Consider the following 288,358-nt stretch of genomic DNA (forward strand, 5'->3'; position numbering starts at 1 on the left):
AGGGCTGGCAGCCGGCCCTCCTTACAGTTGAGGACCCCGTCCTCCAGGTGGGGGCAAGGGACGTCTCCTCAGAACCCCCGGTCGACGGCCCGCCAGCGCGTCCGCCTAAGCCAATGCGGACCCAATACAGATCGGAATTCCTACAGCTAAAGTACAGGTTAGAGCTCTCCGAGAATATGCGCGCAAGAGGTGGAAAAAGTTGAGTGCTCACCAGGCGTGAAACCCTCCGGATGGGGTCCTGGGGCCTCTCGGGTCCCGGACGAGCCCCCCAAATGTTGTGCCCAAGATTGCGAATCCGAGAAAGCACCGAGGAGCCGACACCGATGCAAACACACGAGGGTTTATTTACAAGCTCGGGCTTGGGTCCAAGTGCACCCGACACAGCGGAGCAGAGACTTGGGCCCCGAGACTAAGAGGCGAAGCAGCTTTCTAGGGGCCACTGGCCCATGGGATACGCAGAAAGTTGCACAGTCATGTGGGTCCACACGCAGGTGGCCGATTGAATTACACCTTAGCCTATAGGACCCACTTGAGCTGGCCTAGTACTGCGGTCAGAATCGGCGCGCAGTTTTGGGGGGCACAAAGCAGGGTTACATTGTTATGAGCCGATTTCCCATTAGGGTGTGCCCAGCGGCTCGGCTAAGGTGGGGCAGCACCTCAAGCCATAAGCAGGTCATGTGGGGGTCATAGGGGAGGTGGCAGGTGTAGCACAAAATGGAATCAGTCCTGTTCTGCTTGTCCAGGGGTAGGGGATTTTGTTAAATTTCCTGGGTCCCACATTTTTCTTGCTATCCCTGGAGCAAGTTCTCTTAGGCCTTCTGGAGAATTTATCATTGCTGTGTCTTAACCTTGTAACTCTCTAGTAATGCTCAAATAGTGGCCATTTCAGTGACCAGAGCATTTTACTATACTAATTCCAGGAATGAGCTACCTCCAGAACGAGTCTGAGTGTGGCTCTTTCTCCCACAGGCCCAGCCTAGCTTCCACCGCCGGAGGCTGAGGACACCCAACACCCCAACGCAGAACGAAGCCCCGGACATTCCGTCTGCCATCTCTCAGGCCACCTGTCTCACGCTGCCTCTGGGACAGCGAGTCACTCGGGGAAGGCTGGACGCGGGCTCGCCTCCAGCGAGCTACCCGCTGCGGGGCCGCCCGGCGCCCGGTCCCCTCCCCGAGGTCTCCAGGGCCGCAAGGACGCATTCCTTTCCCCTACCCCAAGCTGACCCCAAGCACCAGCACAAGCATTTGACTTTGGGTCCGCTCGCCCGCCCGACCTCCAGCGCAGCCCCGCCTGAGCCCACTTCCCACCCGCGTTCAGCACCCCTGGGCCCCTCCCTCAGCCAGTCTCTGCCTCTCCCCCGTGTCCCACGCAGACCTGCAGCCCTGTCTTCCTGCTGACCAATGTACCTGGGCCTTCCTGGGGTCCTTTCCCCCTTGCATCTCTACTGTCTCTCTGAAACCCTTCCGATCCAGCAGGACGTGGGGCCAGAGTACAAAACAGCGGCTGCAGGTGGGTCGGGAGAGGGCTGGAAGCTGGGGTCCTAAGCACCATCTGGGGAGCTCAGCTACCCGTTTGCTCCCTGATCTCATGCAAGCCTCTGGCCTGCTCTCGGGCTCGGTTTCTTCATCCTAAAAAGCAGTTAGTACTAACACTAACGTGGTTAATGATTCCACTCAAAACCTTGGGACTGGGCTGGCAGACACATGGAGCTTCTCACTAGTAGCTTTTCTTATTACTGTGACACCAACGTGCCTCCTGAAGAAAAGGATCCCACGATTTGAGGGACCAAAAAACCTTCAGATCAAATATACCTGGGGAAATGCTGTGAACTGAAGCTTATGCAAGGTCACATGGAGGTTTGTCATTTCCAGAGACGGTTCTTCCAATAGTGAGTAAGGAACAGGGCTGGGCATGGCAGAGTTGGGGGCCATGGAGGTAAATCCCAAAAATGCTGAGGTGTAAGGAAACCAGAGATAAACCACAAGCCAGAACACCCTGCCCTAAGGTGTGGGCGGGGAGAGCCTCTTGCTTTAACAGCTACTTGTGACCAAAGAAGAATAACTAGACCCCAAAGAAGAAGTGAGCCATCAAAGATGTTCTCACCAGTCCTCACTCAATGGTGATGTCAATGATAATGTTAAAAGGACTTAAGTTCCCTGATTAGGCTTCCAATAAAAGACCAACCCTACAAGCCCTCAGTGGCAACCCTCTCACCCCTGAGAGTTCTCTCTGTATCTTAATAAACTTCTGTCCCTTTACTCACACTCCTGTGTCTGCGAGATTCATTCTTCGACTCTGTGAGACGAGAACCTAGCTCTCCCGTATCGATAGTACAATTATAATAACCAGGAGATATAATTTGAGGCTCAAGTATGTCATTTACTATACCAGAGAACAATCCAGTGACGTAGTCCCAATCATTCTTATTTAGTAGATGAGAAACGTGAAGTTTAGGGAGATCAAATAATTCCCTTTCATCCCCCCAAAAGAATAATAAATGCTCGGTGAGGATTTAGACTCAATTCCATCTGAGTCTTAGGCCCATACTCCGTTAGGATGCTCTTGTCTGGACTCTGAAGCCCATTCTTTTGTCAAGTCCATGCCCTCTTCAAATATTTTCCACCACAGCATGAACCACACATGTGAAGGACAGCTCAGTGAATATTGCTACGGCATGAGAGTTTTTTAGGTTAAGACACAACATCTCTGAGAGATTCTTGTTGAACACTGCACACCTCTAAAGAGTTTGATTCTTTAGCTCATGTTTTCCACTGGTCACCAAAAAGGAGACATATGGTCAAATCAGTTTGGAAAACACTTGGTTCAGTAACATTAAAAAGGTTGTCTTTTTAATTGCATGAATTCTCAAGTATCATTAAATAGTTATAGCAATAGTAGTTGTAGACGTCCTTGTTATCATGTGATGTATCAGGTATTTCGCTAAATGTTTAATATATGGCACGTGATTTAGTGCTCACAAAATGGGAGGAAGAGACTATTATTGGTCCCATTCTACGCATGAGAAAAATGGAAACAGAGCCATTAAGTAATTTGTCCAGACTCCTATTGATACGGGAGAGCTGGGTTCTCATCTCACAGAGTCGAAGAATGAATCTCGCAGACACAGGAGTGTGAGTAAGTGTGAGTAAAGGGACAGAAGTTTATTAAATAAAGATACAGAGAGAGCTCTTAGAGGTGAGAGGGGTCCCAACAGGGTTGGCACCGAGGGCTTGTAGGGTTGGTCTTTTATTGGAAGCTTAATCAGGAAACTTAAATCCTTTTAACATTATCTATTGACATCACCTTTGGGTGAGGACTGGTGAGAACATCTTTAATGGCTCACTTCATCTTTGGGGTCTGGTTATTCTTCTTTGGTCACAAATAGCTGTCAAAGCAAGAGGCTCTCCCCGCCCACACCTTAGGGCAGGGTGTTCTGGCTTGTGGTTTATCTCTGGTTTCCTTACACCTCAGCATTTTTGGGATTTCCATGAGCCTGCTTCTGTGGTCCCCAACCCTGCCCTGTCCAGCTCAGTTTGTCCCTCACTCACTGTTAATTATCTTTGTCATTATTATTGCAGGTTTTCTGCCTAACTCGCATATGATCTTCAGCACAAATACATGCTTACGTCTGAAAATTCTTCATGGACTTTTGAAGATTAAATGAGGGTGGCCCAGGGAAAGTGTTCACTAAAACACTTCCCCAGCCTTTACCCCCCTATAAAATTGATTGTAGCCCATTTTATACTGGTCCCATTGTTTCTTATATTGGGACTTTTTTTTTAACCAGACTGTAAATCCTGAAAAACAGATTATAAATTCTCTCCCCTCATTCTACCTTTTTAAAGTACCTAGAAAATACTAAACATGTAGGAAATTGTCTGTGGTTCGTTGCGTGAAAGAAATAGTGGAATGTCAAGTATTAACCAGACTAGTGTACGAGAAAGTGACAACCAAGCTTCTTTCTGGAACCCTACAAATAAAGACCTAAAAGAAACACCTTTTCTAGTTTTGTGTTCTAAAGTGAATAGTACCACCTCTTTGGGGGGGGGGGGGAGCAACCTAACCCTTGGCATGCTTTATTCTTCCTGTGCCTTCAATTCAATCGCAAGGTCCCCAAGTTGACGAAGGTAATTCCTATAGGTATTTTATTCTTCAGAATCCTGTTCCCAGAATTAGTTTTCTCATTTTCATGTCCTGAATCACTTCGAGAAAGCTGCCAATGGTTAACCACTGCCCTAGGGCATAAATCAATGCTGCTTGCTTAGTTCTGAAGATTTGGTGTTAAGATAATTATATGGAAAAGGAAACCTCTAAACTTCTTATATCTGAAAGTCTTGTGATCTCAAATTTCTACCTTCCTAACTATTCAGAAGGCAAGAATGGGCCTTGTGATGGTTAATTGTATGTGTCAATGTGACTGGGTCAAGTGATACCCAAATATCTGGTAAAACATTATTTCAGAGTGTCTCCAGAAGAGATTAGCATTTGAATTGGTGAACTGAATACAGCAGATCACCCCACTAATGAAGTAAACTGTATCCAGTCTGTTGAGAGCTTAAATAGAACAAAAAGGTGAAGAAGGGAATTTGTTCTTTCTCTTAGCTCGAGTTGACAGATTCATCTCCTACCCTGAACATGGACACTCCTGGTTCTTAGGCTTCTGATTCAGTTAGGGATTTCCACCTTCAGCCCCCATTTCTCAGACCTTTGGACTCAGATTGAATTACCATACCAGATGTCCTGCTGACAGATGGTCTCTGGTCTCTGACTCCATGACAGTGTCAGCCAGTTCCTATAATAAATTTCCTCTGATCTACCTATTTACCTATTATCTGTCATTTATCTCCTATTGGCTCTGTTCCTCTGGACAAAGCTGACAAATACAGACCTCATAGGATGGCCATATATGCAAGCAATTTCATATTAAAAGTTCATTTACACTTTCTTTTAGAACATTGAGAAAATAGAAAAAAGAAAAATTAGCCAGAAAAGTATACATCCTTTGGGGAAACACCAAGTTAATCTATATTTTATTTTTAAGCAAACCTACTTTGTGAACAACTCAATTCATTGATTCATTTTTTAAATAATAAATTTATTTTTTATTTGTGTTCAATTTGCCAACATATAGAATAACACCCAGTGCTCATCCCGTCAAGTGCCCCCCTCAGTGCCTGTCACCCATTCACCCCCACCCCCTGCCCTCCTCCCCTTCCACCACCCCTAGTTCATTTCCCAGAGTTAGGAGTCTTCCATGTTCTGTCTCCCTTTCTGATATTTCCCACTTATTTTTTCTCCTTTCCCCTTTATTCCCTATCACTATTATTTGTATTCCCCAAATGAATGAGACCTTATAATGTTTGTCCTTCTCCAATTGACTTACTTCACTCAGCATAATACCCTCCAGTTCCATCCATGTTGAAGCAAATGGTGGGTATTTGTCGTTTCTAATGGCTGAGTAATATTCCATTGTATACATAGACCACATCTTCTTTATCCATTCATGATATAGCAGCCATGCCCACAATAGCCAAACTGTGGAAGGAGCCTCGGTATCCGTTGAAAGATGAACTCAATTCATTTAAGATAAAATAAAACATGGGTAGTTCTTTGCTTATTACCTAGTGTGGAGGCCGAGAAAATTAAGGTCATTCCACCTTAAGGTCAGAGTTAGCACAAGTACAGCCATCCCAGGCCCCTGTGAATAAGACCTGAAATTTACATTACTTTAGTTGGGAGTAGGGGACAGCCTAACACCCTAGAATATTAGAATGAGAACAGCTCAAGGCCAGTGGCAGGAAGCCCCATATTAGAATGAGAACAGAGCTTAATGCCCTTGAAAGCTCCTTATCAGAATGTAAACAGAATTTGAGACATTCCTCCACCCCTTCTGGAGGTCCCCTAGACCAGCCCATAAAACTAAGCTGGAACCCACCTTGGGGTCCAAGTCCCTGCTCTGCTGTGTCGGGTATACTTGGACCCAAGCTGGAGCTTGTTAATAAACCCTCATGTACTTGCATCGGTGTCAGCTCCTCAGTGGTTTCCCAGATTTGCAATCTTGGGCACAACATTTGAGGGCTCGTCCGGGATTAGAGAGACCCCCAGGACCCCATCCGGAGGGTTTCACATGTGGTGAGTGCACTCAACTTTTTCCACCTTTTGTGCACATATTCTCTGAGAGCTCTATAGTGTATTTTTACCTGTAGGAATTCCAATCTGTATTAGGTCGACATTGGCTTAGGTGGATGCACCGGCAAGCTATTGACTGGGGGTCTTGAGGAGACATCCCTTGCCCCCACCAGGAGGATGGAGTCCTCATCTGTAAGGAGGACGGGAGTCCTTGTCTGTAAGGAGGCCTGACTGCCAGCCCTTCGGTTTACTTTCTGTTTTGTTTCTGTGGCTGCATTGGAATGTTTGTCTGTGTTATTGGGTCCTTGTTAATCGTCTTTACTGTCTGTGTCTTGGTATGGATTGGAGACATAATGGGGTAGACACAAACCACTCCCCTGTCTCTTATGATCTCCCACTTCTCGGATGTTAGAGAAAGAGCTCATAATCTGAGCACAGACACACGGAGAGAGAGATTTCAAATTTATTGCACATCACAATGGCCAACCTTTGATGCAGGATGGCCCCAAGAAGGAACTTTCCACCTACCTATTATCTTACAGGTTAAGGCCGTGATCTTCAGGGACAAACCGGGCGGCCACCCTGACCAGGGGCCCTACATCCTGGTCTGGCAGGACATGATCGAGAATCCCCCTCCTTGGCTAAAACCATTTTTACCCCCCAAAGCAGGACCTACCAAGATTCTAGCCCTGCAGAAAGCCGAGAAGGAGACCGACTCTACACCCCAAGTGCCCCTATATCCGGTCTTCCAGGATTCCTCCCCGGAGGACCTGATTCTCCTGCCACCCTACCGGGCACCCCTCCCCCTTCCGCCCCTCCATTGGAGGCACCAGGGGCTGCAGAAGGGGCGCCACCCCTCCTTGACGAGGGAGTCCCTGTGCACGGGCCAGCAGATGGACCCACCGGGTGGCCCCACCTCCAAATGCAGGGCCGGCGACTCCACCGCCCTTCCCCTCCTTGAAACATGCCATTCTCAAGGACTTTGTTCCAGAATGGAAAAGCCAACCAGACAAGGACAATCCCCTAAAGCTAAGACTGTGTCATTCTCACTTATTTCCCACCTCCAAGACTCCCTAGTCTGAAGTTGTCCTTCAAAATAGAAGGGGATTAGGCTTAGTCTTCTTACAACAAGGTGGGGGGGTTATGTGCTGCCTTAAACGTAGGATGTTGCTTTTTCACTGGGAAGTAAACGGGAACGAGAATAGCAACAAGGTTGGTTCAAATCCTGGTTTAATCATTCCCCCTGGCTCACTCTGAGAGCAAACTGGACCCATGATTGGGTCCTTCCTTAGGTTCCTCTGAGAGGGGAAAATGTGGAGGCCAAGAAAATTAAGGCCATTCCACCTTAAGTTCAGTGTTAGCACAAGTACAGCCATTTCAGGCCCCTGTGAATAAGAGCTGAACTTTACATTACTTCAGTTGGGAGGGGGGGCGGGGATGCAGGGAAACAGCCTAGGGCCCTAGAAAGCCCCATTTTAGAATGAGAACAGAACTTAAAGCCCTTGAAAGCTCCTTATCAGAATGTAAACAGAACTTGAGAAATTCCTCCAGCCCTTCTGGAGGTCCCCTAGACCAGCCCATAAAACTAAGCTGGAACCCACCTTGGGGTCCAAGTCCCTGCTCTGCTGTGTCGGGTATACTTGGACCCAAGCTGGAGCTTGTTAATCAACCCTCGTGTACTTACATCGGTGTCGGCTCCTCGGTGGTTTTTCAGATTCCCAGTCTTGAACACAACACTTAGCATACTCTTTGAAAGTGAGAACTTATCTTTTCTCTCTATTTACCTTGCATATAGTTAGCACCTGATATTTTGCGGCACTATGAACACTCTTAACACAATAATTTATCTCAAGTAGAAATATTAATATTAAATATTAAAATTTCTGTTTTAAAATATAAAAGTTCCCAGATTTCAAGTTCCCAAAACAGATCCCACCAGTTCATCTGTTTAATGAGAAGAATCATACCTCAGTTCTTACAGACAGGTAAATGAAATGTGAAGCTTTCTGTTCATTTAAAAAAACATATCAATGAAATCAATACATTTTTATTATGCCAGACACCTGCTAAACATTCAGATTCTTGAGATAAATCTAAATTTCCAGCACTTCTCACAAATGGACATTGGCAATAGATTTGTTTCTTTCAATTTGAAGTGGCTAGGAACAGCTGGATGTGTCATTGTTTTTGATAGATTTCACTAATGTGTGCAAGACGAGAGACTGGGAAGCAAGGGGTTCAAAACTAAGACTGAACTTTATAACGTATGTCTTTAAAAGTCTATATTAAAATTAACTTTCTTATCCTTCTTATGTAATAATAGAAAATATTAAGTGTATTAGGATTGCATTCAAGATTTCTAAATCTATTAGGATTTCAGATCCTCAAATGCCCACCTAACCTTTGAACAATATCCAAATCCTTCTTAAATTCTTTTTTGGATTCCTTCCAGAGAATTTGCCACTCTCTTTGCAAAGGTGACAAATCTACCACAAGAGGGCACTGTGCTCCTAATTGGCTCTAAAAGAAACTAAAATCCAAACCGCTCTCTGTACTGGCCTATCCCGGGAGGTTCCAGTTGTTACAAAAGGACTGTTTGCGTGTGTCTGTTGTATTTGGCGATAAAACAGATGCCGTTATGAACTCCATGGTTCCAAAACAAGGAGTCAAGTATGTGATGAGAGCTGTTGGCTTGCTTGCATGTCAGATCATTCCTCATTTGTACCACAGGATGGCACCTGCTGCCCGCTCCTAACCACGTGGCCCACAGGGACCCGCGACCATTCCTTTTGTTGAACTGGGTTGACAATCAGCACTGTCATGTTGACAAAAGAGTATGTCTTACATGGGAGTTTTATTTAAGAAACTCTGTAACTGTTACTTTAGTTTTTTAATTATTTTCATCTACTTATGAAAATGTGTTCTTTTTAGAATCTGTATTCCTGTTAAAGACGAACAAATGTCTGGATGATAAAATGGAGAGCTATGTACCATGTCTGAGGGATTTTCGCCAGTCCCTTGATGTAGGCAAGGCTGCATTTCACGTGTCTTTCATTTCTAGTACTAGGCTCAAGTCTGTCAACAAAATTGACAGAAATCCTTCTTTTAAGCATTCAGTAACAATTCTTCCATGAGAACCATGAGGAAGATAAATTATTTTTTGAGGAAAATGATTTCATTTCTTGGTGTTGCAATTAGGTTTTTGGCTCTGAGTTTCTGGATAGTTTTCTAGCTCATAAAACTTGCCCTTATTTTTCCTTTTGACTTGCATGGTCCACTGTTAAAGTTCTGAAGCTAGAGGCATTTCTGGGCTATCTTGCAGCATCTTGAACTATGGTTTCTCTTTGTAGGGAGATGATGAGGTACTGTCTTCTCTGGGAAGTGAAAGGAAGAGAGCAGCCCAAGTGTGAATAGGTTTATTGGAAATACAGAGTGATGTGATATAATAAGAATATTGATGTGTTGTTTTTTTTTTTTTTTTTGATTGTTGTTTTTTAGAGAAAGGAAGAGAGAGGGGGAATGGGCAGGGGGAGAGGGAGAGAGGGAATCTTAGGTAGGCTCCACACCCAGCATGGAGCCTGATGTGGTCCTCAAAGAATTTCACAACCCTGCAATCATGACCTGAGCCAAAATCAAGAGTCGAACTCCTGACAGACTAAGCCAATCAGGTGTCACCTCCTGAGTATTTTTGAGAAGCTAGTGCATTGCTAGAATTAACCAATTGTGAGTGTTCCAAGCCCATCCCCTGAGATTATGGTTCAGTAGTTATGACCTGGGGACTGGGAATGGGAAGCTTTCATGGAATGTTCAATGTGATTCTGACACACATCCAGATATTAGAATCACTGACAAGGTAACTATGATGAAAGATAAAATGAAAGATAATAATTTGAATTGAATTGAAGATAGAGATAGTATACAAGGATCTACAAGACATAGGGGATTGACGATCTCATATGAGGATTGAAGAAGTGGGTAACATCTATGATAAACTTAAATTCCAGTTTAGGTAAATGAGAAGCCTGTGGAGCTAGTTCACAAAAAAGGAAATAGATAAAGGGTTCCTGGGTGGCTCATCAATTAAGCAGCTGCCTTCAGCTCAGGTCATGATCCCAGGGTCCTGGGATTGAGCCCCCACATAGGGCTCCCTATTCAGCAGGGAATCTCTGCTCCCATCCCCCTTCCTTCCCTCCCCCTGCTCTTGCTCTCTCTCTCTCCCTCTCTCTCAAATAAATAAACAAAATCTTCTAAAAAAAATGGATAGATAAGAACATGGACTTTTTGTAGCAAGTTGAGTTCTATTAGGGTTATAACAAATATATATATATATATATGCCATATATATTCTTATATAATATATACCATGGATAACATATAGTCATATAAGTTACAAAATATATAATACATATATATAAATAATATAATTTTATATATATTATATATGTATGTGTATATATATATATATATATACATATATATGTGTATATATATGTATGTTGGTGTATGTAGTCCAATATGTTTGAGGCCAGAAATGATCATGATACAAACAACAGTGAACTCCAAGAAAGACAGAACCCTGATGAACACCAACATTTAATACTGGAAATTGCTAAATCACATAAGTATGTTTTGTAGGGCTTACTCAGCATTTAAAATTTTTATTTAATTTTTAAAATTGAAACTTTTAGTTGAGGTTTATGTTCTTTGAATTGGCCACAGACCTCTTCATTCCAAATTTTCTTGTAATTGACAAATATAATGCTTATTTCTATTACCGGGTTGGCCACCACAGATACCACAGATACCGAGTTTGCCACCTTAAATTCAAAGAGTGGATAGGATTTAGGAAAAGATGAAACTCCAGGAAATAATAAGAGAGAAATATGAAGAAAAAAGGATCATGGCATTAAATGCAACAAGGAAGTTAGAGGAGATTGGTCTTCAAAGTAACCTGAATTTTCATCTAATAATTTATAAAAGAATACATTTATCAACAAATATTTATTGGACACTTACTGTATGTGGTAGTATATTACAAGCGAGACATCAATAAACAAGACAATTATAATTCTTGTCTTTGTGGAATTTACAGGCCAGAGGACATACAAAAATATACAGGGAATATATAATAATAAATCCTCTGAAAAAGGGAGCACATGGTGGTCTTGGGTAATAGATGAGGAGCTGCTAATTCAGATGGGATGGGAAGAGTCAAGAAAGAGTCCTGGAGGAATGAACACCTACAACTGGCCCCTTGGGTTTGGATGTCTGGCTTCCTGTGGCTTGCACCACTCTGACTTGAACTTTGGCTTTCCAATCCTCTTAGCTCTGCACTCCATTCTGGTCTTAGTGTTCCCTTTAAAGCTGGGCCCCATGCACCTGGGTGGCTCAGTCAGTTAAGTGTCTGTCTTCGGCTCAGGTCCTGATTCCAGGGCCCCAGGATCCAGCCCCACATCAGGCTTCCTGGTCAGGGGGGAGCCTGCTTCTCCCTCTCCTTCTGCCCCTCCCCCCAGCTCATTCTCTCTCTCTCTCTCTCTCTCTCTCTTGCTCTGCTCTCTCCATCTCTCAAATAAATAAAATCTTAAAAAAGAATGAAAATGAATAAACTGGGCCCCATGAAACGTATAGAAACTTCCCATTCCTGTCCCATGCCCAAGGAATCTCACTGATGAGGTAGACAAGCTTTTCTCCTCCTTTGTGGGACAAATGAAAAGTCAGATGGAAACCAGGTCATTTCAAATATCAATGCATAATGAGATTTGATGACTGATAAGCTGATCAATTTTATGAGTATCTATCTGGACTGTTATCAAAGGAATCCAGTAGTGTCCCTGAGTTGAGGAGACAGAACTGGACTTACAAGAAAGCTAATGATGCTGGAATTCACAGGAAGGGTATGAGACAAGAAAGAAATGCAGAGAGAAAACCCCAGAAATCTTCAGGGGCTCCCAGTAAGTATTCAGGTGACTACTAATCAGCTCATGCTGAACTGACTGGAATGAATAGTGCCTGGAGGTGACCCAATACTGGAAGTAATGCTAGTGTCTGTTTCCATGAGCCAGAGTGAAAAACTCCTAATTAATGGGGCACTGATTAAAATGCTAGGACAAATCTTGCTTCAGTAGTGAGGAAAAAATTAACCCTGGACCAAATATTTCTACCAACAAAGCTTAAAAGATCTGGAGATTACACAGTTTCCAGGTAACTTTCCTGAACAAAATTCAAGACTACATATAGTAATATAAAACTATCCAGCAACCATTACTAAGCTTCAAAATGTACACCATTTAATCAAAAAGTACTAAAACAAACAAACAAAAAAAAGTCCTGTAAAGAAGCAGGAAGATCCAGTCCATAGTTGGAGGGGAAGGTAAATGGGTTAGAACTGATCTAGAGTTGTTCAAGTGATGGATCAGTAGCCAAGGCTGTTACAACAGTTATAACTCTGTTCTACATATTCAAGAAACTATAGGAAAGATTGAACATGTTAAAAAGAGAAAGGAGAGATATAAAAAATTCAATTCAAATTTCTAGAAATGAAAGCTATGATTTCTTTGATGAAGAATACACAGGGTAGTAGCAAAATACATTACTGGAAAGACATTATTGAAAAGACATAGCAATAAGAAATATGAACATGAAGCATAGTGAGAGAAAAGACTTCTCAGGAAAAATAAGACAGAAAAAGGAAAGAAGGAAAGAAAGAAAGAAAAGAAAGAAAGAAAGAAAGAAAGAAAGAAAGAAAGAAAGAAAGGAAAGGAAAGAAAGAAGAAGAAAGAAAGAAAGAAAGAAAGAAAGAAAGAAAGAAAGAAAGAAAGAAAGAAAGAAAGAAAGAAAACACCAAATACTGTGGGACAACTTCAAGATGCCTAATATAGAAATCACTGGAGTCCCTAAAGGAGAATGGGAGACAGAAAAAAAAAAAGTTAAAGAAATGATAGCCAACCCTTCTCTAAATAGGATGAAAAGTATAAATCCCAGATCCAAGAATCCCTATAAACTCCAAGCACAAGAACGATGGAGAAAATTACATTAAGACATATCATCAAATTCCTTAAAACTGTAGTGACATATAGAAAGCAGTCAGAGAAAAAGACCCACTATGCAAAAAGAATAAAGATGATGACTGTACATTCTCTTCAGAAATCATGGAAAAGGGCCACTATGTCTAAAGCACTGAAAAGAAAACTGACAACCTGGAATTCCCAGCAAAAATGTCTTTCAAAAAGATGGTGAAATAAAGACTTTTGCAGAATACAAAGGTGGAATGAATTCCTTGCTAGCAGCCCTGCAGTGCAGGAAATGTTAAGAGAAATCTGACAAGTAAAAGGCAAAGGATACCAGATGGAAAGCTGCATCTACACAGAGAAAGGAAGGTCACTGGAATGCAGATCGCATGGGTCAAATGTTTCTTATCATCAAAATTTCCTGAAGGGTCATACACTGTTGAAACAAAAATAATGCCACATATCCTGGGGTTTATAACACATGCAGAAGTAAAGTACATGACAATAACAGCAAAAAGTTCTGAAGAGGAAACATGGGAATATACTGTTAAGGGTTCTTACACTCTATGCAAAGTAATGAGAAATCTCTTGAAGGCAAGATGGGCAAAGTTAAAAATATACACTCTAAACCCTCTGGCTACCATTAACATGACATAACTTAATAGTCATAGGTAGTCAGCAAGAAAACAAATTGGAGTTGCACATAATATTCAATTAACCCAAAATAAGGTAGAAAAAGAGAGAAAACTGAACAAAAAGGAGACAGAACAAAAGGAAATAGTAAGATAAATAGATTTGAACCCAACCATAATAATAATTATATTGAATATAATGGTCTAAAGGTTTCAATTAAAATACAGAAATGAGCAGGGGCACTTGAGTGGCTCAGTCAGTTATGCATCCAACACTTGGTTTGGGCTCAGGTCATGATCTCACAGTTGAAAGATAAAGCCTCCCTTTTCTACCTACCCCATACCCACCCTCTCCATTCTGGGAGTGGAACCTACTTATGGTTATCCCTCTGTCCCTCCCCCCTTTAAAAAAATAACTGAAACTCAGAAATGACCAGATGAGATAAAATAGCAAGACCCAGCTATACACTGCCCAAAAGAAACTCACTTTAAATATAAAGGTACAAATCCATTAAAAGTTAAAAAGATGGAACAATAAGTACCATGCTAATACTAATGTCTACTAAATATGTGAAAATTAGAGGATGGTGGAAGAGTAGGGGCCTCAACTCACCCAGCCCCACCAACTCACCTAAATGACTTTCAGAACATCCTGAACACCTACAAATTCGACCTGAGATTTTTTTTTAATATTTCATTTATTTATTCATGAAAGACACAGAGAGGCAGAAACCTAGGAAGAGGGAGAAGCAGGCTCTATGCAGGGAGCCTGATGTGGGACTTGATCCCTGGACTCCAGGATGACTCCATGGGCTGAAGACAGGCACTAAACCGCTGAGCCACCCAGGTGTCCCTTGACCTGTGATTTAAAGAGAGGACAGCTGGAACACCACAGAGAGAAGGGAGAAGGGTTTTCACTTCTAACAAGGTAGGAAGGTAGAATAAAATAATAAATAAAACAGAATCAAGTCAGGGAGGGGCCAGCAAGGAGCAGGGCTAATGCAGGGCAGCAGGAGCCTCGGGACAGGAAAGCCCCACATAGGAGAAACGGGAACTGTAAAAATCTGTGCCTGAGTTGTCCTGGACAGAATAGTGCTCAGCAGAGAAATCGGTCAGAACCACAGGAGGGGCAGGGAAGCCTCCAGATCCCCGGGGTCACTATTTGAGGAGGAGTGCCCTGGGGGAAAGCGCACCGCAAACCATTAGCTGATCTTGGTAAAGGGCTGGAGTGTGCAGTCCCTCAGGCATCGGGGAGAAGCCAGGGAGTCAGGCGGGGGCTCCAGATGGAGATGGCTGAGCCCCGGATCGCCGTGGGAGAGGTGGCCCTGGGAGCAGGGGTCCAGCAGTACAGGGCCCAGATCCCAGGGCACCAATCAGACATAGCTGGGGATCCTGCATTCCCCCCTAGGGCAGGTGGAATCAGGGAGGGCACAGGACTGTAAGGACTCTCCTGCTGTGGGTGTCCCCAAGCTGTGCAGATCAGCACCCCTCCCGCCAACTTGGGAGCATCGAGGCCAGTGTGGACTGGGAGCTGCAGACGGTTACTGAGGGAGCTGACTCCAGAGCTGGAGAGCTGGCTGCCGCCGGTGTTGTTGTGCCTCCTTGTGTCACCTCATGCCTAGGAGGGGCAGGGCTGCCAAGGGACAGAGGCCTCATGGGGTAAACAGCTCCCACTGAGCCCAGTACCTGGTAGGGGACAGGGCATCTCCCCCAGGTCACACAGAGTCAGCACAGCAGTCCCTCACCCAGAAGACCAGCTGGCAGGACAGGGGAAGAGCAAGTCCTTGACCCAGCAGCACTGGAAAGCTCCAGGACTGAGGGAAACTTGAGGGAAAATAGTATATAGAACTAGAGGGACCCTTTTTCTTTTCTTTTTTTTTTTCTTTTTCCATTATGACTCGTTTTTATATCAGACTAAAAATGCCCAATCTTTTTCTCTTTTCCCACTTTAATATTTTACCTGCTCTTCATTTTTAAGTTTTTTCCTTTTTGGCTTTCATATTTCTAAAATTACATGTCTTAGATATATTTTTCACTTCTGGACTCCCTTCAATGTATTCAGTGTAATTTTGGGAGATATACAAGATATGGGTTGTTCTTTTGGGGTTTTGTTGTTGATGTTATGTTTTCTCTGCTTCATTTTGTTTTACAATGGTAGAAGTTAGTACTGCCTAAAACATAACCAGCATACACCCAGAACCAAGTGGAACATGTGTTGGCTCACCGTGTGAGAAGGCTTTTCCCATTCTGCCCCCTCTTTTATCTTGTTTATGTTTTGGTGGTCAATGTTGGGGCTTCCAATAAGTATTTCTGGTTTATATAAATTTGGGATTGAACATCTTCTAAAACACAGAACAAAATACACTCAGAGCCAAGAGGATCACCCTCTAGGACCCCTCAGGTAGACTACATTCTCCCTCCACTACAACTTCTTCACCACCATCCCCCAGCAGCCCCTCTTCTTTTTTCTCTTTTTCCTCATTTTTTCACTTTCCTTTTTTCTTCTTATTTTTTTCTTCTTCTTGTGGTTTTTGGCCTTTTATTCTTAATACTTTGTTTTAAAATTTGTTTTTCACTTTACTGGTTCTTTTATTTTATTTTGTTCTGATCTCCTTTTTTCATTATCTGTTCTCTGACCTCTTTGGAATCATCTAGGGAGTATTTACTTAGGTCATGGTGGATATATTTAACTCAGCCCGCTCATACAGCCACTCTGCACTGGACAAAATGACAAGAAGGAAGAATTCACCAAAAAAGAAAAAACCAGAAACAGTGCTCTCTGCCACACAGTTACAGAATATGGATTTCAATACGATGTCAGAAAGTCAATTCAGTGGCACAATTATAAAGCTACTGGTGGCTCTGGAAAAAGGTATAAAGGACTCTAGAGTCTTTGTTACTGCAGAATTGAGATCTAATCAAGCCAAAATTTAAAATAGATTAAATGAGATGCAATCCAAACTGGATGCTCTAACTCCACTAGTTCAGAGTTTAAATGAGTCAATCCACCATTCTTGTCTTTTATATGATGAGTTTTGTATATGAATAGCTTTAAGGTCTACTTTCTTTTTTATTGCTTTGTGAGCCTTTTTTCTCCCATATATGATTACAGTAACTTCACTTCACCTTGAGAAATTATTCCATAACTTGTATTCTCCCATTAGTATATGTCTGGAAAAACAGGCTTTTCCAAATAATCCTACTAAATATAATGATATTCTGGTAAGCAAAAATAAGGAAAGATATGGACAATGAAAGAGAGTGGGGTGGGAGTGGGATCTGTATTCCAAAGGAAGTCTTTCTCCTTACTAACCACTGGAGAGCATGCTGTGTACCTGGCTGCAGATCTTGTGAGCCTCAGAACCTGGTGAACCTTTCACACTCACTCAATCTACTTCCTTCCCTATTATGTTTATTGGTGCTGACTCCAAATTCAGTTACCTGAAGTTTAAACTTTCTGAGGGTTTAGCTCAGAGATCAATCTCACGTCTCTTAACCTTTTACAGAGATGATTCTAAGCCTCCTTTTATTTATTTTTTAAAAGGTTTTTTACTTATTCATTTGCAAGACAGAGACAGAGAGACAGAGACAGAGACAGCACAAGTAGGGAGAGAAACAGAGGCAGAGGGAGAAGCCAACTCCCTTCTGAGTTGGGAGCCTGATGCAGGGCTCTATCCCAGGACCCCAAGACTGTGACCTGAGCCAAAGGAGACACTAACCATCTAAGCCACCAGGTGCCCCCTAAGCTTCTTTTAAAATTTCCAAGTTAGGGGCGCCTGGGTAGCTCAGCCTATTTATCCTTGATTCTTGGTTTCAGCTCAGTCTCATGAGGCTGACACCAAGCTGTGAGTTCAGTGCAGTCTGCTTGAGATTCTCTCCCTCTCCCTTCAACTCTACACCTCCCTCATTCACTTTCTCTCTCTGTCTCTAAAATAAATGAATAAATAAAATCTTTAAAAATAAAATAAAATTTCCAATTTGTTGTTTCACTGTGACTTGCATCTCATACTTCACCTTCCATTTTGAAATTGGTTAAGTCTTTAACTTTCTGTTCTTTTATTTCTCACTTTTTTGGTTTTGTTATCTAATGTAATTTCCTCCTTTTAATTCTGATCTTGCCTCTTCATCATTACTTCCAGTCTCTATTATTTAATCTATTCATTCTTTATGTTACAAAAATATATACTTCTGTACTCTACTAACAGCTTGAAGCTCGCCAGCAGAATCATGAGCATGGGTGAGAACATACTTTGTAAACAGGAAACAGTGGAGGAATTTTCCCCCAAACTCTTTGCATCTGCTTCACTAGCTCCCTGTAGAGGATTTCCCCAGACAGTTGAGGAAATTCTCCAATGCTTGAACTCATTTGTTAATCTTGCTAGAGTCAGAGATCCCATCGCTCAGATGGTGGAGTGGATTTGCAAGAATGGTGTTGCTTTCCACAGACTGTTCAGTCCTGATATGAAGTACTTTGTTCTTTAAAACTCCATAATCCCCAAATTTTAAAACCACAGGGTCTGGAGTAAATTTTGACAGTTTCATCCCCTAGCCAGAAACCATACATATATGGGCATGGCACTTAGAAAACTGGGTAAATGTGGTATACTGAGCCTACTTCTTAGGCTGCCAGTTTTCTTCTGTCACTTTTGTGATTTCTAATTAGAGAAATTTTCTCTTTCCTTCTTTTAAAATCTACTATTTTTATGGCTAACAGAGATTTCCTGTAGTCTGTCCTTTTCTTAATTGAGATGTAGTTGTACATATGGGCTCTGCAGAAAGTCTGTAGGTATCCTTTAAACAATTTTAACTTTTCATCAGCCACTCACCTTGAGTCACACACTTTGCTACAGGCTTGAAATTCACTCATCAAAAAGAAAGCTGAAGCTCAAATATAGTGGGAAAAACAGGTCATAGATACGATTTTTTAAAATCTCTTATTTTTGAGTCCTCTTTACATAGCTAATATATCATCAGTTCTGATGGCCATAAGACATAGTTTCTTTTCACTTCTTGTGTGCAAAATTACTTGTAATATTTGACATGCATCTTGTACATAGTGTTGTATTTACCCTAAGTGTTAGTGATATTTTTAGAACTTTTAACTTATTTTGGGTTATTACTTATAGATGAATTTATTTAAATTAAGATCTTTAAGTAAGATATGCCTGTGTCTCCAATAAAAATATTATTTTTATTGTGTTGTATTTACCCTAAGTGTTAGTGGTATTTTTAGAACTTTTAACTTATTTTGGGTTATTACTTATAGATGAATTTATTTAAATTAAGATGTATTTACCCTAAGTGTTAGTGGTATTTTTAGAACTTTTAACTTATTTTGGGTTATTACTCATAGATGAATTTATTTAAATTAAGATCTTTAAGATATGCCTGTGTCTCCAATAAAAATATTATTTTTATGTGATTTAGTCTCATTCAACTCTAATTTATAAATTATACTCTTGAACACTATCTACCAGGATGAAAGGGGAACTGAGAAGTAGAAGTGAGCAAAGAGTCTGCAGAAGAGGAGAGCTTTGACTGTGGTCAATATTACCTATATACAAAAAAAAACATGTTCTTTACACATGCTTAGATTCCAACTCATAGTAGCTTTAAGTACCTATTTTGACATGAAGAATTGACTTTAAATCTTTGCCTTACTTCATTATGATGAACAAAGGATTGACTTAAAGTTGACCCAAGTACAGCAAAAAAGCTATAATAAAATATTGAACTTTTAAAAATCCTCTTAAGATATTTAAAAATCCCTGTCCACTGGATTGTCTAATGTGATTTAACTGAAAAGTTTCCATCATTTCCTTTAGTAACCCCTATAGAGTTTAGCATGGTGAATTGCCTGTTGTTGTTTCATTATAAATATCAGTTGAATAATTCTGAAATATGTAGTTTTAGAATATCTCCAATGATGCTTTAAAATTTTTTAAAGTAGGTTGCCAAATCCCAAGAAGCTAAATATATTTATTATTTAAAATTCTAAAAAAAATTCTGAATCTTGGATGTTTTGTACCAAATGTGATACAGCACATGTAACATTAGACTAAATAAATCAAGCATTTTCATATAAAGTTCTTTCACAGGAGAACTTTATTTTTATAAAAACGTAGCAAACAGAACCAGTATAAGGCCATGTCTTATAGGTAGGGTTCACTTTGTAAATTGGCAAAATGAATAACCATCCATGTTATCCAGCTTCCTGAGTTCAGAGGCTTATGGGATGGACGGAAACACTCTGCTTCACTGGCTATTGCCTAAAATTCCCAAAAAAGAACAGTAGTATTTGGTAATGGGAAAGATAATACGGTAAATCTTATCATTCCTTCAGAAGAGAGAAGGAATTCAGTGGGATGTAGTGGTGGGGAAGGATTTGAGGCAATGAGCAGGGTGGAGTATTCAAGTGAACGAAGGAACAGGAGTTCCTGCAAGAGGAAACGATCACTAGAAAAGAATCTAAAACAACCTTCTCTCCCATTTTCTTAGTGGGCACAAGGAATGTGCATAAGCCACACCCACAATTTGTCAAAATAATTTGCCTTTACTGCATTCTCTCCTGTCACCCACAAAAACAGCATCAGTATAAAACAGGAAGGAAAACAAGACGCTTCCCAAGAGGAGAAGTCTGGCTCAAAGTTGAATACAGCCCCCTGCATGCAGCAGATGCGTTTTCTTTCAGTCTGCTCTAAGTAGAAATGGGCCTCATCTAGAACAAAGTACTGAGTCGGAGGTCAAGGGAAAAGAGGTGCTCCTTCTCCCCTCTTGCCTTAGGTGTGATCTTAGCAAAAAATGGAAGGGGTGACATATCGTTGAAGCCCTCATTTGTTTTTAAGGAACAGCTGTCCAGGCAATAGCAGAAATATTCTCATGATTCGACAATCCTGTAGTCTGATGTCACAGACAACATAGTAGCCTGGACTTTGAGCCAACACTGTGTCTCCACAGATTCTTCATTCTTTTCCCGTGTTCTCCCTACATCTCCTGCCTTCTGCCTTCTACCTTCCACCTTCAGATTCACCCTTACTTGCTTGGCTCTTACTTGCATCCTCTCAGCTAGACAACACATGTTTAGTGAGTGCCAACTCGGTCAGGCCATAAACAAGACAAATTTCCAAACTCTAGAACTGACCACCTAATGGGAGAGAAACACAATGAACAACAATCAGACAAATACCACTATACATATGTCAGAGTGGCTAAAATAAAAAAAAAAAAAAAAAGAAGAAATGTCAATGAGGAAATGAAGCAAAAATGTATCCATTTTTCACACATCACTGGTAGGAATTTACAGACATGTTAATAAAAAGTTTGCAATTTCTTATAAAATGAAACATTCACTTAACATATAACTCAGCCTTCACACTACTGGGTATCTATACTAGATACAGGAAGCCTGTGTTCACAGAAAAACTTACATGAATGTTCATAGCAGGTTTATTTATAGAACTAAAACTCGAAAACACCCCAAATGTTCTTAAATGGATGAATGCAAAAACAGACATGCAACCACTGAAAAACCACTCAGCAGTAAAAAGGAATGAGCTATTGACATGAATGTTTGTGGTTCCTAATGTTATTATGTGGACTGAACAAGACAATCTAGAAAGGTCACACAATGCGCAATTCCACTTTCCTAGTACTATTCAAATGACACCACCATAGTGGTGGAGAAGGGACACAGAATTAAGGTTGGGTATAGGATTTGACTATTAAGGGGTAAAATGAGGAGGTTTCTCTGTGGTGATGGGATAGCTCTGTTTTCTGATTGTGATAGTTACACAAATGTATACTTGTATGTGACAAGATTTCCTAGTCTAGGTACCCTTCTCCTCCAAAAAAAAGGTACCTGAAAATCCTGACAGAATGACAATGCTGTCTGTAGTTTAGTTGGTGGTATTGTACCAGCAACTTGCTGCTCAGACAATGCACCATGGTTATATCAGATGTTCTCATTTGGGAACGCTGGATGACTGGCAAACGACTCTGTGCAATAAAGTCTTAAGCTATTCAAAAGTAAGCACAAATCAAAATTTTTAAATAACAAAAATAATTCACTAGGTATTTTTTGGAAAACTCACACAAATAAATAATATTAGGATGGTGATCTGTCCTCAGTGGGAGAATACAGGGTGTCAGGAGAATGTTTAATATCAGGAATGGGAGTTGAGAAAGAGCATCTGGAATGCTTGCTTTGCTCCAGCCTGGGGCTAGCTGCAGCTACGCCCTCGACAGGAGTTGCAGTGCCCTTTGATTCACTTGAGGTCATTTGTGCTGCCTCCTTTGCTTGGTGACTCATCTCAGCTGGAGCTGGGAGTGCCCCTGCTGTGTCTGAGAATGTTCCATGGTCTCAGCTTCACTGCCAGGGCTGATGTAACTTCTAATGAAAATCTTTCCCCAAAAAGCCAGACTTTAACTTCTGTGGAAAAGCCTTTTGTATTCAAAGGCCATTGCCAAGTTCATTCTGTCAGTGTGCACTGGGGCACAATAACAATGTTTTTGTCCAAGGATGTCTGGATAGCAACAATACATATGCTGCTGAGGTCCATTCTTCTATGGAACATGCAGTTGCTTTAGTAGATGGTCTAAAATGTCACAAGACCCTAAAAAAAGAAAGTTTCCATGACGTCTATGAAACATAATCTGGATGATGTTGAAGGGAAACTTAACAGGGTCCTTGGCAGAAGATACTTAAACAGTTCTAGATATTGGTCTTTTCTTTAAAAAAAAAAAAAAAGAAAAAAAAACCTTTTTTTATTTAGAGTAGTTGAAGGTTTAGAACAAAACAGAGACAAAGGTATAGAAATTTCTCACATATTCTATGGGCTGCCCACTAGGTACCATTTTTCACATAAATAAATTTAAGTCAGGACACTGACCCTATCCATAGCCAAGTAATTTTCACACATTTTGTTTTATTATTTGTTTTTATTGAAGTTTGATTTGCCAACATGTAGTATAACACCCAGTGCTCATTCCACCAAGTGTCCTCCTCAGTGCCCATCACCGATTTACCCCAACCCTCCCTCCCACCTCACCTATCCCAGAGTTAGGAATGTTTGCTATAAACATCAGGGTGCAGGTGTCCTGCTGTTTCACTGCATCTGTATCTTTGGGGTAAAGCCTCAGTAGTGCAATTGCTGGGTCATAGGGTAGCTCTATTTTTAACTCTTTGAGGAACCTCCACACAGTTTTCCAGAGTGGCTGCACCAGTTCACATTCCCACCAACAGTGCAGGAGGGTTCCCCTTTCTCCGCATCCTCTCGAACATTTATTGTTTCCTGCCTTGTTAATTTTCCCCATTCTCACTGGTGTGAGGTGGTATCTCATTGTGGTTTCGATTTATTTGTATCTCCCTGATGGCAAGTGATGCGAAGCATTTTCTCATGTGCTCCTCGGCCATGTGTATGTCTTCTTTGGTGAAATTTCTGTTCATGTCTTTTGCCCATTTCATGATTGGATTGTTTGTTTCTTTGTTGTTGAGTTTAATAAGTTCTTTATAAACCTTTGGTACTAGCCCTTTATCTGACACGTCATTTGCAAATATCTTCTCCCATTCTGTAGGTTGTCTTTGAGTTTTGTTGACTGTTTCTTTTGCCGTGCAGGAGCTTTTGATCTTGATGAAGTCCCAATAGTTCAGTTTTGCTTTTGTTTCCCTTGTCTTCATAGCTGTATCTTGCAAGAAGTTACTGTGGCCAAGTTCAAGAAGGGTGTTGCCTGTGTTCTCCTCTAGGATTTTGATGGAATCTTGTCTCACATTTAGATCTTTCATCCATTTTGAGTTTATCTTTGTGTCTGGTGTAAGAGAGTGGTCTAGTTTCATTCTTCTGCATGTGGATGTCCAATTTTCCCAGCACCATTTATTGAAGAGACTGTCTTTCTTCCAGTGGATAGTCTTTCCTGCTTTGTCAAATATTAGTTGACCATAGAGTTGAGGGCTGATTTCTGGGTTCTCTCTTCTGTTGCATTGATCTATGGGTCTGTTTTTGTGCCAGCACCACACTGTCTTGATGATCACAGCTTTGGAGTACAACCTGAAATCCGGCATTGTGATTCCCCCAGCTCTGGTCTTCTTTTTCAGTATTCTGCTGGCTATTCAGGCTCTGTGATTACACAGAAATCAGCTTAAGATGATTTGTTCCAACTCTCTGAAGAAAGTCCATGGTATTTTGATAGGGATTGCATTGAATGTGTCCATTGCCCTGGGTAGCATTGACATTTTCACAATATTAATTCTTCCAATCCATGAGCATGGAATATTTTTCCATCTCTTTGTGTCTTCCTCAATTTCTTTCAGAAGTGTTCTGTAGTTTTTAGGGTATAGGTCCTTTACCTCTTTGGTTAGGTTTATTCCTAGGTATCTTATGCTTTTGGGTGCAGTTTTAAATGGGATTGACTCCTTAATTTCTCTTTCTTCAGTCTCATTGTTAGTGTATAGAAATGCCACTGATTTCTGGGATTGATTTTGTATCCTGCCACACTGCTGAATTGCTGTATGAGTTCCAGCCATCTTGGGTTGGAGTCTTTTGGGCTTTCTATGTATAGTATCATGTCATCTGTGAAGAGGAAGAGTTTGACTTCTTCTTTGCCAATTTGAATGCCTTTAATGTCTTTTTGTTGTCTGATTGCTGAGGCTAGGACTTCCAGTACTATGTTGAATAGCAGTGGTGAGAGTGGACATTCCTGTCATGTCCTGATCTTAGGTGAATGGCTTTCAGTGTTTCTGCATTGAGAATGATATCTGCTGTGGGCTTTTTGTAGATGGCTTTTAAGATGCTGAGAAATGTTCCCTCTATCCCTACACTCTGAAGAGTTTTGATCAGGAATGGATGCTGTATTTTGTCAAATCCTTTCTCTGTATTGAGAGGATCATATGGTTCTTGTTTATTCTCTTGTTCTATTGGAGGAGTGCCCTGGGGCACTCTTGATCTATTACGTTAATTGTTTTACCAGTGTTGAACCAGCCTTGCATCTGGAGGATGAATCCCACTTGGTCATGGTGAATAATCTTCTTAATGTACTGTTGGATCCTATTGGCTAGGATCTTGTTGAGAATTTTTGCATCTGTGTTCATCAGGGATACTGATCTATAATTCTCTTTTTTGGTGAGGTCTTTATTTGGTTTTGGAATTAAGGTGATACTGGCCTCATAAAACGAGTTTGGAAGTATTCTATCCCTTTCTATCTTTTGGAACAGCTTTAGTAGAATAGATATTGTTTCTTCTTTAAACGTTTGATGGCCCTGGACTTTGGTGTCTTGGGAGGTTTTTGATGACTGCTTCAATTTCCTCCCTGGTTATTGACCTGTTCAGGTTTTCTATTTCTTCTTGTCCCAGTTTTGGTAGTTTGTGGTTTTCCAGAAATGCATCCATTTCTTCTAGATTGCCTAATTTGTTGGTGTATACCTACTCATAATATGTTTTTAAAATTGTTTGTATTTCCTTGGAATTGGTTGTGATTTCTCCTTTTTCATTCATGGTTTTATTAGAGTCTTTTCTCTTTTCTTTTTAATAAGGCTGGCTAATGGTTTATCTATTTTATTCATTCTCTCAAAGAATTTTTTTTTTATCTGTTCTACAGCTCTTTTGGTCTCTATTTCATTTAGTTCTGCTCAAATCTTTATTCTCTTTTCTTCTGCTTGGTGTAGGTTTTATTTGCTGTTCTTTCTCCAGTTCCTTTAGGTGTGAGGTTAGCTTGTGCATTTGAGGTTTTTTCAGTTTTTTGAGGGAGGCTAGTATAGTGATGTAGTATCCTCTTAGGGCCACTTTTGCTGTATCCCAAAGATTTTGACCAGTTGTATCTTCATTTTCATTAGTTTCCATGAATTTTTTTCAATTCTTCTTTAATTTCCTGGTTGACCTATTCATCTTTTAGTAGGATGCTCTTTAACCTCCACATGTTTGAGTTTCCTTCAAATCTCTTTTTGTGATTGAGTTCAGGTTTCCAAGCATTGTGGTCTGAAAATATGCAGGGGACAATCTCAATCTTTGGTATCAGCTGAGACCTGATTTGTGACCCAGTATGTGGTCTATTCTGGAGAAAGTTCCATGTGCACTTGAGAAGAGTGTGTATTCAGTTGTGTTCAGATGGAAAGTTCTGTATATATCTGTGAAATCCATCTGATTCAGATGGATTTCATTTTTTAAGGTGTATCATTTAAGGTCCTCGTTTCTTTGGTGCTGTTGTGCTTAGCCAATCTGTCATTTGCAGAAAGTGCTGCGTTGAAGTCTCCTACTAGTAGTGTATTATTATCTAAGTATGTCTTTACTTTGGTTATTAATTGATTGATATACTTGGCAGATCCCACATTAGGGGCATAAATATTCATGGTTCTTAGGTCTTCTTGTTGATCGATAGACCCTTTAAGTATGATACAGTGTCCCACTTCATCTCTGACTACAGTCTTTGGGATAAACTTTATCAGATTTGAGGATTGCTACCCCAGTTTTCTTTTGAGGACCATTTGAATGGTAAATGGTTTTTCACCCTTTCATTTTCAGGCTGTAGGTGTTCTCAGATCTCAAATAAGTCTCTTGTAGACAGCAAATAGATGGGTCGTTTTTTTATCCAGTTTGATACCTTGTGTCTTTTGATTCAGCCCATTCACGTTCAGAGTAACTATTGAAAGACATGAATTTAGTGTCATCATATTACCTAAATAGGCCTTTTTTTTTTTTTTTTCAGATTGTTTCTTTGGGCTCCCTCTTTCTTTTACAGGGTGCCATTTAATATTTCTTGCAGAATTGGTTTGGTGGTCACATATTCTTTCAGTTTCTGCATATTCTGGAAGCTCTTTATCTCTCCTTTGATGCTGAATGAGAGCTTTGATGGATAAAGTATTCTTGGCTGCATGTTCTTCTCATTGAGTACCCTGAATATATCATGCCAGCCCTCTGGCCTGCCAGGTAAGTTAAGAATGTAAGTTAAGAATCTGTTGTTTCAAGCCACTTTAAAGATTTTCTCTTTATCTTTGGAATTTGCAGTTTTCACTATTAAATGTCAAGGTGTTGACAGTTTTTATTGATTTTTTTGGGGTGGGTCCTCTCTATCTCCTGGATCTGAATGCCTGCTTCCCTTCCCAAATTAGGGAAGTTCTCAGCTATGATCTGTTCAAGTATACTTTGTTGGCCTCTCTCCCTCTTGGCCTCTTCTGGAACCCCAATAAGACATAATTCTTCCTTCTCAGGCAATCATTTATTTCCCTAAGCCTTTTCTCATAGGATCTTAATGGTTTTTTTCTCTTTTTTCCTCAGCTTCCTTCCTTACCATCAACTTGTCTTCTATGTCACTCACTCTCTCTTCTACCTCATTAACCCTAGGCATTCATGTCTGTGAGAACTCATTATTTCCAAGAGGGGGGGAGAAAAGCAAAATACGATGTTTTTCTTCTTCAGAAACATAAGAGGTAATAGGTAATCAGTCGTTAGAGAATCTTTTTAAGGGAGTGATTGTCAAATTCACCCAGATCTAATATTCATTTGATTAAATATCATTCACCTAGCAAAAGTGTTTGGTTAAAGTCAAATTTTAGTTGATTGTGTCTGAAAGATAGGCAAGAAAATCTGCATTTACTGTCAGGTAGCCGTGCACTCCAATGCCAGATCTTTCGGAGAGGGCAAAAACCAACATTGACCAGCATAGTGTGGCCAGTGCCATCTCTTCATCACCACTTTTGGTCGACAAGCCACTTTATAAGATCAGAAAATACTGTCACCACTTTATCAGTGGGAAAACAGAAGCTTATCAAGTCCAAGTAATTTGGATCCTGTTCATTCACATGCAGTTTGTAAAGTGATTGAAACACGTCTTCCGTGATTACTGAGGCATAAAAAGCTATCTCCTTAGCTTTTCTGAACATAATTATTCACTTATAAGAGCAATTTTAAGCATTGAATGAAAAATATTGTGAAAACGCTTGGCAAATTCCAAAGCATTAGGTAAATTGTATGGCATCATTTTGCTTGTGAATATTTAATGGAGCTACTTAAAAATATTAAGGAGGAAATTGGTTCAATGCTGGCCTGTGTCCTACATTTGTAGATTATTCCCATAGTTTCCAAATTTATTTTTGTATTATGTCAATTTCACACAATTCGTCTATGCCTATAGGTCATAAACTTTCCAAAGACATACAGCCTTATTTGTCAACATTTCTCAAATACCTCATTCATGCCATGTAATTCATTTTAGTATATATATTTTAATATTCCCATATTCCTTTTTAAAATTCTCTCTGTATGTTGTACTACCTCCAGAGTAATAAAAAAAAAAAATAGTTTCTGTTTGTTGGCAAAATAGAACAGGAAGGCAGAGACCAGTGAACACAGGTGGAAGGCCTATGTCTGTTGGGCTGTTTTATAGTTGCCCAGAAACAGTTTGGAATCTTCCAAAAACTTGTTACAGAAACCTGGCCTTGCTCTGCAAGATAAATAGATGTCCCAAAGCTTGTTTCTTGCGGTATGCTGCTCCACCACAAAATGGTACATTGGGAAATGTTTCATAGGACATAACTTCTTTTGGACTTTCAAATGCATATTTATATTTTAAACCTGTTTAACTCTTGAAACAATTTTCTATGACTTTTTTTTTTCTATGACAGCTCTGGCCAGGGGAGTACAGGGTGTTGCCATCAATTTATTAAATTATCTGTTTTCTGCTTATGAAATATCTGTTTGACTATGCTGGATTTGGATATAGCTGTCAATCAAGATTTTGCAAGCCTAAGATGATCAAAGATACAAACTAGATTCAGGCCCAAGTTTATGGAAAAGTGAATGAATAAGTTTTTCACAAAGTTCAATTTATTCAATTTGAAGGATTGACATTTATTCTGAATCCTTCTACTTTTTTAAGTGAGATGTTGGCGATAGATTTTAGTTGACTCAACTATGAGCTTCATCATCACAAGGCTAAATCTCCATCATGGCAGAGATAATACCTGCTTTTGCTCACAATTCTAAGGCCAACATTCCAAGAAAACTTTCAATAAAATTTGAGAAATAAATAGTATTCTGATTAGTGCTCTATTTGACAAAATGTATGGTTGGCACCCCTACATTGGTTTGATTGTTCCTAACTCAAAACTCTTGGAATCACTGAACTAGATAAAAGTCAGTTTTGCAAAAATATATACATTGCAGCAGAAATAACTCTTCTATAGTGTTGTAAGGGGAGGCAACTACCCAATTAAGCATTATACTTCTAGCCCCTTTTGCATTCAGTGAGGCCATGTGGCTAATTTTAATTGACAGTGAATCTAGAAGTGACATATATCACTTCTAGATCAGGCTTCTCTCTATCAACAAGGTGAATGCACAGGATCTAGGGATGATGGAATCACAGGATCTTGGGTACCTAAAACACTTTAAGAAGGATAGTCAGTTACCAAATGAATCACACATATTGAACTATTAAATAAACACGAAATAAACCTTTTTGTATTAAGTAATATTTTTGGTATTTGTTGCAGAAGCTAGTATGATTATTCTTCAGATGCTGGTGGGAGATTATTCCTCAGTTTGCCAGTTCTGACTAAAGATTGGCATATGCCCAATTTGGAGGTCCAGAACAAATAAAGGACTTGAAGAATCCAAGGAGTGAAGAAGGATCACAACAACAAAATCAAAAGAGGTCTTGGAGTTAGGAATAATTCAATTATATATATTTATTTTTTAATATAACTTATATATTATTTGTGTTTTTCCCTTGATTATAAATCTAATGTGTAGTAATGCCTATTTACTGAAGTAAATCTAAAAAATATGGCAACTTTGAAAAAACAAATAGCAAAACCCATTAATGGATGGAATAATTACAACCCAACTTCTCTTTTTGCCTCTCCAAAATGGTGGGCTACTGCCTAGAGGAGAAAGACCACTTGGATCATTGCACTGCAGGTAGGCCCTTCATTATTTCATTCACATTTGTAACTTGCTATCCTGAAATAATTTCAAACTTAAAAAGAATAGATTTGGAAGTTCAAAGGTCTTAATAGGTTTGCTTCTGTGGATTGCATCTCTCTTTTCACTACTAAGACTCTCTTGATCCTGCCTGAGACTCCTTCAGAGAAAGTGATCATCCAAGATACCCTCACCCTCATCTGGCTTTGATGAAAATTGGCTTCATCACATATGTTTTTCCCACCCTTCTTGCATTAAGAATCAAAGCAGGGGCCATCTGACATGGCGACTCTGTCCTCCTTTGGGTCTCAGGCAATCCTGCTAGCCTCAGAAACAAGTCATCCAGTGTAACCAAGGGCAGTAGTAAAAAGCCTGGGCTATTCAGGAAGACCTGCTCACTGTAAGAGAAACTAACTTATAAAATAATCAGAATCTTACCAAATTATCAACAGATAACCTATCCTAATTTCAAGAGTCAATACCCCAAAATTATACATTCATGAGGATTCTTAAGAGAAAAATGTCAGCTTTACTCTTACTAACATCAACTGAAAAAGTAGATTCCCCCATCCACCAATGCAAGCTTCCAAAAGCTGTGTATCCCTTTCTAGTCTGTATATTCACCTTCCTTACTAAGAACAATGAAAACAAATATATTATGACATAATTTCCAAAGGAAATAACTTTACTTTGACATCTCAAATCCAAACATTCTAAAGTAAAAATAAACACAAAATTTCAAATAGGGAGTGTTTGGGATTATTGTGTTGCTTATATAAATATCTGAATGGAAAACACAGAATTCGATATAGCACTTATGAAATAAAAACAAGTAAAGTTAACTATGAAATATGCTGCATAAATATTACAAACATTTCATTAAGGGGATAAATTCTAAGAACCAACCAGGAAACACTCCAAAATACAGTATTTATTTAAAAGATGATATAGTTTGTGTTGAAGACATTATTTGCAGGCTTCAAAATGGAATACAAAGATGCAACATTCTCAATCTATTTGGCTGGACACATCAGTACTGAATTCCTTGCTTCTCTCAAGGAGTATACAAGATATCACACAAATATTTAATTTTATTTAGTTTATTAATATGATCCAAACAGACTTAGCTCAAGAAATGAGGACAGGACACACAATGATATTTGGCTGACCTACAGAAAGGGAACCTAAGAAGTGACAAGATTTTCCATCGGTGACAATTTTACTAAGGAAAATTAGTATTAACTAATATAAAAATAAATCTACAATAGCAACTGACTCAAATTGAGCCAGGATGCGGCACATGTGACACCTAGTGGGGTCAGTGAGGTACTGCAGAGACCTCACACCCTCCCAGCCTGGCTCATACTCTGGGTGGGGCCTGTGACCTGGAACCTTGCAAAGGACCCCCCCTCACAGCCCGGGTTTGCAGTCAGCTACATTTTCCCCTCAGTCTACAATCCATTATGTCCCATTTCTGGGTTTCCTTTAGCTCCTTTCCTTTTAGAGAGTGACAGAGCTCAAGAAAAACTCACGTGGTCCGCGCTGAGCAGGGAAGGAAAAGGAAAATGCTCTGAGATAGATAGGTCTGGGGTTGTTTGGGAGTACCATTAGGCTCAGAGGGACCAAGAAGCTAGATGGGCATCACTGAAAAGTACTGAGGTAAGGGGATCATCAGTTTTTCGCAGACAAGGGCAGAGCTGGATTACCGCTGAAGGACATAAGGACTATTGTCACACTTGGGAAGTCACAGTCAAAGAACAATAAAGAAGAAGAAATGTGGAACAGAGAGTGTTTCTTGTACATTTTTCAGATGAAAGCATTTTAAGAAAGGAAGCTAGAAGCCAAATCACAAACTAAAAAGTGAAATAACGAGTCTTTAAATAAAATGAAATATGGAAGGAAATAAAGAACTCTCACTTCCACTTAACTTAGTCCAAATTTTAAAAAGAGGTTGTGTTAAGTCAGTCCAGCTTTGCATTATTGGCAATGGAAACATTTGATCAGACATATCTGAGCAAAAGAAGAGAACCCAATCAACATTTCTCAGGTAGACGGGGAAGGATGGACATCTCAGGTAGTGTGGAGGAAGGGAGTATGTGACAGGAAAGGTCTCCATGCTCCTCACGCTCACTCTTCATGCTCAAAGTGTCTGGCACCGGACACATTTGGATCACAGGAAACATCGTCCCCAAGCACAGAATCATGACCACAAGCCTGTGCTGTGCAGCATGCTGCCCAACACCACGAAGCCCACGGGTAGCTCAAGAGCGCGATTTCTGTGTAGAGAAGAGGAAGAAGAGGCTCCACACACCAAAGGCTCTGTTTTATATGGTCTTTCCACATGTGGAGGTAATGCTGTCATCCCCTGAATCTGAAAACAAAAGGTTAGACAATGCCAGTGATTGAAGAACAGTCAGCCAGCCAGGGATTGGTGGGCGAGAGCCTTAGAGATCCAGAGGGAGGTGGAGGAGAGAACCACAGGCGTCTTTGGGAACAAGAGATACAATCTTGGGTCTGTTGCTCTTTGAAGCTCCAACCCCACCATATCCCTGCTTCATTCTGGCCTCAGTTGGGCAGTCCATCTCCCTCTTCGTAGGGGGTGGAATCAGGAGTTTTCATTCAACCCAAGCAGTATTGAACAACTAAATTACCAGGCATATCAAAGACAACTGAAACACTAGATTTATGGATATGTGTTTGTTCCTTAGATTTTACCCATTAGGGATTGGGTAAAATGTGACATCTGTTTTCTCCCAAGATTAAAACAAAGTAGGGCTTACCGACCACTCTGCATTGTCTGTCTTCGAACATCTCACGTTCACAGGCAAGCTAAGGACGAGCTTGTTGAAGGAAAGACCTTCCTTTTTAGCCCATTTAAACTTGTTCATTGCGTCCATGAAAGAAAGGTTTTTATACTGCTTGGGGCTCTTGATAATGAAGGGCCAGGTCCTGAATTTAGAATAACTACAATCAGTCATATTCAGAACAAAAGCATGACATGCTTCCACTACTCTTCAACATTCTAAAATAGACCTCATATTTGTCCATTTTTACACACATAGAAAAACCAATGCAAAGGATTGATCGACTCATCAGCAAATGCCAGAAGAAATACATATACCAAATAAGGTGCCTTTGGGGAAAAAAAGGAAATTCCTTATTTTAGTAGCAGATGGGTACTACTCTAGACATTTAATTTTGACTCAGAAAGCTTGCTCCAGCTTCATGATTCCTTGTTTGTTTGTTTGTTTGTTTGTTTTGGCTCTTGTTAACAATGGAGCTGGCACGCATTCAGTTCTGCAGAATGTAACGCTAATGGTGTATTAAAGAAATGTGTAGGTTTTTAAAAGCAGGGTAAGACATGGAAATTTCAGTTCCATAGAGTTGAAAACCCTGACCCCTGCTGGCTGCCCTGTTTTGACTTGCCTAAGGTGATAATAAATTTTAAAAATCTGAAACTGAACCATTATTTTTCAAATTTTACTAAGAAAAAAAATACTCCGCAAAAGCTATACTCTTGCTTCCACTTGCTGCTCTAAAAAACACATTAATGTCCAAGAAAGGAAGAAAGTAGAAATCATAGAAGAATGACACAATCTGCTTGAAAAGATACTCTGGGTGATGTGTCATTAAACATGTTTTATGTTATTGATTGCTGAAAAAAAAGGAAAAGTGTAAGTAAGTGTTGGCACACCACAAAGATTTACTTGAACTAATCCATGGTGTCTTGGAGATTATCACCGGTAACCAGCAGGCATTTGGCTCCTATAACATCCCAAGATGTTCCAGTGGTTTCAGTAATGAGCAACTAATTAATCTCCAGTTGAAGAATTTATACTTTTAATATTTGATCTTAATTTCTTTTTAAAAAATATTTATTCAGGGAGGGGCAAGACGGCGGAAGAGTAGGGTCCCCAAGTCACCTGTCCCCACCAAATTACCTAGATAAGCTTCAATCATCCTGAAAATCTACGAATTCGGCCTGAGATTTAAAGAGAGACCAGCTGGAAGGCTACAGTGAGAAGAGTTCGCGCTTCTATCAAGGTAGGAAGACGGGGAAAAAGAAATAAAGAAACAAAAGGCCTCCGAGGGGGAGGGGCCCCGGAGGAGCCGGGCTGAGGCCGGGGCGAGTGTCCCCGGGACAGGAGAGCCCCGTCCCGGAGGAGCAGGAGCTGCACCAACCTTCCCGGGCGGAAAGGGGCTCGCAGGGAGTTGGAGCAGGACCCGGGAGGGCGGGGATGCCCTCGGGCTCCCGGGGACACTAGCAGACACCTGCGCCCCGAGGAGAGTGCTCCGAGCTCCCTAAGGGCTGCAGCGCGCACGGAGGAACCGACCGGAGCAGCTCGGAGGGGCTCGGGCGGCGGCTCTGCGGAGGGGGCTGCGGGGCGGGAGCGCGAATCCAACAGCGCAGGCCCCGGAGCACAGGGCGCCGGGACACAGCCCAGGATCCGGCCTCCCCCGGGACAGGCAGAGGCCGGGAGGGCCCAGGACAGCGAGGACGCTCCAGACCCGAGCTGAGCGGATCAGCGGCCCCGCCCCGGAGCCTCCAAGCCCTGCAGACGGAGAGCCCCGGAGTTATTGCGGAGGCTGACTCCAGGGCTGCAGAGCTGGCCCCGCCACTGCGGCTGTTCCTCCTGGGGCCTCACGGGGTCAACAACCCCCACTGAGCCCTGCAGCAGGCAGGGGCCGAGCAGCTCCCCCAAGTGCTAACACCTGAAAATCAGCACAGCAGGCCCCTCCCCCAGAAGACCAGCTGGACGGACCAGTTCCAGGGGAAGTCAAGGGACTTAAAGTCTACAGAATCAGAAGATACTCCCCCGTGGTTTTTGTTTTTTTTTTTTCTTTTTTCTTTTTCTTTTTGATTTCTGATTGCTTCCCCCACCCCTTTTTTTCCATTCTTTCTTTTTCTTCTCTTTTTTTTTCTTTCTTTTTTCTTTTTCTTTTCTTTCCTTCTTTCTCTCCTCTCTTTTTCTCCTTTTCCCAATACAACTTATTTTTGGCCACTCTGCACTGAGCAAAATGACTAGAAGGAAAACCTCACGTCAAAAGAAAGAATCAGAAACAGTCCTCTCTCCCAAAGAGTTACAAAATCTGGATTACAATTCAATGTCAGAAAGCCAATTCAGAAGCACTATTATACAGCCACTGGTGGCTCTAGAAAAAAGCATAAAGGACTCAAGAGACTTCATGACTGCAGAATTTAGATCCAATCAGGCAGAAATTAAAAATCAATTGAATGAGATGCAATCCAAACTAGAAGTCCTAACGACGAGGGTTAACGAGGTGGAAGAACGAGTGAGTGACATAGAAGACAAGTTGATGGCAAAGAGGGAAACTGAGGGAAAAAGAGACAAACAATTAAAAGAGCATGAAGATAGATTAAGGGAAATAAACGACAGCTTGAGGAAGAAAAACCTACGTTAAATTGGGGTTCCCAAGGGCGCCGAAAGGGCCAGAGGGCCAGAATATGTATTTGAACAAATCCTAGCTGAAAACTTTCCTAATCTGGGAAAGGAAACAGGCATTCAGATCCAGGAAATAGAAGGATCCCTCCCTAAAATCAATAAAAGGCGTTCAACACATCGACATTTAATAGTGAAGCTTGCAAATTCCAAAGATAAAGAGAAGATCCTTAAAGCAGCAAGAGACAAGAAGTCCCTGACTTTCATGGGGATGAATATTAGGGTAACAGCAGACCTCTCCACAGAGACGTGGCAGGCCAGAAAGGGCTTGCAGGATATATTCAGGGTCCTAAATGAGAAGAACATGCAACCAAGAATACTTTATCCAGCAAGGCTCTCATTCAAAATGGAAGGAGAGATAAAGAGCTTCCAAGACAGGCAGGAACTGAAAGAATATGTGACCTCCAAACCAGCTCTGCAAGAAATTTTAAGGGGGACTCTTAAAATTCCCCTTTAAGAAGAAGTTCAGTGGAACAATCCACAAAAACAAGAACTGAATAGATATCACGATGACACTAAACTCATATCTGTCAATAGTAACTCTGAATGTGAACGGACTTAATGACCCCATGAAAAGACGCAGGGTTTCAGACTGGATAAAAAAGCAGGACCCATCTATTTGCCGTCTACAAGAGACTCATTTTAGACAGAAGGACACATACAGCTTGAAAATAAAAGGTTGGAGAACCATTCACCATTCAAATCGTCCTCAAAAGAAAGCAGGGGTAGCCATCCTTATATCAGACAAACTAAAATTTACCCCTAGTAAATAGTGAGAGATGAAAAGGGACACCATATCATACGTAAAGGATCTATCCAACAAGAGGACCTAACAATCCTCAATATATATGCCCCGAATGTGGGAGCTGCCAAATATATCAATCAATTAATAATCAAAGTTAAGACATACTTAGATAATAATACACTTATACTTGGTGACTTCAATCTAGTGCTTTCTACACTCGATAGGTCTTCTGAGAACAACATCTCCAAAGAAACGAGAGCTTTAAATGATACACTGGACCAGATGGATTTCAGATATCTACAGAACTTTACAACCAAACTCAACTGAATACACATTCTTCTCAAGTGCACATGGAACTTTCTCCAGAATAGACCACATGCTGGGTCACAAATCGGGTCTGAATCGATACCAAAAGATTGGGATCGTCCCCTGCATATTCTCAGACCATAATGCCTTGAAATTAGAACTAAATCACAACAAGAAGTTTGGAAGGACTTCAAACACGTGGAGGTTCAGGACCATCCTGCTAAAAGATGAAAGGGTCAACCAGGAAATTAAGGAAGAATTAAAAAGATTCATGGAAACTAATGAGAAGGAAGATACAACCATTTAAAATCTTTGGGATGCAGCAAAAGCAGTCCTGAGGGGGAAATACATCGCAATACAAGCATCCATTCAAAAACTGGAAAGACCTCAAATACAAAAGCTAACCTTACACATAAAGGAGCTAGAGAAAAAACAGCAAATGGACCCTACACCCAGCAAAGAAGAGAGTTAATAAAGATTTGAGCAGAACTCAATGAAATCGAGACCAGAAGAACTGTGGAACAGATCAACAAAACCAGGAGTTGGTTCTTCGAAAGAATTAATAAGATAGATAAACCATTAGCCAGCCTTATTAAAAAGAAAGGAGAGAAGATTCAAATTAATAAAATCATGAATGAGAAAGGAGAGATCACTACCAACACCAAGGAAATACAAACGATTTTAAATACATATTATGAACAGCTCTACGCCAATAAATTAGGCAATCTAGAAGAAATGGACACATTTCTGGAAAGCCACAAACTACCAAAACTGGAACAGGAAGAAATAGAAAACCTGAACAGGCCAATAACCAGGGAGGAAATTGAAGAAGTCATCAAAAACCTCCCAAGACACAAGAGTCCAGGGCCAGATGGCTTCCCAGGGGAATTCTATCAAACGTTTAAAGAAGAAATCATACCTATTCTACTAGAGCTGTTTGGAAAGATAGAAAGAGATGGAGTACTTCCAAATTCATTCTATGAGGCCAGCATCACCTTAATTCCAAAACCAGACAAAGACCCCACCAAAAAGGAGAATTACAGACCAATATCCCTGATGAACATGGATGCAAAGATTCTCACAAGATACTAGCCAATAGGATCCAACAGTACATTAAGAAATTTATTCACCATGACCAAGTAGGATTTATCCCTGAGACACAAGGCTGGTTCAACACTCGTAAAACAATCAATGTGATTCATCATATCAGCAAGAGAAAAACGAAGAACCATATGATCCTCTCATTAGATGCAGAGAAAGCATTTGACACAATACAGCATCCATTCCTGATCAAAACTCTTCAGAGTGTAGGGATAGAGGGAACTTTCCTCGACATCTTAAAAGCCATCTACGAAAAGCCCACAGCAAATATCATTCTCAATGGGGAAGCACTGGGAGCCTTTCCCCTAAGATCAGGAACAAGACAGGGATGTCCACTCTCACCACTGCTATTCAACATAGTACTGGAAGTCCTAGCCTCAGCAATCAGACAACAAAAAGACATTAAAGGCATTCAAATTGGCAAAGAAGAAGTCAAACTCTCCCTCTTCGCCGATGACATGATACTTTACGTAGAAAACCCAAAAGCCTCCACCCCAAGATTGCTAGAACTCATACAGCAATTTGGTAGCGTGGCAGGATACAAATTCAATGCCCAGAAATCAGTGGCATTTCTATACACTAACAATGAGACTGAAGAAAGAGAAATTAAGGAGTCAATCCCATTTACAATTGCACCCAAAAGCATAAGATACCTAGGAATAAACCTGACCAAAGAGGTAAAGAATCTATACCCTAAAAACTATAGAACACTTCTGAAAGAAATTGAGGAAGACACAAAGAGATGGAAAAATATTCCATGCTCATGGATTGGCAGAATTAATATTGTGAAAATGTCAATGTTACCCAGGGCAATTTACACGTTCAATGCAATCCCTATCAAAATACCATGGACTTTCTTCAGAGAGTTAGAACAAATTATTTTAAGATTTGTGTGGAATCAGAAAAGACCCCGAATAGCCAGGGGAATTTTAAAAAAGAAAACCATATCTGGGGGCATCACAATGCCAGATTTCAGGTTGTACTACAAAGCTGTGGTCATCAAGACAGTGTGGTACTGGCACAAAAACAGACACATAGACCAATGGAACAGAATAGAGAACCCAGAAATGGACCCTGAACTTTATGGTCAACTAATATTCGACAAAGGAGGAAAGACGATCCACTGGAAGAAAGACAGTCTCTTCAATAAATGGTGCTGGGAAAATTGGACATCCACATGCAGAAGAATGAAACTAGACCACTCTCTTGCACCATACACAAAGATAAACTCAAAATGGATGAAAGATCTAAATGTGAGACAAGATTCCATCAAAATCCTAGAGGAGAACACAGGCAACACCCTTTTTGAACTCAGCCACAGTAAGTTCTTGCAAGATACATCCATGAAAGCAAAAGAAACAAAAGCAAAAATGAACTATTGGGACTTCATCAAGATAAGAAGCTTTTGCACAGCAAAGGATACAGTCCACAAAACTCAAAGACAACCTACAGAATGGGAGAAGATATTTGCAAATGACCTATCAGATAAAGGGCTAGTTTCCAAGATCTATAAAGAACTTATTAAACTCAACGACAAAGAAACAAACAATCCAATCCTGAAATGGGCAAAAGACATGAAGAGAAATCTCACAGAGGAAGACATAGACATGGCCAACACGCACATGAGAAAATGCTCCACATCACTTGCCATCAGGGAAATACAAATCAAAACCACAATGAGATACCACCTCACACCAGTGATAATGGGGAAAATTAACAAGGCAGGAAACAGCAAATGTTGGAGAGGATGCGGAGAAAAGGGAACCCTCTTGCACTGTTGGTGGGAATGTGAACTGGTGCAGCCACTCTGGAAAACTGTGTGGAGGTTCCTCAAGGAGTTAAAAATAGACCTGCCCTACGACCCAGCAATTGCACTGTTAGGGATTTACCCCAAAGATTCAGATGCAATGAAACGCCGGGACACCTGCACCCCGATGTTTCTAGCAGCAATGTCCACAATAGCCAAACTGTGGAAGGAGCCTCAGTGTCCATCGAAAGATGAATGGATAAAGAAGATGTGGTCTATGTATACAATGGATATTACTCAGCCATTAGAAACGACAAATACCCACCATTTGCTTCGACGTGGATGGAACTGGAGGGTATTATGCTGAGTGAAGTAAGTCAATCGGAGAAGGACAAACATTATATGTTCTCATTCATTTGGGGAATATAAATAATAGTGAAAGGAATAGAAGGGAAGGGAGAAGAAATGGGTAGGAAATATCAGAAAGGGAGACAGAACATAAAGACTCCTAACTCAGGGAAACGAACTAGGGGTGGTGGAAGGGGAGGAGGGCGGGGGGTGGGGGTGACTGGGTGGCAGGCACTGAGGGGGGCACTTGACGGGATGAGCACTGGGTGTTATTCTGTATGTTGGCAGATTGAACACCAATAAAAAATAAATTTATTATTAAAAAAAGAAAAAATATTTATTCATTTATTTGAGGAAGAGAGAAAGTGTGTGCACAAGCAGGAAAGTGGAGGCAGAGGAAGACGCAGACTCCTCACTGCGCAGAGACCCAAACACAGGGCATGATCCCACGACCCTGAGATCATGACCTGAGCCATAACCAAGAGTCAGATGCTCAACCAATTGAGCCACACAGGCACCCCCACAAGTTCTTCATTTATTTATGCCTTTAATTGCTCTCTTACACACACAAGCTAGTTAGGCACATTGAATATTAGCTTTTAAAGTAAATTAGCCCTTCTTCATTGATCTTTTAGGGTTATGAAAATAAATTTTTAATGCATAAACTAAAATTATTGCCCCCTTACTCCAATAAGTGAAACAATGAGTACAACAATGGATAATATACGAGGATCCCTAGATTCTTCATTTCTAACTTACCTTTTCCTTGAATTAAAGACAACATACCTTTGTTGCATTTTAAATGCATTATTTTGCACAAAGATCGTAAAGTTAAAAGTTCTATAAAGAAAGAGCAGTCGGCATCATACAACCCTAAACATATCTAGCAATGACCTAAAAATCTATAAAATTCTAAAATTAAACATTCTGGGCTGTGTGAGTGGCTCAGTCAGTTGGGCAACTGCCTTTGGCTCAGGTCATGATCCCGGGGTCCTGGGATCCAACCTCACAACCGGCTCCCTGCTCAGTGGGGGACCTGCTTCTCCCCTTGCCCCTCACACCCCACTCGTGTTCTCTCTTTCTCTCTCTCTTTAATAAATAAATAACATCTTTTTTAAAAAAATTTAAATAAAATTAAACATTCAATGAAACCTTGTAGAGATGCAATCCAGAATTAGTATAAAATAAGAACTTGATAGGAGCCTAATACATTTACACATAGTGTCCTTTTATCCATTTATTTGTGAGAAGTGGGGTGGGGAGGAAGAGAGAGAGAATCTGAACCAGACTCCACAATGAGTGCAGAGCCCAAAGGTGGGGGGTGGGGGTGAGGGTGGGGTCAATCCCACAACAGTGAGTCTGTGACCTGGGCCAAAACCAAGAGTCCACAGGCTCAACTGACTGAGCCACCCAAGAACCCCTACTATGTCCTTTTAAATACACGGAAGGCAAAAGCTAGGTTTTATTAAAAATAAAATCTTTTAAAATCACATATTAAAAATAAAATTTGCTTTTTAATGAGATAAGGTGTCCTTGAAAAGAAGAAAATCCATTTCCTAACCAGTGAGAAATGCTGGAACAAAATCATATCCTGTAATCCCTGTACCACCACCAGGTGGCACTAGAATCCCTATTAAAGAGCCAAGGGGGGGAAAAAAAAAAAAAGAGCCAAGGGACCTCATGGCTGCGTTTTCCAAGCCTTGCTGGTGAGAGTGAACAGTGTATTGTGGTACATACATGAAATCTTTAAAAGTTTTGCTGCTAGAATAAATCAGGAAACTAGTAATTTTTTTTGAGATTTCACAGCATAAAGTAACAAATGGTATAAAAACACTTATTAATTTACTATAAATATAGGTAAAAGGATGTAGAAAAACTTCACATGTCCAGAGACCGCATGACCCAGGCTGATGACCTGGGGATGTGGTCCCGAGCCCCTCTGAGATGGCAGCTTGATTTGTATTTATCATCTCCTCTGCATTCCTGATGACTTTGTCCAGGCCTCTATCTATAATGACGTCACACCAACAAACCTACTCCTTCCAGCCTATCCTATACCACACTTCTCGATTACCCCAGGAGAAAAAGAAATGAAGAGATGGAAAGAGGAGAAATCCTGAAAAAAATAAATCTTTATCCTAAGTATTTTTCCTTAAAAGACTAAGCTTTAGACCAGAAACATGTAACCTTGAAGTAGCAAGCTCTGCTCTCACTGGAATTGAGAGTTGGTTAGGAATATTGGGAATGGTTTAGAAATTAAGAGTTTCATTTTTGTACATCTGAGCAGGGTGTAAATGACTACCCAGATGCATATATAAATAAGAGGGTATTATTTATGTATCACTGTAGTTGATAAAAACAAATTATATTAATGATTTAATATTGGTGAGCAATTTTCCTTTGCAAATTTAATCAAATTACAAGTTGATTTAAAAATATATATATATACATATGAAATGAACTTAAGACTACCCAAAGTAACTCTGGAAAGAGAAACAAATGACAAAGTTTGGGCACATATATGGTCTTATTTAAGACTTACTATAAAACTATGATAACAGAGTCTAATATTAGAGTTAGGCTAAACATGAACACCAGTGAAACAAAATTCACAGCCAAGAAATAGTCAATGTATGATCCAATGATTTTCAACAAACATTCGAGGATAATTCACCAGGAAAAAGGTGGGTTTTTTTTTTTTTCATCAAATGGCCCTTGAATAACTTGATAGCCATATGAAAAATGGTGAACTACAGTATTTGCCTCATAACACACACATAAATTTACTTAATGTGGGTCATCAGTATAAACATAAAAGCTGAAAAATGTAAACTTTATAGAGGGGTGGGATCAGGAAAAAAATCTTCATAACCTTGGGTAGGCAAATATTTCCTACACAGGATATCCAAAGCACCAAATAAACAAAAAATGATAAAATGGCTTCAAAAAAAATACCGTTAAAGGGGATCCCTGGGTGGCGGAGCGGTTTAGCGCCTGCCTTTGGCCCAGGGCGCGATCCTGGAGACCCGGGATCGAGTCCCACGTCAGGCTCCCGGTGCATGGAGCCTGCTTCTCCCTCTGCCTATGTCTCTGCCTCTCTCTCTCTCTATCATAAATAAATAAAAATTTTAAAAAAATAAAAAAAAAGAAAAGGAAGATAGCAGACCAATGGAAATAAATTTAGGATGAAACAAATTTAGCACCAAATAAATTAGAAAAAGCAAGAAGCAGAAAACCCTATCAAAAAATTACAAGAGAAAGCATTTGTGAAAAACCCCAAATAGATTAGAAAAAACTTTGTAGATATAAGAAAATTTCCCTGAAATGAAGAAAAAATAAGTGAATAAATGTAATGAAAGAACACACTATGTTTCAGGAAAATTTAATGCAGATATTCAACACCGAACTATGTTCAGTTTAACTTATGATTTCTACAGGTAGATGAAGAATATTACCATTCATCCAAGGAGACCTCCCAAGAGGAAAAAAAAAAGATATGGCCCTAAAATGTTATATCCAGCCAAATAGTGTCCAGATATAAATGCATAAATTCTCAAATATTAAAAAAAAAACCCACAGGGCATAAAGCATCTAGAAACACTTCTTGATTAACCAGCTTGCAAATAACATTCTGATGAATCAAATGAAAGACCTCAGAAATGTAGAAATCCTATAAGATTAAAAGCTGCATTAAATATTGTGGGGATTTGGTTTGAGATATACATGGGAAAATGTACAATCTGGAAAATACCAAAATTATAACCTCAGTAATAAATATTTGGAAATACAGAAAAGGGACATGAGAGAAACTGAAAGTATAAATGTTCTCATCTTTTATGATCTAGAGTTGAAACATGTAGTGAAAAAGGAGTGTGCAACATTTTAATGTCTTTTACAATTTATGTTCTTAAACATTGGAGACCCTTTTATGAAACATTACCTCTCCTGGCTAAAAAGAACAGCAGCACCACATTTATCTATAGTTCAACAACTGTTCAGTTTCAGCTTAGTGTTTTTATATAAATTAAGCAAAATTAAGATGTCATGTGTTATTTGAAATACTGCACAAATTGTCTTTCTTAACAGCAATCTACCCATATTTATAGCAACACCTCCACAAAAAGACATCTATAATAGCATTCAATCAATGCTAGCATCATTTATTTCTAACAGAATTTGAGCTGATTGCGCCTTCTTTTTGAAATCTTTTTTTTCCTGCATTCCTTAAAGCCCTCATAAACAAGCATGGGGGACTCTTACACACTGTAAACATTAAGTGATTTTTCTAACAAAGAAAAATACAAACACATCCCTTGATTCTTTTTCAGAAATTGAACAAATTACATCAAACTTTCCATCACACAAGACTCACTGGACCTACACAGACGGTGTCGATGTATGGAACAGCAGAAAATAAAGCATTTATCTAAACGTGAGATCTATTCTGTTATCTGAGCTTTATGAGCCTTTTGTTTTTCCTTAAACTCCAAGCTCTGTAGGAAGCAGAGGAAAATTGCAACCCCTCCAACAGACAGGACCTAGTTGTCTCTACTTTTCTACAAGCTCCTCTTATCCTAGGATTGTTACAGAATGTTTAAAATAAGACCGTAAAGCACAGAATAGAAGATTAGGGCTTATATGTTACATGATATTCCTCTTTAGTATTGTATCCTGAAACCAAATTCGCAATATTCTTTTAAGTAAACAGAAAAAAAAAATCACCCAAACCATTTCTCTTTCTGATCTTTTAGCCCGTACCTTGTTGGTTTGGCTTTTAATAACATTTACGTCAGGGTGATGACCTAACTCAAAGGTCTGATTTAAAGCCTAAAGATGAATTTTACAACAGATGCTCCTTTTCACTCGTATTTTTGAAGAATAAATAAATTTAAACATGTAGTTAAGTGGTTTTACGTGGTCAATGACATTGCAAAACTGGCCTTGTTCTGCGAAACAATTCTCCCTGTCTTTTTAAGTTATAAAAAAACCCAACTTTAAATTTTCCTGAGAGAGACCAAAGGTGTGGACTCTAACAGAGCTCATTGGAACTTGGGAGTGGAGCGTTCAAAGGAAGATTTACACAGGTTGAACACAAAAGAAAATAATTAGGCCATAGAATACATTTTGAATCATCATCTTATAAAACAAACAGCTTTCAATGTCCATTTGTTTTCAACATTCTTTCATATTAACTCTTGAATGGGAAAAAATTTCTAGTCAGTATGTAAAAAAAATATTCTAAAGGGAAAAAAAGGCTACGAAGTCTGAGGAACAATATTTTAAAAACAATATTTAAAAAACAAAACCATAGGGGCACTTGGGTGGCTCAGTGGTTTAAAGCAACTGCCTTCAGCTCACTCAGGTCATGATCCCAGGACCCCCGCATAGGCTCCCCACATCAGGCTCCCTGCTCAGCAAGGAGTCTGCTTCTCCTTCTCCCTCTGCCCCTCCTCCCTGCTGCTGCTCTCTGTCTCCTTCTTTCTCAAATAAATAAATGAAATATTTTAATAAAAAATAAAAACAAGACTATAGTGTTTTTGGAATGACATTTAATATACTGTTTTGATATTCATTACCATTTTATTTTTTGCATATGTAATTATTTATTTCAAATAAAAAGGCAAATATCTACCTATGTCTATCAGAGACACAACAAACATTAGGCCGTCCTTTGATTATGCATGATCTGATGTGGAATAGTCTCTGAATCCCTCAGTTTCCATTTCCTCTTCTACAAAATTGGGATTGCAAGTCCTTCTCTACCTATCAGAATTGTGTGAAAACAAATTAATCGAAATTATACATATGGAAACACTTTATGAACCACAAATGAATTTACACAAGTGTTTGTTATTTGTATTTTAGTAGATACAGGCTTCTGTTCTGGTGGTCATTGGGTTGTCTGGGTAGGAACCCACTAGTAAGTATAATTGAAAAAGAAGAGAGCTCTTAGTTCATAATTTACAATAAAAAGTAAATCATAATTATATACTACTTCAGTGAATGCATTTGACCACATTCTCATCACCTGTTTTTTAATCCTTTCCTTAAACATATCATCTCAAAAATCTATGTGTATCTTTTACCTAATTAGATCAGTCTTTCATATTGAAAAGCCTTAATCATTAGAAAATTCTTCCTTATAGTAAAACCAAATCTATGCTCCAAAATTTCCACCAGCCACCCTAATTCTTTGTGGTGTGGCTAAGAATGAATAAAATCCTTTTTTCTATGTCAACTAATATATCCAAAGCAGAACTTTCCATTTCTGCCTCAAATATGTCTCCCTATAGTACTCTCTTTTTCTCTCATCACCTCCCTGAGATACCATCAACCAGCAGGTCCGGTGTGTGCTACCGTGAGAAGGTAACCTGCTTGCTACCATTTCTCATCAGCTCTGTGGCCACCATGTTGGTCCCAGACACATTCATCTCAACTGGGTGATCACAACAGTCTCCTGAGTGGTATTATTTTTCCCAGTCTGTTCTTCCTAGACTCCTTTCTCAATTCAGTAGCCAAATCAACATTGTTTCTATCCTACAATGGCTTCCCTTTGCACTCCAAACCTGGTGTCTTTATGTCACTCTAAGGTCCCACTTTTGCTCACTTCCTCTCTACCGTATTTCACTCCGTTCCAGCCAAACACACCTTCTTGCTATTCTTCAAACATGCTACTTTCATACCCACCATAAGGTCATGACATTGGCTCTTCTCTCTGCAAAGAGTATTCTTTAATCTTTCCATGGCTGGCTCCTCGTCACTAAGGTCTCTACTCAAACATCACCTCTGGCCATGGATTGAATGTTTGTGTTCCCCTCCAAATTCATATGTTGAAATCTTAAGGTATCAGAAGCTGGGGTCTTAGGAAAGTGATTAGCTCATGAGGGCAAAACCCTCATGGGATTAGTGCCCTCATAAAAGCAGCTTGAGAAAGGTCCCTGCCACCCTCTGCCACGTGAGGTTACAGTGAGAAGATGACCATCTAGGAAGAAGTGAATCCTCACCAGACACTGGATCTGCTGGCACTTTGATCTTGGACTTCCCAGCCTCCAGAACTGTGAGCAACAAATTTCTGTTGTTCATAAGCTACTTGGTCTATGGTACTACATTATGGCAGCCTGGACAGACTAAGACACCATCCCAGAGAGGCTTCTACCATCCTACTGACTACAGCTACACACTCTTCCTTCACTGTCTCAATTACTTTCCTAACATTTACTGACATAATGTTTATTACCTCTCCCCTATCCTAGAATATAGCCCCAAGAGGACAGAAATAATATATATCTTGTCTATTATTTTATCTTAAATAATTTCTATGTTGTACAATTGTGCAGAGAGAGTGAACATAGCATCCTGAGACTTTCATCCTTGGAAATGCCTGTGTGGAAGTCTGGCCTTTGGCTGGCAACAGCTAACCTAAGTAGTAAACAATTTCCTATCCTGATATAAAACTTTCCCCAAATGAAGAGTGACTCATTATGCCTCAACTAAACTATTTGTACAAACAATGCAAATTAGGTGTTTTTTTTTTCAAATAATTACTGTTTTATATTGGGACAGTACATTTCACATTTCAACCAAAAGACAAAAATGCAGTTTAACTTAAACACAGAAAATGATGGCATCTCTCAGATGCCTTATTTCTAAATTGAATGAATACACACATTCTGTTTCCTTCTGTCCCCCAATGCAAGGCCACAAGCTTTGCCCAGAGTCTTGGGTTTTTGATGCCATAGGGCATCCGGCATCTTGGACTTGTGAGCCACTTGAATGTAGCAATTAAAACACTTGAGAGGTCTAGCAAATGGCATTTGAAAGGGACCTCAAAGTGCAGATATATCTTTTCAAACATGTTACAGGCTGAGCTGGCTCTTTGAACACTATCACTCTGCCTTCCTTCTGGAAGTCTCAATTTGAGTACTTACTAGACAGAGGACACCTATGTAACCAGTTCTCAATAAAAAAACTCTGGTATGGAGTGCCTGGGTGCCTCAGTCAGTTAAGCATCTGCCTTCCTCTCAGGTCATGATCCCAGGGTCCTGGGGTTAAGCCCCTCTGAGCAGGGAGCCTGCTTCTCCCTCTCTCTCTACCCCTCCCCACAACTTGTGTGCATGCACGTATGCTTTCTCTTTCTCTCTCTCTCTCTCAAAAAATAAAATAAAATCTCAAAAATCTTTTAAAAAGCTTAAAAGAAAACCCCTGGGCACTGAGTCTTTAATGGGTATCTCTAGTTGACAACATCTCACACATGTTGTCATACTTTGATGCTAGTGGAATTAAGTACATTCTGTGTGATTCCACTTTAGAGGCTTCTTGGACCCTTGTCCTGGGTTTTCTCTGGATTTGGCCCACGTGCCATTTCCTTTTGTTAAGTTTGTTTTGTACTCTTCCTCTGTAAAAAATATTAGCCATGGATACAATAATAGGCTGAATTCTTCAGGTCCTCCTAGAAAATCTCTGAACCTGGTAGGAGTCTTGGGGACCTTGGACATATCAAACAAGAAGCTCATTTTGTCATCACAGCTAAAAATAAGTAAACAGAACAAGACTTAAAAGAATTCCATAATATGGTGATAAATCCAATATGCAAACAAAGCCCATTCTTCTGTGAAGTACACTACCCCACTATGAAATCCATTTACTACTTACGTGACTGGCCTATATATCTCCTTCACACCAATGAATTGAAGTTGCTCCATAATGTCTGGAATACTTGCACATCGAGTAAGGTTAATTCTTGGATAATAAAGAAGGTATGAGAGACACATTTCATTCCTGGTGCTCAATCCTCCCTGAAAATGGAGATCTTTTGTTTAGAAAAGTATTTGTTCCACCAATGCTGACACTTAGAGCACACAAGCCGCCTGTGTTCTACAATCTCTTGCAGCATTGACACGTAAGACATACTAAAGCTGAAAAATAATAATCTGAGTGACAATTTAGTCACATTGAAAAATTAATATAATTATTTCCATCTATTTAAAAGTGCCTTTCTTAAACAATCTGACAATCTCTTTCAAATTCCGTTCATATGATGTAAACTTCTCAGCACTGAGAACATTTCAGAGGATTATAGGGATGCTTGGTCAACATGATACCAGTCAGTTTGATGGAATCTTTGCCTGACTGCACTGAATTTTCTATATTCTTATTGTTATGTGTATAAACATAAGCAGATGCATCCCACAGAGAAAACAGATCTCACCTTTTGAATATAGGTAATAACGTATTTACTGAAATTAAAAATATGAAAGTTCTCAGGAGAACAGAATCTAGAACTGCTGCAACATATTATTGACAGTGTCGAATTTTCAAGGAAAAGTTATCAAACCTAAAAAGAAATTGGAAACTACAGTCTGCGTCCAGAAAATGAAAAAGTTACCAGCAGAAACTGATTGTGAGAAGCTACAGATGCTGGATTTAGCAAAAACTTATGGATATAAATATGTTTAAAAAGTTAAGGAAAGATGTTCAAGAAATTAAAGACAAATATGTCAAAAATGAGTAAACAAATAGAGAATGACACCAGGGAAAGGAAAACATAAAAAAGAACAAAATAGAAATTCTAGAGGTAAAAGTTACCATCATTGAATAAAAAATGCTCAGGATGAGCTTAATAGCACATCTGAGGTAGCAGAAGAATCAGTGACCTCAAATATACGTCAACAGAAGTTTTCCAATCCGAAGAACAGAGAAAGAAAAAAAAAAAACCTAAAGAAAGTGAAAATATCCCAGAAAATACCTCAAACTACATTAAGTATTACAACATACATGCAATTAGAGTTCCAGAGTGAGAAGGAAGAGAACAAAGGGTAGGAAAATATTTTTAAAAATAATGGCTGTAATCTTCCTGAATTTAGTGAAAAACATTAACTTACAGACCCAAGAAGCTCAACAAATGCCAAAGATAAGTATGAAGAGAGCCATACCTAAACACATCATAGTCAAATAGCTCAAATCCAAAGACAAAGAGGAAACCTCAAAAGCAGCAAGAGAGAAACGGCACATCACACACAGGGGAGCGATGATACAAATGACAGCTGGCATTTCATCATAAGTGATGGAAGTAACAAAAAGATATTGGGATTACGTATTCAAGGGCTGTAGGGAAAAATAAATTAGCCAAGAATTTTGTAACCAGAAAATCATCTATTATTAAAAAATGAAGGTGAAAAAGTTGGCAGTATTATTCATAGTTATAATCTAATGCAGTGCCTAAAGTGCAAAGATTTTACAAATTGCAAAATGCAATGTTTTGCACTTGATGAACAAAGCAGGATTGGGCAAAGGGAGAAGCTGATCTACAAATGAGTTTGCAAGTGATGCCTCAGTAAATATCGTATTTAATTTATCATTCAGCTGGGGTGGCTCTTTGGAGAGGTACTAAACTGTACGAAGGGAGCCGGGCATTTGTATCCTCCCATGAACCAGTCATGGGCCACTGGCTGCCCCACTGCAGAGAGCGTAACTTCAAGTGGGGCATTTCCTGACACCAAGGGCGACGCCCAGTGAATGACACAGCTGTTGGTTATCATCTGATATTTTCAGGGTCTGAGGCTTTGCTGTGTTGGTCCAGAAGATGGGTAGTATCCAGGTAGATCACCAAAATAGACACTAAAATAATAACTCATTATGTCTCAGTACAATATTTCATGCAAACAAAATCATATCTAAGGTATGAGATAAATAAAGCCAACATTGGTGGAGTAACCTCACCCTCTGTGCTCATTTTTAATTTTCCTCTTCCCCATCCTAACTGAAGATGACAATTATCTATTTGATTTAACATTCTAAAGCTTTTCAAACCCTTACATTCAGTTTATTGATGTATGGATGCATCCCTAAACAACATTTTAATTTTGTATGTTCTACTTTAGATACATGACATTATAACACCTATGGTCTGCTGCAAACTTGCCCTTTTCAATCAAGATTTTGTTTCTCAGACACATTTGTGTTAATATATGTGGCTTTCATTCACAGATACATACTATTAATATATTATATGGACATATTACTTTAAATTTTTTCTTTTTTGTAAATAATTGAGCTGTTCCCAGCTTTTTGTTCCTGTGTTGCTACATGTTACTATGAATATTCTACATATTTCTCTCCTAGAACACTTTCGGCAAAAGGAACTTTAAGATTAAAGATTTAAGATTAAATCCACAGAGGAATGGAACTGGATAGAGCATATATGAATCTCCAACTTTACTAGATGGTATCATGCTTTTCCCCAAAGTGGTTTTATGAATTTACAGTTAGCTGTGTGTGAAGACTCCAGTTTCCAATTGCATTGGAATTGCAATTTTAAATACTGCCAAACTGATGGGTATAACATATCTCATTCTGGTTTATATCTGCATCATCTTAATTTCAAATGAAATCAGGCATCTTTCATATGTTTATTATCTATTTGGGCTTTTATTTCTGTGAAATGTTTGTGTCTATTGCTCTTTTTCTATGGTCTGTTTGTCTTACATTACTGACTTATGAAATTTCTTTTATATGCTGGATACTAATGCTTTATTAATCTATGTATTGCTTTTCTTTCAGTTTAAAAGTTGTCTTTTCACTTACTTAATAGTGTTTTTTGTTAACCAAAGATTTCAGGTATTCATATTCATCAGTCTTTATAGTCCGTGCTTTTTTATGTTTTAAGTTCTTACTACCCAACATCATAAAAATATATTCATATATTTTCCCCAAATAGTTTTAAGACTTTGCTTTTCACGTTTAAATACTTAATCTATCTAGAATTGACTTTCTTGTGTATTGTATGAGATAAAGACATAATTTTATTTTTGTCATGTCTATACCCAGTTGTGCTAGTATTCTTTAAAGAAAAATCCATTCTTTCCCACTTAAATGGATACCATGTCTATTTTAAACCAAGTTTCTTAATAGGGGGCTGTATATCAGTTTCCAGGATTCCTAATATGTACCACTATTCTTACTCTGGACTCAAACACACTATCGATCACTGTATCTTTAAAATAAGCCTTCACACCCAGTAGCTTATCTCCATCTTTTATTTTTTAGTAGTGTCTTGTCAATTGTTAATGCTTTGCTCTTCTATGTAAACTTCAGAATCAACTTGCTCCATGTAAAAGCTAAAACTGTATAACTTTTAGAAATATGAAAAAAAAAATAAGAGAAAATCTTTGCACCTATGGTTAGGTGAAGATTTCTTAGTTGGGATAGCAGAATCTCAAATCATAAAATCTCTCTGAATTTTTTCTACTAAATCGATATCAAATTTATAGGGCAATTTGAATAGAAGGATTATCTTTATTTTATGGAAACTTTCTATGAACACAGGATCACTTCATTTCTTTGGGCATACTGTAATGTTTTGCAAATAAAGATTTATAATTATTTTCCATGGAGATCAAATACATCTAATGTTAGATTTTATTGCTATAGAACTTAGAGTTTTAAAATGCACTTTCTTGAGATAGTTTCTTATATACTAAAACACAATTAGTTTTAGATATCAATTTTGAAGAGGTTTTTGATGTAGAAAATTATAATATCTGTGAATAATGTTTTGCTTCTTTGCTTCTTCCTTTATGATCCACTTATCTCATTTTTTTCCTTTTCCAGTACAATGTTGAATGGAAATGGTGATAATAAATATCTTTTTCCTTCTCCTGATATTAAAGCAATACTTCTAATATTTCAAGTAGTTTGATATTTGCTACAGATTTTTCATAGCTAGGTTTTATCTCTCCTATTCCTGGTTTGTGAAATGTTCTTTTTATGATTGATTTAAATCTTATGAAGGCTTTTTTCTGCCCCTGTTGAGGTGAGCATGTCTTTTCCCTTTAATCTCTTCCTGTAAGATGCTATTAATATATTTTCTAGTTTAAACCAATTTTACGTACCTTAGTTAAGCCCAAATTGATCCTAACATTACATTTTTATATAACGCAGAATTTGATTTGCCAATATTTCATCAAAGATATTTCCATCAGGTTCATGTTGTTGACCTCTCTCATACTGTCATTATCAGGTTTCAGTATTAAGATTATGCTAACTTTATAAAATGAGTTGGTGAGAAGTGTTCCTTGGAATAGACTGTATAAGGCATGAATCGTCTATTTCTTGAATGTTTGTCAGGACTCCCCACTAATCTGTTGGGACCAAATTTCTCTTTGGCTCGAAAACCCTAAGGTCGTACAAATCATTCTTCCTTTTGAAGTCTTGATTCATGTAACTCCAGAGTCAAGCAGATGGTCATTTGTAACCACGGGTCTTTAATTAATATGATTTGGTGAGGAAAAACTAAAGGACTAAGGATAGCTTTTCATGAAAGGGTCAATAAATTATACTGCAAATATTGCTATAGTATCATTAGTTAATCTGGTAAGATGCTAAAATAGCTCTGATTTCACTTTTATGATGTTTCATGCTCAGGACATGCAGGAATTTTGCCTTCAAATGGAAATGCTTTTTACTTTTTATCCTCTAAAATAAAAGTTTATTCCTCCTTCTCCAACAATCAATTTTAATAATAGTGAAAATTTTCTTACCCAAGTCATCCGGGCTCTATCTTTTGTGTTGTAACGACACTCAGTAATTAGATTATCTCCCTAAAACAAAAATAAAAGCTTTCAGATTGGAGTTTTAGGCTGTTTTATTTATCTAATACATTTGTAGGCCAATAGTTTTACTTGCTATGTGAGTAGATTCATTAAGGAATTTGATTCAAGGGAACTCTGATCTACTAAGTTCTAAGAATGCTAATATAATAAATAAGCAAACAAACAAATAGGGCCCTCTCAGGCCAAACTCCACCATGTTCAAAATGTATGACCCTAAATAAGGAAAAGAACTATCTGGGCACAGTTTATTTATTTAAAACATAATTATATAAAATAGCTGTTATTTTGCACAGCTTTGCGAGGAGATTAAATGACATAACATGCAATTAGTTCTTAGTGCAGAGTAAACACTTCATAAATGTTAGCCATAGCTACTAGTTATTGTGATTACCTCTTCATTTATATTATTGTCTTTAAAAGTCTTTAGTCACATCTTTATTTCCTTACAACAGAATCATGAAGTGAAGTGATGGTTATTTATTGTTCCAGTGTTTTCTAACCTTTTGAACAATTCATTACACATAGAGAATCATTTTTTTATTGCTCACCAGATTTGCTCTTCCTGGCCCACTACTCGGAAGACCCAGGGATTAGTATCTTAACACACTGTCCTTCCACCATAACCTCAAGTATTGTTGCAAGTTGGATAATTAACTCTGTTTGAAACCTTTGTCAAATGAAGTAATTATCCTTATCTTCATTTTTACTGAAATGAAACTTCCCAAACGTCTCCTATGGTATAAAGAAGTATCTCTGATTTTTCCATTACAAGAATTGCAACCCAAAGGTTTACTGAAAAGTCAAGTAAGTAAAGAGTAATGTTTGGTACTCAGAACCCAAGGTTTTTTCTTTTTAAATCAACAGCTTGATTGCCCCTGGGAATGGTAAGAAAAATGAGTTTTGAATTTGGAAATCAGATCAAACACATTCCATCTGAGTTGTGCCACACCCACAGTGGGTGGCTTCAAGAATGTGAATACGATGAGCAATTCTCTTTACTGGTAGAAACTTTCCTAAATCGCAATAGATAGATGCCTTGACTCTAAGATTCAGTAAAAGAGAACAAAACATTCATACTGGTAAGATTGTTTGTTCTTCCTTTAGATACTGAAACTCCTGGAAATTGAAGTCAAAATCATCATCATAAGCCAGTAATCTCATTTCCTCCCCTTTTCGAAAATGACGGAGCCTGATGCCCCTGCCAGCCAGGTGAGCATGGAGAAGAACAGCAAACACATGGATTCCACTTGGCTTTTCAGCTTCCAGAGCCTACAGGCAGGGCACACAGAGGAAGACACAATTAGCCCAAACAAGCACATGTTCAGACAGTTCACCATAAAAGAGCCTTGGATCGACAACTGAGAAGACAATCTAAAGCAATTTAAATGAATGCTTGAGCCGCCACACATTTTGAATTTGGATCTTTCATGACTTATTCCTAGTAGTGTTATCTTTGTGAAGTAACATTTGGTGGGCAGAAAAGAAGGGGAACTAATGCTTACTGAGAACCTACTGGACCACTCCTAAATGTTATCTTTCTTTTAGGAGGTAAAGAGGCAATCAAAGCTCCTGGCAAAAATGATTCCAGTTATGTTAGTAACCTGTAAATAGAAATTCTTCAAAGGGGAAATTATTCCCACTTTCTGAGATAAGAAAACCAAGTAGAAGAGGAGGTCAGGAAGTAAAACATCCTGGAAGTTATTCTTGTCCAGAATTCTACTCCTACAGCCTTCAGGATTTAAAAAAAGCAATCAAAGGTCTTGCCACAATGATAAGTAATGGCTTTACAGCATGATAATGAGAAAAAGATTAATAACAAGTGTGAGATTTTCCAAACATAGTTTTCTAAGAGCACTGATTAATCTATAAATAGCAGCTCACAGACTCAGAAGCTCCACATACCTCTTCTAGGCATTCCAGAGTGCAGTGACCCTCAGACCGGAATTCAGGCATCCCTGGAGGGATGGTATGGAAGAGGCTTACCCAGAGGCCAGCCTCAATCACTCCAGCATCATACTTCCTTATATCTGTCGTATGAAATAACCTCAGCCCAGAATTATCTATTAAACCTGGAATAAGAACATATAATTAAAAGTGAGTTTGAGTTCTTAAAAAAAAAAAGTTCTCTACATTCAGGTGAAATAGATTTACAAATTTTCTTTACAATCTCACAAAGGAAAGAATTACAAATAAAAACTAGTGGAAGACAACACTCAGGGCACCCCGGGTGGCTCAGCGGTTTAGCGCCACCTTCAGCCTGGGGCCTGATCCTGGAGACCTGGGATCAAGTCCCACATCAGGCTGTCTGCATGGAGCCTGCTTCTCCGTCTGCCTGTATGTCAGCCTCTCTCTCTCCCTGCGTGTCTCTCATGAATAAATAAATAAAACCTTAAAAAAAAAAAAGACAACAATCAGTTTCACAAACAGCAATTAAAAGATAAGATATATTGTCTGCAACCATTTTTTACTTATACAGTATACCATGGGAGAAATGTCTGTGTTGTCTAGCTGATATATTCCACAATTACCTAACATAAAGACAGAAGAAAGAAAATTCTAAAGTCATTGATTAAACTATAGAATAACTCAACAAAAGTTTAATACTGTTTTCAGGTAAAGTTCAGTAATATTCCCATAGAGGTAGAAACCCCTTGGTCTAGAAACCATCTGCTGACAGAATAAACTACTGATGATTAATTTTCTTTATAGTTTGCCACCATTCTTTTAATCACTCAAAGAACAGTCAGTTATTCAATCAACAAAAATATTAAGAATCTATTATGTGAATAGAAAGCCTGACAATAGGCATGTGGAGATGAGAGATGAGTAAGACACATTCCTTGCTGTAATAGTTATCATAAGAAGGGAGAGAATGAGTCCCAAGCCCTTCATAAATTTGTTTCACTGACTTTGAAACTAATTGGCTCCTTTCTGCAGGGCTGACTTACCTGTGATTATCAAATTGATGCTTTGGAACCATTGGTATATGAATAATTTTATATTAATTGGCATGATTATTTTAGTGTTTCTCTTTTTCACTACACTATAATTTCCATGAGGGTGGTTTGGTGTCTGGTATTCACTCATGTTATATCATTAAGCACAGACTACAGACATAGTCAATGCTCAGTATTTGCTGAATAATTGCACAAATCAATGTAAAATAACTTTGAGCTGCCTCTGTTGATAACTTCATATTGAATCTTTCAACTTTTTGGCTTCGGAATATTACATAAGTAGATATGGAAAAGTAGACTTAGAAATCAAATGTGGTTACACAACCCTCTTCAGTTCAATATCATATTACACAGTGTCACTGTATAAATACTTCTCCGACATATTTATGATTTTCCCACCACACAATAAAATATTAATATTTGCTAGTATGATGGATGACAATTCTTCATATGCGCAGTTAGAAAATGTTTCACAAGTACTATGTGTTGGGAACTAATTTACATCATGAAGAGAAAAATCTATCATCCTACTTCCTGGAAAGTAGTATGCAAATTGTTTTTTTAAGATCAGTGACCACATGTGTCCATTTTGCATGGATCAGTGCTGGTTAATCAATGTTGTCCCAGAGTAATTTTTAATAGTACCTTCTTTTGCTCTTAAAAGGTTAATGTATAGGTTGATGGCAAATGTATAGGTTAATTCTAACATAGGATGCTAGTTTGTTCCAATCCTGTTAAGATAGGAGTTATAAAACTTCTAAAAATCATAGATAAAATATATGAAGAACAGACTCACCCTCCTTATATGTTGGATTGTCATAATGGACTTCCAGGAGCACATAACGAGGATCTGATGGAGTACCAAGAGATAATCCGACATGAGGTGGATAGGAAAAGCCCTAAATAAGGGAAACTCCATGAGATGAGCCCTATGAAAGTTTCTAAAAGTTCTATAACCAATCATTCTCAAAGATATTTCAACATTCTGGAACTCCGTAATCTAGAGTGTATTCAACAAAATGGCTTACAGAAAAAAATCACTTTCAATGGGAAGAAAAATAAGCCACCCACATATCAGAAATAATATACAAAGTTTTACTAGAACTGTATTTATTAGAACTGTAGGGGGAAAAAAAAAACATGACCCACGAATAAATAGTAATTATTTGTCCCACCTCTCCACCAATGGCCCAGGCAAAAATAACAGTCTCGCAGGTGAGGAACGCATCGGGCATGTTAGGGTGGTAGCACTCGTGGCCATAGTCCAGAATGCTGTCGTTAAAGCTGCTGCTGCACTGATAGAGCAGGATGTGGTGGACCAGACTCTCGTGGCCTCTCTGTATCACTGGCTCCACCTGAACAAGCACAAATGACAGGGAGAGTCCAGTGAATCAAACCAGCCTATGATCCCTGCGGTAAGCATGAAACTAGCATCAAGGATGGTCAGATTGTCAAAGGAATCGTGTTCTCAACTATGTAAAAGTTATGATGTGATTCAGATGTAATTGCTCTGGTAAAGGTAACAATGATGATGATAGCAATGATGGCAACAGTGAAGAGGAGACAATCCATAAGGTGTGGATTCAGTGGGCTGCATGTCCAGCTCCAGGTTTCTGCTCAGGTCATGATCTCAGGGTCATAAGATTGAGCCTCACGCTGGGCTCCACGCTGAGCAGAGGTTCTTTCCCTCTGACCCTTCCCCAACTCATTCTCTCTCTCCTCTCTCTCTTTCTCAAATAAATAAGCAAATCTTTAATAATGAAAAAAAAAAACACCACAGGATAATGCTTTCCTCCAGGAATCATAGGATTTACTAATCTGTTTGGGTTTTGAACTCATTTTTGTTTTCCTTAACATTCTGTATGGCAGGTGTTTCAAAACCTGATTTCTTCCAGGCTCCTTTGCCTTTGGTCCCCTTCCTTCTTTTATCTTTTCTTTTCTTTTTTTCCCCACACAGGAAAAAAAAAAAAATCAGGGCTATAGTAGACATAAGCTCTCTCAGTGTCCCTCTCTTCCACTTCAAAATATCATCTTTATTCATCTTTACTGAAAGTGATAGATGATGACTCATTCGTCTATCATCTATTTGTCCATCTGGTGCTAAGCATAGTGCTGGACACAAAGTACGGCTCAGTAATGGCTACTTTTATTTTAGTGATTAAAACTAAATTCTAAGAATCTTCCTGTTAGAATTTGGGTGAGAAAACAACACTGTAGCGATGCACTCGTATGACACCGCTCAAATCAGAAGAGGGAAAACAAAAACCAGTGAACAGAGAATAGGGGTTCAAGATGGTTCGAATCCTGACAACACAATGCACGTGAGCATGTTCTATCCACTGCCCCTCCTGTAAGTTCCCTTCATAACTCCTGTCCACCTTTGCCCGGAACTGAGACTGAGCTAAGTCATCCAAGGGTCCCCTTCCCTGCACAGAAGAGCAGGAGCCCTGTACTTAGTGTGGCTGGGCTACAGGTATTGTCGTCAGTCAGCTACAGGGTTCTTTGAGCCCTCCATACATCTGCTAAAGAAGCCCTGGTGTGTCCATAAATTTCCAGGACTTTACCTGCTTTAGCGCTCAACACATCTGCTTTTAGGCCTAATTACTAGAATGCAAGCAAATGCATTTTGAAACCCTTGCTTGTTCTCTGCTTTAGACAAGCGTATAAAGATAAAGCGTTTTTAGCTATTCTCTCCTAAAGCTTCCCATTTTGATTTTCTACATAGTTTTTCTTTCTTTTTTTAATCAGAAACCGAGGCAGCCAAACAGGGAAACGGTATGTAGTAGGCAGAGGTCGGAGTAGTCAGCCAGGGCCTCCACTTTTTAAATCCAGCTTGCCTTTGTGTTGCGTGTGAGTCGTGCCGTGGCTGACCCACACGTACATTTCTGACTTCACATTCACAGAAACGACATGGCACGTGGCTTTGTTTGCACTTGCCTCATCTCTAAAGGCCTGCGCACCCTGAAGGCAGAACCTATTTTCTATTTTGCTTGATCATGGCTGTTATTGTTCAAGCATGGTTGCGTGATACATCACACAGAAAGGTAGGCTGGGCTTTCTGTCAGCCTGCAGCTTCCACATCTAGTTTGAGCTTTCTTTTTTTTTATTTTTTTTATTTTTTTTTATTTTTATTTTTTTAGTTTGAGCTTTCTTGTGAGACTTAGGTGGGCCCCTCAGCACTCCGAGGGAGGCCGGGCACTGCTAGCGTGCCCACAGGAAGACAGGGACATGGACATTTTTTGCTAAGTACCTTACCAGTTAGGGCAGAACCTGTACGTCCTGCTGAGCTCCACGAGGTAGGTCCCGGGAAGGAGTCATAAGGGCAAAGGAGAGTCGGCTGCCTTTGCAGAAACAAGTGGCCCCCATCGAGGTGCGGCGCAAGGTGAGAGTGTGCATGTGGAGTCTATTTATTAATGCTGGGTGGTGCCTGCCTTTAAGGAGCTTCACAGCAACTTCTTGAAAGAATCTCTGAGGAGTGGGTGCTTTCTTTTCCCGAAATACAGTCAGTGCCGAAACCAACACCAAGCTTCCAAGCTACCAGTGCATTTTAGAAATAATAAGAGTAACAGACGCATTTTATTTAGTGCTATCTGCCAGCCACTGGGTTCATCATTTGCTGTCTTCCATTTAATATTTACAACAAATCTAGCCGGTTACTGTTACTGATTCCACTTTACAGATGAGGAAACAAGCCCCAAGTACCACAGGCAGGAAACGGTGGATGGGGATTTGAGAATTGGCCGGTCTGACCCCAAAGTCAGTACTCTCCTAGCCGCGACACGCCGAGAGAGAGAGGATGAGGGTGGGAAGCCTTACGTCCTGCCCTCCTAACCACCCGGGTCCAAGTGTCCTTCGCCCTCAGGGAGATGAGACAGAGGACAGCCTTTGGACACGTTCTTTCCTAAGGAGAGCAGATAACAAGGCCTCCCCTCAAAACACGGTGAGGTCTTCAAAGAGAACCAGATTGTGATCTGACCTCCAGACTACAAACCGAGGGGGGTTTCCCAAGAAAGAAGTTTTTCCCAAGGAAAAAAAAATACACGCGTGAAGTAACAAGGCGACGTTCTGCGTGCAGACCTGAGCGCTGCGAGGAGGGAGTGTGAAGGCCCGGAAGGAGCGGAGCTCTTGGCAAAATGGAAAGAACCTGACAGATGAAAGCCACAGAGAGAAGCCTTGAGAAGGTCGTGTGAGGGCAAGCCCTGGACAGAGGCGCCGCTGGTACCGGAGAGAAAACAGCTTCCAAACTCCTGAAGGACAGAGAACTTCTGGGGAAGGAATCCGAAGGCAACCACGCGGGGCACCTGACACCCTAGGGCACTCCTGGGGCACCGAGGTGGAAGCAGCCCGGCCATGAGGAGCCTGGAGCCCGGGCCCGGCACGACCCCCGGAGCCTCCCGCCGCACGAGCAGGGATCCCAGGGCCCGGTACCAAACCCAGAACCCCGTGGCTCGTCGGCCTTACCCAGGGCTACTCTGCAGAGCTTGCAAGACCTGCTGTGACACTCCTTCCTCAGCCTAAATAAGGCGGAGGCAGAGACGCGGGCCTGCGAGGGCGCAGGGAGGTGCCGACACCACCGCCCGCGGGGGCGCAAGCGTCGAACACCAGCCGCTCCTGCGCGTGCAGGGACCGTGCACTCGGGCAAGACTCCTCCTTCGCTGCATCGCTCGAAATAATGGTGGATTATTGGATCCCTGATCCCCTTTTATACTGAAAATATTTCTGAAACAAGTAAGGCTGTGATGAATCTCTGCTATAAGGGGCAGCATTTAAACAGAAAGACTCATTTCGGTTACTTCAGGGATGTCACATCGTGATCACAATCAAAATGGGAATGCCAAAAAAAAAAATTAAGCTTATAGAAATTGTCAAAGAAGGTCACGGCAACAGAAGTATACAAATGTGGATAAATTGTAATTTCTGAGACGGGAACAAACATTGAATTTCAGTTTTCTTTTAGGCTGGCTAGATGACTACAGAAGAAATAAATAAAAAGGAAGTGGTGCATATTGAAGTGGGTCGAAATGGTGCCGACACCCGATGATACTAAACTGTGTTATTGATGCCTGTGTTCTTGCACACAGGTGGCATTTGCAGACCAGAACAGGTGACAGTTCTGCACACCCGCTTTCATATGCAACAGAGGCCAGGCAAGGACGGCTGGCACCTGTGGGTTATCTGTTAGCCCCAGTGCATAGCAAAGGGACAGCCTAGAAGAGAAATCACAGATGGAATGGGGATAAGGGAGAAGCCTTCAACGTGAAGGAATTTTAAGAGTAAAACAGTCTCCAGTTAGTTCAAGTAGCTGAAACTTTGCGGGTACTCTTGAGAGAATTAGGCAGTAAAAAGGAAAACCAGAGAGAAAGAGAGCTGCCAGGCATAACCAAGACCAAGGTGGAAATTAACATTGACTACAAAACCAAACCTGGGAATTGAAAAGCCCCCCACTGTTCTCATGATCCCATCATCTTCTCTTACCTCTTCCTCCAGGTCAATGTCTTGCATAATCCCTGCAACACAGAGACTGCTTAATAACTATTTATTGAATGGAAATGAAGCCTGCATCCCCCATCAGCAGCCCGATCTCAGTGTCCCACCCTGCACTTATAACCACCCAGGACTGTGCTCCCTCTGAAACTCTCTCTCCCTCTTTCCTGCTCGGTTGGTTCTTTCACGCCTCTCCAGTCCCTCAACCTACCACTTTTCCCCACGAGGCTACTGAAATTACGTGTGCACCGGCCACTCACAATTGACCCAGACACTGACAAATGTGGATCAATCCTGTAATCTTCCCTTTCTGATCCTCCACTTAGGATACCAACGATATTTTCACAATCATTCATATAAGAACTCAAAAGTCATGATTCAAGTTTGTACTTCCATGCATCAATCTTTCTTTATTTTGCTCTGTGTTCTGTTCCTTGGCTATGGACGAGCATAACCTGTTCAAGGCAGGGTACAAATTTCAGAAAATGAAAGCAATTTGCTCTCATCGCAAACCTTTTTAAAACCTATGTATACCTCCTAATCGGCTCTCAGTAAATGACTCAATTATTTCAGTAAGAGAGGAAAGAATTTCTATTCATTCTATAGCACATGAGAGCAGAGTTGGACACAATATGACTGGGAAAAATTTTCTAATTATATCAAATAATGAAATGATCCAAAGCATCTTACTTGATGTGAACTTGTTCTACAGAATAGAATGAGATAAGGATAAGACAAAAAGCTTCTAAGTGTGTCAGAACTCCTGATAACTTAGAACCAAGGCGTTATATCAGAGTAGGAGGTAAGAAACTCTTAGTGGAAATGTATATTATCTGTCTGTCATTCGAGGTTTGAGGTCCTTGACAAAGCCATGCTTGCCCGATGGTCTTTCACCAACACCTACTGGGAAACAGATTCTGTTTCAAAAAAAAACAGATTCTGTTTCTTCTCCAAAAAGCCACTGAAGTTACACTGGCTTAGGAGGGTCCTAAACCCAATGACTAGTGTCTTTATAAAAGGGATAGGAGAAGGGGATTCAGATTCAGACACACACAGAAAGACCTTGTGAAGATGGACACAGAGATTAGACTCAAGCTGCCACAAGTCAGGGAAAACCAGAGACCATCAGAAGCTAGAACAGCCAAGGAACGATTATCCCCCAGAGCCTTTGGCTGGAGTATGGATGGCCCTGCTGATGCCTTGATTTTTCCAGATGCCTCTGGAGCTGTGAGAAAATCAATTTCTGCTATTTCAAGATACTTGGCTTGTGGTCACTTATCATAGCATTCCTAGGAAACTAATACATCCTCCACTCCACTAACAAATCATGGATCCATACATTTATACCTAGGTCATGATTGTCCCTGCATTTATTTGGGACATAAACTTATTATAAATATACATTGTTTCCCCTCCTTACATGCTTGTTGTTAAATGATTCCATATAGTTACTTAGTCTTAAGCCTATTTTACTTGATGAATATGCAAGTGTTCTTGAGAGAGTTAAATAAATGTCATTACCTATAGATAAATATATATATACATATATATATCTTCCTTTGGTTTTTAATTTTGGAGCATAAAAAAGGGAGAGAGTGCCCTTCTTGACTTGTTCAAGTATACTGAGCTCAATGTGAAAAAAACAGGTTATTAGAGCTCTTATGAGCAATTTTCCAATACTAAGGCTACCCATTTAAGACATTGCTTGTTGAAACATGAGTAGAACATAGCTCTATAAAAGCAACTTGCAATTCAACAAATTAAAAATTAAAACAAAAGAAGACAGGTGATGGGTGGAATGTGTAATGAGCTGGAAATCTGATAAATCTCTATCACTTTTCTTCCTGCCCATTCTTGTTCCTGGCACCCTCTTTTACATACCTACCCCAGGCACAGGCAGCAGATGGTGATGTCCATGTAAAAGCCAGTAAACCATCTCTGACACAGGTTATCCAAAGGGCAGCTGACTCATAATGCAATGCTGCCTATGAAAACACTTCAGCCAGAACTAGCAGTGTAGACAAATGGTTATAAAATTATGCCGATATGCTCATGGGACTATGACAAGATACTAGGTAGTATCTACCCATCTCATCCCCCTCATCCTCATCTTAAATGGGGAGATCTCTTTTAGCATAACAATATTTTCAACTTATAAGAGACAACCAAATTGAGCAAGAAAATGGTATCAGTATATCACAAGTAATCCACTCTGAGAAAGGTCAATGTTCAAAGCACAACCTGACTTGCTGAAGTGGTGTCAAGGGGCCACAGCTTGAATGGACTTGGCAGCTATAGCTCAGGAAGTGATAGTTCAGTGGAATAGAGATGAAGAGAAGGAATGAAGGAAGGAACCGAGGGACAGGAGATCTCTGGGAAATAATTTACCCACTACTGCAATTCTGAATTCTTATGGAAACTACCATGTTCATGTGTGGCCAAGTTCTGTCCACCATAATTGACCAGTTCAGGAATGGATGCCCAACTAATCAATCTTTTCTTGAGATTTTAAAACTATGAAAAAGCACCTGTCACCTTTTGGAAGCTGGGCATTGTGAAAGAAGTCCTGTGTAGTGGGATCCAATAAAGCTGATGCACAGAAACGTTCCAAAGACGAGATAGCCTCAGCAGAGTTTGAATACTTCTGTTGTTACTAAAAACAACTGCATCTCTGTCATTCTGTGGCTTACTTGTACAATCTTTCCTCTTATTTCATTGGTCAATTCCTTTTTATTTCAAAAATTAGTTCAAGTTGGGTTTTTGTTATTTGCATCAAAAGTACTAATTAATAATCAAACACAAGCAAATATATATCATCAATTCATCAGTTCTGTGTGTGCTCTATACACATGGTATCTGAAATTGTCTTTTTTTTTACCCCCAGGAACTTTGCCACATAATACTATTTTGTCTGTTTTCATTTTACTCTTTCATTTTATTTATAATTCTTAATTGGATCTGGGTCCATTAATAACAAAATTACTTCCATAAATGCCACCGAAAAGCAATATGGAAACATAATCACCCCTCTAAGACACAAAAGTCTCTCTCCCTTGCTTACTGATTCGTGATACAGTCCACCTAGGTATTTAGTATTACAGCTGGCTTATTTTGAGGGGCTTTTTAAAAGACTTATGTGTGACTAGGAACCTAGTGAAGGGGAATATTAATTCCCTAAGTCATAGCTCCAGTTTTAATGTTTTTTTTTAATATTCTTTCATGGAATATCACCTCTGTGACTTCCAGCCATATAGATGAGTATGCTACCAGCACAGTGAAGCAGTCCACAACTCTGTTTTCATCAGTCTTCAAGACTGGGACAGTCACCATTCTGATACCCATTGAAACATCTAAAATAACCACACCAGGGTCTCAACAAAAAGAACTTCCATGACTTCAGTTTCACAAAACATACCCCAGATGCCACTGACAATGACCACAACCCACAATAGTTCAGTGAATCTGCTTCTTCATCAGTAACAAGCATGTATCAAAACTGACCCATTGGGATGCCTGGGTGGCTCAGAGGTTGAGCATCTGCCTTCTGCTCAGGGCGTGATCCTGGGTCCAGGGATTGAGTCCCATATTGGGCTCCCCATGGAGAGCCTGCTTCTCCCTCTGCCTGTCTCTACCTTCTCTTTGTGTTTCTCATGAATAAATAAAAAAAACCTGACCCATGTTTTTATGCTGAAAATAGTTGTGAAATGTAGACAATGATATCATGTTAAATAAATTAGTGGTATGGGGGCAGCCTGGGTGGCTCAGTGGTTTAGCGGCTGCCTTCCTCCCAGGGCATGATCCTGGAGACCGGGGATCAAGTCCCACATTAGGTTCCCTGAACGGAGCCTCCTTCTTCTGCCTGTGTTTCTGCCTCTCTTTCTGTGTCTCTCATGAATAAATAAATAAAATCTTTTAAAAATTAGTGGTATGGATCTTAGTATCCTTGTTCCTGTAGAATATGAGTTTCCAACTTAATTAGGCTGAATAATGACTGTGAATAAGTGAAGTGTCCCACCAGGGAATTGTACTTTAACATGGTTTGAAGATGTGTCATTCCTCCAACTCCTGATCCCTCATTAGAGAATAGAATTAGGCAGCATCAGTCTACATGATTTTTAAGCCAAATGGTTAACTTTGGTTTGCATTTATTTGTGCAATAAGGTGTTTTCAAACGGTATGATATACAATCACATGTGTGGTCTCAGAGTGTCATTGCTCTTCATTTATTTGCATTTGTTTAAAATATAATGGCCATGAAACCATCAATTCAGAACCTTAACATTTTCTTTTTAATTTATTCAAAGTGCAATTCAACATAAAAGCTAGTGACTACATTTATCAGAACAGCAGATTTTAAGGTCTCTACTGCATAGTTTTATTACCATAATGTATGTTCTGAAATCAACTGTAATGTCTCAAAGGCTCTTGATGCTCTAAAACCAAAGTAGTTTCGATTCCCAATTTATTTGAAAGGAGAAATTTCAGTGAGAACCATTTATTCAGATTGGATCTGGTTGCAAGATTACAGCTGTGTTGCCCAGAACTATTGTTAAAGTATGAATTCTCAAGAGGACTGATAAGAAAAAAAAATTTTCCCTAAATTGTGCTGCCTCTGAAGTTGTAGTAGACAATCCAAGTCCAGCATTCCAAACACTTTTAAATGCTGGGCTTGTGCCCCAGAGCGAAGGGGGAGGAGAGTAGGGAAAGTGTTGGATCAACTGACAGAAGCTAGAGCCCAAGAGTCACTAGACACAAAGCAGGCTGGGCAGCAACTTTCTATGCTTAGACTCCCTCTTCCTCTATTCAGCATTCTTACGTACACATTCGGAGTTTTGGCTTATTATACATTTTTTTAATTTTTAAATTTAAATTCAATTTGCCGACATAACACCCAGTGCTCATCCCATCAAGTGCCCTCCTCAGTGCCCATTACCCAGCTATCCTGTCCCCCCACCCACCTCCCCTTCCACAACACTTTGTTTCCCAGAGTTAGGAGTCTCTCATGGTTTGTCTCCCTCTCTAATTTTTCCCACTTATTTTCTCTCCTGTCCCTTATAATCCCTTTCACTATTTCTTATATTCCCCATATGAGTGAAACCATATGATGATTGTCCTTTGCCGATTGACTTACTTCACTCAGCAGGATACCCTCCAGTTCTATCCACATCGAAGCAGATGGTGGGAATTTGTTCTTTCTAATAGCTGAGTAATATTCCATTGTATGTAGAGGCCACATCTTCTTTATTATAATGTTTTTTAAAAGCACTAAAGCATTTTTTTTCATCTAGTCACAGCAACTATTAATTCTAAAGAAAATGCAGTATCAAAATTTGATGTTGGTATTGTATCAACACTGGGAGTTTTGTCGATTCTTGATCTTGGAGACAAAATGTATTGTTCAAGAAGAGGCATTCAGTATAGGGCCATGTGAGTTTTGATTGGCCAGGACATTATTATTTTTGTATTTCTTTAAATGTCATGACAAAATATCGGAATGGGGCCATAGATTTATGAATTACATTCCTATTAATCTCTATGCTCAAAGTAAATTGTTGAAAAGTATGGAATGTTTCACAAATTTGTGTGCCATCGCCAATCTTCTCTGTATTGTTCCAATTTTAGTATATGTGCTGCCGACGCAAGCATTATTAAGGCTATTTTACTCAATGGATATGCAAATACCCTTGAGAAACTTAAAATATTATTAGTCATTTATTTATGAATGTGAATTAATTAGGTTCTGTTGCCAAACAACTCAAGAATATAAAAACAAACAAGGCAGAAAATTACGTTTAAAAAAGTTTGTAACAGCATTCTCAGTGTGTCTACTGTTCTTTGAATTTTTAATAAATTATTCATGAGCTCTAAAGTAGCTTTTAGACCTATATTAACAAATATTAACATTCAGTTAGCTGAGATATTCAATAAACTAGAGGTCACCTAGTTCCCCTGAGAAATGTTACATTAATACCTAAATGGCCAGCAAGGAGTAGTAAGACCTGGAGGTCCGGAGACTGAGTTCTCTTGGCTGTGCCATTAAACAGCTGTGTGACATGACTGTGAGCAAGTCACAGCACACTAGTTTCCTTTCAATCAGACTCTCATGCTCTAGACTATATATAGACTAGATGAATACAATAACAACCTCATGAGCTCAGGTAACTGAATTAGCATACATTTTATGAATGTAGAAAATAACATACATGTAAGTTAAGAAACCTGCCCAAGTGTCAGAGCCCAGATTTGACTACTAGATCAGGAATTGGTGCTCCTAACTACCACACTATATATTCGTATCTTTAATGGTAGGGGAGTAGATGAGACAGTGTCAGTGCTCTACCAAGGTCACTTCAGGTTCCCTTAACCTTTTCTGTGTACCTATCACCCAGGTTCTGGGGCCTTATTTCTAATCACTCGCACCTGTGACTTTCCTCAAAGGCCTGATCTTGGGCTCACTTTGCAGGGAGCAAGAAATGCCAGGAAATATACATTACTCTGAGGAAAATGAGAGGAAGGCAGTATGAATGTCCAGCACCTTTGGGCCAGATGGGACAAACTCTAAACAAAATATATGCTTTCGGTGGGTGCTATGGACTGAATATCTGTATCCCCCTCAAGTCCATATACAGATATTCTAGCCCCCAAGGTGATGGTATTGGAAGGTGGGGCCTTTGGGGGACAATGAAGTCAGGAGAGCAGATCTCTCATGAATGCAATCAATGTCCTTATAAAAGAGACCCTGTAGAGTTCCTTTGCCCCCCTTGCCACATAAGGACCCAGTGACAAGATGGTCATCTATGTGGAACTGGAACTCACCAGACACCAAATCTGTGGGCACTTTGATCTTGGACTCCAAAGCTGTGAGAAATAAATTTCTGTTATTTGTAAGCCACCCAGTGTACAGTATTCTTTTAGAGCACTCATGTGGACTAAGACAATGGGATTAGGTTAAAGCTGGAAATACAATGCAATATCACCCTTGGCTTTTCCCTTTCCTAGCCTTACTCCTCCACCTCGTGTTCTCTTCTGGCACTTCCATAATCAGTTATTTGCACATAAATCCTTGTCTCAAGAGACTGCATCTGAGAACCCAATGTCATACACAGAGCATAGTGGAAGAACATTTTTTAGACCACATTTCTGGGGGTTTGAATCCAATCCTGGGGGTTTAAATCTTGTTCCATTACTTTATTTATTTATTTATTTATTTATTTATTTATTTATTCTTTATTTATTTTGAAGTATATTTGACATATAACAACGTGTAAATTCCAGGTGTACAACAATGAATTTGACACATTTTTATATTGCAATACGATTTATATATTGTAATACCATTATTATGAACATGCTAAAAGACCAAGTCTTACTTATTCCCACCATAAAAAAGAATCAACTTCTCTCAGACTCAGTTTCCTTATAAGTATGTCAATGTTAATCAGGTTTACTTATAAGATTACTTGAGAATCAAATAGCTGGCACATTTGAAGCAAAAGACACCTTATAGGTGCACAGAGAAGGATGTATTGTTTTGTAAGCTGGATTCTGGGTTTTAAATACATTTTTAACTTGGCACTCAAATAGATAACAAATCTATACAGGTAGCCCATTCACAAACTCCAGTTTTTTGAAATCTAATTTTAAGACTGTGTGTTACAAATATTCAGGCAAAAAAAATATTGCTATGGTCACATTTTGTTGCAAAATAATGTAATCATATGAAATACATATTTATGTGTGCCATGTCAATTTATTTAGGACTTGATTTTCAGATTTGTACATGTATGACAGTATTTTCTCTACAGAGATCTTTTTCTGAAATGTGATCTCCCTCCTTTCTCCAAAAGAAACAACTACATTGACATTCTTATGTATATTTATGCACAGTTTTGAATATAAATTTTCCTTTCCTGAAAATCTGTTTCTCGAAAAGATGGCCTCCATCCATCCATTTCATTCATTCACTCAACTAATTAACCAAAGATAAAAAGTACCCCATGTATTTGGCTCTTTGTCAGATACCAAGAAGTGAACAAAGATGCATTGCATCACACATGAATCTGACAGTCCTAGTTTATATTCCAGAAGGGTAAAGAAGTTAAGGGCAGAGAATTATAACTTTTGGTTGCATTCCAGCATCAATTCCCGCAGAAGACTTTTTAGCAGGGTCCTGAATTTTTTAGCCACACCATTTGGCTAAGAATGATTCCCACTTCCCTTGAGTAGCCTAAACCCATCTATGTGATCCCATCCTTGAAATGAATTTATATTGGTCAAATCACAGGAACTTTTAGAAGGTGACTGACAGAAGAGCTGGCCTCCCAAAACACAAAAGAGAACTATTTCAATAGTTGGAGCTGCTATTTTTCTACCACAAGGGAAAATGGCCTAAGAGTGAGGACCACACAATGTTAAGGGCAAAGCTCAAAATGAAGCGGTAGCTCATGAAACATCATAAATCTCTAGACTAAGGAATCTATTTGAAATAAATGCAAGCAACATTCAGTTGAAATAAAAGAGTTCTATGCTGATAGTTATTATCAAGGACAATTGTTTTCTTCAGTCACCTTTCTTTAGACCATGAAAACTGAGATGACTACCCAAATCTGGATTAAGTCAGAAGCTATGTTAATTCAGACTCTGAAAAAAACACAAAAGGAAGTTCCCAAAATAACTAGTTGAGTTCTATAATGTGTTTGAAAATTACACTTTTTCACATGAGAACACTGAATATTTAGGACATGCCAAAGCAGTATGAATCATCCTAATTTATATTTCCCATCTTCAAAATGTTTTTTAAGTTATTCTCTAGGCACAGCATCCATTTTAGTCCACAGTTCCAGACATCCCACCTGAATTACACCAGTAGCCAGCCACCTACTTGTCTTCTTAGATGCTTAGGAGGTTGCTTTCTGGACAACACTCCCCATCTCAACCAATCTTCCCAAATCACTTTTCATCTTGTTAATCTAACTAATATTCAATGGCTTCACACCACCCATCCTATAGCCAATCAAGTCTACATTTCTTTTCCTGACATTCAAGATCTTATGTGGTTTGCTGCATGTGACCTACACAGTCCCATATGCATGAATGCCCAGACACCGGAATCTCTTCCTACTACATATGCACCATATTTTTCTTGCCTCTATACTTTTGTTCAGTGTTTATTCCATCCAATATGTCCTCCTAGTCACTCTTGAAAGTCCTGGTTTTGTTTCTCCTGGATGCCTTCTCTGATTATTTTGGCACATATTTGCCTTGTTTCTCTAAGCTTCTTTCAGGAGGCAGTGCTATGTGGTAGCATAAGCCAAAGACTTGGTTTGGAATTCAACATCTGGTACTTACTAGCTGTGTGACCTGGTACAGATTGTTTACCTTTACTGAAACTCAGTTTTCTTATTTATGAAATGAATATACAAATCATTTTTTTAATTCATTGTAAAACGTAAAGGAGAAATTGTGCTTAACACATTATAATTGTATCAAGCAGTTGAAAACTATATTCAGTTCTGTACAACCCAGAACATATATCTTTTTTATTGAATGTAATTATTACATATGAGTTTTTCTCCTTCGTTGGAATAGCAACTCACTGTTTTGCCACTTGTTAACAATTCATTATGTGGAGGAGACTTCTTCAAGGCCTTTATTATTTGTTGTAATTATCTGTTGTAATTAAAAGATAACATCAAGACTAAATCTTGCTAGTTATTTTTTAGTATGCTATTGCTTACATCTTTATAAGTATGAGCTATTTTTAAATAATAAAAGGTTATTATTCAGGTTAATTCACATTTCAAACCATGGCAATTCATGGAATTCAATGTTCATATAAAGTAGATATGATTTTGCTGTTTCATACTGCAGAAAATGGTTCAGAGAACTTTCCCCACAGTTTTATTAGTCAATACATGCATTTCAATGCAGCAAAAAAAGTGTGAGTGTATATGGATTTCTGCCAATCCAAATGTAGAGTGGAGAAACACACAGGGATCAACATGTTTTGTGAAGAGTAAGAATGCAGGAAGGGGGAACTCCTCATAGGAACATAGTTTGACAGCCTAGAACAACAGGGGGGACAGACTTATGCAATAAAATACATAGACACTACAACTTTATTTTATGTGACCCACCTCTTATCCTGGAGAAGTAAATTAAAGGTTAATAGAGGAAAGAATCGGAAGCAGCCCTCACCTGAGCAAAGATAAGTAAACATTAAATTACCAAAACAATAAAGAAAATCATTGCAACATTTAGGTCAAGTAAGGTCTAGATCCTTTAATGTAGTGATAAGGCAGCCATGACTACTGAGTCAAGAGATAAGACGTCAGAATAAAACATACCTCCCTGGCACATTGATCCTAGACTTCTCACCTCCAGAACTATGAGATACAAACTTCGGTGGTTTAAGCCACCTAGCTATGGTATTTTGTTATGGCCACCTAAGTAGACTAATACGGAAAGTTTGTAAATGATATAAAGCTGAAAAAATTTAATGTTGCTCTTTATTAAATTATATTACATCTAGACAATGGACTATACCACACAATCACAAAAGAATTAAATAGTTCTATACATTGTGTAATAGAACATTTCCAGGACATACCATTAAATGTAAAAAAGCAAGTGTCAAAAAAAAATAAGGTAATCCCATTGATATTTAAAAATAAAAGCAAAATAAACTACTATATATATGTGTACTTTATATATATATAAAGAAAGAGTGATGAGAATATACACAGAAGTAGACCTAAAGGGATATGATTGCATACGTATAGAAAATTTCAGGGATCCCTGGGTGGTGCAGAGGTTTGGCGCCTGCCTTTGGCCCAGGGCGCGATCCTGGAGACCCGAGATCGAATCCCACGTCAGGCTCCTGGTGCATGGAGCCTGCTTGTCCCTCTGCCTGTGTCTCTGCCTCTCTCTCTCTCTCTCTGTATGACTACCGTAAATAAATAAAAAAAAATTTTTTTAAAAGAAAATTTCAGAAAAATACAAGAAAATATTAATTTGGCTTATAGGAAGTAGAACTTGAATGGTAGAAGTTAGAGCTTTTTGCTTTTGATTTCATATCCCTTGGTATTTGAATTTTTACAGTGAGCAAATATTAATTTTATAATATTTTTTTTTAATTCTGGTTCTATCACTTACTAGCTGAATGTCCCTGAGAAGCTAATTAATATGTGAGTCTCTATCTCCTACCTCACAAGGAGATCACGAGAATTACAGAAGACATTGGAAAACTCCTCATAGGACATGGTATCTGCAAAGCATTCATCAAATGTTAGTTTTAGTATTTCCCATGCATAATCTATCTGCAATATTACATATGTATTATATATATGCTATGCTATTATACTTAATCATATAATACAGTCTCCAAAAACCTTCAAACTTGTTTATTTCCCTACACAAGGCAAAATAATCTGTTTCCTCTCATAATGTTTTAAATGAAAATTTGTTATTTAGAGAAACAATTGACCAGGATGTATTTGGGGCTCGATTTCTAGGACGACATGTTGATCCTCTGAACCCAACTGAATCTTCTGAGTCTTTAGGCTCTTAGAAAAACTGAAAGAATTTTCTACCCCAAACCTGTTGTCAACTTCAAGCCCAATGGCAGATGTCAGCATATGTGGTTCACCGCAAAGACCTTGTGACCTTCCTTGGTTCTGCATCAAAACTTTTCTATTTCTCGGGGTTGTTTGGGGGGGGGGGTGTTTTTTTGGTTTGTTTGTTTTTTTTTGTTTTGTTTTTGTTTTTGGTCTCTTTTGAAGTAATAGTTGCTAGTCTGCTTTTTGTTTTTGTTGTTTGTTGTTGTGCATGGTTATTTTTTTCTTTTATAGTTTCAAGGCCTAATAATTTCATCCATGTAAGGATAAAATTCAATTACTAACAGATAATCCTAATGATAAAATGCCACAACCCCAAATTAGAGGAAAGAGAAACCACTCAACTTCTCTTTCCTGAAATACAACTTACAAACCAAAATAACCAATTTAATTGTGTGTATTTTAAAACTAATTTTTAAAAATTTATTTTCACATCCTGAAATTTCTAGTACTTATGTTTATATATGATTTATCATAATAATTTAGGCAGCTTTAAATAAAGTATATCATTTTAGCATTTATTTATTATAATTTAAGGATTATATTTCCTGAAGAAATTTAATAAATGAACTACCTTTTTTTTTCTTCTAAGACTAGGAAAATAATCATTGAATGATATTTTTTATTTTATCAGGCATAGTTTAAAGATTAGATCTAACTGTAGGCAATACAAATTAATAACATTGCCCTTTGTAAAGTTCTATGTTGGCTTTTATTGAGAGGTCTAGAATTCATTGCTCTTTAACTTTAAATTAAATGTAAATGTAAGTATATTCTGTTTTATCTTATAAGAAAGGAGAAACTGATGCCGTTTTTCTCTAAGATATAAAATAATGTTGCTTTAGAACTGATACAAATGTAGGTCTTCAAATCATTATTTTCCTGAGTTTTGGCTCTATGAAGTGTCCAGAAGTAGCACAGCAGTACCGTTCAGTTCGGCTCTGAAGTTAGATACATAATCCACAGTATCACACATTCAAAGTTCATTTGTCTAGGGGATAAGACAGATTTTCTGAACATTGTTTGCAACTCACCATCATTGACTTAAATCTAGATTCAAGTCATTAATTCAACAAATGCTCACTACGTACCACTACCAGGAACTGTGCTCAGGGCTGAAAATCCAAGGATAAGCATGGCACAACTGTGAGGGGGCTAATGCTTTATGGTCAGGCAAAAAGATGAGTCCCATAGAAAATATGTAAGCTCTATGGCATCAACAATAGCTACCACTTGTGAATATTTATAGGTACCAGGCACATTACACATATTATCACATTTCACTTCATTCAGTCTTTACCCAACCTGGAGATAGGTGCTACTGTCTTCGTTTTACAGGCGAGGATATTGAGGTACAGTAAAGTAAAATGAACAAACTTAAATAGCTGCTATGTAGCAGGCTTGGACTGGCACCAGGGCTGACCATCTCCTTTCTTTTCTGAACAGGCTGCAATGGGGTGTGAAAGGGAAGTTAGGGTTAGAAAAGGAATCCTGGAATCCCAGGATCGAGCCCCGTGTTGGGCTCCTGGCATGGAGCCTGCTTCTCCCTCTGCCTGTGTCTCTGCCTCTCTCTCTCTATGTCTATCATGAATAAATAAATTAAAAATCTAAAAAAAAAAAAGAAAAGAAAGAAAAGGAATTGAAATAGGCTCAAAATAATTTTCTACTTTAATGTTACAGTATGTTTCAAAGAGCCATTTGATTGTTTTTTAACAATTTACTTACTTATTTTAAAAAGAGCACATGGGTTAGGGGGTGGTACAGAGAGAGAGGGAAAGAGAATCCTCAAGCAGAAGCAGACTCCCCACTGAGCACAGAGGCACAGAGCCCAAGGAGGGGAGCTAGATCCCAGGACCCTGAGATCATGACCCTCACTGAAATCAAGAGTTGGGTGCTTAACTGAGGCACCCAAATAGCCATTTGATCTTTGAAATGAAGTTTTGCCCTCTGGTTATGAAAAGGGATGATTAAAAAAGTGAAAAAGATCATCTGTGGAGACCCAGGATTGAGTCCCACGTCGGGCTCCCTGCATGGAGCCAGCTTCTCCCTCTGCCTCTCTCTCTCTCATGAATAAATAAATAAAATTGTTAAATATATATATATATATATGTATATATACATATACATATAAGTATAATCTTTTATACTTCAAGAAAGTTAAGCAAAAAAATGAATACCAGTGGATGGCTTTTGTAATTCTGGCTCTTTTCTCATTTTTTAAGTGTTTTAACATGAGGCCTCCATAAAAAGGAGTGCTCATTTTTAGGGCAATTCCATGAAAAAAAGACAGCAAACTGAAGTGTGAGTTGTCAGACTGTGAGTTGAGTTAAACTGGACTTCTGTGGGTGAATCCCCACCCTAGGTGGATAACCCCTATTCCACGAAGCCTTCGCTTGGCTTAGTAAACAGGTTCACACTGAATTCACCTTTTCTTTTCTTTTTTTTTTTAATCAAGAATTTTTTTTTAAATTTTTATTTATTTATGATAGAGAGAGATCGAGAGAGGCAGAGACACAGGCAGAGGGAGAAGCAGGCTCCATGCACCGGGAGCCCGACGTGGGATTCGATCCCGGGTCTCCAGGATCGCGCCCTGGGCCAAAGGCAGGCGCCAAACCGCTGCGCCACCCAGGGATCCCTGAATTCACCTTTTCAAAGCCCTTAAGTGTCCTGCTGCCTTCCAGCTATTTAAATAAATATGTCTCTTCTAGATGCAGGTTTCTGGAAAGCAAAGCAGATGTTTTATTCATCTTTGAGGTTATTTGCTTGCTTGGTTACCTTTGAAAAGTTTAAATATGGGAAAAATAGTATAATATTATTTGTATAAAAACCATCCAGAATTAGTTCACATCTTGTCATTTCAACTTTGCTATTCATCTTTGCCCTACTTGAACCAGCACATATCTCTGTTCTCACCAGATGCTCATGGTGACCTGAATCGCCAAACCGACCATCAAGGTGGGTGTCAAGTACAAACTCAGGTTGTTAGTCTTAACAGGTCTGATCTACCTTTTTTCCTAAATATGCTAGTCAACTCCTTTAAATCAAACCCAAAATAACTTTTGCAATTAATACTTTTTAGCAGAATTTAAATATTCTCAGGTCAGGTCTGTAGTTCTAGAATTACATTAAAAAATGGATCTATGAAGGTAACATAAAACGCATGGTTGATTTATTCCACATTTTTCTCAATCAGATAAAAGCTACACTCAATTTAAATGTCATAATTTACAACCAGCACAGATATTCAAAAAGAATTTTGCAGTTTCAGAAATGTGGCCAACCTCCTTTCTTGGCAGTTAAAAGAAGAAACTGAAAAAGGAACTGATAAATCGAGTTATAATAATAGTTTCAAAAGAGAACTCTTCATTTTTCCTTCTCCATGATCCATCACTTCTTTCAGATTTGTTTAAAAGTCTTAATCCCCAACATCAAGTGAGTTGGGAGGGTTACAATTTCTCCCTCCACAACAACCCTTGTGAGCAATTCCTTAGATTCAAGGCCACTTTCCCAACTGAGGCTGCTTTTCCCTCTCACATACATTGTCCCAACATGTCCAGGCTAAACTCCTGGCTCTCATCCTCTATATTCTAAAATCTCTACAACAAATAATATCATTTCTCCAATCAAAACCCAATAGTCCCTCTGTGCCTCAAGAGAGACTCTCTTCTTGACTTGTAATTCATGCTCTCTGTGGTCCTATCATGAGATCCCCAAACATTACCAGGAATACCTGTTCTCTGTCCCTTTGGTCACGGCATTCCAGCATTCTCATCCTGAATCTGGCAAAACTGAATTGTATCCTTTGGAACTTAAACTTCCAGTAGAACTAAATGTTCAGAACATCTCTCAGTTGAAAGACATCTGGATTCTCAAGATTTAAAACAAATGTGTCTTGAAATGTATTGATAAGCTCAGTGAGAAGTTAAGGAAGATTTCCCAAAGGTAAAAGAAAAAGAATATAAAGTTGAAATCAGAGTGATAAACAAAAACAGAAACTAAGGCTCCTGTGGGAACATATGTCATACTATGATCCTAGAGTCTCCAGGAATAATGGCCGCAGAACAGGATAGTCAATGATGCAGGACTGAACATGACATACCTCTCCCTCAGCTTCAGTTAAACATAGAACCTGAACCCTCCAAGCTCATACTAATCCAGTAAAATGGTGGACTAGAAAAAAAATCTAACCTTTAACAAAGGCAGCAGATGAAAAAACCTGTCTGTCTCTGCCATAGTTCTGGGTTATTATGAATCAAATGTCTTTGTCTTCCCTTTCTCAAATTTATATGTTGAAGCCCTAACTTTGAATGAGATGGTATTTGAAGATGAGTTCTTTGGGAGGTAATTAGGGTTGGATGAGGTCATGACGGTAGAGTCCTCATGATGGGATTAATGCCCTCATAAGAGTCACCAGAGAAATTGCTGTCCTCCCCCTCCTCACCCTGTCCTTACACAAAGAAGAGGTCATACGGGCACAAAGTGAAATGGCAGCTGTCTACATGCCAAGAGAAGAGATTTGCAAATGAAACCTACCGGCCAGCACCTTGATCTTGGCCTTCACAGCTGTGAGAATTAAGCTCCTGTTGTTTACCTGTCTATGGTACTTTGTTATTGTAGCCTGAACTGACTAAGACATGGGTAGAAGAAAATAATAACATATTCTCCTCTGGAGATGTGTAAACAGAGGTCCACCCTCATGGGACAGCAGGATGCAAATTTATAGTCCTGCATGGTTGGGGAATTTCCAAGCCAAGAAAAGAAAGGATACTTCATGAGTTGCCATCCCCTGGCATCTGGCAAAACCAAATACAAATATAATACTTCCTGGAAGGACCATCCTCTCGTCCAGTACCTTGTGATTTCCATGGATTACATTAACTTGGAAAAACTTAACAGACACTTGGGGAAACAAGAAACTATCCACAACATATTTAGATTTCCAAGGACTTGAGTCATTGGAATTATTAAACATAAAATAGAAAATAACTATTTATATTTCATTTTTTAAAATGTTATTTAGTATATTTAAATGTTTTAAAGAAATAAAAGATGGGCTTGGAAAGAAAAGCAAGGGGGGGCGGGGCAAGATGGCAGAGGAGTAGGGTCCTCGACCCACCTGGCCCCACCAACTCACCTAGATAACTTTCAAACCATCCTGAAAACCTATGAATGAGACCTGAGATTTAAAGGGAGAACAGCTGGAATGCTACAGAGAGAAGGGTTTTCGCTTCTAACAAGGTAGGAAGGCGGGAGGAAAAAAAAAAAAAAGAATCCCCATGAGGAGCCGGGCCAGCGGGGGCGGCGGGAGCCTCCGGGACAGGAGAGCCCGGCCTGGGAGAAGCAGGAACTTTAAAAAATCTGCACCAGATTATTCCCCGAAGGAAAGGCCTCAGCAGGGAACCCGGGCAGAACCGCAGGAGGGGCGGTGGGGCCTCCAGTCTCCCGGGGTCACTAATAGATGAGGGGCCCCCGGGGCAGAGCGCGCCCCACACCTCGGGCCGAGCGGGGTAAGGGCTGGAGCGCCCCGCGGGGCCTCGGGGAGGAGCCGGGGGAGGGGGGGCTCCGGGGAGGGGGCTGCGCCTGCTGCCTTCGGGAGCCCCACCCGGGAGCGCGATTCCGGCACCACAGACCCTGGATCCCAGGGCGCCGGGACACAGCCCAGGATCCTGAGTTCCCCCGGGACAGGCGGAGGCGGGGAGGGCCCAGGACAGCGAGGATGCTCCTGCCACCAGGACTCCCCAGGCTGAGCAGATCAGCGCCTCCCTCCAGCCCCTGGAACATCCAGGCCAGTGCTGTCCTGGAGACTGCGGTAGTTACTGCGGGAGCAGACTCCAGGGCTGGAGAGCTGGCCCCCACCAGTGTTGTTGTTCCTCCTGATGTCACTGTGCCTGGGGGGGGCAGGGAACAGATACCTCACGGGGTAACAAGCTCCCACTGAACGGGGCAACTGGCAGAGGATGGGGTAGCTCCCCCAGGTGCACACACCTGAGAGTCAGCACAGCAGCCCCTCCCCCAGAAGACCAACTGGAAGGACAGGGGAAGAGCAAGTTATGAACCAAGCAGCGCTGGAAGCTCCAGGGGAAGTCTAAGGATTTACAGTATATAGAACCAGAGGGTACCCCTCCTATTTTTTTCTTCCTTTTTCCAGTACAACTCGTTTTTATATCAGACTGTAAATTTCCAATTTATTTTCTCTTTTCCCACCTTAACTACAATATTTTACCACCTCTTCATTTTTATTATTCTTCCTTTTTGACTTTCATACTTCTACAATTACAGATCCTAGATATATTTTCCACTTCTAGATTCCCTTCTACCTACTCAACTTAATTTTGGGAGATACACAAAATACTTTTTTTTTATTTGTGTATTTTGTTTTCTCTCCTCATTTTGTTCTAAAATAGCGGAAGTTAATACCTTCTAAAACATGACCAGCATGTACCCAGAACCAAGTGGTATACCATGCTAATTCATTCTGTGAGATTCCTCATTCCCATTCTGCCCCCCTCTTTTATCTCATTTATGTTTTGATGGTCAATGGTGGGGCTCTCTACAAGTATTTCTGGTTTATATCAAAATGGGACTGAGCATCTTCTAACATACAAAACTTAATATACTCAGATCAAGAGGACCACCCTCTAGGATCCCCCAGGTACACTACATTCTCCCTCCACTACAACTTCATCACCACCACCATCGCCCAGAACCCCCCCTCTTTTCTCTTCTCCTATTTTTTTCTTTTTTTTTTTTCTCCTCTTCTTTGGGGTTCTTGGCCTTTTATTTTTTTACTACTTTGTTTTAAAATTTGTTTATAGATTTAGTGATCCTTTTATTTTATTTCGTTCTGATCTTTGTTTTCAATTTCTGGTCTCTGACCTCGGCAGAATCATCTAAGGTGAAATTTACTTAGGTTGTGTTTGATATTCTTGACTCAGCCCATTCATACAGCCACTCTGCACTGAGCAAAATGACTAGAAAGAAGAACTCACCACAAAGAAAGAATCAGAAACAGTACTCTCTGCCAGAGTTACAGAATTTAGATTATAATTCTATGCAGAAAGCCAATTCAGAAACACAATTATAAAGCTACTGGTGGCTCTGGAAAAAAGCATAAAGGATTCATGAGACTTCATGACTGCAGAATTTAGATCTAATCAGGCCAAAATTAAAAATCAATTAAATGAGATGCAATCCAAACTGGAGGTCCTAATGGCAAGGGTTAATGAGGTAGAAGAAAGAGTGAATGACATAGAAGACAAGTTGATGGCAAGGAAGGAAGTAGAGGAAAAAAGAGAAAGACAAAAGACCATGAGGAAAGGTTAAGAGAAATAAATGATAGCCTCAGAAGGAAAAATCTACATATACCTGGGGTTCCAGAGAACACCGAGAGGGACAGAGGGTCTGAAAGCATATTGGAACAAATCATAGCTAAGAACTTCCCTAATTTGGGGAGGGAAAGAGGCATTCAAATCCAGGATAGAGAGGTCCCCCCAAAATCAATAAAAACTGTTCAACACTTTGACATTTAATAGTGAAACTTGCAAATTCCAAAGATAAAACAAAATCCTCAAAGCAGCAAGAGACAAGAGATCCTTAACTTATATGGGGAGAAATATTAGATTAACAGCAGACCTCTCCACAGAGACCTGGCAGGCCAGAAAGGGCTGGCAGGATATATTCAGGGGCCTAAATGAGAAGAACATGCAGCCAAGAATACTCTATCCAGCAAGGCTCTCATTCAGAATAGAAGGAGAGATAAAGAGCTTCCAAGGTAGGCAAAAAGGAAAGAATATGTGACCACCAAACCAGCTCTGTGCAAGATATATTAAGGGGGACCCTGTAAAAGAAGAGAAAGACCAAAGAAATAATCCACAAAAACAGGGACTGAATAGGTATTAGGATGACACTAAATTCATATATTTCAATAGTAACTCTGAACATGAATGGGCTAAATGATCCCATAAAAGACGCAGAGTTTCAAACTGGATACAAAGCAAGACCCATCTATTTGCTGTCTACAAGAGATCATTTTAGACCTAAGAACACCTCTAGCCTGAAAATGAAAGGGTGAAGAACCATTTACCATTCAAATGGTCCTCAAAAGAAAGCTGGGGTGGCAATCCTCATATCAGATAAATTAAAGTTTATCTCAAAGACTGTAGTTAGAGATGAAGAGGGACACTGTATCATACTTACAGAGTCTACCAACAAGAAGACCTAAGAACCATGAATATTTATGCCCCTAATGTGGGAGCTGCCAAGTATATCAATCAATTAATAACCAAAGTGAAGAGATACTTAGATAATAATACACTAATAGTAGGAGACTTCAACACAGCACTTTCAGCAAATGGCAGATCTGCTAAGCACAACATCACCAAAGAAACAAGAGCTTGAGGGCAGCCCGGGTCGCTCAGCAGTTAAGCGCCACCTTTACCCCAGATGTGATCCTGGAGACCTGGGATTGCGTTCTGCGTCGGGCTCCCTGCATGGAGCCTGGTTCTTCCACTGCCTGTGTGTCTCTGCCTCTCTCTCTCTCTCTCTGTGCCTCTCATTAATAAATAAATAATTAAAAAAAAAAAGCTTTAAATGATACACTGGACCAGATGGATTTCACGGATATTTACAGAACTTTACATCCGAACACAACTGAATACACATTCTTCTCAAGTGCACATGGAACTTTCTCCAGAATAGACCACATACTGGGTCACAAATCAGGTTTCAATCGATACCAAAAGAATGGGATTGTCCCCTGCATAGTTTCAGACCTCAATGCTTTGAAACTAGAACTTAAGCACAAGAAGAAATTTGGAAGAAACTCAAACACACGGAGGTTAAAGAGCATCATGCTAAAAGATGAATGGGTCAACCAGGTAATTAGAGACAAATTGAAAAGATTCATGGAAAATAATGAAAATGAAGATACAACCATTCAAAATCTTTGGGATACAGCAAAAACAGTCCTAAGAGGGAAATACATCACAAGCATCCCTCAAAAAATTGGAAAAAAACTCAAATACACAAGCTAACTTCACATCTAAAGGAACTGGAGAAAGAACAGCAAATAAAACCTACACCAAACAGAAGAAGAGAGTTAATAAAGATTCGAGCAGAATTTAATGAAATAGAGACCAGAAGAACGTGGAACAGATCAACAAAACCAGGAGTTGGTTCTTTAAAAGAATTCATAAGATAGATAAACCATTAGCCAGCCTTATTAAAAAGAAAAAAGACTCAAATTAATAAAATTATGAATGAAAGAGGAGAGATCACAACCAATACCAATGAAATACAAATGATTTTAAAAACATATTATAAGCAGCTATACACTAATAAATTAGGCAATCCAGAAGCATTTCTGGAAACCCACAAACTACCAGAACTGGAACAGGAAGAAATAGAAAACCTGAAAAGGCTGATAATCAGGCAGGAAATGGAAGCAGTCTTCAAAACTTCCCAAGACACAAAAGTCCAAGGCCAGATGGCTTCCCAGGGGAATTCTATCAAACGTTTAAAGAAGAACAATACTTATTTTACTAAAGCTGTTCCGAAAGATAGAAACAGACGGAATACTTCCAAACTCATTTTATGAGGCCAGCATCACCTTGATTCCAAAACCAGACAAAGACTCCACCAAAAAGGAGAATTATAGACCAATATCCCTGATGAACACAGTTGCAAAAATTCTCAACAAGACACCAGCTAGAGGATCCAACAGTACACTAAGGTGATTATTCACGAACGAAGTGGGATTTATCCCTGGGATGCAAGGTTGGTTCAGCACTAGTAAACAATCAACATGATAGATCATATCAACAAGAGAAAAAACAAGAACCTTATGATCCTCTCTATAGATGTAGAGAAAGCATTTGACAAAATACGGCATCTATTTCTGTTGAAAACTCTTCAGAGTGTAGGGATAGAGGGAATATTCCTCAGCATCTTAAAAGCCATCTACAAAAAGCCCACAGCAAATATCATTCTCAATGCGGAAACACTGAGAGCCTTTCCCCTAAGATCAGGACCACGACATGGATGTCCACTGTCACCACTGCTATTCAACATAGTACTAGAAATCCTAGCTTCAGCAATCGGACAACAAAAAGAAATAAAAGGCATTCAAGCTGGCAAAGAAGAACTCAAACTCTCCCTCTTCACAGATGACATGATACTACTGTACACAGAAAACCCAAAATACTCCACCCCAAGATTGCTAGAACTCATACAGCAATTTGGTAGCGTTGCAGGATACAAAATTAGTGCCCAGAAATCAGTGGCATTTCTATAAACTAACAATGAAACTGAAGAAAGAGAAATTAAGGAGTCAATCCCATTTGCAATTGCACCCAAAAGCATAAGATACCTAGGAATAAACGTAACCAAAGAGGTAAAGAACCTATACCCTAAAAACTATAGAACACTTCTGAAAGAAATTGAGGAAGACACAAAGAGATGGAAAAATATTCCATGCTCATGGATTGGAAGAATTAATATTGTGAAAATGGCAGGGCTACCCAGGGCAATGGACACATTCAATGCAATCCCTATCAAAATACCATGGACTTTCTTCAGAGAGTTGGAACAAATCATTAAGATTTGTTGTGGAATCTGAAAAGATTTGCATGGAATCAGAAAAGACCCCAAATAGCCAGGGGAATATTGAAAAAGAAAACCAGAGCTGGGGGCATCACAATGTCAGATTTCAAGTTGTACTACAAAGATGTGATTATCAAGACAGTATGGTTATGGCACAAAAACAGACACATAGATCAATGGAACAAAAGAGAGAACCCAGAAATCAGCCCTCAACTCTATGATTAACTAATCTTCGACAAAGCAGGAAAGAATATCCACTGGAAAAAGGACAGTCTCTTCAATAAATGGTGCTGGGAAAATTGAACAGCCACGGGCAGAAGAATGAAACTAGACTATTCTCTTACACCAGACACAAAGATAAACTCAAAATGGATGAAGGATCTAAATGTGAGACAAGAATCCATCAAAATGCTAGAGAAGAACACAGGCAACACCCTTCTTGAACTTGGCCACAGCAACTTCTTGCAAGATACAGCTATGAAGGCAAGAGAAACAAAAGCAAAAATGAACTATTGGGACTTCATCAAGATAAGAAGCTTCTGCACAGCAAAAGAAACAATCAACAAAACTAAAAGACAACCTACAGAATGGGAGAAGATATTTGCAAATGACATGTCAGATAAAGGGCTAGTTTCCAAGATCTATAAAGAACTTATTAAACTCAACAGCAAAGAAACAAATAATCCAATCATGAAATGGGCAAAAGACATGACAGAAATTTCACCAAGAAGACACACAGATGGCCAACAAGCACATGAGAAAATGCTCCACATCACTTGCCATCAGGGAAATACAAATCAAAACCACATTGAGATACCACCTCACACCAGTGAGAATGGGGAAAATTAACAAGACAGGAAACAATAAATGTTGGAGAGGATGTGGAGAAAGGGGAACCCTCTTGCACTGTTGGTAGGAATGTGAACTGGCACAGCCACTCTGGAAAACTGTGTGGAGGTTCCTCAAAGAGTTAAAAATAGAGCTACCCTATGACCCAGCAATTGCACTGCTGGGGATTTACCCCAAAGATACAGATGCAGTGAAAATCCGAGACACCTGCACCCAATGTTTATAGCAGCAATGTCCACAATAACCAAACTGTGGAAGGAGCCTCGGTGTCCATCAACAGATGAATGGATAAAGAAGATGTGGTCTATATATACAATGGAATATTACTCAGTCATTAGAAATGACGAATACTCACCATTTGTTTCGACATGGATAGAACTAGAGGTTATTACACTGAGTGAAGTAAGTCAATCAGAGAAGGACAAACATTATATGGTTTTATTCATGCGGGGAATATAAAAAATAGTGAAAGGGATTAAAGGAGAAAGGAGAGGAAATGAGTGGGAAATATCAGAGAGTGTGACAGAACATAGACTCCTAACTCTGGGAAATGAACAAGGGGTAGTGGAAGTGGAGGTGGGTGGGGGTTTGGGGTGACTGGGTGATGGGCACTGTGGGGGGCACTTGACAGGATGAACACTGTGTGTTATACTATATGTTGGCAAATCGAACTCCAATAAAAATATATCCAAAAATAAAAAAGCAAAGATGAGCAAGATAAAGATTGAGTTAGCATATTTGAAAAAGAAACCAATAGAATTTCTAGAATAAACACATAATTGAACTTTGAAACTCTATGGATGAGTTAAATAGTATGTGATAGAACAATAAGGAAGAATTACTGAAAATGAAAATATCATTATGACCGCCAAAACAACATTTCTTTCACTTTTATTAAGATATAATTGGACATACACTAAGGTGCATATATTCAAAGTATAAAATTTCTTAAGTTTTGACATACATATATACTCATAAAACCATCACCACAATAAAGATAATATACACATTATCCCCAAAAGTTTCCACATGCTCCTTGGCAATCCCTCACTGTCTTCCCTCCGTGCTTCATTCTTATCCCAAGAGACTGCTAAATGGCTTCATGTCACTATAGATTACTTTCATTTTTTTAGAATTTTATGAAAAATGGAATCATGTTATATGTACTCTTTTCCTGTGGTGTCTTTCATTCAGCATAATTATTTTCAGATTAATCTATGTTGGTTTTATGTACTAATAGTTAACTCTTTTAATTGCAGAATAGTAGTGTTCCATTGTTTGTATATACCACCTTCACCTATTAATACACATTTAGATTAATACACATTATTAATACACATTATTCATTCACATATTAATACACATTTAGATTGCTTCTACTTCTTGGCAATTATAAAGAAAGCTGCTGTGAACACTCTTTTATGAATCTTTGTTTGGCCATATGCTTTCATGACCCTTGGCTACATAGCTAATAGCAAAATTGTCAGAATACATAACAATGTATGTTTAATTATTTAAGAAACTGCCCAATGATTTTTCAAAGTGGTTGTGCCACTTGCTATTCCCTTCAGCTGTATATTAGAGTTCCAATTTCTCCACATCTTGCCAACTCTTTAATTTTCACATGGCAATTTGTGCAGGTGGTATCCCAGTGTGCTTTTATTTTGCAGTTTCTAAATAAGTAATGATGTTGAGCATTGTCTCAAGGCAGTGGACTTTGGGCAGAGATGGAGAGTGATCTCTGGGAAATGAGAAACAATGAGGTAAGTCTTAACGATTTCTTCAGTTAATTGCCCAAGGTGAGTTTCTAGGCTATTGCACAGAGAACTGAAACTCAGGCAGGGCCTGGCATTCTCCTTGAGTTGAGATCAAATTGGGAGCCCAAGGAGGCAAAGTAGCTTACAGCCCACAGAATATAACAATGGGGGCAGAAAAGACATGCACAGAGAGACAACTCAAGACATCTACATTAGGTTTGCTTCAAGTATTACTGAGCATGGATCCTCTCACACAGGTAAAAATCATCCTTAAAAATCCTACCCAAGATCAGGTGAAAATTACTCTAAAGAATTAGAAGAAATAATGACAGAAATATCACAGTGCAGAAAATAGAGCCTTTCCCCAGCAGAGGGGAAGATCTTATAATTCACACAGTTTTAGGTAAAGTACTCAGAAGCGTTTGCCTTTCAGTGGGTAAAGTGAGTTTCTAACAAAGCTTAAAAATAAGACCCAAAAGGTCTGATTTCATGTAACTTAACAACATCCCAGAAAAAAGCTCAAAAATTTTTATAAAAATATGGACATATCCAGCATCCAGTAAACTAAATTAAAAATGTCTGGCATCATACAAAGAATCAGAAAAATAAAGCCCATAATGACAAGATTCAAACCAAACTAACCAGAACTCATGCAAATGATAGAAATAGTAGACAGGGACATTGCAACAGAGATTATAACTGTGTTTCATATGTTCCAGAAGATAGATCAAAAAATGAATATGTTAAATAGAGACATGCTAGAGAAGATAATTTTAAAATATTCAAATTTAACGTTTAGAGATTAAAACTACAATGACTGAGGTTAGAAATACAGTGTATACTAGTGTATAGTATTAAGAACAGAGTAGATAATAAAAAAGAGAAGACTGGCAAATTTGAAGATAGAGTAATAAAAAAATAAAAGCAGACTAAAGAAATGTATTTTAAGTGAGTTTTGGGCAACTAGCAGCAGCCTGATATACTTACAATTGGAGTCACCATAAGAGGGGAGTGACAGAAAAGCCTATATAACTAACAACACACCTAATGATAACAGACTGAGTACTTTCACCCTAAGGGAAGGAACAAGCAAAGAATCCACTCTCACCATTTCTATCCATCATTATACTGGAGGTTCTATGCAATGTAATAAGGATGAAATTTTTAAAAAGAAAGAAAAAGGGCCATCAGATCAGAAAGGAAGAAGTAAAACTGCCTTTATTCTGAAATGACATGATGATTCATGTAGAAAATCCAAATTCCAACAATAAGGCTATAACCAGTAGGTGAGTTTAGCAAGAGACACAAGATCCATATATAAAAATTATTTGTACACATTGGTAACAAATAATCAGAAAATGAAATTTGGAGATAAATATTATTTAAAATAGCATCAAAAATATTAGATACTTAGTAGTAAGTTTGGCAAAATTGTATAAAATCTCTATGCTTAAAATTAAAAACACTGCTTAGAGAAATCAAATAAGAAAATATTCATGATCTAGAGTTAGGTAAAATTTCTTAGTTACAGCACCAACAGCATAATCATAAAAAAAGATGAGGTTTTACCAAAATTAAGAACTTCTGTTCTGAGAAACACTGTTACATGAGAAAAGACAAACCACAGATTAAGACAAAATATTTGCAAATCAAATATGTGGTAAACTAACTGTATCCAGGCTATTAAAGCATACTCAAGGCTCAATAAGAAAACAAATATCCAATTTTTAAAAATGGACAAAGATTTGAAGATGCACTTCACCAAAGAAAATATATGAATGGTAAATAAGCACATGAAAAGGTGCTCAACATCCTTAGTTATTAGGGAAATGCAAATTTAAATCACAATGAGATACGATGATTAGAATGGCTAAAATTTTAAGACTGACTATTCCAAGTGATGGTGAGGATGTGAGCACCTGAAACATTCATACATTGTTTCTGGGAATGTAAAATAGTGCAACACTTTGGAAAACAGTTTGACAGCTTTCAAAAATAGTAAACACACTGTATACCATATGACCCAGTCCTTCCACTCTTAGGTATACATCCAGAGAAAAGAAAGCATATGTTCATACAAAGACTTATACACAAATGTTCATAACAGCTTTATCAGTCATAGTCCCAAAATGAAAAAAGCACAAATATCCATCGAGTGAATATGGATAAACTTATTGTACTATATCAATACAAAGGAATATTATCTAATAGTAAAAAAGATGAACTATTATGAAAAACCATCCTGTAACTTGGTTAGAACTGTATCTTGGGCCAAGAGTAATGGTGTGCCAGTCCCAAGACCATGCCTCAAATGGTCTTACAGTTTCTATTTTCTCACTTGGAATCTTGCCACCACCATCTGAACAAGCTCAGTCTAGACTTCTGGAGAATATAATACATACTATAAAATAGATCTTGTTTCACATCTGAAACCTCCTAGACCAGCCTACAAAGAGGTGACTTCCCATCATATGAAAAAGCCCAGTCACCATTCATGTACTGCCTACACAACCCAAGCACCTTGCAAACTTATGAGAAAGCAATGCAATAAACAGAAGAACTCCCTTATTGATCTGTAAACTACAATAAATGTGTATTTGCTTAAAGCCTTTGAATTCTGGGGCGGTTTGGTGCACAGTAGTAGCTAACTGATACAAAATGAATATAAAATTCTAGTAGATTCAATAATTAAACTTTATAAAAAATGAAAATGAACACACTATTTTCTACTCAAAGGCATGGCTGACTCACACATCATATTGAGTAAAAGAAGCCAGACACCAAAGAGTCCAAAATTCATAAAGTTCAAAAGAGGCAAAATGATTGAAGTCAGAATAGTGGTTATATCTGGAGAGAGGGAGGACCTGGAAGAGGAAGTGGGAGGCCACTTTTGGTGGACAGTAATGTTTTATTTCTTGATCTTAATTCTGATTCCATGATTAGTTCATCTTCTGAAAATCCAATGAGTTGTGTACTAGTGTGTGTGAATTTTTATGTATGTAATTCAATAAAAGGATTTTTAAAAAATGAATTGGTTGAACAGCAAATTCACTGAAGAAGAAATATAAATAAAAAGAGCATCAGTCTCACTGGTAGTCTGAGAAAAGCAAGTCGAAAGAATCATAAATGTCAGCTTTCATGTATCAGTAGCCAATAAATTTAAAAACTGCAATACCCAGTCTTGAGGGGGAATGAGGAAATCTGCACACATTGCTAGTGTGTGAATTTTATTTTATTTTATTTTATTTTATTTATTTTTTTTAGTGTTTGAATTTTAGAAAGTTATCTGACAAATATATTAAAATTTGGAATGCCTATAACCGCAACTCAATGCATTTAGGTATCTATCCTACAGAAATGAAACCACTATGAGAATATTTCTTAAAATATTATTTACAGTAGCAAAAATTTAAGTCACCTTGAATGTGAATCAACTGTAAATGGCTACAAAAATTGTGGTTTATACATATTAGGGGATTTCATCATGCAAATATTAAAATAAAAGTGTTCTTATATTTTTGACCTGCAGTAATATGGGTGTTAACATGAAAAAGCAAATCTTAAGTCATATGTACAGTGATCCTCCTTTTGTTTAAAAAAAGAAAGGCGATTAACTCAATAAAATCCGATGTAGAGGAAAGGGGGCAAGACGGCAGAAGAGAAGGGACCCCAAATCAGCTGTCCCCACCATATTACCTAGATAACCTTCAAATCATCCCGAAAACCTACGAATTCGGCCTGAGATTTAAAGAGAGACCAGCTGGAATGCTACAGTGAGAAGAGTCCGCGCTTCTATCAAGGGAGGAAGACGGGGAAAAAGAAATAAAGGAACAAAAGGCCTCCGAGGGGGAGGGGCCCCGCGAGGAGCCGGGCTGAGGCCGGGGCGAGTGTCCCCAGGACAGGAGAGCCCCGTCCCGGAGGAGCAGGAGCTGCACCAACCTTCCCGGGCAGAAAGGGGCTCGCAGGGAGTTGGAGCAGGACCCAGGAGGGCGGGGATGCCCTCGGGCTCCCGGGGACACTAACAGACACCTGCGCCCCGGGAGAGCGCCCCGAGCTCCCTAAGGGCTGCAGCGCGCACGGCGGGGCCGGAGCAGCTCGGAGGGGCTCGGGCGGCGGCTCCGCGGAGGGGGCTGCGGGGCGGGAGCGCGAATCCAACAGCGCAGGCCCCGAGCACAGGGCGCCGGGACACAGCCCAGGATCCGGCCTCCCCGGGACAGGCAGAGGCCGGGAGGGCCCGAGACAGCGAGGACGCTCCTGCCCCGAGCTGAGCAGATCAGCGGCCCCGCCCCGGAGCCTCCAGGCCCTGCAGACGGAGAACCGAGAGCCCCGAGCCCCGTAGTTCCTACGGGGACTGACTCCAGGGCTGCAGAGCTGGCCCCGCCACTGCGGTTGTTCCTCCTGGGGCCTCACGGGGTGAACAACCCCCACTGAGCCCTGCACCAGGCGGGGGGCAGAACAGCTCCCCCAAGTGCTAACACCTGAAAATCAGCACAGCAGGCCCCTCCCCCAGAAGACCAGCTGGACGGACCAGTTCCAGGGGAAGTCAAGGGACTTAAAGTCTACAGAATCAGAAGATACTCCCCTGTGTCTTTTTGTTTCTTTTTGATTTCTGATTGCTTCCCCCACCCTTTTTTTTCCCTTTCTTTTTCTTTCTCTTTTTCTTCTCTTTTTTCCTTTTTTTCTTCCTTTTTTCTTTTTTCTTTTTCTTTTCTTTCCTTCTTTCTCTCCTCTCTTTTTCTCCTTTTCCCAATACAACTTGTTTTTGGCCATTCTGCACTGAGCAAAAATGACTAGAAAAAAACCTCACCTCATAAGAAAGCAAAATGACTAGAAGGAAAACCTCACCTCAAAAAAAAGAATCAGAAACAGCCCTCTCGGGATCCCTGGGTGGCGCAGCGGTTTAGCGCCTGCCTTTGGCCCAGGGCGTGATCCTGGAGACCCGGGATCGAATCCCACATCGGGCTCCAGGTGCATGGAGCCTGCTTCTCCCTCTGCCTATGTCTCTGTCTGTCTCTCTCTCTCTCTCTGTGTGTGTGACTATCATAAATAAAAATAGTAAAGCTTTAAAAAAAATCACTTCTACTGAGGAATAGTTTACATACAATAAATATAACCATTAAAAAAAAAAAAGAAACAGCCCTCTCTCCCACAGAGTTACAAAATCTGGATTACACTTCAATGTCAGAAAGCCAATTCAGAAGCACTATTCTACAGCTACTGGTGGCTCTAGAAAAAAGCATAAAGGACTCACGAGACTTCATGACTGCAGAATTTAGATCCAATCAGGCAGAAATTAAAAATCAATTGAATGTGATGCAATCCAAACTAGAAGTCCTAACGACGAGGGTTAACGAGGTGGAAGAAGGAGTGAGTGACGTAGAAGACAAGTTAATGGCAAAGAGGGAAACTGAAGAAAAAAGAGACAAACAATTAAAGGACCATGAAGACAGATTAAGGGAAATAAATGACAGCCTAAGGAAGAAAAACCTACGTTTAATTGGGGTTCCCGAGGGCGCCGAAAGGGACAGAGGTCCAGAATATGTATTTGAACAAATCATAGCTGAAAACTCCTAATCTGGGAAGGGAAACAGGCATTCAGATCCAGGAAATAGAGAGATCCCCCCCTAAAATCAATAAAAACCGTTCAACACCTCGACATCTAATAGTTAAGCTTGCAAATTCCAAAGATAAAGAGAAGATCCTTAAAGCAGCAAGAGACAAGAAGTCCCTGACTTTCATGGGGAGAAATATTAGGGTAACAGCAGACCTCTCCACAGAGACGTGGCAGGCCAGAAAGGGCTGGCAGGATATATTCAGGGTCCTAAATGAGAAGAACATGCAACCAAGAATACTTTATCCAGCAAGGCTCTCATTCAAAATGGAAGGAGAGATAAAGAGCTTCCAAGACAGGCAGGAACTGAAAGAATATGTGACCTCCAAACCAGCTCTGCAAGAAATTTTAAGGGGGACTCTTAAAATTCCCCTTTAAGAAGAAGTTCAGTGGAACAATCCACAAAAAACAAGGACTGAATAGATATCACGATGACACTAAACTCATATCTGTCAATAGTAGCTCTGAATGTGAACGGACTTAATGACCCCATGAAAAGGCGCAGGGTTTCAGACTGGATAAAAAAGCAGGACCCATCTATTTGCCATCTACAAGAGACTCATTTTAGACAGAAGGACACCTACAACCTGAAAATAAAAGGTTGGAGAACCATTTACCATTCAAATGGACCTCAAAAGAAAGCAGGGGTAGCCATCCTTATATCAGATAAACTAAAATTTACCCCAAAAACTGTAGTGAGAGATGAAGAGGGACACCATATCATACGTAAAGGATCTATCCAACAAGAGGACCTAACAATCCTCAATATATAGGCCCCGAATGTGGGAGCTGCCAAATATTTAAACCAAATAATAACCAAAGTGAAGAAATACTTACATAATAAGACACTTATACTTGGTGACTTCAGTCTAGCTCTTTCTACCCTCAATAGGTCTTCTAAGCATAACATCTCCAAAGAAACGAGAGCTTTAAATGATACACTGGACCAGATGGATTTCACAGATATCTACAGAACTTTACATCCAAACTCAACTGAATACACATTCTTCTCAAGTGCACATGGGACTTTCTCCAGAATAGACCACATGCTGGGTCACAAATCGGGTCTGAATCGATACCAAAAGATTGGCATCATCCCTGCATATTCTCAGACCATAATGCCTTGAAATTAGAACTAAATCACAAGAAGTTTGGAAGGACCTCAAACACATGGAGGTTAAGGACCATCCTGCTAAAAGATGAAAGGGTCAACCAGGAAATTAAGGAAGAATTAAAAAGATTCATTGAAACTAATGAGAATAAAGATACAACCGTTCAAAACTTTGGGATGCAGCAAAAGCAGTCCTGAGGGGGAAATACATCGCAATACAAGCATCCTTTCAAAAACTGGAAAGAACTCAAATACAAAAGCTAACCTTACACATAAAGGAACTAGAGAAAAAACAGCAGATGGACCCTACACCCAGCAGAAGAAGAGAGTTAATAAAAATTCGAGCAGAACTCAACGAAATCGAGACCAGAAGAACTGTGGAACAAATCCACAGAACCAGGAGTTGGTTCTTTGAAAGAATTAATAAGATAGATAAACCATTAGCCAACCTTATTAAAAAGAAGAGAGAGAAGACTCAAATTAATAAAATCATGAATGAGAAAGGAGAGATCACTACCAACACCAAGGAAATACAAACGATTTTAAAAACATATTATGAACAGCTCTACGCCAATAAATTAGGCAATCTAGAAGAAATGGACGCATTCCTGGAAAGCCACAAACTACCAAAACTGGAGCAGGAAGAAATAGAAAACCTGAAGAGGCCAATAACCAGGGAGGAAATTGAAGAAGTCATCAAACACCTCCCAAGACACAAGAGTCCAGGGCCAGATGGCTTCCCAGGGGAATTCTATCAAACGTTTAAAGAAGAAATCATACCTATTCTACTAAAGCTGTTTGGAAACATAGAAAGAAATGGAGTACTACCAAATTTGTTCTATGAGGCCAGCATCACCTTAATTCCAAAACCAGACAAAGACCCCACAAAAAAGGAGAATTATAGACCCATATCCCTGATGAACATGGATGCAAAAATTCTCAACAAGATACTAGCCAATAGGATCCAACAATACATTAAGAAAATTATTCACCATGACCAAGTAGGATTTATCCTCAGGACACAAGGCTGGTTCAACACTCGTAAAACAATCAATGTGATTCATCATATCAGCAAGAGAAAATGCAAGAACCATATGATCCTCTCATTAGATGCAGAGAAAGCATTTGACAAAATACAGCATCCATTCCTGATCAAAACTCTTCAGAGTGTAGGGATAGAGGGAACATTCCTCAACATCTTAAAAGCCCTCTATGAAAAGCCCACAGCAAATATCATTCTCAATGGGGAAGCACTGGGAGCCTTTCCCCTAAGATCAGGAACAAGACAGGGATGTCCACTCTCACCACTGCTATTCAACATAGTACTGGAAGTCCTAGCCTCAGCAATCAGACAACAAAAAGACATTAAAGGCATTCAAATTGGCAAAGAAGAAGTCAAACTCTCCCTCTTCGCTGAAGACATGGTACTCTACATAGAAAACCCAAAAGCCTCCACCCCAAGATTGCTAGAACTCATACAGCAATTTGGTAGCGTGGCAGGATACAAAATCAATGCCCAGAAGTCAGTGGCATTTCTATACACTAACAATGAGACTGAAGAAAGAGAAATTAAGGAGTCAATCCCATTTACAATTGCACCCAAAAGCATAAGATACCTAGGAATAAACCTAACCAAAGAGGTAAAGGATCTATACCCTAAAAACTATAGAACACTTCTGAAAGAAATTGAGGAAGACACAAAGAGATGGAAAAATATTCCATGCTCATGGATTGGCAGAATTAATATTGTGAAAATGTCACTGTTACCCAGGGCAATTTACACGTTTAATGCAATCCCTATCAAAATACCATGGACTTTCTTCAGAGAGTTAGAACAAATTATTTTAAGATTTGTGTGGAATCAGAAAAGACCCCGAATAGCCAGGGGGATTTTAAAAAAGAAAACCATAGCTGGGGGCATCACAATGCCAGATTTCAGGCTGTACTACAAAGCTGTGGTCATCAAGACAGTGTGGTACTGGCACAAAAACAGACACATAGATCAATGGAACAGAATAGAGAACCCAGAAGTGGACCCTGAACTTTATGGTCAACTAATATTCGATAAAGGAGGAAAGACTATCCACTGGAAGAAAGACAGTCTCTTCAATAAATGGTGCTGGAAAAACTGGACATCCACATGCAGAAGAATGAAACTAGACCACTCTCTTGCACCATATACACAAAGATAAACTCAAAATGGATGAAAGATCTAAATGTGAGACAAGATTCCATCAAAATCCTAGAGGAGAACACAGGCAACACCCTTTTTGAACTCAGCCACAGTAACTTCTTGCAAGATACATCCACGAAGGCAAAAGAAACAAAAGCAAAAATGAACTATTGGGACTTCATCAAGATAAGAAGCTTTTGCACAGCAAAGGATACAGTCAACAAAACTCAAAGACAACCTACAGAATGGGAGAAGATATTTGCAAATGACATATCAGATAAAGGGCTAGTTTCCAAGATCTATAAAGAACTTCTTAAACTCAACAGCAAAGAAACAAACAATCCAATCATGAAATGGGCAAAAGACATGAACAGAAATCTCACAAAGGAAGACACAGACATGGCCAACACGCACGTGAGAAAATGCTCCGCATCACTAGCCATCAGGGAAATAAAAATCAAAACCACAATGAGATACCACCTCACACCAGTGAGAATGGGGAAAATTAACAAGGCAGGATACCACAAATGTTGGAGAGGATGCGGAGAAAAGGGAACCCTCCAACACTGTTGGTGGGAATGTGAACTGGTGCAGCCACTCTGGAAAACTGTGTGGAGGTTCCTCAAAGAGTTAAAAATAGACCTGCCCTACGACCCAGCAGTTGCACTGCTGGGGATTACCCCAAAGATACAGATGCAATGAAACGCCGGGACACCTGCACCCCGATGTTTCTAGCAGCAATGTCCACAATAGCCAAACTGTGGAAGGAGCCTCGGTGTCCATCGACAGATGATGGATAAAGAAGATGTGGTCTATGTATACAATGGAATATTCCTCAGCCATTAGATACGACAAATACCCACCATTTGCTTCGATGTGGATGGAACTGGAGGGTATTATGCTGAGTGAAGTAAGTCAATCGGAGAAGGACAAACAGTGTATGTTCTCATTCATTTGGGGAATATGAATAATAGTGAAAGGGATTATAAGGGAAGGGAGAAGAAATGTGTGGGAAACATCAGAAAGGGAGACAGAACATAAAGACTCCTAACTCTGGGAAACAAACTAGGGGTGGTGGAAGGGGAGGAGGGCGGGGGTTGGGGGTGAATGGGTGACAGGCACTGAGGGGGACACTTGGCGGGATGAGCACTGGGTGTTATTCTGTATGTTGGTAAATTGAACACCAATAAAAAATTAATTTATTAAAAAAATCCGATATAATTTTGTGTTTTCTTGAACATGAAGTTTAGAAGGACACAAATAAATGTGTTAACATTGGTTAACTCCAAACTGGAATCTGGGGAAAGCAGGACACTATTGTACACTTCACTTTTCTTCTTCTTGTAACAAGTATATATTACATAAAAAAATGAAATAAATACACATTAGATGATACTTTTTGTTTAATTCCCAGCATTTAAATTTAAAAAAGAAGAAGAAGAACATCAAGTCACTTAATTAAATGCAATTTTCAAATCTTAGGTCAAGTCAGTTCAGAGAGACACAGACTTTACACAAAATTGATTTAAAAAGGAGGAAAAATCTAATCATTCTCTTAAGATACAGTGAACGGTACAAACTCCCTAAGCTTTCAAACGATGAGGGATAAAAACTTAACATTTGTGATCTCTTTTTAGGATTATTAATGGAACATCTCCTATCACAAATGAATTTCATATAATTATTAATTCAAGCTGAAGAACAAATATCTTCTAGCAACTTGGAATAAATATACTTTGAAATAATGTGATGGAACCAACAATCTGTTGGAAAATTTTATTTGCTATGTGAGTGGAAAATATTACTCAGTCCCAACATTTCCTGTTTATCTTTAAAAAAAAAAAGAGAACTTCGTTCTTAAACCTTGCAAATTTCATTCTGTTGTAAATCTTACAACCTATTGCAATAAGAGCTTGCCTTACATAACAAATAAATTATATTTGTCAGGCTTATTAAGAGAACTAAGATTTATCCTGAAAGTGAATATAGAAATAAAAAACAAAGATAGTAGAAATGGAGAAAGCCAAGTTATAAAAACCTAACATACCATATAAAATCCAGTTGGATATAAACAAATGTATTTCAAGGTTTTCATTTTTTAATGCCTAAAAAAAAGTCAATGATATCAAAATGAGTTCCAGGGATGCTCTAAATTACTGGATAATTACATCTAAGTAATTTAAAGCTTTCCCGAAGCTCTAAAAATTATTTCTTTATTGATTATTAAAAGATGACAGCAGAAAACGATACAAATCTTGGGTATATTTTTTTTACCTTGAAATTGTTCTATAGGTCATATGTTGAAAAAGAAATATAGCAATTTGGGATTTTAGACTTCAATTTGAATTCCACTTTCAATTATGAAAAAAGCAGAGTTTTTCTTGCTAGACTTCATTTTCTGCAATCATGAAATAAAATGCTGCCCAAAGCAAAAAGAATGTTTAGAGGGTCAGAGTAAAAAAGTAACAGTAGAAAGACAGTATTTCATAATCACTGTGCTGCTTCCTGTGCTTTTAGAAACATCTTCAGGTGATTTTCCCAGCAATTTTGGAAGCAGGTAGGATCTCCACTTTGCCAGTGAAGAAACTGAGATTCAGAGTTCTATTTAAATTACCCAAGGTCTTATAAGTGGTAAGTGAGCCAGGATTTCAAGCCAACTCTAAGTGACCAGGAAGAAAGGGACCTCCAAACTTAGGCTCATATAAAATAAAATGCATTGTGCAAGTTCCCATTGCAAGACTAAGCGAATGATGTTTTATAATACTAAATACTCGGTGACCTCAGGTAGGATATCTATGTTTTTTGAGCCTCAGTTTCCTAATCTGCAAAATGGCATAAGTAATAAGTAAAGCACAAGGTCTGTTACATAATGAGTACTCAACAAATATTTGTTTTCTGAAATTCAGTATTTTTTGAAGATTTCATTTGTATATTTTAGAGAGACCGAGAGCACGCAGGAGCAGGAAGGGCAGAGGGAGAGGGAAAGAAAATCTCAAGCCAACACCCTGCTGAGCATGGAGCCTGAGGTGGGACTGGATCTTGCTCCCCTGAATCATGACCTAAACTGAAATCACAAGTCAGCTTGCATAACTGACTAAGCCACCCAGTGGCCCCTATAATTCAATGTTTTTAAAGCACTTTCAGAGTAATCTTGAGAAGATAGGAACTCTTATTTCCATTCAACATATAGCTATATAATGTTACCAAGATCAAAAAAGGTAAGAGAAAAACCAAGGGGCATATTTAATAATAGGCCATGCTACCGATGGTAACGAAACACTGATGTTCAGTTTCCATCCAAAAGGACTCATTTTGCCTTGAAGTCATGAAGTTAAAGTCAGCTATTATGGATAAAATACCCAATTCCATTTACAAAGATGATTTTAGAAAGTGGAAAATTTTATAATTACAGTTATGACCTAAATTTGAATCCTGGTTTCAATTAACTAACTGGATGAGAAAAACAGCTTTTTTTCACTAGACTTCATTTTCTGCAAAATAAAATGTTTTCCAAAGATAAGAGATGAAATTTAACAGTTGTGATCTCTTTTCAGGGCCTATCACCTCACACATGAATTTCACATTAGTTCAAGCTGAAGAAGAAATAAATTATTCCATAAAATTCTTTCATGGCACTTTTAAAGCTGTATTTTTTTCAACTCTTGAGCCATAAGTAAATTATCTCTGGAGATCTTTATTAGGCTCATGGTTCAATAAAATGAAAAACTAAATGATCCAAACTTCTATAAAGAAGCATACATACAAGATAAACATTTAAACTATCGAGAACATGTAACTAATATTGACGAGGGAACAGACTTCCGACAAACTCAACAGTCCAATCACTCTCTAGTGACTCTAACTCTAAGGAAGACCTCTTCATTTCCACAAGAATTGAAAGGCCATCACTCTCTTCTGAGGAACTGCTTACAGCTTTTCTTTAAAGAGCTAAAAGGCTATATGCATATCGTGCAATTAAGAGGTAGCCTTGGTTTCTATTTTGGAGAATATGATGCAACTTGCCAGAGTTTTAACATTAAGTAAAACTGGTAAGTTCATGTCTGGGGATAAAGTAACACAATGGTACCATTCAAGATAAAAATCAGTGACCCCATTTAGGTACTAAAGGCCACAGTCCGGGGTCCCTTTCAGCATTTCACACTAGGGGCTTTGGTATGATTAAGGCATTCTCTGATCAGAAAATGCAGTTACCCTGACAACAAGTAATTGCAGAGTTTCTGCATTCTAATCTGACATAACTATACGATGGATTTAAACTTTAGGCAGCAGCTGTGAGTTGGCCCCCGCACACGCAGATGTTGGTTGTAGCATCAAGTATTCTTTGCCACATGTGGGACCAGATGGAGCTTCCGCACAGACAACTGTGTAATACTGGGGAAGTATAATGCTGAAGCAAGAGTCTTACTTTTTAGTCAATGACTGCTGCTTTCTACAAACTTGGAAGTCATGTTTTGGGGCCAAACTAGCCAAAGCACTCATATATGTTTATTTTAAAAATATTCAGTCTTCCTGGGGTGAGGGTAGGGGCAGGGGGAATATACAAACAGGAAACTTATCAACAATGGGCAAGTTACTTAACCCCTCTAGGCTCAGGTTTCCTCCTCTATAAAATGAGGATAATAATAGTACCTACTTCCTAGGGTTTTTCTGGTGATGGTTGAGCCATAAAATGTACAGTGGTCTCAATAAGTGTTTTATTTTATTTTGGTGCTTAAACACATGAACAGATAGGTTGTGTCCTAGTCATCCTCACCATACCTGCCTACCTCCCTAAGATCAATTTAGTTGTACTTTCCCCAAATTATTCCTTCCAAACGTCACGAGATGATGCCCAGACCTTCACTCCTTTCTTTCACCTATACTACGTACTTTGAGAGCAATGTTCGCTCACCAGTTTTAGGGTTTCTCTGTTATTCAGATGTGCATATTTCTCCCCATCTGGACTGGGGGGTCCTTGAGGTAAAAGACTAATCTTGTATTGCCTTATATCTGACAAAAGACATATTACTGAATACTGTTCAAGTAGGTGCTCCTTAGATACTCATCGATTCTTCTTCACAATTGGGAGGGTAGTGCAAAGCTATGTATCCAGCCAATTAAGACATATAGTGTATCAAATACACTGATTTCTGAAACAAACCACCAAGTGACTCTCCTATACTCTCAGGACTTCCTCAGGCCAGGGTAAAAGCTGAAAGGCTACGGGTAGTATTTACAGGATCGCTAATGTTATTTACTTGGTCTTGCCTTTACTTAATATTTAAAGTTCTACATACAACAATTCAGTGAGATTTCAGTGATAAAAAGATCTTTTATTGAAAATGGAATGCATTAGAGCCAGCAAGGTCACCTTCAGTATACAGTTTCTAGAATGGGGCCATTACCTTATAAACATTAATGTATAGAGTTAACTTCGATACATTTCACTAGGCCATAAATCTTTTCCCTTCATAGAATAAAGTATTCCTTATATCCGAATTAGTTCATGTTGAAATTTTATAATGAAAGTCAGCTGTGGTTCCAGGAAACAGCTGGTGTTTTTGCGTCTCTGCATCCACGAAGAAATATGCAATGCATCAAGGAATGACCTATCTCAAACCCATAAACTTCTTAAATCTTTTTCATGTGCAGACAACTAGCAGTGTATTTTGATAGATGCTCACTATATGCTCAGTTTTTAGAATATTTGTTGAATAAAACAGTGTAATTACTATAAAAATGTGTATTGATGCTACTTAACATGAAGAATATAACCTAAATATAGTCTTTCCCAGGCTGCTGGGAAGTTTTAATAAATATGAAGCAAGGATTCTTAATCAGTGAGTTTTTATCAAGATCACTTGGGCAATTTTTCCAAATGATAGCAACAACCACCCACAAACATAAGGGCCTGGACTCCATTCCTGAAGATTCTATTCAGACTATTCATCTTAGATTGTGAATCAAGAAAAATACAATGACTTGATGAAGCCAGATTCAACCACAATGTTTCTGATATGCGAGTGTAATATTTTTCTTTATAAAATAAATACACTATTAAACTTTTATATATTATCTAAATTTTTGATGTAAAAACACATTTATTTTAAACATGCCAAAGGAGGCTTGATACTTTAAAGAACAGTGCAGTCTTTTATAACTCGGTTAGGATTATCTAAAAACTGATCTCTGATTTATAAGTTTTATAAACTCAAATAGTAGATAACTAATTTATTTAAAGTGAAATTCTGGGATCCCTGGGTGGCGCAGCGGTTTGGCGCCTGCATTTGGCCTAGGGCGCGGTCCTGGAGACCCGGGATCGAATCCCACGTCGGGCTCCCGGTGCATGGAGCCTGCTACTCCCTCTGCCTGTGTCTCTGCCTCTCTCTCTCTGTGACTATCATAAGTAAATAAAAAAATTTAAAAAATAATAAAGTGAAATTCTACTATATATGTAAATTTTTCCTGCTAATTACTAAAAGCACTATTCATAAAAACTAGAAAAAAATTAATTGGTTTTTTTAAATTTTTATTTATTTATGATAGTCACAGAGAGAGAGAGAGAGGCAGAGACACAGGCAGAGGGAGAAGCAGGCTCCATGCACCGGGAGCCCGATGTGGGATTCGATCCTGGGTCTCCAGGATCGCGCCCTGGGCCAAAGGCAGGCGCCAAACCGCTGCGCCACCCAGGGATCCCGAAAAAAATCAATTGTTGTATCAAAAAGGAAACAATGGATATCATCCTGTTTTGATAAGTCTATAATTTTTTTTACATTGAAAACAGACACCAAAGTAAAACTGGGATATTATATCCTGTGGGAACACACGCAAAAATTCTCTTCATTTCTTTACAACTTTTTAGGACAACTTTTCATTGCAGATCATCTTATAAATGTTATGTATATACATAAATCAAGTTTATGAATTTATTTTATAAATTTCCAGTTTTGTTAATTCCAATATTTAACTAAAGTCAAAGAATTTTAAGTTGAAGGTCAATTAGAACAACCTATCAGTTACACAGCCTTATAGTCTTTGAATTGTGTTATTAATATAAGTTAATCTCTTGAGAAGCACTGTAGTGCAGTCACATTAACTTGCAACTGACCAATGGTTAGTGCGGGATTAGAACCCGTGCTCTTGGTCTGGTTCTTAGGCCACGCTGAGATGTCAGTACTTCTTTTTTTTAACAACATAGCTCTTCTTGGTTTTAGGGAACTTTTCTCTGGGTGTTTTGCCATAAACTGAACTTCCAAATTAAAATGTTATTGTTTCTCCCCACATGTCCCTTTTCATGGACTGTTACAGTGAAGGAGGATAAAATAGGTCATCACCATTATTTTTACTTAACTCCAAAGAGGACTGTACTTCAGTTTAAACAGAAGGCTTGTTCTTCTCTAGAAGACCTCTAAGGTCTTGTTCCCAATGATCCTTATGCTACAGGATGTGTCCTGTAAGATTAGCAGGCAATTTTCTTTTCATTGAAATTATTTCTAATTCCTTTCTCCCTAACATCAGCTGAGATTTAACATTCCGTGCCTTTTTATAGCCATATACATAATCTCTCACCTAATCATCTTAACTCCAGTCTTATTTTAATGACTTCCTAAATCACAAATTATACTTGATATGTGTCATTTCATGTTAATAAGCATTTCCAAACCCCAAGTTGGAAAATGGTAGAGTTCTATGTACTCAAATGCTACCCAACGAGGTCTAAGTCAGTTTCTAGGCCCTTTGAACTGGTATCTCTGAAAGGTTCTGGTGGAATTTGCTCATGTGGCCCTCAGTCTATACACTCATCCTGTAGGATTCAAAAGTAGCCTTGGCTCTGAAAAACTAACTCAAATGGCCTATAACTGAATATAAGCTATCAGACATCTCTCACCCAAATTATTTTTCATTGCAGCAAAGATGAGCTAGAAGGCTTGGGTTAGTAGAATTGTAGAGAGAAAAGTCCAATTTTGCTAGGAAGATCTGTGCTGGGTCTTGGCTCTGCATCACAGAATTTGGTAATAGTGTTAAGCAAGTCACTTATGCACCTATGCTTCAGTGTGTTCATCTGGAAAGTGGTGCTAATTCAACTTGCCTTGTGGGAGGCTGTGAAAATCTAACAAGAAAATGTATTTAAAATAGTAAAAAACAGAGAAGCATATAGTTATCTTTAAGTATCTCTTGCTTGAGAAGCAAGAGTAACAGGAATTCAAACCACAGGGTATCCAAACTGCAGTACATATTTCACTTTTAGTTTTAGCAAGTCATACCCGCATACCTCCCTGAATTTAAGTAAAAATCATTCCTATCTTAATATTACCATACTTCTTCTTACACCCATATTACCATCAACATGCAGAATCCAACATAAATATCTTAGTACAGATTTAGTGCTCTTGATAAACGTGCTGTTCATTAAATTATTTACCAAGTTTTATAGCCAATAATTATCAATAAATGTGCTAATGCTTTGCAGTTTTGTTGTCCAACCTTTTAGACTACTTTAAAAAATGTACTAGATTGGGAGTAGTGTTGGGTGGTAGAAGAGCAACAGAGAAAAATAAATATTTTTTCTGTCTGTTGGAAATGGTATTATTTAAGGCCACAGAATGGAAGGCTAATGGGTGACCTAAGAATGTGAAAGAATATTTCCCAGAGGATAGTCAACAGCTGGCTTTTATCCTTAGTTAGACAAGAACAGGAGGAAATTAGCTTAAATTTCATTTGAGTTAGAATAATGGAAGCAAGCTATGAAATCTAATTCCCAGGGAATCTTTTCTTCAAAATAAAATAGAAGCTGACTTCCTACCATGGTTTCAGTGCAGCCCTGATAAGTATGAGAAAGTACTAGAAGTTTGAGTCTATCTCCATAATCCCCATCAAGAGAAGAAAACAGGGCAGACCAGGTGGCTCAACGGTTTAGCGCTGCCTTCAGCCCAGGGTGTGATCCTGGAGACCCGGATTGAGTCCTATGTCAGGCTCCTTGCATGGAGCCTGCTTCTCCCTCTGTCTGTGTCTCTGCCTCTCTCTGTGTGTGTCTCTCATGAATAAACAAATAAAATCTTAAAAAGAAAAAAAAAAGAAAAAGAAAACAAGCAATTATGAGACTTTTATGTAACAGGTGAGGTGTTTTCACTTGTATTTATTTCATCTTCACTGGCAATTATTTTTCCTACTTTATAAGTGAAGACGTAAACTCAGAGTTAAGTTTGCTCAAGGTCGTCAAGTTAATGAAACGCAGAGTAAGAATACAACTCCTACCTACCTCCAGCAACTCTGCTATGCACTGTACCGACCTGAAAGCCTTGCTCACCCTGGCACTATTAGTTTCTATCCCTATTTGAAACTGAGAGCATGTCCAAGATTTAGACTTCTTTATTTATTTGCTTGCTTATTTATTTACTTAGATTTATTTCATAAATAAATTAGAAATATAGCTAGTATTTATGAGCTATCTAATATATAACAGAGATAAAAAGAACTCTATGGATATTATTTCATTTGATTTGAAACAAGTACTACTATTATCCCCATTTCACAGATGGGAACCTAGGTTTCAAAATACATGTTAAAATACATCTTAGGAGAGCCTAGGCCCAAGGAATTGAAGAGAGGGGCCTTTAAACTTCCAGAGAAACAGCATTTTCCCTAAGCACTTTTTACCTCAGCAAACCTAGGGAGACTGAGAAGCAAGAGTATCAGGAATTCAGACCACAGTGCATCCAAACCCCAGCACATATTTCACTTTTAGCTCTAGGAAGTCATAGATATTTAGAAGTAAAAAGAGCCATGTGAAATCATCGGATCTAAACCTTTTATCTTACAAAGAATTTGAGGACCATGGTGAGGTTAAGTACTTTCTCTAGGGTCAGAGAGCTAATTAGTGACAGAGTTAGCAATAAATCACTTCCATGAAAAGACATGCATTCAAAGTGAATTAAATTACCTTGTACTCTCAAGTGGCTATTAAGAACACCCAAGTAGCTAGATAATCTCCAGTGTTTCTGTTAAGTAGATGTAACCCAAGAAAATCAAGAAAGAATTTAGCACTGAACAATCTAAGTCAGCAATCTTTAAAATGTGCTAATTTGAGTCAACGCATTGTTGTTAAAAGCAGAGTTCTACCCACTTTTTTCTGTACAAAGTTATAATTTCAGCCATGGTAAATGGCCAAGTATTTTCATCTCTTCCAGTGGATAAAAGATATATAAAATTTCAGATACACTGAAATATACATATATGTAAAAGCATTTTGGTACTTATAAACCTTGGATGATAAAATCCTGAAGAAGAGGATTCTCATGATTTTACAGCATAATTTTTCCAGAAGATAAATAATTTTCTATTTTGTCAATGGGTGACAAAATCCACATATGCCAGGGGTAGTGCCTTGGTATTAAGAATTAACAACCAAATATAGTGTTATCAAGTATTTAAAAGGAATGGAAAATATTTTCACAGAGGGCATACTTTGAAACTTAATTTCTTTCAACATCTTAAATAGATCTAACTAAATGCCCAAAGATTTGTCTTTAGGAAATATGGTTAAATTCGTAACAAGACAAAGGGAAACATTGATAAGCCAAAAAAGTTCCACAGAGTTGGATATAAATAGGTGAAAATACAACCATTTGGTCAACAGTCAATAGAAAAGACTTGCTAGTCTGCCACCTAATAAAATGAAACTGAAGGTGAACACATGAAAAAAGAATGAGAACTAAAGCATAGAGTCTATGGAAATGCATCCTGATGACAAACCAAAATGCCATTTCCATCAGGGAAGAAAAATCACATCAATGAAAAATATACTTTGAAATATCATTTCAGGGGAAAAAAGGAAGAAGATATAGTGACAAAGAAGAGATCATTCTAATAGTTGTCAGGTCATGTATTTTAACACTGAAAATTCTTACAATCTGCTGAATTTAACGTAGAAGTCTTACACATTTTCAGAAATAGAAATCCTTTATCACACTTTACATTTCAGAATATGTTAATGCTAAAGTCTCCAACGTGACGGTGTCCTTTTATTTAGAAGAAGAAGGAGGAAGAGGAGAGGAAGTAGAAGGAGGAGGAGGAGGGAGAGGAAGGAGGAGGAGAGGAAGGAGAAGTGGAGGAAGAAGAAGGAGGAGAAGAAATAAATATAACAGGGAAAATGTTCAGCAATGTTTATTTAACATGGTATGTAAATAAACCCAAATGTTCATGCCATGTGCTTAGGAAAGGAAAATCAATTTTTGAATGACTATTCCATGGCTATACAGTACTCTGGCTTCAAGAACATTTCACGGTCACTCAGTGTCATTTATTTTTAGATTTTCTTGTCCTAGGAAACATTTCTTCAAATTAAATAGGTCAGATTTATGAATAACACCAATAGAAAAGAACAGCAGCATCTATATCATGTCAAGAAAGATGTTCTGTTCAGTAGCAAGTATACAGCAGAGCATCTCTCTTCATGCATCTATTAATGAAAAGAATGATTATAGTGTTTTGTTTATCTCAACTTCACATTTCTCCACAGCAGAAAGCTTTCAAGTTTCATTGTCTAAATGAAATGAGGGACAATCTAGGTTTTATTTGGAATTCTGACTTGTCTAACTTTGGCAAGTGGCAGTATCATAGCCAATTAAGTTTATCTGAGGCACAGTTATTGCTAATTGGAATTCTGACTGTCCAGAAAGGGTTGGCTGGTTTGGGAACCATCAGCAACCCAGAAAGTGAACCAGATGATCAACAGATTAGCAATTGTTCATTGCTAGAGATCTACATAATTTTATTTAATTACTTTATTTAACAAACACCAAGTGCCTGCCAGGCATTGTTCTAAATACATGTTAAACTTCTTTGATTCAGTTAATAATTACAATAACCCTATTAGGTAAGAACTAGTATGCCGATTTTCCAGATGAGAAAACTGAGGCACAAGGAAGTAAATAATTTGCCAGAGGTCATACAACAAATAAAGGCCATCCTTTCGTAAAACTCAGCAACGGTCAACCTTTTAGCATGATGCTCTTTCATTTTCTGGGTCTCCTTACCAATGAAAAGTCACTCAGACAGCAACATTGAGCGGGGGGAAGGCCTAATAATAGTTGGGTTCATTAAAAGTTTTCTATGTGTCAGATATTATGCTAAGTGGTAATACAGTTTTTTTTTAACCACTACATAACTTTCAGTCCAAATAATCCCATGAGGAAGTTACCATTAGAATTTAAATGATAAAATTGAGCTGCAGCTGACAAATAACCTTCCAATGATTAAATGACTGGTAATGGAAAGAAAGCATCTCCATCAGAGCACAGAACCTACCTACGATACCAGGAGGCTTATTGCCTCCCTACTGGAAAGGTGAGCCTGTAAGGCAAGATGGCTACCAAATGGTGAGACAGCCTAGCCGTTTTTCTTTTTTCTCCTCTTTAACATATCACGTTATGTTTAAATGGATGAGTTAGGAGTTCAATTTATCTATGAGAGAGTTCTCTACAAAACTCTACAAAACAACCAAACAAACAAAAAAAAGCCAAATGAGTATGTTAAACTAGTTATATAACCCCAGCTTCTAATAATACAGGACATCCAATCGTTACTATCAGGTGATAATGATATTACTGTTGACTAAAGAGAGTGGAAATAATCACTTTCTCTAAACAATTTTAAATTTAAGGTAAAGGTATTATTTGTCAAAGCTTAAACAGGGTTATATTTAAATTTGGAGATATGGGCTGGACAGTGGGTCTCAGAGAGAGATACATAGAGGCGATCTCATATGAGAAGTGTGGTTTTAATAAAATTACTAAGTTTTCTTTGTATAATTTCCATATCTGTCTTCCAGTGTGATATGCTGTCATCTGACAATATAAATATTTTAAAATCACAATTTTAAACATTTTTCACAAAAATCAAATACAAATCAATAAATTGGAATCACAAGTGAATTGAAACCACCAATAATTTTTATAATAATTCCATTACTCCTATGGATGAAATTATTAATGTTTGTTATTTTATAGTTTTATAAAATATTTACCTTATTTTATATTTTTGGTAGTAAATAATTTTTATCATTACATGATTAAACTTTAAATTAAAAATGTAATTAATATTTTTAATTTTAGTCATTTGCATTAAATATATTCACAAACAGCCACTGATATATCTTATTTATCTGCTTAATTTTATGGTTATAATAACTATGAAATGTATATTGGACAGTACTATTAACATTTAAACTGCAATTACACACTTTTCTTTGTTTGAAATGAGTCCAGACAACAAAATTGATTTCTCACAATATTACTATTATCAATATGTTCTTAAAACTCACTGCAAATGATATATAATACAAAATAAAAGCAATGTTCTTTTTCTGAGAAAGTATTTTTTGGTTTTTGCATCAGAGAAGAACTGAGTTGTTTTGATACAGTGAGTTGTGGAACATAAAATAAGGAATAAGGACAAGCACCTAGCTGATGGCTTTTCAAAACATATGAGTCTTTGATTCTATAAAAAGAAGATATACTTCTCTTAAATTACTAGAAATCATCTCTGCTAAGGAAAAGAGAATGGAAATCAGGTAATTTCTTAAGGTAAGTTTTAGATCTATGAACTCTACTCTAGAAATATGTTAAAATTTTATGGATGCTGGCATAAGCCACAAATTAAAACTGTTTTTTAAGGATTGTCTTTTGAGACATATATTTTGAGATATATTTGAGATATATTTTGATATATACGACCTGAATTATTTTTACAATCTTTATTTTTAAAGATTTATTTGGGGGGGAGAGAGAGAGAGAGAGAGAGAACAAGTGGGGGGGGCGAGGGAGAGAGAGAATTTCAATTAGACTCTCTGCTGAGCACAGAGCCTGGTGCAGGGCTTGATCCCAGGACCCTGAGATCATGACCTGAGCTGAAATTAGGAGCCAGCAGCTTAACCGAATGAGCCACACAGCACTCCTATCTTTACGACCTACATATTTTGAATTTATTTTCCAAGTAAAGCTTTTTCTTCTCTCTCTTTTTTTAAGATTTTATTTTTAAGTAATTTCTACATCCAATGTGGGGATTGAACCCACAACCCCGAGATCAAGAGTTGCATGCTTTTCCAACTGAGCCAGCCAGGGACCACTTCTCTTTTTGCATATTATCCTATTTAGGTTCATTTCTGAGTAAAATGTTTCATAATACTTAAGGATCTTTAAAACTTTTTAAGATTTAATAACAATCTCAGGAATCTATTCTATAAGTGGTATTCTTAAGTAATAATAGAATTTTAAATTCCAGCCACCAACCCTCTGCCCTTACAGCAACCACTCCTCTCTCCCTCAAATCCCCTCTTGCTAGGGGTAAAGAACTTTCATCATTTTATAGAAGTCCAAAAGCATATCTGAGTATTACTATGATAAGCACACAATGGGAAAACTAGCTAAGAATTCTTGAATGGATACCAAGTAAATGTCCTACATAGAGAGTTAGAACATATACCCCCCCTTTAAGAGCAGACAAATATTTTTTCATTCTGCTTAATTATTAGCATTAATAACAATGATGAAGAATAAAAATGCATTAATGTAAGTGATTACAAGACTGCAATTTTATCAATTAATATTTGCTGGAAAATGAATCAGCAGGGACCCATTTTGCGAAACGTTTGCTTTCATTTCTGAATGTGTGATTTTACATTTGTCCTTTAGGCTGAGTTCCCATTAAATCTATTGCAAATGACACACAGTACTGTATAACATATAGTATATATAAATATAACATTCTCTTTTCTGGGCAAGGTGTTTCATCAGCAAAAGGAAAGGCCTTTAGGCACAGTATTAAGGCACCGGCAAGAAACAGAAAATAACATTGCACAGAGGTAAGTGGCTCATTTGAAGTCTCATTATTGGTAAGTCATCTGACTGCAAAAATACTACACAAATATTTAGGACTACTTAGTAATTCAGTAAACATTCTCTCAATCGGCTCCTCTTGTCTCTGTAGGTAGTTATGAATCATATGTGTAAACAAAAGGCAGCTCTGCACCACTAGACAAATACATTAGAAATTAACAAACTTAAGTTCCTTATAGAATGTATTCAGTGTTTCCATCTCTGCCAAAATACTTTGAGGTTAGTAGGGACATGTTATGACTGATCACCCTTTACAGACGAAGAAACCAGGGCATTACCCCAGAGCGACTTACCTGAGAGCACATAGTTAGTGAAAGAGACAACCAGCAAGTTGAACCCATATACTTCCCTCTGGATTCTAGAACCTACAAATTTGCGCCTTTCTCACACCCATGCTGCTTTGCTACATAGTCTGAGGCTGACAAAAAGCTGATGACATCTGGCCGTCTGAATGTTTAGAGTATTTGTATGCGTGATTGAATCCTATCTTATTCTTTCTTATGTCTAGGACACTTTCCCTACCTTCTCATAATAGTTTCTTTGAGAGCATGGATTGTATATTCAGCCACTGTGGAACTACCAAGCAATTTCAAGTAGACCCAAGGACATATAATTCCTTAAAAATACTTGTTCATTCACTAATTAGATGCAAAAGTTTTGGGAGACTTTTCCTGGTAGAGGCAGGAGGGAATTATAAGCCATAGGCGAACTGAGTTTATTTATTACCCAATTCTGTATTTTTAATTCCTACAATCTACTAATTTTCCTGTTTTCCTATTCTCAAAAGCTCACTATAAAAATTGGTTTTTTGACAATAACCAATATTTACAGTGAAGCAGACATTCTCAAATATTGGTGAGGAATATAATCTTCCCGTATATAATCTACTGATATGCAAATATATTATTTAAATTGAAACCCTAGCGATTCCAACTGTACAATGTTGCACAAGGAACAACTAGCAGTGGGGCGCTGGGGTAGCTCAGTGGGTTAAGTGCCAGACTCTTGATTTCAGCTCAGCTCATGATCTCAGGGTCATGAGATTGAGCCCCGAGTCAGGCTCCGCACTGAGCATGGAGTTGGCTTGATATTCTTTCCCTTTCTCTTCCCTCCCCCACTGCTCTTCCCCCTGCTTGAAGGAGCTCTCTTTCTTTTAGATAGATAGATAGATAGATAGATAGATAGATAGATAGATAGATATAAATAAATAAAATCTTTTTAAAAAGAGAAAAGAGGGATCCCTGGGTGGCGCAGCAGTTTGGCGCCTGCCTTTGGCCCAGGGCGCGATCCTGGAGACCCGGGATCGAATCCCACATCGGGCTCCCGGTGCATGGAGCCTGCTTCTCCCTCTGCCTGTGTCTCTGCCTCTCTCTCTCTCTCTCTGTGACTATCATAAATAAATAAATAAATAAATAAATAAATAAATAAGAAAAAGAAATAAGTAATGATGTTCAAATCCATCCCACAACTTTTACCTTACAATGTAAAATTAGGAGACAAAAAAACCAAAATCATAGCTATAATCCAAGATTTCTCTCTAAATTTAGTGACTCCTAAGACAGGGTGGGAGTCAGATAAGCCAGTTCTTTGTTCTTGAAATAGCTTTCCCATACTTGAAAATCATTTCTATTTTTTTAGGAAAATAACAGTATCTCTTTCATTCATACAAATTAAATTTAGCCTGTGAGTGAGTCACATACCTTTATTACATGATGCTTTTCCTGGAATACAGGAATCTTAAACATTTGACACCAATAGGTCGTACCTTTGTTTGGGATGGGGACCTGTCTTAATAAAAAGGGGAAGGGGACACAAAGTCACATTCTCTTGACATGCTATTAAACACAACAGCATAAGTAAAAACTCTTACATGTTTTCAATAAACCCTCCCTTTCAATAATAAAACCTGAAAAAACTTACGTCCTGATTTACCAGGTCAAAGTACGGTACAACTGTAGGCAACACCTTGCTTGTCTCATGATTCAACAGCCGTAAACTCTTAGTGCCACGATTGGAGTCATGGTACTTAGGACCAGCTTCTCCCACATCTTCATGGTGGTAGGCCCAAATCACTCTCACAGTGCTCTCCTAGTGATCAGACAGGGGCAGCGTTATGTCCCATGAGGACACTTCCCTTAACACTGAGCTGAGTTTAGAGAACTCTATTTAAAGCAGGACAGAGACGTGAAGAAAAGAGAATAATGACATTTGGAGTCCTCAGTATGGTCTCCAGCAGTAATTGTGCCAATTTGATTAGATCAGTAAGTATCCAAAAAGATAAGTTTCTCTTTGGAAGAAACAGTCTCTCTCAGCACACAAGATTCTGTCTGCCAGATGAAATTGGTTTTCATTCAGCAAACACAAGAGATTGCTCAAGGCATGGTGGGGCAGAAGGAAGGCTTACTGAGGTATAAAGAAATTGTTCTGTCCTCCCACAGATAAAAGTCTTTGCCAGATCTTTGTAATAAGAACTTTGAAAATAAATAATAAAGCAAAAGCTATTTATTTTAAAAGCTATATTCTTTCTTAATAAGTCAAATGACTATAATTATTTTTCCAATTAAAGTATAATTGCACTGTATATTACATAAAAAGTGATCCATGTCTTTGCATGTGTTTTTTCCCTTCCTCTTTTAATCTTTATGCTGAATGTTTATCAAAACAGCTTCAGATCAATTCAGCTGCAGATTTTTACATTCCTATTTTTCAAACTTTAATTCATCAAATAAAAAAGATAATTTGATCTATAAAAAAATGAAATCAATCCAAGAAATTCACGGACACTCGCAAAATACCACATGAATTATCTACTGTCTAAATATTTAATTTCCATATGGATAAAGATATTAATGTTTGCATGAAGTCTGACAATAAGAAATCTTGTATAACATGTCGGTGGGCAATTTTAATAAATCTACTATTCATCTCAATTTTAGAAATTTACAAAAATGAACCAGTCACAAATCAGATGAATTATATCCTGATATTCAGTATCTAATTCCTTCTTGTGTAAATACATTTTTTCCAACCTTTATCTATTGTGTATACTCAAACTTTATAGAGAAAAAGCTAGAAACCTTACAGATAAAATCATACTCACTTTGAATGACCTTTCAAAATGCTAGATTCACACAAAAATTGCCTTTATTGAAATGTGTAGTCTTAGATTTTCTGTGGCTTCTAAAAAGATTTCAAAGATATTCTAAAACAGACTGTGTGACTTTGTTTTCAAAGGTTATTTTTAAATATTTGTTCCTTTTATTCTATGAAATGTTTCACAACTGTAAATGTACAATTTGTTCATGCATACATCCTCTTGTAGACTCCTTACCGTTATACTCTTGTCATTTATGTCACATGTATGCAGTTCTCTGGTAAATTCAATTATTGTGTGGGTACTATTTTCCATGGCATATTCCAGGTGGTAATCTTGCTGAGCATCTTTTTTCAACTCTCTGTTTGCATTTGTAAAATAATCCTGAGGAAAATAAGGAAAAGAAAAATTAGGATATCACAAATTCAGAGTGAAAAGAATTTAGATTAAGAATATTTATAGTACCTTTAAAAAAAAACACTGATTCTGTTTATTTACAAAATCCTGTATCTACAGTCATTTTTAAAGTCCTGGGAATTTTCAAGTATCTGGAATATCCCAACAAGGAAATCAGTCCCCTATGAAAGTAGTTCATATTTGAATTTCTGGCCCTTCCGGAAAGTGTGGTATGGATTTACAGTATCATAGAACATCAAAAGAAATGGAGTAAACAAACATTCAAGATCATCTGTCACTTTTCCTTCATTATACAAATGAAAAGAGGAACTTCAAAACTATGAAATAGCTTGCCCCAAAGTGAATGGACTCCTTTGTAACAAAGATAGAACCAACCCCAAGGTAGGCACTTTTTTCATTGTTACACCAGGTAGAGCTTCTCTTCCTCAATCCTAAAAGCAAAGAGGTTATAGGTTAACCTGAGGTTATAGGTCATTTCAGTATGTGCTTTAATAGCAAATGCTTATTAAAATGAAATGCAATGGAAAAGTATGGAAAGAAATGGAACTAGATGAATTACAGGATATTGAAAACCTGGAGAAATTTTTTTTATGGATCAGCCATGATTTTTGTACTAAACTTGATCACTAGTATACAGATCACTTCTGGGATGCAAACAAATGCAATGGAGAGGTCATGCGCTTTGAAATCAAATGACTTAGGACCTGACCCCTAACTCTACCCCTAAATACCCTTGGAGAATTGTTGAAGTCAAACTCTGTGAGCTTTTATTTTGTTCTAACAGTAAAATGGGAATACCTATTTTATGTATTTTAAAATACATACCTATTTTATGAACTTTGAAAGATAAAGAAATGAAACAGTAATTGGGGGGAAATTGCCTACAATGGTTAGTGCCCATGTAATGTTAATTTCCTTTCCCCTCTTGCAACGTAGTTTGGTTTTTATCCGAAATATTTCCCTATACCATTTACCATTTTCTTAGATTTTACCATTTTTACCATTTTACCATTTGCCTACCATTTACCACTTGGCCCTTACTAATATATTACAAATATATTACAAAACTCATGGTGCTAATTTTCATCACTTATAGAAGACACAAAATTTGTCTTAATTATACCGGTCTTTCCATACATTATGATATTTTATTTTTAAAAAGCCACAAATGACTCATTTAGAAAATGCATGCTGAAACATTATTACAATTATTTTTACTAACATTAAAATTACATTTGAAGAAAGGATTGCCGTGCTTAGCAAAGGAAAGAAAGAAAGAAAGAAAGAAAGAGAAAGAAAGAAAGAAAGAAAGAAAGAAAGAAAGAAAGAAAGAAAGAAAAAGAAAACGAACACAAGAAAAAAAACCCTTAAATTGTAAATGTCATACTCAAATGGATGGCATTTGGCATTTTTGTTCCTAATACCATTTTAAGGTAGCTATCAAGAATGTGTGTAAATTTGACATCCAGATATTTGCTCAAATCCATTATTGGTGATACACAGAGCCTAACTAACTTTTTTCACCCACTGACAATTACAACTCACTGAATACATCTCATGCACCAGGCCCAGTTTAAGCATGCATTAATATATGCACACACATTAACTCACTTCCACCTTCACATCAGGTCTGTGAGATAAAACTATTTTCCTATTTCACAGACGAAAATACTAAAGCAATAAGAAGGTTAAGCATCTTGCCCAGGATCACACAGCTGGTAAGTAGAAAAGCCAGTATTCAAAGCCAGACAGTCTGACTCACGTCTGTATCCTTCTTCACTGGTAAAGACCGTAGCAGTCACTGCTGAAAAAGTATGGGTTAGTTTATATTTTTCTGTCTACAGAAAATATCTATAGTTTTTGTTTGTTTTGCTTTGTTTTTGTTTTTGTTTTTACATAAAATGTTACTTTTTCTACTGCTAAAGTTGGGGGCTATCAAAAAAATTATTCTGAGAATGAGTTGTAACTGTGAAAACAATTTATTTTTTTTAATTTTTTTTATTGGAGTTCAATTTGCCAACATATAGCATAACACCCAGTGCTCATCCCACCAAGTGCCCCCCTCAGTGCCCATCACCCAGTCACCCCAACCCCCTGCCCACTTCCCCTTCCACTACCCCTTGTTCATTTCCCAGATTTAGGTGTCTCTCATGTTTTGTCACCCTCACTGATATTTTCACTCATTTTCTCTCCTTTCCCTTTATTCCCTTTCACTAATTTTTATATTCCCCAAATGAATGAGCCATATAATATTTGTCCTTTTCCGATTGACTTATTTCACTCAGCATAATATCCTCCAGGTCCCTCCACATCGAAGCAAATAGTGGGTATTTGTCATTTCTAATGGCTGAGGAATATTCCCTTGTATACATATTGTGAAAACAATCTAAATGAGATATTCTTGTCATATTGTGATTTTCCCACTACATGGATTTTCAATATGTAGATGAAATAACAATGTCTATAGACAACAAGGGTCAGATAAACTATGCCTTTATACTGAGTTCACATTTCACTACACAATTCAAGTAATCACAATTTTTGCAAACAAAAGGAATACAACACAAAAAGCAATCAGGTTGAAGAGTAGAACAATTATCCTAGTCTTGCAAATATGTTTCCAGATCCATTTGGATTCCATTTGGAATGTATCCATTCCAGATCCATTTCCAGATCCAAATAGTTATCCAGGTGCCTTTTCCCACCTCTTTGCTTTTGTTCACACTCTTCTTCTCTATCCTGCTTGTTCTCTTCCCCCCCCCCACTGAGAAATCCTTTCCACTGACTCCACCCACTGAAACTTAACTCCATTGAAACACTTCCTTCTCTTCAAGACTCATGATTCTATCTCCTCTACGAAGCTTTCTTTGATTATTCCAACTGGAAGTGATCATTCCCTCTTAGGATCCTTATCTCTTTTTCATTCCCATGTAGCCTGCAATATGTTCTAGACATTGAATTATCTTCTCAACCATGTGGAAATTGTCTGGAAATAGAAAGCTAATCTTATCAATCCAGTTATACATTTGTACCTTTAATATAATTGTACTATAAACGGAACAAAAAGAGGGTGACAGATTATTTTCTCAATTGTTCTCAATTATATTTACATATGGTTAAGATCAGTATGGAATGTGTTTAACCAGTTGCTAGCATGGGTTTGAGTCTGCATGATCTGCCATCTGGCACTGAAATCTGGGAACATTGTTATGACCTTTTAGCCCCTAAATGGACATGAATCTTATGAAACTGACATCAGCATTTACTCAAAAAAGGTTTATGCATGCAACAGGCTCTCTGAAATCCTTTTATACTAAGAGGGCATTCCCTACCTATTTTAAAGAAATAGGCCCCCCCAAAAAAAACACAAAAAATACCCCCAGATCTAAGAGAGAGAAACCGTGTTTCAGAAGGTTTTCTAATGTGAATTTATATCCTGAGTGACTTGCATATTGCAGATGTTTATTAAGTATGCATAATTTTAAAAGGAGGATCCTGCCTTTCCTTTTGTTAATCCTAAATAAGGGGATAATTTTGGAAATAAAAATAAGAACTCATCATCCAATATTCACAACTTAGTGGTATGGGAATAGTTTAACTTGAAGGAAATTATTCCCCAGTAGCACCTTCTTTCTTCCTTCAACTTGTATTGAGAAAATACATGAACCATAATCAAAAAGTCTTAATTGTGTCAATATTTTGCAATTAAAAAAATGTCACATTGGCAAACCTTAAAAGCACAATTAAGTGAGGCAAGGAGAGAAAAAGGCAAAAATAAATAAATAAACCTGGGTCTCAATTTTCCTATCATTCAACTATTCCTGCCAGTAGGAAGAAAAGAAGGAAGGGAGGGAGGAAAGAAGACATGAAAAAAAAAAAAAAGCAGATCACTCAAAGAACAATCTTGAAAATCTTTCATGCAGGGCACCTGGGTTACTCAGTTAAGTGTCTGCCTTCGGCTCAGGCCCTGATTCCAGGGTCCTGGGATTGAGCCCCACATCAGGCTCCCTGCTCTGAGGGGAATCTGCTTCTGCCTCTGCCCACCTCCCTGTCTTTCATGAATAAATAAATTAAAAAAAAATCCTTCATGCAAATCGGCTAAACCTAAAAAGATATGCTCAGTGAGTTTAGAGGTTTCCTGACAGTTTGACAAAGGGATAAATGTTATTTGAGTGGATAATTACATGGAATCTTTATTTTGTACTATTATTTTCTTGGGAAAAAAAAAAAAAAAAGAACCACAGAATGAAATTGAAAATAAAACATGGACCAATTAGGAGCCCAAATACCAATAATATTACCTAGAAATCTATATTCACAAAACCATACTGTATAATTCTTGTATTTATGACCACTTTTGGTGGATATCCTAGGATATCCTAGACCACTTTTACTCTCTGATTTTCACCTTTACAATTAGGACCAAGTGGCACCCCTTGCCCCCACTCCAAGTCCCATTTAGCAAATAGAGCCACATACAGCACTACTGTGTATCCATCGTAAAGGCCATTCCTTAGCCATCACCCTTTGGTGCTTGATATTCCAGAACTTTTAAACCAAAAGTAGGAATATTGATCACAACACAATCACACTCGCATTGTCATGACTGGATGCCACAGCCATTATAAAAATCTAATTGTATGATGTATATTGCATATATTACAAATTAACATAAAATACTGAGAAATAGCAGTAGACTCCAATTAAGTGTCATTAAACATGGACTTTATGAGGACAAGAGGGTTGAGGAGGATTCAGAGAATTGTGATTCTGTAGAGATTTTGTAAACGTTTAAAAATAAAATTTGAAGATGTTTTTAGTATGCAAATACAAAAGCTGATATGCAGAAGTCATTCTTCTTTATATTTACTGATTTTTAATGTACTGTAAAGTGAAATGTGAAGTAATGTTACCCTAAATAAGTGGCTTTATGTGGATTTCAATCATATTCTACCTCAAACATCTACACTAAGATCAATTTCAATATGAATTGTCATTGAGGTATTACTGTTTTACCTTTTAAAGATAAAATATTTACCCGTTACCCTTGAAAATCTGAGTTGATAATTAGACTCAAGCAATAAAGTTAATCCACACTTGTGTTGTAATAATGGAACATGTTCTCACAGGATATTTTGTCTTTTGAACACTCTACTTTGAAAAAAAATGATGAAATAGATCACTGAGATTTCAAAATGCCATGCGGCAACAGCAGTCAGTCATCATGAGGCTAATTTGGCATCTATCACTTGGCAGATAAGCAGGAGTCCTGACTGTGACTTTCAAACTAATATCCAAAAAGCTGGCTTTGATAATCTGTACGATTGCTACAACCTTTTCTTAAAAAAACATGATTACACAGAAGTTAAATTGGTTCTTACTCATTGTCAGGCTTTTTTTCTCTCTCTCTTAAATAAAATCTCTGCAACAGAAAAGAACTTTGGTGCTGTGTTAAGCAGGAAGAAGTGAAAACTCTTCTGGGTGTAATAAAAGATCTCAATAAACCTGGTTCCGACCGGAGAACCAAAATGTAAGCACAGCTGCAGGGGAACCTTGAGAAAAATGTTACCATCTGCCATCACTTTATTCAACAGGTGCTTATAGTTTTTTTTCTTTTTTCTGAATCTCAAGAGCCTTGTTACTTCAAACATTTCTGTTTGTTGTATCAATTTCTATAATAAATGTTATGGTGGTTTAATATCATTGATAGTGTAATAATCAATATTTTTGTGTTAAAGAAAATCTTTGATGCTATAAAATCATAATGTATAAACAAACTATATTAACAGGATCTTCAGATTTCAGCATAAGCTGTTTTTAATAAGTCATTTCTTCACTAATCCTAGAAGTCGGAGTGGAATGTCAAAACAGAAGCGGCTTGCCTTCTAGAAACCACTTCAGATAAAACTGAAACTCTGTAGGTGTAATGATGGATCTGTTAAATAGCTACTGGAATGCCAAAATAGGAACGCTGTTAGTCTGCGTTCCAATGCAGGACCCACCTAAGCAATCTGTTCTTTAAGTGCCACCTTCTGAAAATACACATCCTGGATTTTCCCCTACAGCCAATCATCTCAGTTCAGTTTTTATGTAGAGTAATATAATACTTTGCTGTAATTATAGAATTATCAGAGATAAAATGTAAAATTAACATTTTTGACTCAAAGTCAATGATAAACTTCAATGGAAAAAAGACGATCAATTTCAGATTTTATCATACAAATAAGATGTTATTTTACCTTCATCCTATTCCACCATCTTCATTTTTTAAAATTTGATAACTACCTACCACTGAATGCAAGAAGTAAATTTTGAGAAAACTTCCTTCCTTCCTTCCTTCCTTCCTTCCTTCCTTCCTTCCTTCCTTCCTTCCTTCTCTTCTCTCTCTTCTCTTCTCTTCTCTTCTCTTCTCTTCTCTTCTCCTCTTCTCTTCCCTTTTCTCTCCTCTCCTCTCCTCCCTTCCCCTCCCCTCCCCTCCGGTGTCCTCCCCTCCTTTCCTCTTCTCACCTTTCTTCCAACACATATTTCTTTGAGTGACTATTATTCCCTAGCCACTCTTGTAGGGCTGAGGGCACATGACAATACAGGATAGCAGACAAAGTCCCTACTATAATCAAACTTATAGTTTAGCTGAAGTGAGGGGAGAGCAGACAATTTAAAAATTATTTTAATAAAAATATAACCAAAATGTTTAGATAATAAATACTTATAAGAGAATAAAACTGATTATAGAGATTGACTAGAAAGCCTTCAAGTTAAGTGATCAGAAAAGTCAGCACTAAGGCAATGATATTTATTCTGAGAAATAAACTACAATGAGGAGCCATCCAGAGGAGGTACGGAGGAAGCAGATTCCAGGAAAAAAGAGAAGCTATTGAAAAAGACCTGAACGGAGGTAGGTATCCAGTTCAATGATGCAAATAAAAGCGAGGGTGGCTGAACTATATAGTGCCCAGGGATCAAAGGAGGCCCCAGATCTTGTGATACCTTATAGGGTAGTGTACAGAGTTCAAATTTAATACTAAGCCTATATAAAAGCCATTTGAGCTTTAAGCAGCAAATGACATATTCCGATTGACAAGAATAAAGAGTGTGTGTGTGTGTGTGTGTGTGTGTGTGTGTGTGTGTTACTGTGGCTACCATGTAGAAGATGACAAGAGGCATAAGAGTGGTGGTCAGAAGACAGGAGTCATGGGGTACCTAGGTGGTTCAGTCAGTTAAGTGTCTAACTCTTGGTTTCAGTTCAGATCATGGATCTGTGCGAGATCACAACTGCACAAGCATGTGTGAGCGCTCACTCTCTCTCAAATAAATAAATAAATCTTAAAAAAAAAAAAAGGAGACAGGGGTCATGCAGTGGTCCGGGTGGTCTGCACTTGAGTAATAGTAAAACAAAGGGAAGTGGGCAGGTTTTAGATTTAGCTTGGAGGAAGAGCCAACAGAACCTAAAGATGTGTTTCAAATGTGGGGGTGAAGGAAGGAGCAGAAAAAAGAGTGACTCCTAAGCTTTGACTGGAGCTACCAGGAGGTGCCACTTACTGAGACTGGGAAGGCTGGGAAAGAAACAGGTTGAAGGTGAATGAGGTTAAAGTTGAGGTGAATACCTAGACAGTCTTCCCTGGAGTGGGAAGGTTGGGGGACAGGGACTATGTGGACTGGGAAGAGATAAATCAAAATTGTGCCACGACCAAGTTTCAGAAACTCACCAACTTCACACTCCACTTCTCTCGTGAAGCCCTCCAAATTCTCCTTCTGAGTATATACAAGTCACAAAGCATTCTTTTTCTTATTTCCTTTTTCAGATTTCAGATACACATTCACTAATACACATTCACTATACATAATTTGAATATACTGAAACACACGGTAGGGAGATGAAATATTCTCACACCCCCTGTAACGGTACAGTGTGCAACTGTCCACAGAGACAGACAACTTTTATTTACAGGGTAACAGCATAACAGCATTGACAGTTTCCAGTATAGTTGCAATATCTTCTCTTCTACTGAGTTCTTGAATAACCTGAAAGTATGAATGTGGAATAAAGTTATTTTCAGCATCACACTAAAGCTGAAACAACCTGAAGGACACCTGATCCTAGCTCCCACCAAAGGAGGAATTCTTTCCAAAAAAAATTTTTTTTAAAGATTGATTTATTTATTTGAGGGAAAGACAGCGAGAACTCGGGAGTGGCAGAAGGAAAGGGTGAGAGTAAATCTCACACAGATTCCCCACTGAGCACAGAGCCCAATGCGGGGCTCGATCTCACAACCCTGAGATCACAAGTCGATCACAACCCTGTGATCACAAGGTCTAGATACACACAAGTCTCTAGATACTCGACCCGATACTCAACCAACTGTGCCAACCAGGTGCCCCTCTCAAAAATATTTTTAAAGAAATGATTACACAGTATTTAATAACTTTAGTGAAAAGCTCATGAATTTACAACTTCACAAGGCAATGCATTTGATTTTAAGACCTCTCATTATCAGAAATGCATTTGTTATACTGAGCTAAATAAAATCTTCTACCCTTTATTATATTAATTGAGTCTTTTCTCTTCCTTCTGGAGCCTGTACTCTTGAGGAGTACTGTCCACTATTTCAAAAACAATGATCACATCTTTCTAATCATTCTTTCTCCAGGCAAAACATTGACAGCTGTTTCCCATTACCCAGGGAACCCCAACTTCCAGAGATTTCAGTCATGTTTGTAATCCTCTCTTAAGATCTCTTAAAAATGTTATTCTAGAACTTATCTTCTGATATGATTAGCCTAGTACAGAGTACTCTGTTGCTATTACCTCCCTTGATGTTAACAGTAGAGCTTATAGGCTAATGTTGCATCTGTGTTTAGCCAGCACATATTCTGAGTTTAAAATGACCTAATATTTAGAACGTTTCCATATGAATTCCCATTAAGTTCAACTTTCCACACTTCATATATACACAACCAATTTTTTAACCAAGTGTTTACTCTATTTGTATTCTCAGCGAACTTTTAACTTTTAATTTCCTTTCATTATGTGAATATATCACTGTTTTGAGTCCTCATCCCATAGTCTAATGTAGCCAGTCTGTTATCAACATATTTTGGGTCTGAATGTTTAAATATCTATGATTATGCCTAATTCAACTTTAGTAGTCCACCTCATACAAGAAATGAGAAACCTTGCCAGTTATCTTACTGTCATTCAGATATACCATTTATTTAATACTCCCACTACAAGTCCAGCAAATCAAATGCAAAAGAAAATGCAGTCTTGTCAGTATCACTGTGTTTATTGAAACCATGCTGGTCTCTAGTCATTAATGATGTCAAAGGATTCATAAACCAATTGCTTACAGTTTTTCCTCAAATTTTCAATATCCCCCATTGTTACATTTAGCTGACACCTTTTCTCCAAGTTGAAAAGCTACCATATTTGTCTCCATGTCATCTCCTGATAATTCTGACATTTCACTGATTGCTTGATTATAATAATCTCTTGTATTCAAGCACTTTCAATGTGCCATATACCTTGCTTAAGGTATTAAGATATTCTTTAGATATCAAGAGTCTCTTCTCCATAAAGGAAACGGTCACTTAGAGAGGCTAAGGAGTTTTCCAGGGACCACACATCCAATAGGAAGCAAGAAGTGCGAGGATACACACCAAAAATTCTTGCTTGTAAGTTATATTGCAGGCATTTTTTGATGACCTGCCAAGCACATGAAACTGTTGTTCCTGGTACCTCAGGAAGATGTGGCAATGCTGACAGTCACCAACTTGTAAATGTTCCATCCATGCCCTAGTAAAATATTAATTATCTACCACTCCCGCTACTTTTCCTCTTTCTCCCTTCTGCAGTGATAGCTTTAGGGCATTTCAGTGCTTATTAGTAATTTGGGGAATGGAGGGAGGAAAGGAGAAGATATCTATTTACATAATTAGAAAGACACTTGAGAATTTTTCCAAATACAAAGGAAGTCCATTGTATTACTGTTAATTCTAATAAAAGATTTTAAAGTAGAACATTTCTCATTTCTCTTGGCTTAAATACATGCTGAGAATTATCTGGAACTTTCATTTATTAATGTTCCTTTGATGCCCTGTAGCCATATATGACTTACAAAATTTAGACTCTGTGTGGGCAGATATTCCTGTTGCCTAGAAATATAGCAGCTAGAACCAACTGACAAAAGATGTATAGAAATGATAGCTATGAGGAGGAGAGAGATTTCTGGTTCAGCATATGCTGAAATACACCACTACCCACAGTCCTTCCATTACTACTCTTGTTTCAACATGTAAATCTGAAAAAATACTTAGAATTATCAATAGCTTTGTCAAGCTCATCTCAGAAGTATTTCCATTTTAGGAAAATCCACTTTATTCTTCTATTTGATAAGACAATTGTCAGTATCCAAACATATGATAGCCCTTGCTTCAAATACCAAACTTCAAAACCACTCTGAATGGCTTTGTATAGAATTGTCCTTTGCATCGCAATGCCGAATGCCTGGAATCTTCCAAGTTTCAGTTGACCTGACTCCCATCAAAGAGCCTGAACACATAAGGTCAGTAGTTCCCAAGCATGTCTGCCGATCAGAATCGCCTGGGAAACTAAAATTTATTAGTGCCTATGTCCACCCCCTAAGATTGTATGAGATTTAATTGGCATGGGGTCAAGAGGGTGGTTACCTGGACACTGAAATTTTTTAAAGACCCCCAACTGATGCTGATGAGCAGAGAAGTTTGGGAACTTCTGGCATAGGAAGTATCTTTTCCAAGTTCTCAGTTCTCTATTAGCCCTGCTGTTCATCATTTGACTGCAATCTGCCATAGCATGAAACCATCTTGGCCCCGTCCAAAGGGACTTGAATGTTCAAAGTATTAGGAGGCCTAGCTTCTACATGGTTTCATCTACCATGAGTTTCCTTGTATGAGTGAGTTTCATTGCACGAACTTTGCAGGGGGAAAAGGGCAGCAATTTAGTTTTATCTAACACACTGAGATTTCTGAGTTTTAGTTTAAAAACTGCCCAAAAGATGGAAATCCTCTGCAGGCACATATGTTTTGCTGATCTAGCTTCTCCAAGGTCTTTAGCTCCCTAATATTACTGCTGATGAGAAAGAATACAGTGTATAAGAGAAAAACATTCACACCTAGAATTAAGAAAGAAACTTCTATAAAATCACCAAGTTTCTAGATCAAAGCTTGAAAGACTCTAGTTGAGCTTACTAAACATCTGTGTAGCAATGCCACAGAAACAGAAAAGAGAGCTCATGTGGTTCAGACACATTTGTTAAAACATTAATTATATTTCTTCCAGGTAGGTAGAGTCCTATGTTCAAGGTCACTAACTTCTTTGATGCGCATGCCAGATAATCTTCTTCAGAGTATATAATATTTTGGGTTGTAAACACTATGATTAATCTCCAAAGACAACCTTTAAGACTTGAGACATTTGTTTTCCTTCAGGTCTTGATTATAAGTATACTGTCTGGAATAGCCACATGATTTCTCCTTATTACATCACTCTATTTTATTTCTCAGCACTTTCTGGTATTTTTCTTTATGTATTTATTTGTTTATCCCCCACCAAAATGTGAGTTCCATGACACCACTGACTTCATCTGACTCAATGCTACGTCCCTAAGATTTGGAACTGTTCAATAAAAGTTCAGTCAATATTGGTTTAATGAATAAATGACATTCCAACAATCATGGCCCATAGGTAAGTGTTTTACTCTGTCATATGAGTCACAAATGATCCCCCTTCTGTGTGACCTGGAGCTTAAGTTTATATCTATAAAATGGGAGAAATAAGACATTGACTTCACAGGGCTATTGTGAGAATTATGTGAGAGCCCACACTTTAAGTACTTATCACAGTGTATGGCATGTATGAAGAACTCGAGGAATTAAAAATCATATCATAGAAATGTATATCAATGACATTTATAGTGGGACAAAAGTAGGAAGATAAATACTATGACTTTATTCTACCAATCTGTTTTAAGATATATTTTATTATACACGTTCTTTCACTATGAAGGAAAAAATTGGAATATGTTTTTATGTTAGCTACTGCTTCCTTGCAGGAGAAGAAAGAACTGCAAATTGGGACTCAGAGGAAATGAATCCAGGCTGCTGTTCTGTACGGCCTCAAGCAGCTGTTTAATAGGTACATAAGACTCAGTAAAATTGGGGGTGTGGGGAAACTTACGAAACTTGAGAGGAATCAACTGAACTCTTGAGTTTTTTCTTTTTTTAAGTTTTTTCATTTTTTAGCAATCCCTATACCCAACATGGGTTTCGAACTCATAACCCTAAGATCTAGAGTCACATGTTCTTCAGAAGAACCAGGTGGACACCCCTGAACTCCTGAGCTCTTAAGAGCAGTAAGTAAATACACAAAATAGCAATATTTAACTTGTAAAGGCAATAATTGTTCAAAGTTTTTCTCATAATTTTTGGCTACATGAGGTGAATAGGAAAGACCTCAATAGCAAATTAAGTCTGATCTATACACTATTTATATGACACTAGATATATAATTCCAACTTTACAGTTAACAGAAATTATGCATTTTAAGTTATTTTTGCAGAATTCTCTGCTATGTGCTATATGTTACCCTTATGAGCAGCATTTTTTTTTAAATCTACTCTAGAATGTAACAAGTTTTAAAGACACAGCTTAGGAAGAGGTTTCCTAGAGAAACAACTTTCTATTTAAATGTTGTGAGGCATCCACATGCACAATTTTGTCTCTCTCTCTCTCTCTCTTTTTTTTTTTTTGGTACGGATCAAACATTTTCAGAAACATTGATATAATTAATTCATTCCTTCTGCCAGCAACTTTATTGTAATAGGGCTCTATTACAAAAAAAATGAATCAACAAGCCACCATCCACGATCTTTGAAGCAGACTCTCCCTTCCCTTCCAAGAATCCAGAAATTTGTCATTGGTTGTTTGAAGTCTTGAACTTTGTTGGTCAATCCAGGTGCAGTGTTCCCTTGGCTCTCAGGTCGGCCCTGCTTCCTCAGGCTGGCATTGTGAAACCATCTGCCATGCCAGGGAGAACCACACAGCTGAAGAGTATCATCGTGTGCCGAGCATTACACTGGCTCATGTGTCCCTATTACTAATGCACAAAGCACGAAGCTTGGAGAGGTCCCTCTGTCATCTGGAAATTGGGGTGGGGGGGGCATAATCTGAAGATTTATAAATATCTCTTAACAAAGCCCCAGCTGAGCTGTGTCAGGGTTGTACACTCTCTTCGTCTTTCCCTTACAGCTTTTCAATTTGCTTTCCAAACATTTTTTGTTGTTGTTGCCGTTGGCTGGGGTGTACTTAAAAGCAGCACATCCTTACCACAAAGAATGCTCACTGTTTTCTGTGATTTCAAATCACAGCAGAATTTCCAAGTACTTCCTCAGTGAACAGCCTATGGGCAATTACCCTGCTGCTAAAGACTTACTTCTCATCACAGAAATGTTTCAGTTTTAGAGACAGCCAAGGAGCAAGGCTGTAACAAATGATGACATATATTTCAGCCTCCATTCACTAGCAATTTCTACCCCCAAAGGATGAGTGAATCAATTTTTGTGCAAATTCAACAGGCACATCCAACAATGCTGCCCTCTTCTCTAATTCACACAAACTAGGCATTCATCAACCCGGATTATTTGCTTCAAATGGGTACTCACAGTTGCTAAGTGGCTGGGGTGGGGGGTGGGTTTGCACTGTGTCAAAAAGGGGCAAAGTACAAGGAGAGGACAGGAATCCATCAGGGAAGTGAGAGTTAATTCATTGAGACAAAATACTGAGGTTTTCAAAAGCCAATGCAAGAGGAAAGACTGCTTCCCACCCCCACCCCTGGCAATCCTGTGAAAGACAGTGCAGAAATGACCTCAGCAGCATCCCAGGAGTCACATCACCCCAAGTAAGAGCCTCTCCACAATAGTATATCTGATAGATTATACTGAGACAGGCTTCACTTTGCAACCACTTTTCTTTTTCTTTCCCCATTTGATTGGACCTGGTTATATACCATTTGAGGAACTACCTTCAGACTGGGTCAGTGGGTTACAAATTGTGCAGGGCAAATTTCCATAAAGCCTCGTCTCTGAGTATACTTTTAAGGGTGGCCAAGCCTATTGCCTTGGGGCAAGGAAATCAGAATTTGATTTTTCACTCCACAAGCCTAGAAGCAAATGTCACACAGCCCTTTGGAGGTATTCTCATTGGGTCCAACCCTGAATTAGTGACTGGCACCACCGAAAAATATGGGGTTGTAGGAGCTTCAGTAGTCTTTACTGACAGAGGAGTATGGAATAGGAGAACTGACTGTTCACTAACTCCTTGTGAGTGGTGTGAGAGAGTGTGTGTAAAAGGAAAGAAGGTGAATAAGTAAATATTGCCTCCCGACCTCAGTAGTGTCAAGAGAGAGTAGATGCATGTGGGTATGTACTCAAAGGTGGTGCTAGGAAGGAGACTGTGATAAGTTAGTGGGGATGGCTGTGGAAGCAAGTATTTTGCAAAGATGGCCGCACTCACATATTTCATTCCCCTGTGACCTCCTTATGATGTGACACTGAGGTGGAGTCTACGTTCCCTCTTGAATCCAGTGAGATGCAACTACTACGAAGATGACTCAAAGGCTAAGTTATAAAAGCCTGCTCTCCAGTTCCTACCTGGGACTCTCGAGATATTCACCACCGGGCCCCAGCCACTCAGCTGTGGGAAGCTGAGGGGCAACATGGAGCGGCCACGTTCCCACCACAGTACCAGCTGAGATCCCCAGCCAAGAACCAACAGGAGCTGCCAGTCAGGCAAGTGATTGAGGGAGCCTTCTGATGATTCCAACTATTCACCTTGGAGTAGACATCAAGTGAAGTAGAGATCTGTCCTCAACTAGCCCCTTCTCAAGTTGCACATCTGTGAGCAAACTCAGCATCACTATATAAAGTGACCATGTTTTAGGGTGTTCTGTATACAATAGATTACCCAAAAAAATGGGCAAGGTCTCCTTGGACACTGGACATTTCTTGGCAGAATAAGCTGGGCCTGAAGAGAAATGGGACCTGCCTCTCTGCCTTTCATTGTTTTTCATACATTTGGGTTGATTCTTTACTAACCTTAGCTTTTTCCCCCCTTGGCTCCAGATTAAGCTGTCCATGGGCTATTACCACACTAAAACTTTGTGTATACATGTGCTCTACATGGCGCTTTCTACAAACTTGAATTGTGGCCAGTATTTCGTAATCAGATTTTACTTACACATATCTAAATTTCCATCTTCTCTCAAAAAAAGAGCAAAAACAAAAGATCTGCCAATAGCTGATTTGCATTCCCACATAACAGTAACTCAGTCACAAAAACTCTTTTTTCCTTAATCCTCTCTACGATCTGTTGTGTTGCATCAAGCCCATCAATCTTTCATACTTGCTATCTGACCTCTACAGGCACTTGGGTTTGTGGCACCTATTCTAACCAACAATTCTCTACTGGTTGGTTTGAATTTATTCTCACACAGTTATCCAGGAGTTAATATCTATTGAAAAGAAAAGTTTAAGATAATCAGAAAAATAGAAGTCAGGATAATAGAAAAAATATCTGAAGGTCAAGTTTTTATAAATTAAATAAGAAAGGAAGACATAAAATATATGAAAGAAAAAGCTTCGAGGGGAGGAGAGGTGACCCAGATGTCAACATAGGTTATTATCATGCAGGCTGATGCCATCTCCAACCACAGGCAGTGGCCGCCCATGCTTGGATACCCTAGAAGCCAATGCTTTGTCTTGCAAAGTTTCTTCTCACTGGGAGTAAAATTACATGAAACCCAAAGTCTACTAATTAAATCACATACACTGTTTAAGAACCCTATTCACCTTTTGGTATAGTTGCTCAGGATATCCTTATCACACCACTGTAGGAAAACTCTCAAATTAGTAGTTTCTAGAGAGAAGATTCAATTTCAAGTTTTGGAAAATCACCTAGCCTGGATGACCCAGCTAAACTGATACATTTTATTTTTGGTGACTTTCATTTTGTTAAAGAGGTTTTTTAATCAATTTTCTTTCTATGTGACTGGCTAGCCTAATTTTTAGTGTATTTTACATGTCCTAGAGTGAGTAGGATTAAGTAAAGGATGTCAGTCCACTAAGAAAATAATTATCATTTATGGATGAAAATAAGGATTTTATTTCCTTAGGAATAAAAATGGAGGGGAAAAATCCTATTTCTTGCTCATTAACTATATTGAGAAAATGACCATTCCTAAGGTCTATCTCACGGTTGGTAGATACTCCTTGATCACTTTAAGAAAAGTTCTATGGCTCAAAGTCTATCCAAGGGGCACTTAGTTAATTTTTATGCAATTTTTATGAAGAACCACCAGGAATATGAAAACACTCTGTAGTTTAACAGTCTGTTTTTGTAGTGGGCCAACTATAGCATGTTGAAACAGGACTCTACTGCTGGTCTTTCATTTGATATCAAATTGGATGGGCTTTCTAGAAATGGTACTCTTTGGGGAAAACAGTATTAGGTTATCTTTTAAAGCATATCCTGTTTTGTGATATTACCATAGTAAGATTTTCTACGTCCCTTTCAATGAAACATGCAAGGACAATTAACTGGGGATATTACCTTCCCCATCCTGAACAAACATAAAACAAACAAAAAGACTTGGCTCCATTATGTACTTAAACAAGGCATTTTCTTCTTCCTTATCAGAAGAGAGTTCAGTTATTCGGCTAGTGAGGCCCGTATTTGGAATCAAATTCTTGGTTTACAAATTTGATGTCCGAAATGCTGCCACAGGAGGAAATTTATACATTAATGACTTCAACAAAGCAAAAATCCTCATAAAACTTAATTTTATTGGAATTGTAGAATACTTATTTTGGGAAGAAAGGATTAGTTTATAAAAAAAAAAAAAACAGACAACAGGATGGCTTTGAAGTTTTTATTGCTGTCATTTTCTTAGTGCCGGAATTAGGGTTAAAACTGATGGCATCTCAGCCAGAAAGTTGTGGAAATCAAACTCACAAGTCAGGAATAAAATTACTGAGAAAGGCACTTTGAAATCCATCCGGTGCATTGATATTAATATCATTAAAACCTTAACACAATGCCATAACACCAAGGAGTCTTCATCTGGAAGAAGAAACTTTTAGCAAAGGGCAGTATTTTGGGATGAATTCTTTAAATAACAAAGTATAGTCACCACAATGTCGTGTAACTGTGGAAAAGTGTCCAAAGGTTGTCAAGACCAAATAAACAAAGACGTCTAACCACCTAATCATTCTGGTGTCCCGCGGTTCTCGCCCCCCCCCCATTCATAAAGAGGTCTCCGAGCAGGCAAGGGGATCCACCCCACTCCTGGGAGCGAGCCGGCAGCTGTCAGACTGACCCTTAGCTATTGAGATGCGTGAACCGTTTCTCCACTTAATACAGGATCTTGCCCGGGGACCTCTAGGTTTTGCCATCTCGGAATGGGCACCCTAGCGGGCTCCCGGAACGGCAGAGTCCCCAGACGATCCTTGGGGACCTTTCATCCAGGTCTCGGATGAGGCCGCTGACCCCGGCTCGGCCCGGGGACCCCAGGGCAGCAGGGATTTGGCGAGTTCGGTCCCGGTCCCAGCCCGCGAGGCGGCGGGGCGCCGAAGGCCGCAGGTCCTCCAGCCCGGGAGCCGTCCCGTCAGGTCCCCGGAGGGTCGCCCTCCCTTCCCCGAGGGGTGCGCGTGTGCGGGGCCTACGGGCTGGGGCGCTGGGGACACGCGGAAAGCTGCCCGCCGTCACCGGGGCTCAGCTTCCGCGAGCAAACCCCGGGCGGGCGGGGGAGGCGGGAGACCCGCAAGGGGAGCGCGTGCGGGGTCGGGCCGCGGGCGGCGGGGGCGGGGGCGGGGGGGGGGCGGCTGCTTCCAGCTCCGCCGCGGGGCACAGCCGCGGCCCCGGGGGCGCCCGCACACGCGCCTGCCCGAGAGCGGGCCGGGCCGGGCCGGGCTCCCGGAGGGGACGCGCTTACCTGCAGGTAGGGCCGCCCCTGGGCCACCCCGCCCACGACGATGTCGGCCGCGGCCATGGCCCCGGCGGGCGAGAAGCCGAAGCCCACGTAGCCGGCGGTGCGCACCTCGAGGCGGAAGGCCAGCCGGCCGCCCCGGGGGCCCCAGCTCAGCCGGTACTTGCCCTGGGAGTCGAGCGCGCTGTGGTGCGGGAGGGCGCGGCCCCAGCCCCCCGCCGCCGCGCCGCGTAGCAGCCCCCAAAGCAGCAGCAGCGGCCACGCGCACATCCTCGGGCGCCTCCGGCCCGCGGGCACCTGGGGTGCGCCGACCGGGAGCGAGGAGGCAGGCGCCGGGGGGGGGGGGGGGGGGGGGCGGAGACGCGCGGGAGGCCCGGCCCCGCCCCCTCGGCTCGCCCCCTCCGCCCGCCCCCGAGGTCCGCGCCGAGGCCCCCGCTCCGCCGCCCGCCCTGCGCCCTGCGCCCTGCGCCCTGCTCCCCGCTCGCCGCCCGGCCGCGGCCCCGTCGGCCCGTCGGGGCTCCAGCCCGTCCACCTGCGGCGCCGCACTCGGGCCCCGGTCCCCGAGGTCGGGGCTCCGGGGCGGGGGCAGGGCGCCGTGCGGGGTGGGTGAGGCGGAGCCGGGAGGGGCGCTGGGGCCGCGGGGAAGGGAGCGAGCGCGGGCGGGGGGCGGCGGTGGGTGGGGCTCCCCTACCTCGGCCGGAGGGGGAACCGACGGGAGACGAGTCTAGCCAGGCCGGGACGGGGAGGGTAGCCCTGGGCTCGGTGGAGGGAGCGTGGGAGAAGTCCCGGCCCGCGCTCGGCGTAACCGCTCCCACGGCCCGCGGGGCCCTCCCAGCCCGCGGGGCCCTCCCAGCCCGCGGAGGCCGGTTCATCCCCGCTGGGACTTTTCTCCCACCCTGTGCCCCAGCGGGAGCCCCGCAGCTGCAAGAGCCGGGCTCGTGACGCCGGGAGCCCGCACCCCGGTGCTCGCCGCCCTCCTTAGGGCTGGTTCGGTCTGGTTTTGAGGGGACGAAAAGTGCCGCCAGACTGCGTGGCCATCGGGGGACAGATCGGGGGAAAGCTCCACGGGGAAGTCAGGTCATGGCCTGAAATCCTCCGTGCGTGCTGTCAAGTTCCGACCACAGTCATGGTGAGCAAAGGTGTTTTGGGCTGCGCCACCTTTATCTTCAGAACGCAAATTACTCAATGTGGCGACTCTGAATTGCTTCCTTCAGTCATGCATTTATATTCTGCCCTATTTCAAAAAAAAAAGTTCTAAGGTGACTTAGAGACATACAAACAATACAAAATAGAAAAATAACAGAGGATGTCAGATGAAAATTAGAGGTGAGAAGAATATGACTGATACGTACTATTTACTCTGGATTTGGAAGCTCCAGACAAGGCCCCTGTACGTCCCGTTCTCTCTTCAAGTCATAGGGTCAGCCTGCTTTTTCTTCCTCCTGTTTTCTCTGTTTCTTTCCCCAGAGCTTTTCCAGAGTTACCAGCCTGCATCAGAACTGTTCTCCCAAGGGTTCGGGCATTTGTCACCATGTCTGGAAGGCAAGCTTCAGGTGGATGGGTTTCCCACAGGAGTTCCAGGAGTGACCTGAGAAGGGACCCACCCTAAGGAGAGAGGGGCTCGAAATCTACAGGTTTAGCCAATGACCACAGGCCAGCATCAGAGAAGAGGGCTATAATGCCTTAAAAGAACTGAGGCAAGAATCTGAACTTTCAGGAGCCACAGAGTGCACTGTACTGACACGCAGAAATCCAAGAGCTGCAACCTTGGAGCTGAGTCTCTACAAGCTCCGGGTCTTGGCTGTTGCTGCTGGCTCCAGCCATGAAGAGAACAGGAATGTGGAGAGAGAGGAACAAAATGATGTACGTGGAGGCCAAGAGGAATGGGTCTTGGCACCATGTGACGCATATTCACCACAGTGGGCAGGATTTTAGGGGAGCTCAATTTTTCCAGAGCAGTCAAAGGCAAACTTCCTGCTTTGTGACCCTACTTTTATTCCTAGCAGGGAGGAGCTTGGAACACAAAGCTACATCTGCTTCCTGAGGTTGATTCTATGAGTCCTAAATTCACATCTAGAACCTGCCCCTACCTGCCACCTCCCTATTTATTTTTATTTCTATTTTTTAAAGATTTTTATTTATTTATTCATGAGACACATAGAGAAGCAGAGACAGTAGAGGGAGAAGCAGGCTCCCCGCAAGGAGCCCAATGCGGGACTGGATCCCAGGACTCCAGGATCACGACCTGAGCCAAAGGCAGACACTCAACCACTGAGCCACCCAGGCGTCCCCCCCCACCCCAAACATTTAATGATCTAGCTTCACCTGTCGTTCTCACTTCACTCACTCCATGCCCTCTAGACACATGAAAATACCTCTAGAATTTTCAAAAGAGAGCCCTAGTGTTTCACATCATGGTGGCTTTTCAGATTGCTCACTCTGCCACATTTGCCTTTTCTCCCCTCTGTTCTTTCAAGTATTTTCTGATCTTTCCTCGTATACTTCTGCCAGATAATATTGGCCTCTCCATGGTGGTGTTCATGAAGTGTTCCATCCAGACCTCATGATTGCAGCTCTAACACTTCTGTGTTATGTGTCTGTGGATATGCTTGTTTTCCTCCATTAGCCTCTCTAGATGAGGAACCGCTTCTGATTCCTGGCTGTAAATGCATTGCCTAGAGTATGGACTAGCACCAATAGGTGCTTAATAAACATTTATAGAAAAAGTGAATAGATGCACTTGCAGATCCTCCTAGAAGCATCCTCTTTACGAAGTTGGACAGTGGGGAGAAAGCTTGGTCTCCAGATATGTTGAATGTTCTGCTCTGCATTAGTATTGAAGCAAAATTAGAAAAGAAGACCACACATGGATACACAAAAGAGAAAGTCTTAAATGGCTTTTATTATTTCAGCAAGTAAAATAATTGAATGCAAAGTTACTGTCTTTTGTTTGTCTGTAACTGGCATAAAAACACCCTGAATGCTCAAGAAATATTAAAAATCATAAAATTGTCTTGAGATGAGGTCAATAAACAGAACATTATTAGCATAATTCATGTGCAAGAGACCACTGTGCTTTGGTCTGAATTACTCCTGTAAATGAACACAAAAGAAAAATTTTATATAAATGTGGTGGATAAGCTGCCTGAGTTCCCTAAATTGACACCAACTGCCCACTCAATTGCACAGAGGATTCACTTTCTAAATTTGGAAATTAATTACTGTATAACTGCTTGTCTTACATTTGTAAGGAAAGCAAGAAGAAAGCATAAGTCCATTAAAAACTTGGGCCATATATGGCAGAGAGGAGAATGAAATCACCAGTGGTAAGGGGTTTTAATTTTATTATTATTTTTTAAATGATTTTGTTTATTTATTTATTTATTTATTTATGAGAGACAGAGAGAGAGAGAGAGAGAGAGAGAGAGAACAAGCAGGGGAGAAGGAGAAGCAAACTCCCTGCCAAAAGGGAATCCGATGCAGGACCGTGGTATCATGACCTGAGCCAAAAGCAGACATTTAGCCACTGAGCCACCCGGGCACCCCTCAATTTTATTATTTTTCAAACTAATGTTTTTGTAAAAATGATAGTTGCTCCTTAAAGGAAAAAAGTCAGGAAATGCAGGGAAGTATGAATAAGAAAGTAAACTAAAAAGATCACCTGAAATTCCACCATCCAAAAATAACCCATGTATGCATTCCGAGAACATCATTCTGGAATTTTGTCCCATTAAAATCCTGGAGGACAGCCTGTTGGACAAGAATTTGCAAAGAAGCAGGTGAATTAATTTTGGAAGACTCCATTTGAAATAAACAAGCGCTAAACATGCCAGTTACAATCCCATTTTTTTAAGGTCTCTTCTCACCACGTGTATCCAAAAAAGCAACAGAACAGACAAAACTAGAGAGTCAGCAAGGTTACTCAAGTAGAGAACATTCAACCAAATTACTCATTCTTAAAATGGATCATTTTCTCACACTTTTCAATCAGGAATTTTCAATGTCATGTTTATTTTGAATCCTAACGCATTCTGATACACAGCTTGAGCTCAGCCCATGTGACTACCACATACTGAGCTTCCTCACCTTCCTCCCCTCTGCTGCAAAGTTTATTTATATTTCCACGGTCATCAACTGCAAGGGGGGACAGGAGAAAGGAAAAAGGAAAGCCCAAGAGACACTAACAAACCAATGCAAAGTTGCTTGCCATGAACAGGAATTGTCTGAAATAGGTTGTTTCTTACATAAATATAGAAGGATCATAATTTTCCTATCTACTTGTACCTAAGGTGCAACAATAATACTAAATATTTATAAAGTTCCTGTCTGCTAGGGAGCTCAAAGAAAAATATTTATGTAAGTGATCTCAGTGGTTGTCCGGCATTCAAGTAGGGAAGCTGAAGCATTTTCTCTCTTGTGTGAATAGGCTTAGTTAACAGACTAAAAGTTGGTCACTGGTGCAAGTTCATACTAAGAGTCGGGGGCAAAAAAGCCAAAAATAGAACTTTGCTTCCTTCCTTCTTCCTTCCTTTCTTCCTTCTCCCCTTCCTTTTCTTTCTTTCTTCCTTCCTTTTCTTCCTTCCCTCCTTCCTCCTCTCCCTTTCTTCCTTCTTTCTTTGCCTTTTTCTTTTCTTCTTTCTTTCTTTCTTTCTTTTTCTTTCTTCTTTTCTTTCTTCTTCTTCTTCTTTTTCTTCTTTCTTCCTTCTTCCTTCCTTCCTTCCTTCCTTCCTTTTTCTCCTTCCTTCCTTCCTTCCTTCCTTCCTTCCTTCCTTCCTTCCTTCTTTCCTTCATTTTCTTTTACTTCCATATTTTGCCTTCCTCCTTTAGCCTCTTTAGATCAGGAACCCTTTCTGGTCCCTGGTTGTAAATGCATTGTCTAGACCAGCATGCAGTAGGTGCTTAATAAATATTTGTAGAAAATATTTGTTACCTCATTTTATATATATATATATATATATATATATATATATATTTAAGCTTCATTTATTTATTTGAGAGACAGCATGAATGAGTGGGGGGGGGGACAGAGGGAGAGACTCTCAAGCAGACTTCACACCCAAGCAGAGCTGGATGCGGTGTTCCATCTCATGACCCTGATCATGACCTGAGCTGAAATCAAGAGTTGGATACTTAACTGAGCCACCCAGGTGCCCCCCTAAAATAATAATTTAAAGCAATCAGGTCATCATTATGACACTCTCTTCCAGCAGAGCTAATATTTTTCATATAAGCAAGATGCTATGACACATTATTAGCCCAATGATAGACTCTTCATTGTAATAATGGGAGAAAGTAATGGTGAGTGTGGGTGAATGAAAAAGGTGAGGCAATAGTTCATTTACTTTTATTATCAGGAGCCTGAGATGGGCTTAACTGACTTCTTGAGGTTACTTTGCAATGGAGGGCCAATTGGCATTGGAAATCACTCTTAGGCTCCTACATATGAAAATAAAAATAACAGCAAGCAAACCATTTTCTCTGTTGCAAAACCTACATTTTGGCATTATCTATAAACTATGCTCTGAAATAAAATTGTTTCAACTTTAAAAAGTCTGTAAAAAAAAAAAGTCTGTGAAAGAAGAAAGTAATAGTCCTTTTTATCACTAATGACCATCTGTTAGCATTTCCCTTTGATGTCTATCAATGATGTGGTAGGGAAGAGGTTGATTTATATTAGATTTGGCTTATATTACTGCAAAGCCATGCCTAGAGAGTTGTTTGGGTATTGACAAGAGCAATAGGCCCTGGAATTTTACTCTTCGTCAGAATAATCTATAGCTTATTGAAAATAACCATGTCCTCACACTTTGGCAAACTGCCCTTCTATGGGGATGCAGTGACATTAGCTGTCAGTGATTGTGGGAGGAGAAATGAGGGGTGATAAAATGTGCTGAGTTAATCCTACGAATGTCAGTTTTGGAAAGAACCTGGTTAGTACTCTCATCCTGGAGCTGGAGAAAGAAGTCCTAGAGAGAAGCGAATTGCTCACAGTTACAATGTTTTTGTTTTTTTTTTTTTTTGCTTGTTTGTTTATTTGTTTACGAGATACAAACAGGATGGTTGGGTGCCTGGCATAATTAATAACAGTATCTGGCTCCTTCCACATCCTTCTCTTTACAGTTAATTCTTTTAGATGTGTCATACTCAACCTTGGTTTAACAAAGTTCTAACCTCTTGTGAACATGTTTGGGGAAAAAATAGAGAGGAAGAAGACAACATGAATGTGGTGCTGGTCTCTCCAAGCCTAGGGCCCCCCAGATATCATCCTCCTGGCTGTGCGGTAGATCTAGCATGTAAGTACTTGTGCTTAGACTGTGTGCTTAGACTTCTATGGCCATCAATTTAAAGGAAAGCCTGTGTGCTTATATGAAATGAGCAACCAGTATCAATTCCAAACTGAATACAAAGTTGGCTCCACTCGGAGGATGAGATGATTCAGTGCCACTTGATTCCAAAATTCTGCATGTGGCTTTGGAAAAATTTAAAGAAATCTGTACTGTAATAATAATAAAAAAAAGAACAGATATATAAAGATAAAAACGTAGTTATTTAAAAAGCTCATTGAAGTCATTACGATCATTACTACGCATAATAAATAATAAAAAGAAGTTTCCTTAAATAAAAAACTGGAGTAATTAGCAATTATTTTTCCATGTGGAAACTGGCAAATGTAAGACATAGGCTGGGATAAGAAGCAAGATGCGGCAGCAGGCCAGGGCAGGTAGGAGACCCGGTAGGAAGGTATTATGGTGCCAGTGTCCCCAGGTGTGGCAGAGCAGACAGGATGCTTCCCAGCCCCTCTGGGCCCACAGCTCTGTCAGAGACAGTGAACAGGCCACAAGAAATAGGCCAACACCATTTGAGAGAGCAATAGGAGCTGAGAAGGAAAATTAAAAAAGGGTAATGGGCCAAAGTGTTGAGAACGGAAGAGGTGGGCAGCGCCAGAGGGCACCTTCAAGAAGACAACTTCTGAGCTGAGACCTGGATGTTGACTGGGATATGCCCAGGAAGATCCACAGGAAAGGTTTCCCAGAAGGAACAGCAGTGCAAAGACCCTGCCTTGAAGGGTGGACGGCAACCAGAGGTTGCCCCACAGGGAAATGGAGTCCAAATTCCAGCCCAGTTCTGTGTGACCCACGGCCCCATGGTCTTCCTACTACATTGCCTCTCGACACAAAACTTCTGGCCCCTGAGAATTTATCTTTTGGATTTAGCGTGAGTCGAGAGCTCTTTGGAGAAGGCTGCTGTGCAGCATTATTTGATAGTGAAAGGCTGGAAAGCACCAAAACCCAATTGCAGAAGAATGGCTAAGCAAATCATGGCCCACTTCACAAGGAATCTCTTGCAGCAGTTGAAAATGCTAATTATAAAGATGGAAACACAGGGAAATGCCTGTGGTAATACATTAAATAAGAAAAAGCCCCATGCAAAGTGGTCTATAGGCCATGATTACAATCGTGTCAAAATATGCGTAGGGACTGAGAGAATGTAAAGGTGAATATACTTGTGTGTTTGGTTGGTGGGGTTGTTTCTGTCATGTTCAAAATTGCACTTTGCAGTTGTTAATTTGTTAACCCCCCAAAGCCCAGTTTAGGTTTGCTTGCCTCCATCACCTTTGGTAAGGCATCAACATGATAACTTCATGGAGTTATCCTGAGGATACTATGTTCTAGCTTCTCACAGTGCCCTGTACCTTTTCTTCATGGCGCTTAAGGCAGGACAAAGTTAATTGATATCCCAGTTTGTGCTTTACATGTTCTGCCTCCAACCACCCCACACTCTATTTTTTTTTTTAAGATTTTTGTTTATTTATTCATGAGAGATACAAAGAGAGAGAGAAGCAAAGACACAGGCAGAGGGAAAAGCAGGCTCCATGCAGGGAGCCTGATGTGGGCCTCAATCCTGTGACTCTAGGATCACGCCCTGGGCCGAAGGCAGGCGCTATACCACTGAGCCACCCAGAGATCCCCACCCCACCCCCTTTAAATGTTGTAATTTCTTTTTACTGAAATTTTAGCCCAGTCCTCAAAGACCAAGAACGAAAAGCTTAAAGTCCATAGCTCTTCCCAGCTTTCTTTCTCTCCTCAGCTTTTGAAAAACTAAACTCATTGAAGAGATCATACTGGGGGTGAGGGGCAAAGGAAGAGACTCTATGGATTACTGCTCCTATAACAGCCATATAACAGCAAGGGACTGCGTGCCTGGCCTCCAAGATCCTACAACCCAAAGGGATTAATAAATATCATTACAGAAATGTAACTAATACAAAATATTTATTATGAACCATATCATTTTCATGGAAAAAAATACATATACACATACGTATGCACAAAAAAAGGAAATGTGTTTATTTCCTATGCTGCAAGATTTTATTTCCTCTCAGTTATAAATTGAAGCTCTAGTCTTAATCCTTTGGAAATTTCTACATTTAAAGATCCATATTAGAAGTTAAAGAAATTACAGATGAATTAACTATGAGATTAAAGATTAATTAAGTTAACCTCACATAAATGCAATTTGACCTTCATAAGTCATCTTTTTTCCTCACTTATTTTTTTAAAAAGCTATACATTTTAAACTAAATAATCAGATTGACAGTCACTGCTGTAATTGGCCAGATAATTACTGTCACTTCATTTAGAGCAGGGTTTACCAAAACAGAGTTTGTCAAAACCCCAGGCCATTACAAAGTTAGCCTTAGGAATAAAACTACCAATAATAACGAGAAATTGGAACATGACCAGAAGGGCAATTTCTAGAAAGCTCTAAACTTGGGGAGAATACCACTGTATTCACAATGCCTTTTTCTCTACTTTTTCTCTTCCCATCATGCTTATGGAAATTATTATTTGGTAAAAAACAATGTCAACAGTGCACTTGAGACACTTAAAGAATAAAGAATAATTATCAAGGGGAGGTTATGGACAGAGCGAGCCAGGTGTTGTAACTCTCGGGATACATGATAATATATTGACCATGATAATGATAATGATCATCACAATGATAATAATACATTTACAGAGTGCTGCAAGTATGTTACATGAATTGTCTCATTTAAACTTCAGAGTAACTTTATGAGGTCAGTAGTGTCTATTTAGAGGAAATTGAGGAAGAAAATTGCTTTTCGATATATATAAGAGAAAGACAACAAGATCTCTCAATTGTGAAAGGAAGAAATCCTTTATAGTATGAAATACTTATTATTACCACAAACTGTTACAGATCCTAGGAAATTTTTTATATCTCTTATCAAACCACTCTATCAGTAGAATTTTTATTGAATCAAAGCAAAATAAAAAACAATACCACAGAAAACCAATTTGCTACAGATGTTTGGAGCTTTTCTTGACACAAATCTCTAAAACTTTATGTGGTTACTGAGTTCCCAGAGGAATGGCTATACGCTGACCTTGGTCATATGGCAATGGAACATATGAAAATTTAACGGTGAGGGACATGATGTGAAGAGGTGAGGTAAGTTGGAGTGAAATTGAAGGAAGTGAGTCATGTGTTTATATTTTATTTCTCTGTTCCCCCGCACACACACACTCGTTCACACACACACATACACTTTAAGGTAATTCAATTATTTTTGTTAGGGAGAATGGTAATTATCAATCCATTTTCTCCTTTTTTCAGATGTTAGAAGAAGACAACTAGAGGTCCTAAAAACTCAGGCTTCATGCAACATAAAATGAGAGTTGATGTCTTATAAAGAACAACTTAGAAAAAAAATCTAGCTCTCTTTTTCAAGTGTGTAATCAGCACTTAGAATCACAGCAGCAAAAAGTCATGGAGAAAATCGCCCTGATCATATTTTTCTCAAATGGTAGGCTTATTTTGTGACTCCCAGTGACATTAGAGAGTGAAGGCATTTAGATAATTCTGACCATAACTAAAAGCCTTAACCAGTTAATGGGTATGAAATATTTTGAAAATTTGTCTTAAAAACAAACCTGACAAGGTTCTATTATTGCTACTTATATTGCAGGTCTGTAAAGTCAGAAAAAAAAAATATCCAAGGGAGTCAAAAAGCATCATGATGTGGGATACAGACCAGAGAAACCAAAATATTATCTCTGTATCTCTAATACTGCTGAAAAGCTTTTTTACCTATCATAACCAATGTTTTGATTTGAAAATATTTCCAAAATATCTATCCTTGAAGGTAGGTTTATCCATGTAAAATTATGTAAGACATGTAAGTCTTCCAGGAAAGGGAATTGAGCTGACCTATGGGATCACTTTGACCTGCCTCCCCAAAGAGGAAGCCACATGATCGGCCGCAACAGACCCTCCCTGTCTCCACTCTTCCTCCTTTAAAAGTGATGCTTTAATTTGGTCTTGTAGAAGTTCCCGGATCAATTCATTTCCTAAGGAAACAATAAGTAATACCATGTAAAGAACATTAATTTTAATTCTCTAATTCACTGTGAACCAAAGCAAATACCATATCATAAAAAGCACATTATTTGAGAGTCAAGTTAAGCAAACTGATACATCCTATGACAGTAATTTCTTAAGGCACATTTATTGTCAATTCTGAATTACCTAATGAAGCAAATGACCCCTTTAATATGAAGAAATTACCTGAAAGGTGTTTGTCTAAGGTGGTATGAATTCTATTGTTTTTTTGGTGACCAAAAGGGGGAAAGAGAAAACTAGAAAAAGCAGCAGGTTGAATCCCACTGAATGAGTCAGGAGAGGGAGAAATAAGGGACAGGGTGACAGAGGAGTACAAGTCCTGCCAACGTCAGTCACATGGCCTTAGCCGGCATTGTGTCCATCTCCTTGATAGCCCATTTCAAGGTAACTCCCATCAGTCATGGCCATCGCGGTGTTTGGCTGGTTTGTGGTCTTTCACAATAGAAATAGCTCTCTTTCTAAACCCGAGAGTAGATGCTTGCGATGTTCTAACAGAAAGCCAAAACATAACTAGATTATCCAAGACAGCTCTGCCCAGCTAACTATGATATTGATGGGGGGTGTAGTGTGGTAATAAGTTGGTGCAATGGGAAGATAGCAGGAGTAGAGCTTATCTAAAGGAAAGTTAAAGATTAAAATAAAATTCGAAAGTATATGTTAGATCTGAGATCAGACTTATGAGCAGTCTTTGATGTAGTTTGTTTAGTAGGATGGGCTCCATGTATAAGACAAGTCTTGGTGGGGGGGGGAGGGGAGCACCAGATGTTTATAATCAGAAAGTTAAGAAAAAAAGTGATTTTTATAGAAAAAGCAGTTTAAAAGATAAGAAATACAACTCAAATTGATAGAAAAAAATGGTCACAGTATACGTTCTATTGTGAAGGAGTTATTTTATTCAGCTTTTGGTAAGTAGCTACCAGGATTTAGAAACTTTTGTATTTTTATCAATGTTTAAAAATTATTAGATGAGCCAATTTTTGTGAGAACTTCTAAATAAGCAAACAGAAAGAAAACCCATGTGTACTGCTGAAGCCAAGCCTTTCTAAGAAACCATCAAAGCCCCCAAAAAGAATACTTCCTTAACTCATTGGGATTAATCCCTTGAAATGTTTTTTTGTTTGAAATGTATGAGTTTTTTTAATAATAAATTTATTTTTTATTGGTGTTCAATTTGCCAACATTCAGAATAACACCCAGTGCTCATCCCGTCAAGTGCCCCCCTCAGTGCCCGCCACCCAGTCACTCCCACCCCCCGCCCTCCTCCCCTTCTGCCACCCCTAGTTCATTTCCCAGAGTTAGGAGTCTTTATGTTCTGTGTCCCTTTCTGATGTTTCCCACACATTTCTTCTCCCTTCCCTTATATTCCCTTTCACTATTATTTATATTCCCCATATGAATGAGACCATATAATGTTTGTCCTTCTCCGATTGACTTACTTCACTCAGCATAATACCCTCCAGTTCCATCCACGTCGAAGCAAATGGTGGGTATTTGTCGTTTCTAATGGCTGAGTAATATTCCATTGTATACATAGACCACATCTTCTTTATCCATTCAACTTTTGATGGACACCGAGGCTCCTTCCACAGTTTGGCTACAAATATATGAGTTTTAATTTAGACTGCATCCCAGGCTGTCACTTGGTTTATTTATTTACAAATAAATAAACTTTTGGGATCCCTGGGTGGCGCAGCGGTTTGGCGCCTGCCTTTGGCCCGGGGCGCGATCCTGGAGACCCGGGATCGAATCCCACGTCGGGCTCCCGGTGCGTGGAGCCTGCTTCTCCCTCTGCCTGTGTCTCTGCCTCTCTCTCTATCTCTGTGACTATCATAAATAAATAAAAATTGAAAAAAAATTATAAAAAAAAAACAAATAAATAAACTTTTGAGAACCCGTGCGCCTGTAAGTGTAGACACTGGCATACCTCACTGAACAAAACTGATTTTAAAAAAATCTGTCCCCTCATGGAGCTTGTATTCTAGTGATTTAAGTAACCAGGAAGCATGAGAAGATGAATCAAATTCCAGATAGATGTCCAGAAGATGTCAATTCCTGACATGTTTTTTACCCCTTTTGAAGTGAATATGGAACACATTTTTCCTAATATAAAATCATTTTTGAAATACTATCACTTTCTTATTGTGAGCTCTATGAAAAGAAAGAACAAATTAAGGGCCTCCTTTTTCCTAAATAAATAAAGTGTTGAAATGTTTTGCTCCATGTGGTAAGAATTATCGGAACATGGAGACTATAACTAAAACAAAGGAAAAATTGGGGGAAGAGTATTTATATAAGACAGAGCTGCATCAAGATACTATTAGTGGAGCCAAGACACAAAGTTTAAATCATCATAAAGAAATAATGCATCTAAGCTCTAAAGAAACAAACGGAGATGTGCCGGAGATGTGCCGTTCTGAGCAGGACCAGCATAAAATTTTCACAAAGGTTTGAAATGCTAATGCATTTTGTTATGTGATATCCCAAAGCATAGCTGTCTAAAGTATCAAATAAACTTATTAGGAAGTAAATTCACTCAACCAAATGGATGTTTGGGTATGACATTTTGAATTATTAGCTTTGTTACCTAAATATTGTCATCTCTTCCTGTCTTCTATGTACTCAAATTGCTTCACATACAATTATTCTTTGGGTCCCTGGGTTCCAGCCTCACTTTTGTAGTCTGATTTCTCTACATCCAGACTTCAACCTCCAGACCCCCTGCCTCTGACACACATACACACACACAGTTAGAATGCATCTCTAACTTCATAATGCATTTCATAACTACAAGTTTAAGAACACGTATGTGTTATGGGATGGATAGCTCCCTGTGCCTATCCCGTACATACAGCATCTTTCTATTTCACACATTTTTGCAAAAGTTAAAACTCAGTTATCCAGTCTACACTTGAAAACAGATTACAGTTTTTAGGAACACAGTAGAAACTGAATCCTTTCTTCTGATACACATGCAGCCAGTTGTTGAGAAACTTCTGCATATCCTGGAAAATATCCCCCCCCCCACCACACACACACAATCTTAGACTACTCAGCAAATGAAAACATTTGATTTAAAGCAAATTCAGATGCTAAAGCATTATTTCACTGCTTTCACTCCATTATTTCACTCCAAGTACAGGTACAGTTTGCTTTCCAGCATAAATAGGATTATATTGGACGCATCTTCAGATGGTACATTCTCTAAATGTATGATATCAAATTAAATAAACCCAGCTGTGATGACAGTGATAGCAGTGACTAATCATTGTCATTTATGATTCTTTTTCTCACTCAGTTCACCTCTTCCTCCCTCTTCCCTCCTTCCATGTGTGTTTTTTTTCTCTGTCTTTCCCTGTCTTTCTTCCTTCTCTTTCTATTAGCAATATACCTATAGGTAATAAGCTATGGGTTCAATTTTTTAGAAAATGAAGAGCATGGACTTTGGAATAGGAGACCACCTGGAATTGAATCCCAGCCCTGCCACTTACCAGCTGTGCAACCTTAGGGAAGTTAGTTAACTTCTCTGTGATTCATTTTTTTATCACGTATAAAATGTGGGTACAATCACTAGCTATCTCGTAGGTTGAGTTTGTACTTAGAAAATCCTTAAAGACTGACACTAGGACGTACTATATAAGTACACGCTAAATAAAATAAATAAATAGGCCTAAAGACAAAACTGTTCTTTGCTCCTAGAAATACTACTCTAGAACAAAACCACAGAATGTTAGTCAAGCCACTCAGGCTTTTTTCGTTTGCACCCATCCACTGCACCTGTTCTCGCAGGGCAAATATATTCTATTTCAAGAAATCGAAATGGATTCCATTTGTCCAGTTAATTCACATGTGTAAATAAGGCTTCCAGTGGTTATCCATTGTTTCCATTCCATTAGTCATAAATGAAAGGGAGGATTCCTTCGGAATTAGTTGTCAGTGAAGAAGTAGTGTGGAGACGGAGAAAAGGACAGCAGAAGTGACTGAAAATAAAATCCAGGAAAGCTGACAAAAACATTTACAAACCCTGTGATTAAAAGCACACAGAGTACCATTGACCTCGGCTGACTCCAATAACACGGTTAGAAGAGAAGTGGTCTACTCCAGCATGTTCTTAACCATGAATACAGAGGTGAAGACTTTCAGAAAAAAAGGACATCAAAGGGAAAGAATGAAAAGGCAAGGGGTCCCATCCAACCTCACTGGATGAGCTGGGCTTAACATCTTTTTCCCACAGACTGACCAGACCAGCCACTTTAACCTGGAGTGTGAATTTTCCCCAAGGCTGGCAGAGGAGCCTGTGAGGGGAGTTAGGGTGGTACCTGGGATCCAGGTGCATGTTGAAATTAGAGATGGACCTTTCATTCCCTTGTCTCTTGAGAGGTGCCTGCCTGAGTTCCTTGAGTTGGACTTGTATGAATAAAGCCCCTCTCAGACTTGCAAACTCCCCTGGAGGCTTTTGACATCACTTGCAAAATACTCACTTTCCTATGAGCTGCCTCCTGTTGCCCTCTGACCTAATGGAAAGATCTAGTTCCTGAGAGAGTTCTGAAATAGCCATTCATGTACAAGAAAGTTAAAACACACATCTGTGGACCTAGGAAATCATTTTTAAGTAATCATTAATTCTGGAAATTTATTTTTTTAAGGTTTTATTTATTTATTCATGAGACACAGAGAGAGGAAGAGACACAGGCAGAGGGAGAAGCAGGTTCCCCACAGGGAGCCCTATGTGGGACTCAATCCGAGGACTCCGGGATCATGCCCTGAGCCAAAGGCAGGCGCTCAACCACTGAGCCATCAAGGCGCACCTAATTCTGGAAATTTAAAATGTGAAAGGGTAATTTTTTAATGCTTCTTGATTTCTAATTTACTAAATGGCTATTTAATATCGACTCTCAAAAGAAATGGAGTAAAGTGTATATAGCAAGAAAAAAGGGCCCTAAATATTTTAATCTATTATCTATACATTCATCAAGAAAAAGATAGGGAAGGACGCCTGGGTGGCTCAGCAGCTGAGCATCTGCCTTCGGCTCAGAGCATGATCCCCAGGTCCAGGGATTGAGTCCCACGTCAGGCTCCCTGCATGGAGCCTGCTTCTCCCTCTGCCTGTGTCTCTGCCTCTCTCTCTCTCTCTCTCTCTCTCTCTCTCTGTGTCTCTATGAATAAATAAATAAAAATCTTTAAAAAAAAAGAAATCAAAAACACCCACTGCTCATCCCATCAAGTGTCCTCCTCAGTGCCTATCACCCAGTTACCCCAACCCTGTGCCACCTCCCCTTCCTCAACCCTTTGTTTGTTTCCCAGAGTCAGGAGTCTCTTATGGTGTGTCTCCCTCTATAAATTTTGCCATTCATTTCCCGTCCTTTCCCCTATAATCCCTTTCACTATTTCTAATATTCCCTTATGAGTGAAACATAAAAATTGTCCTTCTCCGATTGACTTACTTCACTCAGCATAATACCCTCCAGTTCCATCCACATTGAAGCAAATGGTGGGTATTTGTCGTTTCTAATGGCTGAGGAATATTCCATTGTATACATAAACCACATCTTCTTTATCCATTCATCTTTCGATGGACACCGAGGCTCCTTCCACAGTTTGGCTATTGTGGACATTACTGCTATGAACATCGGGGTGCAGGTGTCCGGTGTTTCACTATATCTGTATCTTTGGGGTAATCCCCAGCAGTGCAATTGCTGGGTCATAGGGTAGCTGTATTTTATAACTCTTTGAGGAACCTCCACACAGATTTTCAGAGTAGCTGCACCAGTTTGCATTCCCACCAACAATGCAAGATGGTTTTCCTTTCTCCACATCCTTTCCAACAATTGTTGTTTCCCGTCTTGTTAATTTTCACCGGTGTGAGGTGGTATCTCATTGTGGTTTTGATTTGTATTTCCCCGATGGTAAGTGATGCGGAGCATTTTTCATGCGCTTGTTGGCCATGTCTATGTCTTCTTTGGTGAAATTTCTGTTCATGTCTTCTGACCATTTCAAGATTGGATTGTTTATTTCTTTGCTGTTGTGTCTGATAAACTCTTTATAGATCTTGGATACTAGCCCTTTATCTGATATGTCATTTTTAAATATCTTCTCCCATTCTGTAGGTTGTCTTTTAGTTTTGTTGACTATTTCTTTTGCTGTGCAGAAACTTTGATCTTGATGAAGTCCCAATAGTTCATTTTTGCTCTTGTTTCCTTGCCTTCATAGAGGTATCTTGTAAGAAGTTGCTGTGGCCAAGTTGAAAAAGGGTGTTGCCTGTATTCTCCTCTAGGATTTTGATGGATTCTCACATTTAGATCTTCATCCACTCTGAGTTCATCTTTGTGTCTGGTGTAAGAGAATACTCTAGTTTCATTTTTCTGCACGTGGCTGTCCGATATTTATTGAAGAGACCACCATTTATTGAAGAGACTGTCCTTATTCCAGTGGATAGTCTTTCCTGCTTTGTTGAATATTAGTTGACCATAGAGTTGAAGGCCCATTTCTGGGTTCTCTCTTCTGTTCCATTGATCTATGGGTCTGTTCTTGTGCCAGTACCACACTGTCTTGATGATCACAGCTTTGTAGTACAACTTGAAATCCGGAATTGTGATGCCCCCAGCTCTGGTTTTCGTTTTCAATATTCCCCTGACTATTTGGGGTCTTTTCTGATTCCACACAAATCTTAAGATTATTGTTCCAACTCTCTGAAGAAAGTCCATGGTATTTTAATAGGGATTGCATTGAACGTGTACATTGCCCTGGGTAGCATTGACATTTCACAGTATTGATTCCTTCAATCCATGAGCATGGAATATTTTTCCATCTTTTTGTGTCTTCCTCAATTTCTTTCAGAAGCATTCTGTAGTTTTTAGGGTACAGATCCTTTGCCTCTTTGGTTAGGTGTATTCCTAGGTATCTTATGCTTTTGGGTGCAATTGTAAACGGGACTGATTCTTAATTTCTCTTTCTTCAGTCTCATTGTCAGTGTATAGAAATGCCACTGATTTCTGGGCACTGATCCTGCCCACTGTCGAATTACTATATGAGTTCTAGCAATCTTGGGGTGGAGGCTTTTGCGTTTTTTACCATGTCATCTGTGAAGAGGCAGCGTTTGACTTCTTCTTTGACAATTTGAATGCCTTTTATTTCTTTTTGTCATCTCATTGCTGAGGCTAGGACTTCTAGTACTATGTTGAAATAGCAGTAGTGAGAGTGGACATCCCTGTCATGTTCCTGATCTTAGGGGAAAGGCTCCCAGTGCTTCCCCATTGAAAATGATATTTGCTGTGGGCTTTTCATAGATGGTTTTTAAGATGCTGAAGAATGTTCCCTCTATCCCTACACTCTGAAGAGTTTTGATCAGGAATGGATGCTGTATTTTGTCAAATGCTTTCTCTCCATCTATTGAGAGGATCATATGTTCTTATTTTTTCTCTTGTTGATGTGATCTATCACACTGATTGTTTTATGAGTGTTGAACCAACCTTGCATCCTGGGGATAAATCTTACCTGGACATGGTGAATAATCTTCTTAATGTACTGTTGTATCCTATTGGCTAGTACTTGGTGAGAGGTTTTTCATCTGTGTTCATCAGGGATATTGGTCTATAATTCTCCTTTTTGGTGGGGTCTTTGTCTGGTTTTGGGATCAAGGTGACGTTGACTTCATAAACCGAGTTTGGAAGTATTCCATCCCTTTCTATCCTTTGGAACAGCTTTAGTAGAATAGATATTATTTCTTCTTTAAATGTTTGATAGAATTCCCCTGGGAAGACATCTGGCCCTGGACTTTTGTGTCTTGGGAGGTATTGATGACTGCTTCAATTTCCTCACTGGTTATTGGCTTGTTCAGATTTTCTATTTCTTTCTGCTCCAGTTTTGGTATTTGTGGGTTTCCAGAAATGCATCCATTTCTACTAGATTGCCTAGTTTGTTGGCAATATAGCTACTCGTAATACGTTTTTAAAGTTGTTTGTATTTCCTGGTTATTGGCTGTGACCTCTCCTCTTTCATTTGTGATTTTATTAATTTGAGTCTTTTTTCTTTTTAATAAGGTTGGCTAGGGGTTTATCTATCTTATGAATTCTTTCAAAGAACCAACTCCTGGTTTTATTTATCTGTTCTACAGTTCTTGTGGTCTCTATTTCATTGTGTTCTACTTGAATCTTTATTATATCTCTTCTTCTGTTTGGTGTAGGCTTTACTTGTTCTTTCTCCAATTCCTTTAGGTGAATGGTAAGCTTGTGTGTTTAAGTTTTTTCCAATTTTTTTGAAGGAGGCTTGTATTGTGATGTATTTCCCTCTTAGGACCACTTTTTGCTCTATCCCCAATATTTTGAATGGTTGTGTCTTCATTTTCATTAGTTTCCATGAATCTTTTTAATTCCTCTCTAATTTCCTGGTTGACCCATTCATCTTTTAGCAGGAGGCTCTTTAACCTCCACATGTTTGAGTTCCTTCCAAATTTCTTCCTGTCCTTGAGTTCTAGTTTCAAAGCATTGTGGTCTGAAAATATGCAGGGGACAATTCCAGTCTTTTGGTAGTTATTGAGACCTGATTTGTGACCCAGTACGTGGTCTATTCTGGAGAAAGTTCTATGTGCACCTCAGAAGAATGTGTATTCAGTTGCATTCAGATGGAAAGTTCTGTATATACCTGTGAAATCCATCTGGTCCAGTGTATCATTTAAGGCTTTTGTTTCTTTGGTGATGTCGTGCTTAGATGAGCTGTCATTTGCAGAAAGTGTCGTTTTGAAGTCTCCTACTATTACTGTATTATTACCTAAGTATGTCTTTACTTTGGTTATTAATTGATTGATATACTTAGCAGCTCCCACATTAGGGACATAAATATTCATGATTGTTAGGTCTTCTTGTTGGATAAAGCCTTTAAGTATGATATAGTATCCCACTTCATCTCTTACTACAGTCTTTGGGATAAACTTTAATATGAGGATTGCTACCCCAGCTTTCTTTTGAGGACCATTTGAATGGTAAATGATTCTCCACCCCATCATTTTTAGGCTAGAGGTGTAATTAGGTCTCAAATGAGTCTCTTGTAGACAGCAAATAGATGGGTCCTGCTTTTTTATCCAGTCCGGTACCCTGTTTTTGAAGGGATCCTTCAGCCCATTCATGTTCAGAGTAACTATTGAAAGATATGAATTTAGTGTCATTGTATTACCTATACAGTATCTGTTTTTGTGAATTGTTTCTCTGTGCTCCTTCTTTTACAGGGTCTCCCTTAATATTTCTTGCAGAGCAGGTTTGGTGGTCACATATTCTTTCAGTTTCTGTCTATCTTGGAATCTCTTTATCTCTCCTTCTATTCTGAATGAGAGCCTTGCTGTATAAAGTATTCTTGGCTGCATGTTCTTCTCATTTAGTGCCATGGATATATCCTGCCAGCTTTTCTGGCCTGCCAGGTCTCTGTAGAGAGGTCTACTGTTAATCTGATATTTCTCCCCATATAAGTTAAGAATATCTTCTCTCGAGGTACTTTAAGGATTTTCTCTTTATCTTTGGAATTTGCAAGTTTCACTATTAAATGTCGAGGTGTTAGACAGTTTTTATTGATTTTAGGGGGGCATCTTGTCTATCTCTTGGATCTGAATGCCTGTTTCCCTCCCCAAATTAGGGGAGTTCTCAGCTATGATCTGTTCAAATACACTTTCCTATTCTGGAAACCCAATTATATGTTAATTATTCCTTCCCAGGCAATCATTTATTTCCCTAAGCCTTTCCTCATAGGGTCTTACTTGTTATTCACTTTTTTTCCTCAGCTTCTTTCTTTACCATCAACTTGTCTTCTACGTCACTCACTCTCTCTCTTCCACCTCAAGCAGTTTGGACATCCAGTTTGGATTGCATCTCAGTTCATCTATTTTTAATTTCAGCTGATTAGATCTCAATTCTGCAGTAACAAAGTCCTTTATGCTTTTTTTTTCCAGACCCACTAGTAGCTTTATACTTGTACTTCTGATTTGACTTTCTGACATCGAATTGTAATCCATATTCTGTAACTCTGTGGCGGATAGTACTGTTTCCAGTTCTTTCTTTTGTGGTGAATTCTTCCTTCTAGTCATTTTGTCCAGTGCAGAGAGTGGCTGTATAAGTGTGCTGAGTCAAAAATATCAAGCACGACCTAAGTAAAATACACCCTAGATGATTCCAAAGAGGTCAGAGACCAGAAAATGAAAAAGTTCAGAACAAAATAAAAGAACCACTAAAGTGAAAAACAAATTTTAAATAAAAGTAGTAAAAATAAAAGGCCAAAAACCACAAAGAAGAAGAAAAAATTAAAAGGAAAAAGAAAAAAAAAGTAAAGAATAGAGGAAAAAGAGGGGGAAAAGGGGTGGCTGGGGGATGGTGGTGTTGATGAAATTTTAGTGGAAGGAGAATGTATTCTACCTGAGGGGTCCTAGAGGGTGATCCTCCTGGTCCTGAGTGTATTATGCTCTGTATGTTAGAAGATGCTCAATCCCAAATTTATATAAATCAGCAATACTTGTAGAGAGCCCCACCAATGACCACCAACACATAAACAAGATAAAAAAAGGGGGGCAGAATGGGAAGGAAGAGAGAATATAATCTCACAGAATGAAACAGTACTGTGTGCCACTTGGTTCTGGGTGCATGCTGGTCATGATTTAGAAGGTATTAACTTAAAAAAAAAAAAAAGAAGGTATTAACTTCCACCATTGTAAAACAAAACGAGGCAGAAAAAACAAAGAGCACAAAACAAAAACCCATATCTTGTCTATCTCCCAAAATTAAATTGAATATGTTGAAGGGAATGCAGAAGTGAAAAAAATATCTAAGGTGTAATTCTACAAATATGAAAGTCAAAAAGGGAAAAACTTAAAAATGAAGAGCAGATAAAATATTGTAGTTAAGGTGGGAAAAGAGAAAAAGTATTGGGCATTTTTAGTCTGATAAAAAATGAGTCATAATGGAAAAAGGAAAAAAAGAAAAGAAAAAGGACCTTCTAATTCTATATACTATTTCCCCTCAATTTTCCCTCGGTCCTGGAGCTTTCCAGTGCTGCTCTGTCAAGAACTTGCTCTTTCCCTGTCCTTCCAGCTGGTCTTCTGGGGGAGGGGCTGCTGTGCTGACTCTCAGGTGTGTGCACCTGAAGAGATGCCCTGCCCTCTACCGGTTCGGGGCTCAGTGGGAGCTGGTCACCCCATGAGGCCTCTGTCCCCTGGAGGCCCCACCCCTCCCAGGCACAGGGTGACACAAGGAGGAATGGCTACACTGGCAGCGGCCAGGTCTCAGCTCTGGAGTCAGCTCCCTCAGTAACTAACCACCCGCTGCTCCCAGTCCCCACCAGCCTCCATCCTCCTGGGGCGCTGGGGTGAGCTGATCTGCACAGCTTGGGGGCGCCCGCGGCAGGAGAGTCCTCACTGTCCAGGGCCCTCCCCGCCTCCGCCTGTGGGTGGGGGGAGGAGCGCAGGATCCCCGGCTGTGTCCACTTGACGCCCTGGGATCGGGGCCTGTGCTGCTGGACCTGCGCTCCCGGGGCCGCCCCTCCCGTGGGAATCTGGGGCTCAGCCATCTCCATTCGGAGCCCCCGCCCAACCCCTGGCATCTCCCCGATGCTCCGGGGGTGTGAGCTCCAGCCCATTACCCGGATCCGCGGGGCTTGCGCTGCGCTTTCACCTGGGCGCCCCTCCTCTAAGTGACCCCAGGGATCTGGAGGCTTCCCTGCCCCTCCTGCGGTTCTGCCCGATTTCCTTGCTGAGCGCTTTTCCCTCTGGGAGGAATCCGGTGCAGATTTTTAAACTCACTCCCCGCTTCTCCGGGTCTGGGCTTACTGATCATTTTTATGCTTGTTTCATTTTAAAATTTCCTTTACCATTTTAAAAATAGTTACATTATATTTTTATCTTCATAATTTTTAAATCTGAAATCCCGAGTGTTCAGTTATGTAGTTTACTGTTTCTTTTGAGTCTCATCCATAAAGCCTTATCTCTTTGTGTGCTTTATAATTCTGTAATGTATAATCATATCTATTAACTAGGTACTACATGAGAATCAGAGAAGTTATGGTTTGAAAATGTGTATCTCTAGAGAGGATTTAATCATTGATTTTGCCCAATACCTCATGGCTGCCAACCTAGGACTACTTTTTGTCAATTTTCTTTAATCTGGGATTCTTGCTGCCTGCGGAAAGTGTAAATCCAAACCTGAAGCCACGTGAGGGTCTGACTGTGGCTATAAATTCTTGGAGAACAATTTTTTTCCACTGCACTCAGCCCAGTAAAAATGGTACTTATTGTTTTCCTTTCTCTGTGGTCAGATTTTTCTAGTTCCCCTTTTAGTAAGTGTGTAACACTTTCAGGATTCCAGCTGTTCTCTAAGATTCTTATTCCAAATCCTTATCTTTCTGAATGTAAGCCTTAATTATTAAGAACTACTGTGGTTAGATTATGCTTCAGATCCAGGAGGATGGAGACTGACTGTCAAATCCTTTGGGAGTAACTATTAATTTAGTGTTGTTTAGCACTAAGGTTTTTAGCTTCTTCTACTATTTTTTCTTATTTCCTGAGTGCACACCTATATATCGGGTGATGTTGTATCTAGTTTCCAGGATGGCCTTCAATGATCTTTCTGATATTCACGTTCTTGTGTCATTCCTTCCCACATTGAATTGTGGTTGTTAACACCATGTGTCCATTGGGGTAATGTGGAAATGACAATGTATGTCTTCCAAGGATAGGTCATAAAAATGTTGCAGCTGCTATCCTTGCATCTCTCAGGGATGGCTTGCTCTAGGGTAAACCTGCATCATGTTGTAAGGACATTCAAGCAGCCAATGGAGAGGCCCATGTGGGGATGAACTAAGGCTTCCCACCAACAATGAGCATGAATTTGCCAACTATGTGAGGGAGCCACTTGAAAGTAGATGCCAGCTACTGTTCCTGAATCTTGAATTACAAAAGCTGTAAGAAACAATGAATGCTTACTGTTATTTTTAGCCATTAGGTAATGTGTTACAGAGATATAGAAATCTAATACAAGTGGCATTTATTGTATCATATCCAGAATTTTAAGATGTTTCTAGGGAGTGTTCATAATTTTTTAGTCCATTATATTTCTAGGAACAGAAGTATTAGTTATAAATACACACAGGTAGCCTCCTGCTTTAAGATTTTTTCACTTGCTGGTCTCTTCCCTAGTCACCTTATCTAAAACTTCAGACCCTCTCTTATACTTCCTGTCCTCCTTCTCTGTTTCTTTTTTTCCCCTCCTTAACACTTAGCATCATTGAACATACTAATGACTTTATTTTTTTTAATTGCCTATATTCCATTGGGAACATATACTCTATTAAGAACAAGGATTTTGTTCTGATTCATTTACTGTGTCCCATGATTCAAGAATAGTGCTTGGCAAATAAATAGTAAGTGTTCAATAAATATTTATAGAATTATTAAAGGAGTAGATGGAATTTTAGCTTGAACTTCAGTCACATTATCTTGATAAAACCCTCATCTGTTATAGTCTGCTACCTCCCCAAAGCATTCATAATTCCCAATAGTATCAGCCATGACATCTCAGTTCTCCAGATCAGGAGGTGGAGTGTGCCATGGTCTCCCTTTCACTCATTTCTATTCTTCTTAATGTCTATAGCACTCACCTGGCTCTTTATCATTGAAATCATTGAAAATTTTTGGCTAGTGAAATCCCTGAGTTTTCTACTTAGAGTTTGCTTTGACCCAAGTTTGTAATCTCTTATCTACTTCTTAAATCTTATTTAAATAGCAAAAACCTCCATACTGAAGCTAACCCTTCTCAGATCTCTAAAATGGGAAAAGGGATGTTAATTTCACTATATCTATTTATCCGCCTTCAGCATTTCCTCCAACCTCACTTTTTAACATAGACATTGTGAACCCCATTCCTCATAATATTAAACTTTAAATACCGGATTCCTATACAAAGTAGCATTGGAAAACTCTAGAAAGAACACTGAATGCAAAGTCTTTTAAGAATTTTATTCTTCCTTGCATACTTAGCCAAAATGGTCTTTTTATGTTAGTTTAAATTCCACAAAAAGATTATGTTTATTTGGTTATTCTTCACTAAAAAAGGAAAAGTTGTGTTTGTTATTGTAAGTATTAAAGTGGAAAAGAATGCTAGAGTTTCTAAGTAAGAAGAATGTGACCCAATTAGATTTATTCCTTGCTTCTCTCTTACAGATATTTGTTATGCCAGCACACTGATGAAAGCATGCCCAGTTATTGTATAAAAAGAATACAAAGGGAACACTTGGTTGTTTAACTTAAGCAATATTGTCCTGAGAAATATTACTGGGAAATATTTACTTGAGTATAAAGAAGGTTATTTCTGTCCCTAGAACATATGGATGTTTAAATATGCCATAAAACTGTCATTTAGCTAACTAGACTCAGATCTCCACATGGCAGATGAACCAAACTAATTATACTAGAAAATGGTGTTAGCTTTATATTAATTCAGCTATCAGGGCGGTGGAGTGATACAACAGAGAATCAAAACTCACTTGGAATACTTTGGTAATCTGTCTACCAAAATGAAATAAATTTTTAGTTTTCAAAGGTTTTTTCATGATAAGATAAAAACTTTAAAAAGAAAATATGGATCAAGTTCCCATCATATGTTCCATGATGAGGATACTATTACTGTTACTGTCAATTTAGATGGAACAGTTAATACATATTTGCAATTCATAATTTCATACAAAACATCTTGAATTCTCCTTTCTTTGAGATAGTCATGTATTGTTTTACTGAGACCAACTTTCCCCTTCTGAACAGTTTCGATTATTTCCAAATCACTAGAGAGAAATGTCTCAAGGTATGCACAGGGGCAAATGGAAGCAAGTATGTGAACATGCATGGAAAGAGGGAGAGTAGACTAGCACACCTTTCATTTGTCATTCTACTTGCAACCCTGGGACAATGCTGTCGGGCTTGTGTCTTTTCAGGATATGGAACATCTTTCACTGAGTTCATATAGAACTGAAATGTATGTAATTTTCCTGGAAAAAAGTTCTCCTGTGCACCTGTGCTGCACATGGCTTTCTAGCAGGTACTCAGGCTATCGTATTCCAGGAAATCTGAGCTAAATTAATTTTATATGAGCTAATGCAAGAATTTGTATACAGATAATACATATATGTAATATATATGTAATAAAATGAACTATAAAATATATTAAAATACACATAATATATAAGCAAATATAGCAAAGTTGTTAAAGGGATGGAGTATTGCAATTGAAGAGGAGAAAGATTGTAAGACAACACCACAGGTATAGTAGGATGGCAAGTGCTTAACCTCAAGACATCCTAGCTTTTAAATTTTTGGACCCCTGCTTACACTAAGTTAAGTCTGAGAGAAGATCAAGATGTTTGCTCTTAGGGTAGATTCTGAAATACAAGAGAAAGAAGTTTATTTTCTCATCCATGGGATAGTAATACTTCACCTCCACTCATATTTGCACCCAACAGGAGTCAGTTAACTCTTGGCTCTGTCTCCCCTTCTAAATTGAAAGTCTGGGAACATGAGGGTTTGAGACCCTTCACTGACCAGCTCACTCAGCTGCTTTCTCTAAACTGAAAATGATAAAATATGTATCAATATGTATCAACTGACTACATACTAGTCACTCAATAATTTTTTTTAAGATGAGGGGGAGGAATAAAGGGTGAAGGGTATAAATATAAACATGAAACTCCCTCTGTAACTGAACAACTTCATTCTGTTTTAAAGTTTTAAAGATCCAAGGTCAGACTAGTAAAATATGTATATCCACAATGTATTCTGTTGTGCATAAGATTTAATACCATGCTCTGTATTAGAAAGTCAATAGGTTAACTGAGTAAAATATTTCTATGTGTTTCTTTTCTCTGTATCTTCTGTATATAAATTCACTACCATCTTTTTCTCCACTGTTAACTTGTTTCCTAATTATGAACCTCCCAACTGCTTCTCTTGTTAGCCTTTCAAATCATTTGTAAATGGGGAAATGCTTTGAATTCAAGTATAATGTAAAAGAATTGTGATCGCTGCCCACTCTGGAAATATGGCTTCATTTAGAGTGTTTATAGTTATTAAACCGTAAGAAAAATATAATTGACAGGAGGTAATGTGAACAGAGAATAAATTTTACTTGTTTATAAATCACTTTAAGTTCGCTAAACACAACCTATGGGTGAATTTTCTCAAATGTAAACAATGTTGATTTTCAAATGTGAAAGCTTCTCATTCAATCATGTTCTTTCTTCCAATGGAGCCAACTGATGTAGTAATCATCAACTGTGAAATATTATTTTCAACAAAATCTGAGACTACAAACAATGTCTTATTATTTTTATTCCCTTTAAAAATTAACCACTAAAAGTTTAGAAAACAAATTTGATATTTTCTAATATTTTATCCTTTGTGCTGTTATTCTAGATATTTGATATTTCTGTTATTTATGGTTTATAATATGCTTTTCAATACTTAGGCTATTGCCTGGAATAGTTAATTGAATTGATTTTTTTTTCTGTGAAATCTCTTCTTTATTTGAAACCCAAAAAATGTATTAATTATGTGTCAGGCTTATTCCATTCATCTTGCATAAGCTTGATTCTTTATACATAGATAGACTGAAGGACTATAATACCACAAAAATATCCTCAAAACTATAAACCAGTTAAAACAAATTTTCTGATCTTTCAATGCTAAGATTATAAATGAATCTCTGTAAGCATGGCCAAATGTATCACAGTCATGTACCTCTACAGAAGCCAAAAAGCATACCTTGAAGGGATTCAAATATAAGGGTGCCAACATGACATGCAAGCTTGATTGAACTGAGATCATCAGGCAGGTGCCTTTGGATGGAAAGGAGAGTTACTTTGCTCACTGAAGCTTTTCATTGAATCAAGATTCTGTTTAATCCCTGGGAGAACTCTGTTGAAGCTGAGAAGAGAAAGTGACCCTTTCTCTGCTGGATTTATCGCTGAACTCGGCTCAATTCATATTCCATAAAAGAAAGTCCTGTTTTAAGGTATTGGAGCCCAGTTCATTCAAGTCAAAGTGTTTGATTTTCTTTAAGCTATTATTCTTTAAGTTATTATCACTATTATTAGTTTTATTTGAGAGGTGATGGATTCATGAACCCCACGAAGATTCAAACAATCAAGCACCAACAAACAAGGAGGGCATCGTAAAACAGCACACGTCTGGACTTCAACATTCACAAAATGTGTAGCAGAGAGGGGTCCCTGGCTGGCTTAGTTGGTAGGGTATGCAACGCTTGATCTTGGGATCATGAATTCGAGCCCCATGTTGGGCATTAAGTGTACTTAAAAAAAATGTGTAGCGGGAGGAATGCTCAGAGAGAATCACCTCCCTTTCTGGGGCAAGAGAAGACTAGCAGCTGCATATTCTGAGGCACTGGGACCACAAAGAAACTCCAGGAATACATGCAGGGGGAACAATCTCAATTCATCCAGGCTTGTTATCAAGTCAATTTTCTAAATGTATGAATAGAGATAAGAGAACCTAATCTTTAATTAGTCACTTATTTCTTGGGGTCAGGACTACCTTTTGGTGAAGTGAATAAAAGGGTACACTTGGATTTGGAAGTAGTGTGCATTAGAATATGCCTGTTAACTAACATGTATTTCCTTGCCCAAGTATATAGTGTTATCTTGGTTTTCATGCTATTATTTTTATTTTCTGAAAATGTGGAAGATAAAATGTAGAAAAATCAAAATGAAGGTTTTCTCTCTTTTTATATAGAAAAGATAATTGACGGGTTTTTGTTTGTCTTTTGTTCTTTTTTAGGGAGACTTTAAAAGCAAGGCCAATTTGGAATTTGTAAAACATTGTTTGCATTCTCTTTTAAATAAATACTATTGTTAGATGGGTGATTCAATAGAGAGTCAGGAAAGACTTTCTTTTTGAGGGTTATATGATTCTTCCTAACATTTTTGGTAAACTAAAATTTTAAAAAGATAACATTAACATTATTGTCTTATTTGTGTGTTTGTTTTTGCTTTTCTATACCTGGAAGGGTGGGAGGCACCTGGGTGGCTCAGCTGGCTAAGCATCTGCCTTCGGCTCAGATAGGTGATCCTGGGATAGAGCCCCCATGTGGGGCTCCCTGCTTATTGGGGAATATGCTTCTCCCTCATCCTCTGCCCCTCACCCTGCTCACACTTTCCCTCTCTCCCAAAGAAATAAATAAAATCTTCTATACCTGAAAGGGGTTGGGGAGAGATGACATATTTCATGAGAGACATATGACATAGATAATGGTGATTTTTGGCCAGGAAAGAATTGGTGAATGCTAATGATCCTCTCCAATTCCTTCTGCCTCTTTCAGTGGCAGGTGAGCTGAGGACAAGAGTGAGAATATTAGAGGGAGAAGGGGCATGGGGTCTAGTAGCTGCACCACATAGCTGTAGAGCTATGGCAGGATGCTTCCTCCAGAAATGCCTCCTCCCCCAAAAGCTCAAGTGGTGATAGAAAGCACGCAGCAGAGCAGAAGTATAAAAAAAGGAAGGCCAAGGTCTCCTAAGGATCATGGGCTTCAGATAGCAAAGCTGAGGTGCAGAACCAGGCAAACAGAGGGCCAGGGGGCAGAGGTTGCCAGAGTGCCAGTAATGCAGGAGTCATAGAGGAGGTGAAGGAACAGTGATGGGAGATGATGGCGTAAGGCAGTGCAGTCCTGTGGAATTTCATGAGGAGTTTCTTAAAATGTAGATTGACAGGTCCCACAGGGATTTCTAGTGAGGTAGGTTTTTCATAGGCTCAGAAATCTGTATTTTAGGGAGGAGGGGCAAGATGGCGGAAGAGTAGGGTCCCCAAATCACCTGTCCCCAACAAATTACCTAGATAACCTTCAAATCATCCTGAAAATCTACGAATTCGGCCTGAGATGTAAAGAGAGACCAGCTGGAACGCTACAGTGAGAAGAGTTCGCGCTTCTATCGAGGTAGGAAGACGGGGAAAAAGAAAGAAACAAAAGGCCTCCGAGGGGGAGGGGCCCCGCGAGGAGCCGGGCTGAGGCCGGGGCGAGTGTCCCCAGGACAGGAGAGCCCCGTCCCGGAGGAGCAGGAGCTGCACCAACCTTCCCGGGCGGAAAGGGGCTCGCAGGGAGTTGGAGCAGGACCCAGGAGGGCGGGGATGCCCTCGGGCTCCCTGGGACACTAACAGACACCTGCGCCCCGGGAGAGTGCGCCGAGCTCCCTAAGGGCTGCAGCGCGCACGGCGGGGCCGGAGCAGCTCGGAGGGGCTCGGGCGGCGGCTCCGCGGAGGGGGCTGCGGGGCGGGAGCGCGAATCCCACAGCGCAGGCCCCGGAGCACAGGGCGCCGGGACACAGCCCAGGATCCGGCCTCCCCCGGGACAGGCAGAGGCCGGGAGGGCCCAGGACAGCGAGGACGCTCCTGCCCCGAGCTGAGCAGATCAGCGGCCCCGCCCCGGAGCCTCCAGGCCCTGCGGACGGAGAACCGAGAGCCCCGAGCCCCGTAGTTCCTGCGGAGGCTGAATCCAGGCTTCCAGAGTTGCCATAGCAACTGCTGCTGTTCCTCCTGAGACCTCACGGGGTAAACAACCCCCGCTGAGCCCTGCAGCAGGCAGGGGCAGAGCAGCTCCCCCAAGTGCTAACACCTGAAAATCAGCACAGCAGGCCCCTCCCCCAGAAGACCAGCTGGACGGACCAGTTCCAGGGGAAGTCAAGGGACTTAAAGTCTACAGAATCAGGATACTCCCCCGTGTTTTTTTTTCTTTTCTTTTTTCTTTCTTTTTGATTTCTGATTGCTTCCCCCACCCCCCCTTTTTTTTTCACCTTTCTTTCTCTTTCTTTCCTTTTTCTTCTCTTCTTTCCTTTTTCTTTTCTTTTTCTTTTTTCTTTTCTCTTTTCTTTCCTTCTCTCTCTTTCTCTCCTTTTCCCAATACAACTTGTTTTTGGCCACTCCGCACTGAGCAAAATGACTAGAAGGAAAACCTCACCTCAAAAGAAAGAATCAGAAACAGCCCTCTCTCCCAAAGAGTTACAAAATCTGGATTACAATTCATGTCAGAAAGCCAATTCAGAAGCACTATTATACAGCCACTGGTGGCTCTAGAAAAGAGCATTAAGGACTCACGAGACTTCATGACTGCAGAATTTAGATCCAATCAGGCAGAAATTAAAAATCAACTGAATGAGATGCAATCCAAACTAGAAGTCCTAACGACGAGGGTTAACGAGGTGGAAGAACGAGTGAGTGACATAGAAGACAAGTTAATGGCAAAGAGGGAAACTGAGGAAAAAAGAGACAAACAATTAAAGGACCATGAAGACAGATTAAGGGAAATAAATGACACCCTAAGGAAGAAAAACCTACGTTTAATTGGGGTTCCCGAGGGCGCCGAAAGGGACAGAGGGCCAGAATATGTATTTGAACAAATCCTAGCTGAAAACTTTCCCAATCTGGGAAGGGAAACAGGCATTCAGATCCAGGAAATAGAGAGATCCCCCCCTAAAATCAATAAAAACCGTTCAACACCTCGACATCTAATAGTGAAGCTTGCAAATTCCAAAGATAAAGAGAAGATCCTTAAAACAGCAAGAGACAAGAAATCCCTGACTTTCATGGGGAGGAATATTAGGGTAACAGCAGACCTCTCCACAGAGACGTGGCAGGCCAGAAAGGGCTGGCAGGATATATTCAGGGTCCTAAATGAGAAGAACATGCAACCAAGAATACTTTATCCAGCAAGGCTCTCATTCAAAATGGAAGGAGAGATAAAGAGCTTCCAAGACAGGCAGGAACTGAAAGAATATGTGACCTCCAAACCAGCTCTGCAAGAAATTTTAAGGGGGACTCTTAAAATTCCCCTTTAAGAAGAAGTTCAGTGGAACAATCCACAAAAAGAAGGACTAAATAGATATCATGATGACACTAAACTCTTATCTGTCAATAGTAACTCTGAATGTGAATGGGCTTAATGACCCCATCAAAAGGCGCAGGGTTTCAGACTGGATAAAAAAGCAGGACCCATCTATTTGCTGTCTACAAGAGACTCATTTTAGACAGAAGGACACCTACAACCTGAAAATAAAAGGTTGGAGAACCATTTACCATTCAAATGGTTCTCAAAAGAAAGCAGGGGTAGCCATCCTTATATCAGATAAACTAAAATTCACTCCGAAGACAGTAGTGAGAGACGAAGAGGGACACTATATCATACTTAAAGGATCTATCCAACAAGAGGACTTAACAATCCTCAATATATATGCCCCGAATGTGGGAGCTGCCAAATACTTAAACGAATTATTAACCAAAGTAAAGAAATACTTAGATAATAATACACTTATACTTGGTGACTTCAATCTAGCTCTCTCTACCCTTGATAGGTCTTCTAAACACAACATCTCCAAAGAAACGAGAGCTTTAAATGATACACTGGACCAGATGGATTTCACAGATATCTACAGAACTTTACATCCAAACTCAACTGAATACACATTCTTCTCAAGTGCACATGGAACTTTTTCCAGAATAGACCACATACTGGGTCACAAATCGGGTCTGAACCGATACCAAAAGATTGGGATCGTCCCCTGCATATTCTCAGACCATAACGCCTTGAAATTAGAACTCAATCACAAGAAGAAGTTTGGAAGGACCTCAAACACGTGGAGGTTAAGGACCATCCTGCTAAAAGATAAAAGGGTCAACCAGGAAATTAAGGAAGAATTAAAAAGATTCATGGAAACTAATGAGAATGAAGATACAACCGTTCAAAATCTTTGGGATGCAGCAAAAGCAGTCCTGAGGGGGAAATACATCGCAATACAAGCATCCATTCAAAAACTGGAAAGAACTCAAATACAAAAGCTAACCTTACACATAAAGGAGCTAGAGAAGAAGCAGCAAATCGACCCGACGCCCAGCAGAAGAAGAGAGTTAATTAAAATTCGAGCAGAACTCAACGAAATTGAGATCAGAAGAACTGTGGAACAGATCAATAGAACCAGGAGTTGGTTCTTTGAAAGAATTAATAAGATAGATAAACCATTAGCCAACCTTATTAAAAAGAAGAGAGAGAAGACTCAAATTAATAAAATCATGAATGAGAAAGGAGAGATCACTACCAACACCAAGGAAATACAAACGATTTTAAAAACATATTATGAACAGCTCTACGCCAATAAATTAGGCAATCTAGAAGAAATGGACACATTCCTGGAAAGCCACAAACTACCAAAACTGGAGCAGGAAGAAATAGAAAACCTGAACAGGCCAATAACCAGGGAGGAAATTGAAGAAGTCATCAAAAACCTCCCAAGACACAAGAGTCCAGGGCCAGATGGCTTCCCAGGGGAATTCTATCAAACGTTTAAAGAAGAAATCATACCTATTCTACTAAAGCTGTTTGGAAAGATAGAAAGAGATGGAGTACTTCCAAATTCATTCTATGAGGCCAGCATCACCTTAATTCCAAAACCAGACAAAGACCCCACCAAAAAGGAGAATTACAGACCAATATCCCTGATGAACATGGATGCAAAAATTCTCAACAAGATACTAGCCAATAGGATCCAACAACACATTAAGAAATTTATTCACCATGACCAAGTAGGATTTATCCCCGGGACACAAGGCTGGTTCAACACTCGTAAAACAATCAATGTGATTCATCATATCAGTAAGAGAAAAACCAAGAACCATATGATCCTCTCATTAGATGCAGAGAAAGCATTTGACAAAATACAGCATCCATTCCTGATCAAAACTCTTCAGAGTGTAGGGATAGAGGGAACTTTCCTCAATATCTTGAAAGCCATCTACGAAAAGCCCACAGCAAATATCATTCTCAATGGGGAAGCACTGGGAGCCTTTCCCCTAAGATCAGGAACCAGACAGGGATGTCCACTCTCACCACTGCTATTCAACATAGTACTGGAAGTCCTAGCCTCAGCAATCAGACAACAAAAAGACATTAAAGGCATTCAAATTGGCAAAGAAGAAGTCAAACTCTCCCTCTTCGCCGATGACATGATACTCTACATAGAAAACCCAAAAGCCTCCACCCCAAGATTGCTAGAAGTCATACAGCAATTTGGTAGCGTGGCAGGATACAAAATCAATGCCCAGAAATCAATGGCATCTCTATACACTAACAATGAGACTGAAGAAAGAGAAAATAAGGAGTCAATCCCATTTACAATTGCACCCAAAAGCATAAGATACCTAGGAATAAACCTAACCAAAGAGGTAAAGAATCTATACCCTAAAAACTATAGAACACTTCTGAAAGAAATTGAGGAAGACACAAAGAGATGGAAAAATATTCCATGCTCTTGGACTGGCAGAATTAATATTGTGAAAATGTCAATGTTACCCAGGGCAACTTACACGTTCAATGCAATCCCTATCAAAATACCATGGACTTTCTTCAGAGAGTTAGAACAAATTATTTTAAGATTTGTGTGGAATCAGAAAAGACCCCGAATAGCCAGGGGAATTTTAAAAAAGAAAACCATAGCTGGGGGCATCACAATGCCAGATTTCAGGTTGTACTACAAAGCTGTGGTCATCAAGACAGTGTGGTACTGGCACAAAAACAGACACATAGATCAATGGAACAGAATAGAGAACCCAGAAATTGACCCTGAACTTTATGGTCAACTAATATTCGACAAAGGAGGAAAGACGATCCACTGGAAGAAAGACAGTCTCTTCAATAAATGGTGCTGGGAAAACTGGTCATCCACATGCAGAAGAATGAAACTAGACCACTCTCTTGCACCATACACAAAGATAAACTCAAAATGGATGAAAGATCTAAATGTGAGACAAGACTCCATCAAAATCCTAGAGGAGAACACAGGCAACACCCTTTTTGAACTCGGCCACAGTAACTTCTTGCAAGATACATCCACGAAGGCAAAAGAAACAAAAGCAAAAATGAACTATTGGGACTTCATCAAGATAAGAAGCTTTTGCACAGCAAAGGATACAGTCAACAAAACTCAAAGACAACCTACAGAATGGGAGAAGATATTTGCAAATAACATATCAGATAAAGGGCTAGTTTCCAAAATCTATAAAGAACTTCTTAAACTCAACACCAAAGAAACAAACAATCCAATCATGAAATGGGCAAAAGACATGAAGAGAAATCTCACAGAGGAAGACATAGACATGGCCAACATGCACATGAGAAAATGCTCTGCATCACTTGCCATCAGGGAAATACAAATCAAAACCACAATGAGATACCACCTCACACCAGTGAGAATGGGGAAAATTAACAAGGCAGGAAACCACAAATGTTGGAGAGGATGCGGAGAAAAGGGAACCCTCTTACACTGTTGGTGGGAATGTGAACTGGTGCAGCCACTCTGGAAAACTGTGTGGAGGTTCCTCAAAGAATTAAAAATAGACCTGCCCTACGACCCAGCAATTGCACTGTTAGGGATTTACCCCGAAGATTCAGATGCAATGAAACGCCGGGGCACCTGCACCCCGATGTTTCTAGCAGCCATGTCCACAATAGCCAAACTGTGGAAGGAGCCTCGGTGCCCATCGAAAGACGAATTGATAAAGAAGATGTGGTTTATGTATACAATGGAATATTCCTCAGCCATTAGAAACGACAAATACCCACCATTTTCTTCAACGTGGATGGAAATGGAGGGTATTATGCTGAGTGAAGTAAGTCAATCGGAGAAGGACAAACAGTGTATGTTCTCATTCATTTGGGGAATATGAATAATAGTGAAGGGGAATATAAGGGAAGGGAGAAGAAATGTGTGGGAGATATCAGAAAGGGACACAGAACATAAAGACTTCTAACTCTGGGAAATGAACTAGGGGTGGTGGAGGGGGAGGAGGGCGGGGGGTGGGGGTGAATGGGTGACGGGCACGGAGGGGGACACTTGACGGGATGAGCACTGGGTGTTATCCTGTATGTTGGTAAATTGAACACCAATAAAAATTAATTTATAAAAAAAAAAGAAGAAGAAATCTGTATTTTAACCAGAGAGCTTATTCAAATCCAGGGCTTATCAACTACACTTTGTGAAGCCCTGGTGCAAGGGATAGAGGTACAGTGTTTTGTCTTTTTGGCAACAAGGCACAGACTGGAATTTTTTCAGCTTTCAGAATGGGAATACGTTTCCGTCCTAGTTCTACTGTATGGTCAATCTCCGTATCTTTTGAGAATTGTACAGGTCCACATATTCCAGAAGTTATGCAGGTGACGCCTTGGACATTTAATGGTGGCTTTAACCGTTCTTTATTATTTGAGGTAAAAACCCCTGACTCAGGGCAGCAGGGCAAGGCAGGAAGAGTAGGAGTCAGAGAAGGTATATTCCTTCTTCCAGAACATATAACTGTGGAATTTAAATTGTTGTGGGCAAAAGAAACATACAACTTTGTATCCTATTTTTTACTTACATCATATCTTTAGCATCATTTCATACTTCTATAAAATCTTCATCTTCTGCAAAACATAAAATCAAGCAGGCTTTCAATAATTCAAACAACTTCTCCGCTATGTAGGGTATAATATATCACTTCAAAGTTTTTCCTATTACATGGCAATTAACATCTTGGATGATAGAGTGTCTTTTCTTGTTTCCTATGCTAAATTCCTACAAGTCCCAGGATACAGGTTGGGATCCTGCTCAAATGGCACATGCCTTTTTGTTCAGCTTTGATACATACTGCTTAATTGTGAGAATTGTTTAATGCGGCATAACCCTTGTTTTCAAGGAGATGCTTCCATTTGTAGTCAAAAAGAAGTGTCATAAAATCCTCTTTGGAAGGTATTGGTTCCTAAGTCTCAAAATCCAGTTTCACAGCATCTGTGATATTACAATAGATTTCTCAAGATATTCAAGTTTCTGGGATAATATGGAGGAAAGCTAATATCATTCAATCTGGACCCACATTTATATTAATTCGTCTGAAATTAGAAATGCTTCTTATGCCCTGTGAAAGAGGAAAAACCAAATAAGATTTGTCAGATCAGCTACAGGCATCTATCGCACTAGATAATTGCAGCTCTACTAACACTTTATGATAAATGTGTATTTGTGAAACAAATACCCTGCAACAAAGCTCTAAAGCATTCATGTCCAGATTCTACACTAAGCCAGCTCATTGCACAGACACAGCTCATTGTCAGTAACACTGCCAAAGATGCCTAGCACAACAAGGAAGTCTTCCATGTGGTATTTCTGTGGCTTCTGGGGTTTTCTCATGCTTTGTATAGATACTAATTTCTAGAGTCCTACTTTGCAGTCTAGAAAACATGAAAAAAGAGGCAACAGAGCTGAGAAAATTGAATATAGACATTGATTTGTCCTCATGCCAAAGTGAGTCTTAAAGTAAAACGAAGGTTCATTCAAGCTCATTCAAGATTAGTTAAGACTAGAATAGCCATTGAAGAAAAGAGGAATTGTTCTGGAGGGAGATTGTAAAACAAAACAAAACCAAAAAACAAGTTTTGAAAGGTGAAGATAAAGATGTTGGCCACAGGAAAGGCCAGAGCTTCCTGGTAGGATGCAATCTCAATGAAATGGATTTTGTGAGAAACAGTAGTAATTACGAGGATGGGCAACATCTTTTATCATTGTGAAGGCGTGGGAGCAGAATGGCACAGTAGTTGAGAACGGTTGGCCTAGGTTCAAAACTTCTCCATATGTTAGTTAGCTGTGTGACTGGATAAGCTACCTCCCTAAACCTCAGTTTTCTCTGTCAATAATGATGGTGTTAATACCCACCTCCCAAGGTTGCTGTGAAGCTAAAAAAGTAATGCATAAATGGTTCTTAGCACAAGAACCATTGTGGGGTCCCCTTTAGGCACTCTATGAATTTAGCCATTAAAGATGCTGTGGGTTCTAATGACAATTATTAATAACTGCCCATAAATAGCACAGGACCGTGAACTATAACTGAGTAGAAGTTAAATGTAAAAGCATATTATGAGCACAAGGTAATTTCTGTATTTTCTCCCCAACTCCAATCCTTCAGTAAAATTTAATGTCACACAAATGTATCTATGTAACCAGGGCCTTGGAAAGTGAGGTGAGACCATGTCCAAGGTTTGAAGAAAAGAAAACCAGAGAAAATCTGGAGCAGTGGGTAGCAGTAAAGAGGAGACAATACAAACCAATAAGCAGTCGATTTCAGAACAAGATCTAGAGGTAACAACCACCCATATATTAGTATCCTCCTCAGGAATGGCTGAAACAACTGAAGAAGATGCCAGATCCCAAAGCTACTTAAGATGGGGACTGAAGTTATCTTATTTGATTATTCACGTAAAAGGTGACCCCAATATCCTGGAAAACTTAGAAAGATTTGAGTTACATACATATAAATGTGGAATATCTATCTACATTTTAAAAATTCTGGAAGGATATAAATGGTTAAACAATATTTCCTGGGAAGGGAGATAACTGGAAGCCTTCGGTTTTCTACTTTCTATATTTTTACATTGTTTAAAAATAAACATGGACTATCTTTATAAACATGAAGATCAGTAAAGATCTTTTCACGACCATTATTTTTATGTACCCAGTGATAACTTACCTGATGGTGTTGTTTAGAAGGTCTGGGCTTTATTATTCCCACTCTCTCTGCTGACTAGCCAACAGGACCACCAAGGCATCCTTCAGCCCTGCCTTATGTCTGGGAGACTCTTGTGGGAAACAGAACACTAGCATCTCCTCATCAGTCACTAGAGGCTGTTGATTGCAGAAGTAGGGCTATATTGCTGGTCGTTTCTTGCTCTGAAAGCAACCAGGTGACTCTCAGTGGATGTGGCTCTTCCTGGAGAATTCTTAATGCGAAGGCAATTCAAAATAGGTCGTCTGATGTTCCTCTAAGTCCCATCCACCGTAATTTCTCATAGTTACTTCTAATCTTACATTTGATAGATGGATAGACAAATAGCTTCAGTTTATCAAGTAACAAAATCTCAGTCCTTTCCGTCTTGGGTTTGTCTAGAATTTTCTAGGAAAGAGAAAGAGTGTGTTGCATGCAGTTGGAGTCGGCTCATTGGTTGCTTCGCACCAGCTGATGTTCTGCGTTCAGGAAAGCATCTGCCCCTGGACTCCAGCACCTTAAACATATGCCCACAGGCATGCTAAGAGACTCAGCAATTATGACTTCAGTGTGATCTCCTGGGTGCCCACTTTCTCCCCTCTCCCATCACTGCCAGAGCTCTTCCTTCCTGCCACTAGGTCCTTGGACTCTAAATGATGCTACCTCAGCTAAGGTATGTCCATGGATGTGCTGATCAGGACCTGGCCTGTGTAACCCTGGGAACCTGTTCATGCTCTCATGTCTGCTATCTCTTGTCCAAGACTCTCTCTGTCTGCAGTATGACTCCTGATCTCCAGTACTGACTGCCCTCTCTGCCAGACAGGAAGCATTGTTCTCTCCCTGTGTCCAGCTCTTTCAAAAAAAAGTCCTCATAGCAAAGAAGTAGCTTCTTAGCAATCTGCTCTATTCCCTTTCCTTTATAGTACAGCTTTATGTGGTAAAATAGACCACTTGAGCAATGGTTTATGAATCTAACTGCTAGACAATTTTATTTATTGCTACTAAGGACCCTCATATCCCTCCTGTCTTCCTTTGCTTCCACACTCACCATTACTCTCACCCTACTCAATCTGTCTACTGGCCTATCTCCATTCAACTAAACCCAAAGTGTGAACCAATTCAATGCCTTTTGTGGGGATGTATGCTAACAAGGGCGAATTGTTTCTAATTGCCTTCTAATATTCTGTGACAGAAAAGCTTTGAAATCTGTTTGGCCATGTACACAGATACCCTTCAGAGAGATGTTAGCTGTGGTCAAAAGTGGATTTATAGATTTACCACGTTGTTAGCAAAGCTTAATATTTAGAGTCTCTCAATTGCACCTGCTCTAAAGCTTGCGGTATTCTCTGGGTAACAAAGAAAGAAGTGGCCCTAGCCATGTGCAGGAGGCAGGAAGTGCTGCCCAGCTTGGTGGTCACCCTCTACATGCTGGAAGTGGTACTAAGACTGTAGTGGGACTTGTAGGCTGCCAGGAATACTTCCATGTCATCCTGGGCCTCCACTTAAAACCCCAGGCCCTATTTTTGACCCCAAGGAGAAGGGCCAAGGAGATATTTCCCTGTCTGCAGGGCACTATGACTTTTCTGTCCGCCATCTCAGATACTTCCCCGTGGGAAGAAGGGCAGCAAAGACCTAATCAAAGTGGACTGTCGGGATCCCTGGGTGGCGCAGCAGTTTGGCGCCTGCCTTTGACCCAGGGCGCGATCCTGGAGACCCGGGATCAAATCCCACGTCGGGCTCCCGGTGCATGGAGCCTGCTTCTCCCTCTGCCTGTGTCTCTGCCTCTCTCTCTCTCTGTGTGTGTGACTATCATAAATAAATAAAAATTAAAAAAAATTTAAAAAAAAAGTGGACTGTCTTCTGTGCCAGGGGTCATCAGCATCCATGCTCAGTGAAAAAACATACTGGAATTTTGCCATGATTTTCCTGATCACTGCCTGAGCAAGAAATCCAGATGTGGTATCACCAGTAATGAATGATGAGCCAAGCAAACTTTCTCCTCTATGTTTCCACCAATCACAACAGAGGAAAGATTGAATTATATTTTTAGTTTCTAGAGGAAATATTACAATTTTTCCTATGAAGAGATAATCAAAGTGTACGTTGCCCCAAAACAGGAAGAAAATTGTTATAGAGGTGTTGGGCAGGTCATAGTCAACATTACTACTATTGCTATTAGAAAAATTTATTTTTCTAAATGTTGTGTTTGTAGTATTTTTCAGATTTTTTTTAAAATATAAGGTTTAGTGATTCATTTTCTCATTCTACTCACTTTTATAATTTTTATACTCATAATTTTGTGGGTTTCTTAAAAAAGGTCCGCCCACCTGGTATGTCCAACACTAGCTGTTGTCTGGTTCCCATTCAGGCTGTTACTTAGCAAAAGCTGACCCTGCAGGGACAGATGCAGAAGGTACAAAAGTTTAATGTTGATGAACTTCAAAATAATTAAATCAATTTACCACAGTGTAAGGACTTATATATGGTCTCTCAAATCTTTTTTTTTTAACTTTTTTTTTTATTCATTTATGATGGTCACACAGAGAGAGAGAGGCAGAGACACAGGCAGAGGGCGAAGCAGGCTCCATGCACTGGGAGCCCGACGTAGGATTCGATCCCAGGTCTCCAGAATCGCGCCCTCGGCCAAAGGCAGGCGCTAAACTGCTGCGCCACCCAGGGATCCCTCTCAAATCTCTTCTATTGATCTGTATGCCTATTCTTGTGCCAAACCACATCATCTTGACTACTGTGCCTTTACAATATGTTCTGAAATCAAGTAATATAAATCTACCAATATTATTTTACTTTTTCAAAATTGTTTGGCAATTCTATAACTTTTGTATTTCCATGTAAATTTTAGGATTGGCTTACCAATTTCTATAAAAATTCCTATTGGGATTTTGATAGAGATTACACTGAATTTAGAGATTTAAAGATAATTGCCATCTTGCAATATAAAGATTTCTATCAATAAACAAAGTACATCACTATTTATTAGATATCTATTTTTCTCAGCAATATTTTCTAGTTTTCAATGTATGAGTCTTGTTCTTCTTTGTTAAATTGTTAAACCTATTCCTAAGTATTTTACTTTTTTTATTTTACTCTTTTTGATGCTAATGTGAATAAAATCATATCTTAATTTCATTTGTAGAATGTTCACTGTTACTAAATAGAAATACAATTATTGATTTTCTATATTATCTTGCATCCGCCAACTTTGCATAACTCATTTATTAGTTCTAGGAGCTTTTTTGTAGATTCCATCTGATTTTTTATATAAATGGTCATGTTATCTGTAAGCAATGACAGTTTTACTTCTTCAATTCCCATCTAGATGCTTTTTTTCTTTTTTCATTATTGCAAGGACTATAAACACTAGTACATGTGATATAGAAGTGATAAGAATGGGCATCTTTGTCTTATTCTCATTCAGAGGCAAAGCATTTAGTCTTTCATCACTGTGGATGGTGTTAGCTTTGTTCTTTTAAAGATGTTTTTATCAGGTTGAAGAAGTTTTATCATGAGGTGTATTGGATTTTGTCAAGCGAATTTTCTGAATCTATTAGGTTGATCATGGGTTTTTTGCTTTGTTCTATTTATATGGTATGTTACATTAATTGCTTTTAGATGTTAAACCAACCTTGCACTCCATTTTTGATGTTTATCTTGTTAAATGTAATCTTTCCTCATCTTTCCTCATCTCCTAATAAGGAGTACTCTTTCTGAGCTAATCAATGGAACAATTGGAGTTTCTCCAAAACTTGAAACTAAGAAGCATAGGTTATGGCATTTATAGGCACACCGCAGGGTCCAGATAGGTAAATACTGTGTCGCTATAGTGATAAATGGCAGTGATTCTTCCCAGGATGACTTAACAGTAAATATTTTATTTATTTATTTATTTATTTATTTATTTATTTATTTATTTATTACTTACTTATTTATTTGAGAGAGAGAGAGAGAGAGAGCACCTGTACAGTTGGGAAAAGGGCAGAGGGAGAGAGAGAGCAAGAGAATCTCAAGCAGACTCTATGCTGAGCAGGGAGCCTAATGTGGGGCTCAATCTCACAACCCTGAGATCATAACCTGAGCAGAAATCAAGAGTTGGACACTTAACCAACTGATCTACCCAGGTGCCCCACAAACAGCTCCTCTAGAAGTATTTATCAATGATCTTAGAGTCCCCTACCCTGAAGATTTAATAGAAATACAGATGAAGTCTCTAGTGAAGTACAGAGCTTAGTCTAAACTTTCTGTAGTATGTTTGCCTGTGTATGTCTCTCTCTGTTTCTATCTCCCCAATAATTAGTTGTGTATGTTTCAATAAAAAAAATAATAGTCTTCTAAGTAGTAGTGTCATTTTGTAAAAGATTAAACACTATTAAATTTACATAATTTGGAAACACTCAAGCAGAGAAACAAAAATTAAATGAAAATATTGAAAGAAAAGGTAGGTATAAATAAGTATTAGGTAAGTATTGAAAGATTTTTTCATTTCCATCAATAAGGGTAATATTTACCTTTGCCTTAAGATCTTGATATGACAAATATTTTCCAGTTAATGATTTATCCAACAAAAAGAGTCAATTTCTCTTTGCTCTGTTCCATAGAGCTCAAGGAAGTTTTTATATTAAAAACAATGAAGAAGAATACAAATGCCCTATTGGAACCATTAAGTGGGAGCTGTTGGCCTTTTAATTTGTTCTTAATACAATGATTAAATTCCTCTCAGATGACATTCCTCTCCATCTGTATTTTAGAAATACAGAAAAATTAATAGATTTATAATGTAATCAATGTTGAATTAAGACCCATCAAGCTAATTAAGTGCTTAGGATACCAGCAAAGCAGACAAACCATAAATGACTAATAAAAGTTTAACTGTGGTAAATTTATACAGCACTTCAAAGTAAGAAAACCTACAAGAAAGTAATCTTAATTTCAATATTTTCATGAGTTTATGACCTTATGAAAAAATTAATTCTTTTCAATTACACGTGGGGTTATCATAATCTCTTCTGTATTTGGAGCTTCTAAAATTCTCTATCCGGTTCTGGATACAAAAACTCTCAACACAGAGGGTTAAGGCATCAAAGCTGAAAGCTAGTACACTTACAACTATTTATATTGCAAAACCTTTGCCCTTCTGGGAGAACATGCAGTTTCCCAAACACTAACCTCTCTTTACAAGGTTATGCTTATTAGCTGGGATTTGTAGCTCAATGGCAACACTGTTCATCCTTGGTTCAATTCAGATTGTAATTTCTTTTTAAACTACCTGACCCTTATAATCATATGGTGAGTAGGTCTGATCATTCATCTTCCCGAAGCCAAGTTTTTGGTCTGAACACAGAGTCACTTGTGTTTCTGAAGCCTCTCAGCATTATGATGATTGGGGTAAAAACTGTCAATTGAGAAAAGTTTGAAAGAAACCTTTCATACAATGTTTTCATTGTCTTGTTCTTTTTCTGGAACTAAAATTCCTGATTGAAAAAACCAAAGTCTTTCTCATTTATATTTTCTCTCTCCTTGTTTGTCTTTGATACAATATGCATTATTTCCTCAATTTACTAATGATTCCTTCAGCTGTAACTAATGCTCCTAAACTATTCATTGAGTTATATATTTCAATAATAATATTTCACAGTTCTTTAAGGTCTGTTTGGCTTTTTTTATTATCTGCCTTATCTTTTTACATATTGCTTATATCTCTTAAATTCAGTTATTTTTTTAAGAATTTCATAGCATTCCATTCCTGCTAATTCTAATATCTGAATTCCTTGAATATAAAATCAGTTTCCCAGTCAAAATGGCTTATTTCTCCATGTGTTTGATTAATTAATGTAGAAGCATTAATTAGGAAGGCCTTCTTTCGGAGAGGATTTTCATTCACCTCTTAGAGAAACCATCAGAGTTTATTGACCTGGGACTACTTTCATGCATTAAAGATTCCTGGTTGTATGCAGGAGTCTTACATTCAGCTTCTTTATTTACCTGTAATCCTTAACTTATCTCAGAATCACAGCCTTTTTCTCTTTCCCAACTACTTTCGGTTTAACTCACTTTGATTTGTAAGATGATTATCTTGCTTTTTAATGAGCCAAAAAATGAACCAGATATTATGTGTTTTACTTTATCCAATAACTTACTTTATTTTAGTGAAAGGATAATTGAGCATATCTAGCCAACCATACTGCCAAAAGCAGAAATCATCTACTCCTTTCTTAGTCGATTTTGGCAATTTGCACTTTTCATATAACTTATTCATTTTATCTGTTTTGTAATGTGTTTGTATAAAGTTGTTTAAAGTGCCTTCTTATTTTTTAAATCTCTCCTGTGTTTTTCTTGATCTCCATCTTTATTCCTAATAATTTTGTCTCTTCTGTTTTTCCTTAATCAATTTCACCAAAGATATATATATATATATATACACAAATATATATATACACACACACATTTTTTTTTAAAGACCAATTTCTGACTTAGTTTAAGTGGACGCTCTCTACTGTATCAGTTTTATACTCCAGAGGTCAGCAAATTTTTTTCTGTAAAGGGCCAGAAATTTTAAAACTGAAAAATACAGTAATCAGAATAAAACACTTAATTGATGGGATCAATAATAGGATAGAAGAGACAGAGGAATAAGATGGAAGAAACAAAGGAAAGAATCAATAAACTTAAAAATAAAACAATAGAAATTAATCGATCTGAATAACTGAAAGAAAACTATTTAATATTTGTGTCTTCAGAGTCCTAGAGGAAAGAACAAAAGCAAGATGGAAAAGAACTTGAAGAAATAATGGCTGAAAACTTCCTGTATTTGGCAAAAGATATAAATACATCAATTTAAGAAGCTGACCAAAACTTAAATAAGTTAATCTCCAAAAATCTACACCAAGACCCATCAGAGTCAAAGTTCTAAGACTAAAGGAAGGAAGGGAGGAAGGGAGGGAGGGAGAAGGGAGGAAGGAAGAAAGAAAGGAAGGAGGAGAGAGGGGAAAAAAAATAGAGAAATGACACCTTACTTATAATGGAAAAACAATTTAAAAAAACCGAGTTTCCCATCAGAAACCACAGAGTTCAGAAGGAACTTTTGGGAAAAAAAAATCTCAAAAGTTCACCAGTTTGTTAGTGTTGAAATGAAAAAGTAGAATCCTGTATTTAGTGGAAACATCCCTCCAAAATGAAGGAAAAATCAAGAGAATTTCAGGTGAAGGAAAACTAAGAGACTTTAATGCCAATAGACATATAATAAGAACAATAAAAGGCCAACAAAATTTCCCTAAACAGAAAGGAAATGCTACATAAAGGAATTTTAGAAGATCAAGAAGGAGGAATGTACATAGTAAGTAAAAATCTGGGTAAGAACAATGTACTTTCCTTCTCCTCTTGAGTTTTCAAAATTATATTAGATGGTTGAAGCAGAAATTACAAGAAATATGGTTCTAAATATATGTAGAGGTACTATTTAAGATGATGACTAATATAGAAGAGTAAAGAGACATGAAGGGAAGTAAGATTTCTACATTTGACTACAACTGGTAAAGGGATGACACCATACATGTTGTGAGCTATGTATTTAAAATGTAATACAGCAAACATTGTTTATGGTTTATAAATGGTTTATAAAAAGATGTGCTAAATACATCATTGAAAAATTAAAATGGAATTCTAAAATCTATTCAACTTATTCCCAGGAAAGCAAGGGAACAAATTAAAGAAGATGGCAGAAACCAATAAAATTGAAAACATTAAAACAATATAGCATATTAATGATGCAAAAAGCAGGTTTTTTTTTTTTAAAAAAAGTCAATAAAACTGACAAATTCTAGCAAGATTTACAAAGAATAAAAGAGATAAGACATGAGTTAACAAAATCTGGAACGAAATAGTGGATATCACTGCAGACACTATAGACATCAAAAGTATAACAAAAGAATCTGACAAATAACTTTACGAACATAAACTTGACAAATTGAGGTGAAATAGTCCAATTCTTTGAAAAAACACAAACTACCACAACTCAATATGAAATAGGTAACTTAAATAGCTGCACAAATATTATGGAGATTTAATTTATAACTAAAAACCCCCTCTCCAAAATTCCAATGTCTAGATGCTTTTATTGGACAATTCTACCAAGTGTAAAAATAATTAGTATCAATTCTAAACAATCTCTTAGAAAATAGAAGAGGAAGGAACATTTCCCAATTCATTTTGAAGCTATTACCTGATAGTAAAACCGGACAAAACACTACGAAGAAAAGAAAGCAACGATAAGTGCCTCTCATGAATACAATTGCAAACATCCTTAATAAAACATTAGCCAATATAATTCAGTAACATATAAAGAAAATTATACACCATGACCAAGTGGGGTTTATTTCAAGGATGCAAGGCTGGTTCAATATTTAAAACTCAACCAATGTATCTACCATATTAACAGGCTAAAGAAAAAAAATCACATGATCATATCATTGGTGTAGAAAAAACACTGGACAAAATTGAACACCAATTCATGAGAAGAAAAACTCTCAGAAGAATAGGAATAAAGGGGAAGTTCTCCAACTTGATGAAGAGCATCTACAAGAGACCTACAGCTAACAATATATTTAATGATGAAACACTAAATCCTTTCCTGAGATTGGGAATAGGGCAAGGATATCTTTCCCCACTCTTGTTCTGAAAGTTCTAGGCACTGTATTAAGTGGGAAAAAAAAATAAAAGGAAATAAAAGGCATACAGATCAGAAAGAAAGAAAATATTGCTATTTTCAAATGTCATGATCATCTATGTAAAATATCCCAAGAAATCTACACAAAGATCCTAGAACTGGGATCCCTGGGTGGCCAGTGGTTTGGCGCCTGCCTTTGGCCCAGGGTGGGATCCTGGAGGCCCGGGATCAAATCCCACGTCGGGCTCCTGGTGCATGGAGCCTGCTTCTCCCTCTGCCTATGTCTCTGCCTTTCTCCCTCTCTCTGTGTGACTATCATAAATAAAAAAAAAAAAATATTAAAAAGCTCCTAGAATAAGTGAATTAAGCATGGTATTGGTATACCAGAAAAACATACAAAAAAACAATTGTATATATACTTGCAATAAACACATGAATATGGGAATTAAAAACACAGTATCATTTACAATCTCTCAAAAAAATGAAATGCTTAGGTGTAAATCTAATAAAAGCATATGTAGAACTTAATATGCTGAAAACTACACAATACTGACTAAAGAAATCAAAGAAGACCTAAATAAATGAAGAGACATCTTGTGATAATGGATTAGAAGACTTAACATAGTAAAATGTCAAATTTCCCCAAATTGGTATGTAGGTTTAACATAACTCTTATAAAAAAATCTCAGATATTTCTGTACATATGGGTAATAGTATTCTAAAATTTATATGAAAAAAAATAAATAAAATAAAATTTATATGGAAAGATAATGGACTAAAGTACCTAAACTGATTTTGAAAAAGGAGAATAAAGTAGAAACAAGCAGTCTATATGATTTCAAGCCTTAGTAAATAGAAAAATCAATATTGTCTAGTATTGGTGGAATTACAGACACACAGATCAATGGAATATAACAGACAACCCAGATATAGACCCACACAAATACACCCAACTGATTTTTGTCCAGCTTGTTTTTAACAGAGGAGCAAAAACCATTCAATAGAGAAAAGAGCCTTTACAACAAAAATTATATTGGAACAACTGAACATCCATAGGAAATAAAAAAAGAAAGAACCTAGATATAGGTCTCACATTTTATGCAAAATTAACTCTAAATGGATCATTGACTTAAAAGTAAAATGTAAGACCACAGAACTTTTAGAAAAGAATGCAAGACAAAAGTGAAAATCTTTGTATCTAAGAATAGGCAAAGAGTCTGTGATACCAAAAAAAGGAAAAATTGACAAACTGGACTTCATCATCAAAATTAAAAACTTTTGCTCTGTTAAAGACCCCACTATGAGGAAGACAAGCTACAGAGTGGAAGGAAATACCCGGAAATCAGTTTAGATGTTGGACAAAGGACTAGTATCTAGAATACATAAAAAAAAAAAAAAAAGCACTCAGAACTCAACAATAAAAAATAAACAACTCAATTAGAAAAAGAGGGAAAGACATGAAGAAATACATCACTGAAGAAATACAGGTGCCAAATAAGCACTTGGAAAGGTGTTCAACATCATTAACCACTGAAGTATAAAATAAAACCTATCACAACAGCTAAAACTAAAATTTGTGATATCACCAAATGCCGATAGGGAAGTGAAGAAACTGGATCATTCAAACTTTGCTGGTGGAAATGCAAACTGGTATAGCCACTCTGGAAAAGGATTTGGCAATTTCTAAAAAACTAAACATTCAACTTACCCTATGACTGTGCAATTTCACCGCTGGGCATTTATTCCAAATAAGTGAAGACTATGAAAACACAAAAACCTGTACACAAAGGAATACAGCTTTATTCATAATAGCCCAAACCGATCAGACATCCTTCAGCTGGTAAATGTTTAATTGTGATACAGCCAACACTGTGGAACACTACTCAGCCCTAAAAAAGGAAAGAACTACCAGGTACACTTGATACATGCAACAGGTGGTATGACTCTCCAGAGAATTATGCTGAATGCAAATAACTAATCCCAAAAGAGTACATTCTGTACGATTCTGATGATATAAAATTATTGAAATAATAATGATAAAAATGGAGAACAGATTATGGTTGGAAGGAGGCTGGAGCAAAGGAACTGGAGAGGTTTCTGTGCTTTAATGCATATATGGAAAGTTCTGCATATTGAATTTGTCAATGTCCTTATCCTAATGGTGATATCGTTGTTGTTTTGGGATATGTTACCATTGGGATAAATTGGGTGAAAAGTACATGAAAGGGTGTTCTGTATTGGTTTTTACAATTGAATGTGAATGTCCTGTTATCTCAAAATGAAAGTTCAATTTAAAATTTTAGCATTAAACACATTTCACATTTTATAAAATGGGCTTTTTATTTGAAGTGCCTGTGCCTTTCCAAAGGTAAGTATTGGTCATTTACCTCCATTTCAGGTTTGAGAAGTTTCATGTAACATAGACAACTTCTAAATTACTAAGAAAAATGAGTGTAGATAAGAAAAGACAAAAGGGAAGTCTGAATTCAGAACAAATAATAACCTTTTGCATCCAAAATAGAACTAATTTAAATGATATATGATGGTTACCTTACTGAGTTGGGGTATAAACCCCACCCCAAAGTAATAATTAAATGTTAAAATATGGTAACCGTTAGGTAGATTAAAACATGAAGCCTGGCATTAGATATAGGTTAGATATGGTCACGTACACTGAAAACACCTTTAAATGAACTTAAAATGACTATAGTACCTGGGTTTAGAAGAATGAAATAAAATACAATATTCTCCACTAAATTATAATTTTTTTTTAAATTTCTAGAATCATTACTGACATTAGAATCTGCTTTGATCTGAAAGCTTTTTATGGTTAGGTCTTTCGTATACAGGTTACTAAAAGCTTATATCTCTGTCTTGGGTCTGTCTAGTTTCTAGAGCTATAAACTGGTTGTCTTTATCTGGTCTGACTTCAGGATTTCAGATCTGTCCTTAAATAGTGGTATGAAACTTTCAGAAGGCACTAGAAACTGAAATTAGTGTCGGGAAATCTTCATCGAGGCTAATAACTGCATTTCTAAGTTTTCCACCAAGGCTAATAGGTTTTGGAGTTAGCAACTACTGTCTAACAGTACTTACAGTAAACACTTAAAAATCTGTACTTTGGGTTTGCCAAAGTGGGAATTAGTGTCCTTTCAAGTTTATTTAAAGACACAGTGCAGTTCTAGCAGACTCGCTCTAAAACAGGTAGGGGTGTTATGCATGTAACGACTGCACAGGAAATCTGGTTTTGGATTCCACCACTTACGTTTTAAGCAGAAATGCCATCACTACACAAAACCTACAGGAATCCCACTCTGAGTAATTAAGTGACCAACCTCTTAAAAACCTGCCAGGAGCAACAGTGTCTATAAAAATCTATTTAGTGTGTGTGCCAGTTATTTAGTTCTATTTCTGCACTTAAAATTACGATTATTTGGAGAAAAATAAATTATCACATAATTTTCACGCTAACCAAATAGTTGCCAAAACAAAGGATTAAGATGGGCGTTTTCTGACACCTCCGTGTGTCCACTACGAGCATATGAGTTAACAAGAGCTGCTGTCACGCGTTGTCAGAGAAGTGGTACAGTGTAGCCCTTTCAGGCTCCTGCTGGTGAAATTTCCTTGCTTGAGACATCAAGCTGTTCAAATCTTAGGGTGGATGAAGAGGCCTGGGATCCACAGGGCACTGCTTCATTTTCTTAAGTCAATCATGAAAATACACAAACTGACTCCCCCGCCCCTACCCCGGGGAAAGCACGAAGCCTGATGATGTTCTTTGCCACTAATGAGAAATTTTCATCATATTTAAATGAACCAAAAACACCATTTAATTCATAACTTGCCCAAACTCTATCTCCCTCTGAAATTTACTTTGATTGCAGTAATCTGGTCATGTGTAAACAGTAGTCAATTCCGACTTTAAAAACACAAATGCTGAGTATGTTACCCTTGTAAACTGTTCTTTACTATGAAGGTGGACGAGGACTTTTTTCTTTATACAGGTTTTATCTTTTATTGTGGTTTTTTTTTCTACACGAAGAAACATAAATTACACCAATTAGAAACACTATTCTGTACTTTCCTTGCTAAATCAGACTAATTTAGTGGGACAAAAAGTCTTCAAAAATCATTTTTCATAATAAATTCATTGAAAAACACTGATATTCAAAACACTTTTCTGTACAAAATATCACCATTTCCTAAAAAAATAAAATAAAATAAAAAAAAATGCAGTGAGGATGGTGAAGGACCCAGCGGCAACCTCTTCAAGGTTCAGTGTCAGACAACGCTGCCCATGCTGCTGCTGGGTGCACTGGGTGCACAGGGTACTCGGAGCCTGACTCCAGATGCTGCCTTCATGCTTTGCTGGCCTGGATCAAGCTCCATTTGTGCTCACATGTATATTTTTCTAGAACTGATTCCATGCCTACTAGAAAACAAGCTGAATTATGTTGCAATGGCACCTGTTATTCTTTTACCATCAATTGTTGTGCAAAACCAAAATATTTCCATATTTAACGACCAGTACAAGTGTCAAACACATCCTGCCACACTACCACTCAATCTCAGCACAGAGGCTGGTTAATTTCAACGTGCGCTATTCTAGAATGTCTTCGGAGCACACTATAACGAACAGGTGTCACGTGATGAGGAAACTTCTTCAGTCTGAGACTCAGTTGGACCCAAACAGATTCAAATATACTGACTGCCATAAAAACAGCCTCAACTTTATTTTCTATAGTGTAAGCTTCACCTTTCTAAGCGATTCTAAAATTAACTAAAGGAAAACTTTGAGAACTTGAAAACTTCGGCTATTGTGCTGTTTTTCATTTTATTTTTTCAAATCAAGGCCATTCTTTTTGCTCCAAATATTTTGAGGTAAAACTTTCCCTAAAAATCAATGCAAGCTACTAAATTTCTTGTTTTTAATCAGTGATCTGTGTCCCAAGTAAAATAACTGATAAAATATTACACTTTAAATGAAGATCCTAAAATCATGCAAAAAAAAAAATTAAGTGCTTTTGCTATTACAGGGAACTCATCATGAAGTGAATAGAATAAATGCATTTACCTATATGAGAATAAACATTTTATCAAGTACAACTGTGGCAAAAATATTGAACTGACCTGTGCGAGCCATTGGGAGTTATGTGCAGCCATAAGATACTGGTTTATCGCATGAAACAACACACTTCTTTGTGCTCTTACAGAGAAAGAACATGTTCAAGCAGGCCTGATGGGCTTGCACTGACCTCAGAATTCCACTCCCTGTCTGGCCCATTCTGTTTCACTAAAGCAAACTGATCTGGTAAACACAGTCTCCAAGTTCCCAATCACTCCCAAGAAAATTTTCTACAGTCTCTTGCGGAAAAAAAAAAACAAAAAACAAAAAACCAGAGTTTTGCTGACACGCAGCTTCTACTAGTAGCAGCACTTAAGACTGCCAAAATAAAACACCAAATAAACCAGTACTCCAGAAAGACAGAAGAGCTGCTGTGTGATCATGTCAAGTGTTGGTCCCACAGAAGCAGAATCCTCATCAAACAGAAATATCCAGACACTTTTAAAGTCATCTTTATTTTGGTTGCGAAGATACAGTTTACTTAATATTTTATTTGTTCCCATTTGAAGTCTCAATAGCTTTGCCATGTAAAACACTGACTTCACTATCAAACTGCTATATAAGAACATTATAAAATACAAACTATAAACTAAGATAATCCCCTTTACAGTATTCAGATTAGTGCATTAAAACAACATTGATTTTAAAAAAGCAAGTGAGTTAATTGGCAAACATCCAAATTGTTTTCTAATGAAGGATGGTACAAAATGGTAGGCAAGGTAAACATTAAATTTTTAAGTGTTGGTTAAGTTTAAGTTAACAGTGATTCTGGGAAAGTTGCTCACCCAAAGTAATTCTGACCCAAGGATACCCATGCAGCCATCATTTTAAAGGACTTAAGGGAAGGAAATTAATTTTCCACAGTGATAGCTGTGGAAGTACACAGCAAAATAACAAGCTGGGATTTTTAGATTTCTAACAATAGGTACTGATTTTTCAAACTCTTCCTTCAAATTACATTAAACATTTCTAGTGACTACACATATCCCAGCAAACATCAGACTTTAGCAGGGTCTATGTAAAAACAATCTACCCTTTGTATTTTAAGAGGCAATCTACAGCAAATGCTTAACAGATACACATCAGGAGTATGAGATACTCTAGGAAATTATTCATTGATTTCATTTACAGTAAACAAGAGTTTTAAGAGAAAACCAATAATAAAAGTTAAATCGGTAATGTGTGCTGCTATGCACCAGAAAAACAAAATAAAACAAAAAACACCACAAACAGGTCTGTTAATTTTTTTTTAAGTTATTAAGAATATTTCCTCTGCTGGCCCAAATTGAAATTAAATTTGAGATTTTTTTATTGAAGTAACACAAATCTGGGTGCAGGTCACTCTGTGACAGAGTCAGACGCACATGGAACGCACACACACCTTTACATTTACTCATTCCAAGAGCTAAGTCAACAGGGTAAATAAATTATAAATGAAAGGCATATACAATGTGAACAAAACCTCACAGTTGCTAGATGGAAAAGCATGGAAGTAATGCCAGAGGTCATATGAGAAAAACTTTCAGTGTTAGAAAATATCAGATTGAATCTAAAGGAAACTCCCCTCTCCAATGAAAGTAACAAAGTTTCGGGAGCCATCCTTTACGAAGTACTTTTAAAATAATAATAATAATAATAATAAAAACCATGATTACAGGAATCCTCCTACATAATTTAGAGAATGTAGTGCAATAGTGTGCTCCTTTATAATTTAGCTTTTCACTTTCCATATGATGAGACCAAGAATTACAACTCCGATGACAATGATAAAAATGATGATGCACAGGGTTTTTCTGGATTTGCGCTGCAGATGCAAAAACAAAAAACATGTTTACAGATGTAACAGAGCATCTCTCTAGCAACTGAAAATCACTTGGTTCACTTCTGGAGTAAAATCAATAGTAATTAACCATCCTCAAATTTTTGGCTGTATTTTTTTTGCTTTTCAAAAATCTCTTCAAATACAAGTGGCACTATTCTTTCAAAGAATAGTCTTCTTGAATTAATGATATAATTCAGGGGCCAGTTATTCAACTTTTGTCGGTAATTTTTCTGGGTGTGGTTAGGCTTAAAAAAGACACAAAGAAATGCAAGTTACTGACTTAGGTGACAGACTGAGCAAACCTATGTGTAATAACTAAGAACAGCTTAAAAGCTTATAGATTTTTAAACGTTCATCAAAGAGTTGCTCTGCAAAATGAGTTCTCTGAAAATATCAGCAAGTACAAATGCTTGGCAATTTTTCCTGAAGTAAATTATTAGTTTCCAAAGTTCCCATTTTTTAATATTAATGGAAATTGCATTTAAAATCTCAGCATACAAATAAAAAAACAAAAAGCTAAAAAATTATAAAGTAGCAATTTAAAATAGAGAGTTAAGAGTTCTGTTCTATTCTTCATTCCTGGTCCAGCTGCAGATTTCTGTATTTCTTTAACAGCCTGCATATCTCACAGCAACATGCAAAAATCCTTTTTATTAAAGATTTATTATATTGACAAAGAGAGAGAGAGAGAGAGAGAGAGAGTGCACAAAAGAGAGCACAGGGAATGGGACAGAGGGAGAAGCAAACTCCCCATGAACAAGGAACCCGATGCTCAATCCCAAGACCCTGGGACCATGAACTGAGCCCAAGGCAGAGGCTCAACCGATTGAGTCAGCCAGGTGCCCCCGGAATCCTTTTTCTTACAAAGTTGAAAAGTTTGTAAATTTTCTTTGTCAAGTAGTAGTACCATAAAATTTATGGAAAGATAGGTTTCCAACTCTGAAATTCTCCTGAAAAACTATGATGCCTTTCAGTATACCACATATTCAGTAATTTTTTTTTCAATTGAATACTCCTCCTTATACGAAGCACAACTTCTCTAGAGTTTCAGTCATCTTGCCTACAGACTTTCCCCAGCTCCACTTGAGCATGACAGACACATGTGTGATATACCTGTAAGAACCATCACAGGCATCCCCCTATGGGGTATCTGTGGCCCAGGGACCCTCCCTAGTGTGGTGTGGTGAGGTCCCAGGGTACTGCAACGAGAAAAGTACTAAGCAGCTTCCCTTCCACTCATGGTTCACCCAAACTATTTAGAAGCGCCATATTTTGCAGAGGCAAGAGTCTAATGTCAAGGCTTCCAAGAAGAACTACAGGGAAGCTGCTTTTTTCCTAGCACTTGTGTTGCATGGTTCTTTCCTCATCCTTTCAGGGCCTGTGGGATTCAGTATGGGGCAGCTCCAGATATGGAGGTTTGGCTTGGGAAGATGTATTTCTTTCCCCCAGGGTGGCTGTAGAGTTTTGCCCTTCCCTAAGGAAGGGGAAAAGTAAAACTTAGGAGATATATCTATATCCTTCCAAATACCAAAAGCAAAACAAAATTAACACGTAAACCTAGTTACTAATAAATCCTGTTAAACACTGTATTTGAGCAGTTGGGACTATTAGCATTTACGGATTTTTGTGTGTGTGTTTTTGACATTCCTGAATGATACCTACAGTCTATGACATTAATTCTACTGAGCTGCATACCTGAATCACATGCACATAGAAGGTCAAGGTGAGTAAGAGCTACGCCATCATTGAATACAGTTGGCTGTAACTCAGCAATCTCTATAAAGCTTCACTATTCCCTATGTATCACTACGTATGCAGTGATTTGTCTAATGTAAAATGGCACTGAAATGAAAGGGGACTTCTGAGGTTAGTGAGCAAAGTGAAAAGCAATTGGAAAACATCTAAGACTGTGACAATATCTTAGATACTTTATAAGGTGGCAACATGGTCTAAGAAAAATAATTATGAACGACAACATGAAGTGGAGTTTTAAAAAGGAAATCAAATGCTACAGTGGTATTTAGGGCTTCCCAAAGGGCCTGGCCTCATTTTATATTGTATGATATATTCATAGTTCACAGTCCTAATATTTGTGCAGTAGTGTCATGTCTTTTGTATTGGTCACATATATGGACTCCTTAATTAATTAATTAATATATGGTCACATATATTAATCTGATCCATCTAAGAAATCAGTTCATTCCTGGTGAAGGATCTGCTGAATGCTGATTATACCTAGTGATCAAGGACACGCCAAGAGAATATAATTTCCATAGGACTTGAAGAGAACTCTCTAGAGCAAAGATCGTTGCCTTTTCTGTGCAGAGTGTCACAGACAAAAAAGAAAGAAAAGGTGGAAAGAAACAGTGAGAGAAACAGAAGAAGGTTATCAAGGAGATTTCTGGGTTGGAAGGTCACAATGGCATCAGAGACTGCCAGCTGTCAGAAACGCCTGGAGGTGTCCGTCTATGGCTCCTCTCAGGACTCTATAAACATTGAACTTCCCATCCCTGGGGGCCACAATTCTGGTTTGACCCTGAGAATAAACAGGCCAACATCAGTTTCAAACTAACTGGCAGATTTCTGATCTGTCTTCCATGGGGCTTTTACAATTTAACATCTCCTTAATACCTGATCAGTCTCTCTCTCTCTCTCTCTCTCACACACACACACACACACACAGTGGAAAGCCTAAATTACGAGAGAATTTACTGCAGTTAATATTACCTGATATTCTGCTGCCCTTGACAGCTGCTGGTTTGCTTGCTGAACATGCACGTCTGCACTTTCCACATTGGCTTCTATGCTGTCTTTAAAACAAAACACACACGCGCGTGCACACACACACACACACACACACACACACAGCTGTTAGATGCTCCAGTAAGAGAGGTGCATAAATCACAAGATTTCATTCAACATAACACCAAACATGTTCACTATTCAAATGTTACCATCAGTTTACCATAGGGGGAAAGTTGAATGTTTTTTTTAAACGGCTCTTAGTCTTCCTTATGCTATTTGTCAAATGATCCAGACAACACACAAATATTTGGAAAGAAACTGGATCATCCCCGTTATAACACAATTCCAGTTCTACCTGGTAACTCCTGAAAAGTACTATTTTGTTTGTGGGCTCTGATGGCCAACGCAACTCTAAACATCTAACCAGTGTTCCTGAGGAAACAGAGTACTGAAAACCATCATTTGCTCTGCGGTCATCACCAACCTACTTCTGTGCTAAAACCTAGTCCTCCCTGAGGGCTCATGCAGCCTCCTGAAGTGGCGCCAGCTTTCCTCTGGCCTAGACATAGAACAAGCGGCACCCTGCAGCCTGAGACCTGTGTGTCTCGCTTCTCCCTGCCAACTCTCACTTGGTCCCTGTAGCAGACGTTTACAGAACTCTGGTCTTGCCTTTATTCTCGGAGTATTTCTGCCCTGGATTCACTGATGGACCCTTCGATGCTTCTATTACCCCAAACTGGAAATTTCACAAGCCAACTGCTGACCTAATACCTTGCCTTTTCAAAGCCTCGAACATACTTTTTCAATGACTTTGCCTGTTTCCCTCTCCCAGCCACCCACCTCCAAGACCATATACCAGCCCTTGTCATTACACTATTGCAACCTCTCTATAAACTCATTCAAACCTCACTCCCTGCGTATCACCTGCTACCTACATAGCACACTCCTTCCAACACCCGACTTCACTGACCCTACTACTGTTTCACCATCTCTCAACACACTTCATGCCCTCACGTTCCTCCTTACCCAACTTAGGTCCCCTTGGCCACCAGTGAACCACACTTTCTTGCATTCACCCTCGGCTCCCTTGCCACCTACTTTAGCCAGACTTATGTGACAAAACTCCAACCTGCACCTTTGTAGCTGAATATGGGTACAAAAAAAAAAAAAAAAAAAAGACTGATGCTGATTTATTTCCCTTGTAATTTGTGACTGCCTAGCAAGCTAACTTCATTTCAACTGGTACCTCACACTTAACACATCCAAAAATTGTTGATTTCTATCCCTCTAAACCTGCTCTGGTTATAGACTGCTCCATCTCAGAAAATGGCAGCATCATCCTTTCTCTGGCCTTGCCAAAAACCTGAAGAATTGTCCTTGAATTAATTCTATCTCACATTCACATCCAGCTGGTCAGTAAATCTTTTTGCTTCTACATTTTATTTATTTATTTATTTATTTATTTATTTGTTTGTTTGTTTGTTTATTTATTTATTTATATGTTTTATGGTTTTACATTTTAAAGCTATCCACAATTCTGCTTCTCGCTGCTTCGCTGCCTTCCATCCTGATTTGAAGCAACACACTGCTCACTCCGATTCCTGCCATCATCTTCTAAGTGCTCTCTTTGCTTCTGGTCTTGTCCCTTTATGGTCTGTTCTCAAAACGAGTAGCCAAAGGGAGTCTTTTAAACCTTGTGTCAGATAATAACATTCCTCTGCTCAAATCCTCCTGTGGCTTTCCATTTCCAACCATCAGTAGTAACACAAATCCTCATGATGGCTCAGGGGTCCTCCACAATGCCAAAGTTTATGACCTCTGACCTCATCTCCATCTCCCTCATTTCACTCACCAAGAACACCAGACATACTTCTGCCTGAAAGGCTTTTGCACTTGCCCTTTGCTCTGCCTGGAAATTTTTCTTTCACTTGTTCCCTTAATGCCATGAAGTCTTCACTAAAATGTCACCTGTCGGTAAGGTCTTGCTTGACCACCCTAGGAAAGCAGAAACATTCCCCACTTCTAGCAGCCCCATCTCACTGCTTGCCTTATTTTCCCGATAGCACTTATCAGCATTTACTTACTTTTCTTTCCTTTTAAAAAATCGTCTCTCTCTTCCAATTAGATTGTAAGATTTATGAAGGCAGAGTCTTTCATTTCATTTACTTTCAGCTAAATCCCCAATGCCTAGACTTGTGCCTGGATATAGTAGGCACTCAGTAAATACTTACTGGATGAACAAATTAATTGATTTTTGAAATTTTACCCTGTGATCTATTGTGGCTACAGAGAAGCCGTTAAGAATTGGCAAATAACAGTTATGGTAAAGTACAGGTCCAAGTGTCTCAATGAACCAAATTCAGAACATTTATTAAATGTATCTTTAGACACATCCAATGAGATCTTCATATTTCTAAATGATAAAAATGGTCAGGACACTGATCAGTGCCAATGGTTATATCCTAACTGAAGAGCTATCACATTCAAAACTTAGGGGGAGTCTTAGTTGCTGACTTTTTTAAAAAAGAATTTATAAAAGAATGCTTAGCATCTAAGTAACACTACTAAATTAATCTACCAAAAAGATATTCGAATAAATGATTAGGCAAATGGATACCTATTCCCTTTAGTCTAAGAGACAAGATAGCATGCACAATTATAAACAGCACAGGTTTTCCAGAAAGTGCTTGGTGTGCTGAGAATCAGCAGGGGTTAAGATGGAAACCAGGGATCCGGCAAACAGGCGGCAGTGAGGCTATGTGCTGCCTTCCACAGTCTTAGCACAGGAGGCTCTGATTAGATCTGGGGCTTCAAGAATAAATGAAGCCAGTTGATTCAATCAGTAGGAGCCAAAAATTAGATCTGCTTTAGATAATGAGGGTTTATTTAGATAATAAGGGTGATGCTTTGTCTGTTGTAGACAAATGAAAAGCACAGCTTTTCATTCCAGGGGACCCCCAAGAGACAGGCTACTCTTGCTTAAGAGGTTACCACAGGAAAAAAAAAAAAAAAAAAGAGGTTACCACAGGTAAACTGCGTAAGTAGCCTGTTCCCATCTCAGCAGGGCTTACCTATCACATCTCCTTGCTCATGAATCATCATTCCCAAATCTTTAAATATTTCATTAATATCCATAATATCAGCCTGAGAGAAAAAGGCACATGTTATTATAATCAGAATTCAGCTCCCAATCTACAAAAGAAGAAAATTAAAAAAAAAAACCAAAAACAAAACAAAAACCAAACCACCACTTAGACATAAGAGAAAATGACTCTAGGCTTAATACATCAATTTTGGAAATATCAAGAAACTATTAGACAAAAGGAAGCTTAAATAAGATGACCTTGAAAAACTGTAACCAGTTCTTTAAAAGTAAGTTTGTGACATTAAAAATACCAAGTGAGGCAGCATGGAAACCAGGAATCTTTGTAACAGAGAAGGACCCTGGGTCATTGAGTTTATGTTTACGTAGTCTGATAATTTTTTTTCTTACTAGCAGTATTTCCTCATAAGAGTATAAAATACCATTGATATTACACATCAACTTGACAATATAAAAGTATAAAACATTAGGTCTAAGTCTAAACTCTCATGTTAATAAATTTGATTATGCAGTGGAATAGCAATGAACAAGTTATAAATTCACTTTTCTTTAATATATCATAACTATTACTTTGCCTGATTAAAGAGTAAAGTTTAAATATTCTATATTGGGGGGCAATTTACCTATTCATCCTGTGCCTTAGTTTCCCAATCTATAAAATGGTGATGATGACGACAAGGTTAACTTACTACTTCATGGTTTTTATGAGAGCTGAACAAGATAGTGCAAAGAATTTATCAAATGTGGCTTGAAAACCCTCAACAAACTGTAGCCAACCTTCTAGGGAATAGGTAGGTTCCACAAGAACTAAGGCTTTCTCCATGCTAAGGACCTGAGGTGATCTCATAGGATAAAAAACAAAAGTTGGAGACGAGGGAGGTTTGCCTTCATTTTAGCGCAAATTCTAACGAGATTTGTTTAAAAAAAAGAAGAGAACTATTCTCATTTATGAGAAATGCCACCACAATGATATATTTAGTTTTCTTTGTCAGCCCCTCCCCTAGCATCGTCTAAGCATCTTGAGGACAGACACGCTGAAAATGCTTGAGGACAGCGCAGCCACCCAGCTGCCACGGCAAACTTACTTCGAGTTGCCTAATGGAAGATTCTCTCTCATGAATAAGGCGGAGGTCATCCTCTGTAATTTCTTCCTCCTGCACCTGTACCTGAGGTTGAGCTTGGCTAACAGAACAAAACATCGGAAAAAAAAAAGAATGGTATTAAAATAATGGAAGTAATGGGATTTCTTTTCTTATTGAGGAAGCACAAAATAGTGTGTCTTTTCTTCAACGTCAGAGAACTGCTTCAATTTCTCATTTGTATTCTTAAGTTTTAAGATTAGAACAGAAATATTAGTTAAATTTTATTCATGTTTCATTTCATTGGTATTATTTTTTTAGAGTTATTAATTATTGGACTCTACATTTGGCAACCGGGTATTTCTTCTTGGTTGACCTAAATGTCACATGAGGAAATAAAAAAAAATCTCCATCAAATAATAATTAAGTCAATAATATTTACTTGGATAAACATTTACAAATTACTGCCGAATTGGAATATTTATATATATATATATGCTTTACAAATGATTACTTTGAAAAATTTTTCCAATTTATTACTTTGTATTTATAACTTAGGATAGTCATGACATAATAAACTGAAAGCTTTCATTCTGTTCCAGGAACCATAAGGTAGAAAACACATTTGAAAAATCATCTTCTGATCTGTATGGTTTATATTTCTTACCTTTCCCAGGATACGAGATTCCTTTCCTTTGAGCTGTCTTCAGGAAAACCACCCTGGATAATTCAGTAATAGAATGCATTGAGAAGTGGCAAAGAAAAAACACCATCACAACACTCACATTTTCTCTTATGATAATCTAGATGGGTTTATGTACACATGTGCATGTCTATGTGCAGAAAGAGAAATGTTTTTGTTCTAACTTTTTAGGTCAAGTGCTTCAAATAACAATAAAATTATTTCCCTAAGCTGACAAGGAAGGAATTCATTAAATATTCTCAAGGGCCAAATAATCAATATTATATGATTAAAATGTAATATAGTCCAGGAAACTCTACATTAAGGAACAAGGAAACAACCGGCAATGGTTTTTGAGGAAATTTAAAATGAGAGTAACACAAAATTCCACTAAAAGTTATCCCTTTGTTTATTTTCTTCAGGCTTATATTCATTTTCAGTATTCATGCAATTGATTCACTCTGTTCCTTTCCATCATCTTCATATAACCCAGGAGTAAAGCATTTCCTACATTGGCCCAGATGCAAGGTGACAGCCCCTAGTACAAACCAAAGTGGGAATATCATTCAGGATCTGAGCCCTAGTCTTTTCTGACAAAATGTTCCCATATTTTTATATAATAATCTGTAATCTCTGGCTCCCTGACATGGACAAAATAACTACAGCAATACATAACTGTCATCCTTCTTAAAACTGAGCAGAAAAACCTGAAAATAAGTACTCAAATATTGACTTCCAAGACAGTCAGTCACAGATCCTTACGACTTAAGAAAACGCTGATGCAGGCCTTCAAGGGAACAGCACATGCACTTTATTACGCCCTGTTCAATACTCACAGATACTCTGGAGCTGGCTCTCACTCGAGCAACAAACTCTTTCTCTTTTTCAGCGGCTTGCCTCTGGACCTTTTGGAAGTTTGTCAGCGACGTTGTGAATTCAGCTACTAAGCGATCCTTCTGTATTTTCCTTTGACGCTAGAGGAAACAGAGAAACCTACTAGAATCAAGCTATAAGGTTCTATAGAATTCACCAAAGTTGTTTCGCCACGAGTTGGCTCTTTATTCTGAAGTTTCCAGAATAAATCACTCTCCAATTTCCTACTGTTTACATCTCAGCAACATTTTGACAATATATTAAAGTACTATGTATATGTACTATCTCGAGGCAAAAGGTCCATAATGTTGGATTTCTCACCCAAAATTTTCATCCTAAAAACTGGCCCATGATTTTGAGGTTATTTTGAAGTAGTAGTTCTTTTGTTTTCTTTTTAGGAAAATAAAACCTTGTACTCTTACCTAACTAGTAACTTTCACTAAATGATAAGCAAGGAAATAAACATGCACCCCTAGGAAACCTCACATCATGAATGTGTACGTGTCACATGGAGTCAGTCCTGGAAGGCCAGGAAACAATTACTCAGGGGGCATTTTCTGAGCACTTCTTAATTATGGGTCAGGGCAACTGCATGGAAATAATTTTTGCTTTATTGAACCACAGGATACTACCAGGGCAATTAAATATAGTTTTGTGTTCTGTGAACTAATCTCAAATACAATTTTCCCCCTTAATTTCCTTTCTAGCATAAAAGTTCAAAGACCCTATTATGCATGTAATTTCTTTCACATTCAATACATCAACAACATGTCTTAAGGCTTGATACCTGTTCACTGGGGGTGGTGGGCAGAGATCCAAACTCTTTAATGTACTTATCTGTTTCTTTGGCAAGTTGATTAGTATACTGCTGCTTCTGTTGCCTAAAGTGAAAAAAACACACATTATAGAACCAAAGAACAAAGAGATTTCTTTAAGTTACACCTCTGCCAGTTGAATCAATCCTTATAAATAGTTTGATAAAAATCACTATTTTATAGAGTGGCTCTAAATTTTCTCTATGAAAACAAAAATTTCAGGGCACCTAGCTGGCTGACAGTAGAGCACATGACTCTAAATCTGAGGGTTGTGAGTTCAAGCCCCACATTGGGTGTGGAGCCAGTTTAAAAAAAAAAAAATCCAGATTCTATTTTTTGATAAATACTGGTCAAATATTACATGGAAAGTTCTTTACTCACACAGGGCAACCAAGCTTTGAGAAATAAATCTCAGCAGCCATTTAGAAAGGAAGATGATTTGAATCAAAGCCAGACTATGGGATATCTGATGTTTTAGATATGGAGGTGTTAGGTGGTGAGAGACTTTTGTCTGCATCCCACAGTTGGGAGGTCATTTTAATAAATGAAGAGGATTTGTCGCCAGACTTTGTCCTGTTCTCAGGAGTACATCTAGCCTCTCTTCTTTCTCTATCTGGACATTTATATCCTTATAGATTAAAAAAAAAGAGGGGGGGGAGAGGTAATCAATATACATTTACTATTTTTTTTTATATTTACTATTTTTAAGTTTGCTTTGGAAAGAATAATAGCATTTCTCTGTAAACAGAAAGAACACAATAAGAAGTAAATCCTATCAGTATCTGTATCTATCTTTTTTAGCTAGCTTATAAAGTAAAAAGTCAGATTTTTAACTCAAGAACTTGACTCTAAAAAAAAAAGCTTAATCTAATGTTATGCTTTACAAATTACAACATCAGTACTTTTCAATATATTATCTCTCCTTTTAAACACTTATTTAGTTATACTTGGAATCCTTTAAAATAATGAGATACTGTATAGGAGTGTTTTTAGATATACATACCTGTATTTGACTGATAAGGAAGAATTAGAACCTGCTTCTATATATTTTCCAAATCTTCTACCTTTATTATTCCTTTAAAATCTTTAGAAATTGTAATTTAGCTAAATTTCTGAAAAGAAGGCTTACTGATGTCTATCTATTCACAATCTCCACTACTAACCTTAGCAAAATATATCTATTAAGAATTACATGCTTCTATTCCATTTTAGTTTTTTTTTAAGATTTATTAATTTATTAGAGAGAGACAGAGACTCTGTTCTGAGTGGGCAGCCTGATGCAAGGCTTGATCTCACAACCCTGAGATCATAACTGGAGTGGAAATCAAGGGTCAGACAGACGCTCAACCAACTGAGCCACCCAGGTGCCCCTCCATTCCATCTTAGTTTAACAAATGGTGGTTTGTTATTTAGACTTGGGGTATTTTTCCCACCCCGACATCTCTCCATGGCAGAAAGAGTCCGTGTAAATTACACATCACTATAAATTCTTCAAACTGTACTTCATAAAAAACACAAATTCCCATCACCTATCTTTTAATTTAGTCCTTTTTGCAACTTCTCCTTCTATAGCTAACGTTTTTTGGAATATCATTTATGACATACATATTACTTGAAACATTGTTGTAACAGCACTGAATTAAGACTCAGGTTCACAATGATGTTAGGCAAATCATTACGCTCCTGTGAGACATATTTTCCTTATGAGCAAAATGAAAACAGTTATTTGATCTATGTATTTTACCCCAGATGAGAAAGATTCAGATGAGAAAATGTGTAAAGACACTTTAAATATGCAACACCACAAAGTATCATTGTTCTTCTAACAGCATATTAATTTACTGAAACATGTACCACATAACTTCACTAGACCTTTTTTTTTTTTTTTTTAACGGAGGCTAATGCTTTCTGAAATTCAAGGATTTAGGCATAAGTTTTTGGAGGGATAACAATTCATACTGAATATGTACTGGATCTAAACCAAATAAAAATCTAGTCACTGGAGAGGAGGGGCAAGACGGCGGAAGAGTGGGGTCCCCAGGTCACCTGTCCCCACCAAATTACCTAGATAACCTTCAATCATCCTGAAAACCTACGAATTCGGCCTGAGATTTAAAGAGAGACCAGCTGGGACGCTATAGTGAGAAGAGTTCGCGCTTCTATCAAGGCAGGAAGACGGGGAAAAAGAAATAAAGACACAAAAGGCCTCCGAGGGGGAGGGGCCCCGCGAGGAGCCGGGCTGAGGCCCGGGCGAGTGTCCCCAGGACAGGAGAGCCCCGTCCCGGAGGAGCAGGAGCTGCACCAACCTTCCCGGGCGGAAAGGGGCTCGCAGGGAGTGGAGCAGGACCCAGGAGGGCGGGGATGCCCTCGGGCTCCCGGGGACACTAACAGACACCTGCGCCCCGGGAGAGTGCGCCGAGCTCCCTAAGGGCTGCAGCGCGCACGGCGGGGCCGGAGCAGCTCGGAGGGGCTCGGGCGGCGGCTCCGCGGAGGGGGCTGCGGGGCGGGAGCGCGAATCCCACAGCGCAGGCCCCGAGCACAGGGCGCCGGGACACAGCCCAGGATCCGGCCTCCCCCGGGACAGGCAGAGGCCGGGAGGGCCCAGGACAGCGAGGACGCTCCTGCCCCGAGCTGAGCAGATCAGCGGCCCCGCCCCGGAGCCTCCAGGCCCTGCGGACGGAGAGCTCTGGAGCTACTGCGGGAGCTGACTCCAGGGCTGCAGAGCTGGCCCCGCCACTGGGGTTGTTCCTCCTGGGGCCTCACGGGGTGAACAACCCCCGCTGAGCCCTGCAGCAGGCAGGGGCAGAGCAGCTCCCCCAAGTGCTAACACCTGAGAATCAGCACAGCAGGCCCCTCCCCCAGAAGACCAGCTGGACAGACCAGTTCCAGGGGAAGTCGAGGGACTTAAAGTCTACAGAATCAGAAGATACTCCCCGTGGTTTTTTGTTTTTTTTTTTTCTTTTCTTTTTGATTTCTGATTGCTTCCCCCACCCCCCTTTTTTTTTACCTTTCTTTCTTTTTCTTTCTCTTTTTCTTCTCTTTTTTTTTCCTTTTTTTTCTTTTTCTTTTTTCTTTCCTTCTCTCTCTTTCTCTCCTTTTCCCAATACAACTTGGTTTTGGCCACTCTGCACTGAGCAAAATGACGAGAAGGAAAACCTCACCGAAAAGAAAGAATCAGAAACAGTCCTCTCTCCCAAAGAGTTACAAAATCTGGATTACAATTCAATGTCAGAAAGCCAATTCAGAAGCACTATTATACAGCCACTGGTGGCTCTAGAAAAAAGCATAAAGGACTCAAGAGACTTCATGACTGCAGAATTTAGATCCAATCAGGCAGAAATTAAAAATCAATTGAATGAGATGCAATCCAAACTAGAAGTCCTAACGACGAGGGTTAACGAGGTGGAAGAACGAGTGAGTGACATAGAAGACAAGTTGATGGCAAATAGGGAAACTGAAGAAAAAAGAGACAAACAATTAAAAGACCATGAAGATAGATTAAGGGAAATAAATGACAGCCTGAGGAAGAAAAAAATATGTTTAATTGGGGTTCCTGAGGGCACTGAAAGGGCCAGAGGGCCAACATATGTATTTGAACAAATCATAGCTGAAAACTTTCCTAATCTGGGAAGGGAAACAGGCATTCAGATCCAGGAAATAGAGAGATCCCCCCCCTAAAATCAATAAAAGGCGTTCAACACCTCGACATTTAATAGTGAAGCTTGGAAATTCCAAAGATAAAGAGAAGATCCTCAAAGCAGCAAGAGACAAGAAGTCCCTGACTTTTATGGGGAGGAGTATTAGGGTAACAGCAGACCTCTCCACAGAGACCTGGCAGGCCAGAAAGGGCTGGCAGGATGTATTCAGGCTCCTAAATGAGAAGAACATGCAACCAAGAATACTTTATCCAGCAAGGCTCTCATTCAAAATGGAAGGAGAGATAAAGAGCTTCCAAGACAGGCAGGAACTGAAAGAATATGTGACCTCCAAACCAGCTCTGCAAGAAATTTTAAGGGGGACTCTTAAAATTCCCCTTTAAGAAGAAGTTCAGTGGAACAATCCACAAAAACAAGGACTGAATAGATATCATGATGACACTAAACTCATATCTGTCAATAGTAACTCTGAACGTGAACGGGCTTAATGACCCCATCAAAAGGCACAGGGTGTCAGACTGGATAAAAAAGCAGGACCCATCTATTTGCTGTCTACAAGAGACTCATTTTAGACAGAAGGACACATACAGCCTGAAAGTAAAAGGTTGGAGAACCATTTACCATTCAAATGGACCTCAAAAGAAAGCAGGGGTAGCCATCCTTATATCAGATAAACTAAAATTTACCTCGAAGACTGTAGTGAGAGATGAAGAGGGACACTATATCATACTTAAAGGATCTATCCAACAAGAGGACTTAACAATCCTCAAGATATATCAATTAATAACCAAAGTGAAGGAATCCTTAGGTAATAATACACTTATACTTGGTGACTTCAATCTAGCGCTTTCTATACTCGATAGGTCTTCTAAACACAACATCTCCAAAGAAACTAGAGCTTTAAATGATACATTGGACCAGATGGATTTCACATATATCTACAGAACTTTACATCCAAACTCAACTGAATACACATTCTTCTCAAGTGGACATGGAACCTTCTCCAGAATAGACCACATACTGGGTCACAAATCGGGTCTGAACCGATACCAAAAGATTGGGATCGTCTCCTGCATATTCTCAGACCATAATGCCTTGAAATTAGAACTAAATCACAACAAGAAGTTTGGAAGGACATCAAACACGTGGAGGTTAAGGACCATCCTGCTAAAAGATGAAAGGGTCAACCAGGAAATTAAGGAAGAATTAAAAAGATTCATGGGAACTAATGAGAATGAAGATACAACCATACAACCGTTCAAAATCTTTGGGATGCAGCAAAAGCAGTCCTAAGGGGGAAATACATCGCAATACAAGCATCCATTCAAAAACTGGAAAGAACTCAAATACTAAAGCTAACTTTACACATAAAGGAGCTAGAGAAGAAACAGCAAATAGATCCTACACCCAGCGGAAGAAGAGAGTTAATAAGGATTCGAGCAGAACTCAACAAAATCGAGACCAGAAGAACTGTGGAACAGATCAACAAAACCAGGAGTTGGTTCTTTGAAGAATTAATAAGATAGATAAACCATTAGCCAAACTTATTTAAAGGAAGAGAGAGAAGACTCAAATTAATAAAATCATGAATGAGAAAGGAGAGATCACTACCAACACCAAGGAAATACAAACGATTTTAAAAACAAATTATGAACAGCTATATGTCAATAAATTAGGCAATCTAGAAGAAATAGACGCATTTCTGGAAAGTCACAAACTACCAAAACTGGAACAGGAAGAAATAGAAAACCGGAACAGGCCAATAACCAGGGAGGAAATTGAACCCGTCATCACAAGCCTCCCAAGACACAAAAGACCCCACCAAAAAGGAGAATTACAGACCAATATCCCTGATGAACATGGATGCAAAAATTCTCAACAAGGTACTAGCCAATAGATACAACAATACATTAAGAAAATTATTCACCATGACCAAGTAGGATTTATCCCCGGGACACAAGACTGGTTCAACACTCGTAAAACAATCAATGTGACTCATCATATCAGTAAGAGAAAAACCAAGAACCATATGATCCTCTCATTAGATGCAGAGAAAGCATTTGACAAAATACAGCATCCATTCCTGATCAAAACTCTTCAGAGTGTAGGGATAGAGGGAACATTCCTCGACATCTTAAAAGCCATCTACGAAAAGCCCACAGCAAATATCATTCTCAATGGGGAAGCACTGGGAGCCTTTCCCCTAAGATCAGGAACAAGACAGGGTGTCCACTCTCACCACTGCTATTCAACATAGTACTGGAAGTCCTAGCCTCAGCAATCAGACAACAAAAAGACATTAAAGGCATTCAAATTGGCAAAGAAGAAGTCAAACTCTCCCTCTTTGCCGATGACATGATACTCTACATAGAAAACCCAAAAGCCTCCACCCCAAGATTGCTAGAACTCATACAGCAATTTGGTAGCGTGGCAGGATACAAAATCAATGCCCAGAAGTCAGTGGCATTTCTATACACTAACAATGAGACTGAAGAAAGAGAAATTAAGGAGTCAATCCCATTTACAATTGCACCCAAAAGCATAAGATACCTAGGAATAAACCTAACCAAAGAGGTAAAGGATCTATACCCTAAAAACTACAGAACACTTCTGAAAGAAATTGAGGAAGACACAAAGAGATGGAAAAATATTTCATGCTCATGGATTGGCAGAATTAATATTTTGAAAATGTCAATGTTACCCAGGGCAACTTACACGTTTAATGCAATCCCTATCAAAATACCATGGACTTTCTTCAGAGAGTTAGAACAAATTATTTTAAGATTTGTGTGGAATCAGAAAAGATCCCGAATAGCCAGGGGAATTTTAAAAAGGAAAACCATAGCTGGAGGCATCATAATGTCAGATTTCAGGTTGTACTACAAAGCTGTAGTCAAGACAGTGTGGTACTGGCACAAAAACAGACACATAGATAAATGGGACAGAAGAGAGAACCCAGAAGTGGACCCTGAACTTTATGGTCAACTAATATTCGATAAAGGAGGAAAGACTATCCACTGGAAGAAAGACAGTCTCTTCAATAAATGGTGCTGGGAAAATTGGACATCCACATGCAGAAGAATGAAACTAGACCACTCCCTTGCACCATACACAAAGATAAACTCAAAATGGATGAAAGATCTAAATGTGAGACAAGATTCCATCAAAATCCTAGAGGAGAACACAGGCAACACCCTTTTTGAACTTGGCCACAGAAACTTCTTGCAAGATACATCCACGAAGGCAAAAGAAACAAAAGCAAAAATGAACTATTGGGACTTCATCAAGATAAGAAGCTTTTGCACAGCAAAGGATACAGTCAACAAAACTAAAAGGCAACCTACAGAATGGGAGAAGATATTTGCAAATGACCTATCAGATAAAGGGCTAGTTTCCAAGATCTATAAAGAACTTATTAAACTCAACACCAAAGAAACAAACAATCCAATCATGAAATGGGCAAAAGACATGAAGAGAAATCTCACAGAGGAAGACATAGACATGGCCAACACGCACATGAGAAAATGCTCCACATCACTTGCCATCAGGGAAATACAAATCAAAACCACAATGAGATACCACCTCACACCAGTGATAATGGGGAAAATTAACAAGGCAGGAAACAACAAATGTTGGAGAGGATGCGGAGAAAGGGGAACCCTCTTACACTGTTGGTGGGAATGTGAACTGGTGCAGCCACTCTGGAAAACTGTGTGGAGGTTCCTCAAAGAGTTAAAAATAGACCTGCCCTACGACCCAGCAATTGCACTGTTAGGGATTTACCCCAAAGATTCAGATGCAATGAAACGCCGGGACACCTGCACCCCGACGTTTCTAGCTGCAATGTCCACAATAGCCAAACTGTGGAAGGAGCCTCGGTGCCCATCGAAAGATGAATGGATAAAGAAGATGTGGTCTATGTATACAATGGAATATTCCTCAGCCATTAGAAATGACAAATACCCCCCATTTGCTTCAACGTGGATGGAACTGGAGGGTATTATGCTGAGTGAAGTAAGTCAATCGGAGAAGGACAAACAGTGTATGTTCTCATTCATTTGGGGAATGTGAATAATAGTGAAAGGGAATATAAGGGAAGGGGAAGAAATGTGTGGGAAACATCAGAAAGGGAGACAGAACATGAAGACTCCTAACTCTAGGAAACGAACTAGGGGTGGTGGAAGGGGAGGAGGGCAGGGGGTGGGGGTTACTGGGTGGCGGGCACTGAGGGGGCACTTGACGGGATGAGCACTGGGTGTTATTCTGTATGTTGGCAGATTGAACACCAATAAAAAATAAACTTATTATATATATAAAAAAAATTGTACACCTCAAACTTAAAACAAAAAAATCTAGTCACTGAAGCAACGGTTAGGTATGAGAAGTAAATCACATAAACAGAGAAGCTTAGAATATCATTTTTCAAAAGCCATCAAAACAACCTATTCAAAAAAGTGTAAGACAACTAAACTTTGTTTTGCTAGAGTAAGCCAGCTCTTTAAAATAAAGAAAAACATCTGCCTATCCTGAAAAGGGAAAAACCAATACAAAAACTTGTACAAATAAAGGAACTGAAAAATCTTACTACTTTTCCATTGTTTCTCCAGTAAACATAACACTACATCAAAGGAATATAACAGTGGGGTTTTTGTTTTTGTTTTTTTAATTATTAAATACTTACAGCTGTTGCCTCAGTTCAGGTGAATCTTGAGGTGTTCCAAGTTGATTCAGACTCCTCTGTATTTCCACAGCTATTATGATGGAAAGATAAATGTATAATTGTCACAAATGTTAGAGCAACAGAAATTAAGTTAGAAATCAGTACAGGCAGGGACGCCTGCCTGGGTGGCTCAGTGGTTGAGCGTCTGCCTTCAGCTCAGGGCATGATCCTGGAGTCCCGAGGTTGAGTCCTGCACTGGGCTCCCTGCATGGAGCCTGCTCTCCCTCTACCTAAGTCTCTGCCTCTCTCTCTCTCTCTCTCTCATGAATAAATAAATAAAATCTTAAAAAAAAAAAAGAAATTAATACAGGCAATTGGGCAATTAGCAAAAAAACCCAAAGAGATGAAAAGAGAACATTTACTGAGAAAAAAATGAAAAATAAGTGGTTTATTGAAATCTAATTAGTTACAATAATGAATTAATTTTCAAGAGGAAACTGTGTAGGACGATAACATGTGAAACTGCACTTATGATCCGAAAATACTATTTTCTGCTCTGGCTCCTCAAAACATTTACAACAATGGCACATGGACTTTCACTTAACTCTACTGGCATAAAAACTATGAGGAAAATAATTGTAATAGTTACATAATTCAGTGGAATACAAAGTGAATGAATGATTGCTAATAAATGAAGGAGGAATAATAGAGATGAAACAAATATTTTATAATTTTCCATGTAATAAGGGATCTAGGCAAGTGTCAAAGAATGTAGAAACCATAGGATATTCACAGATTCTGAAATTATTACCATATGGGTGACATTAATTATAAAAGAACTAACTTCATTTTAGATAAATTAGTTGCTTAAAACAAATGATCAGGTGGCTCAGTTGGTTAGCATCTGATTCTTGATTTTTGCTCAGGTCATGATCTCAGGGTCTTGAGATCCAACCCTAGGTTGGGCTCCCCACTCATTGCAGAATCTGCTTCTTTCCTTCTGCCCCACCCCCACATTCATGTGTATGTGTGCTTTCTCTGATAAAATTTTTAAAAATTACAAATGATCAAATTTTTTTGTTTTTAATTTTAGAGAGATGGGGAGAGAAAAATAGTGGAGGGTGGGAGGGCAGAGGGAGAGAGAGAATCTTAAGTAGGTTCCATGCCCAGCATGGAGCTCCACCCAGGGCTCAATCTCATAACCCTGAGATCATTACCTGCCAAAATCAAGAGTCAGGCACTGACTGAGCCACTCAGGGGCCCCAGAACAAATAATCAAATTTAGTAGCATCAGTGAGAGAAAGTGGCATGATAAGCTTTCTAACATGATGCAGTGAGAGTCATAATATGATCTAAGTATTTTTTTTTTTGCCAAAATGTTTAACCTGAATCTAATCATGGGGGGATAAAAGAGCCCAGACCAATCTAGACTGCACGATAATCTACAAAACTGGTCTGAGTTTTAAAAGATGTCAATGTCACAAAAAGAAGAAAGAAAAAAAAAAAAAAAAGACAAGGCCGGGGAGCTTTCCAAATTAAAGAACTAGGGCAGCCTGGGTAGCTCAGCGGTTTAGCGCCACCTTCGGCCCAGGGCATGATCCTGGAGACCCAGGATCAAGTCCCACGTCGGGCTCCCTGCATGGAGCCTGCTTCTCCCTCTGCCTGTGTCTCTGCCCGCCCGCCCCCTCTCTCGGTCTCTCATGAATGAATAAATAAAATCTTTTTAAAAAATAAAATAAAAGAACTAAAGTGCCCAGATTACTAAAACACCCAAAAGGCAAAGTAGGATTTTGGAAAGGATTCTAATCAGAAGGAAAAAAATGCTATAAAAAATATGGGCAACTGAAAAAACTTGATTTGATTTTGAAATTCAAATTCAGAAAGAGATATTAAACAAAAGTGGAAAAATAACTGGTGAACTCAGGTAAAGGATATATGAAAAGTTCACTGCACTATACTTTTCTGTAGGTTTAAAATATTAAAAATTAAAAGTCAAGAGTTAAAATTCAGGCTAAGCACACAGTCCAAAGTCTACAAATACTGCAGTTTTATAAAAAGATTATTATTCACAAATGGGAAGGTCCTATAGCTTTATGCACGTGTGCAAACAAATGTCAAAGATGAAAATCCATCTCCAAAGTAAAGAATTTGCACATTTCCAAGAACTACAGAGAAATGATCCAACCCACCATTCTTTTTATTTTAAATGAGTGGTTTATTTATATAGCTTAAATGTTTTTAAACAGTCACTACTTATTTATGGGATCAAGGGAATAACTATATCCCAAATTCAGGATAACTTTTGTTCATTGAGGATGATGTAATGACACTGCTTTCAAGTCGAAGCTGAAAAATATAAATTCTGGAAAAGATTCATATAGCACACAGCAACTATTAACCATTCACCTAGTTCAAAAGAATTTTTTTTTGCCATTTTTTTTTTTTGCGGGGGGTAGTAGATTTTTCTTTTGTAGAGCAGAGAAATTTTGTTTGCTTTGTTTAACTTATGACTGCTTGCTATTAGTTTTATACTTCCTTTGAATCTCAATAGGTTTTCTTGGATTGCCTTACAGGAGTTTAAAGTTTTTATTTTCAAAAATAAGTATGTCAATAAGATAAACTGTAGCATGACCATTTATCTCATCTCTAGAGGGTTCTTGTCATTTAAAAAAGTCGTATTATGTGAGAAAAAAATGGAAATTTGGTAAATGATAGCAGGAAAACTGATTACCATTAGAAAACTACCTTGTGTTAGCAAAATAAATCTGCAATTATTAAGCTGAAACCATTAAACTGCTACATGAAATGATAACATAAATTTATCATAAGACTTTTTTATGATCTTGGAGTGAGGAATAAAATACTATTTAAGCATGATATTAAACTAAAAACCATGGAGGAAAATATGTCAAACTTGACAACATAAATAATTTTTAATGTGCTATGCAAATGTGTATTTGTATTACAGTTATACATTTAAATAATGTGTATGTGTGAAAGCATCTGCAGCATATGATGAGCAAAGGGGTTAATGTCCCTAATACAGGGGGAAAAAAAACACCTCCTATGAATTGATAACAGAAAAATAGTCCAGTGCAAAAAGGATAAAAGACGTCATCATGAAACTTACAACAAGCAAATACACATAGGAAATAATTAAATGTCATGGATAATCAACTTTTCATAAATCAGAATGGTACAAGTTAAGAGAAATAAGCAAGTAAAGATACAATCAAAAGCCTTAAAAACAAAATGCAGAGACATATATAAGAAGGAGCAATATCCATAATATATGAAGAACTAGAAATAACTAAGGAAAGTGAGACAAGCCAGTAAAAAAAAATGGGCCAAAAACAGGGACTTAAATATTACTCACTGAATAAATGAATAGCAGTCTTGTTAAAAAGGAAACAATGGTATACCAGGTAACAAAATGACTTGAGTTGTCCACTAGCTGAATTAGGCGTCTTATTATCTTGTTGGTGTATTTCTTTCTGTGTTATGTGAATCAGCCTGTCCCTTGCCCCAAGTCCTACAGTACTTATTCAAAATTATAAACTAGCTATGGCGTAGGAATAAAAGCTATTCACATAGGCTCACCAACATTAACTTCCCCTTACTCAGACTATCAGGATTATTGACAATGCCATGCACCAATTTGCAGCAATAGCAACCAAAAGTAAATATGTGATACGGTACTATTCTTGGGGTTATTAGCCAGCCACCCAGTGACAAGATAATTATGCTTCTTCCATCTTGAATGAAGCGGAATTTAAATTCACTAAAATAGTGATTACGATTTTGTTATGCTTCCTCTACTCCCTTCCTCTGTGCTTCTACCAGCTTCCTAATCTGTGCATTAGTCAGAATCGTGGTTCTCCACACATCCGAGTTTCTGATTCAGATATCCACTATACAGAGAAAAGAAAAAGGACAGATCTTCCAAAGATAATGGAGTTCACTGGTCTGCCAGTACTCCATCATCTAGCAGCTGTTGGACTCCTAGAATGTTTACTGGCCTATTTTAGACTCAGTTATGGTATCACTTGGGCGACAGTATCCCAGGAAGGTAAAGCTCTGTCCTATGGAGGATCTTTATGTTCTCGAAGAACCACCACTCCAGGGTGCTGTTTTACTCAGAACCAGGAAGAAAACTTAGATTTGGGAACTCTGTGATCAAAATGAAGAAAGAGACATTTCACGTTTACATCTCAATCACCCATTTGCAAATTTTCTTCCACACCTGGAGTTTAATTTAGAGACAATATCCAAGCAAGGGATACAACTATGTTTCTACCTAAGCAGAAGCTGAGATTCCATGTAGCCATTTGGAGCCGGGATAGTATAGTATCCACTGACTTAACTGCTAAGGGGATGTTAGAGTGTGCCCACACCAAAGTGAGAAAGAGGAGTGGAAACACCTCCTGGGAGATTAACTGGGAAGAACCTGCTAATGCTATCATCTTTAATCATCAAGCACATGAGCAGAAGCAACAAGGACGGGGTGACTCCAAACAGACGAGGGGGAAAACGAAGGCAAAAAGAACATGGAATGGCTACCAAAGGAGACCAGATAATTAACGTGAACTGCAGCTTTGTTTCTAGCTGTAGAGCAACAGCTGTAGCACCTGTCAATGTTTTCTTCCTTTTCCGCAATGTACTCTTTAGATGTTGTAACTATTTGTCTTTGCCCTTGCCCATATCCTCAACTGTTTTATAAAGGGTGTGCTGTGGTGCTTACACCTGCTCTCTGGTCCACAGGCTAGAGTATGTGATTCGATATTGCTGGAACAGAGTAATGGACTGGAAGTCACCCTTGAGACTTGGTACTGGATGCAGAAACTGAATAGATCTTGGTTTTCCCCTTTTGCGGAGATGGGAGAAGAATTCTTGTGGTAAGAGAGAGCAGCACATGTCAGGCAGGGGAATTTTTTTTTAAGGTAATTTACAAGAAGGAAGGAAGGAAGGAACGAAGGAAGGAAGGAAGGAACGAAGGAAGGAAGGAAGGAGAAAAAAAAGTAAAGAAAAGAAAAGATGTTTGCTGTAGGAAACAAAAGGGATGAACTATAGTGAGTATTTTTTTTAAGGACTTTATTTATTCATGAGAGATCCAGAGAGAAAGAGGCAAAGACACAGGCAGAGGGAGAAGCAGGCTCCATGCAGAGAGCCTGATGTGAGACCCGATCCCGATTCTCCAGGATCATGCCCTGGGCTGAAGGCAAGCGATAAACTGCTAAGCCTCCCAGGCTGCCCTACGATGGGTATTTATTTTTGGCCACCTAATACCTAGAATTTTTACTTACATCCAGATCTTCTCCGTTATATCATGACCACTGAGAAGGATCGTCACAGATCTGTCTTAGGGGGGAAAAACCTGGTGGTTAAAGCAGCACAGCTGTTCTAAGAGGCTGTGCATTTTGCTTACCTCCACTTTGTGTAATACAGGTGATTAACAGTAAGAGACCTACTAGCAATCACAGAGAAACGGAGACTCTTCAACAAGCCTAAATGGAGGTGGTATTTGTAGTGATTTCAAACTACATGGCACTTTAGCTTGGCAATTCAAATCTCTAATACCATATTAGCATATAAATTAAAACAATTAAATTACTTACTGTCTCCCTGACTTGAAAGTAAACTCCTTATAAATGTAAAAACTAGTCATATTCATTTTTGTACCTCTAGAACCCACCACGTGGTTGACAATGAACATTTGAAAAGCTGAACCAAAAAAGGGCATTAGAAAGATCAAATCTTATGTAAGAAAGGATATGTATTTCTAAAAGGATATGTATTTCTAAAATAAAAGGCACAGAAGGGAGTAAGATAGGTAAGTGTGCTCAATTATTCATCATTCATACAAACATCTGCTGAGCACCCACTATGCATGTGGCACAGTGCGAGAGGTTTTGTACATTAACACTGATTCAACTGTGTTCCTTTCATTTCTACAGCTCTAAACTTGAGGCTCATTTAAAAGTTACCTGACAAAGGGCCTATGGAAACATAAATCTGAAATTACTGAATCAAGTTTAGGAGAAATATTATATGGCATTAGTTTGATCCCATTTTATAAACAAAAACATTGAGAACCAGACAGAGTAACTGACTTGACCAAGAAATCAGTTACTTAATAGAAGAGCTAGGATCAAAAATGTAGGTTCCTGAGTTTACAAAACACTATTTTTCAGTACACTACAAGGGCTAAAAGTAACAGATTTTTTAAAAGATTATTTCATAATATAGGGGTATGTCTGCCAAAGCAAGTAAGAGACAAGTAAGCATATGCTACACTTGGAATAAAGAATTGAGCTGCAGGTTTCGTGGCCCACCTGTTGATCTCAAGGATCCTTCAGCCTGGCTGAAACTGATCAGGAAATAAATGCCTGTTCTCTCTTCACGTCTGATGAACTAACTGGCAAGATTCCAGAGATATCATTTTACGTGACTAGTGTTACCCTTTCATATCCGGGTCAGGAAATTATGGCCTGTCTTGTACAGCCTTCCAGCTAAAAATGGCTGTTACATTTTTAAAGAATTAAGGGGGGAATACAACAAAAACAAAGAAGCAGTAGAAGCAAGGGACCAGATGTGGCCACAAAGCCTATTCACTATTTGGCCCTGGCCAACCCCTGTCCTAAATTAGGGAAAATTGCTAAAACTTTATATTTGCAAACTCTGACTCAGTATATTTGAATGTATTAAAAGTACTGTTACTAAGCCTATGTGGTACAATATTTAAGAGCGTTGCAAATTGTTTTTTACCAACCAGGCATGTACACAGAGTTGAATTTCTGCAATTTTCAGGAAGAATACATAATAAGTATGTCACAGGTGCTGGTTATTTCAACTGCTGCTCTTTTCACATTATTTTAGAGACAGAATTACAATTACTGTGTCATCTACTGGATGAACAATACTGTAGAGTAGGCACTGTATTGCTACCACTCTATTATTTTACTAATCTCTAGTTTTTCACTATCTCCTAGTTCTTATTCTTCTGGCAAATAAGAACAGTAGGATAGCGGCCTGTAGGATCTTTTGCCATACCCAAGTTGACCATATTAAAAAATGCTTAAGAAAGATGAGCTTATAGAGAGTGAGATAAAATAAAGTCTCTAGAAAGATGATAAGCAGGCTGGTGATGTGAAAAAACTGATTACATTCTTAGTTTCTCCCAAGTCAGGCTCTTTATGGCCTCACTTCATTATCAATAGTCTCGGGTATTGTAAATGTATAGGATAGTCATATTCAATTCTAATTGGCACATGCCCAACTTTGAAGGAAAGAAAAATCTCATCAAACATGAAAATTAAGGAACAAATTCTTTACATAAACAGTGTCTTGAAGAAAATTTCACCTACTACGGGGAGGTAGGATTAAATCAAGATGTACTTCTACAAGAATATAATGACCAAATTATTTTTGCATTATCTGCAATTTTGAACTATTTGTTCCATTGTACCTCTAGAGAGGTGACTCTAAAGAATACATCACATTTTTCATAACATAAAGAGAACACTATTTCCTACACCTCCAAAAGAAGGGTGCATTATTTCTTTAAAAACAAAGCAGTCCCCTTTCCGGCCGTTCCCTTTCAGTACCACAGACCTACTCTAGTCCACGAGGGTCTGCTGCCATCTAGTGGATTACTTAAGGGGAAAAAATGCTTCATTGCAGAGTATTTTTTTTTTTTTTGCCATGAAATGGTTGGTAGGTAGGGACCACAGAACTGTTCCAAGCTGTCAGAGCGCGGCTGTCTGCGCAGTGAGGGTGGCTGGCACGCAAGGGTACCTGAGCCAGCCCTGACAGGCACACAGAGCCCTCAGAGAATCATCTCCCAAAACCAGAACACAACACAGCTATGTTCTCTTTTAGCACCAACCATCTCTGTTGCTCAACCCCCAAACAACTCAGAATTGTGGCCTGACCTGGAAACCCGGCTTCGCTTCTTCCCCACAGCCAACCTGGGCAGTTTACCCACCCTCCCCAGGCTGTCCCTGCCTCAAGAGTTACACCGCAGAAAATCACCTCCTTCTCAGTTATCCTTAATTTCAGCTGGGAACAACTTGCACTGGACATTGTAAGAAAGAGCTCAATAAATGGGAGCTCATGGTGTGAAGCGGTTTACGTCTTTCTCCTCAAAGTCAGAAATGAACAATAATTTTTTTTTTTAAGAGCAGGTGAGCAGAGGGGAGGAGGGAGAGAGGGAGAGATTCTTTTTTTTTTCTTAATATTTTATTTATTTATTCATGAGAGACAGAGACAGAGGGGCAGAGACACAGGCAGAGGGAGACGCAGGCTCCCCGCGGGGACCCTGATGCGGACCCGACCCCCAGACTGGGATCACGCCCCAAGCTGGAGGCAGACGCTCCACCGCTGAGCCCCCCCCGCCGCGCCCCGGGTGCCCCAGGAGAGTGGATCTTAAGCAGGCTCCCCCTCATCATGGAGCCCAACACAGGGCTAGATCTCACGACCTCAGATCATTACCTGGGATGAAATTGACAGTCGGGCACATAACCAACCCCATGTGCCACCTAGGCACCCCAAAGAATATTCTTATTAACATATCTTAGCTAACTAATGTTAACTAATGCTTTGGGAGGAAACTTTATAACCTTTGATATAGTCACTGCAGAGATGATGATAAATATCAAACGAACTGATGCAGAATAGCTATATCCTTTAATTAGAATGGAAGAGTTAGCTATTGCCTGACAGTGACAACTATCTGGCAGTTACGTACAAATGATATAATTGAAACTGAACTAGAAAACAATGAAATGTTAAAAGAAACAAATTCTGTTTTAGCCTCCACTCTTTTCTTATCTATCAACCAGTTCCTTTATTTGCTTTAAAGGTTGGTTTGGATTACTACAGCAGATGATATATATGAAAACATTTTGAAATGGCATAGGCTTAAGAATGAAAGATGCTATTACTGGTGGGTTTACTATGATTCAAGTTAGAACCATGTGGTCACTTTCATTACACAGTACAAGGTGCACGGTAGATCATTTAAAAAAAAAAGTCCGGGAGCGGCTCCAGGGAGGGAGCTGCGGGGCGGGAGCGCGAATCCCACAGCGCAGGCCCCGGAGCACAGGGCGCCGGGACACAGCCCAGGATCCGGCCTCCCCCGGGACAGGCAGAGGCCGGGAGGGCCCAGGACAGCGAGGACGCTCCTGCCCCGAGCTGAGCAGATCAGCGGCCCCGCCCCGGAGCCTCCAGGCCCTGCAGACTGAGAACCAAGAGCCCCGAGCCCCGTAGTTCCTGCAGAGGCTGAATCCAGGCTTCCAGAGTTGCCATAGCAACTGCGACTGTTCCTCCTGGGGCCCCACAGGGTAAACAACCCCCGCTGAGCCCGGCAGCAGGCAGGGGCAGAGCAGCTCCCCCAAGTGCTAACACCTGAAAATCAGCGCAACAGGCCCCTCCCCCAGAAGACCAGCTAGAGGGACCAGTGATACTTCCCCGTGTTCCAATACAACTTGTTTTTGGCCACTCTGCACTGAGCAAAATGACTAGAAGGAAAACCTCACTTCAAAAGAAAGAATCAGAAACAGCCCTCTCTCCCACAGAGTTACAAAATCTGGATTACACTTCAATGTCAGAAAGCCAATTCAGAAGCACTATTCTACAGCTACTGGTGGCTCTAGAAAAAAGCATTAAGGCCTCACAAGACTTCATGACTGCAGAATTTAGATCCAATCAGGCGGAAATTAAAAATCAATTGAATGAGATGCAATCCAAACTAGAAGTCCTAACGACGAGGGTTAACGAGGTGGAAGAACGAGTGAGTGACATAGAAGACAAGTTAATGGCAAAGAGGGAAACTGAGGAAAAAAGAGACAATCAATTAAGGGACCATGAAGACAGATTAAGGCAAATAAATGACAGTCTGAGGAAGAAAAACCTACGTTTAATTGGGGTTCCCGAGGGCGCCGAAAGGGCCAGAGGGCCAGAATATGTATTTGAACAAATCCTAGCTGAAAACTTTCCCAATCTGGGAAGGGAAACAGGCATTCAGATCCAGGAAATAGAGAGATCCCCCCCTAAAATCAATAAAAACCGTTCAACACCTCGACATCTAATAGTGAAGCTTGCAAATTCCAAAGATAAAGAGAAGATCCTTAAAGCAGCAAGAGACAAGAAGTCCCTGACTTTCATGGGGAGGAATATTAGGGTAACAGCAGACCTCTCCACAGAGACCTGGCAGGCCAGAAAGGGCTGGCAGGATATATTCAGGGTCCTAAATGAGAAGAACATGCAACCAAGAATACTTTATCCAGCAAGGCTCTCATTCAAAATGGAAGGAGAGATAAAGAGCTTCCGAGACAGGCAGGAACTGAAAGAATATGTGACCTCCAAACCAGCTCTGCAAGAAATTTTAAGGGGGACTCTTAAAACTCCCCTTTAAGAAGAAGTTCAAGTAACTCTGAACGTGAATGGGCTTAATGACCCCATCAAAAGGCGCAGAGTTTCAGACTGGATAAAAAAACAGGACCCATCTATTTGCTGTCTACAAGAGACTCATTTTAGACAGAAGGACACCTACAACCTGAAAATAAAAGGTTGGAGAACCATTTACCATTCAAATGGTTCTCAAAATATACCCTAAAAACTACAGAACACTTCTGAAAGAAATTGAGGAAGACACAAAGAGATGGAAAAATATTCCATGCTCATGGATTGGCAGAATTAATATTGTGAAAATGTCAATGTTACCCAGGGCAATTTACACGTATAATGCAATCCCTATCAAAATACCATGGACTTTCTTCAGAGACTTAGAACAAATTATTTTAAGATTTGTGTGGAATCAGAAAAGACCCCAAACAGCCAGGGGAATTTTAAAAAAAGAAAACCATATCTGGGGGCATCACAATGCCAGATTTCAGGTTGTACTACAAAGCTGTGTTCATCAAGACAGTGTGGTACTGGCACAAAATCAGACATATAGATCAATGGAACAGAACAGAGAACCCAGAAGTGGACCCTGAACTTTATGCTCAACTAATATACGATAAAGGAGGAAAGACGATCCACTAGAAGAAAGACAGAAAAAAAAAGTCTTATTGAGGTGAAGTATCAACACAAAAAGGTTCTGAGAAAAAAAATGGAGTGAAATGGAGTGTATTTCACAGATCAAAAAAAAAAAAAAAACAAGAAAAGTATAGTATAATTCTAAAAAGCACAACTGGGAAATCCCCAGAGAATCTGAAAGACAACTACTTGGGCTTTTTTCCAATATGCTTTCTATCTCATGCTCTGTCTTGTGACCTGGATAGGCAGCTTATCTTCTTTGTGGATAAAGAACTGAAGCAAACTGTGGAGAAGAGAGGGAGTAAGAGGAAGATGAAGGATCTTCTTTTTTTTTTAATTTTTATTTATTTATGATAGTCACAGAGAGAGAGAGAGGCAGAGACACAGGCAGAGGGAGAAGCAGGCTCCATGCACCGGGAGCCCGACGTGGGATTCGATCCCGGGTCTCCAGGATCGCGCCCTGGGCCAAAGGCAGGCGCTAAACCGCTGCGCCACCCAGGGTTCCCCGAAGGATCTTCTAAAAGATGAACCTTGAGCTGAGACTCCACTATGGAGTCTGTGCCTCCAGAGGCCAAGCCCACTGGTTTGCTGCACTCTCCTTCTGGAATTACCTTAGCACACCTGGAAGCACAGCCTCTTCCACAAAGTAATCTCAAATTCAGAACACACTGTACACATTTAATTTTAAATTTCTCATTGGTTTTCTCCCCAAATATTTCGAAGGTAGAAAGGCATACAGATTAACAAAGTGGAAATGTAGGGTATTTTAAAGCTATTGTAGATAGATAAAGAGGTAAATCTGAGGGCACGGTTCTTAAAGTACAAAATCAAGCCATTTGAAAACTGTATGTAAACAATACTCTGGATTTCTGAGATGGCTGGAACATTATAAACTCTCTTAGCGAAGATATACAGCGTGAACATTTTATCACATGGACCTACTAGTTTACCTACTCTGAAGAAATCTAGAATCAGAAGTCACAAAGGCCCAGAGGTGGATGCAGCCCCTAAAGAAGGTGATTTGTTTGAGCAGGAAGCCCAGGCAAGGACTTGCCAGTGGGCAAGCTCCCAGGCTTCCTGGTCCTCCTTGACGAGCTGCTTTCCTGCCATCCACTGAGCAGCCCGGCCTGTTCATTCTCCTTCTGCTCCAAAAGCACCTCCAGTTTATATGGCAATGATCTGCAAACTACTACCTCACTCTTAATTTATGATCAGTTCCATGTGCCAAGACACTGCTACTCAGATGTCATTAAAATGGATTGAGAATGGATTTCTGCTCCCTACAGGGACACAGGGTAAGTCTGTTTCTGAATCTTCCTTCTTCTCCTGTCTTGAAGCCACAGAGAACAGAGGGGGGGAAGAAACAAAACTCATAAAAGTTTTGTTTTCAGAGAAATGAGGACAATAAAAACTTCTAAAATATATATACATGTGGCCAAAAGCAACAGGAAAGAACAGCTCCTGAGCGGGAAGCCATATGGGTCAGGTAGGGAGTAGGGGGCTGCAGAGCAGTGTAAGAGCGGGACAGCTCCAAGAGTCAGCAGCAAGTACTCCCTTCCAGAAGAGGATAAGCACACCCTGCGTGGGACCAGGAGAGGGCTGAGAAGGGACTGGACGCCCTCCAGGGGGAGGAGGAGGAAGGAGGCTGGGCCATGCCCCAAGCCGCTGGCCACTGACCTCGGAAAGTACCATCTTTCCCTGGGAGCAGGCAGCCGCCTTACAAAAACGGTAGCTGTGCATCTTGGGGCCAACACAGTGACAGGGGGCGGGGGAGGCTATCAGGACATGGGGGAGGGCCCTCCGCACAAGACGAGGTTTCGAGAGACAGAGGGGCAGAGGAACAGTGCCCCGGGGGCCAGACATAGAGCCCCTGAGCAGAGACTCCGCACTCCACCCCCACAGCCCCCCCCCCCCCGGCCAGGAAAGCCGCTCATTCCACTCAATGACCGAAAAAGAACCGATAGAGCAACCCCAAAAAGGACCATAACAATTGTGGAAAAGAACAACAAAATTCCCTTCGAAGAAAACACAGCAGGAAAAAACGTGGCCACAAAATGGATAGGGTGAAGAAAAAAACAAAACAAAACAAAAAAACCACAAAGTGGATAGGGTGAAAACTGCAGCCCAAAATAGCATCACAATTTTTTGAACTCAATGAGGCGATCAATTGTACTTTTAAAGTGAGAGCACAAAAGAACTCTTACACCAGCCAGCTAGATAGAAGGGACTTGGGAAGTAGGAACCTGGGGAAGTCAGGAAAGAAAGCGAAAGGCAAATTCAGAAGGGAAGACTAAGTGACAAGGAGCACAAAAAAGAACAGACACAGAAGCCTGGACCCCGTCACCACTACCCACTGCAGCTGTGAGCACACCGTGCGCTTCGGCCACACCACCTCGCCTGCTACGGATTTCAGCTCCGGGCTCAGGGTCACTCTCTATTCCTGCCTCAGTTCTCTGTGATTTCAATACACATGTTGATGATCCTTCCGCCAACCTGGCCTCAATTCTTTGCACACTCCTCCCCAAAGATCTCGTTCCCCATCCCACCTTAGTCACATACTCAAGATCATATCAAATGTTTGCTCGTTGCCAGTAACCATAACTCTCCCACCACCTTACTGCCACACATCCTATTTACCACCCCCCACATCCTGTATGTCTTGCTCACTCTCACTGGTACCCTGGCTCCAACAAGGAACCCCAGACTCAACAGGACCTTCCACCCTTTGGTCCCACCACTCGGCCACTGTACCTCACACAGCCTCCCTGTACCCTCATGTCTTCAGTCACCTCCTCCCCAACTTCAACTCTATGGTCAGTCATCCTCTTTACTCTCCAGTACATATATATTAATATATATCCTCCTCCAGGCCCTCTCTTCATTTATCTTAACCACCTGACAAATCTGGAACTATAGCTGGAGCCCACGAGCCTCCTCTGTCACAACAATGTGTTGCATGGAATTTAACCAAATCTCTGTGTGTTTAAAAGTTGGAGAACTTACCACTATGCTGCCTCCACAAATTAATCCTTCTGAGTTCTATGTAGATCAAATAAAGTGTGAGGCTAGCTGCATGACAAAATTCTCATATCTATGTTTCCACATTCCATTTATGTAAATGCTCAAAACCCTTGTTCTACTTGGAATAAAAGCCCGAGTCCTTACAGTGGCCCACAAAGATTAACCCAACCCCAACCCAGTTCCTACTCTCCCTTCTCTGTGCTCTGTGCGCACCGGCCTCCTCACTACATTCCCTAATACCCTAGTTCTGCTCCCACCTCAGGGCCCTTGCACTTGTTAGTCCCCATCTAGAACATACTTTCCCCAGATACAAAATATCTAGCTAAGATAACTAATGAAGGTGGCTAAACTAAACAACAGATTTTCCATGTAGATGAAACAGCCTTATACTGGAAAAAGATGCCATCTAGGAATTTCAAACACAGAAGTCCATGTCTGGCTTCAAAGTTCCAAAGGACAGGCTGGTTCTCTTGTTATAGGCTAATGCAGTTGAGGCCAGTGCTCATGTACCATTCCAAAAATCCTAGAGCCTTTAAAAATGATGCTAAATCTACTCTTCTTTTGATTTATAGGTGAACAACGAAGACTGCATGACAGCACATCTGTTTATAATATGGTTAATTGAATATTTTAAGCCCACTATTGAGACCTACTGTTCAGAAGAAAGATTCCTTCAAAACATCACTGTTCATTGGGGCACCTAGGTGGGGCAGGCGGTTAGGCAATGGACTGTTGATTTCGGCTCAGGTCATGATCTCACAGTTGTTGAGATCAAGCCCCGAATCCGGCTCTGAGCTCAGCGCAGTCTGCTTATCCATTTCCCTCTACTCCTCTCCCCCCATAATTGCACAGGCTCTCTCTCTCAAATGAATAAAATCTTTTAAAAAAAATTCTTGTTCATGACAATGCACCCGGTGACCCAAGAGCTCTGATAGGGATGTGCACTGAGATTAATGCTCTTTTCATGCCTGTTAACACAACACCCATTCTGTAGCCCATGGATCAAGGAGTCATTTCAACTTTGAAGTCTTATTTAAGAAACACACTTCATAAAGCTAGAGCTCTCACAAACAGTGATTCCTCTGATGGATCTGGGAACAGCAAATTTAAAACCTCTGAAAACGACTCACCACTCTAGATGCTATTAAGAACATTCATGATTCATGGGAAGAGATCAAAACATCCACATTCACAGGGGTTTAGAAGAAGTCAATTCCAACCCTTATGGATGACTTGGAGAGGTTCAAGAGTCCTGGGAGGAAGAAACTGCAGATGTGGCACACATACCACGAAAACTGGACTGAAATGTGAAGCCTGAAGATGATATGACTCAATTGCTACAATTTTGTGATAAAACTTCAGTGGCTGAGGAGCTGCTTCTCGTGGGTCACCAAAGAAAGTGGTTTCTTGAGATGGAATCTACTCCTGATAAAGCTGCTGTGAAGACTGTTGAAACGACAACAGAGGACTTAGAATATTACACTTAGTTGGGCAGGGTTTGAGAGGACTGATTCCAATTTTTAAAGAAATTCTATTGAGGTAAAATGCTGTGAAACAGCATCACATGCTACAGAGAAATTTTTCATGAAGGGAAGAACCAATTGATGCAGTTTCACTGTTGTCTTATTTTAAGAAATTGCCACAGCCCCCAACCTTCAGCAGTCACCACCTCGCTCTGTTAGCAGTCATCAGCATCCAGGCAAGACCCCCCCCGCCCCAGGAGCAAAGAGATTATGACTCCCTGAAAGCTCAGATGATGGTCAGCATGGTTTAGCAATAAAGTATTTTTTAGTTAAACCATGTACATTGTTTCTTTAGACATAAAGCTATTGTACATTTAATAGGCTATAGTATAATATAAATATAACTTTAGATGCACTGGGAAACCAAAAATTTAACTTAATTTATTGGTTTGAAACCAAATCCACAATACTTCCAAGGTATGCCCATTGTTAAAAGATACTAATTTCACACCTTCTAAAGTTTTGTGAATAAAGTAGGGTGTACTGGCAATACTACACAACTCAAATCACTGGATGTATCTGGGCCATCCTGCCCAGCTCTCCTCTCAAGCCCCAACAGCAAGACAGTGCTCTGGGTATTCACAAATAAGAGGGCCTCGGTTGGCTAGTTGTTTTCACAGTCCTCAATAAGAAAGTAATAGTCCACAGGCTAGGAGGGAATCTTGTTGATGTTTGTGGGCATTCTCTTGGACTTTAAATGGGATAATGACCAAGCTATTCCAGAGAAGTAGATGGCCATACCCAATACCAGTGACACGCTACCACAACAATGGTTTCTTCAAATAATGGTCAAAGATAATGACATTCCAACAAGAAAACAGACTGGGAAAAATAAATGTACCAAGACTTACAGAATACTATTTTGTATGACTTTAGGTTCTTCCAAATAAATTCACAGGCAAATCCATTAAGAACTGCTTTAAAAAAAAAAAAAAAAAAACAGTCTGGAATGAGTATAAAAGGCAGTGACTCTTTAACGGAAAATACTGCTCACTAATTGGTGAAAAACAACAAAAAAAGAGAGAGAGGTGGACAATAATTGTCAAAACCATTTCAGGAAACCAAAACTAAAAAACCTAGCCTAATATCTGCTGTCTGGCTCCCACATCAACACCGAGCCAACTAAAATGTACAGATAAGCAGCACCACAGGGCAGTTGAGAAGCCGTTATACAACCAACCACAAACTTTACTGTAGTAAAAAAGAAACTACTTTGTGATATACAATTACTGAGCATATTGCATATGTTTATAGTGAAAAAAATCTAATAATAATTATAATGTTTTTACATACGGGTATGGAAACATGCATGAAAAATTTTTATCATATAATCAGCATCACACTTTACCTACACAGAACACACAGGAGGATTCATGTGTGGAGGCAGCATAAATGGTAAATTCCCCAACTTTTAAACACCTAATGAGAGGATAAAATGCCCCTGAATAGAGGATTGGTTAAATGATGCATGACACATTCATATAATGGAAAATTTTCCAGCCAACACAGAAGAAAGAAAAAGTAAGCAGGAAAAAAATGTATAGTATGATATCATTTTCATAAAAAAATGAAAGAATATAATATGTGTAAATACTTTGTAGCATTAGATTCACATTCCATCATAAACAGGACTCATATTAGGTTGTGCAGGAAAAGCCACCAGAAAGAAGAAAAAGTTGTCATACTCTGTTAAAATTCTCTTGGATAAGGCATTAATTCCCATACCTATCTCTGTGCTTTGTCAACAACCTAGGCATGAAGAAAATCACAACAATGAAATCAAGGCTACTAAAGTTTTTCTCTTCAAGGGGAAAAAATCCAACCAAGTATTTTCAGATGTGTGATATCAAAAGCAGATACATCAAATCGCGTTTTAGGGGGCAAGGGGAGAAGAGAATAAGTTTTCAACTCCTTTTCCTTCCATGAACTGCCTTCCCAACTACCAATATCCACCAACAGACTGCACCTCAGGAAAAAAAAAAAAAATCCTCAATTCCAGAGTAAATATACAGTTCTAGTAAATTTATTAACTTCTCGGGACTACAGTTCTTTTTTAAAGAAAAGTTTGTCCTGGCACCAAAAAAGGGAAGTCGATGATACTGTTTCCCTTTTGTTTAGTCATGTATTGACTAAAACAAGTGTTCTCTTCACCAGATTCTAATGAACTGTATTCATTACCCCTTTTTTTTCTGTATTCATTCTCAAAAGTAACAAAAGGACTCACAAATTTGTATAGACCTTATATTTCATCTCAAAGTCCTAAGAACCTTATGAGGGCAAGAGGTAAGCACTGATCCTTTTAAATAAATAAGGAAAGTACCCATATAGAATGAGAGCTAATTACAACACAAAGAAACCAATATTTCTGCAACTCTAAACAAGTCTGTGTCGAACTAATCTAAGGAGATAAATGATAAAAATGAAACAATGAAGATTCAACATTTTCCATAAACATTTTCCAGTCACCTCTTAAGCTTTACAATATGTTCAAGTTCACACATTTTATGCCTCCCTAGAAGGTTCTGCTTTCCCAAATATCCTGGAATGAACACGCATGCACATAAGACATGCTTATACATATTTTAGCAGAAAACTTCTGCACTCATAAATTTGGCAGAGTATATTTAACATTGCTAATGGATCGAATTTGTTCATTTTCCACAGGCTAACTTTTAGCCACTCTTTCTCTTTCAGATTATTGTTTTTAAAAAATACTCAAATGCCAGCATTCTCCTTAGCTTTGGTGGTAAGACTTACTATGTGTACATACGGGAAAATTTTATTTCAATGACTATATTTCACAGTCAGCTGTTGATATTTCTACTCATCAATTTCCTTCAATTCATACCTTAATGCAGACACAATTCACACCAGAATCCTTCGTGACTGCAATCCTCCCTTCTTCTAATACTTAGAAATAATACCTAAGTCTTAGTGGAACTTTAGCTGGTCTTGTGAATTTCAAGTATGGAATTTTAAAAGTATGTGTTATGGATCCAGATATGGCAATTGGTCTCACAATAACACAGAGAATAATGCTGTGTATGTTAGAAGAGCTTTCAACATTCTTTAAAACTCTGGTTACAACTATAGCCTGTTAAAGTCAAGAGACCACAACCTAGCCCACAGGAAATATATATAAGAAAATCACGTCCTAGGAAGTACAAGAGCTTACTTAAGGTCACACTGCTATCAGGATCCAATTTCAGGAAATGTGCACTCACACAGACCTGGCTTAATTAGAAACCTTTCCTGTTGTCACATTGATTTTCCTAAATCAGTGATATTCTAAAAAATCTGATTCTGATCAGGGAATTGCAATATAAATCACAGTGAGATAGAACTATGGCTAAAAGGGGTAAAATTTAAGGCTGTAAATGCCAAAAATTGGCAAGGATTTGAAGCAAAAGGAACTCTGATATACTGGCTGGTGGGAGTACAACCCGGTACAATTACTTTAGGTAACCACTACAGATAAACATACACACACCCTACATGTTAGCAAGCTCTGAAGTACATACATGAGACGAACATTTAAAAATGTTCAGCATTGTTTATAATAGAAAAAAACAAACAAAAGACCCAGAGAGTCCAAATGTCCATAAACAGTAGAAAAAATAAATAGATTGTGGTCTGTTTGAATATAACATACTGCTTAATAATGAAAACAAACGACCTACAGCTATATGCAACAACATGGAATTACACAAAACATAATGCAGAAAGAAGTCTAACATAAAACATGATGCTTGACTCTATTAAAGTTAGGAAAATGGGAATATCAATCAGTGATGTTAGATATTTACTTTCAAAGAATGTGGAGTGGGTAAAATATAAGAAGAAATTCGGGGGGCTGGTAATTTTCTCTCTCTTCATATGTGTGGTGTTGTAACAGACAATTCATTGAGCTATACACTAATAACCAGTGTACTACTCTCTGTATATATTATAGTTCTACTTTTTAAAGATTAAAAAAATCTTTAATTATGTGATGGATTTCAACAGATTTATTGTTTCTTTCAAAAACATGAGTTACTTCTGTGTGATCTGTGCCCTGAATACATTTTTCTATATTTTTCTTTTTGTTTGTACAAGGATGAAGGGCCTCAGGGAAAATATCCTACTCTAGTTCTATAATAGGCTCAACCAGTTCAACCCATAAAAGCTTGCTTATCCTTGTACTATACCTCACAGGTAGAAGGTTGTTTCAAAAATATAGACAGATGATAAAGGGTAAATGGGTGCTTAACTCATTTCCAGGTACTACTAATAAAAATGTTACTTGTAAATATCTCAATTCAAAGCTTGAGCATTAAGTCTACCCCTTCTCTGATGCATGATGATCTTCTAGACCTGGCGTAACAAATGGTTTTATTTACATGCCAACTCCAGTCTACTGGGAGTGGTTGCCTGGAGCGCTGGGTTGAGAAAGACTGGATATTGTGGTGAGGCCATCGACAGAATATTGTCTATGCCACAGGCAACGAATGGAATAGTTGGGTCACAAATACCTTGCTGATTCTGTGACAGAGTCAACATAACACTTTTTCTCACAGGATAAAAATATCTTCTTAATCAAGATCACATAGGGATCTAAAAACTTTCCTCATTGCTTCCACCACCACCACCACCACCTCACTGTCTGATGTATGATCTGTCAATAAATTCCATATTTAAGAAAATTTTCAAATAAATAGTTCCATCAAGACAAAAAATATATATTTTTCTTAATTATTTTGAATGTTCCACAGAGAAATCCCTAATAAAGTTCTAGTCTGTTAAACATAATCAGTCATTCTTAAAAAGTTATGGTAAGTTAACCTATTTCTCCCTAATATAGTTTACATTTAAGTATTTATAACATTTAAGTATTTTATTTAATATGTTATATTATTGTAATATGGTTTAAATAATTCACTGGTAAAGCAAATTGATAAGATTGCAGATTATTTTTAACAAAAAGTATCCTAAGACCCAAAAAGAACTTAAAACATCTTGTTTCATTTCTTCTGCTCTTTGCAAAACAGAACTGCCAGAATATAATACTATTACAAAAGATTATATTCTGTATTCTGTTATATTGTTATTCTTTTGTAATCTAGTTACAAAAGATTCTCATCATAATAAATGTTATTCTTGGGTCCCTCTAAGAATCAAAAATCTTTTTGATTGTTATTTTCTTTTTTGGTATAAACTAAACCATACAAATGACTGTTTTACAAGTTTTCACTGATCTTACTCAAAACCAGTATCAAATACCCCTCTCCCACTGCAGTACTTAAAGAGGCGGCAGCTCCAGCTGGGCAGATGCACGTATTCTAACGACAGGGGCATTATCCTTCTCAGAGTATTTTCTCTTTGGGTCTCTTCTGTACAACTAGCTCACTTGCACCGACCCAAATTCAAAGGATGCAGATGTAGTGTCCAGAGAAACACCTGAATGTGGTGCAAGTACCATGTCATTCGATCACAGTCAGTATTAATAGCATTACCAGGTGGGAAAAAATGAACTGAAATTTCACACTTCTGCCTTTTCACTTCCACGTTTCTTCACATCCGTACCGGTGATGCTCACGGGAGGTAAGTTAGATCTTTAACAGCAACTACCTCTACCTAATCTAAATTTCCCTTTATTCAGTTGCTCAATCTCAGAATTAGAAAAAAATAGTGATAATTGGTTTCACTAAATTCATGACCCCAAATTTCCAATGAGTACTCAACCTGCCAAACATCCATTCATGACTTCTGAGGCACGTCAAACTTCTCCAGTCAAAACTACAACTAATCACTTTCTCTTCTTTCAGTACACTTCCTACAGCCTCCCCCATTCCTCTGTCCAATGCCCTTGCTTCCTATCTCATTTAAAGCCAGCCCCCTCTGACAGGAATGCCCCCATCTTTGTCTACCAGTTTACTGTCCATACCACACTCCACCTGGGCTCCATCCAGGGACGAAAGGCAAACCGTTCCCCTCCCCCTCTCACCTTCAGAGACCTTTCTTTTGCAATTATACTCTCACTGGACTCTGTCTTTTGTAGTGGAAAAATGCAATCTTTTCTTTGACCCTCCTTCTACTTCAATAGTGGAACCTCTCAGTTGCCTGCCACATACTGATTTTTCCCTTCTTAAATGGAGCAATCCCCAATTTTAGTGAGCACAGTGCAAGCCAGCCTCCTTAGTAGCTAAGTATAGCCATGTAACTAAATGCAAACTCTGGTCAATAATACAAGCAGGAGTGAGTGGGATTCCAGGCAGTCTCTTTCGTTGTAAAAGGGTCAGTCCTGGGATCCCTGGGTGGTGCAGCGGTTTGGCGCCTGCCTTTGGCCCAGGGCGCGATCCTGGAGACCCGGGATCGAATCCCACGTCGGGCTCCCGGTGCATGGAGCCTGCTTCTCCCTCTGCCTATGTCTCTGCGCCTCTCTCTCTCTCTCTCTCTCTCTCTCTCTCTCTCTCTCTCTCTCTGTGACTATTATAAATAAATAAATAAATAAATAAATAAATAAATAAATAAATAAATAAATAAAGGGTCAGTCCTTTTCCCCATCTACACTCAGGACATGAATATTCTTTTCAAAGTCACCGGTTTGCATGATCCAGTTCTCTGCTTTTTAGTCTCTTGGCGGCATCAGACACAAATGATGTCTCACTCAGTCTTGAGACACCTTGTTTTTAATTTCTGGAAATCCAACATCTCTTAATTTTCTTCTTGCCTTACTGGTCACTCTCTTTGTGCTTTCTCCCTGTCTTCCTGATTTCTACATTTTTTAATGCTCCAGCTCTCTGCTCTTATACCTTTGATTATTTTAGACCTATGGTTTCAAATACTATTTACTCTCTGATGACACTCTGAACTCCAAATTTGTTTACTTATTTATTTAAAAGACTTTATTTATTCATGAGAGACAGAAAGAGAGGCAGAGACACAGGCAGAGAGAGAAACAGGCTCCATGCAGGAGCCCAATGCGGGACTCAATGCCAGGACCCCAGGATCACGCTCTGGGCCGAAGGCAGACGTTCAACCACTGAGCCACCCAGGTGAACCACCAAATTGGTATATTTAAACTAGATGTTTGACATCTCTACTTAGATGCTTAAAAGACATCTCAAACTTTACTTGGCCAAAACAAAATTCTCTCTGCTTCTGAACTATAGTCCTTCCCACTTAAGTATATACTTACCACCATCCACTTGGTTGCTCAATGCAAAAACCATGGAGTCACCCTGGACTCCCCTCTTTCTCTCTCAATCCACCCACATTCATCAGCAAGCCTAGCTGCCTTTGCCTCCAAAGAACATCCGTCATGTACAGACATCACCTGTCCCCACTGCCACTATGCTGGTACAAGCCAACATCTCTCTCATCAGACCCCTACAATGGCCAACGTGCCCCCATCTCGAATTCCCCAAAGTCTACTTTCTAAGCAGTAGCAGCCAAAGCAATCTTTTCAAAGCACCAATCTGATTGTGTATCTTACTTCTTAGAATGAAATCTAAACTCCCTTGATGGCCTCCAAGGCTTGGGGTGGCCTGCTTGGCTTCCTCTCTGATTTCATCTCCATCCACTCTTGCCTCTAAGTGCTGTGTTTCAGCCACACTGGGATTCTCTTTCTTTGCTATTTTCTGAACACCGCACACTCTGGATTGCTTCAGGGTTATAATACTAGCTATTGGCCCCTTCTAAATGCTCTTGTCCTCCATCTTCCACTGCCAGCCCCTTCTCATCCTCACACAGGGGACCAACTCCACTAAGGCAGCTTCCCCCTCAGGCACCTGCTATCACAGCTCTCTCATTTTCATCATAGGACACGTGTGATTAATTTTTTCCTTTTTAAAATTTTTTATTTAAATTCAATTAATTAACATATAGTGTATTATTAGTTTCAGAAGTAGAGTTCAGTGATTCATCAATTGCATATCACACCCAGTGCTCTTTACATCATGTGCCTTCCTCAATGCCCATCACCCCGTTACCCCATCCTCTAGCTCCATTTCCTTTTTTTTTTTTTTTTTTTTAAATCATCTGTTTCTTCTTACATTATAAACTACAGGAGAACAGGGCTGTGGGGATCTTGCTTACTGCTGGATTCCTAAGGTCTGGTACCATGATTAGTGAGTAGCAGGTGCTCAATAAATTATTTGCTAAATGAAAAGAGAGAGAATATCATAATTACAAGTCATTCAGTCTGCACCATTACTCCAGTGTTTAAACCTCTTACTAAACAGACCTGAAAAATAGTATCTGACCACCATATGCTGGTCACTTAGTAACAAGGACTGCACTTCTCTGGGGCATGCCAATTCCATCCTTGAATAACTAGGATTATTCAAAAGCCCAACTCCTTCTGGAGCTGAAGTCTGGCTACTGTTTGCTTCTATTCATTTGTGGAAGCCTTCATGACCATGCAGAACACTTTTCTTGTATTTTATACAGGACAGTGCTTCAAATATCTGAAGGTGGGGACTATGGCTTCTCACAGGTAAATGGTCCTAGTCTTCTTAACCCCTTTTCACAAGGCAGAGTTGTGGGTCTTATCACTACCCTACCCGACAATCCAAAGCTGCCCTGAATCACACAGTACAGTCACATACGTAGTTATCAGTTATGCCATGAATATGCTACTCTGGCCCAAGGTATCACTTCTCATCTAGTTGGATCATATGATCTCTTTCTCAGGGGACATGACTTAACTCTTACCTTCTTCCAGTTCAAGCTCACACATCATCTCAAATCTGTGTATCTTTCATACCACTGGATGCTTAAAGCCTCTCTAATCTCAGAGGCTCATTCCTCCTCCTCTTCCCAGAATTCCGAACACATTTACCTTTCCCAACACAAAAGATCTGCCCTGTCCTCTGGAGGAAGGCTTCCTGGCCTCCTCTCTTACCTAAGGATTTTAGGTCCTGATTTTTCCACAAATGTAAAATAAAATTATAACCTCTCTGAATTTTCACACATTAGCCTGAGGCAGACCAGCACTATTTTTTTCTCTTCTTTTCTTTTCTTTTTTCTTTTCTTTTCACCAGCACTATTTCTAACAAAGAAAAAAAAATTTTTTTTCCTTTGGCTTTTTTATTATATCACTGTGCACAGCAGCACTTTTTTTAGAACCCTCTATAATCCACTTTTACTCCTTTTGCCTCGAAAACATGCTGACATCTCACTGAAATCGTTTGGGTAGAACAGTAACTTCTGGGAAGTTAATGATTAGATAAGAAAACATGGTTTGGCCATCTGAAAACATTCTTTATTTTCACAGTGTGTTAACACATTCTGGGAAAGAGAACAGTAGACTTAACAAACTAAGCTAAAGAATAATGCTGTATTAACATAAAATAGAGTTCAGGTAATGCCCAAAGGGCCAAAACATTGATCAACCACAAAGTGACTACAATAATACACGTATGTAATTAGCTATGAATCAGAAACAAAATGTAAAACAAAAAAATCTATAGGCTCCAATCTACTAGAGTGATCTTCTAAATAATATATATATATATATATATGTATCTCCCAAGGAGTAATAAGTTCCAATAAAATACTACATGGGACTGGTCTACCAGGATTGTTTTTGATAGGTGTAGCACAGGTGGTTTGTGGAACTCTGAGAATTCTCTTCTAGATCTGTCTCAACAGATTAAAATGTTGCTTTGTTAGTTATGCCCTGCTTCTTAATAAAGAACCACGTATTTTCCCTTTACAAAACTTTATTTTTTTAATAAATGTAAACTTCCAGTGTTCCCCAGTTCCAATCCTAATGGGATTTGGTCAACAGGTCTCTTTAATCTCATGCAGAATCAGATGGTTTTAAAGCAAATATAAATATCTATCCTTTTAAATCTTTATTTCATTAATAAAATAGTGTATTATGTGCCTGGCACTCTACAGAAAAATGTAATAAGTGTTATCTCTTCTAACATAATTATCTTTTATATTCATTCCAAGAGTTCTGGTCTTTTTTTAATTTTTTTTTTAATTTTAAGACTTCTAGCCTTCTAAAATCTGCTTTTAGAGGATTTCTCCTCCTTCTCTTTGTCATTGGAGTTGTCCTACTACGAACCCCTAAGTTCAGTTAAGAATTGAAAACTGGGGGCATCTGGGAGGCTCAGTGGTTGAGCGTCTGCCTTGGGCTCAGGGTGTGATCCTGGGGTCCTATGATTAAGTCCCACATCAGGCTCCCCACAGGGAGCCTACTTCTCCCTCTGCCTATGTCTCTGCCCCCCTCTCTCTCTTTCTGTGTCTCTCATGAATAAAAAATTAAAAAAAAAAAAAAGAATTGAAAGCAGTGAAGTCAACTTAAATTTCAACTTACAACATTGTGTGATCTTCTGGATGTTAGAAGAGATCCGCTGGGCCAGTAGAGCAGGGTCACCACCAACTCCCACAGTGTAAGACATAGTTGATTTGCTTATTCACTAATTTCATCAGATGTTGGCAGGTTGGGCAGTTTTCTATGCAGTCACCTAAAAAACTGAGGCATAACAAGAATAAGTAACTTGCTTAATCTAAGAGCTAAAATAGGGATCCCTGGGTGGCGCAGCGGTTTGGCGCCTGCCTTTGGCCCAGGGCGCGATCCTGGAGACCCGGGATCGAGTCCCACGTCGGGCTCCCGGTGCATGGGGCCTGCTTCTCCCTCTGCCTATGTCTCTGCCTCTGCCTCTCTCTCTCTCTCTGTGTGTGTGTGTGACTATCATAAATAAATTAAAAAATTAAAAAAAAAATAAATAAGAGCTAAAATTTGAAACATAGTATCTTACAGCCTATATTTTTAAAAAACTAAAACATATTGCTTCATTGTATAACAAAAATTCAGGACAATGAACCCACTCAATTAAAAAAAAAACTAATTTACCACATTTCTGCAGACTCTGCTCTTAGGATGAGGAACAGAGCTGGGGTAGCTACTCGAGATCAAGGTAACAACACAGCTGAGTAGTTTAGTCCTTTTCTTTCTTATTCTAATAGTCCTATCTAGGCGACAACAATGGTTGGCCCTTTTGATGAAATATGAAAAAAAAGGAGTCAAATGACTGACTTTACTGCAAAAACATATACACAGATACACTACAGTTACAGCTAACTATAAAATGACTTAAAAGTTTATAATCTTTGCATATAGACCAGAATAAACCAAATTATTCTGATAGCTGCTGTCCACACCAGTCTCCAGCACCTAGCCCAGATATAACAAGCTTTAAGCACTCTTGACGAATATTTTTGAAAGCTCATTCAGAATTCCTAGTTTTATTGTTCAGAATAACATAACTCATTATCCATACCTGCTCTAACAAGTATTCAAGTATCACATGTGAAGCCAATGATTTGTATAGTTCATGTAAAACATTTCCATCACAGCATAAAGTTCTACTGAATAGTGCTTATGTAGACATCTTAACAATTACCTTTCTATGAAAATATATAAGCACCGTAAAGGGAAAGAAGGAAAGAGAGGATCAAAGGGCAATACTCGGGGATCCCTGGGTGGCGCAGCGGTTTAGCGCCTGCCTTTGGCCCAGGGCGCGATCCTGGAGACCCGGGATCGAATCCCACGTCCCGGGATCGAATCCCACGTCGGGCTCCCGGTGCATGGAGCCTGCTTCTCCCTCTGCCTGTGTCTCTGCCTCTCTCTGTGTGTGTGTGTGTGACTATCATAAAAAACAAAACAAAACAAAACAAAAAAAACAAAGGACAATACTCATAACGAGGATATTCTCAAGACTTTCTGTAGAGCACAAATAAAAGAACAAAGAAAACTGTGAAAAGTTAAGTGTCAAGCACTACTCCCAGGTACTACTACTGTACACACTGCAGAATCCTAAGACTCTCATTAAACATAAATCTCATGCTGTATAAATCAAGCATGGATAGAGCAATAGAAATAGTCAGTTTCACCTTCTTAATAGTGTGTACTGGCATAAAACAATGGACTTAGCTCTACCCCTTACCCCAAAATATAAGTACCCAGAAGAGCAAGGTTTTGTCTGTGTGCTACACTAGTCTAAGTACCGGGTTATATAATAGGTGTTTAATAAATATCTGAAGACTGAATGAATAAATGTTTCTATTTCCTAAGAACACAAACCTAGTCTGAGAATAAATATTACCAATCCTCAGACACTACATTCCAGTGTCTTCTTTCAGATCCTAAATGTACTGGGCTTATTCTTGCCTTAGGGCCTTTGCTGAGTGCCATTTCCTATCCCTGGAAGGCTCTTCCCATGATCTTCACATGACTGGCACCTTTATACCAGCAAAGTCTCATCGCATGCTAGGTAAGTCTTTGGTGACTTCGGATCTGCAATGAGAAGTCAGCACCCCGGCACTCTGTGCTGATCTAACTTCCTTTATCATCGTGCTACTCACCACTCTAAAATGATCTAGGTAGTAAACTGCCTTCTATTCCTACTTTGGTGATATAAACACAAGACAACCTTGTCAACCTTGCAAAATCCACAGTATAAGGCGCGTAGTAGATGTTCCATGAATGGGAAGACGATCATTCCATGATAGACATGAGTGTTCTCTACCTAAACCAAATTAACTGAATTCTTTAGCTCAGCATCCCCACCTGTTAAATTCTTATACTATTTGGTTTTACTCACAATACCAAGGGCTATTTTTCACGCTTCCATACACTAAACTTTAAAATCAAATGGAATCACAGCAAACTTTACTCAGACTTACTGCGGATGTTTTATATATTTATTTTTCCATCCTTAGATCTTGGCTAAAGTTTGAGATCCTAACTAAAATGAGGATATAACTCTACCACTGGGAGCAGCAGAAGTAAAATATCTGAAGAAAAACGATGCAGACATTAAGAGGTACTATGGTATCATTCTAACATCTACGGAAAGTCTGAAACTAGACCATAATTCTTAACTAGTCACCGTCTGCGACAAACTTCCCAAAGCGGCCTTCAAGGCAAGGCGGCCGCACCGGGCCGCACCGGGCCGGGCCGGGCCGGGCCAGGCGAAGCTCCCGGGAAACGTCCACCCGCGACACTGCGGGACAGCAGCGCCCTTCGTGATCATTTTCTTCCAGATTCTGCGAAAGTCTTAAATCACATATAGTCATAGTCAAAATACGCTGCTCTAAGTCAAACAAAAATCAACGTGTCCATAGGAAGGCCAAGCAGATACACGGCACTTGAGAGGAAAAAGTACGGCATTCGACCAGAAAGGAATTTTTCTTTGTGTCTGAATTCTTAAAAAGCAACAGCCTAAAACACAGTAAGGGGGGACAGGCGGATCTTGAGATGCTTCATACATCGTTGAAGGTTTTGGGCAAATCATTCATGCCGTCCACGGAGATCAAACAAAGTCAGGAGTCTTCGGGCCCGACCGAAAGCCACCCCCGAGGAGCCTCCGTGCGCCGCTGCAGCCGCCCGCCCAGGTCCTCCGTGGCAGGGGAGAGAACTTCAAAACGTGTTTTCTGACTCGGCGCGTCGTAAGGAGGAAGAGCTGAGGGTCCCCGAGCTCCGCCCCGGCCCGCCCCGCCCGGGGGCGCGCAACCCGCCGGGGCTCCGGAGCCAGCGCTGCCGCGGGGCCGGCCGGGGCGGGATCGGCGGGATCCGCAGGGGCGGGATCCGCAGGGCGGGATCCGCCGGGCGGGATCGGCCGGGGCGGGATCGGCGGGACCGGCGGGCTCGGCCGGGGCGGGATCGGCGGGGCCGGCGGGATGTCCCCGGTTTGGGCAGCGCCCGCCCCCCGGGCTCCCGACCACAGCCGCAAAGCGTAAGGCGGCGGCCACAGCTGACAACGCGCACAAACCGGGAGGCGCGGCAGCCGCGGGGACTTGGTGCCTCCAGAACGCGGGATCGGACCCCCCGCCCCCCAAGCTGCCCTTACCCGGCTCCTCCGCGCCCTCCTCCTCCTCCTCCTCCTCCTCCTCCTCCTCGGGCCAGCCGCACCCACCGGCACCCGAGCCCCCAGCTGCGGGGCTCAGCGGATGGGCGGTGGCACGGGGACGCCCACTGCGCATGCCCGCGACGCGGCTCTGGGAAGGAGGAGGGGCTCGTCCCCCTCCCGTTGGCCAATGGGGTTGAGTGACGGCCATCCTGCCCCGCCCCCTCCGAGTCCGGGCTAAGGAATGGGGGCGGGGGACCAAAAAAATCGCAGAGGAGGTGTTTTTTGAGGCCTAGACTCACAGACGGCGAGAGCCAGGAGGACGGAATGGAGAGCAGCCGTCCTCACGGGGCCACGGCGGTCCCCTAGGCTCACGTCCTCAGCCTGCCCCCAGGGCCTGCCAGCCCGTCCCTGCTCGCAGCTCCGCTACAAAGTGCCAACGCAAATACGCAGTGCTCAGTGCTCGCAGGAACAGAGCCAGCCTGAGCCAAGGGTCACCTTCGTGCGCCCATTTAGTAGGCTAGTTTTCTTTTTTTTTTTTTTTTTTTAATTTTTTTATTTATTTACGATAGTCATACAGAGAGAGAGAGAGAGAGAGGCAGAGACACAGGCAGAGGGAGAAGCAGGCTCCATGCACCGGAGCCCGACGTGGGACTCGATCCCGGGTCTCCAGGATCGCGCCCTGGGCCAGAGGCAGGCGCCAAACCGCTGCGCCACCCAGGGATCCCGGTAGGCTAGTTTTCTAGCGCGTGCACGTCGTTCCACGCATCCTTGAAGGGTAGCGTGTGGTCGCAGCAGGGTTTGGAAAAAGCAGACAATGTTCTGCTGGTGACTATTAAGGCATAATGTGATTGTCAGATAAATGCATCAGCTGCCTTGGGTGAAATAAATACTCAGCAAATTAATTAGAAGATGGAATGGGTTGGCCTTTGCCTGTATTAAGGCAACACTATTATTCTGAAAGGATCATCAGGACATGAAATGTCCGGATGCACTTAGGTGAAAAAAATCAAGACGAAATGCCTTGAGTTGGTACCATCCGAGCCAACTCCGGGTTGTTGAGTAGTGTACATACATATGTGCCTAAGAGACTGAGGTCAGACAGGAATAAGAAACACAAGGGTCTCTCAGTTTATTTTTGATTGTTCTGTTTTTAACAGAAAAAAAGGGAACCAGAAATATTTCCTATTTCACATCTTTCCTGAAGTAAACCGCAGTACAAGTGTTTTAACAGACAGCCACCTTTATTCTGCTTCTAAAAAGGCGGCAATAGAGTAGGTCTGCTGGCCAAGCAGAAGAAATTCATCCCTTCTATAGGAAACATGAGGACAGCCTGGGTGGCTCAGCGGTTTGGCACCACCCAGGGTATGATCCTGGAGACCTGGGATTGAGTCCCGCATCAGACTCCCTGCATGGAGCCTGCTTCTCCCTCTGCCTGTGTCTGCTGCCCTTTCTCTCTGTGTCTCTCCTGAATAAATAAATAAAATCTTAAAAAAAAATAAAATAAAGGCAGCATGATTCAGTTAGCACTGATTGCAGACTTTCGGAAATTCAGATTTTTATGTGAAATCCCTTTTTTCAACATTCTTAAACTTTTATGAAGCATTATTTGATCAGATAAAGTATTTCAGCTTCTATAAGGCAATAGTTTCAACTATAGAGTATAAAAAAAAAAAAAAAAAAAACGAAAAAAGCTGGAGGAGGCCTTACAGAAAATCTAGCTCTACTTCCTCATTTGGGAAATAGATTAAAGGAACTGAAAGCCAAAGAAACTTCGTCAAAAGGACACGAATAATTATAAGCAGCACCGGTCCAGATGACTCAATTCAGATTCTTTAGTTCTTCCTACTATCTATCTCATCAACTCAGCAAATGTTCATTGAGAACCTGCCATAAGCCAGGTACTATTTCAAGAGCTGCAGATATCAAGATGGGGTGTATAGTATTTTCCCTCAAGGAACTCAAGGCGTGAGATCCTTCCCAGGACACTATAAGAAGTGCTGTGATAAAGATTCATACACAGATTGGCATGAGCCTAGGGGTGAGGATGCCTTAGTGTCTGGTCAGGGACCATTCCAAAGGGGAAGTGCTACCAGAATCTTGAAAGATGTGTAAGAGTTCACTGGGAAGATAACATGGGAAAAGACATTTTAGGCAAAAGGAAGAGCACAGAAAAATTCACAGGCAAGTGCAAACTCTTAGGGATCTCTATATAAATTTATTTAGATTGGAGGAACGTAAGACTGGAAAGGTAAGTGGAGTTTATATAATGAAAAACCTTTTCTGTATCATGTTAATAAATGAATGTTTAAGAGGAGTTAAACTGTTAAAGGATTTTAAACAAAAGTGTGATGTGTTCATAATACTATGCCATGAAGAAAACTCTGTAGGAATGGGGAATATTCAAAGGAATTACACTGAGACTGGAGAGAGAGAGAGACTATAACCATTTAGAAGGCTATTTTAAATAGTAGCACACACCCAATTTAGAATCTTCCCAATATCAGAGATATTGAAGGGCTGTCCTAAGGCAAATGCACCAGGAAAGAAAAGGGAAAGCCTGCTCTGAGAAGTACTTAGGAAGACTTAGAAATTAATTGGATACGAAGAATGGAAGAGATGACTACTATTTTCAGGATGTGCACTAAACATGATGTAACTATATCACTAATGTAGTAACTTCTGTTTGAGGATGAAGGTGGTGGGATGGGGCGGTGGGGGGGGAGAGAATGCTACAGTAAGTTTATCTTTGAAAGTATTGTAGTTAAGATTCTGGGAAACTGATATCCAGTTTGAAATATCCTCCAGGTACTCTGAAAATGTGAGCTGGAATTTAAGGGAGAGCTCTGGCTGGAGTTATGGGAAGAGATGAGGTCATTAACTCTAAGGATGGAATGTTATAGACACCTGTGTTTTAGGGGAGCTGAGAAAGAAAAATCCTGAAAAAATAATCAGAGAGCTGGGAAGTAAACCAGGAAAAGGTAGAGGAGAGAGTGAAGGAAAACATTTCAAGAAGAGGAAATGCTCTGTGATAGCACATGTCATAGAAAGTTCAAGTAAATTAAGAACCAAAAGCTGTGCATTGAATTTGAGAACTAGGAAGTGGTTGGTGAACAGGAAAAGGAATTTCAATCATTCAAGAAATTATCATGAAAAGACCTTACATCTGCATAAGGCCTATTGCATTTTCCAAACATCCTTTCCTTTTTCTTTTGAGAGAACCCAGGGCTGTGGGAGGGAAAATACAGTGCAACAGAGTCTGAGCCTAGGTGCCTCTTCAGGTTACCTGCTAATTATTGACTGAACTAGGGCCAAAGCTCAGCTCTCTGTCAACTCCTCCTGGGCTCTTTTCAATTTTTTTCATGTTTTAAAATACACTGTGAAGGGAGTCCTTTCAGGTCTTTTGAAAATTAGTAAGAGGTCACCCCTTTGCATTCAAATGGAAGAAATACAGACTGTAGGGAACCCTGCAAAATTTAGAGACAGAGAGGGCAAATGAATTCCAAAAGCGTTCCTGAAATGTGTAGTATCCCATCTGAGCATCTGCCTGCTATTTGGGGAAATTCAGTCAGGTGCCTTGAACCCCGTGGGGCTAAAAAATTCTGCTCATTTGATCAATTATCATTTCACTTCTCAAACAAATCCTTTACACTTGCAGGAGTTACTTATATGTGAAGCCTTGTAATTTGGATTTTTTCCAGAGCTAATAATTTTGGGGATCTGAGTCTTCTTAGAAAGATTTTTAAAGTATGATTCAAAGTCCTCAAGTGGGAACTGTGTCAGCATATTTGCTGTGTATTTGCTTATTAATTTAATAATTAATTTGCTGTGTATTTGCTTATTAATGTAAATAACATCTCTGCCATGTTAGTATGGGAGACTCTCCCACTGCTCCAGCTCCAAAGTTTGGGAGAGCAATTCTAGTGAATGGGAGGGAATCATTGCCCATTCATCCAATAGTTCATGAGCTAAAAATAATTTTTAAAAGACCACCATGTGATCTTGTGGGAGGACCAGAGAGGTAAGACACACACACACACACACACACACACACACACACAAAATATATATATATAGCAAGACAAGGAATTTATTGATAAACAAGAAGTAAAAGTTGAGTTATAAAAGTATATTTTTGATTTGTAATACAGTGGACAGACCACAGTTCTAAGAAATTTGTGCTAGTTTAAAATGCAGCTTAAATGAATATCTAATAAATTAGAGTTTGTTTTATTGTGCCTTATTTGAAGCATCTCCATCATCCTCTGCTGTTCTCTTGTTTTCTAAAACCGCACAAATGTCTAGTGATATGCCAAGCACAGAACAGATTCTGCTCTGACTTTTCAACACAAGTAATAAATAGGCAGCCCATAGAAATCTTACCTGAACAATTATAGTTTGACGATTGGTATGTTCAATGCTAATTTTGCCTTCTACATATTGTTGATATGTCCCTCTGTCTGTGTCTTAATCCACTGTGTCAGCCTCCCCAACAGTATCTCTATATCCAGTTCTACTCAAGTTTAATATCCTCAAAGCCACCTCTGAGTACTGGAAGCATGGATCTGAAAACATCACTCTATCTCCATGCCATCTTCCTGATTGCAGCATAACCCCAAATACACTTCTTAGAAATAAATGTGCTGGGGCACCTGGGTGGCTCAGTCCCTTAAGCATGGGCCTTCAGCTCAGGTCATGATCTCAGGGTCCTGGGAATTGAGCCTCACATTGGGGACGAGGGGGGGGGGTCCCTGCTCAGCAGGGGGTCTGCACCCCCCCCACCCCCCACCGTGCTCTCTCTCTTTCTCAAATAAAAAAATAAAATCTTAAAAAAAAAAAAAAGAAATGAAAGTGCTTGGACTGGGCAGCAGTGGGAAGTTGTGTAGGTTGTAGGACAGAATCAGAGAAGGCCGTGGGAAACCATAGTATGATACGTCTTGAAGATTCACAGCACATGTTTGTAAACAGAAGGCTCAAAGATGTGGTTCAACAAAGTGACAAGTATAACTTTCTTTAACTCAGTTTTTTCTGAATGTATTTGATGGTAGAAATTTCTATTTAATGGCTGTGAAGACTTCAAAAGACATGGGATGGAAAACATTTCTCTCAAAATTAAGTCCAAACCCCTTCTCATGGTATATAAATAGAGGGATTGATCATATGTCCAGTTTGCCTAGGACAGTCCCAATTCATGCTGTTTTCCCAGTTTCTTGTATACTGAGGACCCCTTTTATTCTCAAAATTGTCCCAGTTCAGATGATACATTACATAGTCACCTTATATATAAGGACCTGCATGATCTGAACCCATGCCTTTCCCTGCATTGAAATTTATGCTTCAGAATACACCACCTTAGAGAACTTCTCCATCTTTTTCTGCTCCCACCTCCCTCACACCAGTTCTCTAACCACACATCAGGGGTTTTCTTATTTTTGTGCTTTGCTCAGGCAGTTCCCTTTAACTAGAATATGTTCTCTCTTCCTCCTCATTTTTTTTTAATGTAAACTCTTTATTTTAGAACAACTTCAGACTTACAGAAGAGTTGCAAAGATAGTCCAGAATTCCCATATATACTCTACCCGGATTGTCCTAACGTGAACATCTTGTATAATAACGACAGTGCATTTGTCAAAACTAAGAATGTAATGTTGGTACAGTAGTAGCAACCAAAGTATTGATTTGATTTAGACTTCACTAGTTTTTCACTAATGTCCATTGTCTGTTCTAGGATGCAATCCAGCATTTTATTTACAGCGTATGTCTCCATGGTCTCCTCCAATTTGTGACAATTTTCTGTCTTCCTTTTTTTGTCATGACCTTGACACTTTTTAAAAATACTGGTCATTGGGCTTCCAGGGTGGCACAGTCGGTTAAGTGTGCACCTCTTGGTTTCAACTCAGGTCCTGATCTCAGGGTCATGGGATCAGCCCTGAGTCAGGCTCTGTAATCACTGCTTAGTCTATTGAAGATTCTCCCTCTCCCTCTGCCCCTAAAACCCCCTCCCTACCATGCTCTTTTTCTCACTATATATATCTTTAAAATATACATATTAAAAATACTGATCAGGTTTTTTGTAGAATGTGCCTCAGTTTAGGTTTGACTAATCAAGATCAGATTGGGCTACAGATTTTTGGAAGGAATACCACAGAGGTGGAGATTTCTCATCGTATCATTTCCTGGGGTACATGATATCAGCGTGATCTATTACCGGTGATGTTGATCACTTGGTTCAGGTGATGTCTGTGAGTTTTCTTCAAATTGAAGTTACTATTTTTGTAACTTCAAAAGTTACTATTTCCATACTGTGTTCATTAGAAAAGATCACCAAGTCCAGTTCACAATCAAAAGGAGGAGAATTAAGTTTCACCTCCAGAGGGGTGGAATATTAAAAATTTTGGACATATGTTGAATCTACCACAAAAATCAATAAACATTTGGAGAGAGATGCTTTGTGGCTATGCACTGACTTTTCCTTAAAGTTTTGCCCACTGATTTTAGCTTTCATCAATATATTTTGCCTACAACAGTTATTATTCTTGTGTTCTGAAGGTGATTTTCTATTCCTCCACTAAGGAATATTTGTCATTTCTTCCAAGTTTATTTATTGTTTCAAGAATGTATTTATATCAGTACTGATTTATGGATATTTATCGTATTCTTTAGGTTATAATTAAGTTACTTTTTCACCATTAGGAATATTTTTAGGTTAGCACCTGAGTCCATTTTTTTCCCCTTGCACTTCTTTACTTAATAGAACAGGGTGCTCCAGGCTCAGTCATTTTACTATGGAGCCCTGTTCTTTTCATGGCAAAATTATATTTAGAAACCAAGATCTGAGTGCTAGCCTTCTCATTATAACTGGGGCATCATTACTTCCATGCCCTCTCAGTGGACGGAGCTAGCAAATCTATGTATACTCATGTATACACTTGTATCTATAATGTTATATGGGTCTATCTATCTATTATCTATCTATCTACCTGTCTATCTACTATCATCTACCTATCTATCCACATGGGCTCATATAGGTATTTCCAACTCTAATCTGACATCACAGGGTTATTTCTACCATTCCCTGTTTCCTTATTGCTAGCATATTTCTCTAAAAGTGAGGAACCTGGCTCTTACTATCTATAATTCAAGGACTTACTTGACAGTGTAGTTTCAGAATTCTTCTTTTTTAATTTTTTAGAGAGTCAAGATAAGGAGAGGCACAGGGAGAAGGAGAGAGAGAATCTTAAGCAGGCTCCATGCCCAGCACAGAGCCCAATTCAGGGCTCAATCTCACAACTCTGAGATTGTGACCTGAGCCAAGATTAAGTGTCAGATGTGTAACTGACTGAGCCACCCAAGCACCCCATAGTTTTAGAATTCTTAATCCATATTTCTGTGAGATAAAAACTTAAGTACAGTGTTTATAGGAAATTTTTTTGTCTTTAGCATTACAGTATCAAGTCAAAACCATGTTTTCCAAAATTACCAAGATCAGTTCTTTTTTCTCCTACTCCCTCCACTGAAGTTATATTTGTGTTGCGGTGAGATTCATGTGTCACACATCTGCATTCCACTTGGGATTCATCAAACTGGCTGATTTTTTTTAAGTTTTAAATTTGAGTCACATTCACTCTCTGTGGTATACAGTTCCATGGATTTTTGACATAAGCATGGATGGAGTCATATACCTATCACCCCAGTACCATGCAGAACAGTTTTGTCTCCTTAAAAATTCCCTTTTGCTGTAACTTTAGTCAACTTTTCCCCAACCTTTGTCAACTACTTATGTTTTGTCCCTATAGTTGAATGTTTTCCAAAATATAAATTGAATCATACAATATGTAGTCTTTTGAGTCTGACTCTTTTTCATTTAGCAGAATTCTTTTATTTTTTTTAATTATTAAAAATTTTTTCTTTTTAGAAAAACAGACTGCCATCTGCAGTGCTTCATTTGGATGTGTCTGGAGTTTTGGAAACTTGACTATCCTACTTTCTCCTACAAATAGACCCTGAGAGCTTATATGGAAATTCTAGTAAGGGAGCGCAGCTACTTAGATGCCCTTGTCCAAGACCAATCCTCCTCTGTTCAGGAAGGTCGGATTCTTCAACCCAGCTCACTGCTTCAAGAGGGATGCACATGGAGCCCTAGGAGAGGAAGGGGACATGTGCCAAGCCAGCCAGATCAGTAGAACCAGCCCTGGGGATCAGTGGAGTGACAGATGTCTCACAACCTACCAGCCTTCTTTTAAATACATCCACATTGTTATATAAATCAATAGTTTGTTCTTTTCCAGTATTTGGATGCAATGCTGTTTATTTATATATTTACTGGTTGTTTCCAACTTTTGGTAATTATTAATAAAGCTTCTACAAAAATTCACATATAGGTGTTGGTAAAAAATACAAGTTATCAGTGCATGTGGGTAAATATCTAGAAATAGGATTGTTGGGTTATATATGTTGAATTTTATAAGAAACTGCCAAGTTGCTGTCCAAAGTGACTGTATCATTTTGCATTCCCACCAGCAACGAATAAGGATTTTTGTAGTTCTAAATCCTTGTCACCATTTGATATGTTAGATTTTCTTTTTAAATTTCTAATTTAATTTTAATTCACATTCTATTAAGTATGTTGTAGCATTTTGTTGTGGTTTAATTTCATTTCCACAATAATATTGAACACCTTTTATATGTATAATTGAAATCCATATTTATTTTTTAGTGAGGTATCTGTTGAGATCTTCTACCCATTTTTTGTTGTTGTTGAGTTGTCTTCCTATTGTTGAGTTTTAAAAGTTCTTCACGTATTTTGGGGCTTTGTCAAATATGTCATTTACAAGCATTACCTCCCATCTTGCAGCTTGTCTTTTTATTTTCCTTACAATACCTTTCATGGAGCAAAAATTTTTAATTTTGATAGTCCAATTTGCCAAATATTTCTTTTATGGATCATGCTCTTAGTGTTCAATATTTCATCACCAAACCTAGAGTCATACAGATTTTTTCTCTTATATTTTCTTCTTGAAGTTTTATACTTTTACATTTCACATTTTTTATAAATTTATTTTTTATTGGTGTTCAATTTGTCAAAATATAGAATAACACCCAGTGCTCATCCCATCAAGTGCCCACCTCAGTGCCCGCCACCCAGTCACCCCCACTCCCCCGCCCACCTCCCCTTCCACCACCCCTAGTTCGTTTCCAGAGTTAGGAGTCTTTCATGTTCTGTCTCCCTTTCTGGTATTTCCCACTTATTTTTTCTCCTTTCCCCTTTATTTCCTTTCTCTATTTTTTATATTCCCCGTAGGAAGGAAACCATATAAGTTTTGTCCTTCTCCGATTGACTTACTTCACTCAGCATAATACCCTCCAGTTCCATCCACGTCGAAGCAAATGGTGGGTATTTGTTGTTTCCAATGGCAGAGGAATATTCCATTGTATACATAAACCACATTACATTTCACATTTAGATCTATAATCCATTTTGAATTAAATTTGTATAATGTATGAGAGTTATACCAAAGTTCTTTTTTTATTATCTATTTATTTTCTAATGATGCTAATTATTCTAGCACCATTTGTACAAAAAAATTATTCTTTCTCCATTGAATTGTCTTTGCATTTTTGTTAAAAATCAGTTATCTACATTTGTGCGTATCTATTTCTGTTGTCTCTATTCTGTTTCATTGGCTATATGTCTACCTATTTGCCAACATCATGCTGTTTTGGCTACTGAAGCCCTAGAGTAAGTTTTGAAATGTGAGTCTCTGATTTACTATTTTTTCCCAGAGTTGTTTTGGCTATTTCAATTCCTTGGACTTCCTACACAAATTTAAACAGCAGCTAATCAATATCTATAAAATCTTACTAGACTTTTGGTGGGACTGCACTGAATTTATAGAATGCATTGAAGAGAATTGATGATATTGAGACTTTCAATTCTTGAATGCAGTATATCTCTTCATTTATTTATATTTTCTTTTATTTTTTGTCAATGTTTTGTAATTTTCAGTGTACACATCCTACTTATATTTCATGAGTCATGTGTAATTTCATTTGTCTTGATGCTACCATAAACATACATTTTCTTTAATTTCAAATTCCATATTATCTTAACTGATATGTAGAAGTTATTCACATTTAAAGTTATTATTGATATGTTTGAGTTAAAATCTACCAGCTTTCTAATTGTTGTCTATTTGTTTCATTTGTTGTTTATTTTCCTTTTTCTTTCTTCTCTGGATTTAAGGATTTTTAAATAATTCTATTTTATCTTCTCTGTTGACTTATTATATGCATTTTTTAAAAGAAATAATTTATACCTCTTTTAAAAACTAATCTGAATTTACCTTCAAGTAATGTGTTTCTGAAGACATAAGTGTATTCCCAGGTCCTCCTTCTCATTTGTTATGTTGTCCTTCATTTCATTGAGTCATGTGTAATTTCTTCATTTTTCTTCAATTTCATATGCTATAAAAACATAATATATTTTTCTATTTTTTATATAAAGTCATCCATCTTTTGGAACAGCTTAATATGAAAGGAAAATTATTTTATTTTTATAAATTCTATTTCAGAATCTCTTCATTTCTTTGTGTAGATCCAAGTTTATTACCTATGTCATATTCTTTTCACTTGAATGCTTTTTTCATCTTGGAGTGAAAAAGACAAAGAAAGCAGAAAACTTAGAGAATGATTTACATTTATGACACATATAGGTGGGGGGGGGGTTTCTCTACTCTCTTAAGTTCAGTATCTCAGGCTTATGAATTAAACCAATAAAAGACAGCTTAGCAGGGCAAAAAGGTTGATTTTCCATACATATAGGAGCCAACAAAGGAAGTAGCTGGCTTGTCAAGGGATTGGAGTGAAGGCTTATATACCTAACTAAGTAGGGGAAGAGTAGGGAGGAGAAAAGTCTTCTCTAGAGAAGTGCAAGGGAAGAGGGAGGAGGGATATTTACTTTTGCTTTCCTTCCTCCTCTTGCTGCTCACCGCACGGATCATTAAGTCCCCCTCCACTTTCAGGGTATGTTACTCAGGTTCTAGAAAGTCAGATCCAAAACTTAGAACTATACTTTGTTTCAAGGAGGAAGTGGAAAACAAGCCATGGCCTCCATGGATTGGACTGGTTTGGAGCTCTGTACTGGTGCTGCTGTAGATCACTCAGGGCATATGATGAAGGTGTTGCAGGAACCACATGCGTGGTAGGCATGTGCAGAGACCTGGCAGTGTGGAACTACCTCCAGTAGCTGGATCTCCTGGAGACAAATGGCTACAGTCACCTGGGACTGAGCACATCTGGAGAGGTTTAGAGACTATGTAAGAAGGCACCAAAATAGCCCCAATAATCACATTTGAAAAGCCAACAAAATTACACAAAGGAAAAAAAAAACAAGCTGTTTTGTTGTCATTGCTTCAACCTGTTAAATAAAAAAACAAATCTGAATTTAGTAAGGAGACTCTTAACTTAAAAGTTATTGCAATGGAGGAAAGAGACTCTTGTGATGGGGAGAACCTTCTGACCATAGGATCTACAAATACCTCAGGTGTTAAGATATACGATTTTTTCTTTTATAGACAGGAGTAAGCAAGATTAGAAAAAATTGAGTGTGGATATTTGGTATAGACAGGAATGGCAAGAACAGAAAATGTTTTACCCTTAGGCCAGTTTTCTCTCTTAACAGAGAGGCTGTTAAGGAGGGGCTGGCTGTGTGCTGGCTCAGGTTGAGGGTGGACCAAAGTTCAGGCACCTGGGGAAGGAGAGAGTCTTAAGCAAAGTTTGGTTAACAAGTATTTTGTCTCAATTGCTCTGTAGAGTCAGTAGTTCAGCTAATCATTTATGAGGCAAAGAATGGGAATTTGACCTTTTCTTCTGGCCTTGTCATAGGTAAATGGCCAGGGGTGGGGGTGGGGAGAAGGGGGCTCTTGAACCTTATCTGTGTCATATGCCGAAAGGTGGTTATTGCAAGAAGTCATTTCGAGGAACACCAAAAGTGTGGGGACCTTAGCCATCACTGTTTTTCAAGATCACAGAACTCAGGTAAAGTCCAGCAATGTTAGACCTAACAGACTGGCAACATGTCAAAAACAGTGAAGAACTTCCTGCAGCGGTTAGTCAGCTCATGTACAGTTCAGGAGATAACCAGCTAAGCGTTGGCTTCGGGTATTCCCAGTTACAAGCTCCAATGGCTCTCGTCCTCAAAACTCCCTAAGTCCTTCCCCTTCCAACTTCCTTTTTCCTTCTTGAAGTCATGCCTCACTTTTCACAAGACACTAAATTGAGGAAGATAGAGATAAAAGGGCACTGAAAAGTCCTTGTCTTCGGATAGCGTCCAGAAAGAGTAGAAATCAAAGACACAGGTTTATTCTAATCCTGGTTCTGCTACTTCCTCCAACCCTGTACCACAGTTTTCACATGTCAGGTAGAAATGGTAATATCACCTTCTAGAGTTGTGATGATGAAATGAGTTAACAATGCGAAGCTGCTTTTGTGAGAGTGCCTAGCCCAGGCTCAGTGCTCAGTGAGTGTTCCCGCTATGACAGGAGTTGTGGGCGAGACAAAGCACTGTGCATGGATGGTGCCCTTGCTTTAGGAAGGACCTCAAGAGGAGGTGGCTGCAGTGCTGAGCTGTGAAGGAGTGAGAATTCCCATCCTTTCCTCTGTCTTCTCATCCCTACCCCAATTCTTTATCTCTGTGTATCCCATTGCCTTTCATGTCACACTGTCTCCTATTTTCCATTTGAACATTTCTTGGGTTTAATTGAAGTTCTGTGATCAATGACAAAGCTAAACAAAAATGCATTACAGCTTTCTGTTTGGTGGATTATTGTCAAGTTATTCAGGAAGTTTAGTGAACATTAGGACCTTAGCTGTTTTAGTTGGAAGAATACTAAGTGGTTCTTTGTAAGACATCTGGATCCTGTATATACATGGGACCATAAACCATTAGGGGGATGTACCCATTGGAGTCAATGAACGACATCTTGGGGTCCTTGATTTTACCTATCGCGAACATTGCAACCACTGTAAGCTGTAAAGCCCACTATCAAAAGTGAAAAGCACCCGAAACAGCCACACAGTTACAAATCCACATGCATGTAACCTGTCTTTTTCTGACGCAAGTGACCAATGGAAGCTTGGAGAGTTTGGAGATGTGTGCAGGGTCACAGAAACGGGAACCTGAAGTGCCATTGTCCTTACTAACTCAATTCAGAGTCTCTGCCTGGAGAACCTTCTAAAGTGAATGCCTCAAGCTGGCTCTCCCCAGGGCCCCAGGGCCCTCCCCTCCGCCCAGGCCTGGTCTCACGGGATTCTCCTCTTACCTCTTTCCAGAGTTCTTATCTCACAGCCCTGTCATTGTTTACTTGGCCTCTCCCAAACTAAACTATGAACTTATTCAGGCTAGGGATGGTGGCTTTCATCTGCATTCTTAGCACCTTGCATGGATAACTGGACCTAGAAGGTGTTCAGCAAGTATAGTGGAAAGAACGGACCTGAATTTTCTGACCTAAGCTTAGGGTTCTGTCCTTGATAACTTGCTAACTCCCCTGGAGCCGTGTTACTCATAAAGGAGCCTGTAGAAGAATGACACTATCAAAGTGATGCTTGGTTCAAAAAGCGTATTTCAGGTTTTACTTCTGGGGAGAGAGGTTTGGTCAGCCCAGTAGTGTTCAGAGTGACCACTAGGGGGCAGCAGAGTATGGGCAAAAAACGAGAGGGTCATAAAACAGAAGAGACATGATCTTTGAAATAGTTCAGGAAGAGGACATGCCAAGAGTTAATGAGATAATATGCCTCGTTCCCCTTCATAGTTTTACATGTTATTTGGGGGATCTTACTTTCATGCATATTGTATTTATTATATATATTATATTATATTATATTATATTATATTATATTATATTATATATATTATACTATATTATTAAGTATAGGATTTCTGGATTAGAAATGAAGTTCTCTCAAAATCAAGAAACTAGTGTTTAGAAACAGCCTTTTCTTCAAATCAAACAGACTATGCCAACTGAAGATATGTTCGACACTGGTAAGTCAAGAAATGGAAATTTCTTAAATTGTGAAAAACAAAAACAAAAACAAAAACCTCTACACTGTCATTTGAACTATGTGACAGGAAATATTGTATCAATAAGATTTTGATGAAGAAAGAATCTAATAATGGAAATTTCAGAGCCATTATATTACCTGATTAGTTCGATGCTCTATAAAACAAATCCAGAATCTTGGAAAATTTTATTCAGGCCATAACGAGGAATTGTAAAGTCATTCACTGACTTGCAATTTTATTGTGTTATAGTGACACTTAGTAGATGCCTGACACACAGACGATTCGTAATAAATAAATGATCTTTCCCTTAGCACTGTTAGTTCCCACGGTGATTGATTACGACATATATGGTCCCCAATAACACTTTCTAGTCTTTTGTTTCTACACAGATCGATCCATTTGTCCACTGGACAGTTCCCAGTTTGTTGTCCATAGGTGCCTCAACTTCAACAGATCCCTCTCACTCTGGAATTCTCATTCGTCCTCACTCATAACATTGAATCCATTTTTAAATGGTTTTTATTTTTTATTTTTTTTAATTTTTATTTATTTATGATAGTCACACAGAGAGAGAGAGAGAGAGGCAGAGACACAGGCAGAGGGAGAAGCAGGCTCCATGCACCGGGAGCCCGACGTGGGATTCGATCCCGGGTCTCCAGGATCGCGCCCTGGGTCAAAGGCAGGCGCCAAACCGCTGCGCCACCCAGGGATCCCCATTTTTAAATGGTTTTATGCAGAAATTTAGTTCATTAGAAAAGTTTAGGGTGGATCCCCACATCTCCATGAAGGCAGGAGTACCAGGTCCAGGGAGGAACCAAAAGAAGACGCCACCCCAGGAACTTTCATTCTCAGCTGACCTCTGCCACTTCAAACATGGGATGGCACTACCAGTGCTCTTCTCAAGTCACAGCTGCCGTGAAGACTCTGCCACCCAAGTTCTGAATGGATACATGCATCACCTTGAGACATTGGTGAAGGGAGAGGGTCTTAACATGGGTCCTAATTTCCCCTTTCTTAGTATATTCACAAAAGGAAAAATATTTGAATACTAAGTATTCAAATTAATACATGTCCCCTACAATCAACATTCTCTTTCTCTCATACTTACATGTCAAAATGCTTCTTTTTCTCTTCACATAATATTCCTTACAAAGCCCAACACACATTCACCTCTTACCCAAGTGACAACTCAGTCCTCCCAGTTATTGCTTCCCGCTCTAAGGTCACGGTTTCTGGATGGCCTACAATCCTCTCTCAGTATTCAATAACTTACAGACTAAATCATAAAGGTAAATACCACCAATATACCCTATATAAACTAGTGAAATAGAGGGAGATAAAGCAAATGGAAAAAGTAATTACACAATACATTTTAAAATTAAGAAGCTGAGAAAATTAGGTTAAGTGAAACAGTCCCCTTTTCTACAATTGGTCATGAGGTGATAGTTGCCATTTGTCTTTTCTTTCCCACCACCCATTCCATCCTCCTCTCCCTTCAGCCAAGACTTTAGGTGTTAGGTTTCTCTACTCAGTGGGGATGCTTCATTTCTGAGAAAATTGAGCCTTTATAAATCCTACTTTTATCAGAATAAGTTATTCCTTTAATATTTGCCACTGTCAAGGGTTCCAGCCATCTCCCTTACTGTGCTCACGGCCCAGCACAGCCCAGGGTGATTGCTGGCCCAGCAAATATCCTACCCTCTTTCTATGCCTGGTCGCGTTAGGAGCCCAATGTGACCAGATAACAACCTCAGTTCAAATTCCATGAAATGATTGCTCAATTCGTTGAAATTAATATGGAAACAGTCTTCTTTTGATTGATACATATCTAAACCCTCAGCCAGAGTTATTATCATGGGAAGAAACAGTTTTCAAGTGGATAGTCATGGGAAGCACCCGTTATATCAGGTGCTTGGTAATAAGACAGATACATAGGCTCAAGTTGACCTAGGCTCTTAGGTAAAACCTAAGAAATTGTTATGATTTTTTAAATTCCATTTCATGTGCATAACTGACTTTGTTTTTGTAATTTTGTATTCTTTTTCTAAAGGAAGATTCTGTCCATAACTGTTCCATCTAGCTCTCTACATATTTGGGCCGGGGGGCGGGGGGGGGGGAGGTTGGCTGAAACTATATAGAAACACGAAACTCAAAATAGCGATTTTTACCAGCATGTTACTGAGGGAGCACAAAAATAGATTCACTGTGTATTAAATAGATTCTAGGTATTTGCCTTTCTGTGTCTGGTGAGGTTCTGCTTCCTGGTTCTGTCTTTTCCCTGTGTCCTCACCTGGTAAAAGTCAAGTTTGTTAAAGATTTTATTTAGTTATTTATTCATGAGAGATACAGAGAGAGAGAGAGAGAGAGAGAGAGAGAGGCAGAGACACAGGCAGAGGGAGAAACAGGCTCCCCACAAGGAGCCCAATGTGGGACTTGATCCCAGATCACGGCCTGAGCCAAAGGCAGACGCTCAACTGCTGAGCCACTCAGGTGTCCCATGTTTATTTATTTGTTTTTAACGATTTTATTTACCACTGAGAGAGAGAGAGAGAGCACAAGCAGAGGAGGGACAGAAAGAGAAGCAAACTCCCTGCTGAGCAGGGAGCCTGACTCAGGGCCAATCCCAGGTCCCCAAGGTCATGACCCAAGCTGAAAGCAGACGCTTAACCGACTGAGCCACTCAGACACCCCGCTCTTTAAATCCTTGAACCTCATTTCTGCTTTCTTCGTGTACTTTTTCCCAGTAGTGTCTCAGTTTTACAGATATTACAACGACATTTGGTTGAATTCTGCAATTGCTAATGACTTTCACTATATGGTCATTGAATGCATCCATGATGCCTGTGTTCCTTACATGAGGTTCTGGTTCTGTAGGCATAGGATTATATTCTGGGCACCCCCCAAACCATTTCAGGGTTAATTTTGGGTGGAGGCACAATTACTATTTCTCTTTCTCTGGCTTTCTATGTTCCTCCATGATTCACAGCTCAGCCTCTCAGGGCAAACTATTCTTCCCTTTCCAACAACTGTATCCCCTCGGGAAGACTGTAATTTTATGTTCTTTATCATTCCCAGAGAAATCATGAAGTTACCAGAAAGGTAAATGCAGATATGAAGTGTTCTGCTTTGGGGGTGTCAGTGGTAGCATTATATTAACATGACAAGCATCTCAAGGCTTTCTGCATTATGGTGGCAGGAAAGATTGATTAATTCAGACAGGAAATCTGATCTGCTGCTGGTTGAGAGGTTTTCTGTGGGCCAGGTGGTGGGGTTTGACAGTGGCTTGCATATGATGAGGATTAAAAATGAAGACACTAAAGGTCTACATTTTCAAAATTGCTTTTTGCAAAAGAAAGTCTTTATTTGGAAATCATTTTCTACCCACAGAAAAGCTGTGCAAAGTCGTATGAACCACACTTAGGTACTCTTTACCTGGGTTCTCCTATTTTGCTCTATTTGCTTTGACGTATGTTCCCTCTCTCCAACTTTATCAATGTGTGTGTATATATATATTTTTTCTGAACCATCTAAGAGTAAGTTGTAAACATCATGGCTCTTTAGCCCTTCACATTTCAGTAACTGAATACTGATGCAACACTTTTACCATCTGCAATTCACACTCCAATTTCGTCAGTTCGCCCAGTAATACATTCCATTCCAAGATCACATATTTTTTTGGTTGTCTTGCCCTTCTGTCTCCTTTATCCTGGAAATGTTCTTCAGTCTTCTATTACATAAATATTTTTGAAGAATATAACCTTCCACCTTTTAAAAATAGACTTTCAACTTGGGTTTGTCTGAAATTTCTTCATGATTAGATTCTGCTTATGTATTCCTGGATAGAATAATATATACATTTTATTGCGTGCTTCTCAGGGCATCCCTCCAGAGACATACACGGCCACGTCCTCCTCAGGATGATGTTAGTTTTATACCCAGTCAAGGTTTTATTTGATTTCTCCATTGGAGAACTGCTATTTCTTTTTCTTTTGCAGCTAATGAGCAATATCTAGATGACATTTTATGCCATATAAATACCTGACTCTCATCAAAATTCCCCTCTCTTGCTATAAGATTTAGCATCAATTGATGATCCCCGCTTTAATCAATATTAATGTGATGCTTCCAAAAATTATGATGTTCCAGCTAATACTTTCTCCAAATATAATATCAGTTATAGATTGGTATTCTACTCTAAAGAAGATCCCTCCTCTAGCTAGCTAGCGTCTATCATAAGTATGGACTCATGGATTCGCCTCCCTCCCCCCACCATATAACCTTTTACTCTCTCTTATTGTTTTTGGCACACAATTATCCCACATTTGGCTAATGAGAGTCTATTCAAGTTAGCAACAGTGTCCTTGTAAAATGTCAATGTCAACATTTAACAAAAATTTCTTAGTTTCTGATATAAAAATATATTTTGGGTTCTTCCTGTACTTTCTGGCCCCATTGCTTGGATGAAACATTTCTTTGAGAAGCACTAGTTCATTTTACTGGTGAAAAGTATTAAACATCAAAATGTGGGTCTTAGGAGTGCTCATTACTTCTCAAGTGCTTTTGTTTCTAAGGTTTTAAGACCTTCTGTTAACACTGAAGTCTGCTATTCTAAAGCCTGAGTATGAAGACTGGAGGAAGGGCTCAGGATTTTTTGTGCAATAGCAGCATTACTTGGTCACCACTGAAGTGAGGCGTTCTAAAGGTTGAGGACACAGTGTCCTATACATAGACACTCAGACTTTCAGGCAGGGCACCATCTATGGTGGCAGTGGTGAGATTCCTTAAGTTAGATTGAGAATAAAATAGGAGATGGGGTAGACTTTCTCAGGAGAGCTGAAGCAGAAGAAGAAAATCCAGGGCTTATGAGGGGAATCCCAGGAGCAAACATGAGACATAGATTTATGCCATCAAACCACTGAGGGCCTGTGTGAAGCATGAAGCTGGGAAATAAAATTAAAAGTGATTTGATTTAAAATTCATAGAATAGCAAAGCGTGAAAATACCATGGGTATATTCACAACCACCACATACACTCACTCATACACAAACATTTAAAATGTACAGACTAGTGAAATCTACTACCTGGGGAGTATCCACACCTATGTATATACATGCAGGTTTTCTAGGATTCTGCACTTGCAACAGAGGTCAGACCTAGGGTATGGAATAAATGGCAATACAAGTACCCAGTCTCTAGGTCAAAGATTAAGATGAAGATTAGATGTAAGATTATACTATTATGTTTAAATAAAGTAAGAATTAATTGCTCACTATTGTTTGGTGAGATCTGCAAACTGTTTTTAAAATTGTGTGCCTTAGGATAAAAAGAAAAATCCTCAAATGCCTAGAGAAACAAACTTATTCTCTATTTGAAATTTGGGTGATTTAGCATGAATCTATTCCTTTCAGAGACATGATGAATCTAGAAATACCCCTCCAGTGCGTACCCAAGAGGTACCTACTCTTCTGTGCTGGGTTTAAAACGATACTATTTTTTTGAGAATGGGGACATGAGGGCTTAGGGGAGTTATTTCTTATTTTAATCAATCTTATCGATTTTAGATATCTGAAACTTTCCATTAACCTGGAAAATACTTACAAATTATTTTAGTATCACTTTGTAAAAATAGTCCTCCAAGTCATCTCAAGCTCTCCAAACCATGAGTAAATAAAAAAGGAAAAAAAAAAACCCAAAATTCTGAAAATATAAGCAATAGAAGAACTGTATTACCCAATTAAGTTTAGTAAGCTACTATGAATAAATCTTTGCTCAGTCTTCACAATGCTATACTGTAGGGATTTTGAGGTCATAATTTGAAGGGGATGTAATTCATTTTTCCTTTTTGAAAAAAATGAAGTATAGTTTGTCATTACTGTTGAATAGTCACTCAGGGGAGATAACTTCAAAAATATAACCCAACCTTTGGTTGCCCAATTACTTCTCAACGTAGGTAATAACACAAAAAAGGGATTATCTAATGTTGAGCCAATTACATTATAATAAATATCAATGTAATATAATCTAATATTAATCTACATATATATCATTGGACTAAATGTATTGCCAGTCCTGTATTTTGTACAAAATATGACTATAATTTTAATAGCTTTGTGCAACAAGTTCCGATTCTAAATATATTAAAAAGTTGGGGAAAGGGCGGGGCAGGATGGCGGAGGAGTAGGGTCCTCGACCCACCTGGCCCCACCAACTCACCTAGATAACTTTCAAACCATCCTGAAAACCTATGAATGAGACCTGAGATTTAAAGGGAGAACAGCTGGAATGCTACAGAGAGAAGGGTTTTCGCTTCTAACAAGGTAGGAAGACAGAAAAAATAATATAAAAAAGAATCCAGTGGGGGAGGGGCCCCGCGAGGAGCCGGGCTGGGGGGCGCCGGGAGCCTCCGGGACAGGAGAGCCCAACGCGGGAGAAGCGAGACTTAAAAAATCCGCACCGGATTCTTCCCGGACAGAAAGGCCTCAGCAGGGAACCCGGGCAGAACCGCAGGAGGGGCGGTGGGGCCTCCAGTCTCCCGGGGTCACTAACAGAGGGGGGCCCCGGGGGAGAGCGCGCCCCACACCGCGGGCGGAGCTCGGTAAGGGCTGGAGCGCCGGGCGGGGCCTCGGGGAGGAGCCGGGGGTCAGGCTGGGGCTCCGGGGAGGGGGCTGCGCCTGCTGCCTTCGGGAGCCGAAGCGATCCCAGCGGCACAGGCCCGGAGCCCACGGCGCCGGGACACAGCCCAGGATCCAGCGCTCCCCGCGGGACAGGTGGAGGCGGGGAGGGCCCAGGACAGCGAGGACGCTCCTGCCGCCAGGTGCCCCCGAGCTGTGCAGGTCAGCACCCCGCACCACCCCCCGAGCATCCAGGCCAGTGTGGACTGGGAGACTGCGGTAGTTACTGCGGGACCTGACTCCAGAGCTGGAGAGCTGGCCCCCGGCAGTGGTGTTGTTCCTCCTGGTGTCACCCCGAGCCTGGGAGGGGAGGGGCCTCCAGGGACCCGAGGCATCAAGGGGTAAACAGCTCCCACTGAGGCCGGCACCTGGCAGGGGGCGGGGCAGCTCCCCCAGGTGCACACACCTGAGAGTCAGCACAGCAGCCCCTGCCTCAGAAGACCAGCTGGAAGGACAGGGAAAGAGCAAGTTATGGACCCAGCAGCACTGGAAAGCTCCAGGGATTCACAGTATATAGAACCAGAGGGTACCAATCCTATTTTTTTTTCTTCCTTTTTCCATTATGACCTTTTTTTAAAAAGATATTTTATTTATTTATTCATGACAGACACAGAGAGAGAGGCAGAGAGACAGGTAGAGGGAGAAGCAGGCTCCACACAGGGAGCCCGATGTGGGACTCGATCCCGGGTCTCCAGTATCACACCCTGGGCTGAAGGCAGCGCTAAACCACTATGCCACTGGGCCAGTGCCTATTATGACTCGTTTTTATATCAGACTGTAAATTTCCAATTTTTTTCCTCTCTTCCCACCTTAACTACAGTATTTTACCACCTCTTCATTTTTAAGATTCTTCATTTTTGACTTTCATATTTCTACAATTAGAGGTCCTAGATATATTTTCCACTTCTAGATTCTCTTCAACATACTCAGCTTGATTTGGGGAGATATACAAGATATGTGGTTTTTTGTTTTGTTTTGTTTCTGTTTGGTTTTTTTTTTTTTTTTTTTTTTTTTGTCTTTTTTTGTTTTCTCTGCCTCATTTTGTTCTACAATGGTGGAAGTTAATACCTTCTAAAACATGACCAGCATGCACCCAGAACCAAGTGGTATGCTGTGCTGGTTCATTCTGTGAGATTCCTCATTCCCATTCTGCCTCCCTCTTTTATCTCAAATGTTTTGGTGGTCAAAATGAAAGCATCGTTTCCTGCCTTTTGGCTAAGATCAAATGTAGATGCAGAGAAAGCATATGACAAAATACAGCATCCATTTCTGATGAAAACTCTTCAGAGTGTAGAGATAGAGGGAACATTCCTCAACATCTTAAAAGCCATCTATGAAAAGCCCACAGCAAACATCATTCTCAATGGGGAAACACTGGGAGCCTTTTCCCTAAGATCAGGAACACGACAGGGATGTCCGCTCTCACCACTGCTATTCAACATAGTATTGGAAGTCCTATCCTCAGCAATCAGACGATAAAAAGAAATAAAAGGCATTCAAATTGGCAAAGAAGAAGTCAAACTCTCCCTCTTCACAGATGACATGATACTGCACGTAGAAAACCCAAAGGCCTCCACCCCAAGATTGCTGGAACTCATACAGCAATTCGGCAGTGTGGCAGGATACAAAATCAATGCCCAGAAGTCAGTGGCATTTCTATACACTAACAATGAGACTGAAGAAAGAGAAATTAAGGAGTCAATCCCATTTACAATTGCACCCAAAAGCATAAGATACCTAGGAATAAACCTAACCAAAGAGGTAAAGGATCTATACCCTAAAAACTATAGAACACTTCTGAAAGAAATTGAAGAAGACACAAAGAGATGGAAAAATATTCCATGCTCATGGATTGGAAGAATCAATATTGTGAAAATGTCAATGCTACCCAGGGCAATGTACACGTTCAATTCAATCCCTATCAAAATACCATGGACTTTCTTCAGAGAGTTGCAACAATAATCTTAAGATTTATGTGGAATCAGAAAAGACCCCAAATAGCCAGGGGAATATTGAAAAAGAAAACCATAGCTGGGGGCATCACAATGCCAGATTTCAGGTTGTACTACAAAGCTGTGGTCATCAAGACAGTGTGGTACTGGCACAAAAACAGACCCATAGATCAATGGAACAGAAGAGAGAACCCAGAAATGGGCCCTCAACTCTATGGACAACAAATATCCAACAAAGCAGGAAAGACTATCCATTGGAAAAAAGACAGTCTCTTCAATAAATGGTGCTGGGAAAATTGGACAGCCACGTGCAGAAGAATTAAACTAGACCATTCTCTTATACCAGACACAAAGATAAACTCAAAATGGATGAAAGATCTAAATGTGAGACAAGAATCCATCGAAATCCTAGAGGAGAACACAGGCAAGACCCTTTTTGAACTTGGGCACAGCAACTTCTTGCAAGATACATCCAATGAAGGCAAGAGAAACCAAAGCAAAAATGAACTATTGGGATTTCATCAAGATAAAAAGCTTCTGCACAGCAAAAGAAACAGTCAACAAAACTCAAAGACAACCTACAGAATGGGAGAAGATATTTGCAAAAGACATATCAGATAAAGGGCTAGTATCCAAGATCTATAAAGAACTTATTAAACTCCACAGCAAATGGAGCTGAGCAAATGCTCATGAAATGAGCAAAAGACATGAACAGAAATTTCACCAAAGAAGACACACAGATGGCCAACAAGCACATGAGAAGATGCTCCGCATCACTTGCCATCAGGGAAATACAAATCAAAACCACAATGAGATACCACCTCACACCAGTGAGAATGGGGAAAATTAACAAGGCAGGAAACCGCAAATGTGGAGAGGATGTGGAGAAAGGGGAACCCTCTTGCACTGTTGGTGGGAATGTGAACTGGTGCAGCCACTCTGGAAAACTGTCTGGAGGTCCTCAAAGAGTTTAAAATAGAGCTACCCTATGACCCAGCAATTGCAATGCTGGGGATTTACCCCAAAGATACAGGTGCAGTGAAAAGCCGAGACACCTGCACCCCAATGTTTGTAGCAGCAATGTCCACAATAGCCAAACGTGGAAGGAGCCTCGGTGTCCATCAATGTGGTCTATATATATAATGGAATATTACTCAGCCATTAGAAATGATGAATACCCTCCATTTGCTTGGATGTGGATAGAACTGGAGGGTATTATGCTGAGTGAAGTAAGTCAATCGGAAAAGGACAAAGGTTATGTGATTTCATACGGGGAATATAAGAAATAGTGAAAAGGATTATAGGGGAAAGTAGAGAAAATGAGTGGGAAATATCAGAGAGGGTGACAGAACATGAGAGACTCTGAACTCTGGGAAAGGAACAAGGGGTAGCGGAAGGGGAGGTGGGTGGGGGGATGGGGTGACTGGGTGATGGGCATGGAGGGGGGGCACTTGACGGGATGAGCACTGGGTGTTATACTATGTGTTGGCAAATCGAACTTCAATGAAAAATATACCAAAAAAAGAAGGAAGGAAGGAAGGAAGGAAGGAAGGAAGGAAGGAAGGAAGGAAGGAAGGAAGGAAGGAAGGAAAGAAAGAAAGAAAGAAAGAAAGAAAGAAAGAAAGAAAGAAAGAATTTCCTGCATTAAAATCGGAAAGGATACATTTCTAACTTTTGAAATTCTTTTAACTTCTTTTTATGATTAGTATGGAAAAAAGGATAGATTATAAGGCAATACTTAAAAGTTGCCTTATAGTTATATAGTTGCTCAAATAGGCAGTTTGATTTTTTTTATAATTCTCAGAATAGGAAAACTTTATTTTTACCACAAGGAAGGGCAGAAATTGGGACACATCAAACTGCAGAAACCATGATCAGCAATCTTTCCCACCCTGCTACTGTGCCGCTTTGTTATGAGAGTGTGAATGGATCTTGTGTGAGACCTTCCTCCTTGCTTGGATCCAGGTTGATTCTGTACTCAGAGTTTGGTTTTGTATCTTTGCTAGCTTGTTTGGAAGCCCCCGGGGGGTGATTTCCATCCTGCCTGTCAAACAGCTGCACTCTCCAACCAGTGTTATCCCCTCTCTGGCTTGTGCTGACTTTCTGGTGCGGGTGACGGTCATGCCCTTCATCAAGGTCAGGTCTGTGGACAGCTGCCGGTGCTTTGGGCCAAGTTTCTGTACCTTCCACACGTGCTGCAATGTGGCATTTTGCTAATCCTCTCTCTTCCACTTGTACTTCATCTCCATTGACAGGTACCTTCCTGTTACTGTCCCTCTGGTCTATCCCACCAAGTTCACGGTGACTGTGTCAGGGACATGCGTCAGCATCTCCCGGATCCTGCTCCTCATATGCAGCGGTGCCATGTTCCACACAGGTATCTATGATGACGGGCTCGAGGAATTAGTAAGTACCCTCAGCTGTGTAGGAGGGTGTCAGACAGTTGTAAATCAAGACTGGGTGTTGATAGATTTTCTATTCTTCTTTATACCTACCCTTGTTAATGATAATCCTCTATAGCAATATTTTTCTCGTGGCTAGACAACAGGCTAACAAGACTGAATATACTGGGGGGAAAACAGAATCATCATCAGATAGTTAGAAATCCAGAGTGGCCAAGAGGGAGAGAAAAGCTGCTAAAACCCTGGGGATCACGGTGGTAGCATTTATGATTTCACAGTTACCATATAGTATTGACTTATTAATTGATGCCTAAATGGGCTTCATAACCCCTGCCTATTTTTATGAGATTTCCTTTTGGGGTGCTTATTATAACTCACCCATGAGCCCTTTGATTTTACCCATGGTTCAGGAAAGCCATAAAAGTCACTGTGAGTGGCTGGGTTTTCAAGGACAGTTCATCCACCGTGAATTTGTTCTCTGAACAAATGTAAACAATTGGGCTGAAGAAGTTAAAGAAATCTTTACAATGTCTGAATGAAATGAATTTTTGAAAGTCAAATAAGACTATTCATGAGGAGAAAACACAATACCCTCCAAGTTTAATTAGGTAGATCAGTGTTTTTCCAGTCATGTTAAATTGCGCACTTCCTTGTCACTTCTCCAAAGGCATGCACTTTCCTAATAAATGTTAAAATTTTATTTGAATTACTTCAGAACTCAGCCTATCCCATTTCTAAAAACACTTCCCTCCCTCATTTCTTTTAATTCACTGACTCTTCCCTTTGTTCTGGGATGTCACCTGAAAACATCTTTCTTCTTTGATACCCTTTCCTCTTGTCTTATAAAGCTTTTTACTCTCTCACAACCTGTCAAATATTTCACCTGTGAATTGCCTTCGCAAGGTTCCTGCTTTCTGTTGCTTTCCTTAATTTCCCAAGGGAGGCTTTTGGGGGCAATTATTTGTATTGTGCCTAATGTCTGAGGAGAGAGATCTGAAATAATTATCTATAAATTGTGTGTAGAGTAACACAGACACCTTGTCTGATTCACACTCAAGAGAGACCTCTGGGGGTTGAGGGTCATTTGCAAACATAAACACCATCCTGACCAGGCTGTTATCATTGCCAGACAAACTTCCATCCCATGTAATTATGTCCTCTCCCAATGTGGGAAGCAGAAGCCATTGCACTTCCCTAAGTGATGACAGGATGATTATTTGTCTGTTCTTCTCACTACTACTAGTACTACTACTATTCAAAACTGTGTTAATGGTCGGTATGGATAGCACTCATTGCTATGCTATTCTGTTCAAATACATTGAATATTGATTTTTCATTCAGGAAGATTCTCCTTTGAATGAAGCCTCTAGTTCTATCTTTTTCTGTGACAAAACTTAACTTCAACAGAAAATTTGCTACTTTTAGGAGACAAGTGGAATATACATCAATAAAAACATTCATGTATTCATCTTTCTTTTTTTACTTATAAAGCACGAACCACATGCTCACATTGTACCAAATCAGTGCTATATTATATAGAAACAGGTAATAGGCACATACTTTATCTTTAAGAATCTGTAACTCTGGCAAGAAGCAATGTTGTTGAACTGCGGAAAATTTTAAAAGGACAAACACCAGCTCAGCTAGATTAAGGTTAACATCAGCACTGACAAGTCATGTTGATAGCAGAATGCCCTTGTATGATATGATAAAAATGACATGTATTTCTACAGTCTTTTTACCCAAAACTTATAACCCCAGTGTAATAGTGAGAAAAACATCAAACAAACTAGTCATTGAGGACTATCCTACAAAATATTTGACCAGTGCTTCTCAAAGCCATCAAGGTCATCAAAAATAAGGGGAGTAAAAGAAACTATCAGGCTCTAGAGGAGCCTAAGGAGACATAACAGCTAAATGTAATGTAGTATCCTAACTGGGAAGCTGAGACAGAGAAAGGAGATAAGGGGAAATGAGGAAATCTGAATAATGTGTGGAGTTTTTAATGATACATTAATAATAATATTGTTATAATATCTTTATAATAATAATGTTGGTTCATTAATTTTAAGAAATGTATGACAATAGGAGAAACGGGCTAAAGGGTATAGGAATTTCTGTACTATCTTTGCAAATTTTCTGTAAATTTAAAACTATTCTAAAATAAAAAGTTTATTTTTAAAGATATAGGGTACACAATTATGTGATGACAACAGGCATTGATCCTTATACTGACTCATTCATTGATCCATTTCACAAATATCTCTGAAGACTTGGCATTCTGGGTTCTGGGTTCAGAGTTTCAGGAATACAAAACAAAAAACTTAGAATATCTTGTAGAAAAAAACTGATATATTGACAGTTATGGCTTGGGATTCACAGAGGTTTAAATGATAAGAGGTGTGTTTGAGGAGCACAAAAGGGAGGAGATTGGCACCTCCATGGAAGATCATGTAGGCATACTAGAAGTAGCATTTATGCCGGGCTTTATGAGATTAAGATTTTTTTGCAGGAGGGAAAGGTATTTTTAGGCCGAAGGAATAGCTGACCAAAGATACTGAGAAAGTACACAGAGTATTCAGAAAATATGGAGATAAAACAGCTAAACAATTACCAAGGGAATTGCCACCTCTTCCACCTTCCTAAGGTTGACATTCAAGCCTCTCCCTACAGCTTCCCAAGCATTCTCCATTTCAATGTAAAGACTTACCTCCATCCCTCTGCTCAGGTCTTGACTCCTCTAATTCTCATTATCTTCTGAGCCAACATTTCCTAAATGGGGTTTTATCAGTCATCCTATAAAGTACTCTAGGGAAAAGAAGTTTCTGCATCAGCAATGTTTTGGAATTGCTGCATATTATATCCTGCTCTTGGAGAATAACATGAGACATGACATAGTAAAGACTCTTGAGACATCCTGTTTCAACAAAAACCTGTCTAGCAACACTTAAATATGCATTTTTAAAAATTATTTATGTGGAGTTCCACCTTGTGATACAGCTGAGTGTTCTTCTAAGACAGATAATGCTATGTTCAGTGGAGTGGGAAGAGGTGTGGATTTTTTTCTAGGAAGAGGAAAGTAAGTTTTTTAGAGTGGTGACTGATTTATACTTTGCAAATTATATTTATTCTTGTATCTAAGGCACAGTGTTCCTTGATGTCTCAAAATTGTATATATTAGGATGAATCTTAATTTATAATTTTTTCATTTAACTATGTGATACTTGAGTTAATTGAAAAAGAAAGAATAATTACTCCCAAAGAAAAATTAAGCATTAAAAATACATTGAAAAATGTTTACAATAAATATTTTTTTAATTAAGAAAAACATTAAAGCCAATTTATCTCTCTAGCCAGAAAGAAAGAATGAAATGAAATAAATTTGCTTCAGCAAACTTCAATGACAAAATAAAACATGACTTTTTTGGATTGATTGGTTTATGTTTGTATCTATAGTACATTTATTTGTACTTCAGAGACCTCAAATTAATTTACAAATAAGTTTTCCAAATAAGCAATTATCAATTTGAAAAATATTCAGTGAGAAATGTGGGAGTTTCTAGAGACCTGTAGGAAAAGATTTAGGAAGAAGACAGAACCAAATGTACATAGAAGATGTCAGTACCTTTACTGGTAATAGCCTATAAGAAATACTTGGTTCAAAGTGGAACAAGAATGTGGCATAGGTACTTGTTTTTCCAAAGAAAATCATATACTAGTGTCCCGGGAAAGACAGTAGGTCTAATTTATGTGATTTTTTTTAAAAGGAAGAAATATTATAATGGAATGATGTGGATCATTACCACTTTACAAAATATTCCACTATTTCCAAGTTTCAATTATTAAAGAAAAGGAATAAAGCAACCACAAAAAATTATTAAAGAAAAGGGAGAAAATATTCCTTCAAGAATATAGTACATAGGGATCCCTGGGTGGCGCAGCGGTTTGGCGCCTGCCTTTGGCTCAGGGCGCGATCCTGGAGACCCGGGATCGAATCCCACGTCGGGCTCCCGGTGCATGGAGCCTGCTTCTCCCTCTTCCTATGTCTCTGCCTCTCTCTCTCTCTCTCTCTCTCTCTCTCTCTCTCTCTCTCTCTCTCTCTGTGACTATCGTAAATAAATAAAAAAATTAAAAAAAAAGAATATAGTACATTTACTCAGTAATCATTGAAATGGATGAAGCCAGCTTAAAATCCTGTTTAGTGGTGGGGTTCCAAGGAGACGGGCATTCTAAAGGGAACATTTTGAAAAAGAAATAGTCTAAACACCTGACTATGATTATGAAAAGTGATGTGAAATTAAGATTCAAACAACATTTCCCAAAGTTAAATCGTACAATATTTGAGCTTCAGGATACCTTAGAGAACAAACATTGTGAAGTCCTGATTTTCTAGCTGGAGCTCTGTTAGATGCGGAGGAATTCAAAGACTGCCAAAATAGCGTCACCCAACACTGCCAGTTGGCAGAACAAGGAGGAGAATTCGGAAATCCCGACCTCATGCTCTTTTCTCTCCACCTCTGTATCTCCTCCGTCTCAAGGAACTTATAAACAAGGAACCGAATATTTTCACAGAATTTTAACTTATCCAACAAATATTTGGTTGATTTCATTTTCTCCTTGTCCTAAATTCTACTATAGAAACATTCAATAAAAAGAGTGCTGTATTTCTTTCTGAATTAATAAATTGTTTTTTTCTCCACCACTTCACCCATGGTGCCTAAAAAGCATGCCCACAAACTCATGACACAACACAGCCCACTGCCACAGCACGACTCATCCTTCCTGCAAAGACCTACCCCTTGCCTGCATTCAGTTGAAGAAGTCATTCTTGGTACAAATCAATAGTGGGTGTCCGAGGTGAGAAGATCTCCTGACTCAGGCAGAGTCTCAGTGCCTTTCTGAACCACCGGTAGGAAAAGACATAGATGATAGGGTTGCAGGCTGAGTTGAAATAAGCAAACCAGATAAAGATGTCAAAAACCAGTGGTGGTGTGATGAAGTTAAGGAGGCTGTCAACCAGAGTGTCAATGGTGAAGGGAAGCCAGCACAAGAGGTATATGCCCACAGCGATGCCCAGGGTCTTGGCAGCTTTTCTTTCACGTTTGGCAGCCCCAGCCAGGTTTTTGCTCAAGGTGCTGATCTGCTGAGCCTGCTTGGTAGCAACCACAAAAATCTTCACATACAAGCTGATCATGATGAGGCAGGGGAAAAAGAACATAGGAAAATTTAACCAGCCCCAAAACTTATTGAATAGCAGCTGGCAACTGCCCACACAAGGCATCTCTTCCAGCCACTGACTGAGCCCATTTTCTACCACATCTGTGTAGAGGAAGAAGGCAGTGTAAGCCGCTGGAATCCCCCACCCTGCCAGGATGTACCTGACAGCCACCCTGACTGTGAACTTGGAAGGATAGATCAGGGGCTCACAGATGGCACAGTGGCGGTCAATGGAAATGAAACAGAGATGAAAGATGGAGGTGAGACAGAAGAGGGTGTCCAGGTAGGTGTGCAGGTGGCAGAGGAAGTCTCCAAAGAACCAGCAGCTCTCCACTGAGCGAATGGTACTGAGGGGCAGCACCAGCAGACCCAGAAACATGTCAGCCAGGGCCAGGGAAAGCAGCAAGAAGTTGGTGGGAGTGTGAAGCACTTTGAAGTAGGACACAGCAAACACCACAAACAAATTTCCCAGGACTGTAATCAGCATGCCTACTGCACAGGCCATGTAGATGGCCAGCTGGATGTCCAGAGGATGGACCGTCCTGGGGCAAGACCCATTCACCTGGTAGCAGAAAGTGGTGGGGCGTTCTTCAGAACCTTGGCTGAGGACAGTGTCCATTTATGGTTTCTACTTTTCCTCTCTCTCTCTGGGAACTGACCACCTGTCTCACTGGGGCGGGGTGGGGGGGAGATAAAGAGGAGAAACTGAAGGACAGTTTGGAACCAAGTACAATTTCCTTGGCTACTGAATCAAATGTGCTTTGAAAATCAGTGCAGCATGGGATTTACGGTCTCATAAGAGTCACTTCTCTACTACCTCTGGTTTGTCTGATTGGGCATTTCTCAAATTAGCATAGACTGTATCTTTAAGGAAAAAGAAGAGTACAGGCTAAATGTTCCCTCAAAAACAAAGCAGGCGATGTTACAGCAGGTACTACACAATTTATTGAGAGGACGTCTCTTCTATTTTGTTAAGTTCACCTATGGTCAAACGTAAAGTGAGCTTTCAAGTTATGAATCTGAACCAAGGGAAGAATTAGCTCTTTGCAACAAATCATTACTTGGAGAAGGAGTAACTTCTGAGTCCTCCCTTCAAAAATTAAATAAATTTTTAAAAATACTAAATAAATTGACAGTGAATAAATAGATTAAGCATTTTAATTTCATGTCAACTCTTCTAAAGAAAATAATTCAAAATATAAATAATTAAAAGAGTAGAGAATGACCCAATTTCAGTTTTGCATGTTACACAATTTTTAAGGAGAACACACATTGTTTATACATTTCAAAAGAACTATCTGATATGAAAAAGTATTCTATATATCTTAACAGTCACCTGTGACATTTTAAACAGGTTCTAATGAATTGAATTCAACATTTCTAAGCTACTTACAGAGGTAAGAATCAGAGTCACTTCATCAGAAGAAGCTGTTCCTATAGCCAGTGAGCATAGATATGTAGAATTCTCTCCCATCAGCAAAGATGACAGATGTGCAATCAGTTAACGATCTTACACTCCAAATAGAAACTAGTCCTCAGTGTGGTATCCGTATGAGGGCTGGAGGAGCACCTAGGGACCTAGTTTGCACTATTCACAAATCTCAGTAGTTTGAGGCTCCTACTCAGGACAGGATCATTTATCCTGCCAATTAATTAAAGATGAAAATTGAAGACACTGGTTTTATATATCCTTTTGTTTAATTTTATTTTCAATGAGTTCCATATATTCCTTCTGTTTTGGGATTATTCATGTACATTTCTTTCAAGAAAATAGTTGAGAATAATTAATTATAAGCTCTTTGGTTTGTGCCCCCCACACTGAATTCATCATGGTGTTTTTTGTTTTGTTTTGTTTTTAAGTTCTATGCTTTGTGTTAGTTAAAGAAATCCCAGTAGATGGGGATCCCTGGGTGGCTCAGTGGTTTGGCACCTGCCTTCGGCTCAGGGCATGATCCTAGAGTCCCAGGATGGAGTCCTACATCAGGCCCCCTGCATGGAGCCTGCTTCTTCCTCTGCCTGAGTCTCTGCCTCTCTCTCTCTCTCTCTCTCTCTCTCTCTCTCTCTCTCTGTCTCTCATGAATAAATAAAATCTTAAAAAAAAAAAAAAGAAACCCCAGTAGATGAAATAGTGCCCTGAACACAGCAGAGTTAGATTCTGGTTCTGTTACTGCCTAGGTCATCACTTATCCTCTTCATCCCTCTGTCTCCCCATTGGTGAGAGTACCTACAATTAGACTTACATGGCCATGTTTTACATGGATATTATCAAGGAAAATAACATATTCAATCATATTCTGCTCTCTCTAATTTTTGGTACCAAACCTCTAGAGGATTGAACGCCTCTTTATGGCCTTGAAGAGATCTTTGTATAATGTAAGTCAAACTGATGTTGCAAAAATAACATAATTCTAAAGGTGACAAGAGATATATCTGCCAGTGTGGCCTTTAGTAGATGGTGTAAAGGCCAAAAAAAAAAAAAGAAGGAAAGAAAATGGAAAAAAATGAAGGAGGTTGGCAGGCATTTCCACCTTCTCTACAAAGTCTGGGCTAAACCCAGTGGTGACTGCTAGAAACATGCCTTGTATCAAGTCCATGTGCATGGAAATAGATTTCTGACTCCAGAGCTTAATAATCAGACCAGAAAGGATCCTGGACTGTCACATACCATGACACCCCTCAGTTTATAAGTCATAATCCATCTGCAATCAGCCAGGGAGTCAAGTCCTATGGCTCTAAATTTAATCTGACCAAGAGTCTATGGAGAATAGGGACAAATGTCTTACAAGTACAATAAGGCCTAAAGAAGGAAACTCTTTAAAAAGGTTTTGTGTTTTGTTGGGGGGGGGGGCGGATATAGTACATCAAACCTGAAATGCAATATACAATCACAAATCTATTTAGAGATGTAGAATGTATTATAAAGACTGTTTCTGGTTGTGGGATCTCTAGGTCAGAGATTACCTAACCCTCTGTGCCTGGTTTTCTTTTCTATTAAGTGAATATGATGCAATACCTACACCAAAATTTTGTCATGAAATTGAATGAGTGTTAAGAATGGTTCCCGTCAAAGAGTAAGCAGAGTTGGACAAACAGGAGTGTGAGTAGATATTAGTTCAGATCTTGAGTCAACACCCTCATCCCCTCTACCACTCACATTCAGAAATATATTCCAGTTACATAACAACTAGGAGCAAAAGTCATTGCAGTTTGGATCCTCCAGGTTTTCTTGCTTGTCTTGGGATTTATTGATTTTCCTTTTCCAAAGCTTTTCCTAAAGTGGCGATATATTTTAGAAACAGGAAATTAGAGTAAGTAGAATATTTATAAGATAGTCAAGAGTGTTGTTTAGATTTAGGATTTTAACAATTAGTCTTGCTATTTAATAACACTAAAGCCACTAGCCTAGGCTATAAGGCAGAAATATTAATGTTTCCCCCCCCCAAAGCAATGTCAGACTACTTTGAAATAAACTATTAGTGTCGGTTCAGGAGATAGAAAAGTTATTAGGAGATATTCTCAAAAAAGAAAAAATCTAGTTGATGACCCCCAAGGAACCCTCAAATGCTCATCAATATTTGGGACTGGCAGTCAGTAAGTTTTTAAGAATTGGCTCTATTCATATTTGTAGTCTGAAACAGCAATCACAGTGATGACTAAGGTCTAAGGACGTGAGGGTTTTTTTTTTTGCAGAAAGAATAGTAAAAACAATTCCCTTGAAGATACAAATAAAGAAGCATTTCAGATCTTGATTAGGGAATATAAGATTTCTAGTTTTTAGTAGCTCCTCTGCAATCCAAAGATCAACTAAATGCATATGAAAGGGAAAACCTAGGTTAGCAGTAGATGAGGTAAAAAGCATGGACTTTACCAAGAGTTGGACCTGGTTTTGAATCTTGTAATATTGGAAAATAGCATGATCTCTTAAAGAAACAAGGATTTATGCTAGAGATTAGAGGGAGTGCTAAAATCAGATATTTCAATGGTTGGAAGTAGCTCAATCTAATCACATTCCTTTGACCTAAAATGAGGACAGTCTTCTTTACATCCCAAGCTGGGCAAAATATTCCTCCTCCACATTCCTATTGCTTATTGTGCCTGGCTCTATCATAGGACAAATTACCATGTACTGTAATTGAGTGGCTATGACTCTCCTGTTAGACTATATGCCCCTTGAGGCCAGAATTTCAATTTTATTCATCTCTAAACCAAAAACACTCAGAAGTAGCACTTGGCACATAGTAGATGCTCAGCAGTGAATATTTATTGAACTGAGTGGTTTTCAATACAGAGCAAAGTGTCTATGGCAGCCACCATCCTCTTGAGATAATGGCTGCTCTATTCAACCTAGATATGTTCTGGAAAGAAGAGCACTGGATTTGGAATAATAATGGAATGATTCACTTTTCCTCAGACTAGCTACAATTGAGCTGATATTCACAGGTATCCTTCATAAATTACTAAAGTCCTTTATTAAGGTAAGGAATGATTGTGACTAAAGCAGAAGCCTCCACTTGCTTTTCATTTCTCCCCTATATAACTATGCTCTTAGTGGGCAAAAGGAAATGCTGGCCTACAAAAAGGACCACTCTGTGGCCTCAGATCTGAACTCCTTGATATTAAGTCATACATTTTATGCTATTCTGAGGATCAACTGATAAATGAGTATGTACTGAGTGAATGGCTGCCCTTCCTGTTCAGTCCCTAGGCTCAAGCAGTTCAAATAGCCTTGCTGAATCCTTAAAGAGAGAGGAAGACCCATTATGGAAAGCCGATTGCAAAACGCTCCTGCCATCATGCACTGCTTTATCTACTGCCCCATCAGACCCAGAGAGGAGGTCTATCTTTGCCTAAAGCCTCAGAAACTCCTCCTGCTTCTTTGGTTCTTCAAAAGGAAGCAGTATCTTAGCCTCTGGAATGTTACCTTCAGGATTAGGGGCAGAGGAAATCTCCCCTAAAGGACTGAATTACTGTAATCATTAAAGAATAAACCAATACTCTACTAAGCATCTCAAAACCTAATTTCAATTTCAATTCCTGTTCTTTGACAACAATGATTTGGTGAAACATCTCAAGACCAAATTTGCTATATTCAAATGACTAAATTACAAGCAGAAGCCCCAGGAAGCTCTTGATATTCAATAGAACACAGGCATACAGAGAGTATTGGGGATTCTCAACCTAATAGAGATGTTATTAAATGTGTTTGGAGTAATGAGTCATTCCTAATAGTTAGTCCACAGTGAGAATAGTGTCAAAAAAACAAAAAGGTTCACAACAGCATTTAGGATATACATATAATAAACTTTAGAAACTTCAACCATATACATATGTATGTATGTATGTATATGAACATTAGAAACCTTAAAGAGTAAGATGTTCTGCCTGGAAGTTAATGTCTCTTGGCCACGTCAAAGAATGAAGACGGTATGGCTAACCAAACATTCTGATATTATTATAAGAATTACTGTAATAAAATGCACTTATCACTAAAACCTATGCTGATGGTAACAAGTTTTCTCCTTGAAACCTACCAGTGTCTGAAAGTTACATTTTGAAAAGTAACCTTACCTCCTACAAAAGTAGGCAAAGGTTATAAATAAATTGCATTGGCCACATATGAACAGTTATAAGTTGTAGATATATTCTATTTGGCTGGAAAAGTCCTTTCATTGAATATCTCCATTTAAGAAATTTCCAACCTGTCAATCTATGAGATAGTTAACAATATTTTTACATGACCAAACCTTTCTATAAAACACTTCCACTATTGAGGTATTAGGAAAGGGAAGGGAAAATCTGATTTCTAGTCTCTCAGGAAGCTCACTATATGAGCATGAAAGCTGTATTTTGAATATTGCAAATGTTTCTGAGTCAATAAGCCATTTTCCACTATATGCCTTTGCTAGTGGGGTGTGCACAGAGGGACGATGCTAGATACATTGAGTTTGAGATCTTAATGGAACATTCAAAAAAATATTTCACTGGTAGTAAGAAATGAGGGACTCAAGGTTGGAAGAAATGATACAGCTGAAAAGAAATATATTTAAAAGAAATCTATATAGACGTAGACATGGATATTGAAGCTGTGAGCTTAGCTAAGGTTAAAACAAGTTTCTCAACCACGGACTCTGTTGAAGTTTGGGGCCAGATAATCCTTTAATGTTGGAGTTGTCTGTGCAGCTCCAACTGTGCAGCAGTTGGAGACTGTTTAGCAGCATTCCTTACCTCTACCCTCTCAATGTCAGTAGTCCTCCCTCCCTGGTTGTGAAAACCAAAAATGTCTCCAAACATTGCCACATGTCCACAAGGGGCAAAACTGTCCCTGGTTGAAAACTACCAGGTTAGAGAGATGAAGAGATGGTGTGAAGGATGAAAAGAAGATTGTAACAAAACAAGTTTATGGGATAGAAGGAAGAAAAAGACATGAAGAGAGATTTGAGGCATTAAGTATTATCCTAAAACTCTGGGATAGGGCAGGAACTTAAGTTTGTGAATGAAGCTCGGTGAATAATTACTATGCACACACAGACACCCAAAGATGTGGAAATACCACCTATATGTATATACACAGGCCATATATATATATATATATATACACACACACACACTCATATACATATATACATACACACATACATATCTATGTATATATACATATATATACACACATACATACATATAGATATACATATACACACACAGTTATATATTGGGAGAAAGAAAGAATATATTCCCAAACTCTTTCTTTATTTATTCTTCTTATTCAATAAGACATTTCAATTTTATCAAAATATTACAAAACTCACATCAATTCTTTTTGCAAGAGGTTAAAGTCAGAACACAAAAAAATGAAAGTAGTTGCGCTTGTCTGCTTTCTTCTCCCCTTCCACATCACTCACATGCTCAATAATCCAGGTTCCCAGTGTTCTCAAGCTCTCCCCCCCACTCTTCTAAGATACAATAACAATAACCTTTTTTTAAAAGATTTTATTTATTTATTTATTTGACAGAAAGAGAGAAAGAGAGCACAAGCAGGTGTGGCAGGCAGAGGCAGAGGGAGAAGCAGGCTCTCTGCTGAGCAAAGAGCCTGATGCAGGTCTGGGCTTGATCCCAGGACTCTGGGATCATGACCTGAACTAAAGGCAGATGCTTAACCAACTGAGCCACCCAGGTGCCCCAGATATAACAATAATCTTAAGAAAGATTTAGAGAAACTTGGTATGGCTGTAAATGAGTGTGACAACCAACTGTGTCTTTTCTTCTGATGTGTATAAGAAAAAAAAAAAAAAGAGGATCCTCCATTGGGTTTAAGCCAAAAGAATGGAATTCTAAATCCCTGATTTTGTAAATTCAGGAATTAGCAGGCCATGGGACAGAGTTTCTTTTTATTGGAGGTGCCTTCCCTAGAACTCCAGAAACCAACCACTTTGGTAGCTCTGGTACACCCAGAAGGTTAGATCTATTGCTCCTACTTAAGTGTCCATAACACCAACTGGAGGAATCTCCTTACCCAGTAAGTTCATGGCCCTACTTTTGGGAAAAGATCATCCAAGATTCCCCACTAGGAAAGAATCTTGGAGAATGGAGAACATTGCCTAAGTATCTGCAGGATATAGGTTTAGGGTAGAAGAGTCAGGGTGGAAGATTGTTCCAGTGACAATCATCCTCAATGCTTTTCGAAACCAGGGATAAAACATGCCATATATAATGGGATTGAAAGTGGAATTGAAATAACCCAGCCAGAGGAAGACATTGTACAAATCTTCAGGAGTTGTAAAATTAATGAAAGGGTCTATGATTGTCAAGACAAAAAAGGGCAGCCAGCACAACACAAACACTCCCATGACTATGCTTAATGTCTTGGTGGCCTTGCTTTCTGTTTTGGATGATACTTTCATTTTGCTTTCTGACCCACCTTGTCTCTTGATAGGACCCGTGCCAATTTGCCTAGCATGCTTCCTAGCTACTGTGAAAATGTGTACATAAATCCCCACCATTACAGTTCCAGGGAGAAAGAAGGCTATAAAGGAAGCCAGCACCCCCCAGAGTTTATTAAATATCAATATACACAAACCTGTGCAGTCAGTGGCTGCAACAAAGTCCTCTGTACCAATTAGGTTTAACTCTGAGAATACCAGGCCAAAGGCAAAAAAGATGGGAATAGACCAACTGATGAGCAGAAAGACCTCTATTACAGGGATGGTAATTTTGATGACATAATGCAAAGGGTCACAGACAGCATAGTAGCGATCCACTGAGATGAAGCAGAGGTGAAAAATAGAGGTGGTACAGAGCATGATGTCACAGCAGCTGTGGACTTTGCAGAAGAGGTCTCCAAAATACCAGCAAGACTCAATGGACCTGACCATACTGAAAGGCATGACCACACAGCTCAACAAAAAGTCAGTAGTGGCCATGGATAGGATCAGAAAGTTGGTAGGATACTGGAGCTGTTTGAAGTGGGCAATGGAAATTATCACAACCAGGTTGCCCAACATGGTCATCACTATAGCACCAATCATGACAATATACATGGTACACACACTCAGCATAGACCTCATATTTCTAGGGCACGAATTGTTGACCAAGGCAAAGCAAAACTGTAGTTCTGGAGGGTTGTAAATGTCAGGTGAATTCATCATCTTTGTTCTGTGGATACTATTAGTCTTTTGCAAAAGTACTATGCTTCTCTCCTTTCTGTGAAAGAAAGAGGAAAAACAATAAAAAATTGTTGGTGGGCAATTTTTCAGAAAGGCCCAGCTAGCTGCATATCCAATCCCAAATCGAACTCCCTATCTACCAGAAGCATTGCTTCTCAAATATTAATGTACATAGGAATCACCTAAGGATCTTTTTAAAACACAGATTCTGATTCTGGAATGGAGGTTGGGAGTCTGCATTTCTTATCGGCTCTTGGGAGATGCCAATACTATCAATCTAAGGAATGCCTCTTAACTAGGAAGAGATTAAAAGCAACTAAATGAATTAAATGAATATTGTCACCCAATGTCTGAGTAACCCAGTTAAAACCACCTAAGTGACCCAGGTAAGTGCCCATGTTCTGATTGCACTAATATGTAGTCCTTACTCAGGATTCCAGATCTATAGACACATCAAGACTTTTGTCTGTTCCACTTACATTAACCAGTTTGCTGATAAAAGCCCCTCAAGAATAACCAGGATTTATGAAACCATCATTTAGTGTTTAGCTCAAACAATAATAACAATCTAAAAATTGTGTTTTTTCTCCCCCTTAATTTCTCTTGTGGGTATTTGCAAATGCTCTGGATCCCATTGCTTGACACATCTACTCAATTTAAGAAACATTTATCTTTCCAATGTGAACAATATGGTTTTTAGAATTTAGAGAATTTATGGTAAACTAAAAATGTGCTAAAGCCTACAAAATTATATACACGAGTAATCTAAAAAATAGGGAAGGGGATGCCGAAATGATAGATTCTGTAAATCTCATAGGTTATCTACTTCCATTTAGCAACTACATCCATGAATTTGAATTTAAGTTGAGGTCTCCTTGTCCATAGATTGCAAGGCTAATATTGGTAACAAAGTTGACACACAGACGTGCTCACTGTTTAAACTGTCACTTTACATAATTTATGCTGTTGACCTAAAAATGTGAAAATAATGAGACTGACTCACCCAGAGTATGACCGAGGTTTGATTTGTTTTTCCAATGCCAGAATTGGATGTGTGACTCTGATGACCAAGAACAAACGTTACTGAGCTATAAGGCCAGGTTGAAGAAGTGGACTTTGGCTTGAGAAGAATACATTAAATAAGAATACAATAACTTTGAAAATATTGACAGTACTTGCTACTATAGCTCAATATTTTTTTCCAATGTGTATTATTTGAAATGTTAACATTATGACACATTTTATTTGCTCTAGATATAATAATTTAATGTCTCAGATTACCATTTTTCTTTAGATATGTTTTATCTAATCATACATTTATCCAATCAAATATTATACAATGGAGTTGAACTTGAGAAACCAAAACATAGGGAGAAGTAAGAGGTAAAAAGGACAAAAACTTATTCAAGTCCCATTTAAATTGGATTATCGATTTTGGAACACACGGTACAAATAATTTCACTACTTAATCACTTTAGCCATAAAATACTGAATATAATGAAATCTTAAACACCAAATTAACTTCCTTAAAAATTAACTTTATTCTGATTTTTATTTTCTTTATTTTTGTGACTTCGAATTTTTTCTTTAATTTTTTAAAAATTGTTTTTAAAGGTGGATAACAGGTATCACAAAATTACTTAAGCATTTGTCACTGTACATCCACAGACACAGCATTCCTTGTAAAAAAATATACACCCTTCACTAGTTCATGGTATAATTTGGAGAGTCTGAAGTTTCATTTTTGAAAACTTAATGCCTGAAAGAATTGGTATAACTTTCTAGGTTTGCAAAGTGAATATCACTGATTTCATCTTATTTATTTATTTTGTGTGGGAGGAAACAAAGTATAAAACAGCTGCCTGAATGAAATAGCATCATCTAAAGATTGTGTTGCAAGGTTACATATATCAGGTAAGTGTTTAAACATTTAAGTGTTATAATAAGACTAAAAGAGTAATGCATACGTTTACTTAAGTTATTACAGAGGTGAATTGTGAAGGTAATGTCAAAGGTAATAATACTCTTAAGTTCTTGGCCACAAATCACAAAAGCAAGTAAGCAAATGCCTACATGGCTGCTGGTCTACTGCTTCCTTAAACAAGGAAATTGTCATGAAATCAAGCACAGTTGGGTTTTGTCTGTTATTTAAAACTATAACAGAACAGATTCCTTTACTTTGAAGATTCACCTTCAAAAAAGATACAATCATTTTTAATAAGATTAAACAAAGTTAAATCTACTATGACATCTCACTTTTATTAGAGAATATTATCATATGTATATGATATATACATATATATATATTTCTTGATTTTTACCGATAACATTTCCAGATGCCAAATGAATGACAACATTGTAAACAATCACAGATATAAGCATAGGAAATTGCTAGTTATTTTTGCTAGGAAGTAATAAGAAACAGTTGCAAACAACTCTGGAGAATTCCTTAAGGGAAAAGATAACCTAATAAGGAAATAGACACAAGGACTCTGAAAGAATGATTTCCCCAGCACTGCAAAGAAAAAATGGAAAAGGACTTACATAATAATTTTCCCTAGTCATTAAATACTAATTAAATATTAATATATTTGCATTTCCCTCAAATAAGAGGGAAAATATCCATCAAGGTCAATAATGTATTGTAAATAAAGTGGAAATTTTAGGAAGGACATAACATACCTGCTTTACCAGGCATGATTTTTCTTCTCTTAGCTGGTGACATACCTCAGCTGTTTTACTTCTGAGACTATTTCTGTGAGAAAAAAAAAAAAAAAGTTTTTATCTTCCTTTGATGTATCTCACTCACACAGTAGTTTCTCCCATAAGGGCGCTTACTTGTGAAGTAGATTCAAGAAAGAACAGCGGTGGGTCCTCCTATCATTGCCTCTTTAGAATCTCTGTGTTTTTTTTTTTTTTTTTAACTATCGAGATATATTTTTTTAGATCAGTATTTTAAGTTTGGTTCCTTTCAATGTGCAATCAATCAATAAATATATCTAATTTTTTCCTTCTTTTACTATATTTTTCTCTGGCTCACCAGAATTTGTCTCATTAGGTAATTTGGAGCTAAAATCATTGAGATATGAATTATCTGTTGTACTAAGGTTTCTTACTGTGCAACTGGGCATTGTGCCTCATGGCTCTCCTCTTTGCTGATACCCGACCAGGAAAGGCACGTAGGCCCAAACTCTTCTGGGTAGACTCTCAGCAGGCTAAGCTGTCATCAGTACATATCCACAGAATATGCCTCCTGAGACTGCATTACCTACTTTTGTCCTACTTTGGATGGGTGTGCCCTTTAACAAGATTCAATGTGCTACCAGCAAAGCGATTACAGCAGGTCACCAGAGAATTGGCTCTTGGGGAGTGAATCAGTTTGTGTGGTTTTCCCTTTGACTTCAAAGAAACAGCATGGACTAGCTTCACAGAAGGCCAAAGCAGAGAAAAATGAAAGGGAAGGAGAGACAAGGAAGGAAGAAGGAAGAGTAAGGAAGGAAAAATAATTAGTTAAAATTAAAAAAAAAAAAAGCTCACTCCACTTATTACCAAATGATAGACGTTTTTAAAAAGTTTAATCCCTAGTGAAAATTTGACTCATTTATACCCTTTCCTTTTACTGCCATCCACAGTTCAGTGATATTCACACTGCAGTGAAGTCCATAATTTTCCATATGAAGGTCTCAGCCAAACAAAAGTAAGAAGAACCATGTTTCAAACCAACCAAATGAAAAGTGAAAACTCCCAGCACCATGTTGGTGTCATGTGATCCCTGGGGGGAAAGTGTTTCTATTAGGCTACCTCAGTTCTGAACACTACGCTTCAGGTTGTTTACATTGATAATTTTGTCATCCATCAGGGACACAGAACTGTTATATCTAAATACTCAATGCTTTAGACAGCATCAGAGCTTAAGTATTTATATTTTAAAAAAGAATAAAATTATTTGTATTTAAATTAACTAGTAAAAACTAACTTTATTTCATCCTCTGAGGATTTTTCTTTATAAAATGAAAAGCCTCAGCAAATAGGGATGGTTAAAAGAGGTTGGGTTTTCTTTTTATGCTTATCGGGGTTTATAAAACTTCTCTTTCTAAGCTTCTTCCTAGACCGACCACCAGTAACTATAGCATATTTTTATAAATTTTCATTGTATCAGGCCGGGTCCTGTCAGGAGAGTAGAAAGGAAAATTGTTATTTTAACCAAAAGAAATTAATCATGAAATTTTCTTAAGAGATATTGGAGGATGTGCAACCTCTTAATGGCTGTAAGAGTTTGTCCAGTCTCAAGCTGAGGCTCCAATGCTTCAATGGTGTTTGACTCAACAAAATTATTTAGCATGAAGATAACTCCTCAGTGAGCTTCCGAGCTGATAAAGTACAGACTTGGCTGCTGCAGTCAGATTCTGAGCTGTCTGACCAATGGTCACAGCTCTTCTGGGGCTTTACAGAGGGTAAAAGGACTTTTAGAGCACCAGGACTTAATTATTACTAAAAGAACTTAGTTTGCAAAAGGAAAAACAATGACCTTAGGAAGATTTTTTTTTCTTTCCTTGGCATTAATTTACCAGTAAACCACTCTCAGCTGTTCATCCCCGAAGATGCATAGAATAGTATAGGACAAAGCATAAATAAGAATAAATTAAAATAGGGATCCCTGGGTGGCGCAGCGGTTTGGCGCCTGCCTTTGGCCCAGGGCGCGATCCTGGAGACCCGGGATCGAATCCCACATCGGGCTTCCGGTGCATGGAGCCTGCTTCTCCCTCTGCCTATGTCTCTGCCTCTCTCTCTCTGTGTGTGTGTGACTATCATAAATAAATAAAAATTTAAAAAAAAAAAGAAACATTTAAGAATAAATTAAAATAAAAGAAATAAGAATGAAGTAATAAAGAATAAAATAAAGATCAAAGATTAAAGTAAAAAAAAACAAAAGGAGGGAAGGAAAGAAGGAGAGAAGGAGGGAAGGGCAGACAATTAATAGATACTAACAGCACACTTGAATTTTCAACAGGATTCTCTTCATACACTAAATTAGTAACATATCTAAATTAAACACAAAATTTAAATGGATCAGGTTAGGTATATTATACCTGAGAAGCTTTGCGAAATATGTGTTCATTTGCCTTTATGTTTTCTTCTCTTTCTTCTTCTTATGTTTCTTTTCTAGGATTCAAATTTCTAGAGCACAGGATTTGATTCCAGTTTATCACTGTGTCTGTTCTGGATCCCTCTGGTTAGGCATCAATAACTATGCATTGTGCTCAGTCACAGAAGGAGGAGTGATATAATGTAATCGTTGAAATGCGATAAAACAAATATCACAGGGGATCCCTGGGTGGCGCAGCGGTTTGGCGCCTGCCTTTGGCCTGGGGCGCGATCCTGGAGACCCGGGATCGAGTCCCACATCGGTCTCCCGGTGCATGGAGCCTGCTTCTCCCTCTGCCTGTGTCTCTGCCTCTCTCTCTCTCTCTCTCTCTCTCTGTGACTGTCATAAATATATAAAAAAATAAAAAAAAAACAAATATCACAAAGCTAACAACTAAGGTATTTACTGATATCCAATGATGAATATACATGTGCTTACATGGATATTTACTGCAGCATGACTTGTTACAGCAGAAATCAGAAACACTAGGGATCCAGTTAAATAAATTATGGTATTTCCAAATAATGGAATATTTTACAGACTTTTTGAACAATTAGGCAAAACTGTTCCCCAGTATAGAATGATTCCCTAAGATGTGTACTAAGTGAAAGAACTAAGTGGCAGAACAGCATGTATAGATATTTTGCCATTTTTTTAAAATTGTGAGAGAACAATATGTACATATATGATTATTTGTGGAGATGCCTGTGTATGTCCAGAAAGATATGTAGGAAAGAGATTGCCTCTAAAAAAGAGGTCTATAAGATGAAAGGACAAAGACTAGAGGGAAATTTATTTTTTTTTAATGTACAGACCTTGGTTCCTTTTGCACTTTTTAATATGCGTGCATTCCTTTAAAAAATAGATTTTAAAACAAGCTTTTCTTTATTTTATTTTTATATATGTCATTCAAACTATTAATTAGAACTTTATCTAGCTGTATGCAGGGTTTAAAAACCCTTAAAACTTGGGACACCTGGGTGGCTCAGTGGTTGAACGTCTGCCTTCGGCTCAGATCGTGATCCCAGGGTCCTGGGATCGAGACTCACATCAGGCTCCCTACAAAGAGCCTGCTTTTCCTTCTGCCTATGTCTCTGTCTTTCTCTGTGTCTCTAATGAATAAGTAAATAAAAGTCTTTAAAAAAATACTCTTATAACTCATGCGCATGAGGCTCCGAATTAGTTATAGAATGCTGTCATCCAAATTCATAGTATTAATATAATCTATGTTCAGTTTAAAAGTAATCTTTGTAAATTTGTCATTTTCAGTATTTGTAATATTTAAGAGAATTTAGCAGATTAGTACCTTTATCACCGTAGCTTTGTGATTCCCACTTAAAATGTGTTATTATTTTTTTCTGTTACATTCTTAAGTTTTTTTTTATTGTAGTACACATACCCAGTAAGTGCACAAATATCAAGCATACAGCTTATGAGTTTTTAAATGCATATAGACCTACATAGCCATAATCCAGAAGAGACATAGAATATTTCCAGCATGTGGGGATCTCTGGGTGGCTCAGCAGGTTTACCACCTGCTTTTGGCCCGGGGCATGATCCTGGAGTCCCAGGATCGAGTCCTGCATTGGGCTCCCTGCATCTCCCTCTGCCTGTGTCTCTGCCTCTCTCTCTCTGTGTGTCTCTCATTGATAAATAAATAAACTCGTAAAAAAAAAGAATATTTCCAGCATGCAGATGATTCCCTCGTAACCACTACTCTGTCTTCTTTCATCGAAGATTATATTCTCCTGCCCTTGCAAATTTTTAAAAGTTTATTTCATTTTATTTTTTAGTAATCTCTATACACAACATGAGACTCAAACTCACAACCCTGAAATCAAGAGTTGCAGGCTTCTCTGACTGAGATACTCAGGCACCCCTCCTACAATTTTTATAGATGGGATTACAATATGTATACATTTAGTGGTGCTGCGATCTTATGTCAGGTGACCATATGTATGTGGATCTGGTTCTGGAATTTCTGCTGTGTTCTATCCTTGCACCATGGTAACTGTGCAATTACTGTAGCTTTATAGTAGTATGGAATATTTGCTGGGGAAGTCCTTAAGTTTGTTCTTCAAAATTGTTTTCTATATCCTTTGCATTTCAACATAAAGAATGGTTGATGGGAGGGCAGGATTTATTTCCAAATTTTGTACAACTGGTAAGTCTTCAGGAATGTAACTTAGATCCATGGTGCTTTATTACTTCAAAACCCTTTTTCTAGGAAGATGAATCAGTGTTTCTTCTCTTCTTAAAATGATTCCCATAAATGTGAGCTCCTGAGATCTTATTGATTCAAAGTCATCTGTTATTAATTCATTTCCATATTTATTTATTTAATCATTTAAAATAACTCAGGAATGAGTTATTTGCTGCATTAGGGAAAGAAAAGTTTCAACTACTTATTCTTTCCTGTTCTTGTTTACTCGATTCCATCCATTCATTTATTTACTCAACATGGGCTTATCTATTGAGTGTTCTATTCTTTTTAATTTATTGGAAGCTCCTCAAGAGTTTATTCCACCTATATAGGTATCTATAATAGTCAAACTCATGAAGCAGAGAATACAGTAGTGATTACCAGAATGGGGAAGTGGGGAGTTATTGTACAATGGATGTAAACTTTCAGTTATGCTAGATTAAGAAATTCTAGAGCTCTGCTGTACAACATAGTACCTCTAATTAACAATATGGTATTGTGTACTTCAAAATTTGTTAAGAGGCTGAATCTCATATAAGTGTTCTCAAAACGCACACACAAACAACTAAAACTAAAAAGGGATGGGCAGAAGGTGTTGGCAATGTCCATTACCTTGATTATGAAGATGGTATCACAGGTGTTTGTGTATGTCCAAACTAATCCAATTGTGCAGTTCTTTGTATACCAATTATACCTCAGTAAAGCTGTTAAAAAAAAAAGAATTTGTGGTCAACTTTTACCTTGAACAATGACTTTTCTAGAAACTCCTTTGAACTACAAGTTAACATCTCTCCTAAAAATACTTAATACACAAAAACTAAGTGAGTTCACAGTGTTTTTCTTTATGCATTCTTTCAATATTTCAAAGTCTTCTTTTTAAAGAGTCTGTAGATGTTGTAAGAGTTTTAAATGGATATGACTATTGAAATATGGAAAATATGGAAAACTGGGGCATTTGCTCCTCCTGCTTGTGCACTCTCTCTCAAATAAATAAATAAATAATTTAAAAAAAGAAATATAAGGAAAATCATGTACCTATGGGTCAAACCATGAACCTGGGTCAATGCTTCATAGCTTCTCTCCTCTCTATTCCCTTCCTGTCCTCTCCTCTGTCCTTCTCTTTTTCCCTATCCTCCTTGTTTCTCTTCCCTGTGTTGCTTGAATTTTATTACTCATCTGAAATTCTAACTACTGGAGCCATGTCATATATGCCATCCCTGAGTGACTCATAGGGACCACCAATTTTACGTTCACAGACTTGAGCCAGTAAATCTCACATGATTCCCCTTATTGATCACAGTGGGCTGAATGAAAAATAATGGACAAATTGGCATAAATCCAAACTCTTAGTAAGTTATTGCACCTGCTTTGCTATTTACTTTGGGGACACACACCTTACCATGAAAAATAAGCTCACTGGCTGGTTCTGGAGACACTTGACAGTGTACCTCTCACAGTGTATCATATCTACTTAGTGGGCTACAGAAAAACAAGTCCAGTTTTGACTGAGTGAGACATAAGAGACTCTAGACCTACATCAGATTCTCCCAAGCCATAGAGATTCAACCAGAGTGCACTTTGGTTCAGGCAAGCATTTTGGCAGACTCAACTTAGTTTTGCCTTTGGAACCCTAAGAAAGAGCACAAAAAGTCCCTCTCTGGTCTCAAAGTGTCAGAAGCTCCTTTCATTCCTTCTGATTCTATCATTCTTTCCTGACTAACCCAGAGGAAAAAAGAATTTGTCATGACAAAGGAACCTGTGTCATGTTAGATGGAGAAGCTTCTTTCCCAAGACTCAGGAAGATTTCTCTTTAGAAAGTCTTAGAGGATCTCTTTTGAGCTGGCTTCCACGTGGCTCTCCTGTTTGCTCTAGTTTAGGGTTTATTTCCAAAGAAGAGGAAACTAGAACTTTGGACTCAGGGTTTTTCTTCTAGTCTGAACTTCACCTCTCCCTACCTGTGAGCTTCTGGTCAAAGGAGGTATGCTAGACTAGATGGACCTTACAGGCTCTACCAGCTCTGAAAGTCTGTGAATGATAGGTAGCCGAAAGGTCATCAGTTTTAAATCATCTTTCTGTAAACAAATAGAAAGAAGAAAAACAGAAATAAGATGAAAGAAAGACAAGGAATAAAGGATGTGGCCCAATGTAGGAATTCACTGAATAGTACTTTCATCCTGAGGTACATCTGACCAAGTCTCTACCTCTGTAGATACTCCTCCACTCCTTTCTTCTTTTTCACCAAGGAAAGGCTATGAGCATTTAACCTGGACCCCACTTTAGCGTACAAGTGATAGCACTGGATAAACAATTGTTGAATGTAATCTGTGTTAAAATATACACCAACTCACATCTTGTATTTTCTTGACTTTACCTCCTAAAATAAACTCTAAGTAACAGCTACATCTTATCAGGCACAAATTTTAATATATTATCATGAGGCAAGGAAGCTGTATATCTTATTAACCTCCAGATTCTCAGCACCTTGGTTGGTGCTTATGACAGACACTTTTCGAATGAATAAAAATATAAATTTTTGAATGAATAAAATATAAATAAATGATAAGTTATGGTTTGTTTAAAAAAATATCTGCATTCTTCCAATAAAAGCAGTTGCTTCAATATGCTTGAAACCTTGCTATAAACAAATAGACTAGATCCAAGAGCACAGTTCATGAGCTTATCTTCCAGGACTAAATTGCTTCTATGGTGCTATAAAATAATCTCTTGTTATTTAGGCAACATTTAGACAAGTAGAAAGATTACTGTAGACATATTTTACTGATCCCTTAGGCTACTGAGAAAAGGATTCAAGATACTGAGTTTAGATAAATACAAAAGAGTCAGTGGGGAGGGGGGAGAGCTCCTGACTGCTTCAGCTAAAAGCACCTGGGAGGTGGTGACAGTGATGGCACATGACTCCTTGGTGTTTCATGAATGCATTAAGATGGGGTTATACTGGCTCTTTCCAGTCATTTATGCAATGTTTTAGCACCTTACCTAATCACTTCGCAGAGTTGGAGATTTTCTTCCAGCTGAAACTCACATACTCTCATAAATTAAATAGTGTATGGAAAGCACAGACTCACAATTAAACTTGCACAGTATGTAAGTCCTTGAAGACTTATGTACTTCAAGTATATTATTGCCCAAGAAACTCCCTGTCACATCTCAATTGCCCATATGACCTTAATGATGACAGTTATGACCCTGAAACAACATCATGGGAATACTGCATATAAATAACTGCTCCACTTTAAGGATTGAGAGGATTCTAGGAGGCGTTTTGACATGAGGTCAAATTTTCCACCTTGCACATTACTATTTTATACAAGGGAAACTTCACTTTCAGTACTTCGGTACTTTCAGAACTGGAGAAGACCTCAAATGAATGTTTACAAAGATGTATTGTGTGATGCAGTTTCCAGTCTCCTAGCTGTCTTACATCCTACAGTAGGGCTTTGAAATCAGGCTGACCTGGTTTGATGATTGGCTGAACCACTTATTAACCATATTACTTTGGACAAGTTTTTCAGTGTCCCAGAGCCTCAGTTTCCTCTATGAAATGGAGAAATTGTCTCTGAAAATATTTAAGACCATTAGCATTATTTTTACCTTCCTCCCTGCTTTTCCTCCTAAGAATTATGGCATCTCCTCCAAGTTTGCCTTATTTTGAATCTTCCATGTAATTTACTATGCTGAACTACATGCTTCTATGAAATTGCCATTTTTGTAAGTTTAAAATGTTCAAATATTGATAATTTGAGGAACTTACTCTGGGGATCTTTTTCTTTTTCTCCCTTAAGTTTCACTTTCAAGCACCGACTGATAAAAAGTTTGGCGTATCTCCAATCACATAGATGTGTAAGAAGTCAGATTTTCAATGCAAGATTATATAATGGAGCTAAAGCTCATTGAAGAGAATCTTCAGTGAACACATTGATTTTAGTAGGAGGAAAAGGTAGCCCAACAGCAAATTTTAGGTTCAGAATCAAATTTCCATAACCTTAAAGTGCTAGTATTATATAAAATGTAGTAGAAAATGGGAAATTTATGATCCATGGTTCTAACAGAAGGAGGCAGATATTTGTACATGCTATCTGTAAGGCACCAACTAATACAAATATCACCACTGCTAGAAAACACATTCTCCTGTTCTGGATCCTATTTGGTAAAGAACTTAAAATCGCCATTGCCATCTATGTATGTATGTACGTACATACACTGTAATCCAAATTAAGATTTTTCTCATTTTTAAGTGTTGAGAAATATCAAGTATGAAGGATCAGCAAAGGGAGATATGAATAATTAGTACTGTTGTTTTTAATACACTGACTCAAATTAAATGTAATAAGAAGGAAATTTTAAAGTTTTTTTTTAAATTTGAACACAAATTTGGATAACATTAATGAATAATGTGCTTTCTTTTTTTTTTTTCCTCCTTTGAATTCTGATTGTCCTGGAATTCAAGGCTAAAGCCTTGCATATTTCAACTGATTGCCCAACTGCTTAAGAAAACCACATAAAATTTCAAACTAGCCTCTGAAACCATGCACTCGTCTGAAAGTCTGCTCATGGTGTGCCAGTAAGAAAGAGTCTCATCAAAACCAGCACTGATTCAAAGGCCTAGAACTAACGCTAACAGTGTTTCATTTCTCTTACCACAAGTCAAAAAATGATGTCAATTTTAATATAATCTTCTGAGAAATTTATCTTAAGCTACAAAGTCTCAAATATGAATTCTGTTTTTAATGCTCTAAAATCATGCTTAGCCTGATAGTAAATCTTACCCAAAGGGCAGATTTGTATTAATTTTCTATTGAATTTGTTAAACCAAGACAGCAGGGTGACAGTACAAGGTGTAAATAGTATAGGTAGTATAATAAAAACAAAAAAAAAGCAAAGGTTTGAAATTTATGAAAATTCGTATATTGGATCTTTTCTGCTTAATTCCTTAATACCTAATATAGTCTATAAGGACTATTTAAAGACTACAATCACAAAGACTCTTTGGAAGACATTTCAAGGATGACAGGTAGACTATATTCAAATATAACACTGAAAACTAAAAAACAGAAGGAAAAGAGTTCTTTCTGTAAGGCTACTTTATAACTATAGTAGTTTACATGTGATGACACCAAAAAGTAAAAGTAGCATCTGGCATGTAAATGACTGATTCCAAATGGCTCACAGTTCGTGAGTCAGCCTTGTCTAATCACATAGCAGCTGGCCACGGGTAGAGGCGACCTCTTGAGCATGTTGCCTTCTCAAAAGCAGCTGGTATCAGGAAACACATTTAAAGTGACAGTAAAAACGCATGGAGAACAGGCAGAGCAACCTGCATTTCGGAAAGCGAGGGCAGAAAGAAGAGCAAAAACAAAAAGCAAAGCCAAACATCTTTCTTATAATTAGCTATAAACAATGGCATTTTTGAAAACCAGCAGAACAGAAGAATCTCTGCTAAAATTATGCATCAGAGAAAGTGCTAGAGGACCCAAGAGGAACTGTTCTAAGTATACTTTTTATCAAGATCACATACACGTTTTCTGTTGGACACAAGGGAAAGAGCCTGAGAAAGCACACCCTGACTAGAACAGCAGAGCATGCTTCTGCACTTCTGCACGCTGCAACTATATGTTACCAGCATCTGTCTGCTGCCTTTTCTTCCTGCAGTTGGCAATAGCACAGCCACTCTGCCCACAGCAGTCTCCAGACTGCCCTGCAAATGCCCACTCCTTGGCTTAGCCAATCCCCTTTCCTGCACCTGATTGCCCTTTTCATCTCTGACCACTTCAAGGCTCAGCAGAAGTATCATTTCCTTCCAGGATCTTTTTTTGACTCTCCCATTTGGAGTTAACCTCATGAAATTATACAGTAGTAGGATGGCCAAAGATCACAGAGATAGGTGACTCCACTTCCTCATGTTACAGGGACTTTGATTTCAAATACCTTTGTTTCCTTCTGGCACAATTGTTTTCTAAAATAGCCTTATCTTAACTGTAAATCTCTTTTTTTAAAAATATGATTTTCTTTATTTGAGAGAGACAGAGAGCACAAGGTGGGTGAGGGGAACAGAGAGAGGGAGAAGCAGGCTCCTACTGAGCAGGGAGCCCAAAGCAGGGCTCTATCCCAGGACCCTGGGATCATGACATGAGCCAAAGGTAGGCACTTAACCTGCTGAGCCACCCAGGTGCCCCTTCACTGTAAGTTTCTTGAAAAAATGTTCTGTCTATCCCCATTACCCTTCCAACTCTTGCAACACTTTCTACAGAGCTGTGTACGTGGCAGGTATGTAGTAACAGCTTGTTGAGTTAAATGCAAGGACACTAATCCCAACAACACCCGAAATCTGGTTAATAAGCATCTTCTCTCATGGTAGTAGAGACATCTGGTTTAGGAATGATTAAAATATCAGGAAAACAGTTAAGTGCTGCTCAGAACGTAGGTAATAAACTTCCTCCCAAAATAAACAGTATTCTAAATGAAACCCAGTCCACAATTAAAATTTTTTATGTCTTAAAGTTTCTAAATTACTTGAAAGGCACATTCCCACTATAACTAAAGCCTTGAAGTAACTATTGCCGTTAAAGGCTGGAACCAACTTTATAACCTAGGTCTTTTGGCTCCTGTTCAGTGACCCTCCCACCATGTCTTTCCTTCTCTAATTATGATAACAATTCACATCTGAGCTATTTGGACAGCAGAAAGTCTATGGCTTCATCTGCTTATCATTTCTCCCAATCGGCCTTGCTCATCAAAGCATGTTCCATAGAACAGCCACATTGTCATCTCCCAGGAATGTTTTGGGAAATGAAAAATCTTAAGCCATCCCAAAGTGCACTTCTTAGCAAGATACCTATGTTATTTGTATGTTCAATGAATTCCAGAAGAACAATTCTAGACAATAAAGAAACTGCATTTTTTGTTTGGACGCTCTTTGTAAATAATTTTGAGCAGCAAAGAACAGCTGAATACCTTAAGTCAATGCCGCTGGCAAGAGAAAAATACCAAAATTGAAATATGTAGTGAATTAAGTAGTATATAACAAGAATTGTTTATTAAATTATAATATTAAAGAGGAGAGTACAATTTAGCATTATTGAGACATGTAAGTACCTTATATTTATTAAATCGTGTTTGGCATAGTTCTTGAATTTTATAAAAACATGTTTTATATGCCACCACATAGAAATTTACAAACCTTGCCAAACAAAGTTTGATGGAAAATTTACAAAGTTTCTTTCACTTAAATTTCATAATAATCATTTTCCAGTTAGGGAAAAAATCCTACATTCTCTACTGCAACAATTTCTGGTTTTCTATGAAATTTAGTGACCTGGTCCAACTATTTTGTAAAAGAGAGTAAATTGGCTTTTTTTTTTTTTAAAAAAAAGGGATAGTACATTTCCAATTTTTTAAATTGACCCAGTACCTTCCCTTTTCTGAAAAGTTAGTTGGGAACCATTGAATCTCTTATGGTGGCTTTACAGGTGTGATGTCAGGAAGTTCAAGGAAGTGCAGTGTTAAGGACTGAAATATCTGATTCATATAAGTTTGCCTCTGCTCTCAAGAGACCTGAAGTGGGGAACTCAGATCCAGGAGCTCCAACAGAGGAGTAAAGTGCAGAGCCCCAGTGTAATTGCCCTTCTAAGTCTCTTTCCTGGAGGATATTGAAATATTCTGTGTATTTTTAATGTCCCAAGTACTTCTCAGTTTGTTTTTTTTTCCCAAATGAAGGACAATTTTATATCAGTTTCATGGGAATTTTGGCTTCATTCTGGGAGGATAAGGTACCAAAGATAAGGTATCCTTCTATATATTAAAAATACACAGATATGTGTAGGCTAAATTAAACATTGGCTGATATCCAAAGGAGGGACAATTGTCTGATTTAGAAAAGATTGCTGTTTAGACCTTGACTCCTGAATGTAATAAGATATTGGTGGAAGAGGGAAGTATTTATTTTTGCTTTAGTGATTTATATCAATTTGACTAAAATCCTTAGTAAGAAAAGCAAATTAAAGTGTCACAAATCTTGAAAAAAATCAGTTCAGTGGACAAAGAACACTGCGTAAGAAGAGCCAGGTTCTAGTTCCGTTTTTATAATCGTCTGTATAATCCAGGACAGATCATTTAATATGTCTGGGCTCAGTTTTCTCATTTGCAAATTCCTTAAAAATCCTGGTTGTGGAACGGAGACCACTTTACTAAATCTGGGAAATGATGAAAGCCAGACAGTATATAGGAAGATGTATTACTTCCTTCACTAGCAAACAAGTCAGGATGACTATATTCTGAAACCAAAAAGTGCCATGAAAACCTATAGAAAAAATGACCTGTTTCAATGAAAGGGGACTAACTGAGCAGAACTTTATGGAGGGACTATTTGATGTTTTTAAAATATGGATAGGATATCTAACAAAAAGAAAAGAAGCGTAAAAAACTTTATGGTGCACATAGAGCTAACAATTTTTTTAAAGACTTTATTTATGAGAGACACACATAGAGAGGCAGAGACACAGGCAGAGGGAGAAGCAGGCTCCCTGCAGGGAACCCAATGAGGGACTCAATCCCAGCACCCTGGGATCACGCCCTGGGCGAAAAGCAGACGCTCAACCACTGAGCCACCCAGGCACCCCTGGGCTGCCAAATTTTTGGCATCTGTAGGCACCAGCATAAACATCAACCACCATCACAAACATTATCCTTCTGTTAAAAAAAAAAAAAAAAAAAGGAAAGAAAGAAAGAAAAGAATGTCTAAACCTCTTCAACAAATGTCAACAAACTTACACCAAGATATTTAGTTTTATTTTCTAAAGTCATATGTCAAAGAATTGGGAGAAAATTTAATAAGTATTAATTCAAAATGATTCTACTTTGGGCAGCCCAGGTGTCTCAGCAGTTTGGTGCTGCCTTCGGCCCAGGGCCTGATCCTGGAGACCCAGAATCGAGTCCCACGTCAGGCTCCCTGCATGGAGCCTGCTTCTCCCTCTGCCTGTGTCTTTGCCTCTGTGTGTGTGTCTCTCATGAATAAATAAATAAAAATCTTTAAAAAAAAAAAGATTCTTAAAAAAAAAAGATTCTACTTTACAATAAAACTAAAATCTATTTTACTTATTTTTTTTAGCAATTGGTCTTTTAAAATAAAAAGAAATAATAAAGATAGGGACATCTGTGTGCATGTGTGTGTTCAAATACCAAACAGCATAAACATCAGTATTTCATTAAAAAGAATTACCAAATAGACTCAATAGCATCCAACACACCATATTAGCTTTCATAACTGCATATGGCTTTAATTACTCTCTTCTTGGAAAATTATTGTTTCCATTTATTTTGTACTTGCAATTTCTTTCACCATCTCAAAGGATCTCTGCCATTTTTCCTCCAGTTAAGGATATAGGGAGGGACCAACCTATCGGCAGGCTAGCAAGGGTGGAAGGTCTAGACCATAAGCGTCAGGGCTATCTTTGGGCAGGTGGGCAAAACTATTTCAGCTGATGGCTGAATGGTCACTGTTTGTGATTTGTGCAATTAAGTAAGATCAAAGCAGACTTACAGGCAGTTATGTAAACTTCCACAAAGAAGAAAAATTGCTAATCTGTTCATTGATATAGTGTAAAGAAATTAACCAAAAAAATTTTAGTGGAATGCAGTTAACACACACACTAACTAAAATTAAAATGTTGTAAGGTAATATTTACCCTTAATATAAGTGATGTATTCTGAGATCTATTTTCTTCTGTTCTTTGCTTTTCATGAAAAATGTCATTTGCAGCCAGTGGTGTACTGGCACCACTCATATCCACT

At 39.0% G+C, this 288,358-nt stretch overlaps 4 protein-coding genes and 2 pseudogenes across 4 annotated transcripts; 1 reads left to right on the forward strand and 5 right to left on the reverse strand.

Moving 5' to 3' along the window:
* Positions 1-30,588: 30,588 nt before the first annotated feature.
* Positions 30,589-131,902, reverse strand: MOXD1 (monooxygenase DBH like 1). Its single transcript, XM_055324639.1, has 12 exons — positions 131,580-131,902; positions 113,378-113,524; positions 111,967-112,134; positions 111,747-111,830; positions 57,129-57,308; positions 56,750-56,852; positions 54,899-55,065; positions 54,074-54,265; positions 52,925-52,984; positions 48,039-48,181; positions 32,458-32,626; positions 30,589-32,048 (listed from the first exon to the last, which is right to left on the reverse strand). The coding sequence occupies exons 1-12, from the start codon at positions 131,841-131,843 to the stop codon at positions 31,878-31,880; spliced, it is 1,848 nt and encodes a 615-aa protein (XP_055180614.1). The 5' UTR covers positions 131,844-131,902; the 3' UTR covers positions 30,589-31,877.
* On the reverse strand, positions 66,993-67,083 carry LOC129509307 (U6 spliceosomal RNA; annotated as a pseudogene).
* Positions 131,903-183,802: 51,900 nt separating the features above from the next.
* On the reverse strand, positions 183,803-232,347 carry STX7 (syntaxin 7). Its single transcript, XM_055324706.1, has 10 exons — positions 232,241-232,347; positions 228,703-228,861; positions 202,831-202,900; positions 194,466-194,559; positions 193,642-193,779; positions 192,791-192,843; positions 192,130-192,226; positions 191,013-191,085; positions 187,924-188,006; positions 183,803-185,178 (listed from the first exon to the last, which is right to left on the reverse strand). Exons 2-10 carry the CDS (start codon positions 228,785-228,787, stop codon positions 185,086-185,088), a joined length of 786 nt encoding a protein of 261 aa, XP_055180681.1. The 5' UTR covers positions 228,788-228,861; positions 232,241-232,347; the 3' UTR covers positions 183,803-185,085.
* Positions 232,348-256,793: 24,446 nt separating this feature from the next.
* LOC129509220 (trace amine-associated receptor 6-like) lies at positions 256,794-257,817 on the forward strand (annotated as a pseudogene).
* Positions 257,818-262,147: 4,330 nt separating this feature from the next.
* Positions 262,148-263,161, reverse strand: TAAR5 (trace amine associated receptor 5). Its single transcript, XM_055324644.1, has one exon. It carries the CDS (start codon positions 263,159-263,161, stop codon positions 262,148-262,150), a length of 1,014 nt encoding a protein of 337 aa, XP_055180619.1.
* Positions 263,162-270,137: 6,976 nt separating this feature from the next.
* On the reverse strand, positions 270,138-271,184 carry LOC129509243 (trace amine-associated receptor 4). The gene has a single exon (XM_055324654.1). It carries the CDS (start codon positions 271,182-271,184, stop codon positions 270,138-270,140), a length of 1,047 nt encoding a protein of 348 aa, XP_055180629.1.
* Positions 271,185-288,358: the final 17,174 nt, after the last annotated feature.

Source organism: Nyctereutes procyonoides, unplaced genomic scaffold (assembly GCF_905146905.1).
Source record: "Nyctereutes procyonoides isolate TBG_1078 unplaced genomic scaffold, NYPRO_anot_genome, whole genome shotgun sequence".
NCBI lineage: Eukaryota > Metazoa > Chordata > Mammalia > Carnivora > Canidae > Nyctereutes > Nyctereutes procyonoides.

Excerpts from the sequence above, each read along its gene's own strand:
- MOXD1 (XM_055324639.1), bottom strand. The coding sequence starts at position 131,843 with ATGTGCGCGTGGCCGCTGCTGCTGCTTTGGGGGCTGCTACGCGGCGCG. Across the intron at positions 32,627-48,038 it reads GAGATATATAGGCCAGTCAC|GACCTGGCCCTTCATTATCA; the intron begins GTAAGTAGTAAA and ends TTCTAAATTCAG. Across the intron at positions 32,049-32,457 it reads CAGACAATGCAGAGTGGTCG|ATTCAGGGGATGACAGCATT; the intron begins GTAAGCCCTACT and ends TTTTGTTTTCAG.
- STX7 (XM_055324706.1), bottom strand. The coding sequence starts at position 228,787 with ATGTCTTACACTGTGGGAGTTGGTGGTGACCCTGCTCTACTGGCCCAG. Across the intron at positions 202,901-228,702 it reads CCAGAAGATCACACAATGTT|CTGTGGAAATACAGAGGAGT; the intron begins GTAAGTTGAAAT and ends CCATCATAATAG. Across the intron at positions 191,086-192,129 it reads CTTCCATTAGGCAACTCGAA|GCTGATATTATGGATATTAA; the intron begins GTAAGTTTGCCG and ends TTTTTCTCTCAG.
- TAAR5 (XM_055324644.1), bottom strand. The coding sequence starts at position 263,161 with ATGGACACTGTCCTCAGCCAAGGTTCTGAAGAACGCCCCACCACTTTC.
- LOC129509243 (XM_055324654.1), bottom strand. The coding sequence starts at position 271,184 with ATGATGAATTCACCTGACATTTACAACCCTCCAGAACTACAGTTTTGC.